Source organism: Phoxinus phoxinus (genome assembly GCF_949152265.1).
Source record: "Phoxinus phoxinus genome assembly, chromosome: 17".
Lineage (NCBI taxonomy): Eukaryota > Metazoa > Chordata > Actinopteri > Cypriniformes > Leuciscidae > Phoxinus > Phoxinus phoxinus.
Window position 1 is genome coordinate 22,595,114 of NC_136892.1, and position 288,358 is coordinate 22,883,471.

The 288,358-nt window shown below is 38.1% G+C and overlaps 11 protein-coding genes and 2 long non-coding RNA genes across 18 annotated transcripts in view; 4 read left to right on the top strand and 9 right to left on the bottom strand.

The window, feature by feature from the left end:
• gtf3c4 (general transcription factor IIIC, polypeptide 4) overlaps positions 1–1,128 on the top strand; it is a 6,759-nt gene extending 5,631 nt beyond the window's left edge. The window contains exon 5 of the mRNA XM_079585770.1: positions 733–1,128. Within this exon, the coding sequence (XP_079441896.1) occupies positions 733–797 (65 nt within the window). The 3' untranslated portion in view covers positions 798–1,128. The remainder of the gene's footprint in view (positions 1–732) is intronic.
• Positions 1,129–37,344: 36,216 nt separating this feature from the next.
• Positions 37,345–38,741, bottom strand: LOC306984300. Its single transcript, XR_013794519.1, has 3 exons — positions 38,532–38,741; positions 37,530–37,625; positions 37,345–37,439 (listed from the first exon to the last, which is right to left on the bottom strand). It is a non-coding gene; the product is annotated as an uncharacterized lncRNA (long non-coding RNA).
• Positions 38,742–42,479: 3,738 nt separating this feature from the next.
• On the bottom strand, positions 42,480–64,504 carry tsc1b (TSC complex subunit 1b). 2 transcript variants are annotated; one of them, XM_079586972.1, is made up of 22 exons: positions 64,379–64,504; positions 60,538–60,793; positions 60,312–60,415; positions 58,646–58,798; positions 58,376–58,520; positions 58,024–58,178; positions 56,292–56,365; positions 56,016–56,194; positions 54,299–54,417; positions 52,894–53,059; positions 52,682–52,800; positions 52,328–52,424; positions 51,757–51,852; positions 51,044–51,656; positions 49,618–49,661; positions 48,645–48,811; positions 48,264–48,446; positions 47,134–47,244; positions 46,834–46,956; positions 46,555–46,742; positions 46,227–46,400; positions 42,480–44,726 (listed from the first exon to the last, which is right to left on the bottom strand). In XM_079586972.1, exons 2-22 carry the CDS (start codon positions 60,644–60,646, stop codon positions 44,138–44,140), a joined length of 3,708 nt encoding a protein of 1,235 aa, XP_079443098.1. In that variant the 5' UTR covers positions 60,647–60,793; positions 64,379–64,504; the 3' UTR covers positions 42,480–44,137. The 2 variants fall into 2 exon arrangements, with proteins under 2 accessions (XP_079443098.1, XP_079443097.1); XM_079586971.1 differs by having other exon boundaries at positions 51,757–51,891.
• A 2,883-nt stretch (positions 64,505–67,387) lies between these two features.
• Positions 67,388–72,954, top strand: gfi1b (growth factor independent 1B transcription repressor). 2 transcript variants are annotated; one of them, XM_079587147.1, is made up of 8 exons: positions 67,388–67,417; positions 67,819–68,060; positions 68,575–68,684; positions 69,700–69,885; positions 70,013–70,245; positions 71,150–71,287; positions 71,389–71,554; positions 72,062–72,954. In XM_079587147.1, the coding sequence occupies exons 3-8, from the start codon at positions 68,579–68,581 to the stop codon at positions 72,238–72,240; spliced, it is 1,008 nt and encodes a 335-aa protein (XP_079443273.1). In that variant the 5' UTR covers positions 67,388–67,417; positions 67,819–68,060; positions 68,575–68,578; the 3' UTR covers positions 72,241–72,954. The 2 variants fall into 2 exon arrangements, with proteins under 2 accessions (XP_079443273.1, XP_079443274.1); XM_079587148.1 differs by having other exon boundaries at positions 70,016–70,245.
• Positions 72,215–75,352, bottom strand: LOC306985189. The gene is made up of 5 exons (XR_013794760.1): positions 75,330–75,352; positions 73,939–73,981; positions 73,790–73,827; positions 73,035–73,671; positions 72,215–72,301 (listed from the first exon to the last, which is right to left on the bottom strand). It is a non-coding gene; the product is annotated as an uncharacterized lncRNA (long non-coding RNA).
• Positions 75,353–79,827: 4,475 nt separating this feature from the next.
• bcr (BCR activator of RhoGEF and GTPase) lies at positions 79,828–146,016 on the bottom strand. Of its 2 annotated transcripts, XM_079585189.1 has the most exons (23): positions 143,790–146,016; positions 112,360–112,544; positions 109,723–109,827; positions 105,029–105,214; positions 101,390–101,497; positions 99,870–99,930; positions 99,541–99,593; positions 98,577–98,717; positions 93,551–93,672; positions 93,105–93,270; positions 92,494–92,613; positions 92,310–92,385; positions 92,120–92,224; positions 91,701–91,775; positions 91,485–91,582; positions 89,882–90,013; positions 86,492–86,551; positions 86,300–86,409; positions 85,447–85,586; positions 83,935–84,069; positions 83,703–83,808; positions 82,997–83,159; positions 79,828–82,795 (listed from the first exon to the last, which is right to left on the bottom strand). In XM_079585189.1, exons 1-23 carry the CDS (start codon positions 145,276–145,278, stop codon positions 82,706–82,708), a joined length of 4,026 nt encoding a protein of 1,341 aa, XP_079441315.1. In that variant the 5' UTR covers positions 145,279–146,016; the 3' UTR covers positions 79,828–82,705. The 2 variants fall into 2 exon arrangements, with proteins under 2 accessions (XP_079441315.1, XP_079441316.1); XM_079585190.1 differs by lacking the exons at positions 79,828–82,795; positions 82,997–83,159; positions 83,703–83,808; ... (2 more) ...; positions 86,300–86,409; positions 86,492–86,551 and adding an exon at positions 87,724–87,916 and having other exon boundaries at positions 143,790–145,749.
• Positions 146,017–150,777: 4,761 nt separating this feature from the next.
• On the bottom strand, positions 150,778–187,585 carry atp2a2b (ATPase sarcoplasmic/endoplasmic reticulum Ca2+ transporting 2b). Of its 3 annotated transcripts, XM_079585192.1 has the most exons (21): positions 187,212–187,348; positions 186,884–187,108; positions 186,403–186,420; positions 186,221–186,303; positions 182,689–182,793; positions 179,037–179,175; positions 166,340–166,420; positions 163,330–163,415; positions 161,995–162,459; positions 159,428–159,516; positions 159,229–159,331; positions 158,741–158,872; positions 158,463–158,582; positions 158,103–158,321; positions 157,618–157,953; positions 155,874–156,094; positions 154,709–154,911; positions 154,528–154,613; positions 154,303–154,436; positions 153,380–153,497; positions 150,778–151,206 (listed from the first exon to the last, which is right to left on the bottom strand). In XM_079585192.1, exons 2-21 carry the CDS (start codon positions 186,999–187,001, stop codon positions 150,937–150,939), a joined length of 3,126 nt encoding a protein of 1,041 aa, XP_079441318.1. In that variant the 5' UTR covers positions 187,002–187,108; positions 187,212–187,348; the 3' UTR covers positions 150,778–150,936. The 3 variants fall into 3 exon arrangements, with proteins under 3 accessions (XP_079441318.1, XP_079441319.1, XP_079441317.1); XM_079585193.1 differs by lacking the exon at positions 186,403–186,420 and having other exon boundaries at positions 186,870–187,108; positions 187,212–187,585; XM_079585191.1 differs by lacking the exon at positions 187,212–187,348 and having other exon boundaries at positions 186,884–187,137.
• Positions 187,586–191,458: 3,873 nt separating this feature from the next.
• On the top strand, positions 191,459–197,167 carry ube2g1b (ubiquitin-conjugating enzyme E2G 1b). The gene is made up of 5 exons (XM_079585196.1): positions 191,459–191,713; positions 192,460–192,562; positions 192,715–192,812; positions 192,885–193,063; positions 195,629–197,167. Exons 1-5 carry the CDS (start codon positions 191,671–191,673, stop codon positions 195,713–195,715), a joined length of 510 nt encoding a protein of 169 aa, XP_079441322.1. The 5' UTR covers positions 191,459–191,670; the 3' UTR covers positions 195,716–197,167.
• Positions 197,168–197,789: 622 nt separating this feature from the next.
• arpc3 (actin related protein 2/3 complex, subunit 3) lies at positions 197,790–200,506 on the bottom strand. The gene is made up of 7 exons (XM_079585662.1): positions 200,365–200,506; positions 199,789–199,888; positions 199,585–199,661; positions 198,765–198,833; positions 198,519–198,645; positions 198,294–198,388; positions 197,790–198,028 (listed from the first exon to the last, which is right to left on the bottom strand). The coding sequence occupies exons 1-7, from the start codon at positions 200,368–200,370 to the stop codon at positions 197,966–197,968; spliced, it is 537 nt and encodes a 178-aa protein (XP_079441788.1). The 5' UTR covers positions 200,371–200,506; the 3' UTR covers positions 197,790–197,965.
• A 149-nt stretch (positions 200,507–200,655) lies between these two features.
• gpn3 (GPN-loop GTPase 3) lies at positions 200,656–205,153 on the bottom strand. Its single transcript, XM_079585656.1, has 8 exons — positions 205,017–205,153; positions 204,682–204,790; positions 203,213–203,380; positions 203,004–203,128; positions 202,708–202,823; positions 202,506–202,602; positions 201,265–201,393; positions 200,656–201,107 (listed from the first exon to the last, which is right to left on the bottom strand). The coding sequence occupies exons 1-8, from the start codon at positions 205,062–205,064 to the stop codon at positions 201,042–201,044; spliced, it is 858 nt and encodes a 285-aa protein (XP_079441782.1). The 5' UTR covers positions 205,065–205,153; the 3' UTR covers positions 200,656–201,041.
• Positions 205,154–205,295: 142 nt separating this feature from the next.
• On the top strand, positions 205,296–207,864 carry fam216a (family with sequence similarity 216 member A). The gene is made up of 7 exons (XM_079585657.1): positions 205,296–205,400; positions 205,497–205,525; positions 206,166–206,287; positions 207,054–207,180; positions 207,286–207,463; positions 207,538–207,620; positions 207,710–207,864. The coding sequence occupies exons 1-7, from the start codon at positions 205,321–205,323 to the stop codon at positions 207,838–207,840; spliced, it is 750 nt and encodes a 249-aa protein (XP_079441783.1). The 5' UTR covers positions 205,296–205,320; the 3' UTR covers positions 207,841–207,864.
• Positions 207,865–208,005: 141 nt separating this feature from the next.
• Positions 208,006–211,422, bottom strand: vps29 (VPS29 retromer complex component). The gene is made up of 4 exons (XM_079585663.1): positions 211,295–211,422; positions 208,839–209,030; positions 208,520–208,755; positions 208,006–208,436 (listed from the first exon to the last, which is right to left on the bottom strand). Exons 1-4 carry the CDS (start codon positions 211,295–211,297, stop codon positions 208,319–208,321), a joined length of 549 nt encoding a protein of 182 aa, XP_079441789.1. The 5' UTR covers positions 211,298–211,422; the 3' UTR covers positions 208,006–208,318.
• Positions 211,423–220,305: 8,883 nt separating this feature from the next.
• Positions 220,306–227,033, bottom strand: aqp3b (aquaporin 3b). Its single transcript, XM_079585301.1, has 6 exons — positions 226,830–227,033; positions 223,240–223,366; positions 222,431–222,568; positions 222,189–222,307; positions 221,721–221,938; positions 220,306–221,627 (listed from the first exon to the last, which is right to left on the bottom strand). The coding sequence occupies exons 1-6, from the start codon at positions 226,935–226,937 to the stop codon at positions 221,438–221,440; spliced, it is 900 nt and encodes a 299-aa protein (XP_079441427.1). The 5' UTR covers positions 226,938–227,033; the 3' UTR covers positions 220,306–221,437.
• Between the last annotated feature and the right edge of the window lie 61,325 nt (positions 227,034–288,358).

Below are 288,358 nucleotides of genomic sequence, written 5' to 3' on the forward strand. Positions count from 1 at the left end.
TAGTATGTCTTCTTTTTTCGCACTTGTACCAACTCTATTCTGACTGGCAGGTGGCCTGTTTCAAACAATCACGTGTACTTTTTGGTCAAAATGCCCATCTTGGTGAGGCATTAATATAAAAAAAAAGTGAATGTAAAAAGTAGTGCTGGGCAACTATAAATCGCATCCAAAATAAAAGTTTGTGTTTACATAATATATGTGTACTGTGTATAATTATTTTGTATATATAAATACACACATATGCATGTACAGTATTTATACATAATTTATATTATATATAAATATTTTATACATAAAAAGCTTAATTTTCTTAAATATATACATGCATATGTGTGTATTTACATATACAAAATAATTATACACCGTACACGCATATATATTATGTAAACACAAACTTTTATTTTGGATGCGATTAATCGTTGCTCGCACTAGTAAAAAGGCTAGACAAAAATGTGTCAAAAAATTGGATTTATGCACTTGGCCTTTTTGTTTAATACTGATCAGATAACAATATTAAGAAAATCTATTACTGTTAATCTATTACTTTATATATATTACTGTCATTTTGCTAGCTTGACAAGTTGACAATCCTGTTGCATTATAACGTTTTCCAAATGCATCATATTGCAGAACATGAGGAATGATAGACAGGCCATTATGTAGACAACCACCTTAATTTGACGTACATGTAAATGATAATGCATAATAACAGAAAACATCTCGCCTTTTCAGATTCAGACTGGATCAAGAAAATACTCCAAGGTCCCTGCATCTTTTGTGACTCTCCTCTCTACTAAAGCAGTGAGGCTAAAGATGAAAAAAAACTAAAAAAACAGCCGAGTACTGGATTCCTTTCGTGGCCTACATCCCACATAAATGACTAAAACGCCTTTTATTACTTGAAAGAGAAAGTCTATACAATAGTCACTAATTATTTTGTAATATAAGACATTTTCCTATTAACAGATCTTTATTTTAAAGCCGAGCTTTAGCTAAAAAGAGAATTTTCATGAAAACTGTGACTATATGTGTTAATAAATTATTCTATTGTATATATTTCCTGCATATTTTTAATTTGTTAATATTATGCTGCATTGACATCCTACTTTGGCATTAAAAATGCATGCTCTTCTTGTGGCTGATTTTAATTGGTTTAAATAAATCCATTTCCTAATTGGCTTTGGGAACATTTCTATGTATCCGCAAACACCAACTCCCCCATCTCCAAATAATGACTTTTCCTTGGCCTGAAGGAAGAGAAGACGACTGTACAAGGAAATGAAAAAACAGGGAGACGGAGAGAAAACTGTTTTAAAACTGATCCAGGCCCTCCAAAGGGCCGAACTCTAATGAGATACAACAGTAATGAGGAATGGATCCCAGCCGCATATGTGATACCCATTTTAATTAAGATAGCGAGCTTGAGTGCATATTGTTAAATAAAGTTAGCCCCTTTTTTTTGTGGGTCGCACTGACGTCCCATGTTGCTAACATATAGGGGTCAATGGCGATCAAAGATGGACTTGGGCTAGTTGCACCGTCAGAATGCTCTCCGCCATGTCCGCTCTTATCAACGGTACGTCTTGTCGCCTTGCCCTGCGATCTCTCTAGTGTCACTGAAGATGATAGCTCGCCTCAGGGCTAGTCGGCAGCCCCGTCTTAGGTTTCGGATGGTATCCCGAGATAAAGATGGCCTGATAATTACACACAATTCCACTCCCCATCTCTCATTCGGTATCACTGAAAGCATTCAGGACTGTCAGAGGCCTTAAAAGTAAAGTAATCAGAGTGTTTATTCAGTTGTTCTAGAGTTTATTATTCATAGAGGGCCTCCTTCATTACGATGCGTTCTGAAATGTTGCCATATAATTACAATTGGTAATGCAACATGTAAGGGGTGTTTGATTATGAGGTAATACCGTGCATTATGTATTAATCAAAGAGCGACTAGAACACAAAGGCAGTGCTCAAAACCTCACATGCCGTCTGCTGCATGTCACGGCAAATTTGTTCACTGACATATTGCGATAAGCATCTAATAACATGAATTTGAAAGCTGTTTTTAAATGATGTACTAGAGGAAATGAAAAGATATTTGGATTTCAATTGTACACATAATATACAGTGCATATTAATAGTCGCAGGTGCTAAATGTCACAGATTAGATTATAACTGCAAAGGTGATTGAAATTCCAACTTCCCCCCCCCTGCCGTGTATTTTCTTTCCTAGATATTAGATTGTCAAATGGATCTTGGCCTTTTGGTTTGAGTGCTAGCTTTGTTGATAGGTGGAGACTTCTCCTGTTGAAGAGGTTAGCTCTGTTTGGCAGAACCTCCTACTTCTTTAATATAACGATCTGTCAAAAAACATTTCGACAATAATTACGGCCCCCTCCTCTTTCCTCTTTGTGTGTGCTCTTTCAAGACTTCAAAAGGAGGTTTCGTTCTTTTCTCGGTATGAAATATTCATAACTTCTGTGTTCGTGGCTTTGTGCTTTAAACAGATAACAGACAGATTTTTATATTATTTAATCTCATTTTCGTTTGTTAGTTAACATATTTTGATATACATCACCTTTCGTTAAACGCCTAATTTGTTGAGCCCAAACAACACGCTAAAAGTCATTCGCTCTTGCACTGAAGCTTTTCTTTTTGTGCTACAGTTTTTCCAGTTTTATTTATGGACCTTTTTGTGCTTGAAGTTATCCTGGTTTTTACAACCAAGAAGTATGTATAAATTTGATTTGTTACAAAAGTCACTCTGTATTTAATGTACAGTATTCCAGAGCTCTTCATGTACATAGTTATAAATAAACTTTTAAAAGTTCAAATTCTTGTTTCTCTTTCATGTGTACATATCTATAAATAAACTTTTGAAATACATTTGAGGTTTTTCTACATTTCTCAGCATATCTGATGATAATTAGATGTTATCTGTTCAACTATAAATAGTGTGAATGTTGCACTGTTTACACTGTACCACAATATAATTGCACTATTTTTTTATAGATCAATTATATTATATTCATTCATTTATTTAGAAAATAATATATTTGCAATTATGCATAAATAACTATTATGATTTATATTTATAAATTTTTTGACATTTGATTTTAGTAACAAATGTGAAAATCACTCAGATTTAGTTAGGAGTTACAAGTGAATAAATGCATGAATTACTTGAAATATTAATTTAAGGAGAAATAATTTCCCCCCCCAAAAAGAACATAATTTATAAAACACGGGGTTAAATATGTTTAAAATAATGTATATAAGTCTGACTATAGGCTCAAAAATTATTTATTGATTTGTATTCCTCTTAGCAATGTTTTCTGACAAGAAGTTTCACAATATAATCTGCATGAAAATATGCATATACATGTATATGTATGTGTGATTATGAGTCATACTGGGGGAAAAGAAAATAGCTTCTAAAGCAGTAGATTTTCTGATGTGGCTTCACCTCCGTAGTGTATATACATCAATTTTCCCATCTGAATATATTTCGTCTCAAGTATGCTTTGTAGAAGTGTTCCCTCAGACTTCAGTAATTCATCAGTAATTAAGTCTGTCTGGGGGCTGTCTAGGGACCCCTGGTTTTTCCTGCAGACTCTGAAATCAGGCTGTTAACACGGCCCTTTAACGGGTACATGGACCCGCTGGGATGGAGTCAGTGACCCGTGACTGGCTGATATGAGCGTATGAGAGAGTGTGAGATGTCAATAGTCAGTCTTTCCGCTTGTTCTGCGGTGTGGAGCGGCTCAGGTGGAACTAATGCAGAACCTCACGAAGGCTGTGACCAGATCTCTGCTTTACTGCAACATTAATTAAAGTCATTCGCTACACACTGAACACACAACCACGGATAAGCGGAAGTGCCAGGGGAGTGTGTGTGTCTATATATTAATGCCCCTATATATTTATGTTCCTGTGTGTAATGTGATGATTAAAAAAATATGGAAGGATGAAAGTTGCCAGATTGTTAAACAGATTTGCAAATACGCAAATCTTCAGAATTTTACATTAGCAACTTTAAAAAAGTGAAATGAAAACTGACAATAACAGCACAGCAATGTTTTAGCATCATGCACCTGCACAGCTCTACACTGAAACTAGTACAATAGTTCAGATCTACATAGGTGATTCTGTTAAAATGATCATTAAAAAACTGATCAAATTATAAATGTCTAATAATAATCATCATCCAGTGGCAAAGCCACATCTGATTCTGTCTGAGTGTGGGTGTTATGTGTCAGACTCAAAAGGCTTACATAAAAAGAGCTCTGTTTTATTGAATAAAAGCCGTGAAAGAACAGCCATTGGGCGTTTGCATTTCACACCATTTCGGCGGCTCACTTCCCCTCTGAAGATTCTCCCACTCTTTCCGAATCCTTTCATGTTGGCTTTCACCACAGAGACACAAGGAAGCCCTCATTTTGAAGACTGCTTAAAAATACTGTACGTCTCCCAAAGATCAGACAATGTCAAGATTAACCTGCCCTGCACAGAAGTCCCAGAAATGGTCGAAATGAGCAATCAAAACGGCAGGAACTCGAGACTTAACGTGACATGACAATGGAAGCGGTTAGCAGTCAGTCATTCATATGTTTTCGTGTGTTAATCTGACAGGAGGTGGAAGCAGCCAGTCCAAATCTACAGCATGAGAGGAGCGGAGACAGATGGGACCCAGTCAGGATACAAACTCACGCGGATGCATTCAACTCCAACTCCAAGCATATGTCATTAGGACAGTTTGCGCATAAATTACCTGAATTTTCAAGCCACCTGCAAGTAGAGGATTAACAGCCCTTTAGATGTGATTTTAGCATCGTAAATATGATAATATGCTAAAAGTTAATAACTATTCTTCAGAATAAAATGCATAACTCAGTGGCGTGTCTCTAAAGAGGCACCGCGGCAGCTCGAAGAAGTAACTTGTGAGTGAACTGTAAATTCATTTGTCTCCACTTCAAGCAATGGTACAAAGCACTCGCTGCGAGGGAGTGAGTGTGTGCGCTTCGGTATATCGGCACTTGTAATTATTTCAGGGAAAGAGTATGAAGAATTTATAATGAGTATTTTTGTTTTTTTTAAAGAAATACCGGTAATAACTACTATGCAAAGCTATTGGAATGAATATTTATGACCTTTGCTATGAAATATTCATAAAGTCAGTGTAAAAAAAGAACACAAAGGGAGAAAATGGGGAAAATGATGCGTGAGTGAGAAAAGTCATGGGAAGGGAGCCACAGCCTGGGATTCACAGGAAGAGCGACCGACAAAACCTTTGGATCGTATATCTGACATTTATTAACAAAAAGCGCCGGCAACATCCTCCTGTTAACCAACCACCCCTTCATACCCGAGGTGATGCGAGTTTCTTTCGTTCATACGATCCTCCCCTCTCTGTCGCTCTGGTTCTCTCACTCATCCCCAACCTCTCTCTCTCTCTTCCTCTCCGTTCCATCTACCCAAATTAAGAAATTAATGAGGGATAGATTCTTTACCGACTGCCCCTGCAATGTTTACCACTGATGAAATTATAATGCTGCCTCAGCTGTATAATTTATAAGCCAATTAGAGGAAGTGTTACTTGATTTGATGGGGAGCCGACACACAAAGTACATTTAACTAATAGAGAGCAAGAGAGTAGCGCGAGGAAAGAGATCCGGAGAGAGGGAGGGAGGACAGCTGAGGCTGACGAGTCCTTGCGCCACTCTAGGATTACGTGGCTAATTGCCCTGCTTTATCTGTCTGTCACGGATAGCCATGCATATTTCAGTGTTCCCAAAGACTTTGATTGTTTGCACTCGTGTTGGGCCTGTAACAAGCAGAGCAGTGGCCAACGTGGAGAGTAGTTAAAGACTGGCACCAGGAAGAGGTGGAAGAGGGAGGAGGGAAGCGAAGGGAAAGGGTTCCTTCCGACCACAACTGACAGATGAATATTAGTGGAGAGTGAACGAGCGAGAGCACCACCAGAAAGATGAATGCAAACAGAAGAACCGTCTGGTGTACTATAATTACAGCAAACTTAGGAGCAGCAGTTTGCTTTGGAGCCAAGACAAGTGCATTTGCTTGAAGTCTCAAAAAAAAAAAAAAAAAGTTTTTGGCTTTCCAGCTAATTTTTTGAAACATCTTTATAACATGATGAATTTACTTGAGGAGCTAAATTGTGTAAGATCAGAGCATGAATCTCAAATTAAGTTTATTTTTAAGCTTTATTGGCTTATTGTTTTCTTTTTAATCCAGAAAAACACAAAAAATGGGATAAGAAATGAACTTTAACTGAACTTAACTTGAACAGATTTTTATTAATATCTAATGCAAACTTGTTTTTATGTTTTAGATAAGTCTATTGGAAAACTAGAATAAAACAAAACAAATTTAATAAGAAAGATAAAAATACTGTCGTTTACCTAGTGCTTAGCCAACCGAGTCACCAACTGTTGATTCAATAAACATGAAGTTCATGGAACTTATTACTTCTAAACAAACATTAAAATACACATTTTCCATAAGAGTTTATATGCCACACATACATCAAAAGCTTAAAAATCATGAGCACTGAACAAGACTGACAGAACAAAAAAATACACAATGAATATGTTATCTATACATGATGAAGATCAGAAAGATCATCCTGCAAATGTTTTCTTAGCCCAGCCACCGTGCCGGAGTGCTTCAGAGAGCCCGCAGAAGGACAGGCGTGCCGTTATCAGCCTCTGAAAACTGATCAGACATTTATGCAAAAGAGAGAAACTGGAGCGAAGGCATCCTCAATTATCTGATGAGGCAAGTTTATCTGAACGGCTCCCTTTTCTTTTCCTTTTTTGCCTGCGCGAGGATCAAATAGCAGCTCTTTACATAACAAAAGAGCTTCCTGCCTGACCTGCTTCGTTCAGCCTACTTTCTGATGCAGCTGGACTTTCCATAAGTAGAAGGACTTTTCTACTGTAAAATGCTGACTTATTCCAAAAAAAGAAACTCGTTCATTTAGATTCAGAGCTAATAGCCCTACTGACATGCACAGATTATGCAAACCATTCCTGTTTGGGCCATTAAAACATAAAATCCATCATCGACCATACATGCTCCTATAAGGAGATAAGAACAGGACACAATTTTCGCCATATTTTAGCAGCTTAACAGTACAGAAAGACTTTGTCATCCAGTGTTACAGGCCTTTTTTTCCCTCTCGGCTGAAGACCAATATGCTGCTTCACCAAACATGTTACTAATTCATCTCTTTTAAAGCCTGTGTAACTGGATAGCTGTTAATTAATATAGCTGTCAGTTAAAGGTCTTCTGCTGGACCAGTGGTAACATTAGCTTGACCTGATAGTCACACTAGGCCTCTATCTGCAGCTCAATTAAGCTAATGCTATGCAAAAAAGGTCTCCAGCCATTAGTTCTCACACCGGGGCCCATTAATAGCATAATTGGGCCATTCCAAAGGGCAATTAATATGGAAGCACGCTATGATCTCTTCCCCATCGGAAGCTTAAAATGCTCCTAATATGCACAACAGCAGATTTGAGGGTCCGCAGGACGACATGGTTCTAGGATGCATCTCCCTCAAGAGCATGGCTTCCCACTGGCCTAGCAAGTTAAAGAACACAAAAACGCAATCCGCGGAAACGACTAAAAACACTCTTACTGGTATGCATGCCAGACAAGTAATTGGCAATGTCACTTTGTAAAGAAAGACTATACGTGCCCACGCACATACGCATTCAAACCCATATGCCTATAGACTAAACATATACCGGTAATACGCATGTGCATACCGCCACCGTTTTCACAGATTCACGTTTTTTTGAAGTTTACATGGTGATGATAACGGTATCGCTTCCAAAACTTGTTTTCAAAAACTTGCACTTTGAAACCTACTTTAAAGTTTGCATTCTCAGGTTGCATTCTCAAACGCTGTTGTCATGTCAATGAACAGCCAGAATGCATTAAAAGTTTTTTGTTTTCAGTTGAAAACGGTGTTGTGCAAGTTAATAACTGATGATTTTTACAACGGAAATAAATCAATTAAAAACTTACTTAACCAAAAAAATTAAATCTTTGTTGCATTAATTTCCTTTTATCATTGTTAAGCTGCTTGGAAACAATCTGTTTTGTAAAAAGCGCTATATAAATTAAGGTGACTAGATTTGACAAATAGGGAACTTAACAAAGTTTCTACAATTTGATGTGTCAGTGCACAAATTTGACTTGCACATTTAAATTAATTAAATTAAATTAATAATTTAAAACTGGTCATTCAGTTGTAATGATAGGCAGATGGTAATACTAATACTAAGTGAAAATAGCATATTTTCTTAGTGATAGATGCTATTAAGAACTAAGTATTTTCTTTGCAATAAATGTAAATATTAGTTAGATGCTATTTATACTTATAAATAGTGGCAGATACTATTTTCACCTCGATGTTGTTGTACATTAAGTGGTATGCAATAATAACAGTGTAAATTATTAAATTGATTAAAATTGTTAAATGGCCACCTTTTTGGACAATAAAGCCCTCCCTACACCTAACCCCAACTGATAAACACGTTATTATTAAACACACGTTAGACACTTTCACTTTTCAAATATTTTCTTAATTTTGAATAAAAATAAATTCCTTTATTTTCATAATGATGGGAAAAGGGAGTGGAGCGAGTTCGGCAAAAGGCGAATTCAAACTAGAGTCGATTTGTGTGAAAACTTTCTACCACGCACCTTACCCCTACACTATTGTATTGCTACTGTTGACAATCCAGCATCTTCCGTAATTTTTCCTTATAGCCAAACAGATGTACAGGGTGGACTATTTACACTAACTGTACATACACACTCCGTTAAGGATATTGTGTTTAATGTAGATTTAAGCTCAAAATGAAATCAAAGTTGATCCTATTTACTTCCTTAATAAACATTAGGTTATTGTACATGATTCATCATAGCATGTTATTCAAAAAATAAGTAAATAAATTAGAGCAACTTTTTACAATCCAATCCATTTTTTTAAAGCATAACATCAACTCCTGCATATAGATCTCTTTAAATTTCCTCTTTTTAAGAAGACTCTAAATAAATAATTTTCTAGTGTGTCTGAAATTCCAAATATAAAAGATATGATAAGCTACACCAATGATCTGAACTGAAACAAACACCTCAGGACATCAACATCAAAATCTCATTGTACTTGAATTTTGAGTGTTTTCTGATTAAACCTATAGATTTATCTGACTTCCTATCTAAGTTTTATTCCAGTGCAAATCAGTCCAAGTATTGACTGACTGCTTTTCATCCCTCTTATGGAAACTGTGTTTGTATGTGTGTATGCGTGTGTGCACGCGTAAAGCTCTGTGGGAATTTTAACAGTCGAGCCCCGCTAAATCTTCCTGTTTCTACAGCAGAACGTCGATAAAATAAATATCCTGCGTTTCTTTTCTCTCCTCCAATGCCCAACCAAACGTCCTCAACCAGTGGGGCAGAGAATCTCACTCACACCTCAGGCAATCTTTAATATAATCCCTGTTTTTTTTGCCAGTAAATGGCCAAGATCTCAGGTGTGGCTTTTAAACAGGCAGAGAAAAACTAATGTTAACATATGCTGTGAGAGCCAATAGCTCAGGCTCCAGCATCGACCAGCACGGTGTGTGATTAGGGTAGTGAAGCTAAGCTGATCCCAGACACCGATCGATCTTGTACACTTTCAATATGGATGCAACCCTGCTCACAGCGGCCACGTCTAGCTGCTTACATTGATTTTTTCCTCAATTATATAATGGTTGCTCTGTCCAGGATTTGAGCTAAATCACACATATTGAAGGGCTGGTATCTCTCAAAATTAAGCTTTTTTTTTCCCTTCTCATATCTAATTGTATTTTATTGCCAATGTTTGTCAGTCTCTCCAGAAATCTCTCTGTGAGCATGTGTGCGTAACCGCACGTTCCTACAATTTTATTAAAAACAAACGTGTGTGGTTGCTCTATTTAAGCCCCTGCCATCTGAAGCATCATGGGCAGATTTATCATGCATGTTTCTTGTGATTTTTTTAAAGACTTATGATATTAATAGACCACAACAGTAACCACTCACTTTTGTAGCAGCTATGGTTTCCGGAAGCATCTTTCCCATTCTTTTTCTCCATAGGGATTTGAAAAGTAGTTTAAATCAACCAGTTCTTAGAGAAATATTACGAATGACAAACATTACAAATTTTGATCTGAAGCAACAAGGTATTTGAAAACTGGAAAAAGATAAATACTTCTCTTAAAAACATCAGTATAAGAATAGAAAGAAACCTACAAACAAATCAGTGATGTTTTGCATTGTTCGAGCATGGTACAATATAAAAATATTGACTATTGTCATTGATTATGTGAAAAACTATAATGTTTATTGCTCTTTTGCTGCATTTTCCATAGCAATGACCTCTCTGACTGGTGGATTTTGGATAGTGTGGTTTTCTAACACACACTTTAAATATATATATATATATATGATATGATACACTGACTTGTAACTTCTACAGAACCATGTATCATTGCCTACTAATATATGAGTAAAAAAAATCTCTGTAGAGAAACTGATTTCTAGTTTTATGTCTAGAACCAAAATGTTGTGTGTAAACAAGGAAGTTGATGGATAGAGAGAAGTGAAATGATGAATACAGGCTGACTTAAACCTGTGTCTTACACACGTGCACTGCTCACTCATTATACTATTAATGCTGTATAACAGCACCGTAGTGTCGCCTTCTACAGTACAGGCACAGAAAAAGAGGGTACCGGAGTCATTTTGGTAATACTAAGCCACGCAACTGTATATGGGCCGGTGTGTATGTACAAATGCACGTGAGCTATACCGCACATGTAAGGTGAGTCCCAGCATACAGTAGCTGAAGGGGGCGTAGTGTTCACGTTTAGCTGATGGTTTGTGCAAAAGCATGGATACAAGTTTCTTCCTATTTCATAAATGCCACAAAAAACACAACTTCTTAACAGTGACCAAAAAAACAATGAGACCAATACCTCTTGCTATCAGACAAACCAGCTTAATTAACAATCCAGCTTGATCCAAAGACCCACAAACCCAGTTCACTGACGCACTGACCAACAAGTCCAGTTCACGCACACAATCTCGACCCCATTTCAGTTCACACAACGCTCTTCAGGTAGAGGAACACGATTATCAGCCCATGCCATCAGACACCCTTGAGCCGAGAGAAGAGGGAGCAGGTCAGGGTGTAATCGGAGTGGAGATGTTAATCTGCCCGTGTGGGTATTGGAAGGATAATTGTTGCAATGCTCAGCTCAGGTGATTGATGCCACTGATCTGGAGAAGTTAAGCCAAGATTTACAATTGTGATGCTCTGCCTTCACTCTCTCTCTCTCTTTCTCTCTTGCTCAATCTTCCTTTGATTCTTTCCACTTCCTGCTTTCAAACTCTCCTTCCTTTTGCCTTTCATCCACTCTCCATGTTTGTGTCAGCCCTTTCAAGCTTCTCTAACTCTCTCTCTCTTTCTCCCCCGGGGTAAGTATGAATATTCTCTGGCACGTCTAAACCAGAGGCAGTGCGGGGCCGGGGGAAGGGTCCGCGGCATAGCTTTAGCTGGAGTAATGAGGACTAATCCCCCGCTGACTGGGTCCTGTTTAAACAGCTCCTGCTTGAGCCACCCAGTAATAGAGTAATTAACCTCTGTGCCCTCTCCTGCCCACCTGCACTGTGCCACTACACTCCACTTTACTTACTACGCCAGACAATCCGTCCTTTCCATTTGGCCCTCCAATTGCCACAAACAAGAAAAGGGAGAGGGAGATGGAGAACAGAAGGTGGGAGAGATAGGAAGTATGACTAGAACAAAACAACACAACATGATCGTCTAAAAGACTAGAAGTTACTAAAATGAGTCAGGAAACAACTCAAACAGGTGTCAAGTTGGCAACGCTATTGGTCCATAAGTATACAACCTGTGATGTGTATGTATGGAAGTCAAAGTTCACCCAAAAATTAAAACCTGTCATCGTTTACTCACCTTCATTTCGCTCCAAACCTGTATGACTGACTTTCTTCATGGAACAGAATGTCATCTATGCCTTTAAATGAAAGTGGAATCTGATTGGTCAATCAATTATTTAATCAATCAATCAATCTATCTATCTATCTATCTATCTATCTATCTATCTATCTATCTATCTATCTATCTATCTATCTATCTATCTATCTGTCTATCTGTCTATCTATCTATCTATCTATCTATCTATCTATCTATCTATCTGCATGTAGGCTATTTGATCTTCAATTCAGTAAAACAGTAATATTGTATGATATAATTAAAAAAAGTGTTTTCTATTTTAACATAATTTTAATATAATGTATTATTGTGGTGGCAAAGCTGAATATTTAGCATCATTACTCCTGTACAGTAATCCTGTAAACATGATCCTTCAGAAATCACTCTAAATGCTGATTTGGTGCTCAATAAAATAAAATAAAATGATCAAAGTTAAGTTGGTCTGCTTAATATTTACGATACTTTTTTCAGGATTCTTTGATGGAAAGAAAGGTCAAAACAGCAGCATTTATTTGAAATAGAAATCTTTTGTTACATTATAAATGTCCTTATTGTCTTTACAATAATAAATAAATGAATAAAATTATTAATAAATATATCAGATTGTCAGCCTATTATAAAAAATACTACATATTTTCTTCTGTACTCTAAATACTCTCTTCTGTTATCATTATTTACTCACCTTCATGTAATTCCAAACCTGTTTAACAACTTAATTTCTTCTGTGGAACACACACAGGAAAATATATTTCAAAAGACTTTCATTGTATGGACATAAAAAGTATTTAACACATCCTTATTTTGTGTTCAAAGTAAGAAAAAGAAAGACTGATTGCAAACTGCACAATAAAAGGAATCATTGATGTCTGTAGCCTGTATGGTTGGATGAGTTACACTTCCCACCATTTGTGTAAAGGCCTATGCCCTATATAGGTATGGGCATATAGGTTATTATTAATAAATTGTAAGCAATGTAAAAGGAATTTTTGTTCATGGACAAAACACTCCTTACAGCTTTTCCCCTTTTATTTCTACTTCTGTTTGGGGGACAAATGAAGTTCGATTGATGAAGGCGTGTTCAGCGCACTGTCTGTCTCTTGTCAGGACAATCCGTTCTGACAGAGCCATCCGTTTACAGTTGCTAGCTATTGATCTGGTTTTCAACACATCACACCAGGCAGTTTCCTGCAGCATGCTAACAAAAACACTCAGGTACGATCAAAAAGCCCCACACGACACGCGAGAGCTCATCGGCACCCAGCGGAAAGCCGCGTCTTCCCACACGCTCGTGCGTACGCTCTTTGGAGACGGCTAGTTTCTGAGAGAGTTAAGGGGCTTTTGCGTCTGAAGAAATCAGCCAGAGCTTGCATTAAGGTAGATGAAATCTTATGATGTGTGGTGGGTGAATGGTTTGTTTGTGTCATTAAGAAGCAGAAAGCAAACAGCGTGAACTTGCCGTGTGTACTGTCTGAGGAAAGTCAAGATTAAGGGATGTTCAGAGACCTTCGTCTGTCAAAACTTCAAAGTTGCCATAGGCTCTCCTTGTTCTGGCGGCGTAGCAACCAAATCGCAAAAACTCAGCAGCCTCTGAGGCTGTCAGAGGCCTCCTGACACCCCCTTTATCAGGTGTACAGAGCTTTAATGCCATCCTAGATAAATAAACCAAAACTGCTGGGAACACTGGCGCCCCCTTTTAGGTTACTGATAGTAGCAACGCTACTAAACTAAAGGGGTCATGACATGGATTTTTTAATTTTTATTTTAAAGTCACCATGAAACGGAAGTTGCTACAGTATTTTCTTCTCTATTGTGACGTATCTCTGCGTAAAACGGATTCTCGAACATTAAAAAAGTTGATTTTGCCCATCAGAATTGATTGGATGGTTGTGGTTTGCTATTGCTGAGATCGCATGTGAGTGACACATTGTCCCGCCCTCGTGCCAGTAAACACATCATCAGAGGGAGGAGAAATTATTTTAATTAAAGATTATGAAGGCACATTATTTTTCAAAAAGATTATAATAATAATAGTGTTCATGGATACATAATTTATAATACTTCTACTTTTTATACTAATAATTTTTCATGTAAGAAATCATATAAAATGTATTTTAAAACTATCAAAACATAATATAATAGACTTTTTTTTTTTTTAATGCTCCAACGTTACCAGTTTTTGTCATGGCTAAAATGTGTTTCATCTAAAATTTTATGGATTGCTTATGAGAAAAATACTTAAAGCATGGATGGGATCAGATGCACACACGCATGCATGCACAGAGTATTTTAATAATTTAATCATGTATTAATAAAGTGTTAGAGACCAGGGACAGGTAATGAATATGTTTTTTATGTTATTTTTTAAAACGGCAGCTCTTGTATGTAATGGTAGCTACTTTAATTTGTAGCTAATTTTTGAAAAGCTTATATCTTAGCTATACAACACAAATAACTTGCAACAAGTACTGAGGCTGCAAGTTTTTATATAGCTACATTTAATCTGTTTAATTAAACTATTCTCATTTTCAGAGACAAACTGAATCAAATCCCCCATTTGAATCACCTGGGGGCTCATTGCATGCATGTCTTGCAGCGCAGGATGAAATGGCCCGGGATGAGCTTGTGCAAACAGTGCTGTCATGTTGCCTTTTCTTCACTGACAGATCAGATGCATAGTGAGAATGGAAGAAAACATCTGGAGGAGACAGATGGAAGCAACGCGAGAGAAAAGAGGCAGATAAATACAACCAGCTCTGTTTGGTGGACCCATTCAGACCACGCTAAGGATTTTGCTGTCTTCCATTCAAAACGCACACATGGGACAGGACAGAGAATACATTCCACAAATGCATCTTTTAAATGAGAAACAAAAGACAAGAGGTAAGACAGCAAAATAATATGCAGCATCATAAGTGAAGTCCCATAAGTCTCCCTCCTCTCTTCACTGTAGGGTGAAAAGAAACGTCTCTGAAATGTGTTTTTGGATTCTGCGTTGATACGTTTTGTTTCATTTCTGATTTGCTCTGTGCAGGCGAAGGGATAAGAAGCTGTTTACATTTGAAGCGGAGATCTGTCTGGCGGATTTTCGCAACGAACGGCAATCTCGCACAACAAAACTCGTCCCTTTCAGAATGCAAAAGTAGCCCAATCCCGTTTTAGAGGCGACGGCACTGAGTTTATATGCTGATGATAGCAGCTATACTTCCTCCTATAGATCTACGAGTGCAAATAAAAAGAAGACAGGGGGGAGGGGTGTGTGTGTGGGGGGGGGGGGGGGGGGACTGTAAAAAGGAAAGGCAAATTAATTTTATTTCCTTTAGAAAAGTGTGGTATACCAAGGGGGTCCCTGTAACTTGTGAAAAATTAAAAGAGACGGATTCAAACTGTCCAATTTCCACATCAAACAAACGTTGGCTCTCTGCTCCTGGAGAAAGTGCTTCATACAGCACACAGCCCTCCCCCCATTCCCCCATCCCAAACCCGCTCAGCTCTCCAACCTGAACCACCAACACATTTTCTGAACACTCGCAGTATTCTCGGTTTCCTTATTAATCCCACTCTCTAATTCCCATAAGCACTGTACTGGTTACACTAGCCACTGTCTCTCCCCTGTCTAATTATACCCTTGTGAGTCTATTAATCAACCTGTGAATTATTTAAGAAGGAGAAATCTTCTGTCTGTAACTGACTTTGACAGAGGGGGGGAAAGCAAGGGAGGGCCAAGGTAGAGGATGGAGAGAAAGAGAGAGCATAGTATGGAGGGGGTAGGAGAAAAGAGAAAGAGAAATACGGAATGAGGGTCTACCGTCCTGGTGCGTCCCTGAGGACTGAAGCTGGTGCAAGTCTCTGGCACTGAAACGAGGCAGATCCTCGTCAAAATACACTTTATGTTTGTTTTTTTACCCTCAATCCGCATAAGTTTTCATCACAAACACGAATTCATGAATATATGTAGCAGTACAGAATAAAGAGGGTTGGGAACAGGAGGGAACATAGAGAAGGAGAGAAATGAAGGCAAAGAAGTGAAATTTCTATTACGGGGGAATTTACACTTTCCGGTGTTTGACATCTAGACTCTCTTGTCCCCATTATCCAGGCATTATGGTAATGGTTAGAGTGTTTTTTACCACGTTGCTGTGTGTATACTCATGAGCTGAGAGAAAGAGGGCGAGTTTAATGATTCCCGTTGCCGCTACCGTCCACGCTGAGCCGATCAGGGTCGGAAGAAGCCGCTTTTAAAGTAAGATCACCATTATTTTTCCATGTGAGGTGTTCTCCGTTAGCCCCTGCAAAGTGCCTGCCAATCCCAGAATAGTAATAAATAAGGTATTAGATAAATAAATAAGACGGCCCACACCATTCAGGAATATGAGATGTTAAAGAGTCTGTGTGTCAAAGGTTGTGTGGATACGTTTGTTGGCGTTATGTGCGTCGGGTTAAAGTAAGCTCCTCTCATTAGGACCTGAGCAGCGCTGCTGTCGGTGGCTGAAGCTCACCGCTCTCTGCGGGATGTTTATTAAATTAATAAAAAGTAGCTTGCGGCAAACGGAACACAGGAAAGCCCCGGGTACAGCTGTGATTGGCACCCTCGGCTGGCCCGCGCTCTCTCAGGAGGCCAACGGCATTTGCTTTAACTAACCGGCCGTGACTGAGGGCGCAAGCTGACATGTCTCTCTCTCTTGCTCTTTGGTTTTCATACTTCTTTCATTGTGAAAGGCCTCAGAATGCACTGGGAAGGCACAGTGACATTCGAGGGAAAGAGAGTGGCCCGTGTTGAGTGAGAGTGTATTATAAAAAACAGAAAAAAGTTGAACGAGAGCATTGAGTGTAAATAGAAGATGCTGATTGGTCAAAAACAGAGGAACAACCACATGAACTAGGTTTCTCTAATGTCAACGGAACATTAATTACACCTGAAGTCAGTGTTAAAGGAAGTTCTACAACCTGCATTATGTCTCGGCAGAAATGACTCAATCAATGCAGGGGGCGCATTAAATTGCTGGGAAAAGTGTGATCCCTTTGAATTTGCCAGGATTGTACTTAAAAATTCACAACAACAATAGACACAACAATAGTCACAGTCTACTTAATTCGTTCCAAATCTTTATGCCATTCTTTCTTCAGGGGATCAAGAGGATATTTTGAAAAATTTATAAATTAGTTTTGGACCCCATTGATTGTATGGAAATCATTTAAACATTCTTCAAAATATATTATTTTGTGTTCCACAGACGAAAGAAGGTCAGATTCAACATGAGGGTGAGTAAATATAATGAAAGTATTTTCAGTTTAGGGTCATGCCGAATCATTGGATTGAGATACAGTGCCTTTTTCTGCAACTGCACTTAAAATCCTGCAGGAAAATCAGCATGAAATGGTTTTAATGAAATATAAACACTGACATGCACAGAAGTCCTGATTAGATGAATTGCAATTAGTCACACTATGATATTTACTACTATCCTTTTAGTGCAAAAAGTGTGTACCTTCCTTTCACTGGGGATCCCGTCTTAGGAGCATCTTCAAACAGACTACATTAGCGTAATTCTCCTGAAAGACAAATTATGAAATGTATAATCAACTACTTTAATTGTTTTCAAAATAAACAATAACATAATCCAGACAATGGGCCTACTGCTCTCAAAGGAGAGAAGACAATGGGGGGTCTATTTGCATGTTAACTTTTCACTAAGAATCGTCATAGGCGGTATATAAGACAAAGATTTTCATGCAGCAGATTTTCATGTGCAAATTTCAGCGGCATGTTTGTACCCAGCACATTATTATTTCATCAGCGGCCCTCACGGGACTCCGCGGTACGGTATTCTTGCATCCCCGTGGAAGCGTCAAGTCTCTGGCCTCCTTTAGGACCTATTGAGTGTGTTTACTCTCAGTTGAAGACTGAGCGGGCCACAATTTTGCAAAGAGAGAACTCATTAAATGCTAAGACACCAGTTGTGACCAGTGTTAGCCGTGTTAGCCATGGTAATTGCATGTACACTGTCCAAGTTGACACTTGCTGGCTCTCAAGTCAACATCAGGCATTACAGTCAATTAGCAGGCCTTAGCAAATGCTTTGAGGTGTGGGAACAAGTTCTCATAAACTGGAACAGTCATGAGGAAAAACAGTATCCTGGTTGGCAGCACGATTGGCCATATTTGTATTTGTTTGGGGGGGGGGGGGGAAAGCTATTTCGAGCCTTTTAAACCCTTAACAAACTGAGACAAACAAATCCAAACAGCAGCAAATGCACAGAGCAAAACACACTCATTAATACAGAAAGCGAGAGCAATGAGCCAAACAAAGAGGCCCTGATAAAAGTGAATACATGCATCCAGATTGACTGTACTCTAACTCTGGCAAACATACTTTTTCACAGGCTGAGAATATGAAATCACGCAGTTGCTAATGTGCTCCCAAAATGATTTGATCAGTGGTGCTTTCAAAAAGAGACAAAGATTAGATGTCAGGTATCAATGTTAAGGAAAAAAAAACTTATTTGGAAATAAAAAATTATCATTTTGTCTGTCATGTTGCTTCTTAAGCAGCTAATAGGCACACTATAAATGAATAAAAATGTTACATATAAAAAAAATATTATTGCTAAATTTGAAGGGTTTGTCTATCTGTGAAACTGATCATGTCATAATAACGTTAAGACACTTCTTCTTTTTGTTGGCGTAATGCAAGGACTATTCCACATACACTTCTGTTCAAAAGTTTGCATCAGTAAGATTTTTTGTTTTTTAAAATTATTTTAAAATAGTATTATCTTTTAAAATGACCATTTTCTATTTTACATTTTTTCAAAATGGCTAAGTTTTAAACCCCATTCTCCAAAACCAAATTCAATGGTTTAAACCCATTTGTCGAATAAATCACTTTTTCTGCAAAACCAAAACAAGTTCAGCCTTTTTTGCAAAACTCTAAACACATTCTCACTCTCTAAAACACATTTTTCACTGTGATGTGCTTGCATGAGACAAAAGTTAAGCACAAAACCAACTGTACAAAATATAAGCCAAATCAGACAGACTATTGAATATGACATTCAATACTATGTAATATTAAATCCAATACTTGCAGTATATTCAGTATGCAATTGTTCACCTTACTAAGTTTTGATTACAATACTTTTTTAAGTACAGTAATTGCATAATTTGTTTACTGCATACATTTGTTTCTGTATACATGCTTTGTATGCCTTGTTCTCCATTTTTTGATGTAGTGCCTACACTCGCTGAGTTGTTTTAACCCAATTTTGGGTCAAATAAGGACAAACCCAAACGTTGGATCAAAAATGCAATTTAAAAAATGTAACCCAATGGCTGGGTTTGTCCATATTTGACCCAAAATTGGATTAAAACAACCCAGCATTTTTTAGAGTCAGTGTAATGAATGATCTGTAGTGTTTTAATATTGAATGATGTATGTATGATATGAAAGCAATGTTTGATTTGAGTACAGGTGAAATGGGTTTGAGCCGATTGTTTGCATTTTCCAGAAGAGTCAGGTTTTGTGAAAATAGTTTGATGGTTTGTTTTTGTTTTTATAGTTGTGAGAAAATGGGTCAATGTTTCAAGAAATGTGTCTTAGCAATTGTGAAAAACTGTAATATATTTAAAAATGTGATTTATTCTGGCAAAGCTGAATTTTCAGCATTATTACTCCAGTCTTCAGTGTCACATGACCTGTCAGAATCGTTCTAATATGTTTATTTTATACTCAAGAAACATTTATTGTTATTATCACAGTTGAAAAAAAATGTTTTTCGTAGAAACCATGATGCCTTTTTTAGGATTCGTTGATTATTAGAAAGTTAATATATACATAAAATAATATGTTTTTTAATGGAAATCATTTGTAGTTACAAATGTCTTTACTCTCACTTTTGATCAATCCAATGTCTCCTTGCTGATGTGTTTATTATTAAGTATAAAAAAATTCTTACCCCGTAAATTCGTACATTTATGGTGGTCAAGTGATGAAGTTTAAACTGACATCTACAGTTTCTTTATTTAACCACTTCCAAGCAGAAAGTCCAATAAAATGTAATATGCTTTCATTGTTAATTATTGTTAATTAAGAATTAACTTAGGTTCCAAGCCTTAATATATCTGAACAACTTATTACTTATAAAAAAAAAAACATAATATGTTTTATTCTTCCTAATCATGTCAGTGTTTCACATGTTTACTACAACAATCTTATCGCATTATCCAAGACACAGTGGGTAGTCCTGCCCACAATGAAATCTCATTGGTCCACATTTCCACTACATCACCACATTAAACATAAAATATCTCCTGATTGGCTGTGATTGTGTCATGTTATTCAGCACCATCATCTTGGTGTATCTAAGATCTGTATTTATGATCCAACTTACATCTGTTTCATGACAGACATAGTAAATCTATGATATAAACTGTATGTAAACAACTTGACTTCAAACACTGTTGGATAAATCCACTCTTGTGATAAAGCTTGCTGACTTGTTCACTTATCCAGAGCCGTGAAGAGAGTAGCGACTAATCTCTGTCTGCTAAAGGGCACCGCTCTGGGGAAAAGTTTCCCTTGTTCCACTTTACCATTTTGGACTTTTTACAGCAGCTTCTGCATCTTCTCAGAGACTTTGAAGTTAGTGCACTTATTTAAATTTTTGGTCTTTTGCAACTTTGACTTTTGCAACTTGCACGGCTCCAACTAACACATATTTTATCATTCAATATTAGTTAAACAGTATTGTAGTATCTTAGGAATGATTAAGCAGTTATTAGAGACAGTTTTCCCAAAAATGAAATTTTTTAAAACTTTTCTGATGTTTTGGACCCCACTGACTTTCATTGTATGGACAGTTTAAACATTCTTCCAAAAATGTTGTTTGTGTTCCACAGAAGAAAGTAAGTCACACAGGTTTGGAATGGCATGGAAACGATCCCTTTAAGAATTGATTTAGAGATTGACATTAAGTTTGACAGTAGTGAAATAAGAGTATAAAAATTATGATATCATTTTTACAAATGACAACAAGTTTCTGTTGATATGAAAAATCATGTGCAGTTAGCAACATGAATTATCTATATGATGAATATTACGATGAACTAGGCCTATATGCTTTTCTCCACTGATGTTCTAAGTTGCTGATGCTGATTGTTAAAAGGCCGCTGTCTGACTCTGTGATGGCGAACGGGAACATGGTTTGTGTAACATTAACAACACTTTATTAGCTGTTTGATAACGTGGTCAAGCAAAAGGCTGCTAATCATATTGATTACCGCTATGTGTCCGACGTAGAGAGCGATACATAAAACGCATTACCATTCTGATACATCGACTTGTAGACGAACCTGTATAATTCACTCTTCCACTTCTTCTGAATCAGTTTACCAGTATTTCCACTTGCCATTGTGCAGCGTTTACTACAGTAAAGTTAAGTGAGTGGATCTCTGAGCTGGTGTGAGTGAGTGGAGACGTGGCTAATTTGCATATTTATGGGTCCACATATACTAAATGAAGCAAAGTAACAGGGTTTAGTTTCTCTGAGTGTAAATATTTGATAAAGCTTTGCACAGGCATGGTCGGTAAGCAATTATTTCACACCAGTCTAATGCTAACACGTGTAATCTGCTAAAGTGCTTTGGTTACTTTCAAAACAGTATTATAGTTGCATATTTTATTTATTCGCAGTGCTGCACACTTGCCCGCTAGGCATCCATATTAAGTATTACTGTAAACATGTTATTCATTTGTTTGTTTGTTTGTTTTTGTCAAAATTTTCAGGGTCAATCAACAGTATGTTCCTGTCAATAGATTCTAAATTGTACATGACCTAGAATAATCTGGGAAAAACAACAGAACATTTCTCTTCCATTTTTCTCTGGCTCTCACAACCTTTGAAAATAATTCAACAGTTGCCCTTCTTTAACACAATGTCCTTTGCCTTTGGTGTGCATCTTACTGACCACTAATGAGTGCCTTGTCAAGCTTTCCTCAGCATTTAATAGCCCAAACCGCAAGCAGAGACAACTTTAAGAAGGCGAAAAATTTGAGGAGGTTAAGAGTCTGTCGACTTCCTTATCAAAAAGATTTTTTAATTAGCAATAATCAATATTCAAGGAGATGGCTATTTGCCGTTAATAGTTCTTTCAAGGATCATAAATACTTAACAGTTTTTTTTTAGGTCTTTGCAGATATAGTTAATCCCTTACTGCTAAAATGCAATCAGGCAAATCAGACACTATTAATTATGAATTGAACTATTACTGCAATTCCAGCAACTCTCGAACCTCGCATTAGCAACGTGCATGCACAACACGCTATATACAGAGTTTTGCTCTCTCCTGATATTTCTACTGGGCAAACGATACAGGGGCTTGTTTCATATGCAGTGTCCGTCTCGCTCTCCGGGTTTCATTTATATCAAAAAGACTCAAATAGGCAGAAAGTCAGAGAGCCTCCAGAATACCATATTGTTTCCTCCTCACCTTTCCTTTGTGAATCCGGCCAGCTGAAGAACGTCTCATTAATGTTGATAGTCAAGACTCAGACACAAAGACAGAGGGAAAAAAACAGCAAGAAATGTAGTGGGGTGGATGGTGGTAAAGCGGCAGTCTGGTATACGTGTCTTGCAGTTAACTAAAGGTACCCCATTCCCCCCCTCCTCCCTCATACCTCCCTTAGAAAGCCCAGCAGTCACGGTGCATTAGTGCAGTGAGCGGAAAGCCACATAGTTGAGATTTGCACTCCAAAAATAGTCATTTACCGTTGTGGCGGTGGCACGGGGTGGCATCTGAAAACCTGGATGCCTGAGGACACCCCCAAATAAATCTTCTCTATACCTTCTACAAGCAGACGGTGGGAAGGAGAGAGGGGCGCTGCAATAGGCTATGTGAGGTATGGAGGATCCTGAAGGAGGCCCACAGGAGAGATGCGTCGCCTGTGGTCTTGCCTTGGGCAGGCCATGCACAGCACTCAGGTGGGCTGTCAACACCGGGTTGCGAGGAGGGGCTCCCAAAAGCCTAAACCCTCACATAGAAACTTCACACTCCTAAAGATGCATCCTGGATCTGGTAAACAATCATTAAAGTTTTGAACCTTGAAGACAATGACGTAAGAGGTCAAATACATTAGACTGAAGCAATTATCTCAATAGTCTATAAATAATTATCGGTTAAATGTGTTATGTTGACGACCAGTGCAACTTTGCAATGGTTTACATACAGAAAATGGGATGCTTTTGATGACAGCTGGGCTGTCAATGTAGATTCAAAAAGACATCTTTGTTTTCAATCTCCTCTTACCAGCCAAGGGCAATCATAGTAGATGAGTTGAGACTTCCTATACTTGACCAGGCTGAAGATGGAAGCCTCTGGCAAGTCTAAAAAATGGGAAAACCATACCATCTGTTCACCCCACAATATTCAAGCATTCAGCATGCATAAGGCCTGTATAAGACTCTTCATAAAACCGACAACAACAGCGTTCCATCTCTCAATAACGTACATATTTACAAGGAGAGTTGCATCTTGCAAACATCAAAGTCTCTGAGCACTGCTCAGCGGGACATCTGGGGAACGCTGCTCCGGATTCAGCAGGGAGGTCATTATCAGCCCACGTTCACAGAGTTGTCTTCATGCGTGAGTCTTTTTAACGTTTGAAAGTTAACGCTGAAACAACAGTTTGACTGTATTGTTTTGAGTGGACTCCGGTCACCGCCAAACTTCTCAGAGAGCCAGATATTACTGGGACGATGCTCAACTACTCAGATGACATGAGGTCACTGTGTGCATGCAAAACTCATAAACCATCACGATTCAACAAGTGGAATTTCTGTTCAACATCAAACTAGAAACGGCTTGAATTTATATGATTTAGTAGTTTGCAGTATTTGTAAACCGGAGTGTGAATTACGGATGGGTTTGAAATGAGTCAACCATTAAAGTAAAACATATATATAACTTAACAGTTTTACTTCATATTAAATAAGGAATATCTCAATAGCATTTACAAATTTAGTAACCACAAAGGTTAGAATAAATAATTTCACCTGGTGCAAAAAAAAAACATGCTTGCGAGCAGAAGTTGTGTTCACCTGAGGAGGTAACCATAGTAACAGTAGGGGCACTTTCCATTAGGAGAAGTATCGACAAACTTTTGGTTAAGTAAGAACTGTCATTGTTTATCACTATATACATATTTATTATAGGTACACTTTATTAGGTATACCTTGCTAGTACTGGGTTGGACCCCTTTTGCCATCCGAACTGCCTTAATTCCTCGTGGCAATGTGCTGGAAACATTCCTCAGAGATTTTGGTCCATATTGACACGATAGCGTCATGCTTCATTCATTATGCGAATCTCCCATTCCACCACATCCCAAAGGTGCTCTATTAGATTGAGATCTGGTGACTGTGGAGGCCATTTGCTTATAGTGAACTCATTGTCATATTCAAGAAACCAGTTTGAGGTGATTTAAGCTTTGTGACATGACGCGTTATCCTGCTGGAAGTAGCCATCAGAAGACGGGTAGAGTGAGGGACATGGTCAGTAACAATACTCAGGTAGGCTTTGGCGTTTTTAAACGATGCTCAATTGGTACTAAGGGGCCCAAAGTGTGCCAAGAAAAAATCTCCCACACCATTACACCAGAAGCAGCCTGAACCATTAATACAAGGCAGAAAAAATCCATGCTTTCATGTTGTTTACACCAAATTCTGACCCTAACTGAATGTAGCAGAAGAAACTGAGACTCATCAGACCAGGCAATGTTTTTCCAATCTTCTATTATCCAATTTTGGTGAGTCGTGTGAATTGTATGCTCAGTTTCCTGCTCCTAGCTGACAGGAGTGGCACCCGCTGTGTCTTCTGCTGCTGTAACCCATCTGCTTCCAGGTTCGACATGTTGTGCGTTCAAAGATGCTCTTCTGTAGACCTCGCTTGTAATGAGTGTTATTTAAGTTACTGTGTCCTTTCTATCAGCTCGAACCAGTCTGGCCAATCTCCTCTGACCCACAGAACTGACCCTCACTGGATATTTTCTCCTTTTCAAACCATTCTCTAGACAAAGGTGTGCATGAAAATCCCAGTAAATCAGCAGGTTAGACCAACAACCAGGCCATGTTCAAAGTCACTTAGATCACATTTCTTCCGCATTCTGATGCTCAGTTTGAACTTCAGCAGATCGTCTTGACCATGTCTATGCATAAATAAATGAAGTTGATGCCATGTGATTGGCTGATGTGTGTGTGTAATCACATACTATAAGCACATTTATAATATATAAATCAAAAGAACGTTGAATTTCTTGGCCTGTAAATTCTCTGACACTTCATTCAATCTCTAGTAACAACAACCAAATATACAAAAAGAGCAAAAAATAGAATGCATAGCATTCATTAGCTACAAATAAAAAAATCTCTCTAATAGTTCCCTAAATCCCACAGCTCCCTGCACTATAGTGCGGTGAAAGAAAGATGCGAAAGAAAGCCGTCTCCCACAAGTGCTTGTTAGGCCCAAATTATTATTGCAATGAATAATTTTAAAAATAAACAAGTAAATAAATAAATAAATAAATAAAGGAAACATTTATAGATCTAAGTATTATCAGAGGACCGAAAAGTTTCTTGCTGAGCTCCAGAGGCTTGTTTGAAATTTGCTTTTGTTTTTCACTTTGATCTTTAACAGTTTACCTCTCCTCCAGCACTTCACCTAACCTCCCCACTAACGCGGCATCCCATATTTCATACTGCAAACCTTAGCAGGTTGGACACTTATACATGACATATCTTTAATAACAATAATAATACATTTCTGTATTCTTAAAGCTTACCATGAGTAGAACACATAAAAATTGTCATATTTTGGCATCTACTTTTGCTTACAAATGAGTGTGTGTGTGTGTGTGTGTGTCACAGTATACATAACAAATTTGTATAGTAATATAAAGTGCTTTTGCAGTGTTCGTAATGAATAATGTTGTAATGGTGATTCTGCACAATTTATTTTTTACTATACAATTGGTTCTTTCTGTAATAGAAAAACAAATAAATACAGTACATTTAATGGTAATTGTTATTTAGTGGTTATCAATGTTACTATTGCTCATACTTTAAGGTTTGAACAAACTTTTGCATCGTTTGTGCAACAAAATCAACTGATATCTCAGGTCGCGTGACTTGTTGAGGAGATACGCCATTACCCAAACCATACTGATTTAAAACCTGGCACTTCTGACCTGGGCTAGTAAGCAACCACCCAGAAAGCCAGCAACTGCTTTGACACTAGAATTAACATGGCCAGTTTGTCAGATGCAAGCATCAATTACATTTTCTTTCTTTTTATCTATAATAATTAATATTTGCAATCTTATCTTCTTTAGTATTATGATTAACTTTTGACAGCTACATCAGCTTCTTTGACTAAAAACTGCTCCAAAACCTTACTCAGCAAAGCAGGGAGCTCAATGCAGGCCTGGACTGTGCAAAAAAAAAAGAAAACAAAAAAAAAGCCCAGAAAAAAAGTAAAAAGTAAAATAAATCTAAAGAAAATGGGGCAGATGACAAGACAGACAATGCGCGCAAAATTGGGAGAGACAGACAGAGAAAGCAACACTCGTAGTCGGCTCCAGACAACTCTCCATCCCGTCCCGTGGGGACGTGCAACAGCAGAGGGGGAACAACTCAACCCTCGGCTCTGGTTCTGAGTGATATTGTAATGAGCCAGTTTCACTGGCCCTTCAACAAACCCCCCCCCCCCCCCCCCAACACACACACCTCAACCAGCTCCCAAGGCCCCCGAGCGGCTCGCTCCATTCTGTTTCATCACACTTCAAACGGGCCTGGCGCGCTCTGCAGGCCTGCACCAGACCAGGGGACTGCAACATCTGCATGAGGTGGGAGGAGGGGAGGCGTGTCTCACGGGGGGACACGCAGCATCTCGGAGCAGATGTCACACGAACCTGAACAGCAGGACGGGGGAGGGATGCCGTGAGGCACATTGCAACAGGTTTAGAGAGAGCGAGACCGTTCTTGCTGCATGGGGACCCTGTGATCCAGACTCTTCCCTGTCGTTGCCCCCTTCTGCCCCCTTTGACAATAAAATTAGGTAATTAGTTACCCTTGCCCTAATAAGCTAATCATGGACCATGTGCTTTTTCTATTATTAAAGTCGTGTCGTCCCGGGGTGCTCCCCGAGGGCTTCCTGTGCAGTGCAGGAGGTGGTTAGGACACCGGGGTGGGTCCGGTTGGGAGAAGACACGCTCCAAACCTTTGTTTCAACAGTCCCTCAGGCACAGAAAGCCAGGCATCACGGACCCGCCACAAAAGATCCCTTAAATAAAATGAATAGACCTCTTATGGGAGAATCAAGCTGTCTGTCACATCACTTAACATTAGCACCCTTTTATCTCACCCTTGTTAGAAAAGCCTGGTACTTTTATTCCGGAGGATAACTTCTATCATCATTTTATATCATAATGTCACCCAGCCCTAAAACTTGCTTTATATGGTAAAACACTAAGGCATTATTGACATTACAGTACGACTTTCTTAATTGCTTTGAAATTAAGTGATATACAAATAAATCTGACTTTATTTTATGACAGGACTAAAGAAATGTTCAAATGTGATGACAAAAAAACAACAACTAACGAGCAAAAACTATATAATAACCTTTAAAAACTTTCATTAATAACCTTTGAATAACCTCAGCCTAAAATTGTGGTCACGTTTACCATTGCTCTGTGAAATTATGTGGGCGAAATCCAGTCACTTCAAAAGTAATCTGCGAGCATGGGAGTTTCCCATGAGGGCAAAAAAGTTTCAGTGAGGGCAAAAAAGTTTCCCAAGCGGATTTCGCTCTTGTTAAAGTTGGTCACATGAATTCATTGGGTTGACTAACAGAAAGATGCTTGAATTGAATGTCACATGTCACACTTTTCTGCCCACAAAATGTGGCTGAAATTTTGTTAATGTGACCACAGCTTAAAGGCCTAGTGCTATGGGAGTACCTTCAATCACTGTGGTAGCAAGATTGTTTTGGTAGCACTTTAGTTTAGGGTCCAATTCTCACTATTAACTAGTTGCTTAATAGCGGGCATATTATTAGGATATTGGCTGTTTATTTGTACTTATAACGCATATATTAATGCCTTATACTGGATGACCATATTCTACATCCCTTAATCCTACCCAATACCGAAACTTAACAACTACTAACTATTAAGGAGTTTATTGAGGCAAAAGTCGCAGTTAATTGTTAGTTAATAGTGAGAATTGGACCCTAATCTAAAGTGTGACCTATATTTTTAATATACATGTCAAAAAATATGACCTTAACAATAAATTGCTTTTATTTTGAACATGTTAAAAGTAAAAACAAAAAACAAAGACGACATTACAAAGAGGAAAATGACTGACAGATCCTCCAAAATTAGAGTGATCCCAATGTGATCCGCGCAGTGTAATCAGGCAGCGCTTGCACTAATTACTGCAGCGGACCAGTTGCACTCCCAATTACCAGCAGATACGCCAAAGCCTGCGTAGAACAATCAAGCACAGCGCACGCTCGACTAAACTGATTCCCCATGCTGTTGTCGGATATCTTCTGCTGCAGTGGGCCTTGATTGGAAACAAATACCTTTCGCTGACCTCCAACGCCGAATGTGGCGGCAAGCGAACAACCGCTGATTCACCCCCAACCCTTTAGCTCTGCGTCCATGTACTCAATCTGCTACTGTGGCTAAATGTAATTAGAGAGCACATTAAACTTTGCCACAGCACTTTCCAACATCGTTTCCGTTCGTTTTGTTGCCTTTATTTGTTTTGCAGAGTGAGGCGTCCCGCAGAGCGTGGAGACAAGCTGCCGTGTTCTTCTCATTACACATTCAGACTGTTTTTGTCACCCAGTCGACTGGTGCCTCCAAACAGCTGTTTTCCCAGGCAGTATAAATAAGCATTTGTTCTGACATGAAGGGGAAAAGAGGGAGAGAGATAGATGGGGTAGAAAAGCCAAGCTCTGAACAGGCAACATCGGGAAAAGGAGAGAGGATACCACGGAGGCTTTGTAGTGGGTAAAATATTCTTATTATAACCTCAATAGCCAAGCAACAGATAACATATTATGCTGTTGACTATTCAGTCAGGATGTTTAGAAGAGATTTGAATACTAACACTGAGCATAAGTGTGGTTTTAGCTATTTTCAGCTGTGATGGGTCCTTCCAACTTATTGCTTGAAGTTGAAGTTGAGCTTGGCAGCTGAAATGTCTCTACGCTTCTTCTTATCCAGAAACATATAAATATATAAATAAATAAATGGAGTAAAGAGCATCACTGAGGGGTAACAGACCTTCACGTCATCAAAGCATTGTGGGTACCAGTGGTATAGGCGTATAAATGCAATAACACTTTTATCACATGTAATGAGGGATAACCACAGTAATGGCAATCCCAGCAACCCCCATACACTAAGTAATGCCTGGTTCAGATTACACGATTTTTTTGTCGGTTACGATAGTCACTGTGTCAGATTACACGATTTTGAATCCTAAAATCTTGTCGTGTCGTGGACAAGAAACATGTCAGACTACACGTTGCTTTCTGACCAGTCATCGCGTGCCGTCGCAGACATTCACTCGCACATATACTATGTCATATACACACGCACTCACTCTCACACGTATACACACACACACACACACTGGGGTGAGGGACAGTCCCGAAGTTTGAAGCTTTGTCCCGCAAGTCATAAGCAGTGTCCCACATTTTAATTTTGTCTGCATCATTTTATTTAATCGTCCTTTAAAATTACAATTATACAAAAAAAAAGTTAATAAGAAAACACTGAACGTGCGCAGCCGTTATTATTGGTTCTAGCCAGAGCGGGAATTCGGGAAAACAAACACTGAGAAAAAAAAAAAAAAATCTGCAATAGAAAAATGGATCTATCCGGAGCTCCCGAGAAGAAAAAACGTCTTTGTTCGTAAGGAATGGGAGAAAAAAAAATATACATGGTTAAAACCAGTTACAGGTGACCCTAAAAAAGGAGATTGCTGTGTAGCCACCGAAGTTTCACCATCACGCATGGAAAAGACACAAATATAGGCTACTGAATCCGGTAAGAACGCATTTAATCTGTAGTCTTTCCTAATGGAATTTGTGTTTATTTGGAAATGTGCTTTTTAGCGATTGGATTATTATTTTCACTTAATTATTTAGATTGAATAGACCCGTGCTGTTAAAATGAGTTTTATATTAGGCTATTAGTGACGTTCACAGCGCCAGTCAGCGCCGTCATAGACTAACATTTTTATAAAGCTAGCAAAGACATCTAACGTTAATATAAAATCAATATTTATTCACCTATAATAATAGTAAGTTATCTCCCTCGTGTCCCGCGAAATCAGGTCTGACCTGCAACAGAGCAATATAGCCAGGTGGTCACCCTAGCACACACACTAGCACACACTCTGTCTCGCTCGCTCACTCACTCACTCTCGTCGTGGAGGACCGAAAAAAAATCAAACATGCTAGTCTTTTTGTCGTGATGTCGTGAAGCATCACAGACGCGACGTAGGTTGTCGCCCACTATGACACACTATACGAGATGAAACGATCAAATCTTGCGTCCCGACGCCCGTTGTCGTTTACGAATCCCCACGACACCCTGCGTCAAACGAATCGTGCCAAAATCGGGCTAAAATCGTGTAATCTGAACCAGGCATAATGCAACTAAAACTTCTTGGTTATTTAAGATTGTCTGCTTTCCAGATTGGCAGAGCTGAAGAGGAGGATGACGGGCAGACGAAGAGGTTCGTAGAGAATCGGCAACAACAGACAAGTAATAAAAGTCCTTTACGTCACTAGATACAGACGAGACCAGACAACAGAGGGTATGTTTACACGACTACGATCACGATGTACTAAAAACGTAAAAGTTTTTTCCTTTTTTGCTATCCCCGTTCAAAAGGATCTGTGAAAACGGCTAAAAACTCTGTATTTGTAAAGAAACATTACGCGCCTATAGACTGAACACGTAATACGCATGCGCATGACGTCACTGTTCTCACAAATCCGCATTTTTGTTGTTTACATGGATACGATAACGGTATCGGTTTCAAAAAGTTGCACTTTGAAACTTGTTTTTAAAAGTTTCCCTTTTCAAGCCCCCACAATGCCGTTGTGTAAATGAATGGCCAAAACACAATTTTTTTTTACGTTTCTTCTTGAAAATGGTGTCATATAAACACATAACATAATTCTAATGTATTAGAACATTGTTCTAAGTGTGGGGAAGTGGTGCTTCAGTGTAGTTCTAGATGGCGTAAACGTGAGGGTGATTAGGAGTTAAGGGATCTTTTGAGCTCGTGACAAATTTAAGAACGGTAGAAGAAAACCAATAACTCTTCTTAAGTGAAGCTGTACTTCAGCTGTGTTCTTTTATTTTCCGGAAACTTGTGTACTCGACTGTCATTGGGTGTGACATTTTTTAAATATCTCTTTTTGTGTTCTACAAAAAATTAAAAATCATACAGATTTAGAACGGCATGAGGGTGAGTAAATGACGAATTATACTTTAGGTGAACTATCTCAGTTAACACAATCCTGAAGTCTAATGAAACAGTGGAGGGGGTGTTCAGAAATATCTTCCACACTGTGATTCAACAGCAAAGTAATAGCTCTCTAATTAAACATCTTCTCCACTCAGTAGCTCTGAAGTGATCTGCCAATCATCCTGCAGGAACGCATCACATCCTGTTATCTGCCAATCACTCGATGCTGAGTTCATGACAGGTGCCTGCAAAACCGCTTTCTTAAAATATGGACCTGCTTTGCTTCAAACCCACAGCTGGAAACGGAACAGAAAGAGCACACATGAACCTCCTGGTGGAGTTCCATGCCGTTTATGTAGATTAACTGCATAATAAATAAGTAAAACTGATAGCTACTTTCAGACATTAGCCTGAGGGGATAAACATCTATTAGCAGATTAAACAAAAATAATAACCGCTAGTCACTCATCTTAAAAAGGAGGAAGTTAAAAGACACCAAGCTAACGGGGGAAAAAGTCATTTCATGTATCCTTTCAAAACAATTGACAGAATTTTTCATGAAAGAGAAAAGAAAATCAACATTTTCATTATTCAGTGGCTGCTATTTTGTTTTGCAAAGAAAGTGACGCTTAAAGGGAGACGCTAACCACCCTTGATAATCTGCAGAGCACCCTTAATTGAGAGTAATTAATTACATATTTATGGCAAGGATAGTCTCAGACAAGAGAACTGTTAAGGAGTCCTAGCAAGCACGACAAACAGGGAGTTTAAGTACGGTGAGCAGATAGAAGCTGAAAGAGACAGCTGATCCTCTGGGAGCCATAACTTCGGAGAGTGAGGGCCATAGAGAATACAGGTGTTCGCACACAACTGGGTTGAAGCATAGCCTACTGCTGGTGAGGAACATATAATGGATTCAGGGTCTGACAGTGCAAGTAGACATAGCATTCACTTCTGCTTTGAAATCTAGACCAGTTGCCATCAAAGAGATGAGTCACACGCCAAGAATGAAACTGGAGATGAGGTGAAGATTTTACTGTGTAGTCATGAGTACAGCAGCTAAGACGATACTCAGAAGCTGATGTCCAACCTGCTTCCATCCAGCAGTCAAAAATATTTGAGTGCAACACATATTACTGTACAAAAGTCAGTACGTTTTCAGTGCTCACTTTTTTTTTTTACACAACAGGTGCTCAAGAAATATTTCTTATTATCAATGTTGTAAGCAGTTGTATTGACCCCAAACTTCTGACTTGTATAGTGTATACACGCATCTAAATCAGCAACACTGTAAACAATACTGTAGTGAAATCTGCTTTAAGTACCAACGCAAGGACAACAAACAGTGTTCTACTTTTTTTGTAATTATTGACAGTCTGAGTCTGGGTTGTCAGAGCTTAAACTCGACTTTCCTGATTCAATTTTACAGTATATGCATTTAAAGGCCAGCTCCCCATGAGCCATAACATCTAGCCAAGCCCCAAACATGGCGTATTGATTTTTCTAATCTGTTTACTCCTCTTCTGCACTTTTGAGTAGACTGCTGGAGAGCCTGGTTTGCCCTGGGGCGTTCAGAGGGGCCCAGCATGTTTCAGCTTTGATCATCGTTCAGCCAGTGGATTAACATATGCAGACACTCTTCCTCCCTTTGTCGTCAAGCCTACTAATAAATCTATGGCTTCCCTCTGATCAACTACAGGCTATGAATCAATCAACCCACCTCACGTCCAAGCCGTCTCAAATGCAATCTCTTTTGTCTGCTAAAAATGAGAAGATATCCAAGATGCTGTATTCATGCAAAAAGTAAGGAAATAATATTAAGTTATGATTGTTCAGGTCTATTCTTGCATGGCTAGACATTTGACATCATAAAGTCTTTTTTCATTGCATTGATTGGCAAGGAACTGCCATTATAACCTATACTGTATCATATTTGATACACAAGATTCTAAGGCTTTTAAATTATTAACGTGATCAAAACATTGCAGAAAAACCTGTTATACACAATCTTCTACATGCTTTCTGATTGACAGTTCATACTTTGTAAGCCAGTTAAAAGGCATAATTCTAAAAACACCCCCCTTATGGTTGTGGTACATGTCTATTTTTGTGAAATCTTTAATGAGTTTTATCAACTAAAGATAAGAATAACTGTTAGAAATATTACTGAGCTGAAGCAGCTTGGGTTTGCTTCATTATCCATACATAATTGTTTTAGGAAAATCATGTTAAAATATGAGTATCACATACAAACCATCAGGTTTTTGATTTGTACATCCCTTAATAATCATTGTATTGCATTGCATTACGTTTTGCTCCCATAATAAAAACTTCAAAGCTTTGATCATAAAACTCGGCATTTAAAGCTGCAGTCTGTAGTTTTTCCTCTTTCTCTGTTCGAAATCTGCAATTGCAGTTATTCGCGGAATTATCAACTTTACGTGTGTTGTGCTTCGGCACGGCACAGCGCGGATGAAACCAATGTTTTGAGGAGAATGTGCGGCTGTCAGTCACCGCGCCGGTGTGGATACTGGCATTCAGAATCACAGATTCTACTTTTTGGAAGTATGACCAACATAATAGTTTTCACCGGAAAATGTAACAAAACCAGAAAATGTAACAAAACCATGCAAGTAACATCCACTTTTGTTCTGACCAACTAAGGGGGGGAAAGCATTGCAGTAAATCGCAATCTAACGACCGCTTATCATATCACGTCAAACCGTGCAAAATATACTTTGTTCTCAAATTGTTCATGTTAACAACATCAGCATTGTGCGACTACATTTAATGCCCTTCCGATATTTATCCTTGTTTTTTGCATTGGCCCGGTTGCAGTCTCTTTTTTTTTCTGTAACCACTCCGAAGTCTTTTATATTTTACAACGGGTGAATCTCCAGTTGTCACTGGTGATTGTCGTTTGAATCTTTCTGGATCCGCCATTAAATTAATAAGTTAAATATCAAGTGTGAGAAAAGGCTATACATCTCCACCTTCAACATCCTCACACGCAATACAGCCTAGCCTAGCCTACTAGTCAGGACACCTTCTTTATGTGTACAGATCCACCATCATTTTCTCACCCTCAAGTTGTTTCAATGAATTTCTATCTTCTGCTGAACACAAAAGAAGATATTTTGAAGAATCTCGGTAACCAAACAGTTGATGGACCCCATTGATTTCCAAAGTATTCTTTTTTCCTACTATGGAAGTCAATAGCGTCCATCAGCTGTTTGGTTATTCTTCAAAATATCGACATTATTCAAAATAGCTTCCTTTGTGTTCAGCAGAAGAAAGGAATTCATACATGTTTGAAATAACTTGAGGTCGAGTAAATTATGACAGAATTTTCATTTTTAAGTGAACGATTCCTTGAACAAAAACACATATGCTAACTTTTTTAGATGTTATATATTTTGTCTATTTCATACAAAATTATATGTCAGGATTTAAAGGGTTAAACAGGAAGAGACTGTTTTACCGCAAAAAGACAAGTCCTTACAGTACAGTGCCTTGGACTAGCTTCATTTGTCTTGAGAATGAAATGGAACAGAACACCATTTTCTGTTACACCAGTGGTCGCTGTGCACTACATCCTTTAAATACAAACACAAGAGTCTATGACCTCCTATATTAGTCTGCGATGGTCAAAAACAGCATTCAGTTTAACAAAAGCAAAAGCTCATAAGGGACTGTAGAGGATGGCCTCATTGGCAGCTGATGGAAGTAGGGCACTAATGTTTCCACTGCGCATTAGCTCTGCTAAATATTTTCTGCCCTCAAAAACCCATAAGCCATTGACTCTGTTTGACTGGTACACCTACTAATGAATTAAGTTGTCTGAATAATTACTAAGCCAATATAAACTAACACTATCATTTAAAGAGAGGTGAAAATCGAAGTAATTTTCCAGGTACAATAATAAATGTTAAGCTTTATTGACAGCATTGGTCGCAGAAAATAATTTCCACCCATCTCTCAGTTTGTTAAAAATAAATAAATAACTTGCATTAGTAACCCATATTCAGAAGCTCATCCACCTAAACAACTATTATGACCTCAAATAATTTAGAAGGATGATTTAGAAAATATGCCATTAATACTTTTGAGTCCTTTGAAACACTGGTATGGTTTACATTCACTGTAAGTGCCTTACTGCAATTGCGATTTATGCTTTTTAAAAACTTTTTTAAACAAAATCGAAAATATTGTCTGGTAATCAGCATTGTGCACAGGTGCTTTTGAAACTGCTCCATTTGAACATGGAATATTCCTTTAAGATGATTAAATATCATGCAGAGTATTTGCTTTAAATTTCTGGTTCAATATTAAAACTACATCATGTGACTGTTAGATGAGACAACAGAGAAACACATCTTCCGTGAGGCTAAATAAGCAGACATGCTACACATTGCACATCTAATGGGCAGAAAACTGCAGTGAACTAAGTCCATAAACAATCCTGTGTGAGCAGCAAGGAGTACAGCGACCTTTGAGTTAGGAGTTGAGGCCCTATTAAAACAGAGCCCAGCTTACTGGCAGGACGCGCATCCCCTAACCGTGGAAAAGCAATCTCGCAGCAACTGCTAGGCAATCAGCGGTGCACTGCGCGGGGTTGAGACAGCGATGACCTGCTGATTCCACAACAGCAGAGGTGAACCAGCCTCAACACACTGATGAGCGCTGCACAAACATCAAACAGGCACAGAGGACCTCCCTACGACCTGCTTCGGCAGCCCCGTCTGACGCCCGTGCCTTTTATTTGGGCTGATAGCGGAGGATGGATTGGCAAATATCGATCACGGCAGTGTTCGTAAAACTCTCCCTTCAGATTTGAGAGGTGATTATGGTTGGACCCAGCTGATGCCGCTGTGTGACTGTCTGGGTGAGTGTGTGTGGTGGTGGGTGATTGTGATCAAACTAAGAATCCAAACATAGCACAATCTCATCATTTGTGAACTGCTCTTACCCTTTAGATCAGCGTTTCCCAGTGTTTTTTGCCTTACGTCCCCTCCACAGCCCCATTAGTAGGGCTCAATACTCCTTCACTCACACAAAACGCTAAAATGTCTATTTTTTAAAAAGGGATATTTTATAATTAAAATTCTGCCATCATTTATTCTTCGCTTCATGTTGTTCCAAACCTGCTTGGCTTGCTTTCTTCAACAGAACACAAATTAATAATACATAGAGTTTTTTTAGCCCATACAACGTAAGTCAATGAGATCCAGTGTTGTTGTATAGACACCATGACATAAAAAACAGAAACATTACTTTCGTTTGGGTTCTGAAATAGAACAAAAGTCATACAGGTTTGAAACATCATGAGAGTGAGTAAATAATAATAAAATTCATGAAAGTTCAAATTCTATGACAATATAGAAAACTCCACCCCACAACTACAACAATAAGGACATAGAGGAACAATTGCATTGGAATCACTTTCAGAACTTTTCCAGATGATGAACAATCAACACTAACAGCCAATTACAATCCATCCTGCTTCAAAGAGCTTGATCATTTAAAGTGACAGATGACAGATGCAATTCCCACTTATTGTATAATAAACAGAATGTTATTATGTGTTGGTGTGAATGTTAGTTATCAGTTATTGTTAACTATAGCTTTATTTTGAGACAGAATTTTGCATTTTTGGGGGGTTTCATTTAATGGAATTTAATTATCAAAAAAGTTTCAAAAGTATGACAGATCACCTAGTGAAATGCACTGCCATTTGAACATGTTTTTAAGACCAAACCCATGAGCTATGCTCAAAACTTTGGAGTCCTTTCGTTCTGTCCACCAACCATCAAACCCTAACAAACAGGATTCTGGGATAGAATAGACAGCAAAGGCATGTTGCAGTTGAATAAGAACATTGGATTCGGACGTGTCTTGATGCCTACCTCTGTTTGCTGCATTTTTCAGCTCTCAAATTGAAAGCACCCCCTTGAACGTTCACAAATGCACGTTCCTCTGCTTGAGTCTCGATGATGGGCATCCTGAGTAAAACAAAGACAAAAAAAGGTGAGAAAAACACTGACATTACAGGGCCACAAATGCAATCAAACACATTCTCTAAATTCCAACAGATATTGGTGTAACAGCTAACATCGCCTCCATTTCCAGCACATCTCTTTGTCGGAATGGAGACTCCAGTAAGGAACAGTGCCAGTGGACTCCAGACGGGCACTCTCTCCCCCCTTGTGTTTGCAATAGGAAAGGAGTGTTATTAATTAAGGATACGAAGCAGATTTTGACAAGGGTTCCCGAGTGGCAAGCGGTGTGGATTCTTGGCGTTGACCTGGCCCAGCGGGGGTAGCAGGCGCGTTTGAGGAAGGGGGTTGGAGGAGGGTTGTGCTGGCTCCATGCTGGCAGCCAGGCCTTCCACGTCTGCGTTGGTGCTTTGAAGTGTCACCTTGAGAGAAGAGCCAGTGGCCGGGTAGTGGAGGGAGCAGGAGCAATGAAAGGAGTGGCACCGCTTGCGTTGCCAGACACGGCGCTTTTAATATTACATGGGCTCCCGTCCATCTCTCTACACATGCTGGATATTGCTTCTACTTGATTTATTCAGAAAGTGGATCATTCTCTGCTCCTTTTCATGCTGTGGTTCAAGTTAACACCTGTGCAGGTTTTAGCCAGGCTTCTGCACTTGAGTATGGTGTGTCAGGTTCTCTGTAACTTTCTATGAAAAGACATTAAGTGTCCGTCACAGCAATGCTTTAACAGCAAATTGAATGGTTCAATTAAGATGGGCTGGCGGTTCTAAGTCAGATCAAGCAGTGACATATCTATATCCTACTTAAAAATGTCAGTGTATGTAAATGTTAATGCGTACTACACAGCTTATCATCAAATACATAAACATATAATAAATATTTTATTGGTTTTCATTTGCTTCATCTTACCTGGATTTCGCAGGACTAAAAAAGTCAGTGACAATGTACAAAACAGTCAGTAGGCTATAGCAACAAAATGAACACTGCTGATATTAATAGCCTATAAGTCCTCTGAATGGATGTTCACTAAAATCGATAACAGACGCAAGATTACGCCGGGAGTGTTTTATAAACCAAGCGAGAACGAGTTGAGTGGGGTGGTGTGAGAGTAGCTCTGGTTGCCGCCATTCCAACGCTGAATGCCGCGATTGACCAATCAGATTCGAGTATTCCAGAAAGCCGCGTAAAGGTGCAGGTCAAAAAAATAAAAATATATATATGTGTGTGTGTGTGTGTGTGTGTGTGTGTGTGTGTGTGTGTGTGTGTGTGTGTGTGTGTGTGTGTGTGTGCTATATATAGCCTACCTACACATCTCTTTAGTGGGTTATATGTTATTTAATGTGTTTAATTGTTTTTCTGAAGAAACACTACACAAATATCTTTCCAAGAAATTTCAGTGGACCAAAAAAAAAAACAGACAATCTAAGCTGTGGAAAATTATAAGTCATCTAGGAGCTTTATACAGCTTTTTACAACGGATGCCATTGAAAACACGGCAAGTCTATCACTCAGCCTCTCTTGAGTAAGGTCTATTGTCAATATAGCCTACATGAAGAACCAAAAAATTCCAAGCAGATGTGTGTGTTGGTTGGTCCGCTTGAGGAAATATTAGGCTACTTGTAGATTCCTATGAAAAAGATAACATACAAAAGACAACAAAATAACATAGCCCATGCTAAGCTAGCCTACTTAAAATATAAAAAGTCAGCTTAGAAAATGTGACATTAAAAACGATAATTGATGTGGACAGTGGGTGCAAAAAGTATAGAACTGCTGGTGTATTTGAAACAGGAGAAAGGTATTTTGAAAGTTTTTTTTTTTGTTTTTTTTGTTTTTTTTTACAGCGGTCCCAGATCATAAATAGCAGTTTTAACTACCCTGATTAGTTCTGACATTCGCAGCCTTTTATCTCTTCCTCCATCTTGCTTTTTAAAATCAGATTAACCCAAATGGGCATCCTTTAATGGCCCCTTTTTTAGAAAAGCCGAAAGAGGATGATAATTAAAATAATTAAACCACTGGGATTGGCTCGCGCATCCCTTGTTCTCTCTCTCTCTCTCTCTCTCTCTCTCTCTCTCTCTCTCTCTCTCTCTCTCTCTCTCTCTCTCTCTCTCTCTCTCTCTCTCTCTCTCTCTCTTTCCCCTTTTGCTCTCTTTTCCTTTCTTCTCTCCTTTTTAAGTTTTGAGTCTACTTGGCTAACAGATTTCAGTGAGAAAAGCACAAACCACCCTCAGTTAATTGAATTTACTCTCATCTCAAAGGTCTAACTAGGCAAGCTTTCACCCCTCCTGTGAAACCGGATGTAGAGGTGTGTGTGTGTGTGTGTGTGTGTGTGTGTCAGCTGAATAAATCTGATTACAGGGGTGGGCTCAGGGATAAACGCTCATATTCATTCTATTTCTGTGCACTTTGCGTTTAGCTAAACATAAAGCAAAAAGTATCCTCTTTAACGATTATTTATTCATGGACTTTTAAGCTATTAATGAGGACAAATTAAGTCGTTTTTAGGAGTGTCAGTATGAAATATGCTTACCAAAATGATCTTGTTTTGCATTTCTGCTTCAGCATGTGTCCATGTGGAGTTTTTTAAATCACACGACGCATCAGTTGCTTGAAAGATGGGGGGGGGGGGGGGGGGGCTTATGTTGTGCTGCAAAAACAATAGCCTAGTTAATCGTGTTAATTGTATTTATGTTTGCCTTTACTGGGATTCTAATTACACCCAAGACCTAGATACAATACTGAAAGTATTTCACAGTTGGATACAGTTATACTTTAATTAGGGTATAACTTTCAAATGCATGAAAAAAATATATAAAGATGAGCCCTTGATACCAGGAATCTACTTCACTTTCAAGAGAAAACGGAGAAATAATGAAATAAAAATAAGACTCTTTATAGCCCAATCATGACTGCATGGCACTGCTTTAACTCCACGGCTTGCCTCCTCCTGTGTCCTGACAATTTCACTGGGTTGCATTTCAAGTTGGCAAAGAGCGAAGAGAAAAATCCCTTTGCTGTGAATACTTAAGATTTATACTTAAATTTTCATACAATCTTTGAAAACATTGAGGAGCAATTTCATATTTGCACTGACATCTAATTTCTCAAGTAGATTCTGAAATCACAAATTGGTATGGATTCCCTCTGCGTCCAATTATTCTGCATCAGTTTCCCTGACCCCTCAGAGTACTGCTAAATTAAACATAAGATTTTTTTTTTGACTCAGTCATGAAATAGTCCTACATATGCACACGTTTGATAAACTAATCTTACTTTCTCAGTTGTAGTAGCTCTCGTCGTGTTTCACTCCGCCACTGAATTTAAACAAGACGCCAGAGAGGGAATAATTGCACCATATGTGCCATAGGCTATGTTTAGGTCACTATAATATAAACTGTTTGAACTACATTTGGTTCACAAATATGCTATTTGGACATCTGGCTTAATAGATGAAAATTGCTGTTTTTGTAAGTAAACAGGCCTGATTTAAATAATAATAATAATAAAATGGTGGGGGGAAACTGGTGGTCTCCCAGCCAGGCCAAAACTGGATTAGTAAACTGGATGTTTATACTCAAACCACTTTAAAATCAGCCAACTGACGAGACGAGGAGGACCAACAAGCTAGTGTAAAGACCAGGACATCTACTGAATCTTACAGAACTGTATGTTTTTCTCAGGGAAGGGCAAAAAGTTGCATGCAATCTATCGTTTGACCTCAAATGAACATGTATTCTATAATCTGCAGATATGCTTGCCTTGAGCCATAACGCTCAATAGGGTTTCGACTTCACCTGTTGATTGATAGTTGATAATCAAGAGCAACAGTGCCCTCTAGTCGTTGATCACGTGAATAACTTCTTTGTGGATGAATATTGCTGATGATTATCTATGTCTAAATATTTAATTAGTCATCGCGTATGGTCATCATAGCACGTAAAAAAAAAAAAAAGGCCTACAATGAATGTCATTTAGGAAAACATTTTTTCAAACACACACAAAAAAAAATCTGTCAGTTTGCCAAACTGTTTTATCAGCGTTTTTGGCAATAATAATACAAAATATATATTTAAAATGTCTTCAATTAGGAGAGACATTTAAAAAAATACTATGATCTAAATATTATTTGGAACTTAAATATAGTTCCATACAGACATAACTCATTCACGTTGTTCAAAAGCATTATGTCTTTCAGCTGTGGGACACAAAAGGAGAAATTTGAATAAAATGTCTATCGATATAAAGTCAAAAGTGACTAAAGATGTCAAACCTAAAGACAGACACAAAAATACACCATAAAAGTAGTTCAACTCCTGTATGGTGTTCCAAGTCTTCTAAAGCCTGTGTTAAAAAACGAGTATTGTTTATTAGGTTTTGAATGATAATGCATTCAATTATAGCTAATTAAACATTAGTAGTATGCGAACATCCAAACATCCCTTCAGATGATCAATTAAAAGAAAACTGAGTTGAAATGCAAGCCTATTTCTTCCGGTTGCAAACGTAATTTATGAAACTTCTTTTGTTATTTTTTAACATTACAATAAAATAAAATAAAAGTGAATTTAAAACAGAAATGCAAAGAAATCCATACATTACGTGTGACTTAAATGTGCCCAAATGCATTTTGTATACCTAAAAAAACAAAATGTCAATTGTCTGTCTGTTGTAACATTTCTAAAACAAGCATTGCCCATTTAAATCAGCTTCATATCATCACAGGCAACAGCCAATGAAGTGGTGTTTTCTTCCCAGCATAGCTTGTAGGCCTAAAATTGCATTACATTTCCATTCCAGACATCAAAGCAAAATTAATCAAGGAGGGAAATAATCAAGACAACCCCAAATCTGTAGTGCAAAACATTGAAGACGATTTTATTTTTGTCATTCACAGTTAACACAAGCAACTGCTTTAAGAACCTTTCCAACCGACCCTTCCTTCCCTCCCACAACAAACCGCCAGAACCTTCATCTCCAGCAAAGGAGCTAATATTCAAACGTTCCTTTCATTTCACGCTGATTGTACCTTGTATCTTAAGTCATAGTTCCTGCTGTTGGCATTAAAAGAGGATTGTTGTACATGCTCTAGATAGCAAGGCAGAAGGAACAGCAGAGACTTCAAGAGGACAACAGGATTTGGGAACAATTTGAATATGACTTACCACATCTGCAATTCGTATATGACACTTGACTAGCAATGTAGCCATTTTGTGGAAATTCAGAGATATTTTACACTGTTTACTTGGCATCATATAGCTCTCATCGCTACAGTCCACAAACTTCCAGCTCGACAAAACTTGAGTCTTGTATTTACCCCCTCAAACTGATATGTGGTAGTATAAGAAATGATGTGCTCGAATAATACAACAAAAACCAGTACATTTAAGCTCTACAAAATACTGTCATTGTCTTATTGAGTATTTGGCACTCAGGAAGCAAAATTAGTAATAATATACTTGAACATCTGCAGTGCGCTAAAGTGAGAGGGAAAAAGACAGATCATTCATACTATTTCTGAGCAAATATGATGACTGAGCTTGAGACTTAAAGGTTAGTATTGTCAAAGCAAATTACTTTTATTTAATAGTAGGATAAGGCTTCAAAATGGCCATCTAGATTTTAATTATGATGTTTTACAGAGATTACAGAAGGATAAGATTCCTAGGTTTGACTAGTAATCTATGGCTGTTGTTGTTGTTCAATGCAATATAACTTTTAAAAGCACTGGTGCGTGACTGGTAATACTTGAATAGCTAAAAAGGAGGATAGGACAAAAAATAAATAATTAAAAAAATATAAAAACATGTCGAACCTTCCTCTCATTTGGCTGTATCATTTCTTGTATCCAGATGTTTTCTGTAATTAATAACAACTGACAGTGCAATTTAACCCAGAATCAAGTCTGGGATACAGGCCATCATGTTCCACATACACACACACAGAGACATCGCACATACACAGAAACATAGTAAAGATCAACATGACTTGAGCCTGATGATTTTAAAGAAACGCTGACTCCAGCTTGGCACAAGACGACCGTCCAACCGACTGACCGCCCCGCCTCCTGGCATCCAAACACACACTTCAGCTCTGTGCGGGTGAGCTGTGAGGGTGTAAGCATTGTACCATTACTACAAATGTATCAACTTATATTGCTTCTCACAGCCTAAAATGCAAAGCTTCCACATGCTGCAGGAATTACTTGGATAAAGGGAGCGGATAAATTAGCAAAAAAAGAAAAAATAAGAAGCAGCGGTGACATTTCTGGTGAACAACGCAGTGGGGTAACTAAAAGACATTGTGTGACCACCTCTATACACGCTGGTTTAGTCCATGCTTTCCAATTATCTAATCTTGGTGAGGGTTTTACTGATTTATTGGCTCCAAATCCTGTTGTCGGCTTGTGGAAATGTGACAGATAACACTGAAAATTGAAAGAGTCTTGCCTTATGCTCTAATAATCTAAGTTCGCACATCTCTACCTCCCTCTTTTTCACCATTTCCCCATAACTTTAGCTGTGCTCCTGATGACTTTCGTTATAGTCCATGATCCTTAACGGTTGCTGCCTGGGCCTCTCTGGGCATCGTGAGCCATAGGTGTTTCGGTTTTTGGCTCTCTGAGCATCAGGTTGGGTTTCTTTAGCAGATGTGATGAGCGTGAAGCTCTGCGCAGCAGTGGAGAAGGGCGTACTCTTTGTTGTCGGCTCCACGCAGAGCTCAGTCTTCAGGCCCTGCGATAGGCCAGTGAGACGCGGAGGCGGGGTTTCATCCTCGTCACACTGGCTCTCGCTTTTGTTCCGAAACAGCTCTCTTGCCCGCATACCCAGAAAGCTCTTGGCGCTGGGGTAGGAGCCTACGGTGACCGGGGTGTCAGAAGGGACCATGGGTCCTGGGGGTCCCAGCGGGGAATGAGGACGGTGAGGGGGCGGTTCCACTAGGACAGGTGGGGGAGTGTCTCGATTGCCGTTTACAGAGTTGGCCGGAGAAAGGCTGGCCTTGGGCTGCCCTGGAGATAAAGTGCTGCCATTGCCACGCGGAGACTGAGATGACTTGCCGTCCTCTTTGGGGGCTGTTTTTACTGCGCCGTCCACCACTATGACACTGTGACACCAGAAACAACCAGAAAAAAATGTCACAATCTTCAGAATTTTATGCAACAATGAGATTGAGGATTGGGGGGAGGGGGAGAGATGGGCCTCCAAAATGCCAGAAAATGCACAATAATCAAGTAACCCACAAAAAGACCCATTAATAAACATGACACAAACACAGGAAACAAATTGGTGTCCTATTACCTTTTCGTACAGTAATAAAGGCAAGCTATTTGGAAAGAGAATAATTTGATATGCAAGATATAACTATAACCTAAAAATAAAATTAATATATAAAAAAAGTTAAAAATTACCTAGCCATTACCCATATATCACGCATATGATTTGTGGATTAATTGCAAAGCTTAACCATCATAGAGTGAAAGTTGTCGTGCCAGTCTACACATTCAAGCGATTTTAAACCATTTAAGTGCAAAAGACGGCCTCAATTCGGAACATGCGCGCTGTTATCGCGAACACCGAATTAGAATCGCGTTGTGCCGTCGGTGAGAGAGAGAACTCTGGCTGTTCAGCTTAGTGAATGAGTCAGTCCATGAGAATAATAGCAAAACAGCGAGCAAAGAAGTCAAAACGGTACAGGTAAAGGCTGTTCTAATTTTAGTCCATCTTACCCGAGTGTTCCTTGGCGAATATTTTAATATTAACATGAGAGGAGTGGAATAAAGAAAGTGATCAGCAGGATCGATATTCAAACCGGTAAGCACGCACTGCTTTGTTTTCGGTTTGTGTATCTGCAGCGTCGGTTTCCCTTTTTTAAATGACGAATATATCTGCAGAAATAGACCGTTGTCTCATTTACACGCAGGCGCCAGAACTCGCATGCTATCTGACAGTCGGCTGTAGTTCTCTCGGTATGTTCAAGTGCATTTTTTCCCCCCCATGCAGGCGACAACACAATCGGCTTTCATCAGCACTAGTTCTTTGGTGTCGGTTTGGTGTGTCCCTACCTTTAAACGCAGTTGTTTATGTGTCAAATGAATGCAAACAGTTGAGAGAGAAAAATCGGATCTGTATCATTATTGTATCCATTTATTAGGTCTTAAAGTTCAGCCACCTATTAACATCTGCTGCTGTCTATGTCATTAATGTACGGTAAATCAAACAACAAAACACAGCTTTAACAAAGATTTATCTATATTTATAACATTGTAGTGTTATTTCGCATTTCTGTACATGGATATTCCTGTTAGACTGTACTTTATTTGTGACTGTTCTATTGCATTTATCTATGCTTGTAATTAGAGTATTTGTTCTTATTTTATTACTGACTGTTCACTTGTCTTTTATTAGTTAGGCTAGTAGTTTTAGCTGTGGTATCGAAGTACTTATGTGTGCTTTTAATAATGAATACAAAGCAGTTACGTTTGCCAATGGCATATCATAAAATCATACAAACACAGTAGTAATAGGTTGGACCGGACAAAATGCAACGTACCTGTTTATATTTGATTTATACTATAGTTTTTCCGGGGGTTTTTTTCAGTCCTACCTGGGCTCTGTGGAACTGCGGGGCTCAGTGGCGCCCTCTGCCGGTAAGGCTAAAGCAGTGGCAGAGGAATCTTCTGTTTCCAGCCTGCTGTAAAGCTGCAAAAGCTCAGTCTGCAGAGCCAGAGTTACCCGCCTCTGTGCCTGATATCTGCTCTCAGAGGCCTGCAGTTCCCCTCTAAGCCAAGGCGAATAAGAACAGTTGTCAGACATTGTAAAATTATGGAATTAAACAAGAAAGCATTTCATATAGAACACGGAGTGGGAGTTTTCAAGAGTTAATAATGTAAAGATAAGTTGTTTGTATGGTATAAACAGGTTTCAGATCATACTTGGCCTGAGCCTTGACATCTTCAAGAAACATCTTTTGTTCTGCGATCAGGTGCTCTTTCTTGGAGATTTGAGTCTCCAGCTCCGCCACTCTCTGCTGAGCAGCATCCAGCTTTTGGCTCTGAAGTAACAGATTCTGCTTAAGACGCTCTGTCTCCTTCCCCCAGGACATCTGCAGCATCTGCACCTCCTACAGGAGAGAAGTGGAGGAAGACAGAAAATAATGTAAATCTGATTTATGGCAAAGATGAAAGAGATGTTTTTGTTCTTTTGACTTGTACCTTGCTAGTATCCGGTCCAGCCTGATGCAGCTCCTGAACACACAGTTTATGAGCTTCTCCCAACAGCAACAGCTGCTTATTCAGAAAACTCAACTGCTGTTGAATACTTTCACTTGACGACAACTAAAAAAAAGAAGAAAGAAACGATGATATGGGAAAATAATGATGATAATGACACAATCACACCATACTAAAAAAATTAAAGGTACCGTTCCTACCAAAATTTACAAATCATCATTTACTACAGGAAATACATTAAAACGGTCTCTTTTTGGAGCTCAATGGGTGATTATTTTTTACCTTGACAGTGAGCTGGTTCAGCAGGTGTCCCGTGTGGCACACCTTGTTATTCGCCTTCTGAAGCTCCGCCTCTATCTCACCTATTCGCTTCTGGCATTCTTGTAGCTTACTCTGAGTGAAGCATCACAGATGTATAGTAAATCATCATCCTGTCTCTGAATGTTGTGGCCATCTCATTTGCTAACATTAAATTAAATATACTGCCATTCAAAAGTTTGGGCTCAGTAAGTTTTTTTAAATATATATAATATATACAACTTATTTTTTATTATTAAGGTAGGATACATTAAATTGCTCAAAAGTGACAGAAAACTTTGTATAAAATATATTTGATATTTCAAATAATTGCATAAAATTTTACCTGTTAAAGGTAGGGTAGGTCAGAATTGTCTAAAAAAACTTTTATTCAAATTTGTTTAAACTGTCTTTATATACCAAAACATAATTAAAATTCAAGTACTCTGAAATAGAGAGTATAAAAAACAGAGTGGCTCTAGTGTATTTAATCTTCAATAAACAGCTCATTAATTCCATTCACTCCCACCTAAAAACGGGTGCGCGACTGCGCGCACGTCGGCAGAGCCAGTAATAGCGGCGGTAGTCATGGCGACGGAGAGTGACAGTCGCGCAAGCCAATCACTTGTTTCGTCCCGAATGGAATTAATGAGCTGTGTTTTTTGAAGATTAAATACACTAGTCACTCAATTTTTATACTCTCTTTTTCAAAGTACTTACATTTTAATTATGTATTGGTATATAAAGACAGTTTAAGCCAATTTAAAAAAAAGTTCTTTAGACAATTCTTACCTACACAACCTTTAATTAATGTTAAGCTGTTTTTAACATTTATAATTATAAAAAATGTCTCTTGAGCAGCAAATTAGTATATTTGCATGATTTCTGAAGGATCATGGGACACTGAAACTTGAGTAATGGCTTCTGAAAATTCAGCTTTGCCATGACATGAATAAATTAAATTTAAACTACCGTAATAAACTAGAAAACAGAAGAAAAAAAAACATTTTACTGCATTTTTGATCAAATAAATGCAGCCTTGATGAGCATAATATATTTCTTTCAAAAATATTTTTACTATGTGTGAGTCAAGAAGACAGAAGTGTTTAAAGCACCTGTAACTCTTGGTTTTTGGTGTAGTAGTCATCCCTGGCCTGCTGTAGTTGGCGAATCTGGCTGTGCAGGCGTGTAACTACAGTCTCTCGGTCGTCCCAGAGCTGCCGGTATCTCTGCTGCTCCACCTGCAGACTTTCTCTCAGAGACAAGATATCCACACTCTGCAGGTTCAGCTGGTCCTTCTGTTGAAACAAACACCGATTTACAAATCAACTGCATTAGTCTCTGCCACCCTCTAGTGGTCAACAAAGGTGCATGTCTGGTGCTACTAAACTAGCCTTGCGAAAAAGAGAATTATTTATAAATCTAGTGGCATTAATTCTAACCGATGACTTAAGCCGAACGCTTTCCGAAAGGTCATGAAATTGTGTTTAAGTTACCATGGCGTTGTTCTGCTCCTCGAGCGCGGTAGCATTGATGATGCGCCGAAGCAGACGTCGGTTACGTACAGCATGCTGCTCTCGCTTGTAGCGCTCGTACAGGAGCTGGTTGTGAAGCAGCAGAAGTTGACTGCGCAGTGTCTGCAGCTCGTCCAGAGGAGCAGAACCTGTGCACGAGAAAGAAAGAAATATTATTCGGATTTTAAGATTTTTTTTTTCTTTTCTCTTTTTTCTTCTTCTCTTTATTCTCTGCTTGCAAAAAGCATCTTTCTCCATTGAAGGCCATTTAAAAGTAGCTTTATACTTTTAAAAACATCATAAAAAAAAAAAGTTACTAACACCATTAAATATAGGTATGGGATAGGTTAAAGATAAGTATATTTGTCACCCATTACTAATTCATCACACAACTAAAAGTGTCCGATAATAGGGGTGTAACTGAAATAAAGTGTGCATTAATCAGCTTGTCACATGATAATAAAGATGGCCGCCAGCCCGCCACCATATGGGGTCCACCCCGAGGAGATGAAAATAGTATTTTCTATGGCACATTTAAGTATAAGTGTACATACTACATGCAGGTGTTCATTTTTAATATATGTCTAAAGCATGATTCATAACTTTAGGTATACATTGTTATTTTAAATGTACAAATTACTAGTTTAGTTTTCTAATTTAGTAAAGCCTTTCTTTCTTTTGTGGAACATAAAGTATCTTTTTTTGTTTCAACAATGAAATGTTATTGGGTCCAAAACTGTTGAATTACCATTGTTCTTCAAAATTACATACTTCAAACTTTGGAAGCCATGAGGGTGAGTAAATGATGGCAGAATGTAAATTTTCGGTTGTACTATACCTTTAATACTCATTTAAATGTTTATCCCTGGCTGAAAACACAGAATTATTTCTTTGTACTCTAAAAGAACCACTTTTCCACAAGTAGCTGAATGTGTGCTCATGCAATGTTGTTTACCTCCAAAGTGTGTCCAGTCAGCTGACTTGCTTGGCAGGGGCAATCTGAGAGTGATTGCGGAAATGTTGGAAAAAGAGGGGGGGGAAACACAGGGAATCAACAAGATCAGTGGCAATGTGAAAATAATTTTGGACACACTGCTTTTCTGGCAGAGCAAGCCTTTTCTCACAGAACCCTCTCTGACCAGAGCCAAAACACCTCAATTATATGTTTTCAGATATGGTCTGTACAGGCCAAGAGGAGAGAGAGAGAAAAAGAGCTCTGATTGTTTTTGGTTAACACAGGCTCTGCTGTTGCGCTGTGGACTGATTTGCGTGGCAGTGGATGTGACACGGGACAAAGCAGACAGTTGTTCCAGTGTGATAGCGAGTTAGTGGGCAAATCTGTAACTAGTCTGATCCAGTTCTTCTGGGTGGATGTTTCAGTGGAGTCGAAAATAGCGTAATTCCAAGAGTTCCAAGCACATGAATGACCAATCAAACTCTGAAATCTAAAACGGTGTTACTCAACTTCAGGATTGTACAGTAAATTTCAAACACTGACCTATAATATAGAAATGGCAGATAAGAACAAAACTTAAACTGAATTGAGCTGGATGATGATACTCTTGTCTCTGTAGAGCCTCTTTATAGCTGAACTGAACTCGTTTCATAATTAATAAATTTTCCAAAATCGACACTGTTATCAGGCCTCCAGACTGCGCCTAAAACAGTCGACCAAAAATATTCATTTGCGAGTGATATTTTTGTTGAGATCAAATACGTGCGAGAGAGAGACAATAAAAGTTACTCAGTCAATAGTAGCCTAATAAAAATAATTTAGTTCAGTTAGAGAACAGACACTACAATTAAAAGCTGAATAACACCACTGTTGCCTTCTGTAGAGTTGCTTATAGCTGGATTGAACTCGTTTCATTATTGATGAAGTTTACAGTCATTGAACTGACTCGACACTGAACTGACTTGCGCTAAATGACGACACTATTGCCTTTTTTGAAGCTCCTTTACAGAAGCATTTGAATTTGTCTCATATTTGACGAAGTTTGCATCATTGATTCTGTTATTTTCCTGTTTATTACTGTGAAGCTGCTTTGAAACAATCTGTATTGTATAAAACATGTATAAATAAAGCTGATTAGACTTGACTTAAATGCAAATTACTTGTACGAGCTTCCCAGGACCACTTGAAAGTCTCTCTCCAAATAGCCCTTGATTGGCTTTGATTTTGACATTTCACACGTTTTGGTGGAATCATGGAAAGTCTGGTTAGGGTTTACAATGTGCGGCTAAGTGTCTCAAGGACACAACAGAGACAACCCATTGATCATACCTTTGAACTTGCAAACTTTTGGTTACAAGCCAAGATCTTTAACCACACATGACCACAAGCTTGAATTATTGCGAACCGTGAAAGCAAAAGGGCTCACCTCTTTAGCACTTTGTCATGGGCGTCACCGCCCTGCTGCACGAGGCGATCCAGCACCTCCAGGGGGGAGGCAGACACAACCCCCTCCACACCCTCCTCCTCCCCTTGCTTGCTCACATCACCTCTCTGGAACCTCTCAAAGGCTACTCGCTGCACAATCTCTGTGGTCTTCCTCCCTACGAAGAGAGAGGCCGCCCGAGGCAGGGCCATGTCAAACAGAGCCTCGTACGGCAGGGGTGGCGGCTTGCACGGGCTAGGGGAGCAGAGGCTGTATTTCAGGGCCTCGTCCTCCGGTGCGGAAGAGCTCCGATGGAGTTGGCTGTGCGTTGGGTGTTCGATGGGCATGAACACTGGCTGGAAAGACCAGGGCTGCTCCTGGGACGGGCCTCTGCTCACTCTGCCTCTGTCCCCGGGTGTGATCTCAGTCTTGTCAGGTGTGCAGATGGTGTTGTGAGGGTCTCTAATCAAGCCGCACAGGATAGAAGAGGGCAGGGGTTTCTCTTGTGTGCCGGTCAGGGTCTCCGTGGTGTTGAAGAAGGGAGAGTCAAAGCCACGAAGGCCGGATAAATCTTGCTTCTCCTCGGTTAACTTCAGAAGCTCCTCTGTGATGGCAGCTGACAGGATGGGAGACAGAAAATTGTTGTTGTTTAATGGATTAGTTTGTCTTTTGGGAAAGGACACAACTGTGAGTGTGAAAGAAACATTAGTTCATACCGTCCTCCCGCTCTTTCTCGATCCTCATTTGTTCTTGCTCCTTCATGTACACAGAGAGCTCGGTCAGGGTCATTGGCATGTTCTCACCTCTGCCATCTGGGTCAGATAAAAGACTCTGCCTTAATAATGACACATCTAAAGGCACATTCAAAACAGGAATGAGAACCATAACAATAACTATATTAGCATCCACACTAACGCACGATAGCCACACGATGCCACTTTAAATGCTCAATCTCCTTAATGTTGGGTGGATTCTGGATTCTGATTGGCTGTCAATCAGCTGGAAAAAAAATTCTGAAAGTGTTTCCAACTATATAATTTTTCTGTGTCTTTTTAGAGTTCTGGTGTGGACTCAAAATTCCAATGATTGTTAAAAAGTTATAGTTATCATATACCGTCCTTGATGTGAACGACCCGTAACTCCTGTCTTTTCCGCTCAGCACTTTAAAATGTTAACCATGCCAAAGGTTAAAGAAATAGTTCTACTCACTTTTTAAAAAAAACAAACCTTTACTTCAATGTCAGGCTATGTTAGTTCTGATAAAACAATTCTTACTCGTAATCATACCTCTGTGATTGATCGTTTCAGGTCCAATTTTCTCAAGCTCTCTGACTGGCTCCTGTCTGACCAAGACGGGTTTGGTGTGGTCTAAAGGTCTACCGTCCTATGGAGCACATAAAAGTTAAAAGAGCTTGTAGTGAAACTATACACAAGCAAAATGATCTCAGAGCAGACTTGAAGTTGTTTTAACAAGGGAAGGTATAGGAAGTCTTATAGGGAACGGTTCACTCAAAAATAAAAATAAACGTTTCAGCTCTTTTTGACAAAAACTATTTTCAAAATATCTTTTAGTATTCTGCAGAAGATCTCATTAAGGAAATACTACAGATTTGCACAAAAGTTCATCCTCTACAAAAGTACCTTGCATGGTGGGCTAGCGGCACTGCGTGGCAGAGACACAGGGGTAAAATCATCGGAGAAGCTGGGAGGAGGTGAGGCGGCCGCAGGGGTGCTGGATGACGGGGTGACTTTGCCACCCGCTGCAGGAAAGGTGACAAGACCAAATTCATATGCATGTGTCAACATGCTAAATATCAAAGTTGTATGCGGACAAGCATAGACAGTATAGTCACCGGGTGTGCTGTAGAGACGGCTCGATAGGTAAGTGGCACTCTGGGACAGTTCCGGGTTCGGTGACATCCCTCGGGAGGAAGGGGGTGTGGCCATCCCACAGTGGGAGGAGGGGCTCCAGAGGGAATCCTTAACACCATATGTTGCATTAAATTCACAGCTGGAGTTCTATAAATAAACAAGCACACACAAAATAAGTCCCTTGCCTGCCTCTTCAGAGGGTAAGATTTTAGAAATTAATATTTTATTCAGCGATAACTTTTACATTGTTACAACAGATTACTATTTTAAGTAAATATTGTTCTGTGACACTGAAGACTGGAGTAATGGCTGCTGAAAATTCAGCTGTCATCAGAGGAATACGTTTATTTAAATTGTAATAATATTTCACAATCTTACTGTTTCCACAGTAGTTTGTGCCACCTTGGTGAGCACTCTTTCAAAAACATAAAAAACAAAAACTTACCAACCCAAAACTTTTTAACAGTAGTGTATACACATTGGCATTTCACCAAATGTAAACTTTTGCCAGCAGTTTCACAATGTGTTAGCATATTGTGGCATCATATACCATAACCAACATAAGGCCAATATTGTATATTTAAAATCCAAATTTTAAGATTTAGATCAAGATCTAGCACAAACTTGTGATATATAATTGCATTTACTCTGCAAAAGTACTATATTTTAAAAAGCACCTTCCCTTTGAGAGCACAAAAACATTATCTGATAGTGATCTGACTGCCAATCTCAGTGTTAAAATAGCCATTATCTGCATTCCCTATCAGTGCCCCAATAATAGAAAGCATCAAATCACAATATAATTCTGATCACATAGCCCAATCTTGAATTGTGAGAAATTTGAACCATTATCACACCAAAAAACATTAACATATGACCAAATGTCAATAGCTATGAACCTCATTAGAACACAAACACAATGCAGTTTGTTTTCCATCAGCAGAGCGTTCAGAATAAAAGTCCTGATAGTGGGAGGTGACAGACCAGGAGAAAGAGCTCTTGCGTCATTCACATTGTCAAGACAACCGTTTCTGCGTCAGCTAAGAGATGGCATGTTTCTCTCTTTTTAAAGCCCTGCACACCCACCGGAATGACTCAACACCTCTCCCCTCCTTTCCTCTCAGCTCCTCAGACTGCCTGGAGAACAAGGAGATGATTCATGGTGGGAGAAGGAGGGGAAGCTCTGCTGTGCAACGGGAAGGGAGGGGTTCAGGGATGGGTGATTTATGGACAACAGCTGACAAGCTGACAAACAACAAGAGGGAGGAGGGAAGCAGATGCCAATTCCTGCACTGGATCAGTTTATTATTTGCACATTTTATATGCAGAGCACTGATTCCTTGGATTCAAACAGGTTCCACCTCACACCATTGGTTGTGCTCTTACCTGCCGACGGGTTCCGGTGGGGCTGCGATAGGGGGGCTGATTCCCTGAGAAAGAGGACAGGGCCAAGGGAGGGACGACAGGCTGACGAGGGGTGGAGTAATGAGCTGAGGAAGAACTTCCTGGAAAGGGACAGAAAAATGATGTCCACTAAAAACATCCTGTCACTGATAGAAAAGCAGAGTTTGCCTGAAAATAGACTGACTGAATCAGAATGCTGGTTTTCATGTTGTCTAACTTCATTTCCTAATACATTTATGCATTTGGCAAATGCTTTTATTCAGTCGTGTTAAGATATACATTTTAGCACTTCACACATTCCCTGGGAACTGAACTCATGACCTTGCATCTATTAATATAGTCACTACACCATCTCTAGAATAAAAAAAACAAACATTTAAGGGGTCATATGATGCTTTTTAATGTTTTCCTTTTCTTTTAGTGTGTAATGTATCTGTGTGTACACGTATAAAATCTGCAATGTTACAATGCTTATAGTCTCCCACAAAGGGATTTATTCTATGTTAAAGAATAAATGTTAAAGATGTTGCTTCCGGAAACGTCTATATCACAATATGAAATATTAGCATAATGCCCACCCAAAAGCAAAACCCCATTCTTTAGCCTTCTGAAAATGTATTTATAGCATTTATTTAGAACGCTGTTCCTGAGCAGTACAACCCAAAAGTTAGCTTGTGTACAACGCATTTTACGGAGGACAGCTTCCTGAACCTGGATGAATACAACGGCAGCTATACACGTTTAAATAAATTAGAAATATATACTTCAGTAAATCAACAAAGTTAATTTCAGGACAAAGTTGTTACAGAGAAGGCTGCAAATTAAACCGTTATAACATAATATCTCTGAAAGGTAAGAGGGTTACAAAACAAAAAATGACCACTGTGAAATGTTCTGCTCAAGTTGTGCTTGCTAAATTGGTTCCGATCGATTGGCTTGATCATTCACATTTTCAGAAACTTAGGTTAGAACTGACATGGTAATACCGACCACATTATTAACTCTGTATTTACAATTGCTTTAGAAGTCTTGGAAGCTGAAACTCACAATTATGGTAACGGTCGTTACATTTCTGACACACACTTAGGGTTTTTGACCAATTACAATGCACTGGGTCAGCTGACCAATCAGAGCACTCTGGGCTTTTCAGAAAGAGGGGCTTTAAAGAAATCAGAGCATTTCTGACAGAATGGGAATAGAGGTGCTGCAATAATGTGAAATTTAATGTTTTTTGAACATTAAAGCATGTTAACTTTAACTTATTCTATTACACCCAATAATCAAACCTTTTATTTTGAATAGTACGAAACTTGGTAAAGGTTTTAGCACATCAACCTTTTGGAACGCTGTCTACTGACACCCAAACTTAAGTCTGTGCTACAAAGCATTCAATATTTATTACAGTTTAAGTTGGAAATGTCATTTTCAGGTCTATGCTCAAAAAGTGATTAAATGGATCATGCATATTCCTAAAATATAATTTAGTACAATTAAATCCCCTAAAAATACAAACGATCAAATAAAAAGCATTATCGAAAATATAGCACATTCATTTCATTGTAAAAATTGTTTTATAAAATTCTGTCTGACCTCACCGCGAGCAGCACCAGAGGGATAATTAACTTTTAAAATAGCATCATATGACCCTCTTTAAGTGCTATATTCCAGTAAAGTAATTCAGACAGGACGAGGGTGTTACCGTAGCTACTGTGGAAGTCACCGTAAGGGCTGGCAGTGCAATCAGCCGGACGTTGTTGTAGATGAGCACAGAAATGCTCAGGCATGCTGGCATAGCCCTCTTCACAGTACGCCTCCTTTGGATCCAGAGAGACTTTGGCACACTCTATAACAATATCGTGGATCTCAAATCTCTTCCACCTGTACAGAAAAAAGAGAGCAAATGAAAGATAAACGTTGACTGTGATGTTTGTGGTTTATGCTATTAAATAAGTGACATGATTCAGTATTGCCTCACCGGCTGGGGTCTAGTTCATGGTCCTTGGTTCCGGTCACTAACTCAGGGTGTATTCTGACATGTTCAAGCATGGGCTGAAACACATACAAAGACATAAATACAACATAAACATGACTAGTTATATTTGACTGAAATGACACAATCACTGTTAGCCATTACCAATCACTGCTCAAGTCAATTTAAGATACTTTGTCATTTTTGGACATTTACAGGTTATTGATGCAGCAATATAAAAATTCAGACAAACTACCATTCAAAAAAATGTAATAAATTATACTTCCTAATACTATCAAAAAATGCATTAAATTAAACAAAAATCACAGTCAAGGGATTTATAATGTTACAAAAGATTTCTATTTCAAATAAATGCTTTTCTTTTAAACTGTTTTCAACATTGATAATAAGAAATGTTTCTTTAGCACCCAATAACTGTACGTTCACACCGCCGGCGGCGAGAGCGCCAAATTGGCCGGAAGCCATTCATTTTCAATGAGAGCCGGCGGCGAGCTTCGGCGAGGGCGGCGCGGCGCGTCTTGGACGGCGAGAAGAGTTGAAATTTGTCAACTTTATGATAATAAACTATGACGCGGTTCGGCGGCAACCAATCGGAATGTAGAAGTCCTCCGCCTGAGAGGATACCAGAGAACACAATCCTGTAAACTTTGGTTCCGACCACATTAGTTCCTAAGCAAAATGGAGGAAAAGTTAATTATTTCTGTTGCGGGTTTCCCGTTATTGTACGACGTGTCCCTGTTTACATACAGGGACATTAATAAAAAGAACGACGCATGGAAAAAGGTGTCTTAAATTGTTGGTGTTTTGTTACTTTCACATTTAAAAGATTTTAATAGGTTAACTTATACCCTACGTTTGGCCAGTATGCACAAAATATGATACTGATTTATGGTCAGTTCTTTTTTGCTTTGCGGCTCCTTTAAATAAAGTTTTTAAAAAATCACGCATTCTAAAATCTACATCAGAGCAACAGAGACTCCCCGAATCTCACGGCGTCGATGGCTGGGCAGCGAGAGCGAATTTTGCCGCTCTCGCCGGCGGCGGTGTGAACGTACAGTAAGCATATTAGAAGGATCCTGTGACCCTGTAAAAATATTTCGCAATATTATAGTTTTTACTGTATTTTTGATCTAATAAACACAGTCCTGGTGAGCATAAGAGACTTCTTTCAAAACCATTAAAAAAAATGTAACACCCCAAACTTTTGAACGATAGTGTATATAGCATATACCGATAATTATTTCCCATGTTTTGGCTAATAACTGATAAATGGCTGATCAAATTCTATACTAGTCTATTTTGTCCATATAAATTAAAAATAAAAACAGTAAACACTAAAATCAATAATAGTTTTAAATGCTACAAGTGAATTTAGGCCGCACAATATTATAGTATACAGTATAAAACATGGGATATTCATTTTGAGATTTGCTGAGAATTATTTTTAACAGTGTCTATATAATCTATATAATATATTTTATATATATATATACAAATGATCAACTGATTATATTGTCCGATAACCAATATATTACTATTGCATCCCTACTACTAAGCACTTTGTCACTTCTACTTTTATTGTACGAAACAAAAAGTAAGGAAAAACGAGGATGAGCAAACAATGATGGAATTTCCTTACATCTTGTCCAATAAATAAATGAAATGAATCTTATGTATTGGAAAAACCTCCTGGGAAACTGTATGACTAACAGCTTACCTTGACCACCTCCTCAAAAGTGTCCATGTTTTCCTTCATGCTGTAATGGGAGCGCAGGTAAGACACAAAATTGCAGGGGTACATCCCATACAGCCGGTGGAAGAGCGAGTAGACGCTTGCGTGCAGGTGGATGAGATAAACCTCCGGTACGTGTCCTGTCAACAAAGATTGATCATAGAGCTAGTTAACCACCTTTAAAGTCTGTTACTTTAAAGAGGCCTCATAATATTTTCCAGATTTCTGTGGGAGACTAAACTGATCCAGAGACTTTCAATGAATAATAATACATACATCAGAGGTAAAAATATTCCATAACAGAGTCATACAGTATTTGAATGTCAATAACTCTTACCTGGGTTTCTCAGATTCCAGGAAGCCAGGCGGCCAAAGATATCAAAAAACTCATAGAGATGGTGCTTGCCAGCTTGAGGAATCATGGGTAATAGTGTGATGAGCACCAGGACTCCAGTTATTAGAACCACAACATCGGTGTCTGTCTGTAACACACAAATTATCATATATATATATATATATATATATTATAATATGTTACAAAACAACCAGGCACTTGATACCAAGACCAAGAGGCATATCTGAAAGATCTTTAACATTATGAGCTTACCTTGAGGCATTTGAGGAGAGATAGCAGCAGCGGATAGCGAGCGATCTTGTGGATCCAAGACGGCTGCTTACGGACAACGTGACCCAGTAGAGTGAGAGTGGGCAGGCGACAGGGGGCTTTAGCCATGCATTCATTCATTTTATCAAAAAGGTGCTGAGAAACAGACAACACAGCCAAGTCACATTACAGGCCAGACCGTAACAGTTGATACTGTTGTTCTCTGCCCTAGACATTTATTACGATTATTAAATATTATTTAAATAAAATACAAATACTCAGGAGTTTAAATGATGCTGGTTAGATGAAAAGCTCCTTTCATTTGTTTATATTACAAAGGTGTTTATTTACCTTAAGGATATGGGTTGTTCGTAAATTATATAAACCTATAGTATGTGCTCAATTACACTGATACAGTATATTTATTGTGATATATATATATGAAAAAAACAAAAACTTTTTTAACCAGATGACATGAATAGGGCAATTTGGAAACAATCATTCTAGAATGATTGGGTGATTTTGTAGGGTAGGGCATCTGCAGAGAAAATATCAATAATTAAAATTTTTTTTTTTACTCAGGAAACTCGATTCTTGACTAATGGTTGAATTTGGGGAAAAACATGAACATTTTTCTCAAACCTCTTCTCAGTGATGTTATATTAACTGTGCTCAAGCTACAACTATTAATGTCCATTAAGAATTCTTTTTTCTTCTTCTATACTATAGTATTACATCAAAGCTGCTCTGGGGCTTGTCAGGAACTACTGTATAGTGTTTTCTATAAGGCAAGTCAAAATATAGTTACAAAAATGTATTTTCTAAAACATATTTTTTGGTTCCCAAGATCTGGGGCCGGCCCGTAGCATGATGGTAGTTGAACAAACTCAGGGTTGCGGGATTAGTTAACAAAACCAAACCAATCCAATCAAGGCTTTGTTGTTACCATGACGCTGATCATCAACTTTCTCTGTCAACTTAGGCTTTGATCCTGAGACTATGGAGCGTGTGCACATGAAAGTGTGACATCAGTAGCAAAAAGCCAATCACATGCCTTGAAACAAGCGATTCACTTCAGAGTCAGCGAGATTCAATTTACTCTTCTGCTGAAGATTAAGATATTGAAGAATATAAAGTCTACAAATGCATTTATATAGCAAGAAAATATCTTGCTATATCAGTGCAAGTTGTGAAGTTAGTAGTTGAACATTACGTATATGTAAGCTCACGTGTAGTCATTTTTTAAACTTTATCTATTGATTTCAAATCTTATTTATTTGACAAATTATCGGTATATTTTTATATTAATTTAGATATATAAATAATATAAAATAATTAAATAAATAATCATCACTAAAAGCCAGACAATTGTCTTTAAAAATATTATACTATGTAGTTACCTATAATTTGGAGCAAGAGAAACTGGGGTAGTGACTTGATTTGTGTAGTGATTTATTTTATTTTATAGATTTTAATTAATATAGTACAACTGTAAAATTACAATACTAAAATTGAGGACGAAATGTCTACATTTTCAAAGTTTGAACCATGGAGCTTTTATTTTGGCAGAAAAGCCCAGGGAACATGGATTTAAATTGAGTGTGAAACATTAAAAAGAACGTAAAAAAAACTCATGGTGAAAAGGAAATATCAGTGAGCAGTCATTCACCTTATCGTGTGGCTCCCTCACTGAGGACAGGATGTGCACTGCCTGGGCGGAGTTGGTCTCCAGGAAATAATCCACCAAGCCGTTCAGCAGCACGGACCCTCGATCTACAAAACATGAATCCACACTGACCGTCAGTCATGCAATAAAACACTGCATGCATGGAGAATATGAATCATGTAGCAAATATCGAGAAGTTTGAAAATTCAACATTCAAACGTGGCTGGACCTGTGCTGAGGTGTTCATTGATAAGGCCCTTGACCTCATCCAGCTGGCGGAGGTCGGAGGTCTCCAGCAGAGGAAGCAGGTCCCCTACGCTGAGCTGTTCCCTGGACATGATGGTATGGAGGGTTCGGAGGCGGGTGTCTCTGAAACAGTCAAGGGAGAGGGGAAGGACTTTCAGACGTCACTCTCACAGCGTCCCGTGTCCTGTCCAGCCTGGAAGGGTTCCAGGGCCGCCCGTCGATACAGTCTCCAGGCACCACTGCAAGAGACATTTGAGGGCTTACATCACTTGACTTGTCTAGAAGTGCCGGTCTCTATGAAATATTCATGAGAACATTTTGTAGTTTCTGCCTTTAAGTAATGGGGTCATAAATTGAGAAATCAAATTTCCCTTGATCTTTTGACATTGAAGACGTTATTGCATTGATAAATATATACATATCATTAAAGGCTGTTTCTATGGGCCGCTATACGCAAGCCGTCCGGCATATTAGAACGGTCAAAGCCGGTCAGTGAACATTCGAGAGCAAGTTGACTGTCTGCAACCGTAGTTATACGCATGAAAATCTATATCTGCAATAGACTTGATGATGATTGGCTAAACTAAAACAATACAACAAACTAACACGACATTAAAAAGTTACCATAGTAAAAGTAAAAACATTAAAAACCTGTAATATTGAGTCAATACACATAAAAACACAAACCAACACATTCTCACCAGTGGAAGGTTATCCCATTTCTTCGGGAATTTAAATCTTGACGGTTTCACAACCAGAATGTTTTTTTTTATATAGGCCCTAACTCCGATTGTATTCGTATGAAAGAAGAATGTCATATACACCTTGGATTGCTTCAGGGTGAGTAAATCATGGGCTCATTTTTATTTTTGGGTGAACTATCCCTTTAAAATGTATTTGCCACAACCAAGATGTATAAAAGCCTATGTAATACACATTGTTTTGACATCATAGGCAAATGTTTCAACTATGTAACAAGATATTTTTCAATATGAATAGTGTAATGTTGACCACTATATCACAACTAAAAGAGGTTTGAGTCCCCTTTAAAGTTTAGGTACAAGTCAATGCAGACTTTTTTTTGGTTCAGTTTGGACGCTGAATATGGCTTGGAGCTCTTAATTTTGAACTCTCAGTGCACCAGATTGATGAATTTAACCTAAAAATATACAAAAATGTTCTTCCAATAAAAGCTAGGGGGACTGAGGTCCACCCACCACAGTTTCACAAAATCCTGTGGGGAAACACAGAGAAGGTCAAAAACAGGAAAATAGCTTATTACTTCTGAATTAATATGTTTTTTTAACATTATAAGTGGACCTTAAAGAAAATAATAATAATAAAAAAAAGCATGACCCATTTAAGTAAACTTTTCAATTAAGAGAGAGAAAAAACACTGCAACATGTACGGAAGTTCACAGAGAATTATGATGTACCATTATACTACTTGATCTCACTAACACCAACTGTGATAATGATGGTTGGAAGTTTCAGGCAAGTAAACAACAGATTATGAATCTGAAGCATACAAGATTCACATGTTGCGACCTGTTCTTGCACAAACATGACAAAAAGTCAGCAGTTGTCACACCAACCTGACAACATCAGGTCAACGAGCACTAGCTGAAGTCAAAGAAAATGCATGAGACCAGAGAATTGTGACATGCCTCAATGGCCTGATTAGAACGGACTACATACTACAAGAGGGCTAATCAGCAAGAAATTGCTTTTGCTTGCATGCTGGGCCAGTGGCTCAAAATGTTACATGTACAGACAACATTTTCACAGGCCCAAGGTAAACACAAATATCATAAACAGCTTCATAAGCAATACATTTACACATTTGTACACGAAAGGAAAAAAAATAATTATAAATAATATAGTATAAATAATTATAGAAATTTGTGGATGGATGGATATAGATATTTTAAAAAGCTGATTTTTCAGCATCATTACTCATCTTCAGTGTCACGTGATCTTTCAGAAAGTATTTTAATATGCTGAATTGGTCCTCAAGAAACATTTTCTTATTATATCAATGTTGAAACCGGTTGTGATGCTTAATATTTTCCATATTAATAGTTCAGAAGGACAGCATTTGTTTAAAATGGAATTTTTTTGTAACATTATAAATGTCTGTACTGTCACTTTTGTTTTGATCCATTTAATGCATCCTTAATAAATGAAAGTATTATTACAAAAAATCTTACTGACCCCCAAAGTTTGGAATGGTAAATCAGCAAGAACGGTGTACAATACATAACAGAAATACAAATGAATGTTTGTATGAATGTAAATTATATAAAAATGTATAATAGTTGGCAATGCTACATTGCAAGAATAGTAAAAGTTCCAGATCCATTAACTGTGTCGAACCATTCTCACACTGGCCCTGATGCTTAAAGACAGACTATCAGGACATCTTGCCCATATAATAGTGATTTTTCTTTGTATTTGACAACAGCAATAACTTTCTTTAGATTTGGGTCTTAACCTACATCTTAACCAGATTAAATAATGAGAATAATGTGAGTCACCAAGAGCTCAAGTTGACAGCCAAACATGCAACATAACCAACTGATAAGACGACACTTTCTCCTTGCTGGAGACCATTCCAGTTATCCACCAAACAAACAGCTGATATAAAACACAACGCACTGCTCTAAGCAGAACTTTGTGCAAGATGACAACCATCTAGGGAAGGGTGATGGCAAGCTGACCCCTCAATGGAAATACAAAGAAGTTCATTGATTAACGTCCTGATCGTATCCCACAAAATAAGGGCATGCATCACACCAAGGAGGAAAAAACACTAATAAGATGAAGTTCTGGATGACCTCATCGCGAACTGTGGCTGCGCCTGCCAATTGGAAAACAGGGCTGTTAACAGCACAAAGAAGCTTTATGTGCCACGTTTAGGGCCACATAAACAAATTCCTTCAAGAGGTCATGTACAAGCTGTCATGAAGACTTCTTGCTTTTCAAAGCCTAACTGAGTTTTGGGTCTCAAATCTCTCTTTCAATTTATATGTCGTTTACACATCCTTACAGAGGTAGAGAAATGAGTTTTCTGCAAGTGACCAGACTGCATTGTTAAAAAAAAATAAAAAAAAATAAAAAGACTTTACATACAAAAGATACACATTTATATACACATACACACACACATACACACACACACATACACACACACATATATATATGTATATATATATATAGTGCAAATTATGCCAATATGCAGTAATCATAAAACAAAAATAAGGCAATAGCTTGAAACTGCATTTCATGATTCGCCTGCAAAAGGATTTCCGCGCAACAAATCCCACAACATAGCCTATGTCTGTATTTGAACCAATGCATGGTGCAAAATAAAAATAAAGTGCAAACATGTGCAGATGTTCAGATAGATGTTGTGTTTCAGGCTGCATGCACTGACAGCAGCTCTGTGTTGAAATGACCACTGGCGTAAACAGCGCGCGAGAACAATGGCCAGAATCTGCGGGACTGTCTCCATAAATGCGCCAGCAAATGTAACATACCCCCATGCATGTCAACTTCCCCCTTAAACTCGTGCATATGCATGCGGAGATTTGTTGAGATTCATTTCGAAACTGTAACAATCAATGAGGACTATTATTTCACTGACAGTCCCAATCAAGAGAGCCTTATTTTCGACAAGCTTAGTGCAAACCAGAAATAACGACTGAAAGACTCTATAATGCACGTAAAATTCGGAGGAGCGAGCAAATCTAACATTTAGACTGTCACTGCGCATGATGTAAAAATATCACCACAAAAAAACATCGTTTTATAAACCTGTTTACCTGTTAGAGCAACTGCACTCCACAGGGCGCCGCCATCTTGAACACCTCACAACCCCGAACCCCTCCCTACGCGGTGACCATCCGCAACTGTGCAGGAGAAATAATCCCCGAGCGCTCAAAAACACGCCTGTATCTGGAAGCAGAACATTGATATATGACATGAATATTCTCAGAAATTACCAGCAGTCATACTTTATAAATACAGTGAATAGTGGTGGGAGTAAGACTCATGTATGAAAGTTTTAGAGAATCCTGCAGCTAGGCCCTGAGTTGTTTTTCTGAAGGGTGGAGGGATGCAGCGCTCTGTAATGCGGTTTTCGCGTGACTCAGGTGGCGAGCGGAGACGCTGATTTGGACCAGCAGTATAAAGTATTTACATAAAAACAAAAAACAAAAAATGACATACATACATACATACATAAGAGTGAAGAAAAAGAAACTAAACTAGCTTAAAATCAAAATATAGGCTAAATATTATTTTTAAAGTAGGCCTAGTAGGCTACTTTTTCCCAAATATAGGACTAAACATTAAACAATAAATACATCAATAAATAAGGATGGGGAAAAAAGAAAGTGAACTAGCTTAAAATCCAAATAGAATAAACTAGTGAAGGATTTTTTTCAGTAGCTAAATAAATAAACGACTGAACGATAGAAAGATCGATTGATTGAATGAATGAATGAATGAATGAATGAATGAATGAATGAATGAATGAATGAATGAGGGTGAGATAAACAATGTACACTGTAAAAAAATATTTTCATGATTTGTTATCACAACTTTTTATCTTTTGTCAAATCAACTTCGATAACTAATGTGTGAGGATAACATGATATTTTGAGTTTCTGTTTATTAAACCATTCTTCTTCATTGTATTAACTCAAATTTTTTATTACAACGAACTCAAAATTTTAAGGTAACAAGGTAACTTGTTTTTTTAAGTTAAACCAACAATTTTTTTTACAGTGTAGCTAGCTTAAAATCTAAAGGATAATACACAAATTACATTTAAAAAGTATTTTTCCTATGCATCGAAAAAATGTAAGGGAAAAATTAAGTCAAAATAGCTTCCAGATATAGGCCGATAATCATAAATCGATTTAAAAAAAAAAACAGTTGACATACATCATGTAGGTTATTCATCACCTCATGTTATTGGAAACCCGTGGTATGACTTTCTCCCATTAAACACAAAAGAAGATGAAAAGCAGAAAGACAAGCCTCAGCCATCATTTACTTTCATTAGTAGCCTACATTTCCCCCCATTCAACTGAAGTGAATTGTGACTGAGACTGCTGAGACTGTCATTGATTCTGTCAAACATCCATATTTATATTCCAATGAAGAAGGTTTTGTACAGGGTTTTGTAATCACATGAGGGTGAGATCACAGAAATTATTGTGGTACTGTATTGATCTTTCTCAGCCTTATCCATCCATTAGTCTTCATAGTTATCTCATCTTACAATAATGTTTAATTTCGTACACTCGTCTCTGTCTCTGCGTATCAAAAAGAGCATGAATATAAGAAGTGAAAAATAACGTATACGGAGTTGGCCAATTGATGCAAGTAATGGTTTAAAATTTTCTGGATGAGACTGTTTTTTAGTGGAGATGTCCCTCTAGTGGTTAATCACGGTCACAGACCTCTATTAAATTACATCAAAGATGTCTTCCCTCAAAATGCTACAAATTGCCTGAATCATCTTCCATTGATAGTGTTTCCCTATAGGCTATGCATGTCCTTTTTGTTCATCATCTCTGATAGTACTATGGCTAATATGCATTTTACTGTTTATATGTCCCCTTTTGTGTAATTCCTAGCTACATTGTTATTTAGGCTATCACTGATTATTAGGCTCTAGTTTTTATTCATATTTTGGAGTATTTCGATTTTTATATTTAGATTTTTAATGTTGTTGTGTGTTTTGTCCTTTTTATTAGTTTTGTGTGTGTGTGTGTGTGTGTGTGTGTGTGTGTGTGTGTGTGTGTGTGTGTGTGTGTGATGTATATTGGCCTAGACTTAGTTTAATTACTTTTTATTTCAGTAAAACTAAATGCAAATTAAATGAAAAATGTTTGCAACTGGCCGAAATAAAATACCTTTTATATATTTCATACTTTATTTAAGTTTACGTTTATTTTATTTAAAATAACGAAAATGTTTTTATGGTTTTAGTTTTCTATAATAACCCTGGATGTATTTGCACCCTTGAGATTACAAGCTGTTATCTTTAAATCGCTACACAATAAAACAAATAAAAAACAAAAAGAATACTTTAGCAGAGGATGGTTTCGATCCATCGACCTCTGGGTTATGGGCCCAGCACGCTTCCGCTGCGCCACTCTGCTAGATGGCGTACGATTGAGAAATAATGACTCTTAATGGTAATGACTCTTCATGAGAATGACTCCTTTACGACAGACTACAACAGCCAAAATATATTAACAAGTCCTTGTGACATTAGAATTTGTGATTCTGAGTGAACTAGCCAGTCAAAATAGATATCCTTTGTAATTTAACCTACTTTAATGCATGTTTGAGCTCTCAGCAAACGTTCAATATTTTTTATACAAGGTGAAGTAAAGCAAGTTAAAGAAAAAAGAAACATGAAAACTGCAACACACACTCTAAAGCGCCCCTATAAGAAATAATTTAGTTATATTATGAAGTCACCTGAAAATGAGCTGCAGTTCACCACCAAATCCACACGGGGGCATGTAAATACATTAATCGAAATACATTCGAAATACATCAATGCGCGCGCACAAGGCATTATAAAAACTGATCCCGGGACATCTTTAAATGAAAATTATGAAATGGACAAAACGCACCAAGATTATAGACACTCAATAAATAAACAATTAAGAGTCGTCCAGCGCTTAGTTTAACAAACAATGAATTATTAGCCTAGTTGTACTTTTAATAATCAAAGATAAAACGCCTAAAGGCTGCAACCAAAACACAACTGTGCAAATAAAAGTAAGCAAACATTCTGAGGTACCAACATTACAGGTTTGGTGTGTATTTGGTGAGGGGTACGTTTAAGCAAAGTTTGTTGCTGGTTTAATGGTCTTATGTTTAAGCCCGCAAGATGTTTTACAGGAGTCAAGTCAACAGATGACCAATAATAGTGGTGATAAATTATTATATAAATTGGCAGTATCCTAGATGATTTGAGAAAATGTTTAGCTAAATATCACTAATGCATTGCTCTGTTAACCAATTTACCGTTTTACGCTCCATATGGCAGTATGCGGTCTAATAAAATAAGTAGGCTAGCCTACCCCTAATAAAATAATATATCGGCCTAAAATGTAAACAAATATTCTAACTATCAATTTCAAATGATAACTAATAGGCTATTTGTTCAAGTATATTAACTATAGTTGACCATTATGCCAAATAGTGTAAACCAGGATGTGTTTGCGTTTTGTAGTCAAATGTCGCACCTGCTCTGGCTGTAATTGGTTGAAAGCTCAGTCAGATTCCACCGCAGAATTATCGGATTGAAAATCAGGGAGGGGAGTTGAAAAAAAACTCAACGCAACCAACTCACAGAGATGCAGTGCTTAAGTTTCTAAACATCACAACGGATTTCCCAGCACTTTTCATCACGAAGTTTGTGAAACCCATCAAAGGACCTTAAATATATTTTTTTCAGGATCTACACCATTTCAGGTAAGCTGTTTTCATGTTTATGATACATTTGCAATTAAAATAAGTTATTTAAAAGTTTTAAAATGATTTTTTTTTTCAAAACTCAAGTATATTATTATTAAAATATATTTATATACATATTTAGATTTAAATAATTCTTATTTATTATTCAACAATAATTTGGTAGCCTATATTTAATATAACATATGTTATAAAATGGTCTCAAACCAGAACAAAGTTCAACTGAAACTTTCAAAACATCAACACCAAGTTTTGTAGCTTATAATAACTGTATACATTGTCACACTTTTTTTAGACACAGAAAGGAAAATTATATTACAAGAGCTTTGAGCAGGTTGTTGTTTTTTTATTTTTTATGAAATGACTTTGTCATCATACAGGGTAGCCAAATGTTTCATTTGTTTTTAGATGGATAATTTTACAGTTTTCTTATAAGTTTTGTAATAGTTATGGACATGTTATCATACAAATATGAAAATGGAAGTATCACAGTTAACAAATCTCATTTTTACAGAATCATGCCACGATCGTTTTTGGTGAAAAGTAAAAAGTCCTACAATGTGCACCGACCCATCGACACGGAGCAAAGTGAACAGAAAGTCCCGGACCCAGCACCCAAAACAAGTAAATTACATTATTATATTTCAGAAATACTGAATTTATACTGAAATGCTCAGTATGTTTTATTTTATTTTATTTTAACTAGACTTTAAAGTTACCCCGTGTGCATCTGACATAGGATGTTCATGAGACGAACAATATATAATTAAAATGTTGTTTGTTTTTGGAGGTTTTATATTCATTCTTCATAATTGCAAATCTCTTAATTCTCTTATTTGGGGGAAATAAATGATTCAGTGAGTGGCGAGCGGATGTGCCGAGCACCTGTCAGATTGATGTTTGCTGATGCTTCCGCCTCAGGCTGACTGTTATATGATTCTAGGGCTGTGTCTCAAAACCTTGACAGCTGCTTACTTAAGACAGCATTTTGGGCCTCATTTGTGCTCTTTATGGAGGTATAGCTCAATAGGCTGTATTCCATGGAAGTTTGTAAACTGTCTAGCGGTTAGGGTGGATGTTACGAATATGCAAACTAGGCCTATTCAAACAAGAGAGCAGTACTGTCACTGGATTATAACTGTTTTTTAGGGTTCATTTGGAGAAAATGCAGTGTTAGGAACAATCTCAGATCTGTCTCATGCTACCATAGGTTTTCTATGTACACACACACACCTCTAATACTCTTATTTAAAGTGCCTTTAGAGAGGAGATGCCTGAGTGAAATATTTGGATGGCTGGATGAATAATATTTGGATAGGTCAGCGAGTATTAAAAATATATGAACGCTTTTGCATAATAATCTCATTGCATTAGAAAACAAAATATAAAACCAAGTGGCGTTACATTTTAGCTCGCGTTTGAAGAAAAACGAACTGACGCCATGCATCCCAGTGATTATTGCAAAAAAGCCTTGAAAAGTATAGTTAGTTCTGATATAAAATCTATGATATATATGTAGCCTAATATATATATAGCATCAGATACAACTTGGTTTAATATTGTACTAAATTTCACTTTGGTGTTGTTAAAACCTGCAACCTTGTAACACATGCATTTTACGATCATTTTGATTTCTTAGTCCCAGCGCTGGTCCCTTTGGAACCAAAGGAACGTAATTCCCCAGAGCGGCCCCAGGTAGATTCCCTCACTCGACCTTCCCACAGAGACCCGTACGACTTCATCAAGTGTGAGCGAGAGCCCGACTGCCCAGTACCATCTCTACCTGAGCTGTCCGTCACAACCAGGCGGCCGTTTTACTTATCTGGTGAGTGTGGCGGTGCACTGCGTGTGTAAGGCACAAAAAAAAACATATTGTTAAGTATCATGTGACATCTCTAGGGCAGATTTAGAGAATAACAATCAACATCTTAATGATTTCACTGTACCTCCAGCAGAGCCTCAGTTGGCAGAGTTTCCATCCTACTACAAGAGCTCTTATGCCTGGGATCATGTTCCCACTACATATGACTTCAGGCAGATGGGCTTCCCGCCATCGCTCCTGCAGCACGCCAGCAGCCTGTACGGAGCTCATCTGAAGCAGAGCTCGGAGACTCCACAACCCCTGGATTGCAGCACACACTACTCACCTACGTCTAACACCTACCACTGCATTACCTGTGATAAGGTAAGATCATTATTTGTTTAGTTATTGTTTGTTTGTTTTGTATGTATATTATTATTTTAGTATTTTTTTATGATTCTTTAAAAATTATATTATTATTTTAAAATAATAAAATTTTCAATACATTTTGTTGATGTTGATAATTGAGTTGAGATCAAAGATTTTAACTGTTGTTTTATTTATTTTTTATTTCTAAATAAATTATAATACACACCATATCTATATTAAAATCATTTTACATCTATATTTTAAATTATTATATCTAAATAAAAATAATAAAAATAACAGGCATTATAATTTATAATTATAGTATATATATATATATATATATATATAAGTGCTGTCAAATCGAGGAATCGCTATTAATCGCATCTAACAAAAAGGTTTTGTGTGTGTACATTATTATAAAAATACAATTAAAATTATATATATATATATATATATGCACATATGTTATGTAAACCATAACTAATGTTAGATGTGATTAATCACACACATACACACACACACACACACACACACACACGCACACACACGCACACGGGGGAGGGTTGTATGTATGTACTCACTGTACATATATCAATAAATCAATGATAACATTAAAATATTGTTTATTTCAAATACATGATATATATAGCCTATATATATATATATATATACATATATATATATGTATATATTAATAATTTTATAAATAAAAATAAACAAATATTAAAATTAGATTTTAAAAATGTAAATTATAGGATTAGTAGGATATATAGGATAATATAGGATATATTATAACAATATTATTGTTTATTGAAAATTATAATTCTCTCTCTATATATGTGTGTGTGTATGTATGTATGTATGTATGTATATATATATATATCTCAATATCATTTGTGGTTTCTGTCCTCTTCTCCAGGTGTTTTCCACCCCTCATGGACTAGAGGTTCACGTCAGACGTTCTCACAGTGGCACACGTCCCTTCGGATGCAGCATCTGCAGAAAAAGCTTTGGCCACGCAGTTAGCTTAGAGCAACACATGAACGTCCACTCTCAGGTAAGAACAAAACATGCTGATCCCGTTAGTCCCATTGGACATCAGCTGGCATTTGGATAATGGCTATGAAATAATTAATTTTTTTGTTTTTGCATTTAAAGGAAAGAAGTTTTGAGTGCAAGATGTGTGGAAAGACCTTCAAACGCTCCTCGACGCTGTCCACTCACCTGCTGATCCACTCGGACACGCGGCCGTACCCCTGCCAGTACTGCGGAAAGAGATTCCACCAGAAATCCGATATGAAGAAACACACCTACATCCACACAGGTGAGACGCCACAGTGTGTGACTGCGTGTTTGTTGTGTCGTGGTTGAAATGAGATCTGTGATAAAAAGCACATGCGGTTTAATGCCCCCTCAATAACAGTTTCCCAAAAACTCTTCCCGTATTATTTGGAAATGCATGTTATCTACACACTCCTTCCATGTAAATCATTAAAACTGAATATGCTGAACAGATATTCACGTCAGATGCTGAAGTTGGCTTGCTTTCTAGGGTGTGTTTCCAAGAGCGCCACAGCTACAGATAAATCAAGAAAAGGAGATTAAACAAATGCTGTCCTGATTTGCATAGCTGGTCTTCCTGCTTTCCTGATGACTCTCGGGAAGTTACCTTTGCGTGTAGCAGACAGCCACTCCTGTGTTAAAAAAACAGAACAAATCTGGGTGGCACGCAAATCCATGCTTCAAGCTGTTTTTAAAAGCAAAGATTTTTTCCAGTGTTTTATACCAGTTAAAATGGGATTTTATTAAACATTATTCTGTTTGTTTGCAGGTGAGAAACCTCACAAATGCCAGGTGTGTGGCAAGGCCTTCAGCCAGAGCTCCAACCTCATCACACACAGTCGCAAACACACCGGATTCAAGCCGTTCGGCTGCGAGATCTGTTCCAAAGGCTTCCAGAGGAAGGTAGATCTTCGCAGACACCACGAGAGCCAGCACAGCCTTAAATAACGGAGGTTGCACGTGGCGTGGCGGACAGCGGGGAGGAAATGAAGACCACCAATGGCTGTTGCTTGAAAAAAAAAAAAAGACTCATGTTAATAGTTCACTCAAAAAATGAACTACATTTAAGAATAATAAAAATGACAAAATGACTTAAGCTAAAATGACTTGCTCACCCTCATGTTGTTCCAAACCTGGATGAGTATCTTTCTTCTGTTGAACACAAAAGAAGATATTTAAAAAAATGTTGGTAATCAGACATTGACTTCCATAGTAGGAAAAAAAAAAAAACAAGATGGCCGTCTTGTTACCAACATTCTTTAAAATCTCTTCTTTTGTAAAGAAAGAAACTCATGCAGGTCTGGGACAACACGAGGCCGAGTAAATGACGACAACATTTTCATTAAGACCTTTCAATTGATTTCATAAGGACTTTCTTTATTTTATCCAATGACACGTCAGAACTGTAATCTAACGAGCAGAAAGTCCATCGAATGATTTAAATGTCCATTTGAACTATTAAATGATATCCACATGCCAGGTACTGCCACCATGAAGGAGTCCAAACACATGTCTTTTATTTTCTTTTCTTTTAGTATAAAAAGTAGTAAGATTGTATGTTAGTGTTTAGGTTGAACTTTTTTTTTTGTCATGTTATTTATACAAACTCTTGTCACAAAAATAGTACTGCCGTAAATAAATACTATTGTTTAAAATCAGATGTAGAGTGCTTGATCAATCATTGACAACAGTGGATTTTTAAATCTAGTTGTGAGATGAAGAAGGGGGATGGGTGCACGTACTGTAAATGTGTAAGAAATCAGTCCTGCTACAGTGAAAAATGAGAAGAGTCAGCAAACAAGGCTTTGCAGTGTTTGTCTTCTCGTGTCTCCGCCCTGTCGAGGATCCGGATACACAGTTCCGTTGGCCCTGCCGATGGTTCTGCACACTGCCGGAGGCTGTGTGAAATCTCTGGTGTGACTGGAGATAAAGCTTCATTCAAATAGGTACCTGGAACTCTACATGCAAATCTCCTGCCTGGCAGGTTTGTAAACTTCATGTGTCTGAACGAACGGTCCTTGTGGGCCAGAGCTTGGAAAGAAAAGGCAGTGCAGCGAAACAAAGACATTTATATTTATGAATGGGATGATTGCTGTGATTAAACTTTGACCAACTGGGACTTCTTAGTCTTAGTTGTGCAAACATTTAGACTACAAAAACTCAGAGATTTTGCTGACGTCTCTTCTCAGGTCACTCCCCATCAGTGGAGTTCAAGCTGCTTTGCCAAACAAATTCCTATACTGACACAGCTTTACGCACACCTCCCCTCTCAAACGAGAGACAGTTAGGAAAACGCAATCCACTTACACCGTACTGCAACGTGAATCACACATTACACATCTCTGTGGTTCTCTCAGAATGCTAAACTGTGGGTGTCACCTGATCACAAAAGAAAAACAGGACAGGTACAGTATGTGCCGTCATTTAGGAAAGAGGAACTTATTGAGAAAAAAGCTGAAGAAAGTTGATCAGAAATCTCATCACTTCCACTGCTGACCTGTTCCCCATCTGCGCTCTGCACACCTGCTCGCCTGTCTAAAAAATTAGGAACAGAAATCAGTGTCCGCATCAGGGTGGAAATAGTGCCTCTCTAGTACAGTTGGTAAACAAATCTGTGGTGCCTATGCAAATGATTATTTTCATTACCTCAGCAACGGGGTCTGAGTCAGAGGACAGTTACAGCCACATCCTGGAACAAACAGTAAATCCAATAGCAAATCACAATCTTGCTCAGGGAGCCAATCGGTGTCAGATTTGGATGACAGACAATGTATGAGCAAACAGGATTTTAGGACCAAGACGAGAGGGTGGGGTGTAGCCTTGAATGGAGAAAAGGGGAAATGAAGGGGCTAGCACACACCTGAGTTCCACTTCCTCTTTTTGGTGTGTGTGTTGATTTTGCATGATTTTGTAAATCAGAAAACTGTTTGTCCACCGTTTACGCAACAGTGCACTAACAGCAATTTCTGATTCTGAACATTAAACAGGTTTTGGTATAACGCCACGTAGCTTACACCTTAAATAACAACATACTGTACACTTTTCGTCAAATGTTTGGACACACCTATTCTTTCAATGAGGACTGTGTTGTCTGGGACAGACAGACAGACAGACAGACAGATAGATAGAAAATGTATATATATAATGTTTCTTATAATATAATGTTAAAAGTTTCTTAGTCTTACCAAGACTGGATTTAGTTCCTACATTTTTATATAATCATCATCATCCATTTAAAATAACTTTTTTATATGTCATTTATTGCTGTGATGGCAAAGCTGAATTTTCAGCATCATTCAGTCTTCAGTGTCACATGATCCTCCAGAAACCATTCTAATATGCTGTTTTGGTGCTCAAGAATTATTCACAAGAACAGATTTGGAAAATAAATCGTTTGTAACATTACAGAAATGTCTTTACTATCACTTTTGATCAATTTAGTGTATTCTTGCTGAATTTCCTTCAAAATCTCACTGGCCCTAAATTTTTGAACGTATATAGACCTTGATCACCAGGAAAAATGAGCACAGCCATCTTTAGAATTGTGTTCGAACTTCCGTTTGTGCAGTCGCTTTGTATATTTCTGAAGTGGATTTACTTAAAGGGATAAATCACCCAAAAATGTGTCGCCATTTACTCACCCTTATGTTGTTCCAAACCTGTATGAGTTTATTTGTTATGTTGAACCCAAAAGAAGATATTTTAAAGAATGTTGGTAACCAGACAGTTGATATTGACTTCCATATAATTTTTTATTCCTAGTCCATGGCTACCATCAACTTTTCGATTACCAACATTCTTTAAAATATCTTCTTTTGTGTTCAACAGAAGAAAGTAATTCATACAGGTTTGGAACAACATGAGAGTGAGTAAATGATGACAGAATTTAATTTTTTTAGGTGAACTATCCCTTTAACGTAGAGTTGATGAAAGTTATCATGAGCATTGTGATGTTTGAAGCGGATGTCATAACAAATGTCATTAGACCGGGCAGATTTTAAAACGAGCGATTCATCCATTAATCCGTAAGATCTTACCTTCGTGTTGTGGAAATACAAACCGGAAGACAGATCACAACCTATATACTGTCTATGATCACAACGAGCGCAGCGCTGAAAAGGGGCGGGGCTACATAAGGTCAAAACACTTCCCTAGGTCTATATCTTTAACTGCACATTGTCATATGAAAAACCCTCAAGTGCCTAACGTACGGACACTAATGATCGTTCAGTAAGAGATTCAATCAGATGTTGATTCAGTAACCGCTCTGACAGATCCAGGGACTCACGGAACTCAACAGACTTCTTAACCTGTGTTGACTGTCGAGTGTTGTGTGTAGAACTCAATTTAAATGGTTGTAATTCATGAAGACACTCCGCAGAGTTTCAAAAAAGCACATCAACAAATGAAAGTGAACGTTATAAAAGTTTAAAGCAAATCTACCAAACTAAACTTTTTTTATTTTATATAATATTTTTATTTTGCTAAATAATTTGGATTAATTCTAAAATCGCTAGAAAATCAAAGCCTAACCAAGTTGCATTCCGAATTTGAATTTGACATCTCAAAAATTGAGCCCGCTAAACGGTTGGGAACACGATGTCCAATTTCAAAACAGTTTTCACAGGATGACTTTTCAGTTTTTAAAGTTTCAATTGATATAATGATGATTACTAAAATATGTGATAGAGAAAAAAGGCAAGAAAAAAAAGTTTTTTAAAACAGTATACAGTGGAGAAAATCAGTCTACAAAAGATTGTCCGCTACATAAAAAAGGCTACTTTTTAGTTTTGTGAAGAAATTCATGTTATCACAAATTATATTTGTCTACAATACTGATTTCAGGCATTTACACACAAACCTCATCGATCATGAGATAATGAGAAACAAATTCAGTTAAGCATGTACAAAGTTTGATTTTAATCTTTTAATATATTCCAACGAATCATACCCACCACCATATGTTAAATTCACTCAGCTTTTGCAGCTGTTTTGTGTTTGTAAAAACAGTTGATTCAGAATTAATTGTCAGGAACAATAAAGAGATGTGCCTTAAGATATTTTGGACTGGCCGACATCATAAAAAAAAAAAAACACTTCAATAGGTCCGCTGCCAAAAGCTGTTAAAGCCTGCAGGCAAAAAGAGAAATTTGACCTATAGTGTACATCAGTCCGCTCGTATAAACAATGTTAACACGTCCACACTGAACCAGTGCATCAGCACAAAATATGACACTTATACTCCAGACATAAATTCATCATATGTATATATAAGCACAGAAACATTCACAAAAGGTCACAACATCTTTCAAGATTACAAAAGCAGAGTGGTAGAGCGTAAGGGAGAAAACAGGGAGGGATGAAGAAAAAAAAGATAGAAGGAGAGAGATTTGCTTAACAAATGAGCAGATATGCAAATCACTCTGACTGCGCTTGCCTGAGGCAAAGCAGCAGTCGACGGTGTGAGCGCGAGCAGAGACCTTATCACAGAAAGGACTATCATAAATGAAAATGAACACATTAGAAAGTAAAGACTTGAGCTTTTAAACTGACTGATTGTGTAGCAGAGCATGACATAATGGCAAAAAACACAGCTTTAGCAAAACATTATCTTTGTTATTTTCAAAAATGAACTTAATATGCTACTTTTTTTGTGGATTTTCAGCATCACCCATTTTATGTTCACGAAAGCAAGAGAAGCTCCTAAACAGCACTACAAAGGTTTTTAAAGAATGTATAAAAAAAAACAAAAAACAGAAAACAAACAGAAAACGAATCGTGCGGAGAAACATATTTACTTTAAAACATGTTTGGTTGAGTCTCTCATCTTGCTACAGATGCAAAAAAATAATATTTATTTTAAAGCTTTTCTTTTTACAGCATATGGAAATCATGTGTTTGAGCATAAGAGTATATTTACAAGTGCTTGCATATGCAGTCATGCACAAAGACCTGAACATGAACGGCTTGTGTCTTATGAGACTTCAGTCCAAATTTCAAACAGTGCTACAGGCGCGTCTCAAATAAAGGGACTGTTCAGGGAGTTTTATGGGTTTGGAGATGAGGAGAAGACGCAGATAGACAGCTGGCACGTCACGCCAAGAGCGGAGCGATGACACAGCAGGGCCCGAACCACACAGATTAGAGTGGGACACCACCAGATAAGGGGCAATCATTATTTAAATCCACTCAGGGGTTTATGCATGTGGCTAACGAAAGATATAGGGAAACCAAATGAATGCTTTTATTGCAAAAGTGTCCTGATGTTAGTTTATCCTTGTGCATTTGCTTGTGCAATGCTGAGTGTCATTTGATCTCATATGATTTTGAGGGGACAGTGCAGTTAAAAATAAACAGAGTGATCTAATTATAAAAATCTACAACACCTGAGCCAAGGTTTTAGAAATGTGTTGGTTATGTTGCTGCCATGGTTTAGAATGTTTTTTTTTATACCATTTCCAAGAAAAGTTTAATGGTTTTAAAAATGTCAAGTTAAAAGTTAACATTTTCTATTAACATTATCCTTTAAGATAGTGCACACTTATTGATATGAGAGTACAATCTTAATTCTCAATTTAAAAAAAGTTTTTTAATATATATTTTAATGTATTAAGTATTTATTATTATTATTACCTGCTATTTTATACAAATATAAATACTAACTGATTCATAAAAAATATTTTTTGGGGAGTCGCACCACATGATATTTTACAACCTGAACTAGACTCAAAATATCTCATATGAATCTAATGAATAAAAGTATATATACATTTATTATGATTATTTTTTATTATTATTTTTTATTTTTTACAATTATAAAGACTTATTAATTTATAGATTACATTTGGGGGAGTCTCACCACATTAGATTTTACAACCAAAACCAACCTCAGCTTGTCATAACCAAATATCTTATTAATTTAAAATAATTATGTATGTATAAATAATCATATAATACAATAATAATATAATTAAATAATAGTTTATATTAATATTAAAAACAATTAATATAAATATAAAATAATTGATATAATTAAACATGCTTATCGTAGAAGAGGTATATTCAAGTCACTGTATGTATGAGTATGAGTTGCATTTTTTATGTATTTGAATAAATTACTAGATAAGAAGATGAAACTAAGCATGAAAACATTGACCCATAAATCAATTGCACATTAAAATCTGTTTTTTCTTTGACTCAATGAGGTTACAACGCATGGCTCAATACAAATTTCCCTCGCAAGATTAAAGGGAGCAGATCTGTCTGGCTGTGGATGCGTGAAACGTGTCAGGTCACATACAAATGGCAAACCAGTGATACTGAGTGATTGACAGATACCGGACATGAGGGAGGGGTGAGAGGGTTTCAACCAAGTTCGGTGACCAGCCAGGAGCAAAACTGCCTCAGACACAACCAGGATCATCAAAACGGCCTGGAGAGGAGGCAACAGAACAAGAAAGTAAAAACCACACATTAGAAGTGAGCGAATGTAAAAAGGGGAGACATGGAAATGAAGTGGGAGAGGAGGAACAAACCTAGGGTTGGTGAAATGGCCTCTCAGAGCAGGCAGGGCCGTGATGGGAGCAAGATAGTCTTATCTGACCCCATCCACACTGCAACGGTCACAGCTTTCACGGCCCGCTGAGGGAGGAGCGACAGCCGGAGGAGAGAGATAGAACTGTGGACATGAGTAATCAGACAGCAACAGACGACACAACACTCTTTCTCACTCGCTCTCATAACAGCTCTATGACATAATGTCAGTCTGTATTTTAACTCAGTCCATCTCTCCTGTTCCTCAAAGCTCAGAGTCTCATATTATGAAGAGGAAACAGGGCTTCTTATCGGACACTGGAGGACTGTGCTGCCTCTGCAAAAGCACAGGACTAGACATAATGCACCAAAAATAAATCTACTAAGCTGCTCTTATAGGAAGCTGCCATCTTTCCTGATGTCCTCATGACATATTGAGGAATACTTTTAAATAAGGCTCTATGGAACAAAAACATTGACATACAGAAACTGACTATATCATTAAAAAATATAATAATATGTATACAAATATTTTTGAAACATTAATCAGTAGCATAACCTAGTTACATTTACATATGTTTTCCTGCATTTGCAATGTTATTGGCAATAGTATTACTGTTTTTGAAAAGTCTTGTGATATGAAAAAAAATGGGTTTCATTTAATCTATACTGAACAGTGCTATTTTTGTCAACATCTAGCATGCAAACACTGATGAAAATAAAAATAAAAAATTCAATCTTCCGTCCATATATATATATATATATATATGTATATAATGAAGCAATGTACAGCTGTGCTGCCCCAATGTGGACACATATATACATTACATTATGTATAATACAAACTCAAATTTTTAAAACATTTCTGCTAAACATGCAAAATGAACAAATAAATTGAGAATATGAACTCAAATACAAGGCAGGGAAACTACTCTGGCACCACAGATTAAATATGAAAAGTAATATTTTTTGGGGGGAAACACCATGAAGCAGCAGGTTTTCATATACAGGAGGTTTTATTCAACATTTTGTGTATAAACATAGGCCGCAAATGCCTTCCAAACGTTTCAGTCTGCAGAATTCATTATCTATTTGTACAGTCCTATAACCAGAACATTAAGATATTAGCAATAATAAATAGTGACAAAAACCTTAAGAGGAAAAGGGGAGAGCATCCATAGCCTGTCCCAGTGGCTGTCCAGCATGTCTTCATGTGTTTAAAGGCAAGATTTCAAAATAAATCATCAGAACATCACAATGGATGACACAGATGGACCCCTTGCAGTGCTTTCATGACCAATCATTTCAAAACCGTTATACTTCGTAGATACAAATAAATCTGTTTCTTGCATAATGCAATATCAGACTGCAGAGAGTGTGATGTTTATAGACGTTTCTCGCTGTGTGTGATACAATCTCATTACGTCGAGAAGAAATGATCACATTAGTCTTTAAACGATGTGCAGTGCAAAGAAATTGCTTCTCAAATATCATGCGCTGTATCACTCCCATTGGACTGGAGCATATGTCCAATATTTCTAACCCAGTAACATTCAACAATCTAAATAAGCACATTAAATAAGCAATTAACACAACTGGAATGCTTTGAATCACCTGATGCCTTCTGATAGCAACAGATCACAGTTTATGTGTTTAAGAGTTTCATTTTACAAGAAGAAAATCGGGGAAATCTCTAGAAGGAACCACATGTGATGCTGTAAAATTATGATTATTAATATCTTGTATGCTGAATTCAGTTCGACAGGTGCAAGATACAGGAAATGTACATTTAGTGTCGACAATCAGAGAATAGGACAGATGAGATAATGGGAACGCACCTTTACTGGACACGATAACGGAAAAAGGCGGTGGATTAACAGAAATTCCTTTTCAATTGCTAAACCCCTTTTTGTATATATGACACAGACTTCAAAAATCCTTCTACAGTAGCCAGAATTTGGTTTAACATTACAACTCAAACACACAAACAAACAACACTTATCAAACTTAAAAAAACAAACATATAAAACACTTTTAAATCAAAAAAACATGCCTGCATGTTAAATAATGTAACTAAAGCACCTTTAACTGAAATAATAATTAAGAGCACTCATTTTTACTGATATAATTAACAGAAATGCTATAAAGACAGAATACCTGTACTGTTCCTGTACTGTTCCTGTACTGCATCGTTCTTGGCGTCCACTATTAACCCTTCCTTCATTAAACCATCTGACAGGACTCAAGGATAACAGTTTGTGCTATATACAGCATTGTGTTCTTACCTTCAAAGGGATAGTTCACCTAAAAATAAAAATTCTGTCATCATTTACTCACCCTCAAGTTGTTTCAAACCTGAATGAGTTTCTTTCTTCTGTTGAACATGGAGATATTTTGAAGAATGTGTGTAACCAAACAGTTGATGGTCCCCATATACTTTCTTTTTTTTTCTCCATACTATGGAAGTCAATGATTTTTTGGTTACACACATTCTTCAGATACACACATTCACTCATTCATATCATCTTTCATGTTTAACAGAAGAAATAGACTTATACAGGTTTGGAACAACTTGATGGTGAGTGAATGATGACAGGATTTTAATTCCCGGGTTGAACTATCCGTTTAATGTCTTACGATGAGACAGAGAGGCACAGCTGTATGGTTCTCAGCGAACATAAACCACAGTGTGCTGTGAAGCCAAAGCACGCTAAAAACCTCTGTGTTTGGTCATCTCTCAACACTAGATACACGGCAGGGGAAACGCTAGTATTGTGTGCTATCCTCAGAGGATCTTCAAATCCTGAACGGATTAAAAAATAAAGGACAAAATAAGAGGATATGTAAGGAATCTACAGTACTTCATTACACAGATAAGTTAGCGATAAATGTAGACATACTCTGAAATGACAGTGATGTTGATATCTGTCCCCAAATAAATAATCATAATTATTCTATATGTATTACATAAAAACTTAGAATAAAGAAAAATATATTGACCCTTTTGGTTATGTACTTAGAAATGCATGAAGGTTTATCTCTCTCCCAAAATATGAGGGAAAAGATCTAAACTACAAAAGCATAATGAAACGCAATGTTTTTAAACACTCTCATGAATCCTTAAATATTGCTTGATAGAGATGTATGGGTCAAAAAAAAGAAGAAAAATAAAAACCAAGATTTTACTCAGATCAATCTATTTTTCAGAATGTTTCTTGATGTTCTTAAATTAGAATCACATCAACACTGACAAAAACTGAACCAAACACCATCGTCTACACAGAAATCCTATTAAATTAAGTCCTTTAAATGATTGACGAACACTTCATTTGACTTTTAAAGAGTCTGCAATAAGAACTACGTTGAACTCCCATGTAATTATCTATCACATAAAAGGATTTGGAGCTGAATACTGAATTGTAGCAGCACAGAAAGAGCATCAGTGACCAGTGGGGACAGACAAAATGAGGACAAACATAAAGCCAGAAGAGACAGAATTCACTGTCACCAGCTGATATGAATGACCGTTAGTGGCCCACATACAGGACACAAGAGCGTGCTCAGCGATCTGACGAGTCACAGAATGCGGAGCGAAGGTGCTGAACGGACACTGATGTTCAGAGAAACATAGGCGGTTTACATGGAGGGTTCAGTAATATTCAAGATGTGCTCCGAGTAAGTAGAGTTCTTCAATGTTTAAAAGGGCTGAGGTGCCCCCTAGTGGCGGCAGCTATAAAATGCGTGAAAGGCGAAGCACTCCTGCCTTTGCCCAGAAGGACGTAGCTCTTGTGCATTCCAGTGTCCATTACCTAGTTGGTGGACATACTCGCTTGCTCTCTTTCCAACTGGTGTAAAGCTTACAATGAGAATAAGCAGTCCTTTAGACCTCTGTGGAAAACAGGATACTCTGTCTCTTACTGTCTGGCGTCGGGATGGTCTCCAGCTGAAGAAAATACAACAGAACTTGCACCTACAAAAGCAAAGACAGAGGATGTCATGAGACGGGTAACTGATAAAAAACAAGTACATACTGTAAATGTGTTTCCTATAGCTTTCACAAACAAAGACACGTTTAAATCATTTTCTGTGGTACTTGCCAGCATGTTCATAGACCTTAAATTGTAAATAGTCAATCATGGTTTTCTTTATGGTTTCTATACTCTGAGCATACCTGTGACATGACTTCCAGCGACCAGCTGTCCCCCATCGTGATAGGCTGTGTGGGGTTAGTGGGGATCTTGCTGTCCTTTTCAGAGGGTCGTAGCAGGGTCGGGCCAAACACGGTGGCCAGATTGTGAAGAGACATCTTGTTTACACTCTCCTTTTCGGCAATCCTAAAAAAGACAAAGAGGCAGAGAAATTGAAGAAGGAGAGAGGATTAGTGTAAAAAAGCATCTGGATGACCTGTCAAGAACATGTTCAAGACATATTTCACCATAAAATGTGAAAAGATTAAATTCAGCTTGGTGGCGCTTGTTGTATTGAACTAAAATATATATTACTTTGCATTATGGAAATAAGAATTTGTGTGGGAAATTTGCTTAATTATCATGGAAGTGTATATTACATTTCCTAATAAAATATAATTTATATAATTAACTAAATCTTTTGATTATGAAGCTAGCAGCACTCAAAGAACGACCATGTGATGTAAACAAGCAAAATGTTCCAAAAACTATGTTGCTCCAAAAACAATGTTTTTATTAACCAATCATAGCCTTAACACTATATTTAATCCTACCCCTAAAATCATCCAGCTTTGAATGTTCTTTTTTTCATATGAATGTTCCAGAAACCATTGATGTTGATCCAGGAACCTGTCTTCCTTGTTGTTAAGCCTCTGAAAACATTGTGAAAGTCAATTCAATCTTGCCTACCTCTTGAGATGATCCAGCAGGAAGAGGAAGGTGACCAGGTTGGGCTCTGGTAGAGACAGCAGAAGGTTCAGCATACAGCTCTCCTTAGCTACGCTGTCTGAGAGAGCTGCAGAGTAACAAGGACATAATCAATATAGTTCTACCTTTAAGATGCCAAGGCTGCTCAATACTTGGCTTTGTGTGTTGGCTCAATACAAAACTTGTGTTTTGTAAGTAAAAACAAACGACGAACCAATGCCTCCTGCAAAGTTAGGGTACAGCTCGTCGGTGAACAGAGGCTCAGGAAGCTCCCTGAAGTACAGCTTCAGCGTTCCGGCAATGGCATTCACATCCATCTCACTCATCATTACTGACACATCTTTATTATCTGTTACAGAGAGAGAAAAAGAGAGAGATCAGCAACTAAATTGGCTGACAAAAAATCTGTCATTGCTTAATGTAAAAAAAAACACGGCGTGATGTACACCTTCAAAGAAAAGGAACTGGAAGAAATATTCTGATTGATATTAATCCACAATCTGACTTGTGATGCAGCCTGGAATTAAACTACACTGGGCCCTATCATACACCCGGCGCAATGCAGTCAAGCGTGACGCAAGTATTTTTTGCTAGTTTCAGCCCGACGCAGTTATCATTTTCACGTCCTGCGCCACGTTGTTTAAATAGCAAATGCATTTGCGCCTATTTATGCGCCCATGGGTGTGCTGGTCTGAAAACGAGGTGTGTTCAGGCGCATTGCTATTTTGAGGCAACTGAAATAGACTGCGCCATTGACCAAACATTGACGCAATATTTTTTTTGTTATTTAAAGAGCGCATTAGTAATGGGTCCACAACGCGTGCACACTCTGCTTATTACACACACAGGGACGCGCAGCACCACACAAACTAGCCAAATATTAGAAAATAAAAGGATTACAATGTAAAAGATTCATATTGTGAACATCAAGATATGGTGGAATCCGGCTTGTCCCGTAGATGGTCTGCTTGCGCTCTTTAACCTCGCGCACGAGCAGATCCGTTTCCTCTCTGGAGACGCTTGCGCTTCAGTTCAGTCTTTACGCTTGCAAATTCCGTCATGTAGCCTAAATAGCGAATCCGCCAAGGCACGAGCGCAACTGGCTTTTAAGGGGAATGGGAGATGAGACTCTGGTTGGTTTATTTCACATTATGCCCAAAACACACCCATTACTCATTAAGAGAATAGGGACAACCCTTTTAGACCATGCAGCGCACGCGCCAACCATTTTACCGTCGTTAGCAAAAGTGGATTTGGACACGCCCTAAGTGCACTTGCGCCCTGCGCTTTAGACCATGCGCTTAGATTATTAAAATTATTGAATTTTTTTTCTACATTTTCTGTCACCAATGGAGTTTGGATTCCATGCCACTGTCACCTTTTGGCTTGCTTAGTTGGGACACTTAATATTTAGCAATTTTACTTGCACTGACACTATTGGATAAGAGCTGAAAAAAGCTGGATGATGAAATCACTGTTTTCCACTCATTCCATAATTGATGAACTTTACACAGTTATTAAACCAAACTAAATCAACACTGAACTGATTTTAACTGAATAATGACTGTTTACTAATTGTCTTTGTAGAGCTGCTTGTGAGCAGAATTGAATTATGTTTCCATCATTGTATCATTATTTTCCTGTTCATCACTGTAAAGCTGCTTTGAAACAATCTGTATTGTATGAAGATAAATAAAGGTAAAATGAAATGACAATGGTCACTCACTGGTGTCAAATGCACTTTTGAGCGCTTGGATGTCAGTGGCCACTCCTGAGACACGGTAGATGCCCACTTCCTCCATTCCTCTTCTTTCAATCTCCTCTAGACACTGTCTGACTATGTAGGGCACTTTAGAACGCTCCCGTCTTGAGACAAGAAATAATAACAACATCACGATACCAGCCATTTGATTTGAATGATGATGGAAAGAAACAAGGGCAACACTTTTTTTTTGCATTCAGCAAAAACAAGATCTGCAAACAAAATCTAACATTTTGACATTGCTCTTTGGGGTCGCATATATAAATTTTTTTTTGATTGATTTGGTGCCCCCAAGATACATTTCTTATTACTATAAATGTTGAAAACAGTTGTGCTGTACATTTTCATTTGTATGAAAAAGAGAAGAATAATGCCTTTTCTGTTCAACAGAACAAACAAGATTTGCAATGACACGATGGTGAGTAAATGGCCAAATGTATAATTGGATGAATTATCTCTTTAATGCTTTACATTAATCAGCAGTAGGTGCTGCTTATGTAGAGACTTTTAGTGCGCATGTTAGGGTCTAAGTATCTGTACTGGTGTTGTCATGTTGTCTTTAAAGCATTAATTGGTTCTGCCCTAAAACCCATTAGGAAGCTCATTACAGACAATCCTCATTACTGTCAATCAAATCAGACCATAAACACTGCACAGAAAAAGGCAGTTCTATGAACCCTATAATTTTCTGTATATTCTAATTTCCATTTTCCATGCCTAAACATGCAAAATAATAGCATCAAAATGTGTGTGTAAAAAGGACCAAATTATTTTCTAGTGTATGTATAATGCTCATGTCAAATGTGTGCTGACTCACTTTGTCACTGAGGAGATATTTACTCCAAATACACCCATGGGCTTCCGTGAGGGCATTCTCTTCAGGCTGAACTCCCGGCTGGTGAACTTCATGGATATTTTCACCTCAATCTTCAGAAAAAGGTGTATATTTAGTAATTATAGAGATGGATGGTAGGATTACAAGTAGAGGAGCAGATGTGGATATACTCACCCCATTCATAGGAATAACTGTTCTCTGCCAGTCTTTACCCTGGAGCATCTGAGGATCCAACTGGATAAGAAACAGAAAAAGTAAAATACAATGGGATTTACAATATGAACTCCAACAAAGACATGGAACATTTGTCTTTGCTGTGATTTAGAGGGCTACACGTGTGTCTTTATCCGTTAATTACACCACAGATGTTATGAAGGGCCTGAAGTGATGTGAACATTTTTCATAATGCCAGTTCTCCTTATACAGCAGTTTTGCACATCACCAGCCAATTTCTATGATCCCTCTAAGCAAACGTGGGGCCATCTGGAGTGGGCCAAATTCAGCATGTTCCTTTCCCTCATCCTGGCCTAATCTCCATATGGTCTCGTGTAAGGCCTGATCCTGCTCTGCTATTTAATCTCATCATCTCAGTCATTACAACCTGTCTGTCAACAGGGCAGGGAGACAGAGTGAGAACTGGGGCTTAGCCTGGCCAAACACCACTGCCAACTAAGGTCCAATGAGCTCCAATGGTTCCATTAGAGCTCCAATGGGTAACAAAACCACACCCACACATAATAATTTAAATATATATATCAAATGTGAGAATGCTGACATGAGTGGCAATATTTAAAAGTTATATTATTTATAAAAATATGAATATTAATTATAATGGATAGAATTATATTATCATTATTTGGGCTAAAAAAATAAAACATTTATTGTTAGGTTTTTTTTTTTTTCATTATCCAGATTATATATGAAGCCAGAGTAGATGTCATCTCTTGTGGCTCATATTCTCATTTCCAAGCAAACCGAAATTTCAATCAATTTTAAATAAAAGATTGTATCCATAATAACCAAACAATGGGGGAAAAAATCATTAAAACTGATTTGACAGATAACATGGATTTCTTTCAACATCAAAGTGCAATATATAATACAATATGAACACATTTTTTTTTTTACAAATATTTTATGTAGTCTCTTAATGTAAGCCTGTAAAAATGCATGTATTCTAATTATAAAATAAATTAAACAATTAAAAAATATATATTTTAGATATATCATGTCACACAGCAGGACACTGCTAGTGACTGCTTAAACATTTACCCATATACAACTGTTAAACTGCTGATTATGATTAAACACAGTTCCCTTTAAACAAACAACAATCTGTAATTTTTCCTCTCTTTACCTTTCTTCTGTGCAGGACATTCTGTACACGGCACCATAACCCTGTTCCTTTGCCTGCCAGGGCAGTTTGCGTGGAAATGTCTACCTCTACACCCTCCACCAGCCCCACATCACAGTCCTTGAAGGGTGGAGAGCAGCTCCTGCCCTCCTCAGCCAGCCCTACCACCGCATCCTCACTCATCTCCTTCCCATCTACGACTGTGTAGAAACTGAGCAGAGATCTTCAGCAGGAACTGGAAATACCTTAGGATGTGGTGTAATATGGACCTTGAGGATCATCCTTAAGGGTTATATTTGTTCGTAAAAGATCCATTGCTGCAATTCAACAATGAGCTATTGTCGTTAACTCAAATAACTCAGAAGGTCTACAATATCAGAAGTGTTTCAGTAGCTCTTTTAACAACTATAAATCCTCAGTCTGGTGCAAATGTTGAGCTACAGAGATCCAATTACTCACTGCACTGCAAATGCATCCAGAATCTTCAAGAGTCCCCAAATCTACTGCTGTTCACTGAAGGATCTATTTTCCTCTTATTTCATTCTTTACTGTCTCGACTCTCGACACCATTTCCTTGTGTAATTCTGCATAACTGTCTTTTTCTGCACCTCAAGCTCAGATTAGATGATCCCTTGACTTACCTCAGTCTGAGTAAGCTGCCCTGCCCTGCCCTGCCCATAAATCCTTCCATAGCCACTAACATCCAGTGGACCAATCAGAGCATTATACTGCTGCCTTGCAGTGTTGCATCATTTATGTAAATGAAATAAATTTCGCTAACTAAAATAAAAGCTAACATTAAAAAAAAACTGAAAAAAAGAAGATATTTCATGACTCTAAAACTAAAATTAATCAGTTTTTTTTAACACATTCTACTGTATTTTATCAATTATAAACATTAGTTCATCAAAAAATTCAATATGGAGTTATATACTAGACACCCCTGAAAAATGTAACAGTTTTTAACATATTTAAATATTAGTAAACACATTAAGAAGCCCTAAAATATTAACTAAAATAAAAACAAAATATACTGATGAACTCAAACTAGCAGTCATAGAGTGAAAAAAAAAGGATTAACCATAAATGTAAATTTAATGGCAGACCATTGGAAGCTGCATTTGTGTATGAGGAGAACTAAAAAGTAAAATAGCAAAGCAATAAATCATTGTAATGTAGAATAAAAATACTTGATTGAACAAAGACCACAATACTTAACTACAAAAAAACAAAACACAACAAAAAATGCATTTTATGACTTAGGAACTTGGAAAGAGCTTCCCAAAGTCTGCTTTGTCTAAAACAAGTCTGCTTTCAGAACCACAGAGGGATCATAGCACAGCCTACTAATCCTTCCCTCTTCCCCCATGATACACCAACCGACACTTTCAACCAATTGCATCTAAACCTAGACTTTACAAGCAATTTTTTGTAAGGCAAAATAATTTTGTGCTCTTTGTATGACCCCACAAAACTCTCTGGGGATGGGACTGATAGGTCAGCTGATCTGACGTAGTTTTGGATGTGACATTTTCAAACAGGACATGAATTATGGATGATTTGATGCCTTAAAGCAAGGGCAGAGTGAATAACATCCTTCCTACTAAAAAGAAGATTAAATGTCTGGAGTATAAAGGCCAGTCACCATCTGGGACCATGTCTTTCATAAGAGCAGATATACCTTTGACCGGACTCACTCAGTTGTCCAGATGGAGAATGACACTTAGCTCACAATTGTTTACATGAGCAAATTTATGCTCGCAACACACCTGTTTAACCAGTAGAAATTTGCCAATTTGATATATAGATGTCAACAACAATATATAGGCTAAATAACTACATTTTCAAACATATTAGATGACCTCACTAACTAAAAATCCATCCAATTTTTGGTTTAAAACGTGTATACCAAATGCCTGGGTGGTACCACCAACCACTGTTTTCATTGTTAACTAAAACTATAATTTTTGTTAATTGAAATAAAGCTTAAAAAAAAAACATTAGATGAAATATGTAAACAAAATTTAAAGTGTTGCCTTAGCAACTAACTGAAACAAAATAAGTTTAAGTACTAAAATTACTCGAATATGACAAAAAAGACAAAAGGAGATAAAAAAAAAAAAGCAATTATAAAAATAAAAGCTAATTTAAAATATGGTTAAATACAAAATGTTTGTTGCAGTGTTTATGCAGTGTACTGAAGATCATACCGCGATTTGTCCTTTGCCCATAATTCTATCCGTGCTGTCTCCATCCTCCCTGTTCATCTTGGCTTTGTTGTAGCTCTTTTCGTAACACAGTAGACGTAATGTATGGGAGCCCTCCAACTCAATCTCGAACTCCTGAGGCAGAAACAATACAGAAGAACTACATTATCCATTATCCATATATACACAACAAATATACAGTATAACAAATATATGCATACAGTAGCTAAAACTTCTTTTTGGGAAAAAATCTTTTATTAGGGCTGTCAATCGATTAAAACATTTAATCGCGATTAATCGCATGATTGTCATGAGTTAACTCGTGATTAATCGCAATTAATCCCACATTTTTTATTAGTTCTAAATGTACCTTAAATTAATCCTTTTCAAGTTTGTAATACTCTAATCATTATGGGCATGGATAAATATGGATGCTTTATGCAAATGTTTATTATTGAAACCATAGTCAACATAGAGCATGAAGACAGACATGTTTCAAAGGTCATAGATGTTTTTCAAAGAACATGTTCATGTCTATTAGACACACGAAGAAAGAACAAAGAAATACCAGATTCCCAATACTTCTCTTTCTTTGCACTGAGCAATTTACTAAAACAAACATGTTCAGATTTTTGCATGACAGGGCAGCTCTTCTGAAAATGCTAAATGTACATTAATTATTTATTATTACATTAGTTTGTCTCTCTCTGTGCCCATTTTGATGAAGCTAAATTCTCAATAAAACTGTTTTCATTGGTATGTTTGACTGTTTCTGTTGTCAAACAACGGAATGAATATGAAATAGTGACTGAAACTCGATCCATTAAGACATAACCAGCTCTCCCTTCCAAGATGTTAATCTGCACAAAAATCCTGATAATCGAGCAGTCGTCTGATGAAATCAAATACACATAAGATAAAGACAATATCTGTGCTGTGATTTCGGCTATACTTGCATGTAAAATTAGAGAACCAACATAATATCTGTGTTTAACTGAATTAAAGAGAGAGAGAGAGAGAGAGAGAGAGAGAGAGAGAGAGAGAGAGAGAGACCTAAAGGGGTCTGCAATAACGCTAAGTTGGCAACACTGTATCTCCATTTCTCCAACTAGGGGTTGGGCCATGGGTCAAACAGAAAATACGTGCTGCGTTAATCGCGCGTTAAAAAAATGTGTGCCGTTAATATGATTTTGCGTTAACTTTGACAGCACTAATAATTATAGATACAAAATAAATAAAAATCTGCATTCTACTGAGTAATAATACAATTATTAAACACAGATTAAGGACAACATTTTGTTAGAAAAAACAAATACAGTGTCACTTCTGAACTCAATTCAACAGACAGTGTAAGGGTACCTCTATCCAGATTTAACACCTGCTATGCTATGCCTCAGTTCCTTTCCCTTTCTCCCCTTTACTTTGGGGGATGGTAATTGCTTTTAATTAAAATATAAATTAAATATAATTTGTCCAGGAGGACTTCTTATTCCACATGGCCACACTTATGCTGCTCTTAATTAAGAATTAAAGCCCCAAGAGCGTATCAGCAGGCAGGTCTTTTCATATCAGTGGTATATAGACAGGGACAGGCATGTGGGATTACCTCATTCCACTTGGGCTCTGTGGTGTATCTGTACACTCTTGTTTTGGCTTTATTCACAAAGATACCAAAGGAGTCCACCTCTAATGTGCAATACAGATCTAAAGAGAGGAAAAGGAAGAGTTACTAACACTTTAATGTGGTGCTAGGACAGGCTAAGCACATGTATACATGAACTTCGATGTGCACAGAGAGAGGAAGAAGGAAAAAGACACGTACTTAAGCTCTGTTTAAGTCCAGAGGCAGAATGGACAATTACATTCAGGAATCCGTACAGTCCAGTAGGTTCATCCTCTTTAAGTGGAGAAAAAAGTGGAGAGGACTGTTTAATGCATTTTAAATACATAAAAAATACATATTATTTAAACACAATAGAACAATAATGAATAAATAAGTAATTGTTTTTTTCCTCTAATTTAATAAAATTGTTTTGGATAAGATATGGCATTATTGGTTATATCAACAGAAAAAAATGTCATTCAAGATGTGAGCAAATGTTTTTTGTTTTTTTTACATTTTGCATGAATGTACAATAAATTCATAATTACATTTGAATCATGTACAATAAATCCAGGAACATTTAAAAACAACACAGCTTTGATTTAATGCGGTCTTCAAGACCTGTGCACCTTTCTTACCATCTTTATTGACAGTGAGGGGTAACTGATGGACCGTCTGGAGTTTGACACAAGAGTTGGTGAGCATCTGAAGCTCCATGGATGTCAGGCTGAAGCTCTTAAAGCCTGGAAAATAAGTAAGCATTCAGTTGAGGAAAAAACAACAACTATCACCAATTCAAATCCTGATTTCAGCGACAAGGCCACTCACATTTTTTCTGCTGTTCTCGAATCACTTCCTTCCACTCCGCACGCTCATAGTCCGACGAGATCAGAAATATGTAGCACTGAAATGCATAACCGACACGGACTGTGAGCATGAGAAGGAACATTGAGAAGGAGTTTGAGGATGAAGATCAGATACGACAGAAAGGCCGTGAATCACTGGCTCTTACCTTTCCACTGCGGTTGTGCACTCGGAGGGGCATGTTAGGAGAGTTCAGCAGCAGTTGCGATTCCTGTTCTGACAGCTTCTTTTTCAGCCTCTCCATAACCTTTGACCCTTTGTTGGCTCTCTGTTGAGATAGAAGTAAAAGCAATCTTAAAACCTAGTATGTCGTCAACATTTGAATGCATGTATGCGGCCCAAAAAATGCAGTCTATATATGCAAGATAGCTTCCTACAGTCAAATATTCACTTATTGAAAGGTTTTGTGGTGGTAAGATTTTGACCAAAATGTATTTGATCTAAAATACAGTAAACATTTTACTACAATTAAAAATAATTGTTTTCTGTTTCAATACATTTTAAAAACTAATTCATTACTGTGATAGCAAAGCTGAATTTTCAGCATCATTACTCCAGTCTTCAGTCACAATTCTTTGTAATATGCTGGTTTGATTCTCAAAAAAAAAAAAAAAAAAAAAAAATACAGTCAGATCTGTTAGGTCTGAAAAGACTAGCACAAATGTTTACAGTATATTAACAATTTTACTTATTTCATAAAAACTTATAACAAATTATACATGACAATTTGAGTGAAAATTAGCCTAAAATATCCTGTACCCTCTCTCTCTGGATCTCACTCCTCAGGGATGAGATCTTGATCTTAATGGCATCCAGCTCTTCATCAGGGGCCTGCGGGATAGGCAGGGGCTCGGACTCTTCCGCTGTTTGGAAGGTGAGATCCGAGAAGGGAACGTACCACTTAGAGTCATACTGCTGGCTCTTCCTGCAGACAGACAGAGAGAGAGGGGAAGAAGGGGTGATGGGGGAAATCGTTCAATGTTCAGGCAAAAATACATCCTAGAATATAGAGTATGGATGATGGTGCAGACTGGGCCCACAAATCTGAAGAGTCAGGATGTTAGGCACATAATCTCACACGTAATTGTGATTGATAAAAATTAATGAATTTGATAAAAAATAGGAAGAGAGTAAGGGGAGTAGACAGAATTAGGGACAGATAGAAATGAGTAGAGAAGATGAGAGACAAGGAGATTTTTCCTTACCCTCCAATCTGTTTCTTCAATTTGGCACAGAGAAGGAGGTCAGTAAAGAGAAAAACATGGCGTAGTTTCCGGGCCCCTTCCACAAGCTCCACCATAAAGCTGTCCTTCAACAGCTGACGGTTCTGACATACAGAAAAATAAAATAGGCAAATTGTAATAAAAAATAAATAAATACAATTAATTAAATAAAGTGTGTGTGTATATATATATATGTATGTATGTATGTTTGATGAACAGTTCAAAAGCTCAGCATTTATATTAATATAATTATTTTTGTAACCATGCAAAAGTATTCAATGTTACTTTTGAATTTAATCCTTGCTGAAAAAAAGTATTAATTTTCTTTCTTACTGACCCCAAATGTTTATATTATTATCTGTCAAATTAACAATAGAACAATTCTGACTTATCTGAAGTGCCACTAGGTGGCAGTCCTACCTTATTTTCAAAAATGACATCAACTCTCAGAAAAGAGCAGTGAGCTGGTGTGTTGATGAGTCTTTGTGTTTATGAAATGAGAAAATTGGGAGGACATTTTGAAACAGGTAAATCCTGTCCACAGATCATATGCTAAGTGATAGTCCCGCAAGCCTAAGTGGTAGTTAATGTGTGAAAACACACACACACACATACGCATAACACAGCCCCTGGCCACATGTCATGCATCAGTGCTCCCACAACGACACATCACCTCTGCAGTGGGGAAACAAAAGATGATATCACAAGCATCTCATCCCATTGGACGCTCTAACCTGGCTCCACTCACCTCCACATTCTAAGACCACAAATTTTTTGGTGCAGCATCACTACTGCCGTTGACTCACCCAAACATATATCACTGGATGCTTGAGTGAATTTCCCAGTGATGTGCTGTCTGCAGCTGGAGACATGGAAGAGACGGAAGAGTCACCACATACTCATTCCAAAACTCCCAGCATGCCAGCTATGTAGTACGTCATTGCATTTCAAGAACAAAGTGCAATGGCTTGATTTCAGCTTATGCCACCGCCAAAAACATGGCTCCAATTTTAGCATACAGAAATGCAGTGGACAAGATAAGACAGCCTCTTTCCACATCTCTACCAAGAGGAAGAGCAATAACATTGTTTAAACAGTTCAATCAGTGGTTAACGGCGCCTCTTTTTCCTCAGCCGTTTTGACAGTAAATGATTTGCGGGGTCCTGTGTAAGTCGTTTGGTTACTGTCTTGAAATAGGGTAGATGATTCCAGTGAATTCAGAGACTCAAAGAGCTGTTTGTGCCCAAAAGATCGCACTCAGTCAGCACTACTGAAACGGGATCCTGGGAAACACAATGTTCCCAAATGCTCCCACACCACCAAGATTATAATGGTCCTGTTTCAAAGGGGAATCATGCAGGAAGCGCATACCATTGCAAAAAAAGGTCGTCCAAAACGTGTTTGCTGAACTCTTCTTAAGAGAAATGCGGGAAAAGAAGGGAGGGCCACACATGTTTGCAGGAAACAATAGTTTCTGGTCACATCAGTGTGAGTGAGGGTTTCCTTTCAAAGTTCTCACGTTTCCACAAGCCTTTAATCAAAAGGGAGGATGAGGCACATATTTATGATTCTTGTCCCAATGGTAATGCACTCAGCCATCCTGGGGATGGTAGTAGGGAGCTTTATTGTTGTGGTGGCATTCTGCAGTCAGATATGTTTTGCTAGTGAAGAAGGGGTTATAAAACACTATATATGTTTTATAATAGACAGTTGGCTGGTTATTTGGCAATAATAGTAATAATAATAACAACAACAACAATGATGATTATTATTATAAATCAAACAGCAAAAAATATTCTGTTTGTTGATTCTTAATCTTGGTTAAAAAAAATATTGTTGTTAATATTAACAACAATAATAAGAAAGCCTCCTTTCCTTTCTCTTTCTTCTTCACTCTGCAAGACACACACACACACACACACACACACACACACACACACACACACACACACACACACACACACACACACACACACACACACACACACACACACACACACACACACACACACACACACACACACACACACACACACACACACACACACACACACACACACACACACACACACACACACACACTTGTCCAAAAACAAACCGGCCTGGTATCCTACTTAAATTTCATCTGCAAACACTTGTACGGTTATGCACTGTACACTGTGTGCAAATCTATACCAGTATCGTATCAGTTTAAAGTTAACATGATGTGCTTTTTCCCTCTTTGTAAAACAGGAGACGCTCAAATGAGCTGTCTCAGCACATCAGATGACATTTTTCCAACATTTCGCCTCCAGTAGAAACATGACAATGGCAATATTTCATAATCACGCACTAAAAATGGACTGAAACCACTGAAAATTAAACATTCAAAATAAAAAAATGTGCAGTTTGTGGAGCTTAAACAATGTGTATTTGTAAAGACAAAAAACCCTCTGGAGTGCATTTTTTGCCTTCTTAACATGTTACTTATTATTAGTATTATGAGCCTATCATTAATAGTGTCACTTTGTTAATAAGGAATAAAGCCCCACATTTATGTGCTTAAAATCACCTCTCAACAGATTGTGCCCTAAAGGTAAGAAGCAAAACGCTCTTCACAACAGTATGTGTGTGGTATGTTGACATGCATACGGTTTTAATAGTCTTTTGAATAGAGCAGGTGGCTTTGAAGTGCCCGAGGTCATCTGGTTGTGTATGCACTTTCGTTTGATGTGTATCTATTGTACAGGATTTAGCATGTTTGAATTGCTTCTGTGTGTTAGCGTTTGTGTCTTTAGTGCATATAGTGCATACACTTCATATGCATATTTACATTTTGAATGAGTGTATGTACGCAGTCAGCGATGTCACATGTGTGCAGCTACATATAAAAAGCCCATCACACATCGCTGTGCGCGCTTTGTATCGCAGACGCGGAAAGCTGCTTTATGAAAATGGCAGGTTCATTTGCATTTTAATTAAGTGGCTTTGGCCCAGCTAGTGCTGGCCTCTGGGGCCACCCTGAATCTTTTCTCTCTCTCTCTCACCCGCATACCTCCAGTTTCAGCACGGGTAACACTAGAAGCGCTAGCTAATCAACGCAACCATGACCTGAACAATCATGCTAATGCTTATAGCTGCCCACTGATATCAGTTCTGAAGTTACTCTTAAATAATGAGATCATTGTTCAGTGGCATCAACCAAAGAAGTAAGCTTAGGGGACCATACTGTACACCTCTCAGCTCAAGCTAGATGCATCTCTAATATAACTAAATGAAATAAATGAATTAAGTAATAATGATGTAAAAATTATAGCTGAATTATAGCTAGTTTCAAGTCACAGCTTCATTGCTAGTAGAGAGACGCTGCACAGATGCAGGTTATTCACATCTTTCTCTCTCTCTCTCTCTCTCTCTCTGTCTCTCTCTCTCTCTTGCTCTCTCGCTCTCTCTCTCTCTATATATATATATATATATCTAGGCTAATTCATTCAAATAAATTTTATAATTCAATCAAAAAATTTAACTACTTTATCTCTGTCTGATTTAAAGCAGACATAATGCTAGATCTGCGAGTCAAATAATGGTGGTAGTAGGTGACAAAAATAAATGTCATTTTAACCCTTCCAGTCAAATGTAGCTCCGCAAACATCAATAACAGCTTTAACTTGTCAATGCTGGCAAATAATCATGGTATACGCAGGATAATCCAGGGTTAAAATCCCTAACATATCAGCTGATTTATATCCAATATCGTCCAACATCGATGAATTACAAAACAAAAAACTCTAATATTGGCCTATAAACAATATATTGTGCCTCCTTAATCACTAAAAATGTTTTTTTTTTAAAGTGGAGCATAGCTATGCAGTTGCTAAGGTGTTCAAAGTAATTTTTATAATGCTGATATATGGTTGCTATAGTAATCTGGGTGCTCGCTAGGTTATCGTCAACAAGACGTTTGATTCAAGTCAGTATCTCAAATACTCATGGTCTATTTGAATCCCTGAAGCATGAGCAATAGTATTAGTGAAGCTAGTCTTAGCTATTAAAGAAAGCGTGTTTATTAAATCTAGAAGCTATAAAAACAAAAGGAAGGTAAACTAAAGCTTGTATTTTCTTCGACTGGACTGAAAGACAATAAGCTCCACAACAACACATTGATTTCCATGAGTTCGTTTCATGCACACACTATCAATATTTGATCAGTCGGTCTGTCCGCACGCGCCCGAGGGAGGAAGGTGGGAGCGTTGTGGAAACTCCTCCTCACCGTTTACTCAAAGTGGGTGGTGCCTGCTCCACACAAGATGGCCTGTTATGAATAATCAATGAGTTGCGAGTCAGAGCAAGGTGGCTCATTAAGGCAAATTACAAGCAAGCGCTGCTCGCCATCAATCACACAGCAACAATTCATCTGCCACTCTCCTGAGGCCACATTGCTGGAATGAAGGGGGCGGCACAGAGAGTCTGTGTCTAAAACCAAACATATCTTTAATTCCCAAGATCCTTTCAAGGATGAGTTTCTCTGCTGAGTTCAGGAAGGGTATACGCTTTCTTACCGCCTGTGACATCATCATGACTCAAGAGCATTAGTAAGCAGAAACCGAAGAGATGATTAAAAATAAATCCCACTAGATCTGAGCACAAACAACTGAAATGCAGCAAAGAGTTCAGAAACAAATAGAGGATGCTTTATTTATAGCGTAAAGCCTCTGTGGAGATTGAGAGTACAGTATAAGTTAGTGTGAAATAAAGAGAAGGTATTGTCGCCCAAGGATAGGTTGTGCAGAGAGCAGAGGGTGGGTTGGCTCTGAGATGGATGGAAATGACTAGTCTGTATATCCTGTTGGGAGTTCATTGGCTGAATGGCTTCAGGGCACCTGCAACTACATGCGACCTGGAATTTTGACATTTCTTTGCCCTTTAAAAATACGTTTTTGACAAATACACTCGATCGTAAACAAGATGGAGGACGTATGAGAGCGAGGAGAGGGGTAAGATGGAAGGTAGGAAGGGTTTCTGCACTCACCTCTCCCTTCTTCACTGTCATAGACTGGCGGCGAGGTGTGCTTTCTTCGTTAATGCTGGACAGGAAGTTCTGTGAGATGCGGAGGGCGTCCTGAAGGAGGGGGTAATCTGGGTGACTGGAGGGTGTGTGTTTCAGAAGATCCTGTATAAAATACACACAAACATCAAACATAAAAGAACATTTTATTTATTTAATGATTTAATCAATGATATTTTTTGAAATAAATAAAAATAAATTGATGGCTGTCCATGGCAAACGAAATATACCAACACGGTGCACTCGTATTGCTATGAACAGGAGAAATTCCAAAATTTTCAAATATGGCGACTACAGGGCATCTTACACAGTGTCTACACAGTGTCTACAATTTGTATTGTAAGTAAGCGCTATATAAATAAAGGTGACTTGACTTGACTACACTAGACGAGAGGCAAAGCGACCGTTGCAAATCCATTTGTGTGAGAAGCGCAAGCACTTGAAGTACGTCAGAAATAGAACGGGGCATCAGTATTTGTAGTGTCATGTTACGCCGCATCCATCCAGTGTAGACAGCATCATTGATTATAATGGGTTCTGTCTACTTCTGTTGCGTCGAGCCGCTCGTGTCTGGTGTAGACACGGTGTTAGTCCCACCTTCTAAATAAAAGAGTCAATCACCAATTGGTAAAGTTATTGCATCACTGCAGTGGTTGTTAGAAGCTCCAGTTTCTATAACTTTTGAAGTGATATATATTAATGTACACTTGTCTCCTATGTTGTTTGCAGTGCCCTTCGGACTTAACCTTTACACTCCCTGCGTTTTAGAATCTCACTTAAGATGGCCGAATACCCTGGGAAGTGAACTTCACAAAGCACTATCTGGCAAATGGAACGTTCTTTAAATATGAGCAATAGTAAAAATTATAAACACTACACATTTAAGCAACGCTTAAAAAAATATTATGATAAATTAAGGTTGACTCACGTGTAAAACAAGCGTGCTCCGTGTCACTCTGTCCACTGGTTTATAGAGCAGAGCTGGCAGAAACAAGACAGAAGAGAATACACACAGTGGGTGATTATTCACAAGAGACACTTTCATACTGCAGGCTCAAATGCCGATGTTTGAAACCTTATCTAATCCACCCACTCAATGGGTTTTATGCAACTGAATTTAAAAGAAGGAAATAAATTACATGCTGGGAGCAAAATGTGCAACACTTAAACTCAATGAAAATACCACATATAATATAATGATCATTTAAATGTAACGATATACATGAAAACAATGAATGCAATCTTGTTGTATCTTACTTTCCAGTGAGTATTTGGCTGTCAGGTCCTTGCACTCCTTGGTGCTCCTGACCTTGAGACTCTGCAGAGATATCAGAGACAAACTCAGGATCAATAAACCTGTGAAGTGCACACCATCACACAGCCCTTGTAACTCTAATCTAAAAAAGAACATCAGATTACTATTACAGAACCACTATTTCACATATTACAGCTGATATTCTCCTAACAAACGGCATTCATTGGCTCTCAGCTCATTTCACAGTCATGAACACAAAGTAATGGTTAATTTGGCATCACTAGTCAGCTGTTTTGCCAACCTCAGAGCTTATCAGTGTTGCACACAATGGTCTAAACATTAAATGTAAAAACAAACAAAGCTTGCTGTTACATGCTTGAGAGTGTACTTGTTCTATTACTGTGTATATTCAACTCTCCCTCCTCCCTTTGCTGTATATCGAAAGAATACCTTTCGGGAGAGACTAAATTAATAAATTAGCCTGTCACATTTGATCTACATTTGCTGTAAGTAAATGTTTCTTATTGCAAGCTTTACACTGGCGGCTATACACTCTAGAACCCACTAGAAATTGTCCACCCCCGCAAGTGCGAACAAACAATTATCCTAATGTTTGCTTTCGGTTGTTTTAGAAGGGAGGAAAATCCAAAGTGTAAAAGGAAGTAGTAGTTGGCATGACAACAGCTGGTAGGGGGAATAAAGTGGAACGAGGTGAGCATCATCATGTAGATTTTATTCTAGACACCCTCTTCATAACATTTAGCAAGGCATAAAATCTCCCGCTGAACTCTGAAGAGGGTTGAGCACCGCTTTTAGATCTGCTATGCTGGTTGGTAATGGTCTCTCTTTTTAATCATTCACTCTATTTGACCCCATGGAGGAGTGCAGCAGGTAAATAAGCCCTGCATAAACAATGGAAATTACTTGTTCTTTGATGGCAGGATGCATCAAGTACACAGTAGATCTGATTGGAGGTTGTTGAGGCTACAATTCCACTCTCTTGTTTTCTAACTTGCATATGTATCGAATTTCTCAGATCAGATCACTTGGTTCTATCCACCAGATATTGATTTGATGAAGGCAGATCGTGACTACTTGATCGTTAAAAAAAGTGATGGTGGTTTAAGCAGACTAAATTAGTTTTAATGAGTTTTAAGACACTATGGTGCGTTATCACCTAATGACATTTAAAAAAAAAAAAATTACATGGTCAAAACAAATTTAAAAAATGAAACATGAATGTATGAATTGTTCACAAAGATATCTGTGGATAATTAGTTTATAAACTTGAAGCATAAGTGCATAACTGTTTTTGCTCTAGTATCAAAATCATTAAATTTCACTGGTATTGGTAGCAACTTATAATTTCACTAGCCTGGGTTGTTACATGATGCTATTGGTTCTAACTAATCAGAAGCTTGTGTTTGTTTGCTTTGGTAAGAAATAAGCTGGGGATTTTGGGTAGAGGTATCTGTTCCAGTATTAGAATAAAAACGACCTTGAGCAATCCAGTAGGCATTACCTCAGAGATCTCTGCGAACTGTGTGTTCGCTTGACAGCACTTCTCCGCGGTCTCCACTGCGAGTTCGTAATTATCCACAAAGGCCCTGTACAATCCAAGCTGGCTAGCCTGCAGGAAGAGAAAACAAAGTGAGTCATTCCCGCTCATGCATCTTTTTGTCTTTGTTGCCCATGTATAGTGGACTTTAAAACAGTAGGATGTAAACTGTGGAGATTTATGAGTACATCCAAGATGGCAGTTCCCGCTCCTGGCTAACAGTGACACTATCATTAATGAGTGAGATGCACGCATGGACTCGCCATGGTGACATGGGGCGGAAAGCCGGGACAGTGTCTTCGCTGCAGGAGCAGCTGGGCTGTTGCTCTGCGTGGCTATAAAGCCTACAGTGGTTGCCATGGCAGCAGAGGCCAACTCTTCGGTGAGCAATTAATGCATGTGGCTGGCGCTTGTAAAAAGCACATTTGGAAATCTGATTTAGCCCATCCAAACTCAATAGCCTTCCTGCCAGTGCTGGAAACCTCTTTACAGATCAATCAATCTCTCAGAACACAAATACTGTATACATTAGATGATAAAGAGTTTGTGTGGGTGTATATGCGTGATAATAAACAAGCTGGAGCAGAGCCAACTAAAACAATATTTGTCTGTCTGTACTGACTGTGCGGATTTGGACAGTTTACAAAACTATAGAATATGTTTCTGATTTCTTTACACAGCCCTAATCAGTAGTCATTTAGCTTTACACTTTCATTTTCCAGTCGTTTGGGGCCTTTGGCAGTATGTTTTTGTTTTTAATGGATAGTTCACCAAAAGATGACAATTCTATCCTTATTTACTCTCATGTCACTCCATACATGTATCAAGGCCATTTCACACAGCACTGACAGACGCCGACCAACGCGGGCAATCACCAGATTACAGTACGTCACTTCTCAGACACGACAAATGAGAGCAGACCAAAAACAGATGATGAGTAATAAACTGATCAGACGAAACACAGCATAAAACATGCTATTTTGATGATAGTTTGTTGGTCAACAAACTGTTCTGGTGACTACTGACTTCCATTGACAAAAAATAAATAAGTCGTACGGGTTTGGAACTACATGAGGGTGAGCATTAATTTTTGGGTGACCCATCCCTGAACCATCCAACAACTGTTGGACAGGAACGAAAGATAAATTGGTATGACCCCATTGGTACACGTCCAGGCTTGGTGGTACGTCCGGGAATCTTTTATTCTGCACTGGCCAAAGAGTCCATAAGTGAAGTCATTTTCTCAGTGTGTGCAATCCTCTCCATGCTGAGCAGAAACAGCCGCCTTGGGCCAGAATCTATCTGCAGCGTGGAGGACGGGAATTTACTCTGCGACAACCTCATTACAGCGTGGAGAGAGATGATGACCGTAATAAAGCAACGACAACACATGCCGAGCCGAGTCAAACCGTGGCTGAGCGCTGTGAGGAGATGCGTTAAGCTGGAGTAAGAAACTGGAAATTTAGCAATGTAAACAGACATGATGAAGCAAGTTCAATCAAATGTATTTAAAACATACAAAACCAACTAATCTAAGAGACCTGATACAAATTGTTCAGGTTGTCAATGTTGTTTACTATGTGTGAATTATTAAGGCAAGAAAACACAGAGAAAAAAACCTAGTGGAAGAAACACAATTAAATTTTCAGACAGTAGTATTTTTGAATTTAATGATAAAGATTGAGTGTTTGACACTCCAGTCTGCAGGAAATACCGATCACAATACATTCTTTTTGTACGCTGGTTATGGTTTTAAACTCACTCTCCATGTCCCTAAAGTCATATTCTGCGTGCGATTCATTGAGCAAAAAAGTTGAATAGATACAACTTGTATGTAGTATAAATATTGTTATTGTGAATACTTTTGGCCATGATAATTATGTGAAAATCTGATATCATGACACCCCAATCCACCATCAAAAAGAAAAACTATAATTTACTCTGCAAATGCTGTCACAGACACCGTGTTGACAGGTCAGTATTCATTATTCAGATAACACATAACTAGCCCATTAAGTGTTGATACAGGAGAGTTGTATGCTAAGGCTGTTTTGAGAAGGTTGAGATGCATCTAAACATGACAGAAATGTAAAAGTTGATACGTCAGCTGGTTGAGACAGCTTGTCAGAGGCTTCAGCACAGCAGTGTTCACATCCTCTCAGCCTCAACACACTTCCTCATGATGACATGACCATATGCCAGGCCCAGCTGAAGATGAAAGTATGTTCCTCTGCACTTAACAATGTTTAAGTAGGTCACAGATCAGCTGTAAAAAAAAAGTGAATTTCAGAATCTCTCGACGTTAGGAGATCATTTACATACGAGTGTCAGCGACAGGCGTAAATCATTAAGTGCAAGTAAAACGGGGAATATTTAGCATCTTTCTCACAGCTGAGCAGGACAAACATCACCTTTGACTTTCTTCATGATTTGCGCTGCGTTTACTTACTCAACATGAGCTGTCTGGAAGGAAGGAACAACACAAACAGCAGGAGACATTTCTACCACTGACTGCCTATATCTTTCTCGTTCATACATCTTGTTCTCTCTCCTGCTGCGAGCAACTGTCTTTTTAGGGAGCTGCCTCCTCAAGCGCTGCATCGCCTCCTGCCTCCGGATTCTCGCTAATGGATGTGGGAGAGGGCGAGGGGATCAGTGACAAATAGCCTCCGGTCAAAATGACAGACTAACTGACTGTCTGAGGAAAACCCAACACCTTCTGGGAGAAAACACAACTTGCTGACTATAGCTTTCGATTATTGAATGTGGGACAGTGAAAGTGGGGAACAATGAAGGGTAAAATGGAAAGATAAATAAATGCAGAATAAGCCTCCTGCGCACACTGCGTGGACCCCCCCCCCCCCCTCCCCCCTGACAGCAGAGTCACGTGAGGAAAGAACTTAATGGAAAAGAGTGGGTGGGTGGGGGGGATGTGGCAAGAGATAGAGAACACAATCTTCGAATGGCACTATTAATAGCCCTCTCCTCGAGACACAAAGCACACACTGTAGTATCTGCCCAAGTGGCTGTGTGAAAAAAGACAGCATTGAGATGTGTTTTTCAACATTACACAGGCTCCTGCAGTCCAGACATTGTGTGACTGTGCGTTGTTGATCTAGGGCCATAAATGATTCATTTAGGATTGCTTGATTTGGAGATAAATGTTAATTTTTATTCAGCCTCATGGCGCACAAAAGAGACAGCTGATGCGGTTCCACTATGATAAGAATAAAATTTGACTCTAAATGACTCTTTGACTCTTGCTTCTAAAATGAACAATTACATCACATGAAGGAAAGCAGATTCTGATAATATATAGATTAAAAAAAAACATGAAATTCTGTTTGCTGTTGACTTAAAATACTTCAGAGTAAACAGGATATATATTCTAGAAAAAAAGGAGGACAAGATTGTATCCATAAAGATCTTATATGATCATAAAAAATGTTTCAAACCAAAATGGAGTCAGGTGATTTGACAGTAAGACAATAATTTGGTGATGTCAGAGAATGGGAAAATGTATTACATAAGACGACACAAAATTTCACAATTACTAAATTGGGTCCATTTTAATTTAATAGCTGTTTAGAAAATGTTACTCACTTGTTTTTGGAAAAGGTCTCCCACGCGTTGATGGTGACTCCACTGCTGCACTCTGGGTAAAAGGCTATCATAGAATTCTTTGTGGATCTCATAAAGCTCAGGCACTTTGAAGAAGATGGTTTCGATCTGTTGAACAGTCAGGACAGGCTGAGAGGTGGTGGCTGCTGCTTTCAGGGGCTTCATGGGCTGACAAAGGAGCAGGAATAGACATTTGGACATGTCAACATGTTTTAGTAAGTCTGCTTATCACTAAAGAAAGACAAAGTATGAACAATCTCAATTTGCAGTGCAACTGAGAAAGACCCAATGGTATTAGGCCGTGGGCCGGACCCCGAAATTGTGAATTTCACAGATCCCTGCCAAGGAACTAAGTGATTTGTTTACAGATGGCATGTAAAAATTCTTATAAGTAGTGTAATCATTGTTTCCAACGTTGATGTGTGCACATTTTATGAAGATATCGATTTAAACTCTTACATTTTTAAACGGGCAAATTTGTAGAACTACTAAATCGTAGCGCCAGAAAACGTAAACAAATCACCCGTATCCTTGACTACCAACATATTTGATACAGTAACTTTGCTCTCTTTATAACGAAATCCTGCGATTTAAATAGTCTTTATATACTTTTTGTCTACACGAGCTATACTATACATTGTGCACTTACCGTCAGAAGACCTCTAAGGTTATTGGTCACCCGTGACATACATAGAAATTTACATAGACCGCATAACAACAAAGCGGGACGCGATTGACAGCCGGTGTGCGACAATATGAAGTGCTGTATGTTGCTTCTAGGGCAAAAAGCCCAATAACCTTATTTTCTCAAACAAGTTGGGCATCATTTGTTCAGTGTGCCCAGAAATGGGTTAACCTCAACACTGCTGAGAGTTTAATAGCTGAAAAAGCCATAGCAACATTCAATTTAACAGAAACCTGGAGAGCCCAAGATGTGCCAGTTAATGTGGGCTTCCATAGGGAATGCTACATGCTCTTCACCAATAAAGATCACATTGCAAGAGCATGTAGGAGGAGAGAAATGGCAGCCAAAGATACTGAAGGTATGCATCAAATCCATAAATTCTGCAAATTTTCTATTAAAATAATTGTGTATTGATCGTGTAACTTTGGCTATGTATGTGTGTATTGTAGTTAGTTTAAGAAAGTATGTTAAATAAACCTCACACTACCAGTGAATCTTAACTACACAAAGTGATTTTTTATTCATGTATATTTTTGAACACTTTATCTTAATTTTATTGAAAAGCTGGAGATTTAACAAGGGCAAAAAGCATATTCAATATAAGATTACAGTGAATAGTGTAAGGTTGACAATGAATTGAACACAAAAGTCATTTTTTTAAAGGAATGTTTTATTTGAAACGAAGACATTACATGGTATTCTTACAAATCTAAACAGTGAGATTACTAGATTAAAAGTAACCACCTTTGATAAACACATTCTTTGTCATATTTGTCTACCTGACAATTCATCCTATTCATACTGGAATATATACCAAAATATTTTCTATTCCTCTGTTCTACAGGAGAAGTTTTGCAAAGCCTGCCAGACATACCTCCCCCAATGCAGCATGGATGGAGGATCGAGGGGGAATTCTATGCAGTTCATTGGATGACATTTCCACCAGCACCAAAAAGTGTCTTGGAGCTTGTGCATTGCCAGTGCAAAGCATTACAATGTGTGGGGGGGAACTGCACATGTAGAAAGCACCAGCTACCATGCACAGCCATGTGTCTATTGGTGCTTTTCCACTGCATGGTACGGCTCGGTTCAGCTCGGAACGGTTCGGCTCGCTTCGCTTTTCCACTGCGTGGTACGACTCGACTCGGTACGGCACGGTTCGCTTTAGCTCGGTTGCTTTTCCACTGCAGTTAATACCGCTTCAAAGTGGGTGGGACTGATCGTTAATAGTTGCCGCCTCTACTGGCTCGGTAGTCACTTTTTAGTTTTTTTTTTAATTTTTAAGTTTGTAGGTCCGGTGGTAGCTGTGTGCGGCTAAGAGCTGTGCTACTTCTTGGAACACTTTTTCATTCCGTGTTGCCCCATCCAGCTCTCGCTGGATCCACTCCTCGGCACCCAACGAGAGGAACGTCTGCACCTCGTCCACTGACCACGATTCAGCCATTTCTTGTTTGATTTTTTTTTTACCTCTTTTGTCAAGTAAATACTCTAAAAACAGGTGCTACCGCGTTGGCTGTTGTCTGGCTATTTAAATCTAGCGGGTTTAGTGTCTCGTGTCGCAAATACAATGACGCTGAAGTGACGATTCGGTCTGACCAATCAGTGATCTGCAGTGTTTTCACGTCACATTTAGTATCGGTACGGTACGCTTGGAACCTCAACAGAGGTGGTACCATTTAAAGCGAGCCGTACCGTACCGTACCATGCAGTGGAAATGCGCCATAAGTGAGCTGTACCGAACCGAGCCGTACCATGCAGTGGAAAAGCGCCAAAGCGTGCCGTGCCGTACCGTACCATGCAGTGGAAAAGCGCCATATGTAGGAACTGCAGCAACGCTGTCTAAGGATGAAACACACAACATTGTGAGCGTGCAGCCATGGCCTGAGTACATCTTTAAATAACATGACACTAATAAAAGTTAATCTGGTTCAAGTTCGTTTTTGTCTGGTGTTGTAAATTCACTAAATAGCCCTAGTTAGCCGTTGATAATCTAACTCAGGGGTTTTCAAAGTGTGTGGCGGGCCTCCCTAGGGGGGCTCCGAACAGTTTCAGGGGAGGATCAATGGAAGTGAAACTATTACATTACTTGCATTAGTTATCAAAAGGAGATCACACAGAATAGCCCACATGTGTGAGAGTTCAGATACAGTAGTTTTGGGGAACTGTTTTCCCCTCATCAGGCTGAAACTAATAAATGCCTTAGGACAGACCTTTGTTTATAACTGTTTGGAGCAGTAAGAAGTTATGTTCAGCAATATTAGGCTATTTTGGCTCAAATGTTGAGTGCCTATGGGATAAAAAATATATGATTATGATCCCAAAGGCATCCAGGAATTGAGCGAAACTTACCAAGTAAACTAAAAATGTGGTGGGGGGGCACATCGTTTCCCACGCTTTGTTTGAAGGCACGCAGTCTCAGCCTTTGAAAACCCATTATCTAATGTTTGCCTTACTATAACATTAGCCAACTATACAAAATAAATCCAACGTGGACGTTGCCTCATGGAGATACCGTTAATATGTTGCCTACTTCACCCAAGTGAGGTGTTCCAGAGCGTCTGCCTTCTGCCCTACAGATGTCGGCTTCACCGTCAGGAGAGGAAACGCATGCAAAATATACAAAATACAATGTGCAATTAGACAGGAATCAGGAGATAACGTAAGCTAACTATATAACCGTGTGTGTTTTAGACATCTCCCTGCCCCAACATAGCGGATTCAAACTGTCAACTCATTATGAACTATGGAAGCTGTTTATATCATCTGTGTTGGAGCAGGGAGATGTCTAAAGCAGGCAGGACAACGTGTATCGTGTAACTTACTCCTGGAGATGTTTGGGAAATACTCTCGCAGTACATAAGCTTCACTTCAAATAAGATAAATTCATATAACTGTTAGCTAGTTACACGGAAGGGGCTGAACGATGGAAAAAAACTTTAAAACTTTCTTCTTCTGGACGAAAAAAAAAAAAACTTCAGCGTCATAGTCAACATTTTAAGACAAATGCAAATACGCCCTTGATAAACTCTTTACAACACACAGTTAAATAAATAATTAGCTTGCGGTATCCACAGAAAAAAAAAGCTGATCCTACCATACAAAGTTACTTCAGGTGCTAACACTAGCCAACTTGCCGTATACTACATTTAAAACGACAAATAGCTTAGCATTACCCACGTGTGTAGCATTCGGCGAACATATGCCAAGACCAATGCATTCAGACTTTTTACAATGTTTCGGATAATGCTAGTGCTAATCAGTTACCTACCGTTTCCACGATGTGTGCACCAGCCATACACTGTAGCCAAAAAACGGAGGACTCGCCAGTCGCCACTGACCGGCCGCCGCGCCCGCGAGTTCAGTTCACATCCGGGTCTTCGGGCACCGGTTCAAATAATGACGTGATTGGTCAACTCAAGTTGACAAGGTAACAACACGAGCTTTGATTGGTTCTTACTCCGGCTAACATTTTGTGGTTAGCTAGCGAGATTATATCTACGTTATATTTTTAATGTGCAAGAATTGACGTTGGAAACAAGCAGTAATGTGCTCAACAACAATTTATAAAGCCAGTTATAAAAAATTAACCAGTTCCCTGGAGGAGATCTATCAAATCGAAAACTAAAGGAGAAAAACAGACTTGGCCCACTGCCTATATGTGTTTTTAACAATCTAATCAAGCATAAGATACTGCTTAAAAGTGTGGGGTTGGTAATAGTTTGTTGTTTTTGAAAGAAGTCTCTTATGCTCTCCAAGTCTGCATTTATTTTACCAAAACTACAGTAAAAAGAGATATTGTGAGATTTATTTCACTTTTTTTAAATTTAATAACTCTTTTTAAAATATAATTTATTCCAGTGATGGGAAAGCTGAATTTTCAGTTGGAAACCGTTATATGTTTCAAAGATTCTTTGGTGAATAGAAAGTTTGAAATATAAATATTTTGTACATTATAAATGCCTTATATCTTATACGCCTGAATCTCTCTCACCAGTAACAGCGCCTCCAGATGGCTGAGGTAGGTCTCTTCACTGGCCAGGATTCCAGACAACACCCTTTTCCTCATCTCCAATCCCTTCTCTAGGTCCAACTCCGCCTGCGTTAACAGAGAAAGAGTTCACACACGCTTCTGAACAACACACTCTTAAATCACATGACATTAAATTACATACTGGCATTGCTGGAATGAGCTATAAAAAAGTGATTTGGCACTGGTTCAATGGAGCTGCTCCCTAGTCTTACAATAACTGTCTTGGCTACAGGAGAATCATGGGCTACATGAGAATCATAACACCTTTGAACTGAATAAGGCCTTTAATTGCTAACCACCAAGCTCTGAGAAAAGCATCAAAATACTACAGATCACGAATACATCCAGAATCGACATATCTATCATGTGTCATGTGTGTTGGTTACCGAGTGCTGATGATGGCTAAATGGGCCTGAAATGTTGGTTTCCATGGCCACAGCACAGGTAGTGGAAACCACAGATGTTTGTGATAGTCTCATGAGACTTTCTAATCCAGATTTCAGGATAAAACTTCATCTGCATCATGACTGTGTTATCATTGCGGACTCTGCTGGCTTGTATCGAGATTTAAAGCTGAAGTGATGCTAAAATACTTTCACTGCATACATTTCTACTAAATTCACCAACTGATGACAGAGTAAATCCCGCCATTGAAACCTGCAGCAGGGGGAAGGTGGAAATCAAGGTTTTATTCATGAACTCTTGGGTGCGAGACGTCTCACCCCAGGGGGCACCCCTGTATTTCTAGACCACCATCTTTTATTCATCCACATTTATTAATCAAAGCATGTCAGTGTCTTAGCGCATGACAATGAGTTGAGATCATCTCTACTGCTCAAACAATAACCCTTGCTTATTGAAAACACAAGGATGAAAAAGTATTTCTCATTATACACAAAACAGACGAAAAATTACAAATGGCTTATAAGTAAAACAAACAAGCAAACATATGTTTAAAGAACATAAACAGAACAGTACATCATTAACAACAAGGAAAATGTAGATACATTTTTTTTTAAATAGCCACATGTAATTAGATGACATTTTGAGTTAATTTAACCTTGTGGAGAACTTTTTACATTAACTTTCTCCATATGTATTTTTCTGCAAGCTATTTTCATACGTTATATATCATATTGTACCTCATATGTAATGCGACCTAATAAAAAAACAGAAATCTGACATTATGAGGCCAACGTACAGAAAACAACATATGGAACAGGTATAACTTTCAAAATACCGGTAGTTATTTTCTTGAACATAACAATTTGTTCATATTTGCTCATCCAAATTCAATCTTTTGGAAATGGGGAGTTTGAATAAAGGACACGGGACCTTTTTTTGTGTTATTTTCAGCTCAATTTGAATAGAGTGGCCATCTAAAACAGCTTTCAGTGACAGCATGATGTGACTTTGCTTAAATATGCAGACACAGAGAAATCACACTCATTAAAATATTATCTATTTCTGTTTGAGGCTAAACAAGGGTAAGAAAATGTGCATGAAAAGATGGGTGACCGACCATCCCTCTGTAGTGTCATTTGCAGGTTTATTTGCAGCTCAATTTAAGACGTTTACATAGCAAATCCCTCTTTGAATCATCCATATTTTAAATCCCTGGTTGTGTGTATGTTGAGTACACACATAGAGCATGTAGGTGTGCTACTGGGGAAGGGTGTACGAGTGTGTGCAGGTGAGCATCTGTATTGATTAAAACCCATGAGGGAGCTAAAAACTGAGGTCATAAGGATCCAAATAAACTGCTCGCCTCTGGGCATGGTATTGGTAGGGAGGGATATCAATCAATTTGACAGCCAATAGCTGTGTCAATGAAGCAAGTAAGCTCTGTTTTACCATCAGTAATTTAATTTAATTTAATGGCATGACCACTACGCATGATGAAGACAGTTTCCTGAGGCTCTGAAATGAAAGCTATGATAACTTTAAACCTTGGTTGATATAATTTCTTTAGACCACGCATGACTGCATGAAATGAATGATGTGAGATTCTTTTGCACAGTGCCGAGCTATATAATATTTACTAAGCTAAGATAAGCAGTAAATGTTTAATTAGAACAGTACTATATGCAGACTCAGCACTTCAGAAGCTGCAAGCTTTGAAAACGGGCAAATTTCACACCTCACTGGATTTGTTGTGTACCATTACCATTGAGGCTATAAATACATGTGGGTTTACTGGTACATTTATTTATAATGGACTGCTTCACAGATGGCATACATACAGGGGTGGAATCTTATCATGGAACAATGCATGCATAAAGAAATCTCTAAAGCATACTCTTTCGCATTCCACCAAGAAAGCATTCATCTCTCTATGCCCAACAAAATAATTAGCTACTATTATTACATGGGCATCTGATCAGTCTGACTGGTCATATGTGGCAATCTGCAGTCAAATATTTTGTATTGTCCATGGCAAGCAATTTCATACATAGCTGTGCTAGCTTTATTGCCCTCATAGCGTCTGTAATAATAATTAAGTAAATAATGTAGTTATTCAAATGTAAAAATGTAAAAATAAAAAAAAAATGTCACATTTCTCTCTGTCTGGCAAGGGGTTTACGGGAAGTGACTTACAGACTTTGAGGACTCGATGGAGCCGGAGGAGAGGGTGTCTCGACTGCTGCGGCTCTTGGAGCTGAGGTGAGGGGAGGAGGAGGGGGAGTCGTCGATGTAGGGCAGGATGTCATGGTGTCTGCGCTGCTCCTCCGCTCGGTCTGCGTCGTAGCCGTAGGTGGGCGGAGTGCCTGTAAATGGAACATCTGTGACAAAACGGTAGGGAAAAAAGAGGGATATAGTTCACAAAACCATATACAAGAGCAGCATCCTATTATTTATGGTAAGTAAAATGTCTTTTACACTTCTTACTAGAAAGTACTGCACAGAAATAAAGCAACTGATTGGTAAAGAACAGTACTAATATTAATGCGTATGCCCCATCTCTTAATGTCATCAGCTAAGAGAGTCAGTTTCATATTCTCAGTGTTCAATTGATTCAGTTTCAGTGGCAGTCTAACATTAGCCTAGAGCTCTTAAAGAGCAATGAGATTATGTCTGGGCTGGGTTTTAAGTTTTTGAATTAATGCAGACAGGCCAGAACTTTCTATATACTTTGAGATCACGAATAACTTTTTGGCTTAAAGAGTTTCTCCCATCGGAGGACGAGACATAAAGGAAGACAAACGCATATGTAGAACAACAGCCCAAGATCTCTCTTCCCGGACTGGTTTGGCCATTAAGCTGCTGGCAGCCACACTGGAGGATCTCATATTTATTCAACACAAAGCTCTCAGTTAAAACTAACTGTTTTGCCCTCGTATAAGACAAGCACATCTGATACCCCCTGAGAGAAATATGCAGGACATTAAGTCCTTCAGAAAGGTGACACCAAAAAACGCTTGACTCATTGCCAGCTTTAAAGGACTGACAGACACAGTGAACTGTCAATTTAAAGTCATTGCTGATGAACCTCCTTTTTGGGGGGGAGTTTTCTGTTGGCAGGTGGGGAAACTCAAACCAAAGAAAATGCTATGGCAACATAGTGATTTTTCCACCACACTGAGAGAGGATGGGCAATGTGAGTATTTACTTGATGTGGAAAATAGGTTTTCATAGTGTTTCGTGAGGTTTACTAAGTGCACAGCCAACAGAGATGTTGACTTTAACATAGGGGGCCCTATCTTGCACCCAGCGCAATTGACTTTGAACACCGACGCATGTATCATTCCTATTTTGCACCCGCGCACAGCGGACTTTTCCCTCCACAGACGCACGTCGGTAAATTAGGGAATGAACTTGCGCTCGCGGGGGCGGTTCAGCGCAAAGAGGAGGCGTTTTCCGGCGCAAAACTTCCATGGTGCTATTTTCCAGTTTTAGAAAGCAATTGCGCCATTGACCCGGAAAAAAACAGTCTAAAGACAGTGGCGCGTTGCGCATTAGTGATGTGGTATTTTAAGGGCGCGTGCTTGGCCATAATGTTAACGCGCATCCACTTTGATTCTCTAATATAAAAAGATGCAGCAGTTTTCATTTTTGCAAATCATACATTATTACAAGGAAAAATATTAACACACGAGGGAAATCATTGTTGTGTCCGTGAATATGTGATCTAGATTAAAAAAAAAAAAAAAAAAAATCTAGATTAGGCTACACATTTACTACCCAAATTATACGCCTGTTTAACCGAAGCTAATTTGGGTGGGTTTCTCCCATCATCCCCAAATGTCACTTCTCTGTGTTTTACGGCCCTGACGAGAACGTCGGTTTCCTCGGCTGTGAATCGCTCCTGGCGTGCGCCGGCAAATCCGCCGTTAATAGCGATCCGCCAAGGAACAAGCGCGCCTGCTCTTAAAGGGAATGTGAGAGGACGCTCTGATTGGTTTATTTCACGTTACGCCCAAACCACACCTATGAATAATGAAGCTACTTCAGACCAACCCCCTTTAGATTTGCGTCGGGCGCAAGAGTCATTTATCGCGCTGGGAAAATAGCAACAGCGCCGGGATCCGCCCACAAAGTTACTTGCGCTTTGCACTTTGACACTTGCGTTTCAGATCGTCAAAATAGGGCCCATAGTATGTATGAGTAGCGTGAATAATTCATGAAATAAAACTTACTGTAGAGTCACTTAATTATTAAAAAAATTCTTATCATCAATGATGAAACCAATTGTGCTGGTTAATGTTTGTGGAAAGATACTTTTTTTCTCTCTCTGAATTCAATAATGAATAGATAAATACTTCAAAAGAATAGCATTTAGTTAGAATATGATTAAATATCAAATTATCGATTAATCATAATGTGCGTGAAAATGTTCAGACACAGTTTTTAAGCAATATGGCAGTAAGAGACCCATTGCATAAAGCCAGATGAGCATAAAACAGCTTTAGCTGACTGAGTCACGCAGCCTTGTCATTGCCTTAGCGTTCATCCTCGCACTCTTGCCTCTGTCATCTCTCTCTCTCTTTCCTTCACTCTTTCTCTCATCTTTTCCTATAGCTTCCCACAGATGTCTGCTGCTCTTTAGCCGAAGGAGCAGCATGCCATGCACATCTGGAAACATCATCAACATTATAAACAATTCTTAAAATCAGACGGCACTTCCAACTCTCTGTGAAGTCTAGACACACACTTGTACAGTAACAACAAACACAAACTCCATATTCTGGAGAGTCCCAGACGTAACCTGCAGATGCAGTTTTTTTCATTGGCTTGAGGAAAAATCTCAGGGTTATTCCCTGCAGGAATGAAGAGCAGATTGAAACCTACAGCATGATGTCCCTTAGCGGCCAACGGGTTTATGGGAAGTGGGGAAGCCTGGGAGATGAACTGCTGCAAACCTGCCAAAATCTCATCATCATGTGTGCCAAAGAGCATAAGATAATCCTATCATTTGGGCTCAGAAAAAAATAACGAATTTGTGGAAGGGATTGGGGTACTAATGTTTCTGTGAGTGCCGACATCTCCTTCAGGGGTCTTTGGATGGAGAGGTGAGGGTAGTGACGGGGGCTGCATCTGCCAGATAAATTAAAGACACGCCTTCCTCCTCCCATGTGTCACATGTTCCATTAAAGTCTGGAAATAAGAGTGCAGAAGAACGTGTATGTGTGGTACATCTGAGTACCCAGCCTCTAGGGATGGACAAAAACTGGGAAAAGAGATGGAAAATGACACATCAGGGATAAAGAAGTCAGTCCATTTTCTTCCACACAGTCGGTTTTCCTAAATATCCAATTTTCTGGCAATTTAATACCCCCCACCCCTAACCATCCTACACACAGAAAATAAATGAATATGAAGAATGGAAAAGGGGAGGTGAAAATTAAACAGAAATGAGTAAAGCACCACCTCGGGCCACAACTGAATCAAATTGGGATTGCACAAAGAAGCTAATTTGATGAGAGGTGTCATTTTAAGGGCATAAAGATAAAATAATACAGTCTGTGTTGGCTGATATTGCTTTTGCAGTCTTTTCCACAGAGAGAGAAAAAAATCTATTAAAAAAATATAAAACCAAAAAGAAAATGTAGAAAACAATAAAATTACATGTGCATTTGTGAAGTGTTTGGTATTTCAATGTATCAACAACACAGATTAAATAAAAATATATAGATTTGAGGTCAACGAGTTCATTACTGTTTTTTAAGTACCGGTAATGATTAAAATCCGAGTATGAATTTAGAGACGAGACTTAACAGAAAGGGTTTTAGCATGCTGACAGTCCACATAGTCAGCCCTCTCCTAGAAGTTTCTAAATTTGTCCCTAAAGCACCATTTCCACAACCATCTAAGCACTGCTTTGATAAAAAAATAAAAAAATAATCACCACCTTGAACAATAAATGTTAAGAAAATTACTGTCAGACTAACCCTAACCCTTGAATTTGAGGGTCTACATGTCTAATGAAGCCCATTTCAGATTATTCCAAATATGTGCCTTGAGTAAAACAAGGCAATTAGATTATCCGTGTGGTTATCTCTAATCTAAGTGGCATGTTTATCTCCAAAGAAATAAACACAAGAAGTGATTGGGTTGAATCCAGGAAAGCAGCCAAGTCTGGCATGTTGCGATCGCAAAGGGAAGCGTCCTAGTGTGAGTAAATTAGCCTTTGTCCCAGCAAGAGGAAGAGTGAATCACAACACACCAACACACAGAGGCACCCTGCAATCAACAACAAGCTGCCATCTACTACCAAACCCTATCTTTCTGTTTGCCCTGACCATGTTTAAAAGCATGACAGCAGAATCGGATTAAAATGTGTCCATGATGCTGCCACAAATTCCACCTTGAGTCCTTCCTCTGCCACAGGTTTATGTGAATGAATGATTTAAACACGGATTTGTCACACTCAAATCAATGTCTTAATCAACGTTAGTGTGTTTTGTCCATTTTTCCGACAAGCTGAGATCCGTTAAACTTCCATTTCTAAACATTCAAGTCTTTAAAAGTGATTTGGAATATATAGTAGTAAAAAAAAAAAAAAGTATTCCTGAATTGATGTCTATATTGCTATTCTAGCAACTATGTCAGTCCTGTCATGTAAACTAAGAAAAATGTGTGCTATGTTTTCTGGAGAAGAGAGGTGCTGTTGCAGATCAGACAAACTGAGAAGACTGAAATCTTCATAAATAGTTCCCTGTGATTAAATCATGACTAATTCAGTTAAGTCAGAGGAAATTCCCAGAAGTGTCTAAAAAGCAAGAAAAACAGGCACCGTCTTATCTAGCACCCTTCCCAATGGTAACTCTGTTTACCAATCTGCTTTCATGACAACATTGCATGCCAGTTGAAGAGAAAAGGAAAGTGCTAAACATGAAAAACTAGCATCCGTTTCAAGGAGATGGCTGGCTCGGCAGGGAACCTGGACGATAACAACTGTGATTATGTCACAATTGATTTCAGCTTTACACAATTTGCACTGATGTCAGACTCACCAACTCCACATGGTTTATATCCCCCCAGAACCACATGGCAGAAAGAGGGTGGCCCAGCGAGATGACTTCCTGCCAACTGTTTGATCACTGTAGACGCCGAAGCATACTTGTCTCAGCACTCTTCTAATGACACCATTAATTATCAAGTCATGTCATCTGCATGACTGATATTTTGCAATTTGTTACGAATTCGACAACCATTCAAATCTTCGAGTCAAGTGGGCAATTATGCAGTCAGGCCCAAATTGAAGAGCGTTACCAAAAAGGGCTGGTATATATTACAGAAATAGAAATTATCTAATGACAATATTTGTTCAGAATGTTACCAAATCAGACATAACATACTAGATTTGTAGATTTTCTGATTGATTCAGTTAAAAGAACCAGTTTAAAAGAGACTAGTCACACTGTATGGCATTGATTCACTAAACAGAAACAGTTCATTAGAGTTAATTGTTTGTGAGTCTGATTACCTGTTACGCTGTATGTTACTGAAACACTAAAAAGTGCAAGTTCACAAGAGTAATTTGTCTTCGAAAAAAGGATTCACTGGTTGCGCTGTATGTTTCTTCTTTACTAAACAGAACTGGTCCAGAAGAGTCATTGGTTCATGATTCGGATTACAGTGGTTGTGCTATGTGTTTTTCAATTAAACAACAGAGAACAGTGTCTGTTAATCAGGTGACACGGATTACGCTGTATTACTGATTATCACTGATTACATGTTACTGATTCACTAAAAATAACTTATTCATAGTCATTGTTTGTGACTTGGGTTACACTGGTTGTGCTGTATGCTTCTGTATGTTTCACAACAGTCATTTGTTCATGAATCTGACTGCACTTGTTCGGCTGTATGTTTTTTAATCACGAGAGTCATTTGTTTATTTAATCGGACTACACTATAATAGTGATGCCTGTCTTAACAAACACAACTAATTAAGTAACAGTATTCTTTATCTCCAGTTGTCCTGTTTGCTCAACCAAAAGAAATTGTGCATTTAAAAACAATGTGTCAAGCAGTACCATCAATTTCCCAGCAGGCTTTGCAATCCAGGTTATAGAGGCAGGCTGAGAATGCACTGGAGCTCTAAATCTTTAGGATGCTCTTAAACACATGACTGCTTCCCCCTAATGCACCATCAGTGTGTGATATCCTGGATCTGAAGCAGGAGGGCATTAATTTATCTATGCATTACCTGGTGTTTTACAGTCATCCTCTAGCTTTCAAGAGATGTTCCTTCCTCATAAAATGCAGAAGAGCAGGTTATAGATGCATAAAACAGGCTGATTAAAACATAATACATCTGAGATCAGCATCCGTTCATGGTGTTAAATCTATTCTAAGCTTTCACGGGTTCTTTCATCCACCACTTGTCTCAAAAAACAAGTGTGTCTCAGTCAAAAATAGTTCCTAAAAAGATTGTACAGGGTGTGTGTGGGGTCACCGGTAAGGAGAAAGGTTAAAGGTGGCCTGTGCTCATGTATCTCGGGTTTCAAACGGCATATGGCTCTCGTTGCTGGTCACCAAGGAGATGCCTGAAAAAGCTGAGTCAGCCCTGAACATTAATGCTGGAAAACCACACTCCCCTTTCCACCTCGGTGCTCTCTGTGTCTCTTTCGATGTCCTAACTCGGCACTCTGTCTGTAGTAGATGAGTAGCAGGGTCAAGAATCTGTCCTGGATCATGAGTGGTGTATCTAGCTAAAAAACAACCATTACCCATATTAGGAAAAACAACAGGCCCAAGCTCAGACTGAAGCAGAACACACCACCCATAACGTATCCATGACATCCGAAACCAGCTGTTATCACTGACACAACCTCTCTGAGCAAACAGGAAGTTTGAAGTGAAAAGAGACCCTTCTTAATACTGGCCTTTCACTAGCTTAAAAAAAAATCCACATGCATACTGAGAATCCAAAATTGGCAGGGGCATACAGAACAGCAGCCGCAGAGTTCGCTCTTATCATTAGCAAACAGAAGCCTCTGACAAAGGAGCAAATCATGCTTAATCTGCGGTTAAACAGATGCCCAATAACACACCCCTGGCATTGTGGCATTAGCTCTTTTCAGAATTCGAGCTGAAAGATTTGTGAGCTAACGTGGAAATGTAGCCCAGGTAATGGCACAGCAAACTGAAAGGTTGATTCATTTTGTTTTGATTGGCTGGCAAATGACAAAGGAGAGATGCAGTAAATTGATCAAAAGACATTTATCATTTTACAAAATATTTTTTGTGTCAAATAAATGCGTTTTTTTTTTATTGATGAAATTGATGACAAAATGTACTTTTACAGTAGGTGACAGTACAGGCCTACACATTTACCCACGAACCATGTACATAATAGAGTTGTCTATTTTTCATCTCTTTTGCTGAATTTTTTTGAGCAACACCTGGTTCATTCATCTTCCATCACTCATGTCACATCAATATGATTTTTCACTTTGTCAAAACAACAGAGCACAGGGAGATCTGAAGATACGTCCCACTGTAACACACATCATTACATCCTCCAGCTGCTGTACAGACCAGATCTATCCTTCCTCTGCTCCTTTGGAAGGAGTTAAGTTTGGGTTAAAAGAGTACGTTTAAAACAAAAACTCTTGGCTGGTCTGCGAGCAAAGCGTGGGGATCGTAGGATTAATGCAGCTCTCTCCGTTTCACTCTCATTTATGATTGAGAGTTTCAGACTCCTAGGCTAAAAACTGCCACCATAAAATGGCATATTTCATATAAACCTAGCAATAAAACAAAGATCTAACTCTTGCTCGTACTATTACAAAAAGCATTCTGAAGCCATAAAAAAGGTTTCTGTGAGGAAACATCTTTTCTGTTTCATGGAGAATTTTCTTTTTTCATTATTATATTGAACAACATGAAGGTGAGTAAAATTTTGTTTTTTAATGATTTTCTTAAACATCTTACTAATGTTTTATATCAATTCTTCAGTGAATATACACTTTCTCCATGCTGCACAAAACTGATATGTTAACTTATTGTATCTGTGCATGTTTGTGTGTATGAATGTGTATAAATGATGAACATCCCTTTCCACAATAGAAACCGAGAAGAGGAAAAATCCTTGAAACAGACCACACTTCAGAGATGAGACTCAACCAGTCAGCAGATCTGAGCCAGACTCTGAAACATCAGGCCCCCTCAGTGCACACATTTCTAGACAATTTTCAAAGACAACACCAAGTTACTAGAAACCTCTCATTCCTATGAATATTCTTCAACATTCTGTTATGACAATGAATTCACTTTTTAATTTACATAAATTACCTTTCAAAATATTTTTTTTTTAAAATTAATTCTTTTATTTAATGATTTTGCATTAGATCGATCAAAAGTTACAGTAAAGACATTTAATGTTACAAAGATTTCTAGGTCAAAATGCTGTTCTTTTAAACTTTCTATTAATCAAAGAATCCTGAAAAAAACTGTCATGGTTTCCACAAAAAAATTAATCAGCACAACTGTTCAACATTGATAATAATAAGAAGTTTCTTGAGGACCAAATCAACATATTAGAAGAATAATATTAGTTGGATCATGTGACACTGAAGACTAGAATAATGACTAGTGACAATTCAGCTTTGCCATCACAGGAATAAATTAAAAATTAAAAATATATTACAATAGTTTTCCTTTATTTAATTGTAATACTTGTATAAAAATATGATGGTTTTTACTGTATTTTTGATCAAGTACCCCCCCCCCCCCCTCCCTCCTCCCTCTCTTCCAGTGAAAGCTTTCTTTAAAATTGAATGTCTTTCCATCAAATGAGAAGAATGCCTCCGTCAGCAGAGGCAGCCCTCTGTCAAACAAAGGAGATTTCCCTGTGGAGCACGTGTCCTAAAACAATGTGGAAAAGACCTCCGTGTGCATGCTAGGGGGTCTAGGACTGAGATGGAGTTGAAGGCAGGTTGGGGGAGGGGCAAAAATAAGAAAGGGATAATGGGGAGGTGGTACTACAAAACCTCTGCAGTGCTGCACCACCATCTACTACACCGACCAGATGTGCACATGGCTGCCACACACAATACCTCATATCAAGGGCACTGGGAGTGAGTACACACAAACGTAATCATTAATAACATGCATCAAGGTCAAAGTGATGGATATAGGGTTTTCGCAAATGTACAAACGCGCATGGCTAATGATGGCAGTGAAGTGGATATGATCCAGCCAGAACGGAGATAATAACCCAGTACTTAAATCCAAAACACAGACCAAAGGTGCTGAAGAACAAGAAAGAGAGAGAAATGGACAGAGAGAGAGAGAGAGAGAGCGATAACAAGCAGGAGGGGCAAAATTCAGCATGTGTCAACCTAAAAGAACAAAAGAACGCTGCATTCGGTCATCATTGTGACATGAGACACTCAGACAATGAGAGAAAAATCAATAAATTTGGGGTGGATTCACAGAAACTGCCATTCAATAGCACAAATTGAATGTGGCCGATTCCCCTGAGACTTCAAAAACAACCCTCAGGCCACGATCTGCTTTTCCAGATCAACACAAACACACACACATTAACACAGAATATTACTGCATCACAATCAAATATCCCAAAAAAATATTCTAATTATCCCCAAAAGCATTGCTCACGCTTCAAAAATGATCCTAGTAGGGAGAGCAAAATTGCCCAAAAAGGGGGAAGGAAAAGCTAATACACAAAGACATCTAAAACCACTGATTCATGATGTTACCACAGACAGATGGTTTTTAGGCACATATAGTGTAGACACTGAGGATGGATGTGTCACTAGAACAGCCATCATTCTGTCAATACTTCACACAACCAACATCATTTCAGGATGACGTGCAGTTTTCTTTCCCTGACTGATAAAAGGATTACACATAAAAGGTCCATAAAAGGACTGAAGACAACTTGAGGCTGGATTGATGCACTGACTTCCCTTTCTCTCATCTGGCTGTTCCTCTGAACACAGTAAGAACACACTACACAGACTAGATTGTCAAGAGCATTCGATGCATGCCCATCATTTTGCCCGGCAATTTGATTGCCCGTCATTCATTATTTTTTGGTTATGCTTCATGTTAAAATTAGGGCTGGGGGAATTAACGCATTAATATCTGCAATTAATTTGAGATGTTTAACGCATTAAAGAAAAATAACGCAATTGACGCAGCACTTTTTTTTTAACTCGTTTTAATAACTTCCTGTTTCCTGGAGTTTTAGGAGGAATGTTTGCGTTTAAAAAAGTTGCCTGATTGCGCGTTTGACAAAACAAAGATGCTGTGTACAATTAACAAAGCTGAATTCAAAAACCATAGAAGCTGGATGCACCGAAAGATGCACCGGTTTTTGGCCGAAAGAGAAAAAAGGCAGAAAATATAAGCCGAAAATATGCCGCCCCGCCCCTCCGTGTTCCTCAGTAGTAGACTTCTGTTGGTAATAGCCATGGTATAGCCATGGGCCAACAATGATAAAATTACCTGCTCTGATCACATGCTCTGGTAATAATAGCTTTGTAGGACTATACTTAATTTTGATAATTAGTAATACTTAAAAAATAAAAAAATCTGTTAAATCTGAGTACCGGTATGTTGCATAGAACTGAATGAAGAATAATATATTTAGGTTTCAATATTATTTGAATAAAGGGCTATTTTCTATTCCTTTTTTTTCTGTTTAATTTAATTGGGTGATTTTTCATTTGAATATTAAAGATCACAAGCTTGGGGGAAATGCAATTAATCACAGCAAATTGTGCAATTAATTAGTTTTTAATCGATTCCCAGCCCTAGTTAAAATTCATTCTGCGGATTCTCCCGGTGTTATTTTAGCATTATTTATATTAGAATTTATTATATAATTTATTTATCTATTGTATTTATTCATATTTTTGAATTAGCTATTATTTTTATATTTTCAGTTTTCATTCAATTTGTTTTACATTTTTGTGATTTTGTTATGTGCTTTTGTCATTTTTGTCATTGCTTTTTTTTATTTTTATAAGGTTCTTCATATAATACTTGTTTTATTTTATTTTAGATTTATTTCAATTAACTTGTGGACTTAACAATTAATTGACTCTAAAATCTGAATGTAAATTCGTCCTTGTATCCACACAGAGAGAACTTGATGGAAAGCAACCCCACTGCGACCAGTACTAACTGGCCAAGAGGAAGTACCACAGGTCAGCCGCCCACGCAGCAAACCTCTCAACAGGAGCTGTCATCTAAACAGGGAAACAGCCAGGGTTCTAATTCAACACAAAAGGATATAATACATGGAGACGCCAAAGAGAATTCACTAAATGTTACTCAAGTCATCCTGTTCCCATACTACATAATCAAGTGAGCTACAGTGATCACAGGCAAAAATTACCAACATTTAAGAGGAGTGTTTATCCAGAATCTAGAGAGTTTATCTTGTCATGTGTGCTGGTGAGAGAGCAAATGTTCTAATGGTGTAGGTTGAATGGCCCCTCAATCAATGTCAAAAGACCAACCAGCACAGGTGCATTTTAAAAGAAGACCATTTTTAAAAGAAGATTGTTATTGGTGAAACTGTATTGTAAAAAGCTTGTCCTGGATGCTGATCACAACATTGCAACAATGCACGTTAAACAGGACTAGTATGGGACTGGGAGCATCCAGGTGCTTAACCAACCAATCAGATGACAAGGTCGGTGCGGTGTCATGGCAACACAATGTTGGCTCCTTACATGAAGTGAATGGATTCACCTCCAGTAGCTCAAAAAAATGCAGCTCACCGGCATCCACCAGCAATCTTCTAAGATCTTATTTTGACACACTCCATATGAAGCTAGATCAACATTTAAAGTAGGCTATGACCAGAAACATTCCATCGACAACCATTTTTGTTCTAGTAATCTTTCAGTGGGGAGGCTTTTGTGGGGGTAATTGGCCACTCTGTGGAGGAGAATGTGTGGAGAAGAAAATCCTGATGCCTGTTACTGAAAATAAAAAGAATATGTGGTATCACCAAGGGCTCCCAGAACAACCTCAGGGCAGAGGCGGCAAACTGTCACATATCAGTGGGTGGGGTGATGTAATGTGAAGATGTTTTTCAAGCGGCTTGTGTGGGACTGAAGTGATCTGTACAGGCCATTTACTCAATGAGAGCCACCCCAATGCACTGTATGTGCACATAATTTCCTATAATCTGTCCGTGAAAAATTCAACAGTACTTCTAATAAAAAAAAAATTGTTGTTAAAAAACATCAAATAGTGATATCTGTGTGTTAAGAAGTAAATGGTGCACAGAAGGAGAGGGTTAAACATTAGATCACCCAAAATGTTTTAATTACCGGTATGTCATTTACTCACCCTCATGTCGTTCCTGTATGACTTTCTTTACATTGATCACAAAAATAAATACCGGTACGGAATAATCTACGCAATTACAATAAATTGGGACTGTTTTCAAGTTTTAAAAGTTCAATATAAAATATTTGTATTTATTTATGATATTAAAACGTGATAAGATGATATTTAGTTTAAAAACATTATATAAAGTATATAATATGCATTTTTCCATATTATGGTCAATAACTATTAAAATAATATACATTTAAAATTCTGAATAACGTCTATAATATTTTGAAACAACAATTGGTTATTTTAAATGTTACAAGTGAATTTAGAAATTACAACATTATAGTGTACAAAAACATGCATTACATAAAGTAAATAAATGCTTCAAATTTCATTTAATTATTAGTGTTAAAGATAAACTTTAAATGAGTGTTAAATTATTCCCAAAGTAGTCTAAATGACTAAATGTGAATATTTTTCAGTGAATGACAACTTAATTTTACACAAAGCTATGACTTCAGAAGAATATAATGCACAAGTTAGAGGCCTATACCACTTCCCCCCCCCCCCCCCCCCTAATTCTTGACATACGCAATCCTCATTCCCTTCATTACATCGAATAGTGTAAACAGGATATGCTTAAAAAAAATTATTTGTGTTTCACAAAACAGACAAAGTCATACTGACACCAGTGTACATGGCGCTAATACAGAAAATAAATAAATTGCCATCTGAAAAGCTAATACACTAGGGCTTACTGTAACTTGCAAATTATCGATAATGCTTTTCGGTTTGGGAATTTCAGCTGCCGCATTACTATTTTATGAGTTTCTGAGTATGTCTGAATAAGGAGGCCCTTGAGCAGTGGCCGTTTGCTTATGTACAACTTGTGAGCTCAGTGTGTGTGTGTCTGTGTGTAAGACGGACAGACAACCCTAAACCTACACCCATCAATGATTAATGAACAGCCTCTACATCAGACACCAAAAACCCACCCTGACACATGAGCCTAAAGCCATACCGTATGCATCCATCTACGACACAACAAAGACGACTAATGGGTCGCTCAGCAGCCCCTAATGAGACAGCAGGGCATTGGCTCATGCTACTGCATTATCAATCAGCATCATAATATTCCAAAACAAATCAATACACCTTTAGTGCTTCTCAGTGCTCTCACAAAGTATCTATTGCAAACTGTATCTGATTGAAGCATACAGTGCGTACAATATAGTCAAAAGTATTATGCTCCATTGTCCAACATATCAACGGCATTAGTGTTATAACACCCATCTCCAAGAAATAAAACAACTCGCAGCATTAAAGAATTGAAAGAAGCTCTGAAGGTGAGTGTTTGACAGAAAAGCTAAATACACAAACAATTCATATTGAAGGGGAAAAATTTATTAAAATTAACTGAGCCCAATGTGTTTGGTTAGCCAATAAGACAGATTTAGCTACATCAAATATTTTCAGTTGTCTTCTTTTCTTGTAAAATATGCACTGGATGTCCCAGAGCATGCAAGCCTAAAAATGTCTCTCAGAGAGGCTTTTCTAAATATCCGCTGTCAAATACTTGACAAAACAAATAAAAGTCAGAGCAGGAACTCATTAAAAAATGCTGAGGATGTCACACTCTAATGTACTCAAACAAAAGGGATTCAGGTTGTCCATGTGACCTCATGCTCTGTTTGGTTGACCAATGAGATGTGACAGAGCGGTGTGGCCATAGTGGGTTTCCAAAGCACACGATACCCAGTCATGCCAGAATTCATTGTAAGCGTGTGTGTGGAGGGGACTTTACAATCCTTAATCGCTGACCCCAAGAAAAATGAGCATTTAGAAAAAGTGGAGGAAGAGAGTGTGGGAACCCAGCACGTGTTCACACTCCTTTTCTCCTCCTCTCCCAAAACAAGTTCAGTGTTCCATGTCTTTACATTCTTAGCGATGCCCTCCCATTTTTGTCCCCCTGGGCTCCGGTTGTCTGTGGGGGCGTCCAGACTCCAGACACATGGCTGCCCATTAAAACAAGATAACCCACGACCTTATTCTGCCCTGCCCCTTAACTAGCCATGAAGGCGACGGTGGTCTGAGTGTCAGGGATCATAGAGTTTATCTAAACAAGCAGTTTTGGACAGCAAGTCACCATCTGTTTTATTGATTCAAATGACAGAAACTCTTATTTCATGCCTCAATATCTCACTGCTGACCTATTTTCTTCTTCTCTCTTCCATTCCCTTCCGCCCAAATCACTAGCTCTTTCACGCCTCTTGAAACAACACGATCCATCAACATGTTCCCAGCTAAACCTGGTCTCCTCATCAGCGTTTCAACACCTTCTAATGAGAGTGTGTCAGCTGACCTAGAGACGGCAGCACAAGGGTAAATGTGTATGTGCGTTTTAAGGGGCGTTAAAGCTCTAATTTTTTTCAGAGAATACTGCAAGTAAATTAGCAGATCGATTTCCCCCAAGAAGTACATGGGTCAATGATGTGCTGCTCTTTTTTTTGTCCTATGTATTCAAGTATTCAAAAATATAATTCATCCATACAATGCTCATCAATATAAGAGGCGGATTCTATTCATTGTATCATACAATGTGAATAGAATCCCTCTCTTATACTGATGAGCATTTTTTTAATGTTATATCGACCTTAATTCATTAAAAGAGAAAATTCTTAAGTAGTTCATATATAGTTCTTATGTATAGTACAGTATATATTTTATGTATAGGTGTGAAATGAAAAAATACTGTTACAACAAGAATATCTATATATATATATATATACATAGTATTCAGGTAAGAAATTCTACAGAAATTAAAGTAATCAAATGTAAAATACCACTGGATAGTCTTCACTACAAAAATGAACTACAGTTTAATGCTTACAATTAGTTAGAAAAGTTATTCAGTCAAGAGCAGAGAGTAATTTTCCTTGTCTTTTGTTCTTTTATTAAAGCTACACTGTGTAATTTTTTAAGTTGATTCTTAGCAAAAACCACTCTGTTCTTTCAAAATGTTATGTGCTCATTAATGTATAATTACTTCTACCAACTAATCAAGTATTCTCGTAAGCGTAGAATCTACCATTTATAATACATACGGGTGAGCTGCTCGAATGGCGGAAGCCATGTTGCGCCTCCATCTTGACAATACATTAGCCAAAGAGGGACATACCTGGAGATTCAAGCTTCGCCTTTTGCGTTTTTACACTCAGTGGCACTGTGACGAATGTGAGGGGGAGATTACTCGCGAATGCCGGCAGATTTGAAATAATACGGCAACCGTAGGAGTTAAAACGTCATATACAATTTCACCGCTAGATGGGAGTAATTCCTACACAGTGTAGCTTTAACATTACAGACATCAGAATGTTTATAAGGTTGCTGTCACTTTAGAGTTTAAGCCAATATCCAATATACTGTTACATAACATGCATTTTCTCTCAACTATTTACGTTCCAAAACTGACTGTGTTTAACTGAATACATGCCAAGACAGGCACTTTGACATCATTTTGCGTGTATTTGACCGTTTATGCGCAATAATCCACTAATTTTGGTACTTGCGACGAACAAGCTGTTTGAGAGGCAGCTTGTGCGCTCCCACTTATATGGATCAGTGGTACATGCGCTTTGGAAGTGAGCGCGAAACCTGTGGGAATTACCGTAGTAAAGTTATGCGCAATACAATTTAACCAGAGCCAATGAGACTCAGTGAGTGAGAGGTGGCGGGAGTGTGTCAATTCGTCGTCGGAGAGAAGAGAGCGAGAACGCACAACTGACGTTATTGCCTGTGCCGCTGGCAACAAAACAGACTGGCTCTGAATCGTAAAAAGATTGGAACCGGTCAGAGCCAATCATGCGGAAAATCATGAACCGATCATCTCTTCCTTCTAGTCTTCTAGTTAATTTATAGCATCAAATAAACATGAAAGAAAGCTGTTTTAACCGTGGAAAGACGTTCCTGACTGCTTTATCGGACAAAAATGGCGGATTCGGCGGATAATGATTGGTCAGATCACCTGTCAATCAAACTCCCTGCGAAGGGTCAATTGACTCAACCAAAGGCTCAACCAATTTTGGATGGGTCTATCCATCTCTCTGACCAATGTGAGATAGGGGGAATGTTCAGGAAACCTGTTGGAAAACATTTAATGTCGAATGTCGCAATTCCGTTAGATGACGTTACTATAGTAGCACAAAAAGGACACACTTTACCTTTAAATCACCCAGAATGACAATTTTGGGTAGAATGGAGTCCTGATGGGACCGTGTGACACACAATATCAGCTGTACGGCTGCTGTGATTGGTCACCTCCAATAGAACAGTTTATCAAGGTGAGTAGAGAGCTGTCACATGGCATCAACACACTAACACACAAACTCTCATTCAACATGTACTACACACCCTCTCATGTGCCATAAAGCACACCTACAAACACACACTACACTATGGTTGCAACACAAACACTCACACCACCAATAGGTTTATAATTGAATTCTTTAATAACCATCATAAATCCTGTATGTTCTGACAGGCTGTATGTAGCTCTCGCATTCCTTAGGGCACCGTGCCACTCCTGAAGCTTATTACTTTTCTCAGCCCCAGAGAGAGAGAGAGAGAGAGAGAGAGAGAGAGAGAGGGAGGAAAGGCTCCAGCAGTCTGACCCCTGCAGAGCGGGTGTCTGTGTCTCCAATCCTCGTCATCCTTGTCTACATCTTCGTCTTCCCCTCTTTTTAGCTCATAGCAATGACGTTTTAGATTTTTTTTTCTCCAGTCTTCAGTCACATGATCCTTCAGAAATCATTATAATATGCCGATTTAATAATACGATTTGAAATCAGTTGTGCTGCTTAATATTTGTGAGAAAATTCTTATCAAAATTGTGATTCCAGGAATTCATTTTGATGAATAGAATGCCTCAAAGAACAGCATTTATTTGGAATATAAATATGTTGTATTATAAATGTCTTTACTGTCACTTTTGGTCAATTGCATAATTTCTGTTAAAAGTATTAATTTCTTTTAAAAAAAAATATATATATTTGAACAGTAGTTTACACTAAATGGCCACAAGTATGGATAAAAATTGTAAATGTGACAAATTTAAAAACTGATAGCTATATTCAGTTGTCACATTTGTCATCATTATCCTCTTTACTTTTGTAATATCAAGTACAAAACTGAGCCATTTGAAGCTCATACAGCAACCAAAGACAAGAACAGAAATCTGCAAGCATTAAAAATTCAGATAATGGACTATCGACAGCTCAGGCGTCTGGCTATGGATATAAAAACCTCCATGTCAATATCAATTCAATAAACTACACAAAAAGCTAGGACTGTGTTTCGATATTAGCACTAACTCTGTAAAGAAACGTTTAAAAGGTCACCCTGAAAATAAAAATAATACCTGAAATGATAATGGTGGTTAAATGTTCAAGCACGAATGACGGTTTTAGGGCATCTGAGCTTGTAATATAACTGCAGCACTAAGTACAAATAAAGTGCATTAGCCATGAAAGTTCCGCAAGTTATTTTCATAAGCCATCTTAAATGTATTATCCTTTTGAAAAGACTGGAAGAGCTATTTAAAACTTGCTGAGCTCATGGAAAACGTGGCATGTCTGAAGGTATCTAGTCCCAACTGAGGATGTGTCGTCTTTGTGATTTTAATCCAGCGTTTTATTCAAGTTACACATGTCTGTGTGAGAGTTCTGATGTGCATGGCAGATATAGTTCCTAACCAAACTGCAACGCAGACTAATATATAACTTGGCTCTCAGAAAAAAAAAAAACTCAGGAGTCAGGAGCACACAAATACAGTACTGTTAGCACTCCAGCAAATCAATATATCTACAACTGTTCAACAGTGTGCCAAGTATGGCAATATATCATAAATACAATAATTAGGCTTCTTTAGTCATTTTTGCCTATTAAAAATCCGGGTCGAGTGGAACATGACAATGGCTCGTGTCAGGGCAGTGAAAAAATTCAACATGACCTTAATTAAAAGACTTGCTCTAAAAAAGTCCAAAAAGAGAGAAGACAATCTCAGAGTGCTCTGGAAAACAATTAATCCAAGAGAATGGATGGATGTGTTTTATTCAATACCAAAAAGCATCAATAAAAGCAATTAAATCTACGGTAATTAGAAACAGAATATTTAAAAACCCAACATCATGTTGCTAGTTTGGCCACATGCTAATAGCAAACTCTATGGGAATATTGTTTGTTTCACATGTGTTATTGCCCAAGTTAAGCATTTCAAAACACTTATAACAGGCATCATTTCAGTTATGCTGCCTAACGTAGCCAGTAGACTGCAAGGCACTATTTCTTTTACTGTGGAGCCACAATGTGCAATGCATCATTCTGACGTATAACACAGTTACCACAATCACGTCAAAATTGTGTCTGATGACCCAAAATTAGCACCAATAATTAGAGCTCTCTTGGGTCAGTAATATGCCTTATAATTAGGAAGTTTAAATAGCTCTGGGTGGCCACATTGGCACACGGTAAGTGGTGGAGTGTGTGTAGCAGTGTGTGCGTGAGATGGGGGGCCACGTCCTGGTAATTGCTCCAATCTGGAGCCAAAGCACACATACAACCCAAAGATTTGTGATGCTGGTGAGTGAGCAGGGTAGAATGGAGAGACAAATGTAAAATAGGTCTCCAGTTCAGGCATTGTGCTAAGGAAGAATACAGACATCACACACTATATAACCACAACTCAACATTTTAGCCCTGTGCCAATAAAATTAGTCATCTAGACTTCTTTTTATAGTCTAGGGTGGCACTGGATCAGTTTATGACACCAGATTCGAACTTGTGATGTCAAAACCGGTAAGCTCCGAGCTCCATTACTAAAATATATATATGGAATAAAATCACTTCTGATGGGAAAGATACTGCTATCAAGACTTAATTAAGAATGCAAAATTATCAGTGGAATGTTTTATTTTGTGTGGTTAAAATAATGCCTTTCCCATCCATTGAATCCCTTATTTCCAATGAGAATGTCATTGCTTCAGAGGAAACCATGCAAATACACACACAGAAGGTCACAGTAAAAGGTGAGTGACTTGACTGACAGTCGGCCAGTAGGCTGGAACAGCCCTGAAGGGAAATGCTAATGAGTGTCAACAGGGAGGAAACAGAAACAGATGAAGTGAAGGTTCAAAGCCAGGCCAAAGCTATCTGAGAGAACACCACACAGCCACTTTGTCTCAACTTGGGGGCGTCAAGAAAATAACTGATTTTGGTCCGATTTTTTTTTTTTTTTTTTGTCTTTATCTAAAATTTCTTCGACCACTGAAAGATCCCAAAGAGAAGCCATTTTTTGACCCATTCTCAACATCTGGAGAGGCTATTCAAGGTTGGAGAGACAAAAACCATACACAGCAAAACCAAGTAACTGGCCCTTCCCCCGACCCAATATCAGCTTATTATATTTCTACGGTGATGGCTGCTGTTCAAGGTGCTCTGAATTTAAGCCGCATCGAATTGTATTCGATTATGTTTATTGTACTCTCAGCTGAAGCCATTTTACCTCGGAGCATAATTCAATTCATTGCGTGTAATCACGTTACTTTACTGAAAGTTTTTGTGTTGTCCTTACTGCCACAAGACTAAAATTTGTGTCTCTCTATGACTGTTGCTGGAGCCGTTTTCAATGGGTTGAGCTTCCTGGATACAGCAACAACATCAAACGCCATCTCTTGTTCTGTGTCTACACGCAAGGTCACCTTGAACACTATTCCCCTCCACCATTTCACCCTCCCTCGCTCACTCCTTCTCTTTTTCCATATCAGCAATAATATTTCACGCCTCGCTAAGGGAGATCCTTCCTATCGGATAACACGACTGCAAGGTGGCAGCCAGGAGGAATGCACAGCATTTTAGCAGAGGTGTGTGGGGGTCTGGTATTTTGTATTGAAGAAGGAAGCGGAGTCAAAAACTGATGACACTGACTAGAGTTGAACTAAAGACACAAAAACATAACCAGACAAAGCAGAGCATTTATAATGCATTTACCGGTAATATCCATTTATCTGCATTCATATCAAGGCTTTACATTAAATTAAATTGCAAGGGTGTCTGTTTAAACCCTTAATTTCATTCAAGGGAGTCTAGTGTAAAAAAAAAACATTTATTCCACGTCCCCCTGAAGAGCTTTAATGTAGAGCCCTGAATATTTGTGAAAGTAAGTGATACAAGGCCTGCCTCCTCAATGATACGCTACACCTCGTACAACACCGTAACATAAAACAGTTGTGTAGTCTGAGGACACAGCATGACTACATATATACACTTTCCCTCTAGGGACACCACTCCTGTCACAGTGTCACTATTTACACATCAGCCAGGAAGCGTATAGCCTAACAACACTGAAACCAGTCAATCAAACAAAGGTTTAATAACTATAGATAATAATAACTATAATATTGGCCAAGAGGCTGCAAGAGTGTTCACAGAAAATTGAGAATGTATTATTTTTAAAACAAATATTTCTATTATTAAATATTTGTTATTTCATATTTTTTATTATAATATGAATATAGGCTAACTGATGGTTTCAATACATTTGGTTTCACACACACAAACATTACAAATGGATTCTTATACATAAAATGATAAAGCTGCCTTTATATTTTAGAAAGTGGATCATCATATTTAGGGGTCTTTGGTACAAAAAACGTTGAAAACATGAAAACTCCCTCATAGCAGTCGTTGGTGGGGCAGGAAAAGAGTCCCAGCATCAATAATAGCCACCTGCACATGCCTTTCCCCTTGGGAAAAGACATTATGAAGTAGGATAGTAGAGTGTAAGTGAAAGACAACAGAACTGAAGATAAACTTTGCCATGTAGGCCAGAGTGTGTTTGTTCAGAGGGACACTGTGGCGTGGTCAGCGCTGTCATGAGGCTTTGTTCGTAATGGTGACCAATAATCTATTTTCTTAACTGGAACTTAACTGTGTAACAGCTGCTGTGTCTGGTTGTGTGGCCATAATATTTGGGCTAATATGTGGCCTTAATGCAGTTGAAAAGCAGAAGAGAAGAGAAGAGAAGAGAAGAGAAGAGAAGAGAAGAGAAGAGAAGAGAAGAGAAGAGAAGAGAAGAGAAGAGAAGAGAAGAGAAGAGAAGAGAAGAGAAGAGAAGAGAAGAGAAGTCATGATATGGCTAATAACCATGAACAATAAAATATCCAAAGCAATGTATATTTATTGTACATTGCATCCCATTCCCAAAAAAAAGAGTAAAGAAAAAAAAGAAAAAGGTGAAGTAGCAGGGCCAAACCTCAGCTTGAGTTTTATTGGATATCTAAACTGCACTGGAGCCAAAGCATTAAAATCCAAAGCACATTTTCCCTTGGAGATCGCAGGGGGAGAGACCAGGAGCTGGCCAAACCCTGATCCACTACCGCCTGGAGAACAAGAGGACAGACACATACAAGCACAGATGGATGAGACACCACAGCTTCCTCCAACTCAATACAAGCCCAGAGTTTAAGACATCCTGTACTCAAACGCCTCTTTTTTCCCCTAAATATTCAGTCCTCTTCTGTCAAACGCTTGTGTTCCTCAGCTGTGTTCTTGGCTGATTTGTATTCTGGCCGACGAAGTCGAGGAGACATCGCGGCTCAGAGTTGTAGCCAGCTGCACTGTGGCACTCCGCCCGTCCTCTGAGCCTTAAATCAGACCCGGCCCACCTGCCTTCAAAAGGAGGGTGGAGGCAGCGAGGAACAAGCGGGCCAGGACTGCTAGATATGATTGCAGCTGGCCACTAAACATCAGTCTCGCTCATTAATCTGATAATGTGTTATTATTATAACCAAAATTCCCCTCTGACCCGACAACAGTTCATTCTGAAAACTCTCCCTGATGAGCATCACTAATATAAATCCTACTACAAAGAGCCAGAAGGGATGAAAAAAAAGAGAAAGAGCTAAGACATTGAGGGAAAAAGAGAGAGACAGAAAACGAAAATGGGTTGAGAATGCCTAAGGGACTAATGTATAGTTGAAACAACATCTGCAACATTTAATTTTCGTCATGTGAAGTATTTCAGAGTGAAAAAGAAAAATAATTTATAATTTGGTTTTATCTGTAAAAAGTAGGTCATGCTGCATGCACCCTCGCAAACTTAGTGACGTCATCAGAAAAGAAAAGTAATTTCAGATATTCGCTAAAAGAAAGTTACACTTTTGCATTGTCCTGAAAACAGACATTTTTCTTTAGAATAACAAAATTTAACAGGGACATATACAATAAAATGTCAATGACATTAAAATGTTGTCAACTTAGATGCATTTGAATTTTGCAAATAAATAGGTTACATTTTGATTACTTGTTGCTGATAACATAATGCATGCTAAATAATGCATGCTAATTTGTCCAATAATTGTAATAGATTTCTGGTCAAAAAATAGCTAATAATTTAATTGTACATGATTTTGTGTAAAAATACAAATACAATCAACAGTTGTATATTATTTAAAAGGGTATTAAACCATCACATTATATTTGAAAGTATCCAGACAGATAGGCCTATTAATCTTGTGATCTTCTAAATATTAATAATTTAACACAGCTATTAAAACTATTAGTGATTTTAAAGAATAACTTTCACTGAGTTTATAAAGTTAATAAAAATGCAGAATAAAAATAGCCGTAAATGAGCATGCACAATTAAATATCCAATATTAGCCAATATAGGCTATCCGATACAGATCGCTAAAGTAAAGTCATCAGACAATGGTCGTCAATATGGTCCCTATATGTTTATTGAGTATCTTATGCATTAGTTTGTAACTAGTATCACTCCAATGCATTAGTCATCTGGCAAATATGAAAGAAAATGCTCATTTTGCTATATAAACTGCAGGCTGTATAAGAGAGACAGAGATTAATCCTGAAGCCACTGTACAGTATTCTCATATCACTGCACTGAGAGAAAATGAGAGCAGATACAAATACATTCCCTTGTGTCCTGCCAAACCCAGTTCAGGCTCTCTCCTATGAACACACGTCCTCCCTCCAGTCTATTAAAGCCAATCCACCATTCAATCACATAGCCTACCAATAACCGCAGCTAACTACAATTACAACTTTAAGAGAAACAAATTTCACGATCACTGTCTATATTTAAAGGATTGCAATAATTGTACAGTTTAATTAGTCGTCACTGTCTGCAGTTAGTAGTATTCAGTGACTTTAGAGACTTGCCATAATGGCACGTAGACCAAGCTAAATATCAAACATTATTATTTGCATAAACCATGCCTTATACTCTGGCATAACCTGAGTACCGGTATTAACCCTTTCCTCTAAAAGCCACTTTTAGGCTTATTAAGGGTGCTATAGTCATAAGACGCTTTGCCACATCATCACTGACCTAATCCTTTACAGTCGTGTGGTGATGGGAACCAGATTTATTGTTTCTGACATAAGCCTCAAATGGACCGGTGTTTTGATCTGTCATGATACACAATCCATTTCTTGCGAGTAAAGACCACACTGTTTTTTTTTTTTTGTCTCTTGAATAGTCTGACGGTTGAGTTTGACAGCTGGGGAATGGAAGAGAGCGTATCGTGAAGCCCAGAGAAAATAGAAAATCTTGATTCTGAGCATGGAAGGAGGGCGCGTGTGGCTGACGAAGGTGACAGATCCTATTAAAGTCAGACAGGCTAATAGAACACTGTAGTGCCTCTTAAACAAAGAGTTCAAACTAAGCATGGCGGAGCACATGCATGAATCAGTTTAAACTTAAAGCTAAAACAAACTATTAAAAGACAAAATTTTGTGAACTGAAATAAAGCTGAAATAAAATTAAATATAAAGATTAAAAACAAACTAAACAAAAATGTCTAAATGTTGCCTTAGTATTAAAACTAAAATAAGTTTAAATTCTAAAATTACTAACTGAAATACAACTAAAACAAAAACTAATTTAAACAACTAGCCTAGCCTATTTAGAAAAAATATATATCAAAAAGCAAAAAATTACTAAAAATGAAAAGCACAATCACTAAAAATAAAATGAAAACAGAAACCATACACTGTAAAAAAATGCTGGGTTGTTTCAACCCAACTTCGGGTCAAATATGGAGAAACCCAGCCGTTGGGTTACATTTTTAAATTATATTTTAAATTAAGTTTTTAACCCAACGTTTGGGTTTGACCATATTTGAAACAACCCAGCATTTTTTACAGTGTAAAGTTAAATGAATATTATTAATAATAATATATTGATAAAGCCTTCAATAGTATAAAAACTACTAAAATAACACTGGTACAAATATAGGATGTTAAAGCTAGTACAGTTATCATGTTAGCATATGAGGACAATCTAATCAGATATTAAAGTAATAGTTCAACACAAAAGAAAATCAGAAAAATGTTGAGCTGTTTTGTCCATTTAACGAAAAATTAAATGATTTTTTAAAAATCATTTTAAAATTTTTATGAAAAATCATACGATTTGGAAAAACACATGGGTGAGTAAATTATAAAAGATTTTACATTTTCTGGTCAACTATCCATTTTAATACCTTACTTTAAGGGAAGAAGGAAATAAGAAAGAAACAACAACAAAAAAACATGAACAACACAAAGCCTGCATTTTTTTTTGCAGGGATTGCTTGACAAAAGCGACCTTTGGCGTGGGTTCCCCCTTTGCTCTTTAAAATAATTCAGTTATGAGGGGACCCCCAGCGTTCTTGGGGGCCAACGCTTTGATCTCTTCCTGGTTTTCCCCCTTGTTTGGTTGAAAACCCACAGGCACATCACAAAGGTGCAAGTGTAATAATTGGCTGCAAGCAGTCTAGATTCAAAGCAGCTGCCCAGACTACATGAGGGAGCAGTTCTGGCTGAAATAAACAAATGCTTCATTAAACCACAAGAAAGAACAATCTGGAATGTCTTAGTTTTATCAGCAGAGGTGGGATTAGGGTTGATTTATGTCTTGCCACAAAATGCACTTTCAGGATGGCCAAAAACAAAAGGCACTGACCATGCAAACAAGCCCATTTTCATAAATTGACTGTAAATAAGCCAAGAAGCATTTGCTTGTTTTTGTAAAGGCCATTTGGTGTCTTATGGAAGAGATGAGGCATTCAACATGATGAATAAAGCACAGATTAAGATGACTGTTCCTCAATGTGATTTAAACAGGATTTGAGATTATGTGCTATGTTTGTATGACAACATTGCGTTGTAATCTTTAGTGCGTCAGAAGTCAACTCCTATGCTAATCTAAATACCCTTCTCTTGTCTGACTGGGATATCTTGGATTTAAACTGTGATTGCCACAATGCCCCCGCTGTCAAAAAAAGCCAGCAAACAGAACAGCCGAAGTTTACATAGGCAGTATATCTGTGCAGGGTGGGCCTCAGCTTTTTCCTTTTTTTTCGCTGTCCGTTGGAATGGCTGCATCTGTGCGGTGACAAAAACTCCTGTGTTCGAGCCCTTGGCACATGGAGCGACGCAGACACACGCTCAAACCCCCACACGCGTACTTGCGCATGCTCTGGAAAAGGGTGACGAAGCCGAGGTCTGGGTGGAGTGTGCAAGGGTAATGGGGTGATGTTGGGCAGCTCTTCCTTAGAGGGTGGGGTCACTGTCTACTCCACATTCCCAGGCCTGTACAGAGTTCATACCAGCCAGAGCAGTGCCCTGCACCAGGAAACACTCTGCAGGGGTTTGGCCATCTGTGCCTGGCCTAGCGCATCAACTTGGCCAACTGCCGTACACCTCTCACATCGCCTGTTATGCCCTGATCTACAACTACAACACCAGCCATACATCAACAGCTCGAGTGGGCGGTGATGCCATGTTATATTGTGCTATATAATATAGCTCATAATATATTGTGCTCATAATATGCCTAATGAAACTCAAGTGTATCTCAAAAATTAACCTTTGCTGCAAAATTCTGAGTGCCTTAGTTTAATGTACAGTCAGTAAGCAAATCCAACTGCTGCCTGAAGTGTAAAGTCTTAAGTCAGACACTTACCAGCCATTAAACCGTATATGTTAAACATTTCTGCAGTTTATCTAACTTCAACTACAGGCTGGAATACACTACACGACTTTTAAAAATAGATTTTAAGACATCTTACACTTTCATCAGATTTTAGGCATCATACACTTGCAGACTTGGTAACAACTACAGAGAAAAGCTGGGCATCACACACTAAACTTTCAAGTCCCCAGCTAAGTGGAACGGTACGTGATCCGCTAGTTTCTGAATGAATCAGAATTATTTATTTTTTGATCCACGTCGGACATCAAGGAGACATTACACGTCACATTCTGATGTCACGTGTCTTTGTGGGATTTTTTTCGGGATTCCAGAAAATCACTGGTAGTGTAAATGAACCAAAAATCAAACAATCCCGTGACACATTATCAGTGTATTTTCCAGAATCTCTGTGGGCTTTAGAGTGTTAACACCACCTATCACTAGCTGAGTAAAGTTCTCTTTCCCCAATTCATTACTCACCAGGAGAGAAGGGAGCTAAAAGATGGTTGTGAAAATTTTGTCTTTGCTGCTATTTGGCAGAAAGTCCGCAGACAACAACAAGCTCTCACTCTCTCTTTCCTAGCACACTGGGAGGCAGAGCCTTGCTGTACTCTGGCATTAATCCATTTTCCTCCGCATGTCCAATACATGTGATATTCTTTCTCACAACACAACTTATTTTTTTTGCACATATATCCCCTACTAATACTTTGCCATTCTTTGACAGTTTCTATTTAGAAAACACAACAAACATCTATCTTTAGAGAAGAAATCTTATTTTCTGTAATACTGTGAATTCACAAAATCTGGCAAAGATTACAAAATGTACCAGCAGAGACACGTGGATTAGCCAAATATTCTGAGTTGCCCAACAACAACCTGTTTTGAGAGTGAAGACCACAGTCATCGTTTCCACATACACAGTATGCGTTCTGTTCTTAATTTTTACTTGAAACCAGAAAGCACACTTCTGTGGATCTGGAGTGTCTGTCTAAAAATAAGCGACTGGAAAGCCTGACCTCAACGTGGTGCTGCTGGACAATGCAAGCATTGAGCTGAACCCACACCTCCATTCCTGTCCACACCTCTCTCTCAACCTCATCCTTTTAAAAGGCATTCAAATGTGACACGGGTAACACTTTCATGGAACCTCATGACAAATCTTATATAGGAAATATTGTCTATGAAGAGGCAGCAGAAGAGCAAACGAGACCCCTTTTAGCTTATCAAAACCATGCAGCCCTATGAGTGTAGTCTGATTCCAGAACAAATGACTTAAGTTATGACCCTGTTCATTTACAGAATGGCTGATCCATACTATGTAGTAGGTGAAAAAGTATTATGTCCGCATTCACAGTATTCATGAAACAGTAGAGATAAAATGTACCTGAAAAGACCTACTACTTTCGGCAAGTTTCTGAAGTCTGTATCACTTTACTGTCCCATGAGGCAACGGATGAAGAGTTGTGAATGGGAGTGAAGCAACACAACTGACGCCGACAGGTCACATGACAAAGGTAAAATGTAGTACATTTATTCAAAGAAATACCTACTCAGAGAATATGCGATTTTTAAATGTAGTCTAATTCTGAACTAATGATTTTAATGAACAGAACTAGTTTATTTTAGTCAATCAAAATCATATAGTGAAACTAGGGCTGTAAACGATTAATCACGATTAATCGTTTATAGCCCTAAACAATCAAGTTTAGTAAATCAAAAACATATCTACTCACAATAAATTTTACATTTTCTTTTTATTAGCATATCCTCCGGCTCCCACACATTTAAAATGCTGTGCCTGTGTGTTCATATTCAAAAGTCACAATTTTCCCCAGTGCACTAAAAGAGTTTCCACACAACCGTCCATCAGTCCGTTTATTCCAGCTACCTGAAATGCCAACTTCACAGTAAACGTCATTCATGACTTATGCAACCATATTCAACACAGAGCACGGCAGCTGTCTTAGCCTTGTCCTGAATGACTGATGTTTTCTTGGGTATTTGTCTGAGAACTTTCTGTTTTCAGTCATCCCCTGCCTCTTGTTCTCTCCGTGACTCACTCGCTCTTCACCCCAAAGGACACTTCTGCTACTGATCTGTAAACCACAGAAAGACATTTCTTCCTGAATGCCTGCTTCAAAACGCCAGAGGACCATCGGGAAACAATTACAAATCTTGTTTACAAGGGGACATTGACTGTGGGAACAGTCCCCTGGGGAAAACGAGGAAATAAGAGATGCATAAACCTCAGATGATTCTGTGTGCTGAAATAACGCTTTTTATTAAAAAAGTTGCAAATTGCAAAAGTAAAAGGATGACAGGGTTAGGCTGAGTGGGTGCCTATAAGAAGTATCTACTTCAGGGATGTTCTTTTATTGTAAAGGCTCGAAGATCTAATAAATGCGTGCAAACATAAGATCACACGTGCATACGCACACATGCGTGAGTTGGACTGTTCACACCATTATGCAATGAGAGCAGAGAGTCTCAGCATCCCCCACATCTTCACTGAGGCGAGAGACAGCAGTTCAGTTCAGCACACCACACTACATCCTCCTGTCTCCCTTTTCCCTTACAGCACTAAGGTATTGTGCCACTGGATTTCATTCCTCTCCTTGGCATTGTCCTTTAAAAATATCACATTTCTAACCAGCAAAGTCAAACTAAATAAAAAGGCAGACAGGATCATATAAGATAGCATCTCTTTCTTGGCAAGATAAGTTGCATACTGTCATGCTAATGGTAACCTGTGAGGCCTGCGAGGGCTTTCTTCATTAGATGAATGGCCGCTGTATTGATTTTGTTCGGACCAGCTTGATTCACTGTTTAAGAGGAACGAAACTGCAAATCATCTCAAGCCGAAATGTAAATTGATCCGAAGATAACTGATTGCATATTAAAGTAGCGAACCATTTGCCATTTCATCAGGTTAAAGATCTACAGCTTTTTACTTCAACGCTCTCTGGTAACACTAAGCCATGCTTGCGAACTGTTTAAAATATGTGAGGTGGCTTTCAAAGTTATTCACATCGATTTTAAGTCAGTATGATGAGGACAAAAGAACCTGGGGCATACTGGACTGTGCTCAGCTGGTGTCTATCCATCTTTATCCGCACTCTGTGTTATCTCACTTTTGCACAAAGAGAATCTTCCTGGCATTTGAATGGACGGGCCGTGCCAACGCCCTCCGGGTCTGTCTGCTTCACACCAAAGTGCAATTCACCTCATCAGCTCAAAGCCTTTGGATTTCAAGCCAAATGTGACACATGACAGCGCCTCCCCTGTAGTCATTCTGATAGCTGATGTCATTCTGCTGCTTCTTGGTGAGAAACAGGTTAAAAGATACTGGATAGCATAAGCAAAACATTGCAGATCAAAGTTTCTAACGCTCATGAAGACAGTCTAACACTAATAAATAGCAGCCAGGTGAGTCACGCTCATGGATATCCTTGTCTCTGGCTGAATCTTCCAGACACCTGCTTGTTAGGTAACAATATAGGCTACTGTACTGCTAGTCAGTAGTAAGAGTTCCTACTTCTGCGGGACTCAACAATAAAAACTGCCCGCTAGTCTGGGGCCAGTGTGATACAACTTCAGGATAGTTGACAGAACTGCCACGGTGTTGCTACTACTAAAAATACTGTATTCATTGTGTGCATTAATTTTTACGCTTTCAAAAATGTGGTTTTCTGAGATGCAATTTAGTCAAATACAAAACATTAGTGATTGGTTCTTTAGTTTTCGCCACAATTTTTGTCAAATGTAAAAATGGCAAAAAAAGTTTTGTATCTCATGCTATCATTTTCACAGCAAAATTTTGTGTTTATGAAACTATCCGTAAAATTACACTACCGTTCAAAGGTTTGGGGTCAGTACGATTAAAAAAAAGAAAATACTTTTATTCTGCATTATAGGACACATTGAAATTATCACAACTAAAGACATTTATAATATTACAAAAAAAAAATATTTCAAATAAATGCTGTTCTTTTGAAATTTCCAGAATCTTTTGAAAAAAAATTTGTTCACTAAAATAATTTTATCTTTACAAAAAAAATCTGCAATGAGCTGAAAATTATAGGCCTACTGCTTATAAACATTACTTAATACACATTCTTATTGATGCTTTCGAGACTATCGCAAGGATTTTTGTAAATTCAACAAAACTTAATCTATCTTATCCAGCTAGATAGCATGAGCATGAGCAAATCTCTTACAACAGAAACAATTTCTGATACATTATTTTAATCATATTGCTTTATATGGGCAGACACAAATCACACATAACAGTGAAATGGCTTACTTTTCCTTCTTTTGCCTTCACTCGACTACAGAATTTCACAGATGTATCATGTGAGCTCCACTGACTTGACATAAAGTACCATAAAAAAAAAACCAAGGTATTCACGTATGGCCATTTACGCTCCAAACTCATAGGAAATCAAATGATTTCTTACTATTTTTCCTTACAAACACCAAAGTCTGTTAAATCGCTGCATTAACATAGAGTACCATAAAAATAAAAGCAAGGTATTTACGGATGACCATTTTTATTCATCAAATAGGTCTTTGTCCTGATTGGGAGATTTCCACAGCAGCATGTGACATGAGTGAAAGCTACTTAGCTCATGTCCTGTACAAAGAAACAAACTCTGACACACACATTCGGACCTCATGATCATAAATTAGCTTGTTTAGTTAATTACCTCTTTATATAGATGAGTCTCATCAGGCCGGATTTACTAACCGCAGCAAGTGGCCGTCACAGTGTCTGCCCAATACAGGCAGAGCGTGAAACAAAAGTAGACAATAGCTTGGGAAGTGCAGAAACTGACAGATGAGGGATTTAATGGAAGAGCAAGCACAATATAAAGGGATATAAAACAGAAACGCTGACCAGTCAAGAAAGCAGAAAAACACAAGATGCCCACTCATTTTCACTCTAAGAAGAGTGTTTCTGGCCAAAAGCATTGAGTTGCTATTATTCAGCAATGCTACAAATTGCTACCCCAATGTATCAGATTAACAATGATGTCATCAATGATGTCATCTCTCATTTACAGTAACAACCAATTTTGCTAATCTAAAACCATTCATTTTTGTTACATTCGATATTTGTTAGGAACCGCATCACCTGTGTGTGTGTGGAGGGGGGGAGAAAAAGAAGAACAACGGAGAAGAAGAAGAACAACAACATGAAAAAGTAATAATCATGACTTACCTAGATCTCCATGGTAACTGTTGTCATGGGAAGCCCGACTGGAGGCTATAGAGTCTCCATCGTGGGGCCAGATTTGTCCTGTTTTCCTTACGCCTACAATGGTGGCCTCGGACACCACGACATGTTGCTGCCGGTGCCGTTTCTGTGTCTGCGGTGTAGGGGGGCTGCTGCTGTCAAAGGAGTGCTGGGAATTCTGGGAGTTCTGAGAAGGCGAGCGACTCTTCTCTCGGAGTGGGCGGCGGTACGCTGTCGTAGGGCTGGGCGACACATGACTGGACTGTCCCGAGGAGAAGTCTTCCTCACTAGACGTCAGGTTCTCGTTGGAGCTGCAGTCTGGCGTGTAGCCGCCTCCTCCGCCTCCCACGTCCTCGAAACTTCCGGGCGAGTAAGACCTCCTGGGCCAGGTGAGAAGATGGTCGTCGCTTCCTCCATGGTCCCTCATAGTGACCCTACCGTCACCACCATCTCCTGACATCATCCCTCCTACGTAAACACTAGTGTATGGCTGGAAATCTGATGGCTGCCATGGCGGCGGTGGTGGTTTGGCCCCGTTCGGTCTCGCGGTGCTATAGCGAGGACTGGGTTCACCGTCTTCATACTCTGCGTCGTATCCGCAGGTGCTTTCAGTAGAGCGCCCCCTATAGACAGGCCTGGTGCGTAGATCACCTGCGACTGTAGCAAGGTTGCCCGGAAGTGAATGAAGTGACCTTTTGCGCTCCATCTGCATGGCTTGGTTCCCAAGAGAGCTGATTTTGTCCGAGACCTCACGGTCGTTGACTTTTACTAGGCCCCTGTCATGATGAAACTCAACATTGGTGTAAAACGGTTTCTCCTGGCCGGATTTTCCTTCGCTGGCTGAGTGCGAGTTGGCTCGTTTGATCCTCTCAAAGTTCGAACGTAGTGCAGCCACCCCAAGCCCCATGCCCGGCTTGTCTTTCGAGGATGGATCCAAGGGCAGCTCCTTGTCAGGGGGTGGATGGGGCCTACGAGGGGAGACTCCGCCCCTCTGTGTGGACGGTGAGAGCCCATCGGTCTCACTGACTGGCCCTGCTTGGTGTGCCTCAAACGATGATTGAAGCTCCAATCCATCGCCATGGGAGGCTGACTTTCTAGCAGGGGGTGGTCGTGGTTTCACTCTGGTCTCCCCCACAGGCTGAAACCTGCTGCGCTCTGACTGCCCGTGCTCTTGTGCATGGAGATGCTGGGAATCGGCCCCAACAGCTTGTGGGTCCCCTTCTGTCATGTGAGGTGGCTTCCTGAAACCCCATCTCTGTCGGTCATAGCCCTTTCTCTCCTTGGCCAGCAGCGTCTGAAGGTAGATCATCCGGAAGCGCTCTTTGTTCACCTCCATTTCCAAACGTCTTATGGATGCTTTGCACTTCTCTAGTTCTAGTTCGATTCCCCCAACAGATCTTAGCTCCATCTTCGGAGGCTCAGACTCTGGAAACTGTGCTTTCCAGGCTTCAATGAAACCCACAGGCTCCACCATTGTGTTTTTTTTTTTTTCAGTTTGAAAATATCAAATTGGTCAGAAACACACGGTCAAGTAGCTCCAACTAAGTGGAATTTAGCCGAAGAAAAGCAAATCTGATGAAAGTATTAAAAGTCGGCAGTGCCCGTTCATAATAAAGGATATTTCTTTAATAACACTTAATACAAATGTTTACAAAACACATCGTTCATGATTTCCCTGGAATCGTCACTTGAAGTCTCAATCTTTCTGTACCAAAATTGTCGTCGTTGTCGAGTTGTTCAACGACAGAAGAACGACCGTTATTGAGCATATCGCGCGGAAACAATAAAGGCACGCGCATTCTCATCTCGCGCACCATTCCGACGAGACCACTTGCAGAATATCACGCGCACAAATCTCGGTCCCCAGCACAATGACAGCATCTGTTCTCCAGAGCGCACGGAATAAACAAAATACTCCTTAAAAAGCTTTTCAAATTAAGCTGGTCGCCATAAACAAATTATAAGGTCCGGTCGTGTATGTGGCAATGTATTCCAGTTATCCTGCGTTGATAATGTGATATCTCTTTTATCACCATTATGCCCAAAACCCTTTGTGCTTACGTCTGTGTAGATTGAAGGTAAAAAAAATCACTCTCCTCGATTGTTCTTTTAGTTCCCGTTGATGAAATTCTCAGAAGACGCTCACGATTATCCCATTTTGTCGCGGATAATTAGACTGTTCATATTTGGTGAGTCTGCTGTACGTAATGCCTCCGTGTGAACGAGACACCGCTGCTGCTGCTGCTGCTGCAGGAAGGGGCGGGACTACGGCATATGATTGACAGCTCTCCCAGCATGGGTTCGATTTAAAGAGACAGGCTGCTTCACCGCATAGGTCAGGGAGATTGTAGTATGTGTGTGGCGTGGTTTAAATATCAGATTTTTTACATGAGTTAGGAGGAATGCAGTCTGAATCTGAAACTGAGTCGCGTTTACATACACGTACAGCCTTTTTAACTGTGAGAGAAGGAAAACGCACAATAGGCTACTGTATTGCAAACATTATTAGCTTTGACATGCTGTCACTGTTTGTAATGTCCTATTGCACTAAATATAATTCATGTTTTCTTTCAGTAGTTTTTTTTACATAGCCTATAGATCAATACAAAATTATAGAGATTTCACGAGCTGTGATCAAGCAGCACATAATGCAACAATATGTGCCATTTGCAAAAATAAAACTGATCATGTCTATTCATTTTTGAAATATTGCTATTGTCAAGTCACCTTCATCTAGCCTATATAGCGCTTTGTACAATATGCAAACAGATTGTTTCAAAACAGCTTTACAGTGATAACAGGAACATTATGCATTTCGGCTGTTGTTCAGCTGTAGTCAGTTCAGTGCTATTGTCAATTAAACCGATTTTGGTCACTGGTTACATAAAAGATGCAGCTGTGTTTACATGAGAAATAAGATGATGTCATTGTAATTGGACCATATTCTAGCGCTAAATTTTGTCTCTGACGCCTTCAAGTGTTCAATCTTAGACACTACAGCCGTAACTGCTTAGGACATCTCTATACTCAAAATTGCCTGCTTTCAACAAACACAAAGTTATTTATTTATATATTTTACGGCAACTCATATGAATGAATGGCTTAATTGTTTATTTTAGGGCCAAGAAAAAGTGGCACATACTGGCCATTTGGAATCTGTTTTTTTCTGCTGGCCAATGGCACTGATTCAGCTAATTTGCATAATAGACTGAGTAATAAAAGAAAACCCTACTCCATCATTTAATATATATATATTTTAATTTATTCAATGGCTTTTCCTAACAGTTACACATGGAGAAACACAAAGCATGGACATCAGCATTGGTCAAATTAACTGCAGTTTATTTGTAAAATGATGCGTTTAATCATATCATATTTAGCAGCAATGTACACAGCAAGTTGCTATATAAATATAGATCAAATGATTTGGCTAATTACAACTGAAGGCATGCATTATACTATATAATACATGTATATAAAACTATGACAATTTACACAGAAAAAAAATGCAGCAAACTCTCCTTGAATCAGCAATAGGCAATGGTAGACATTGTCATGCATGGTAGAAGACTGATGGTGCTGCTGTTTGCTTCCATACACATGTATTATTCTCATCTCTCTGTCATTTATTAATTATTATTGAGTTTTATTATTGAGCCCACTCTAACATGTCATGATCTGCAGTGCAAATGGCTATTTTCTTGTGAACTGCACATTCAACATGCAGGTTCTGATATTCAGCAAAATGAAGCCACTCAAAAAAGACATGCACAACACAGAAGCCTGAGGTTTCCCAACACAAGCAGAGGCAGATTCTACCATTAACTGACAAAAAATGTTTTAGAATGAAATGGAAATGCTAAAGTGCACTAAATAAATATTTAGCATATATAACAAAGTATAAGGTGTAAATAATGGTCAGTATGATTACTTGATACAAAAGGCAACATTTACTTAAAAAATGGCAATAGTGTTTTTATTTGATTCTGATTTATGCCAACATCCAAGTTCAGTTCCTGAGCAAGTCAGACCACAGTGTACGGACCATTCTAATACAAACTAATGGTGAAGTCTATTCATTTCATTCAGAGACAAGACTGAAATGATATGGGGTAAAGGAAACAATCATGCTTAAATGTAATTTGACCATCAAGTCTTTACAATATATTATATATTTCTTAAAAACATCATATATTGCAGTGGAATGTACTCAAGCTGATATGGCCACGTGTTAAGTGCAGCTATAAACAGCCGCAGTAGTCGTAGAAGGAATTTAGCAGTTACATAGCAGGGTTGGTCCATTGTCAGAAAACTTGAGGCTTCGGATTGTTGTAACGTGTGGTGAAAATAATGGAGGAATGTGTAGTGGCAACGTCAGTGACACTTCCTTAAAGGGTCAGTTCTTCCAAAAATTAAAATGATCCCATAATTTACTCATCCTCAAGTCACCCTATAGGTTTTAATAACTTTCTTCTTTCCTCCAAACACAATCGGATAAAAATATCTTGTTTCTCCCAAGCTTTATAATGGGAGTGAATGGTACCTGAGATTTTGAAGCCCAAAAAAGCACATCCATCCATCCATCATAAAAGTAATCCATACAACTCCAGTTGTTGTAAGAAAAATATTTATAACTTATTAAACTATAATCACTGGATTCTGGTAACAGCCGTTCGCAAGTCGAGTTCCGGCAGAAGAGTGACCTCCAACCTGACGCATTATGTAGGAGTAGCGTAAACTTAGTTGAGAGAAGATGCCTTTCGCAGTTCAAAGAAATATGGCTGGGCAACAAACTTAACCTCTTTTCTTACATCGAAATTCTCCGACATTTCGCTTTAAATATTCATGTTTAGACTTCTAATTCATGACCAGTTTTGTTTTGCTCTATCCTCTGCGCTTCCACAATCGTAAATTCGCCATGCATCGGGTCAGACGGCCGTTACCGGAAGCCAGTGATTATATTTTAATAACATTATTACCCCCCTTGAGCCAGATAGATTACTTTGGAAGCCCCAAAAAGAGCATTTAGGGTACCATTTACTCACATTATAAAGCTTGGAAGAGCCAGGATATTTTTTAGTATAACTCCAATTGTGTTTGGCGGAAAGAAGAAAGTCATATAACCCTATGATGGCTTGATGGTGAGTACATGATGGGGAAATACATTTTTTTGGGTGAACTAAACTTTTAAATCAAAGACCACTGAATGCTAATAAAGCCCCGTTCACACCAAGAACGATACCAATAAAAATATAGTTCTAAAAATAAAAGAATAGCAGAGTCCACACCACAACTATAACGGCACCGAAAAACTATATAGCCGGAATCACTTTCAGAATGATAAAATCATTGACAACCAATCAGTCCAGGTTTAAAGGGGTTGAGTATTTGAAATGCCAGACAACAAAGTTGCAGCACGCTTGAATAAACAGAATATCATCATCCGCTGGTGTGGACGCTACAATTATCATTATAGTTATCATTCTTGGTGTGAAAGGACCTTAAGGGAATGTGCATGGTTGTTTATTAAAATACTGACACCAGAATACCACACCAAGGGCATAGTCAGGGACATGCATCAATTTCAGCAAGCAATTAGTGTGATGCAATGGACAACTAAATAACAGAAAGCTCTGTTTAATGAAAAGGAAAAATAATTACTTTGTACCGTTCGTCTATACGTGTACAAATATACAGGCCGTCTTCCCAGACTGGCTGGTGAGGGCCGAACAAGAGGCTGCTTCACAAGGAAACCCCTCTCAGCTGTCAATCTTGTGCTCCGCAATGTAACTAAATCTCTGTACATTACTTTCATTTATTCAAGTATAATTGCTCTTAAAATTTGCCCTGCTGCATTGCAGGAAGGAACAGACCAGCTAGTAAAATGAAGACACGCATTTTAATTCAAATGGTTCATGAGTGCATTTTCTTAAAAGTAGAAAAAAAGGTAGCATGAAACATTTTGGTTTTGCATTGTAAAATTCATGTTTTGAATGCAACACCTAAACCTTTGCTTTTTTAAATTTTCTACTTGTTTTACTCTAACCGAAAATAAACGGTAACATTTACATCTTTTGTCCAACCCACCCCACAACAAAAGAAAACCTCTAAATTAAGTTAATGCAAGTTCATTCAATTATAAAATACAGTGAAAAACACAAAATCAAAAAAACTTAAAACAGATTGGTTAGGGCCAAAAGAATCTGAGTTTTCAAACAGAGGCACGCCTCATGCAGTAATGTGTACAGGCGGTGTAAAGCTAAGTGTGTGTGGGGGGGGGGGGAGCAACCAGAGAGAGTCTAATCTGACAGTCCTGAGGTAGCTGTACTCTGCCTAGTGCAGAAAAACTGGCTTTACTAATCAAACGTGTCAGGTAATAGTGGAAACAAAATGTATCAGCATAAAAATGGAAGTTATTACACATAGGGAAAGACATACAGGTACAAATCATAAATGAAAAAAACCACACAAAATGCATGCGAAATACAGAACATGCAGCTTTCATCTGAGGATTTGACCGTGAAGCATTCAAACGTTCAGACCCATACTCTCTTTCCCATGCTGCTTTGCAACACCATGCTTGTCCATTGGCTCTGGGCGATGTTCACGCCGAAGACACAAAGGTAAACATTAGTAAACAGTTTTTCTGTCTTGTTCTCTTACTTTCTCTTTTCTACCCAACCTACTCTACTCTCTGTTAGCAAAATGAACAAAAAATAACAAATGAACCATTGCATAAAATAGTGTTAAATGTCTGTACACAAGCACTTTTCTCAATTCAGCAATTTGAACATGATATGGGGGAAAACAAAGTGGATATTACCATTATTGTTACTGGTTTGAAATGAGACAAATGATTAATTTAAAACGCAACAACAAAAACCAACAAGAAGTCCAAAAAGAATATTAATGGTCACTAATACTTGAAGACTTCAGGTCTGTATGGTCTCAATCACCAACGGACAGTTAAAAAAAAAAAGAAAAAAAAAGAAGTTATATTTCTATCTTAAGGTTATTTTTGTGTTAATCCTGTCCTTCTCGTACACATTTGCTGTTTGCGGAGGCACACTTTAAACGCACAACCACACAGACACACGTACACACCATCTACACACATCAGTGCTCATTTCAGTCAAGACCAGAACATTTCGGCCAAGTTAGTGTCAATGCTGTAGAGCCACAGCACCAGGGGGAGTGAGAGAGCCACGAAGGGCCAGGAAATGCCCTCCGTGCAGGTGCTGAGTGAGCAGGCCATGCCCTTGGGCTTGTCCAGGTCATTGGGCTTGTCCAGGTAGTTTCTGGCTGCAAACTTGAGCAGTTCATCCAGCAAGATGACGGGCAAGGAAATCTTCAATACCATAAGCCACTGGGTCACGTTCAGTGGAGTGATCTGGAAGATTATCTGTAGAGAAAGCACAGGGTAGAGTCACTACACAAACATTACGGATGTGCCGAAAGCCCATGAAAAATGTATAACGCATTCTAAAGGAACATGGTTAGGCTTTCTGTGATAGTCGGTTACATTACAGTACATCAGATTTCACTTAATATGAGAAGATGGCAATTAGAGATGACTAACATGATGGCAGAGGGTTTGGTGCGCAACTGATCCTGAGCATCATTGACAAAGTATCTTATCTTGTAAAATTAATGGTCAGTAGAGCTGCTTCCTATACAGAAAGTACGCTTGATCACGAATTTGAAAGCAAAAAAAAAAAAGCAAAAACCGATACCACGCATATTGATAGAGGCTCTTTGATGCCCGTAAATTGCATAAAATATAATTACTAAGCTATATAATAGCGAGAACGCAAAAGCATTTAGACATTTTTTTTTTGCTTATGATAAACTATTTAAAGATAGAAATGCATGCATAATCGCTGAAATTAAATTTATATGTATTTTACATATTTATTACTAAATTGGAAATAAATGTGAAAATACAAAAAAAAGTAAACTTGATAAATTAAAGATTTATCCTTTAAATCGTTTGATTCTGTAATCCTATTATAGTATTTTTCCGAATAAAAATAAAGTAACTCCCTTACCACTCAGAATAAAAAAGTCAGAATTGTGAGTTATAAACTTCTCCACATGTTTTATCATACAGACAAATAAAAACAGCACAACAACATTGCCTGTACATTCTTTTTATAAGTTATAATCTTGGGTTATAAAATATAAATTATATCATTATTCCATTGTGTCTGCGCGCGAGCAATAGTGCACGAGAGAGACCGAGGGTGTCTGCGTGCGAAAGAGACTGCGCGCATGTGTCTGCGCGCGAGCGATAGTGAGCGAGAGACTTCAAAATAACAAGAGACTTTTCAAATACCAATGACAGAATTTTATTCACTGACATCGGGATCCCGCTTACATGGCTACCTTCCAAATAAATCAATAATTTGACACAAAATATTGATTTAAAAAGGAGTGTATTGATTTAAAAACGATTGTATTGCTTCCGTGTCCATGAAAACGCTCTGTTTTTCATGGCAACGGTGTGTTATCAAGAAATAACAGACTGCATTCTACATTAGAATTGAACCAAGCCATGTAATAATAGGTAATATTATATTCTGTTATAATTATTATCTCTAGTCTATCCTAATAATTATTATAAATACAATGTATATAAAATATAAATACAATTTGAAATATTAATAAATGATTTTTATTTATTCTGGAGACCCATTTTATTTTGATGCACATTTGTACATTAGCAGGAACTGTAGCACAATATGGATGTAAAAAGCAGTTATAATTAGCCTGTGACAAATCAACAAATAATCGTGATAATTAATCGTGATCTCAATATTGATCAAAATAATCGTGATTATCATTTTGGCCAAAATCGTGCAGCCCTAATTGTAATAGGGAAAAACCAGGTTGCTGCTGGTAGAGGTGTTAGTGAGGCCAGCAGGGGGCGCTCACCCTGTGGTCTGTGTGGGTCCTAACACCCCAGTGTAGTGACGGGGACACTATACTGCCAAAAAGAGCGCCGTCCTTCGGATGAGACGTTAAAACCGAGGTCCTGACTCTCTGTGGTCATTAAAAATCCCAGGATGTCCTTCGAAAAAGAGTAGGGGTGTAACCCCGGCATCCTGGCCAAATTTGCCAATGACCTCCTAATCATCCCCATATATACTGATTGGCTTCATCACTGTCTCCTGTCCACCAGTAAGCTGGTGTGTGGTGGGCGTTCTGGCGCAATATGGCTGCCGTCGCATCATCCAATTGGATGCTGCACATTGGTGGTGGTTGAGGAGATTCCCCCCCTTCTATGTAAAGCGCTTTGAGGTCTCAGATAAAGCGCTATATAAATGTAACGAATTATTAATAGAAAAACTCACAATTGCATAATTGTATTGCATAATGTTTTTAATTGGAATTTCAATTGTATAAGAGTTTATACAGTTAAATATTTATATATATATATATATATATATATTATATATATATATATATATATATATATAAAAAAAACAGATTCTACAAAGACTGCAAAAAAAAGAAAAGAAAAAAGAAGAACCAATATACTGAAACATTATCTTATTGATCAAAATTGATCTTACCGGCAGGGGCTCCACATAAAGGATAAAGAAGTGGAGGGACATGGAGAGGCAGATGGCTCCTAGCAGCCACACATTATCCCAGGGGGGCATGCGAAGCAGAGACTGGTTCTCTGAAACACTATGACAGGACATCAAGAAGATAACATTGTGAAATTGATTGACTGGTTGAATATTTATATAATGCACCACTTCTGCTGTTAAAACCTGTCAAGTTGTTCCAAACCTGTATGAATTTCTTTCTTCTGCTGAACACAAAAGATGATATTTTGAAGAATATGGGTAACCAAACGATTATTAATCAACTTCTTTTGTGTTCAGCAGAAGAAAGAAATTCATACAGGTTTGGAACAACTTGATGGCGAGTAAATGACAGAATTTTCATTTTTGGGTTACTATCACTTTAAGATCAATTTTAGCTGATATGATTGTAATTGGGCATAGCCAAATGCAAGGATAAATAGGGTATAAAAAGATTTGTGATACCTCAATGTCAAACTCTATTCAGTACTCAATGAAAATGCATATAACTACACTATCTGTAGAGTACAATTCCATTCAAACGGTAAGATCACTTCAGCATAGTTTTATTTAATGCCATGTCAGCATCTATGGCTATCTATCTTCATGACAAAAACTGAATTACACAAATATACACATAATAAAACTTCTAAAACCTTTTCTGAAAAAACTAAACAACTAACAACTAAACAAGTCCTTCGATGAGCTTACTTCATAAAAATGTTTTCTATTTGCATTAAAAGTGGAACAGTCCAAGAAAATATCAAGAAAATGACTTCCAGGTGTATACAGCAATGTCTTGTCTTACTGCTTGTGATTGGATGAATCTTAATAGCAGATGTAAATAATTGTGACATTTTCAGAGACAAGATGTGCCTTTATTGTAGCGAATTTCCAAAACTGACCTGTTGAGGGCGTTGCACATCTCAATGGTCACTAGTACGGAGAGAGCCATGGTCATAGGATAGGGAGACTCAAACACATCACACTTCAGGCCCTCAAACTCAGGGTTGTCCGGTGCACACTGAAGGAAGTGGCTCTGCAGAGATGAAAATGATAGAAGCGAATTAAGACATTGGAATAGATGTGATTGAGAAAGAGTGTATTAAAAAGTAAAGGGAGTTTCTAACCAGTTGATAGAGGGTGACTCTAGGCCCATCTTCAGCAGCAATGAACCACCATGCAGCAGCACCTACAGTACCAGCACCTACATAACCTTTAGGGTGACATGGAGAACATAACACGTCACATCTTTCTTTACCCACAAAAAAAAAAAAATTATATAGCAAATAAAGCCAGTGGTGCACTCACAGCCAATTATCAGGTATCTAAAGAAGAGCCAACCAGAGATAAGTGGCTCTCTGGCATTGCGAGGGGGTTTGCTCATGATGTCCAGGTCGGGTGGGTTGAAGCCCAGAGCGGTCGCAGGCAGACCGTCCGTCACCAGATTCACCCACAGCAGCTGAACTGGAATCAGAGCTTCGGGGAAGCCCAGAGCTGCCGTTAAGAAAATACTGCCAGAGAGAATACACATAGTGAGTTAAGCGATTAGATAACAACTGGAAGAATGTCAAAAGGACTTTGGCAGTGATCGGAGTTTGCTCAAGGCATAAATTTCAGTGTTGTCATTTATATTGTATCGCTTTTAGGATGGAGACTAAATTGTGCCAAAACGAGATTGAAAAGAAACTGACTTGCGTTTTGGCACACAGGATGAATAGTAAACCTTGATTAAACAATTTAAAAAAGAATAAAATACAATATAATATATCATTTATTATAAAACGGATAGTTCCGGTGCTGGATTCTGATTGGTTGAGCCGCATTCGAAGCCTTTGTAAATTACACAAACATACACCTGTGACCGCATTACATTAGTATTACTGCGCAACTGTCGTTTGATATCCTTTGTTGCTGCATGTGTTGCTTGGCAACCTCTTTGGAACTACATTGCTTGGCAAAGTAATGTGTTATTTTTGTTGCTGGTGTTTATTTTATGAATAAAATAAATATTAAAATGAATATTTTTATGTAGTAACCATTTTATAAAAGCAATAAGCCATGTTTTACAGTGAATTTAGAACAGCTAAGGTGGTTTTAGCTCTCCGCTCTGCATCGCGCCTAACAACGCCCCTTAGCTGTTCTAAATTCACAGGTTCGCAGGGCTTATTGCTTTAATAACCATTCTGGTATCCAACACCCATTGTATTTTAAATTGTAATAATGTTTCATAACATTACTGTTTTTACTGCATTTTGATCAAATAAATGCAGCCTTGGTGAGCATAAGTGACTTCTTTCAAAAACATTTTAAATTACCAAGCCCAAAATATTTAATGGTACTTAAGATTTCACAAGTTAAATAGATTTCAACAGCCATTTTATGTTGACTTGAAATGGTTTCATGTGGACGGGCCAGTAAAAAGAAATTAAAGAATGAATTCCTAAAAATGTTAGCAAAAGGTTAGGATCCTTACCAGACCACCTCGCCGACATTTGAGGAGATGAGGTAGCGGATGAATTGTTTCATGTTATTGTAAATGGCTCGACCCTCTTCCACAGCGGCCACGATGGTAGAAAAGTTATCATCAGCAAGGACCATCTCTGAAGCAGTCTTAGCCACTGCTGTGCCTGACCCCATAGCAATGCCAATTTCAGCCTTTTTTAGAGCAGGTGCATCGTTCACACCATCTCCAGTCTGCAGGAATGAACACAGGATGTCAAGTCAGTTGAGGGAGAAAGATTGTCAATATAAACATCTAGAAGAAATCCTCCCTCCATCTAGTCATTTAATAAAAAAATATATTAATACATAATTATACTACAGGGCCGTTGAATGCTTGAATCTGATTGGTTGACGAACATTCTGAGGTGTGCAATTATATTCAGGGAACCGCACGGCTAAAGTAGTTCCGGCAGGTCTTAACCGTATTACAGTTCCATATCACTTTGCGTAGTCAACTGTAATAACGGAAAATAGGATACAATTCATAACAAGAAAACTGCAGCCGCATGTGCTCGATCTGCAATTTCCAATGTCTAACTTCACAATCAATGGAAATATGCAGTTTAATTTTAATAAATAAAGTATATATAGTCCTATATATAATCAATAGAAAATTCAAAAGAATATTTCAATAAATTGATAGTCCTGCTGCAGATAATATAAAAAATAAAAAATTATTGATTGGCCTATACTTGTTAAAAGGGCTTTGTGTTTCATTTATTAGGCTAGTCTGTCACTAATAGAAAAAAAAAGAATGAACGAATTAATTAAAACGAATTGAATAATTAAATAAATAAATAATAATATTGACGCGAATGCTTCTTTCTCTCTCATAACTGCATTAATAACTGCATAAAGCCGGGGACACACTTACTGTAAGGCCGGTTATGAATGTAATTTGATACTTATCTGCATGCACGCGTGTTCAGCGCGTTCAGTCTGTGTTCACAGCGGTGTTTAAAATCTGCTGCATTCACAGTCAGAGAATGTTTCTAGTCGTTACGCGTGTCCAGCATTAAGTGGCCTTTAGTCTGCTATCAGCGGCTCAGACCTCCGTTACTAACTCTAAAATGACGTTTTGGAATTAGCAACGGAGCATGGGGTTTAGATGCGCAAGGAATTAGTCCTACATACAAGAGCGTTTTAATGACAAAAACTTTACAAACGTCTTGAAATACGTCATCTGAACAATATTTCGAGGTGTGGTAACTGTAGTATAAGCGGAATAATTGACTTCAGGCCGTTGAATTATTAGAAAAATAATGCACACCCGAGGTGGTAATGCGGTCACGACGCAAAGCGGAGTTCTTTTGCACTTTCTATTAATCCAAAAATCCTACAATTTTTTTTTTTATATGCATCACTGTTTTAAAGATATTAAGATAACTGTTTTGAAATATGTGAGCAGCAAATCAGCATATTAGAATGATTTCTGAAGGATCATGATTTGACACTGAAGACCATGCGAGTGACTATAATAAAAATTCATCTTTGCCATCAAAGGAATAAATTATATTTTAACATATATTAACCAGTCATTTTAAACTGTACAATTTTCACAATATTACTGTATTTTGACCAAATAAATGCAGCCTTGGTTAGAGACTTCTTTTTAAAAACATTTTAAAATCTTACTGACCCCCAAACTTTAGATTGAAAGTGTACATAAAATCATTCAGTTAGTATTTGTTACGATTTCACAATCTAATTTTTACCATGGCAGTGATCTCATCGTAGGACTGCAGGAACTCCACAATCTTGGATTTGTGAGAAGGCTCGACACGGGCAAAGCAACGGGCGGTGATCACTGCCTCACGCTGGGCGACAGCAGACAGGTCGTCAAACTCTCGGCCAGTGTAGGCCATGCACGAGACATCGTCATCCTCGCCAAAGATGCCGATGCGCCTGCAGATGGCCACAGCTGTGCCCTTGTTGTCACCAGTGATCATGATGACTCGAATGCCCGCTTGGCGACAAAGTTTGATGGAAGCTGCCACCTCAGCTCTGGGTGGGTCCAGCATGCCCACGCATCCCACAAAGGTCAGGTCCGTCTAAAGGAAAGACAGAAATTATAATAAATGACTATCAAAATAAAAATTCTGTAGTTAATCCAAATATATATAAATAAAGATTATATATATATATATATATATATACACACACACACACTACTGTCGTAACACAAAAATGCTCTTCTCACCTCATACTCAATGAACCGGTTTGAGTCCTCCAGTACAAGGCTCTCTTTGCTCAATGGGTTGTCACGGGTGGCCAGAGCCAGACAGCGCAGTGTGTCACGTCCTGTGCCGTACTCACGGATCACAGACAGGATCTTCTCTTTAATACCTGCTGTCAGGGGGACTTTATTCCCACCCACACGGATGTGTGTGCATCTGTCAATCACTCCCTCTGGAGCACCCTGCATCCAGAAATAATGAGTTTAAGGAAGCTGCAGGTATATTGTTGTACCACAACACATTTCAAACGTTAAGTAGTCCTGTTTGGGACGGGTAAATGAAATACTGAAGTGCTAAAGTCTCCCTGGAAAACGTGGCGTTACCTTAACAAACATCTTGCCAATGGATGAGCGAGCTTTGTTGGGAGTACAGTACACTGACATGGACTTTCTGTCTCGGGAGAACTCCAAAGTGAACTCCTTCTTCATCAGCTGCTTGATGACCTGAGAAAGAAAGAATACACAAAATTACACAGAGATGAAAGCTGCCATTACATCAAACACAGAAAAGCTATTTGGAAATTAATGTGGGCTTCCACAACCGCACGACCCACTAGGGTTGCAACAAACTCATAATCTGTGGTTGGAAATGTTTGACGTACCGAGTTGCAAGCGTTCGCCAACTCAACCTTGGAAAGGCCTTTCAGTTGTGTGTCGAACACGTTCATTTTCTCCACCAGACATGTTAGAGCGGTCTCTGTGGCTTCTCCCACCTTCTCGTACACACCTTTGGCCTGACATAGAGAAAAACTCTTCAGAACTGCTGTTTGATAAACAAGCACTAGGGATCCACTGATATAAATATTCTGGTTAATATTGATAAGCAGACATTTGTTTTCATGTTATATAATACAAATGACCAATGTTAAAATTATATACTATTTTGTACTATACTTCATAAATGTATCAAATATTATTTATTAATTTACAAGGATACTAAAAATATGGGAACACATTAAAATGATATTTAAGCAAATCCATTCATTAAGTGACATCTGTATGCTAAACAATATAGTTCCACACATTAGTTAGCAGCCTTTTATGGATGAACAGAGGATGCTGCATTTACCAGAAGATGTTAATAACTAACCTCGTTGAAATCTAGAGATGAGTCGTTACACAGAGCACAGATGGTGGCCAGTTCAACCAGACCATCATACTGGGAGCATCGCACTGGTTTACCCTCATGAAACCTGGAGTAAAAAAAAATCATTAAAAAAAGGTGTTGCTAAACAGAGGCGTCTCATGCACTTTGAAATATCAGTGTGCACATGGGCAGCAAAACTCACACTTGTCCATCAGGGGCATATGTGGAGCCAGAAATGGTGAACTCTTTTAGAGAGCAGCTGTTTCCATTTGCCTGATCAACAATGAACATCTGGAACAAAAAAAGACAAAAATCAGACAAAATCTCAACCAGCAGGTGGCAGGCCATCCCACCACAGATGATCTCTGATGTTTGAAAGCACCTCATGAAAAGATCCCTACTCCACCTGACCTGGATATACCAGCACTACAAATGTAAACACTTTACATTACACTCACTTTAGAGTTCAGAGGGCCTTTAAAACCCAGCCAAAACCCCCCAAACATAAGCAACTGAGCATTAAGGATATTTTTAAGCACAAAAGACAATCAGATCCCCCAATATGTCAAGGAAGAGAAGAGCATAAAAGAGATGAGACAGAGTGAGTGGGATGGTAAAGTGGAACAGCGTTCCTGCTGTAGTGATAAAACCCAGTGGACAACAGTCGAACCACAGAGACAGAAGAGTGTGTGGGGGAGAGAGAAAGAGAGAGAGACAGGCCCTCATTTCGAAGGCGCTAGGCACTATGGAGAAAGACATGATTAGCAGAAAAACCCTAAGTGTTAGTTCCCCAAAAATCACACCCTCATGTCGTTCCAAACCCGTAAGACTTTCGTTCATTTTAGGAACACAAACGAACATATTTCTGATGAAATCTGAGAACTTTCTGTCCCTCCATTGACATCTACGCAACTATCACTTTAAGCCCCAGAAAGACAGTAAAGACATCATTAAAATACCGTGAATGCTTTGTTTGCGCAAAAAAAGATAACAATTAACCACTTTACTTACAAAATAATAATCTCATTCACGCAGCAACATCCGCTCTCGTGTCAACAACAACGCATGCATTGTTGTTTCATTGCAAAGTGGTAAATAATGTTTTTTTGGTGCAAACAAAGCAATCTCATCGCTTCATAAAATTGAGATTAAACCACTGGAGCCACATGGATTACTTTTTGATGATGTCTTTACTACCTTTGTGGGGCTTGATAGTGTTAGTTGGGTAGGCTGTCAATGGAGGGACAGAAAGCGCTAACATTTCATCCAAAATATCTTCCGGTTCTTAAAGAGTCAGAACGACATGAGGGGGAGTAATGAATGACAGAATTAAAGAAAAAGCTATTGGTGAATGAAGGGGCAAAACATGCTGATATGATGCTTATGTGTCTTGAGTCATTACCATTGTGTTGCCATGTGGTTTTCAGCATGTTTCCATGCACTTTTATTTAGTGAATTTCCATGACTAACATTACTCTCAAACATTTGTAGAAAGGCAATTTCACTAGTTAAGGATTTCCAAAAATCAATTTGATTTAGAATGAGTCACTAATGAATCATTCAGACCATTTTAAACCCAGAATTAGATAAACGCTCAAAAGAACAATTCACTAACAAATCACTAATTTCTGTGGCTTTCAAACAAAGGTTACTTAACTCGAGCAATAACTGGGCAAGAAATGCATATTCAAGGCATCCGGCTCTCAGGATCGATATCAAAAATCCATATTGGTCCACCACTAAATATTAACTCTTAAAAGTAACTGCACTTCAATAAGGCACAAGATAGAGGTATCATTCGTGTCAATAGTGGAAAGTTAGACGAGTTAACCGTTTAACACGAATACAAGCTTAATGGTTAGGGTTAACAAGATTACATTCCTTCAGTCGAAACACTGCTAATTTTAGAAGCACCATTCCCATATAGTATTATTTTAGACAGTCGAGGCAAACGGGACATTTAGGGTAAAAATTATTTTGGTTTAACCGCATCCTGAGCATTTACAGAATAAATCAAGCATAATATTTTAAATAATTTCTATTAAAAAGAAGAGCAAGCCTGCAACTAAATTTAACCTTTACACACACACACCCACACACACACACACAACTGATTAAAATCAGAACCGCTTCACATTCGGCTTGCATGCTTGACTGTACAGCCTACAGCAAAGGTGCTGCTGTGGATCACAGGCAGATCTCACACACACACGGTCAGTTATGTAACACTACCGCAAGTAACTGACTACCGCATACTGATCAGCTCTCACAGTCAAGCTGGAGAAGAGCAGATGAGGAGGGTGACAAAAGATGAGAGGAGAGAAGTATACAGGGACACGATGAAGGGGAAATAGAGAAATAAACCATGTCAAACAGGAAAACGACAAATGGAACCTGGGGTGGTCTAACAAAGGTCATGAGAAACTAAGATAAAAATAAATAAAATGATTAATCAAGGCAATATGAAAGCTGCAGATTAACAGCTTTCCCCCGACTTTCGTTTGAGGCCAAGTAACGTACTAGTGCTAAATCAATACCATCATGAATGTCATTTTTATTCATGAGCTTTTTGTCTGTGCAGTAATATCACTCTCGGTTCTTGGCTGAACCCCAGCTTCCAAATTTCTAAACAATCACAGACTCACAATTGCCATGGAATTAAATAATGGGTTAAACAGAATTCCTAATAGCCGGGGATATATTTGATGAGCCCTGAAGCTGCTCAGTAAAGCCCATTTCAATTGTGTATAATATTCCCAGCATTCTCACCCTGCAAACGGACATCTGGTTGGTGGTAAGTGTGCCGGTCTTATCCGAGCAGATGACGGAGGTACAGCCCAGGGTCTCCACCGAGGGCAGAGAGCGTACGATGGCGTTCTTCTTGGCCATGCGACGGGTACCCAGAGCCAGGCAGGTGGTGATGACGGCGGGCAGGCCTTCGGGGATGGCGGCCACAGCCAGCGCGACGGCGATCTTGAAGTAGTATACGGCCCCGCGGATCCATGAGCCACCGTGAACGGGATCGTTGAAGTGTCCAATGTTGATCATCCACACAGCGATGCAGATGAGCGTGATGACCTTGGACAGCTGCTGGCCGAACTCATCCAGTTTCTGCTGGAGTGGCGTGCGCTCCTGCTCCGTGGACACCATCTCATCACGGATTTTGCCAATTTCGGTGTTCACACCGGTGGCAATCACTACGCCCACCGCTTTGCCTGCGGCAATGTTGGTACCCTGTAAAACATCAAGTAAAAAAAGTGAGTTTTAAATTATGATCATTCAATCATAAACAATCTAAAATCCCCTTTAAATTTACTAGAGATCTCTAAAAGTTTTCTAGAAACAAAATTGGTTCTAAATCATGCAAATTAGGATGCATGATATAACAGCACCATATTGGTTATCGAACAATGTTCTTTTTTCTTTTTCTTATAGAATATTTCCTCTATTTTTACTCTAGAAAAAAAACAATACATTTTAATATTTGCCGTTATCAGCCATAACATAACTTACTGGTTTTAACCATAATTTAAAACCCTGATACAAATCACTCACATCTGTGCAAAACTGATCATAATAAAATTCCTTCAAAAACATTTTGGTGGTTGTTTGCTTAAATCTATCCGTTAAAATGCTATTACAGATATGATGCAAATACACAAATATATATTATGACTTATACTACTATCCAAATGTTAGTGGGTTGGCAAGATTTTTTAAAAGAAATGACCACTCAGTACTAAATACTCAATAATATTCAACAAGGATGCATGTTGTTCTTTTGAACTTTTATTCATTAAAGAATCCTGAAAAAATGTATCATGTTTTCCACAAATTAAGCAGTTTTCAACAATAATACGCGTTAACAAATCAAGTTAACCAAAACAGCATATTAAAATGACATGAAGGATCATGCGACACTAAAGACTGAAATTAATTTTAACATACTAAAATACAAAAACGTTATTTTGAATAGGAATAAAATAGTACTGTTTTTATTGTATTTTTGTCTAACCCTAAATATAAGCAAGATTAATAATAAGGCCTGCATTATCAGGCACCACAATTAATATGCTGACAGCAGTCATTAAGGGTCTGACTTACAGAGAAGAGCATGTTCTTCTTGTCCTGGTTCACAGCACGAGGGTCAGGGACAGGGTCTGTATGCTTAATTACTGACACAGATTCTCCTGCGAAGAGAAGATGCACGTGACAGGTTGGTGAAATCAAAGTTCTAGTGCTACTTGACTGCCCTCTAAGACTAACACAACGAGGATTAGGTTTCCAGTTCATCACGCAGGTGTTCCAATTCAAGTCCTTGATGTGCATTTGCGCAATTGCTTTAACGGTTCATTTCTGGTCAGGATGGCAAAGAATCCCAACAAAAAATAGCCATGGATGGAGCAGCTAAAAGATGTGGAAAAGTTGAACAGGCCGTTACCAATTAAGGCAGTGAAGCAAGACCCACAAGTCCTACAAGAGCCCTTCCTTTCTGTCTTTCCCCCTAACTGGACTGCAGAGACTGGGCACAGCTGACCTACCTTTAAAATAAGCAGCACTAAACCTTCTCAGGAAAAAAAGCCTTATTTTTCCACCTCATATCAACTACTGAAGTGACTTTATAAGGTGGCTTACTGCAATAGTGTTTCCTGCACTTCACCCTGCTATGCTAAATCTTAATTGCATCTGCAATGGAAACTATATTTAACCGTGGTTTTGTGATGAGATAAAAGGGTACTGTGACATTTTACAAATACAAAAATAAAATAGACAAAACATCTTAGACTGTGACGTCTTTGCTGAGAACATACAGCATTAGGGAGGCTACAAAAAAAAAAAAAAAAAAAAAAAAAAAAAGACCTGCGTATAAAAATACTGAACTGTGGATATTCAATGTATAGGGGCTGTCGCAGCGCAGGAACTAGGAACTCAATTAGCTCCTGCTTCCTAGTAGGGTCTAACCCAGCGCAATAGAAACTACCAGTGACGTAATTGTACGCTGATTGGCCAAACGCAAGTGAAACACCAGCACCCGCCATTTAAAAAAAGGGAAGCCATGTACACAGATTATAGCCTATATATTTAAAATCCAATGCGCCTTTGGGCCGAGCAAAACATGATTATGTACTTCTGCTCAGCTAGAGACATTGGGCATCAGCCACACGGCAAATGCTAATACTTTTTCATATACTGTCTACTTTTTGAATAACATCTATTTTTGTACAACATTCTATCTATTAACGCAAGACAAGACTGTTAAACAGATCATAAACTAATGGGGAATAGGAGCGCTGTGTGCTCAGGCTCTGGCGTTCTCAGTGCCATCTAAATAAAAGTCAGCCACTCTGTCAAAATAAAAGTCGCAACAACAAGCACGGCTTACATCACTTCAGAGTTCCTACTGGCGGTGAGTATGCAACCAGGAAAAGGGCCCTTAGGGAACTATTAGATCTCGGGGAACCACCCTGGTGGCTAGTTCTTAGAACTTCCCGGTGCAAACGCCAAGGTCAAATTTTCTTCCTGTATTTGGATCAAAAAGTTTAAAAAGGACACAAAGAACCACAAATACTATTTGGACTCCATTTACTTCCATTCATGTGCACGTGAACACAGGTGAGCCAAAACGCAAGCACACATGAAGTAATTTCGTCTATTCTTGTGTAACAAAGTTCAAAATCGGTGAACTAGCCATAAAATTAGCATAAAGGTGTTTGACCACAACATCATAGATTAACCTCTTGGCTCAATACAAACTAAGAATACAAATTTTGAAGAAGTAGATTCTGAATTTATTTTGTTATATGGGAGTCATTATTTATTAAAGGGTAACTAAACACTAAACCAACTTTTTTTAGTTAATGATCTGTAAGAATGGAGCTTCATAAATGCGGTTTACTTTTTTTACTGAGTACTTTCTTTAACATTTAAGTATGAAGTGTTTTAATTTTCAAATATATGGTGTAAAAACGTCCGAGTGCTGCCCTCTTCAGGTTAAACGGAATCTCCTGAAGTAGGGGTACTCTCTGACGTAGGGGTAATCTGTGACGCTACTCTGCCACGCCCCTGGCAGCCCCTGGTATAAAAGCATCTGGTTCCGTCAAAACCACTGTAGCGAGTCAGGAGTTGGAAATTGGAATTACGAGTATTGAAAACGATCAGGATAGCGTATTTTAGCATCTAGTTAGCATAGCATTTATATAGTCATTTAGATTATTTCGTGTAGCCTAGCTAGTTATTTAGCATAGTTGTTAGTGTTGTTAGAAGCATAGTTAGTTAGTAGCATAGTATTGCATCAGTTAGGATAGTGTAGATTTTTAGCATTAGCTTTATCTGTATTTAGTATAGTGGTTAGGATGGTACGTAGGTGTAGTGTTGCCAGTTGCAACAGCACTGCTGGACTGTATAACTTTCCACCAGACTTGGAAATAAGGCGCCAGTGTTTACATGCACTTGTGTGCCAAACGCTGCTCTTCCTGCATGGACTCCACAACCGCCGGCGCGTTTTGCTGGATATTTTTTTTCACATAGCGGCAAAATATGCTTAACGGAGGTCAAAAGTAATAATAATCCACTCAGATACTGGACCCATTCTCTCTTGCGCGGCTGCTTCGCTAGCATCGTCGGATGCCGATCGCGATGCGGGAGTTACGTTAATGCGATGCGACACGGCAGTTTGAGCTCGCGGCTCGAATTGATATGGTTTTGTGTCCACAGACAATTCGTCCACTTCAGGGGAAGGTGGGGGAGAAAAGTCCTCGACTTTAAATGACCGCTCTGTTGTAAAGCTACTTGCGTCACTCCAGTTACTCTCCATCTTAGCGAGTCTGACAGCAGCTGTCAGTCACTGCGGGTCTGTCAATCACCCGCTCAGCCCCGCCCTCGGTTCGTCCGTTGGGCTCTGCCCACTTTTCCAGCATTTTTCAAATATTGCCAGTGGGTGGAGTCAGGCTCTGACCAGGGGTTTAGTTACCCTTTAAAAACAGAATCTCCAGACTGGGATATTATATCCTGTTGCTGATAAAACACTGCAATGTCCATAGTCCTTTTACCTACTCAAAGCCTAGTATGACTGGCCTCGTATGAAGTTGTCTTTTTAAATGTACATTGTTCCCACCTGTTAGAATGGACTGGTCCACCCTCAGGGTCGTTGACTTGATTGAAGTCAAGCGAATGTCAGCAGGAACTTTATCACCCACTGAAAGGAAACAAAAACATGCTGTTAAATAGAGATAAATCCAGTGCTCGAAGCAAACTAAAACAACACTGTCATGCCATTCCAAATTTATAAGAACATAATCAAGCAGCAATAAAAGAGCAAGAACCATTCAGGAGAAAGGACTTGGATCCCTATAAGCAAGTCAGGCACTACGGACCAAGAAAAGCTGTTCCACCGATTACAACAAAAATGCCATTACACTTTCAAACGATGTTTGTAAGGCACAGTGCCAATTTAAAACCATGAACCCCCACCTTTTGAATCTCAAGTATCAGCTCAACAGTTAATGGCTTGGCAATTGACAATAACGGATTGTGCTTTCAAGGGATGAAATGAAGGCCAAAAATACATCACTCATCTAAAACAGTAAAACAGTACAAACCATGTTACCATCGGTTGGTTGGGTTTAAATTTCAACAGTTTTCTCAGAAACCTTTTAAGGTGCACTTGCTGATTAAGTCCTTAAGCTTTACAAAACCAAATATCACAAGAATTATGGCAATGCTTCATCATCCAGTCCTTTTTAAGACAAGCATCTCAACATCTTCAAATAAAACCTGCACTGAAGAGGTTAATGAACAGCATCAGCAGCTTTGAAACATTTTGGTTCGACTTTGGAGTAGACAAAAATAGACTCTGCTTCATTCTTTCCACAAACAGAGGGGGGTTTAGTAATTGCTACTAGGAAAAGAGCAAATGTAAATACCGTAATCTTTTCTAAACAAATCTCTTAATGAATAAGGCGTTGGATACTTGAGCATGCTAAAACCTTTGACGTTTATTGGTCATTTGAGATGGAGTCTGTTTGAATACGCCTGATGTGTAAATCAAGTTTATGCAAGAGTGGGCATTGACGAAGAATCTTTTCACAGGATGTTCTGGGTGGAAAGAACTTCAACTAATCTGAGGATACGGTCTTAGATGCTTTTCCTTTTCTGGACTAAGTTTTTACCAACATGCAACAGCACCGATAGGCCTCTCTATGCACTTTTTAATGGAGTGGGGGACATAATGGGTGGTATCAGACCAACAACCAACACAGCTCCTAAAATGGAAAAGTTATTTTGATATGAACTATGGTGCACGGTCAAGCTAACACCCAACGTAAACAGATTTAGTTTTGAGATGAGATTGTTAGTCCATAGAAAGGTTCCTTCATTCCTATCGGTTCCTTCATTATATATTATATAAATATATAAAAGTTTAAAGATCTTTCAAACTATGTATAGTTTACATCACATACTGTATATTACATGTATTGCCATTGATCATGCTTTATGAGTATTTATCAAGCACACACTTAGAGAAGTGCACTTAAGGAAGCTCTAGCGGTTCTCTGGATATATATATATATATATATATATATATATATATATATATATATATATATATATATATATATTGTAAAAAAAAAAAAGTTATATGATCCAATTTACAATAATACACCTTTGAAATAACCCTAAACTAAACTAAGGAATGTGGTACATAATCCCGATATATAGCTCAAGTTTGAAAAAGGTCATATAACAGGGTAACCTACTTTAAGTAGACAAGGAGAGAAAGTCTTATAAGAATAGATCATAGAAAAATCATTTTTGGACCACCTAATATTATTCTAATAACACTTGTTAATGACAGAGTTAAAAAGTTAAAAATTGCACAAGCCGCAGGCATTTTAATTAAAATGCACAAAAAACACCTTCAAAGGCCCGCTATGCTATAAAGCTTGAGTTATTATCGATACCCTGATGATTTAATCCAAAACACAAAAATCAAGGTCACTTTCACCAGATCAAAACAGGGAAGTTAAAAAGCTGACAGAGAAAGTGGTTGTGTCATATTGGCTGCGAATGGGTGGTTGGAAACAAACGGTCAAACACTCCTCATTGCTGTTTTTATTCCACAGTTTGTGCTAGAGAGCCAAAAGAACAGAAAGAGAGCCAGAGTACTATGGAATACTTAAAAGCAGCCAAAATGGTAGCTAGCTATGTTTATAGCACATTGCTATGTAGTTGCGGGTGGTTAAGATATAGTTGAGTTAAGCGAGCCCACCCCCAAGTCAGAATGATATTCTGATCACTAGATACAAGTCTAGATAGAGAATTTAATTGAATTTAATTCGTTTATTTGTCAGGGACAATGTACAAAATACATTAATCTTACGAGAAGATGTTTTGTACCAGAGTTAGCTAATGCTATTTTCCATCTGCAGTCCCCAGGCAGGTGCACACAATATTAAAACATTACATTGCAAATAACTGTCAGTAGCACTAACAGATACATGCAATATTGGTTAAACAATGATCATTTAAAACTAGATGTTTAAATGAAAAACTAACCAAAAAACCATCACAGCCTAAAATATGTACAACAACATAATAAAAAAAAACAATTACTTCAATATTACATTTGTATACTTTAAGTGTGCTGATGCTGACACAGCTGGTTATCGAGGATGTATTTCTTTAAGTTTCGAGATAAATAATTGAGATCTACAGACAACTTTAGACTGTCTGGAAGTTGATTCCATTGTTTAATGATTTTAAAAGAGATGGCTTTCTGTGCAAAGGCAGAGGATCTTTTCGGGATAGCACAATTTCTGTGAGCAGTGGAGCGGGATGTTCGGTTTGTTTGTTCAGAATAAAGTTTTATGAATTTTTTCATTGAAGGTGGAGCAATATTATTAACAATTTTGAAAACGGTTCTTAAATTTGTATATCGAATTAGGGAGTCAAAATGTAACATTTTATATTTACTAAGAATATTGCAGTGATGTTAGCGAGGGGCTTTTCTGTCAAGCACCTTTAAAGCCTGATTATAGACCGATCTGAGCGGTCTGAGTTTGGTCTCGTTGGCCTGAGACCAACAGGACAAACAGTAGGTGATGTGTGGAGAAATCATGGCATTAAAATACACGAAAGGTGCTTCAGTTGTCAAACTATTCCTAATGTGTCTAAAAGTGGAGAGATTATATTTAATAGAGTTAATTATATTTAATAGAATCTTTTTTATATGTTTTTTAAAACTTACAGTTTGGTCCAAATGGACACCTAGATATTTTATCTGTCACGATGTTAATTTTTTGTCCATTAACATAGATGTTAGGCATATCTTTAACTTTATTGGACTCAGCGAAATACATTCCAACAGTTTTTTCAATATTTAGAGTTAAGTAAGAAGATTTAAGCAAATTACTTTTTTTGTCCATGGCTGAGGACAATTTAGTGGCTACTTGCTCCATATCCCTCCCATGTACGTAGATGACGGCATCCTCTGCGTACATGATGATGTCTATGCCCTTGCACACAGCCGGAAGATCATTGATGTAAATACTGAACAACAAGGGTCCCAGAATTGATCCTTGGGGGACCCCAGTTGTACAGGGCTTCAGAGAGGACAATACATTTTTTACCCTCACATACTACATCCGATTTGAGAGGTATGATTGTATCCAATGCAAAGTCTCCATGGACAGATTATACTTCGAGAGCTTAGACAGGAGGACACTGATGTTTACCGTGTCAAAGGCTTTTCGCAAGTCCAGAAACACGGCACCCACCGTGCCCCCTCTGTCCAAGCTGGCCTTAATGTTTTCTATCAGATAGCAACAGGCTGCGTTGGTGGAATGATTGCGTCTAAAACCGAACTGCATGGAGTGCAACAAATTATTACAATCTAAGTGATCGGTTAGCTGCTCTATAATGGCTTTCTCAAGAATTTTAGATGCTACAGGCAATATACTAATAGGCCTGTAGTTGCTCATTTAATTTTTGCTTCCAGATTTATAAATTGGGGTTATAACTGCTGTTTTAAAGGCACTGGGGAAGATACTCTCATCAATAGATTTATTCACAATATATGTAATAGCTGGTGTTAAAATCTCCCTATGTTTTTTAATGAGAGAGCTATCAAGTCCCCAGAAATCCTTAGCTTTTGAGTTAGATAAGGATTGTATTTTATCTGTTTTAGAATAATCAATGCGTTTAAAACACAGAACCTCATGATCATAAATGGAAGGCTGAGGTGATGAACAGGGATGAGGCAATCCAGAGGCGTATTGGATAATTTCATTCACTGAATCAATAAAATAATTATTAAAATAGTTTGAAACTGTTAGACCATCCTTGTGGTTTTCGTCATCTATTTTCAGCTCTATTATTCCACTCTTAGTTTGTATCTTTCCAGTTAATTTGTCCATAGTTTGCCAAAGTGGTTTAGAATTGCCCTTTGCTTGTTTAATTATATTCAGAAAAAACATTGCTTTTGGTTGTCTTAGCTGTTGAGTGACTTTATTTCGAAGTCCCTTATAGATCAGGCGATCAGTTGTGAGTCCCGTTTTATGAGACTTTAATGCTGAATCTCGAGTTCTCATCAATTTCCATAGATTATCATTTAACCAAGGTAGAGGGATTTTGCCTTTAGGCTTTACCTTTTTTCCTTTAGAATGTTTAAAAACAAGCTGTTGAAACATCTTTATCAACTCACTAGAAGCTATATTACTGTCTTTATCATTTACCATTTCAAACCAATTTACCTTTCTTATTTCATTATCAAACCTCTCAATATCTTTCCTGGGGATATAAAGTACAGATTCATTAATATCAATCTTATTTAAATTTCGGTAGAGCGCTTTTGACAGTTTCCTTGCAATTAGTGTTAAATTATGATCAGAAAGACCTGTTATTAAATTATAAACTTTACCGATATGGTCAGCTTTGTTAGTAAAAACTAGATCAATAAGCGTTTGAGATGTTTTAGTAATCAGAGTTGCTTTTTCAATCATTTGTGTAAAATTGAATTTGAGTAATCTCCTTTAGTTTTTGTCTAACATTTTTATCAATCCAATTTATATTAAAATCCCCCATGTGAAGTATTTCTTTCGCATCACATTTTTTAAGAATGTCAGTTAGGTGATCAAAAAATACATTATTTGATGTCGGGGGCCTATACAAAGCAAGAACAGCGAATGACATTTCCGGAGACAGCCTAATTTTTATCCCCACACATTCCAAAACATCTCCCACTAATTCCATATGTACACATTGAAAACTGTCCTTGACATAGATCATTACTCCGCCCCCTTTGCCATGACCACAGTCACGCCTGTAGATGTTATAGCCTGGAACATAAACAGCACTATTTGAAAAGGAGGGTTTTAGCCAAGTCTCAGAAAGACACAAAAAGTCAAGGTTGGAATGTGTTAGCAACTGTTCAAGTTGTTCAGATTTCGATACAGCGCTTCTTATATTTAGGTGTCCCCCAAATACAACTTTAGGTTTAACCTTTGGGTCCCAGAGAACTTTGGCATGGTTAACAGTCTAAAATAGTCTGTATCTCTGTTGTTTGGTGACAGCGTTTGAAAGACACGGCATGAAAAGATGAGACGAGTGCACCGAATCACATACCGCTCCAACTTTCTCCACAGCGCCATTTAGTTTGTTTACCCCAGTATCCGGACAAAATGTATCTGTGCGTGGTGTCTGTGCCAAAGCACCCGACAAGTTATTTTTACGCAATGTCTCAGTACCGTCTGGGGAAGGCGCATCTAACTTTATCGCAGGAGAAATCTGCGAAGTTCCAGATCTATCCTCCGCCGTGCACAGTGTTGATGGCAAGCAATTTTGTCCGTTTGTCTGTGTGTGCTCATAAGAGTAACTCACTGCGATCGTGACTGCAGATCCACACATGGGTGAAACGCCAGTCACTTTTCTCCCGGTTTCACAAACAAGGCTTAGTCCCCGAAAAAAATGCATGTTTGAGTTGTTTTAACTGAAAGCAACTTCTTTTTGTCTCAAGATGTACCGGTAATGTTTTTTTCTAAGGCACACTTATAAATAGGGCTGAGACTCAGCAAATTTGTTTCGATTTCGATACCGGTTCCTGAACAATTCTTTTTTTGATTCCAATTTTATGAAATCTGTTTTAACAAGATAACAAATGTTGGTTTGTTTTTACAGACTCAATGACTCATATAGGCCACCGGGGGGTGGAATATATGCCTCGCGCTCAAGCGCACGCATAAAGCTCTCCGCAAAGCACTGGCAAAAGTAGCCTAATGATTTTGAATGTGTCAGGAAAAAAAGCAGAGACACATTTTAATTGCTATTAATAAACTAGTGTTTTCTGAATCAGTGTTGGCAGCAAAGATGAAGTTGACATTGCTGACTCGTCATCTCAGCAGTATAGTGAATAATCACAATTACATAAGAGTATTTGTTTTTTATTTAAATTGGTTAGTTTAAAAGTAGACATTTCAAGCTTTCTATATGCCTATTTCTCATGTCTGTGAGGCAAGTAGCCTGTGTTTCGTTTAATTTGTGATGCTCTTAGTTCTTCTTGCAGTCGAAGACGAAGCAAGTTTCTGCTCTTAAGTTTATTCTGTGCACTGTCAAGTGCTTCATCAGATTTGTTGTGTTGCCGGTCTTGGCAGCAACTATCTTGTATTAAACATTGCGAGCTGCTGGTGAAATGTAGCCACAACGTTTGATCTTTTTCACATCTATGGGGGTTGGGACGCTTACACACTACAGCCTTACGTACGAGTCACGTCACTGGGCGTAACCGGTGTAAACTAATGTTTATCCTTGATCCCTCGCCACACCCAATCATGCTGCATGCTTATTGGCTCACTGAGGTTTACCCCTAGGCACCGAACGATAAGACAATTTTTGATACTCGATGGTAGAGGAATTCGGTCGGTGCCTAAAAAGTATCGAACTGAATACCTAGCCCTACTTATAAAAGCTACGTCAATGCCCTAAAATGAACAAAGGCCTAATCCTAGCTTAATCTAAGCCCTGTCTGTGAAACTGGGCCTTTAAGTAATCAACTTAAGTGGTAGCAAATAATATAAATAAACAAAATAAAATAGCTAAACAAAACCTCAATAGTGTTTATAGCATGTACCACAAAAAAAGAAATGCACCACTGGTTCACATTAGCTAATTTTCTTGGGAAAACATAAGGGACATCTTGACCGCTAACAAATATGCTAGTAAGCAAACTTTAGGGAGGTCTAATCCCTTTTTCAAAGAGAAGCATTAACAGTTCCTTGCGTTGTCCCGGATTGCCTTTGGTTGGTTTGTGCAAAGAACACTCCCTTCCAAGCAGTGATTGGCTGGGGCTCTCCGGGGAGCGCTTCCTGAGGGAACTGACAGCGAGAGGCCGCAAGTGCAGCGACGACCCGAGCACGTAAACACACAAGGCCGGATATGCTCTCTGTCATGCAGACAACTTGTCCTCCAAGAGCCTGTTCCCACTGCTGCTGATGGGACTGAACCGATGCCTGCTAAGGACAGTAAGAGAGGACAAAGAGCAGAACACCTCCCCTTCAAACATGAGAGAAGAGAAAGAAAGCGGCCATCTGGCTCACTGATTATTTATCTCGTCAACTCTTAACTGCACATCCTGTCTCTGTTCCTACTTTCACTCTCTCGCTCACTCTCTACTGGGACAGGGTGGTCATTTAGACTACAGGCTTGCTGATAGGTCATGTTGCAGAGTTTTACGTACAATGAAACCCCACCTGAGCGATCGCAGAGCAGCCTCGATTTAATACTTCTGGAGGACAATTCCCATGAGTCCGAGCCATTACCATAGCAAAGGAAACGATCTTGGTTCATTAACAGAGAGGCACAGTAAATTTAGAGGCTGGAGGATTGCAAAAAAGTGTCTTACTTGGAGGAAGACGACATTCACTTGTGAACAGGAAGTCACACAATACATTTAAAACCACAAAAGCCCGGCGTCTACAGTGGCTGCTTGTCACTTTCTCCCAGACGTGATCAGCATTCACACTCCCGCGGTTAGCATGTGGCAACGGCAGTTAGCTAATGTTTCTAATGCTTTCTATTCACTTTTTTTAAGGTGGCTCGCATCAGCAATGTGCTTCACCATATTCCTTTTGGGTAAATAGGGACTTGTCTACACTTGCATCCTCCTGCAACTAGTGTCCTTGGCTAATGTCTCACTTCACTGACATTTGTCCCTTAAGGGGAGTCTTCGCTCAAGAAAAGATGGGCAACTTACACGACACCATTTTCAAGTAAAAACGGAAAACTGTATGCGTTTTGACTGTTCGTTTACACGACAACAGTATTTGGAGGACTGAAAAAACAAACTTCGGAAAACTTTCAAAGTGCAAGTTTTTGAAAAAACAATACCATTATGAGTATGCGTATGTGTTTAGTGTATAGGCACGTAATTTTACTTAGTAGTTTTCCACGTAGTTACATTGCCAACAACTGGCATGGCATGCATAATACAGCTTTTTTTATAACAATAGATAATACAGTAGTTTGAAGACGTTGTCATCTGTATGTGGAAAACTTTTCAGTTTTTAGCACATCGTTGTCACGTAAATATACCCTCAAACAGAAAAAGTGATAAGGCATCACCTCAATGTGATTAATTCAGGGGTTGATACTGTCAATGTGCAAAATATATAAAAAGTCATAAATTTTAGCTCTAACTGAACCATCTCGTTAAAAACAAGAAATTCTGCCAGTGCACTAAAACATGTATATTCAAGAGAGGGTTGCCAAATCTGTGGAAAAAAACAGCCAAATTCCCAATCAAATATAGACCAAATACCAAAAAACCCCACTCCCATACCTAAAATACATAAGGTAATTTACCGTTATGCAATACACACAATTTCAAATAGGAAATCACTGTACAGTAGTAATAAACAGTCATAATAAAATGCCGTAGTCATGGCCAAAATATTTGGACATTCTGTTTGAAGACTGTATGAATACTTCATTAAGACAAAGACTCTCAAAATCCAATCAGTTTAAAAAGAGCTTTTTCTGCGTTTTGAAAGAGGAGATGCACACAGCTGAGCGGTCAATTACCACCGCTGGTCTGCAGATGACAGGAGATGGACCAACAGATCAGATGTTTCATGATGGCATCACTTTACATGCTATCAGACGGCAGATGTATGAAAGACGAGAGGTAATAACAGATGTGAGAGGCGGTCATCTTCAGCAAAGCGCTGCAAGGTCATTCTTCTATTAGAGTGATCTGAAAAAAAAAAAGGAGCTACAGGGACTAGAGTTTATGACTCACTGAGGTAGAGCTGAGGTAGGCGGAAAAAAAAAATACACAAGATAAATGTACAAGCAATCTATTCCTATTTAACCAATTTGGCAAGATGACGCAGCCATTGAAAAGGTAACTATGCTATGCCAGAAGTTACATCAGCGGTCACTGTTCTCAGATTACTGGAGGATTTGAGCTATACCGGTAATTTATGCCTTTAGCACAAACAATGTGAGAGGAGTTACATTTTAAAATGTACTAAAGATTAGGAAGTTTTACAGCCTTAAGTACGAGAGAAATATGTTTTGACAGGTCTCGTGCTCACAAAGCCTGAATTTATTTAAAATATACTTTCTGTAAACATACTGCGAAATATTATAACTTTACATTAAATTTTAAAATGCAAGTTATTCCAGTGATGACAAAGCTGAATTTTCAGCATCATTACACCAATTTCAATGTCACATGATCCTTCAGGAATCATTCCAATATGTTTGTGGAAACAAACATTTTTTTTTTTCTGGATTCTTGCTGAATACAATAAAGTAATAATTAAGATAAAATTGTATTGACCTCAAACATTTGAACGGTAGTGTACAGTATGAGTTACAATTACATTATTGAGGTCTGTTAGTTTGACTTTTCAAAACTGATCTGTCGGCGGAAACTAAAGCATTTCAATTACATTTTAAATCTGATTGAAAGGTAACTTTTAAAAGTGTAAATTTTTATTTCCCTGCGTCATGCGCTTGCGTCACAATCCTGCGGGTTTGATTAGCAGACCTCATCGGGGAGCAGGGGACCATCGCTTTTCCAACATCACTGCACCATCTGCTGAAGGCAGTTGGTCGACCTCCCAGCAGAGGCTGGATGATGCACGTGGATGCTGAAGATTCATGCAAGATCAGCTGTGAGCTCTGGTGTCGACCGCGAGGTTGCACAGCTGCTGCCACTAGACGGACACTTAACATTCCACTCACGAGACTCTTTCCCCCTGCAGTCACCTCCCTCTTTGTTTTCCTTCACCACCGCCTTCCCGCAACACTGTTTTCCACCATGCAAGAAGGGTTAACCTAAATCCATTTACCCAGCTTTATCCCTCCTATATAAGAGTTTGAGAATCAGACCCTTCTATGACCTCCCTCTGTCCTTCACAAGAGGAAAAGGAATGCAGTTCTTTCTTTCTCCATCACTGACTGCAGCAACAAATTAAACACGGTTGTCCTGCGTCACTCTACAGCACCATCTAAACCAATCAGCATCATCCCCCCTCACCAAGTAAAACCAGGAAAGGACTTTTCCCCCCTCTTTAGATTTAAGTCCCTGGTTTAAACTAAAATGGATGCAAGTGAGGCTCCAGACTGTGACTAAACTGATTGCGAATTGTAGCTTTTTTGTTCCAAGTAATGGTTTAAAATATAGCCACCACAGGAAAACTGTATATGGAAGCACACAAAGTTGTCAAACACGATCTTGTTAGAGACGCAACAGTGCTTTCTGCATGCAGCTATCAACAGACTGAGCCGTGGTGTCGGATCTGAGTAAAAAAATTAAAATACTGGTGGCATTTTAATGAGTCAGTCGAAAAGATTTGCGAAATAGCTTTTGAATTCACTTAGATTCAGCCGTTTGAATCAGACTTGCTCAGTGAACCGTTCAGAGCCATTATTCTGTTAGCAACTTAATCTTGAGTCACATGTCCAAGTTCGAAATGAACCAGGAACTGTTACTGTGATGTACACTTTAATTAAATAATTACCTTCATGTAAAAACTACGCTACACATTTTTGATGGAGTTTTGTTATTATACATAAAAAATAAATACATTTGGCTGCTAAAGGTTTCATTTTAGCAGCCTAGTCATTCTTGTTCCAGGTTCTGCAAAATAATCTTCTTTATTCACTTCCCATAATATCATCCCTTAAATGTATCCTTAGCAACTCCACCACCCACACAGTGGCATTGTAAGTGGAACGTTTAATTTTTCAGGACCTATCTGTTTAGGCACCCCTCACTTATGTAACAGGTACGCTCAACCTGGTCACATTACCACAGGGTATTATTATAAAACACCGGCTCCTCCAATCCCCATCCTGCTGATGGAGGCTCTACTGCACCATGCGGCTCACCTCAGCACTGCCCGTTGCATCTCATCATGACTAAGCATCTATCTAACTCCACCTGAAGCTGGTGAGCACATCTCATCAAGCCCAGCACGGACACACAAGGTAATAAAAAGGTTACACATGCCATTGAATGTCTAAAAAAACTGAAGCAATAAGGAAGCGCCTAGTGATCTATTCCAGTGAGCAGAGACGTGGCGTTACGTGATGCAATATAGAGCAAGGGGCACTCCTGATAATCCCCATTTAGATAAATTCACGTGGGAATTCAAACTTTAAAAGTTAACCAAAGTACATGCTTTTTACAGTCATTCTCTTCAATGAAAATTGATGACTCATCTTGCATTACACAAATAAAATACCTGATAAAATACCCTCTGGAATGAGAATGATCCTTTCCAAAAAAATTATGTTTGCTTAATATATAGCCAAGATTTTTTTCCCCAGTAAGTTTTTTTAAAAAGAAATTACTCTGCAAGGATGCATTAAATTGATCTAAAGTGACAGTAAAGACATTTATGTTACAAAAAAAATCCATTTCAAATAAATGCTTTTTTGAACTTTCTATTCATCAAATAATCCTGGACCAAAAACAACAACATTTTCCACAAAAAATATTACACCGCACAACAGTTTTCAACATTTATAGTAATGTTTTTTTGAGTTTTCTGAAGAATCATGAAACAATGATGCTGAAAATTCAGCTCTGCGTCACAGACATATAGAAAACGGTTATGTTAAATTGTAATAATATTTCATAATATTACTACTGTATTTTTGATCAAATAAATGCAGCCTTAATGAGAAGAGACTTCTATTAAAAACAAAAAAATCATACTGATCTCAAAACTTTTGAATGGTAGTGTGTATGTATTATTTAAAGACTTTCAAAATTATTAAATTCCATCAATACAAAAAAAGTGACAAGCCTAATATGCATCACCTCAACTTCCTGCTTCAATAGGAAATACATCAATAGTACAGAAAATTTACTCATGCTGTATTTGAGTTTCACAAAGACAAAACACAGGAAACATGCAAAAATGTTACATTAGCTCTCATTTCTCAAGCAATAAAAAGATGACATTAAAAAAGTAAAGAATTTGTGGCAAACTTGACAGAGCAATTATTTAATTTTCTGTTTTCTTGAAGTACCAGCAGAGCTCTAATTTGTACTCTTTAGTAAGTCTATACTGCGAAACGCATGAAACACGATCTCTGCCGAGGCAACCATGTGATCACACACAAAGGTTCAGAGAGAGTTTGTCACTGTAAGCCTAAACCACTGGGAAACCAACCTGTTCACATAGCAGCCATCTGGATAATGGCACTGGCTACTTTACACCTGTTCCTGATTAGTTTTCTACCGCTGGTAAGAATTCAATGTTCACACTGGCTGAATTTGAATAGTCACTTAAAATTCTTACCGGCAACTTCCACAATGTCCCCGGGTACAATGTCCCTGGCTTTGATCCGCTGTACAGTCTTCCTGTCCTGGCGATAGACCTTGCCCATCTCAGGCTCGTACTCCTTGAGGGCCTCAATGGCATTTTCAGCGTTTCTCTCCTGTAAGCAGAACATGAATAGTAATGAGACATTTTCATATTCCTGGGACATCGTACTAGTAGGCATTAAAAGCGTAAGAACTGGGGCTTCAAGGGGTCCACAGAAAAGTTCAGTAAAAAAATAAATTAAATCTACTGTGTTTGCGAGTGTGTGTAAATGGTTTATAATATCACACTGATGGGGTTTTCCTCAATTGGACCATCATTTAAAGGTCCGTCAAATTAAAACTTTTGAACAAAAACCTAGTCAATAAATGTCTGAAAAATAGGGATTTTTCATTATTATGCTATTGAGAATCCCCAAAATGTTTATGCTGATCTTGAAAGGATCTAAATACTGTGAATGTGTGTTAAATGGAGCTGAGAACTAAGACTACATTATTATTATTATTCGCAGCTACAAAAAAAAAAAAAAATCAAATTACCCAAACTATTTCATATGTGAACTAAATATTCAACGGCACATCATAGAGACGGGTAAGACAATCCAGGGCTAAATTGGCTGACCTCACTATGATAATTTTTGTCTTGGATGGCTGAGGTACCATCAGATACGACTGAAGGGAAACTGCCTTTGACGCTAACCTTCTTATTCTAATGTTAAATGTTGCGTTTAAAGTGACCTTTTGCTTTCAGCATGATTAATCCCAAGGGACACTTCCTAATAGTGGTAGCCTGCTTGGCAGAGCATTTGGTAGCGTACTTCCTGTGGTTTCTCTTGCATGATGGGAACAAAAAGTCTTATGTCAAACAAACAAAACTGGCGTGCCTAAGGGCGAAAAACCAGTTTCATGTCCGGCCCCAGACAAACGAAGGGGGATGGGTTATGGTCGCTAAGACATTTAAGGCAATAAGCTATAAAATACACAACACATTATTAACTGCTGCTAGTTCACGGTATATCTCACTAAAGTCAGTTTGGCATTGCAAAATACTTGTTCCAACCACAGTGCTGTACATTAGTGATAACATTTCAGATAGCTAAAAGAGTTAACAGAAATGACTCCTGTGCATTACGGTTATGATGAGAAATAAACCAGAGAGGGTGGAAAGTCAGATAGTCACACGATCTGGCCCAAGACTGAGGCCTTGCGATTCATTTCACAGTTAATCTGAGCAGAACTGAAAGGAGGAAGGCCAATCTAACTCTGTCTTTTGATTCAGACATCATTGAAGAAGCAGAGCACACTGCCCCAAAAACATACCCGTTTTCAAGCATGGAGTCTTTCCAACGGATTGTGTTCTACCAAAACTTGGATTTAGATTAAAACAATTGCCAAAACAAAGTTAGTGCAATAATTTAATGAAATGCATTTTATTCATATAGTAAGTGCTAAAACAAGTCTATGTGGCAGGGAAACACCGTCTAAAACTAATACCTTGATGGTTGGTTTTAACCCAATGCCAACTTCCTTGGCTATTTTCATTGCGAGTAACAAGTAGAAAACTATAAAAGAGCGAATTAAACTTGTATAAGGTTTCTAAAATTTGCTTTAGATAAAAACTACAATGGATTCAGGGAGGGTTGACTTTGCGGAGTAAAATAATTTCCTAAAATAACTTAAACCAGGGACATTTAATTGAATATATTTAACTCTTTCCCCGCCAGTGTTTTTGAAAAGAAGTTGCCAGCCACAGCCAGCATTTATGATTATTTTCATGGCCCACAGAATATTTTGTTGTATAAAAATCTGAACATGCAATTTATCAAAAGCAAAAACAAAGCCTCTACTTAAAAAAAACACACAAAAAAAAACATGTGACTGACTCCAAACATTTAAACAGTATTGTATACTTAGATAATACTACCTTTGTACCACCATACTTCAATATGCATTGGTTGCTGAGAAACAGACTCAGTTATTTCTCGTGGATGTTTAATGGGCCTGTAAATCTTCTAGAGCTGGTGCATGGACCGGTGCTCCCTGAAATGAAGTTTGCCCTGGGCTAGCAACTGCTACTCTCCGCTCTGATTGAAAAAGTGGCTGTATGAACCAGAGGATAATTAGTCCTCTCGCCTCTTACATCACACCTGCCACTAGGGATGCAATTCACCAAAAAAGTGGGTATGAACCATAAGGAATTGTAATGGGAACATTTGTAGGCCACCTGTGATCCAAAACTATATGAAGAAAACCTTGCTGAGCGCAGTTTTCATTTCTTTGTCAACAATTGCTCAAGAAACATTATTTTAATAGTGTCAAACAGTTGTGATGATTAATATTTTTGTGGAAACCGTGCTACATTTTATTGAGGATTAGAAAGATCAAAATAACTTTTTTATTAGAAATTGTTTGTAACAATATAAATGTTCACGGTCACTTCTGATCAATTTAATGTACCCTTGCTTAATAAAAGTATTAATTTATTGCAAAAACAAAAATCCTACTGATCATGTATCTGCAAATTATAAGAATACATTATTGTATAGTATAGATAACTCGGAGCTACCAAAGGCTCTAAATAAAACTCAGTTGTGATTTCATAGGGTCTTTAAAGACATTTTTCCATTTATATACACTAATATCATCTGCAAAACTATAGCCCAAGGCATTCAATACTGTGCTGCAGCTGTACCCTTTAAGAAGACCATTTGAAGAAGTAGAAAACTGATAGGAGGAGACAAGGCTGAGGATTCTCAGGCAGTCTGGGTAATGAATGGTGACCAAAATAAAATGATAGAGAGAAATCTGGGACATGGGTTTCAGGGCCGCTGAGAGGTGCCGGAGAAAATAGGGTCTTGGCTCTATTCTGGATTCCACTGGGACAGCAGGACTATCTTTAGAAAAGGGCAGCGGCAAAAAAAAAAAAAAACGGCCACATGTTTTCATTTTCATAACAAGGCTAACTACACTTTACGAGAAAGACTACATTCGTTACCAGGCACAAGCAAACTATCAGCGGAAAATGGCTGTCAGAAACAGCTGGTACTAGAGGACAGTAGATGTAAAGATTTAAAGCTCATTATGAACAATCCACAAATTACACTAGTCACCAAGGCTGTATTTATTTGATCAAACTACAGTAAAAACAGTAATACTGTTTTAAATAGTTAAAATAGTTTTCCATTTTAAAATCTAATTCATTCATGTAATGGCAAAGCTGAATAAATGCTGAGTTGGTTCTCAAGAAACATTTATCATAATTTTTTTTTGGACACAGTGAAACATTTTTCCAGGATTATTTGATTATATAACTAAAAAATTGCATTATTTGACAGAATTTTAGAACATTATAAATGTTGTGTCCTCAACTTGTCCTCGCTGAATAAACGTTTTAATTTCTTTCTAAACAAAAAGAAATCTTACTGACCCCAAACTTATGAACAGCAGAATAGCAGTTTTGCTCTCATACAACGCTGTGAGAGCATGGCCTCAAAGATTGGCGTTCATTAACATCTGTCAGAGCACGCCCATATGCAAAAATCTATTGCATTTCCACTTGGTGTTCATGTTGTTCAGAAATACAGTATAAAATAAAGGCAAAGCTTAAAACAAAAGGAGTCCAAACTTACCTGCCAGACACCTACGATGGCGTTGGCTATAAGAATTAGCAATATTACAAAAGGCTCCACAAACGCTGTAATGGTCTCCTCTCCCTCTTCAAACCAGGCCAGTACCTATAAGAAAAACAGGAAAAACAAACTTCATTTAGGATTTCATGTTGACCAAATAGCCTTTATCAAATGACTGAATAACACCAAAGAGTGTTCCAAGACAATATATTAGTGCATCATGTTTTTACACTGTACCAGAGCATGTCTTTATATCTTGGCAGGAGTTGTGGCTGTGAGCCAGGTGTCAAAACAGAGTGTCGTCAGCAACTGCACAAGAATGACTATTTAATGCATGTCGCTTCTTAAGGGTCACAACCGACAAGAAAAAAGTACTTAACGAGCCAGCCATGTGAATTTACAGGCATGCCGACACTGTCCAGACAAGGTCCAGTCCAGTAACGCTGAAGCACTGAGTCCTTAATGTAATATGATCCAATTAAGACAGACCAGCTTTCATCAATCTAGACTATATGGGCTTAAGCTTACCTGGACCACACAAGGGGTCTCACTGGCCTATTCGAGAACATCATAACACCCGTCTAAAAATGTAATAGTAAAGCTCATCTTTGCAAACATCACGAACAAGCCAACAGAAGCAATGTACAGTCAGTGCATCAAACCAAAGCGAGCATTTTAACACCAACCCACATATTCTATTGAGGCAAGAAGCTTTCTATTCCCTATGCAGTATTCCGAATATTTTGTTTCTGTAACATCCTGTATTTTTTTTACCCCCAGAGGGTACGCTAGGACAAGCTTGAATTTTGTTCGATTAAATCCCGGACCTTGTACGACAGATTTCCTTTACAGCTTTTTGTCATTCTGGTGATACATTGCGTACTTACGCTAGTTCACAAACTGGTTTCTTATCAATTAGGCTAAATCACAGATATGTGTCTGGTAACATCCTTTACCCAATTTAGTTCAACGACCAGCACGTTTATAAGAAGAAATATACAGAAACTTGTATAATTAACACTTTTTATATTACAGATAAATATAAAATAGACCATCATTAAAGTTTGGCATGTGGTTTTTGTTCAGCAAGGCGGAACTAAATTGATCAAAACTGACAGCAAAAGCATTTACGTTACAAAAGATATCCATTTAAATGTTGCTCTTTTGACCTTTCTAGTCATCGACGAATCCTGAAATTGACATTAACCACAAAAATATTAAGCAGCACTACTACTGCAGGATTAAATTGCATTTTAATAAACATTTAAGTTGCAAACTTTTGTAATAATTTCATAAAAAGCAGTTTTGATCAAACAAATGCAGCCCTGTTGAACATAAAAGATTTTTCCAAAAGTTTTTTAAACAATCTTACCAGTCGCAAACTTTTGAATTACAGCGCATACATTATTTATATAACAATAAAAAAAAAATCTCGAATAATTAATTTATTGAAAATATTTCATCAAATATTTTTTTAAATATTTATACTGAATTGTGGCATACACATGTTTTTGTCTTTATAGAACAACTGTAGGTCATTCTACAAATGTGCTACTTTAATAGCAACTTAATTAAAATTATAACAGAATAGACAAATGAAATGTTTCTGGTAAAATGACGACTTCTGAATGTTAAAGGGTGCAAAGCACAATGGCTTCATCTTGCTAGGAATTCAGTCCATTAAATGAGATGCCACTCAAAATCATCCTGACTTCAATTATAAAAGGCTCTTGTGGAAAGAGCTGTGGTTGTAAATTCCAGTTGCTGTGCTCAGTCCTGATGGGATAAACTGTTGATTGAATAACACCCTTGCCTTGCGGGAATAACAAAGGTGAGTGTAAGAGCGAGTTAATGCATCTCTATGAGTGGTTAGGGAGGGCATTCAAGCATAAGCTTTTGGACCTTGTATAGACCTGTATATACAGTAAGGTGTAAACGGGGCCTAAGCCAGATCTTAAAACAATACACAGGACCAATTCAGAGGCAACAACCTTTCCCGTTGCCAGTAGGGCAACGTCACAACACTAGTCGCCAGATGAGAAGCTGTGGAACGAATAGCCAATAAGAGAAGTGAACTCAGCATTTGAGAAGGGTCCTTTCCCCCCCCCTCTTTTTATATATTTGTCATGTAAACAAGCATGCTGTATTAATAATAATAATCCTCAATGTTGATGCAACAAACAATGATAATTCAGCAAACTCAGAAATCCAAACAGAGGACGTGGATGACTAAGTTGGTTCAATGCAGTAACCTAACCTCTGGACCATGTTCTCAGTTGAGAGCTCTCTAAGCCCTCTCGGACTTGCACCATGCCTGCCATTTCCAGCGGTGAAACATTATCCAAACAGACACGTGTTATTAAAGACTCCAGACAGCATAAATGAACCACTGAGTGAACCACTGTACATCATCGCCTTGTAGCCTGATGACAGCATATTGTAACATGATCAAAATATCACGCAGAGCATTTATAAAGCACTCCGACACCTTCAGCATGGTACTTACACACTGCATCTCAGTTGTTAACATGTCATGCAGAGATTAACATTTAACACTAAAAATTAATGATTAATGGACCAAACAGAAATCATAAAATCTAAATCAAAATTGTTATTCTACAAGGCCATAAACAACATAATTACATCATTAAAACAACAAAAATGTACATGTACACTACACACATTTTTTAAAATGTATACAAAACAGTTACGATTAGCTTGCAGATTTGCCATTTGTACTTTTTATATATGCTATATATAAGTGGACCCAGTGGAAAACCAGGAGTGGAACTGGAGCGGGAAACTTTGGGTAAGTGGTGAGGGGAATTCTGTTGCTCCGGTCCACTAACGCATGGTGTTCCAGACCGGTTTAGATTACATGTTGTCGCTTGGGTGGCAGACAGCCAAAGCCATGTCGTTCCAAACCCATAAGACTTTGGATCATCTTCCAAACACAAAAGAAGATCTTTTTAATGAAATCTCAGAGCTTTCTGTCCCTCCATTGACAGCTACGCAACTACCACGTTGAAGCTTTAAAAAGTTCATAAAGAGATCGTAAAACTAATCCATTTGAATTGAGCGTTTTAGTCCAAATTTTCTGAAGAGGCATGGTTTTGATGAAGATTTTGATGATAATTTGAACTAATCCGCTCAATTCATATGGATTAGTTTACAGATCTCTTTTTTGGACTTTTTGAAGCGACAAAGTTGTGGACTGTAAATGGAGGAACAGAAATCTCTCAGATTTCATTAAAATATCTTAATTTGTGTTTCATAAGTCTTACAGGTTTGGTACTAACTGATGACAAAATTTACATTTTTGGATGAACTATCCCTTTAATATTAATTGCAAGTTTTGCCTAATTGCTCTTCTAGTTAGATGCTAACTTCATTGTACTCTGCAGAATGATAAAGTTGAATCTGATCTAATCTAACCTTATTTTATCCAATCCGGAAAAACACTGGGGGAAATTATAATAAAGAAAGCTAAACGAGTACTGTATTCAACTTAATATTGATTTGAGGTACTTACAAAAGATATGCAAGCTGCCAGTAGAAGAATCCTTACTAAAAGATCCTCAAATTGTTCCACCACCAACTCCCACAGTGATTTTCCTGAAAAGAAATAAGCATGATTGTGAAAACATGATAATAAAGATCAAGGCGTGAAATGCATAAAAAGAGGCGTTAACAGAATACATGACAAAGGATTACCCTCTTCCGCAGGCAATTCTGTGGTTCAGCCAAAGATTCACAGCATGGTGAGAGAAAAGAGACAAAAAAGATAACATTAGATCCTGAAAGTTCATGTACTGTAATACATTTAAAAAAAATGCATCATTTAGGCTTTACGGCCAAAGACAATATTGGTATTTTAACTCAAATATATATATGTCTTAATAATTATATATACACAACTATGTTTGTATATACAACACTGGTTACTGGCCAAATGTGTAAAACATGACTATACTCGCTGGCGGCGAGCAGCGGTGACGTCACGCGCCTTCATTTCGGACACATGCCGGCTGATTGAAATTAATATCGCCGCATGTGCGCCAGCTCTTGTCCGGGCCTAACAACCCTCTAGCACTCGGTCAACATTGCGAAATCACCTAAACCTATTTGCTTACTAGTAAACTGCCAATCCCAGTCTCCTCTGTTAGCATTAGCCGAGCCACGTTCGCTCACTCACCGTTCGGTCCCCATTTCTCCCGCTGCCGCTTCGCTTGCTCCAGGCCGAGCCCAGTGCTCTCGTTCACGGAGAAAAAGCTGTAAACTTCCTCCACGGTTTTTGTATGTGCGTTCTCCATCGTGGACGGACGGACACGCTGATAATAAACGGACTCGCAACCCCCCAAACACGGGCTTCTTCAAAGCCTTCAGTCCTGACTTCCAAGACCTTCGGATCCACGAAAAACTTGATCCAAAAACAACCAGATGGACTTTAGATAACAAGTACGAGATGATAGCCTATTTTAACTTTTTAGTAAGGGCGTTTAACTAGAAGAAAAGTTACTAACCCGGGCTAATTCAACCAAAAATTACGCAACAGACATCGTAAACTCGCTGGATGTTCTTGATCTTGAAAATTTTCGATGCCTGCTGGGAGTCTTAGTGTCCTTATGATGTGATAAATAACCTCAAAATTGTATTTCGGATCTATCATCGGCTCATTCCCTTAAACCGCAGCCGGTGTTCGCAGCTCTAGCACCATCAGCACCAATCGCGTGTCTCTGCTCCGCCGCTCTCCTGATCCGCATGCAAAGCTCTCGCTGTCCGCATGTGGAATGCGTTCATTGGCTGCGCGGACTCCGGAAATCCCGTTCCTTCCTTTGACTTTTCTTCGTCACGTCAGTGTGTGGATCAGCTGACCCTCCTCGTTTTGGCCGACGTCATTCCAGATGAAGAAGGGTGTTAGTGTAGCAAAGAAATTTCCCTAGAATGCACAATGTAGAAACGGTAGGGGTTTTGATTCATGCTAGGCAGGGCCCTACTCGCCAAAAATATTAATTCACCGACTCGTTCTGTGCCTCTTTCTGTAGGTTACGCCGATAGGTGGCGAGAGTGAATGTTGACGAGACGAGTCATTATTCGCGATTCGCTAAATACGATTCGTTGACGACCAAATGTTTTTTTTTTATTAATACTTTGAATTAATTTTTAAACGTTTTCATTTGTGTAGTTTAAGGATTAGTACGTTTGTTGTGTATTTTTGTCATTTTATTAGTTATTGGGGGTTTTATGTCTTTATGAGGCCTATTTTTATTTTTGTTTTAGTAATTTTACTATATTACGTTAATGAAAAGGAGAAACGTTGCCTGAATGTCACAAGTGTTGTAGGCCTAATTTTAATTCTTTCATTAAAATATTTGTTGTTTTCAAACCATTGTGTGTCCCATAGCCTAATTGTTTTAATGAACTTTTGTATAGCCAAGATTTCAAAAATACAATTACCTTGAGAAAAATTCACCAGAGTGAAAGTATGACAATTTGTTATTCAGACAATAGGTAATAAAGGTTATTCCTTTGAATCTTCAGTATTCCCACATTGATAAAATCCCAGTTACAAATGATGTCAAATTATTTTACGCACACAAAAGTTCCATGTAAAGAATAACAGATGAATGGGTAAATTACAATTATCTTTGCAGTTCCTTGTTTTCTGGTTCAAATGATGGTGACTGACACCCTTCTTTTCTCAGGATGGCTAAACCATTTCTAATTAAAACAGATAATTTTTCTTAGATGTGTCTGATTAATTAAACAGTTAAAAAGCCGGTCAAGTGGCCAAACATTTAAATATTTCTGTTATCTGTAAGAGACAATGTAGAAAGCAGGCTTGTAAGAACATATTTTCTTCATAGGGATGTGTATTGTTCTTCACCATTACCCAGTCGTCATTTGGAGAAAGCACTATATTTGAACACACAAGATAAGGCCACTCACTGCACACTGTCTCACTGATGAAAAGGAGGAATGAAACAACGTCGTAAGATTAACTTGGACCCTCTGCAGCCATTTTGCAACCCTATACAGGCTCAGATAAAAAGATATGTGACAGCTAAATTAGTTTAGCCAAAGGGTTGCCATGGAGATATGACATGGTGCGTTACATGTTTGCTTGTTTATAAGTCAATCTCATAGTCAAATGTCTATCTGGAATATAAAGTTGCAATAAACATTCACTAATTGTTTCCAGCTCTGAAAGTTATTTTGATCGGGTAAATGCACAAAAAAAACATTACTGTGTGTGCACTGTCCTATGGTTCCATAAAAGTCGATTTGGCTCATGGAAACAGACATAATAAATAAATAAATAAAAATAAATCCAAAAATAAATAAAACAGGCATCTTATGCTCAGATTCACAGCCCATCTGTCGAGGTCTCTGACAGTTGCAGTGGAAGGTGATTTTCCTTGAATGACACTATTATAAAACTTTAAATATTTATAGTTTACTAATTATTAGTTAACTTTACACACACACACACACACACACACACACACACACACACACACACACACACACACACACACACACACACAATATAAACAAAAACTTGTATGTTAGATGCGATTAATTGCGAATAATCGTTTTGACAGCACTAATTATATTAGATTAAAATATACATTATATTATTATATTACAATTTTAGGGACTTTTAAAATTGTGATTTTCAAGCCTGAAAAAATGTCATGATTTTGTTTGTTTGTTTGTGGATTTTTGTAGTTATGTTCATAATTTCATGGCATGGAATGCTATCTGACATTATTAAACATTCTTTATGCAGAAATCATAAACGACCACAAAAATGATGGAAATCAGAAGGTTGTGGAAACCAGGATGCTCAGGGTTTGATTCCCTAAACAGTTGTAACCTGTGAATCTAAACTGTGAACATAGAAGGCACTAACTGCTACAATAACATCCACAGTAAGCTTTATAAAGGATAAAACAAAAGATGTTTCGTTTTGTATCATAATTCCATTCACTGAAACGTCAATTGAGCCAGTAAAAGCCCATTTATCACACACCTCTTGACTGACACATTAATTGTAGCAGGCTTGAGAGAGAAAGAACAACTCAGTCAGCATCTCAATGCTGTGCAATGAATGTCAAGCTGTTTGGCCCTACCTGTAGATTTATATCTGGCTGTAAGTTAACAGGTTCCAATTAACTACAAGTAGGCTATCTTAAAATGATAACTAGCATTATACTATCTAAGTGGCTTCAGTTGTTGGGCGTGAAAGATGAGTTTGTTTGTTTGAATTAGTAATAAGGCATCCCACAGTTCACGAGAAGAGTCAGATGTTTCCGTATTACGCTTTGTTCAGTGTACCGTCTTTTCCCTGTGTAATACAGTGAGGTGACATTTGCATGCTAAACATAAACAAAAGATAAGGCACATGACAAATCTTTAGTGAAGTGCGACACAGGTCTGAGGCAAACCGTTCCTCAAAGTGTGTGTCACCTGAGCAGACACGACAGGAAGAATACACAAAGTCGCCTTTTGTCACCTGAGCATGGTTGTTTATTCAGAAAACCATCCCCTTGTTTGAGTTTCACGGATGTGGAATGTGTATTTTGCTAACAACTCTTTCCCATATTCAGTCTATGTTTGGTATCAGTCCCTGGGCTGGAAGCCAAATGTTTGCCTTTTATGGTTCTGTAAAAAAGCAAATGTATGATTCTGGCATGCCAGGAGGATTGTAAAGCTCTCAAGATACAGGATGGGCAGGCTTTGTGAATCCACTCAGATGGATTCAGGCTGACCTGAAGTTAAAGCTTGGTTTTGACATATTAATAATTTGATCAAACAAATAAGCACATTATACCTTTATTATTTATTAGTAACTAAATTCCAGCCAAACTAAACCACAAAATGTATTTTACGAAGTGTTTCTTACATAAGGAACGTTTTAGGAGAAATTTCATGTAAGCGGACACTGCCATCTAGTGTATTTTATTTGTAATTGCACTACATATCAGTAAACGGCAACCAACAATCACCACTTGTTTCAAATTATGTACATAGTCGACATGTATAGACATCTATAGACTCTTCACTCTAAAATCTGTAAAGCAAAAACAAAAAACAAAACCCACATTGTGTTGTGGTTGAGTGTTAAAGGAAATGTTCGTAAACAGATAATTTAGGCATAGGCTACGTGCCGAAAATTAGCAGTAGGCTATAATTTCCCTTTTTCTAAGCATTTTTTCTTACAATAAATAAATGAAAAAATAGAATAGAATAGAATATAAATTTTAATATAATATAAATATAATAATATATAATATACTATAAAAATAACATTGCACAACTTTTATAATTATACTAATTCTTATACTTTTTAATGTTTTTTATAGGTAGCTTAGTCAATTTATCATAGACTGTATTTATATCAAATGTATTGTAATTACCAAAAACGATGTTTTAAAGTTAAGAGATTAAAAACTGTAAAAAAAATAATATATTTTTAGATTAAAAATTATTTAGAGAAGCATTTTATTTGAGAACGTAACAGCAATGCATTTTATTAACAGAGATTTGTATTCTTATTATTTATTATTGTTTAAAATCGTAAAGAAAACTACTTTAAAATAACTATAATGTACACCTCATATGGATTGCCAGTACAACAAAATTGTAAATAATAATAAAAAAAAAAACATTCATTATTCGTAATTGATCGGTTTCTGTTTAAGAAAATATATCACATATTTTCAGCAGAATAATCAACAAAGAGATACTGCTGTAGTAAGCTACTACCTAGTGACACACATCCTTGAGGTCAGTTCCAGTATAACATGTATCAGTTCAGTTCCCGGCGCGCATGTGAAGTAGATCTCAAATACACACACACACTGCCCAAGAGCTGCGTGTGGAACAACTTTGACTTCCAGCATTGATTTCGGCGACTTTACCTCGGCCTTTTTTTTTGGAGAAACGATCTATTTTGTTAACATTAGTTGAAATAAAATGACTGAGCAATCGGCCCTGCTTCTGCGAAAACAGCTAGCAGGTAACGTTAGGTGGCTAACTGTTAGCGTGAATAGTACAAGTCATCTTCATTATGTCATTCTAACTATTTTCTTATCCACACTATCTGTACTTTTTAACAAAATCACACAGTGTTTAACGGAAACCACGGCGAAAGTGTTTGTGTAAGAGCTTATGGGCTTCGTGTTTCTACTTGTGAAGTAATAAGGTCAGAAGGTTTGGCTAGCATGCTAGCTGAATAAGTTGGTGAGGTTGATCACAAAGCTTATACGCTGCCTGTATTTAAGAAAAAAAATCTATTTAAAAACATGGAATTTTATATATTTTAAAAGAATGGTAATGTATGGTAAAAAATTAAGTTGTAGCATTTCATTGTATCAGTTGACACGTGTTAGTATGCAGTATACAAATGTTTGGCCTGCCAAGTAGGAAACAATACCAAACACATTTAGGTTTTGGTCTTATTAAATACAATTACATGTATATTAGTACATTACGATATTTAGATCAATCTTTACATCTTTATTCCTACATATTAAATTCAATCGTTTATAATGATTCAAGTGATCACAACATTATAAGGTACAGTATGAAAACTAGACATTATGATATTTGCAAGATTATTAGTGTTCTTAAAGGTTGACTTTAAGTCAGCACTAGATGACTGAAAATGTAGTCTAATATCGATATATATATATATATATATATATATATATATATATATATATATATATATATAATATATATATATTGGCCGATATCTTGCAGAGCTCAACAAAAACCCAGTGGAAGGTTTTTCTGCTGGTCTGATTGATGATGATGATATCTATCAGTGGGAGGTTGTCGTGATCGGCCCTCAAGACACATTATTGTAAGTAACCAATGCTATGTGTTACCAGTTACCAGCCATGTGGTGCTTTGGTTTAGGTGTGAGACTGGCCAGTTGACTAATCTAGTCTCATGCAAAGCTTAACTCTCTTCCAACAAAACCGTATATTCACTTTTTCTGTTTTTGATTTATAGCGAAGGTGGATTTTTTAAGGCGCATCTCAATTTCCCTCACGATTACCCACATCGACCACCGAAGATGAAGTTTATTACGGAGATTTGGCATCCTAATGGTGAGTGCATGTCAGTTTTGGTGAACACACCTGTAGCGGCTGACACTGATATTATTCTTCATCTCTAATCAGTTGCGAAGAACGGAGATGTGTGCATTTCAATCCTACATGAGCCAGGAGAGGACAAATTTGGCTATGAGAAACCAGAGGAGCGTTGGCTGCCCATCCACACCGTAGAGACCATCATGATTAGTGTGATCTCCATGTTAGCTGACCCCAATGGTGACTCGCCAGCCAATGTGGACGCAGCTGTAAGTTTACTGATTTTTGATGATAACTGAATCACGTTTTATAATAGCAGTCACCATGAAATCAAACTTTACCCTTTTTACTTCCTTTATTATAAACATTACTGGTATTATTATGCAATTCATCCCAGCACATTATTCTAGAGGGAAAAATGGTTTGTCTTTAATCAAAATTATTCACATTTCATGAAAATGTATTAACTTGCTCAGCCTGTTATGCATAACATTGTGAAAAGACATGCTTTAAAAAAAACTGATTTAAAAAGAAAGCAGAAATGGCTGCTAATAGCAGTTAAAACAGCTCAAACATGAATTTTAGTCTGGGATTAGGATTAAAGGTCCTTGCACACTGAGTCCAAAATTTTTGTATGCGTATTCAACGAATACAATTCGTATTCGTCATTCGGTGGCTCTTAATTGTCAAAACACCAAAATGGTTGCGAAAAACGAACCCGATCCACAATATTTTTATGACGGACGAAGGTTTCGGAGGCAGTGTGTAAACGTGATTGACAAATCATGAGGTCGTATTTATTCTTTAACGTGCAAACATTTTGGTCGCTAATTTCGGACTTGGCGTGCAAGGACCTTAAGTCTTGTCTGTGAAACCAGGGGTAAAATTAATTAGTAACTTCCTTTTCGCACCATCAGTTGCACGCACATTTCAAGCGTGGCTCTTTTTTTTACTGGATAATTGAATCAATGATTTTGTTGGCTCAAGAACAGCTGCAATTGGATCAGTCCGATTCACAAATGAATTGTTCAGTGTTATTTATGAACCAATTCAGCAGGATAATTGGGAAGAATTAACTCGTTCATGAATCTGACATTGTTCTTGTGTCTCAGAGGAGGTGGCGATTTCTTCAGTTCGTAATTATGAGGAACTATGTGTTTTTATGCAACCTAGTTGAGGAAAAAGTATGATTTTATGCTTTGGAATATTGTGAAGTAAAAGTTTCCCAAAATCAAAATACTCTTAAAGGAACACTTCACCCATTTGCATTAGACTTTGTATCTTTAGAAACCCAGTCACATTTTCGAATGGTCATGGTTTATTCCCTTATTTTCCCCTGAGATGGGAGAAATAAGGATTTAAGTGTTCCACTTCCTGCTTTTTATGACGCAAAAATCGTCAATTTGCGTCATAAAAAGCAGGAAGTCAAATTTCTTTGAATAAGGGTAAGACTACAAACACTAGCTCATCATTTATCCAGTAGAAGGCGCTGTTCCGCATGTTTTCAACCCGCCCATAGAGGGATCTCACTTACAGAATGTACATATAGTGTCAGCCATTCTTTATTTAGAAGCTAAGCTAACATTTTCTTATTCTGTGGAGAAAGCTGAGTAGTAGCGGTGACCATCCTCTTTTTCCCGGACATGTCCGGCCGTCGAGATCGTCCAAAATGTCCAGGATTCGGCTTTTGCTTTCTGCAGTCGCATTCATAGTTTACATGCACACCTTTTGTTTCAATCTAACTGAATTCATTCCGATTGGTGAATCTGAATGTAGTGTTTACATGAACGCTAAACAAGTGATCGTTTGATGTGCGTTTTAACATTGCTAGGAAAATTCCCGCTCCTCCGTGAGAGATACGAGACCGGTGCGTCTCACAGGCGCCGGCGCCGCTCATCAGTAATCACGCCACCGGGCTCGCATCGTTCTCCGCGGCCGTCAGTCTCGTTCCTGCTCGTCACAGTAAACATGAGGAATGGCGACTGAAGAACGCAAAAGCCGAATCCTGGACATTTTGGTCGACATCAAAATACTGGGCAGACTCACGGAGACTCACTAGTAGCATAGCCTTGTTGTTTACTGCGATCTCTTACCGGTAGGCGTGGCCTCCTAGGGCAGCGAAGCAAGTGCATTCTGGGAGTTGTTGTCTTTCATCCCCATAAGCCAAAAATACATTTTCTGGCTTTTCTCAGTCTAGAAGGCTCCAAATTCAAAAATAATTTCACATTTCTTCTACATAAATGACCCATTTTAAATACACATTCATCTTTCCAGAGGTGAAGTGTTCCTTTAAGTACAGATACTTGAAAAATTAACTTGAGTACAGTAACAAGGTAGGAATACTTTGTTACTTTGCACCAATGCATGAAACAGAAATTGTGATAATATTTTATAAATAAATAAAAATTCTGTAAAAAAAAAAAGAATTGTCCATTTTTAATTATGGTAATTTAAACTTTTTATCAACAATAATAAATGATGGAGAAGCAGTGTTCATGTTAACTAATGTAGTTAATTAATGTTAACAAATTATTATTGTTATTATATTAAAAACCCTATTATAAAGTCTTAACGAAGAATGTGGTAACCAGACAGTTGACGCCACCAATTGACTTCCTTAGTATTTTTTTCCTATAATGGAAGCCAATGGCCACCGTCAACTGTTTGATTTCCAATATTCTTTAAAATATCTTATCTTATTTTAAGATTCCTCATCCTGACTGAAAAAAACCTCCTCAAAAATATGCCAGTGGATAAATTCAATCTAGTTTTTACTCTGAAATGTCACTAAGTAAAATGGGCAGTGAATATTCATATTTGTGTTCGGCTTGCAGAAAGAATGGAGAGATGATCCCAACGGTGAGTTCAAGAGGAAAGTCGCCCGCTGCGTGAGGAAAAGCCAAGAGATGGCATTCGACTAGACGCCCCATCGCGGTTACTTTTGTTAGTACATATATTATTATCAGTTCCCATCTCCATATCTTGAGGTCAGAGACAGACGTTTCAGGATTTATTCCTGCATTGATTTTAAAAACCCATCACAAGCTCATATCAATTTAATAGGTTTAACTGATGTGTTGGATCACATTTTTTCATCACAATGCTTCATTCACATAAATGTAATTCTAACCAACCCCCCCTAGATATGGCAATTACAAACCTTAATAGGGGATCACCTTTATTTTATTCACCAGTTATTTGGGGTAGCACCAGGTAGGGATATCAGAGCAAAGCCACCGTTGAATAATTTGTTTTATTTTTATTTTTTATCTGAATGTGTGAGTTATAGCACGTTTTGTTAATATCAACCCCCCCCCCCCCCCACCCTCTAGTGTGTCTGAATTATTTATTATCTTAATTATGATGAAATGTACTGCATGACACTTGTGTTTTGACTCGCTTTTTTTATCTGCCACTGAGCCATCAATTTTGAACAGTCTTTTATGCAATTCTGGCGTGTTCTGTGCGTTTATGGTACTAGTAGAGGCTGATGGTCAGAATCGATGCTGATTTCCCTCCTCACTGACATGTCGGGACAGCCCTGTTCCCTTAAAAAAACAAAAACAATACCGCAGATGTCTCTCAAAGGGCCATCTCTTTCTCTGCTGCCTTAAGTTGTTCTCCTATCAGAAAGGAAAATTGTATTCAGTGATGTCAAGTCAGTCTCAACGTCTATTCAGTATTTGAGCTGGAATCCTCTTTTGGACAAACCAAAAAGTTACATATTTGCATGAGACAGAGAATATTTTTTGTATAAATGGTGAGCTCAAAAGCTGTATTTTTTGTGTATGTAAATATGATGTATTGTACCATAGCTCTATCAGTCATTTGTTTGTGATGTCCCCCTCCCACACATGTAGTTTTGTAACCTCATTTATGACTGTATCCTGTTCACTCTTCTATTCCCGAAGGCCCCGTCATGTAATTGCTCATTAAAATGTAGCATTTGCCTTACATATCTACTGTTTGTCCTTACATTTTGCTCTCAGTCTTACCTTTGTCCTGTTGTTTATGCCAGTCGTGTAAAAAGCAGTTATCTCAATAACTTCTAAGAGTGCATAAGATTCTTGCGAACACATCTTATCAGAGTGAGATTTGTTTGGTGTTGTGTACTAATGCAAATGTAATTTTATTATTCAAAAGACAGAAAATATTAAGCAATAAGAGCAACATTTTCAGTTGGTCTCGGTCACGTTTTGATTTGAATCCGTAGTGTGGAACGCCACCGCTTTACTTCTGTTTGGATGGTCCTTGGTGGGATATTGATTTGAGCACTAAATGAATGTCATTTCTTTCTGGAGCAATCATTTTTGTTCTTTAAATTCAGATAAATAAAAACATTATTATGCATTTACTACACACCAAGCAGTGTTGTTTTTGTTAACTAAAACTATTAAAAGTAGTTTTCATTAATACATATAAAAATAAAATCTAAATATCAGATGGAAAAACTTAAATTAGAAATCTTGACAACTGGAATAAATTTAAGTAGAAGTACTAAAATAAAATGAATGTAAAATTAAATAGAAATATGAAAATAAACTAAGATAAATGACAACTCCTCTAAAAAACTGAAAAAAGCCATTTCAAAATATGCATAAATACTATATAAATACTAAAATGAAATTTTTTTTTGTAAATTGAAATAAAATCGATGAAATGTTCCCTTGGCAACTAACAAATAAGTACTATGATTAAAACTGAATTGAAAAGTTAAAACTATAGAAATTTATAAAAATGACAAAAGCATATAACAAGTGCTAAAAACAAATGAGAACTAAAATATAAGGTCATTTTAAATAATAAATACTATAAGTTATAGTCATTCATTAGACCAATTCATGTGTGTGTATATAGATTTATAAACTTTTGTTGGATGCGATTACTGTAATGGATTTGACAGCACTAATAGTAATGAAAATATTACAAAAACATATATAAGACTGGCACCAAATGTATTAGTAGTACGTCCTCATTCAGTGACGAGATATGCCGTTTCTCTTTAATATATTTTTATTTGACCGGCTCCTGCTTTACATGACAGGCAGGAATCACAAGTAAAAAAATCTCCAACAGAATCAGAGTAAACACACTCGCATACACATTAAAGAAAAAAAAATAATCCATCCACATCCCACGCAGAAGTACCCAGAGAGATCCGGAGTGGCTTGTTACTGGCCAGGTGCAGACAGACTTTTGTTCATGAACTGTCTCTTCACAAAGCACACCCACCACTGAAGACCAAAGACATTTCAATGATTATCATCAGAAATTAGTCAAATAACATGAATTTCAAACATCCAAAAAAAGTGATAAATTTAATAGAGAAAGTATTTATATATCAAATATTTTACATAATATGTTTTCTTTATTTTTGCATTACAGTAACTAGAAAAATGCTTAATTATAATTCAAATAATTATCATAATGCAAAGAAAAAAAAACTTTTTTTTTTGGTCAATTACTTGGTTTGACTGATAATATTAAATATAGTCTGACCTTGCTTGGTTTGTCTGTCTGAGGGTCGAACACACGGTCACACAATCTCAGTCCCGTCTCCTGTCGGATTTGCTGCAGGTAAGCCCTCATCGTTTCTGTCCAGGGGGAAAAGATGCTATCTAGATCAATTCGGCGATAACACTTATAATAAACTCATCATAGAGAAGGTCTTAGTGGATGTGCAAATGAATCAGACTCAGTAAAGTTGACTTCGTTGTGCCATACCTTCCTCCCCTTTGTTGCAAGGTTTAGCATACATAGCATTCAGAGGGAAGCCAGGTTCTCCAGGGATGGGGAAATTGGTAATTCCCAGCGTGTACATCTCCTTCTCTCCTTGGCCCCTTGAACTGCACTAGAAATCATTTATGAGATTGTAGTTAAATACTTATGGAGCATTAGCTATGAGGAAAACCAACAACACCTGACAAACGATTAATCACTGAACATTGGATTTTTTTTTTCAATAGTTACCTTTTGGAGCTTCTTGAGGCACTCAGAGATGTAAAGAGTGATGTAGATCAAAGTCCGATCAGCCTCATTCTATAAAAATTAAAGAAATAAATATTTTATTTATATACTACTATTATGCACTACAGATAGTGTCAAAGCAGCTTCACAGTAATAAACAGGAAAATAACAGTTAATGTTGCAGTACATCAATCATGAAACATTCAATTTCATATATATCATATACAGCTCTACAGAAGACAACAGCGTCATTATTCAGTTCAATAACAGTGTCAATGTTGCAAAGTTCATGAATTATAAAACAAACTCAATTCAGTGTTTGTTTAAAATTATCTGTGCAGACCTTTTTTTTTTGATACATGCACTCAGAATCTTTAATCAAAATAACTTCCTCTCCTGTTTGCAGTGACCTTTTCTCTGATGATGTATTTAACGGCGCGAGGGCGGGAAAACCGGTCACTCACATGACATCACCAATAGCAAACCACAACCATACAATCAATTCCCGAGGGACAAAATCAAATCCCACCCTAAATTCTTGCTCGAGAAGCAGTTTCACTCAGATATACGTCACAACAGGGAAGTAAAGACTATTGCAACTTCCATTTCATGACGATTTTAAAGTGCATATAAGAGTCTGACATAAACATTTAAAAAACTAATTAAAATCTGATATTAAACATGAGTGTTTGAGGTAAAGACTCAAAAATATATGTGTATACAAGGAGGACCTTTATTCTTCTCTCAGGACAAAACTATGAATTCGTGTTAAGGCACGCCAAGTACATTTTTCTAGGCTCCTTTACAGACATTCACTCCTTACCTTAATTTCATAGTTCTTGAAGAAAACATTGGCTTTGAAGTAGTAGATGGCCTCATCGATAGTATCTGTGTCTTTGGCTGAATATAGAAAGAGGAAGGAACAGCTGATTTGTCAAATACGCGTTACTAATGATGGCCATTTAAGGAAGAATCTCACACATCGGAGATCTCACAGTAATGCCTAGAATCAAGCAAACTTTCTTACTTTCTTTAGGAGCAGGACCCTTAAACTGTGTTCTAAGGGGCAATAACGCCATATTCCCCACCAGTTTGGTGTCTGTGTCCATCAGGCTTGAGTGGTAAGCCTGAAGAAAGGGAGAAAATGCAGGCTTGAGTCAAAGTCAAACATAATTACTTATGTGTAGGCCATTATAGCAAATTATATATATATGTATATATATAAAATATATATATTTGTTTTAAATAACCGATATTTGAAGAGAATCAGTCTGTTTGCATTGCACTGAATGCAAATGAGGAAATCCAGTTGTTTGCATCACGAACAAATGCAACAAATCTGTTTCCGCAACATATTTATGATACTTCCATATACATGTATAGTGGTGGCCAATAAAGCATAAAGACCAAAACATAATGTCTTTGTAAAACTGTTACATTTGTAGCAAAATGGCCAGAGTCAGACGATATGTTAGCGCTGTGGCTAATATAATGCTAAACTATCTTTCTTGTTCGCTCCAGCTCTAAATCGTGGCACAGCAGCTGCTCACATAGCAAACACTTGAGCACATCGTTTAAATCAAAACGTTTAATAATTTCTTACCGGCATTTTGGTACGAGATGTCCCAAACCTAGCAGGCAAAAAATGAAAATGTCAGAACTGCAAACCCGCCGCTTCCGCTGTCCCACCCTACACAGATACAGGAAGTGTCCAGTACAGTATCCCGTCATATCCACTAGGGGGCGCCGAAGAACAGCACTTTTTTCCACCACACAATTTCTTTGCAAAATATGTGTGCCATTAAAAGATGCCCAACCCATTTTGACGACACGGCAGTCAAAACCTAGCGACCTGCTTATCTAGACAACATAAGAGCATTAGGTTTTAACGAGGATGTAATAATCAAGACTGGATGGCCAAATATAAAAGGTTAACATCCCACTATTGAACAACACAATAAACCACTCTTCTCCATAGGGTATGTCTCCCTTACCGTTTCGTAAGGTTGTAACTTTTTGAGACATATGTAACGACTGAATTAATAAAATAAAACAAAAACCACATTGTCATTTCCATATTTTATTGCAAAAATAAATAGACAATTCTAAAAAACCTGATTACATTTTATAAAACTCTGCTAAGAAGATTGAGACGCAGCACAGGTTTCGGTTGCACCCTCCAACCAATTATATTATGAACATGACAGAATATTGTTTAAATAAACGAAACTCTTATTTAGTGGAACACATAAATGTAGTCTGGCTTCATGTGGGATGTCTTCAAGAATCTGCTGTGCCTTGGAAGAACTCATCAAAATTTGTGTTACTGGGTTCCTCATTCAATTCCTAGAGAAAAAAAGAAAGAAAGATTTTCACAGTTTAATGTTTCAATTTATATTTTTGTTGTAATTTGATCTAGAACAACTTTTAATTAAAATATATATATATATAAACAGGTTTTTATAAATGTATACAGTAGTTGAAAGTAGCCTTATGCTCAAACCTTGGGCTCTTTAAACTCCAGGTCTTCACCATACTGTATGGAGAAATCAATGTGCTGCAGGACAATGTTGATGCCCTCCTCATCAGTGCGATCAAAGGGCAGGAATCGAACCATACTGTAATCATCAATCTAAAGAAAACAGTGCAATTTTGACAATTTACTAAAAGGATGTTTGTAAAAGTTTTACCACCAGATAATATCAGTGTGAAGATGCTAAGGCTGAACGATTAATCTAAATAAAATCGAAATCGTGATAGGGCCATGCGATTATCAATCTGCAAATGCAGTGATTTAATTCAATAAATATAGAGTGTGAGACTTCAGTAAAGAGCTTCAACAGATTTAGAATAAGAATCGGTTATAAACCTGTAGCTAACAAAGTATTTTTTCTGCAGAAAATGAAAAAATAAAGAAATGAAGACTTAAATATTACAGTTGTAATTATAGTAATATTATTATTAATAAATACTCAATTTGTGTACAGTGTAGTATAGATTTATTTTTTTAATGATAATAATGATGATCTTTTTAGTCATACTGAAAAGGAAAAAGAAATTGAAGAAATTAGGTATTGTGTTTTTACAGTTGTACTGAAAATAAAATAATTATTATTCACGAGTTCACACTTACATATAATTTGAGGGGGTAAAGTTTAATGCGTATTTGGCGTGCTGTCCGGAGGGAGGGCTCCGAGCTCGGAGTTCGGCCCGAACCCAGAGTACTCCCCCCATGTAAGTGTTTAGGACTAGAAGCGTGGAGAAGGGGTGGTGGAGGGATGCTGCAAAACTGTCAATGGGATGAGGTGAGACTGCTGAGTGTATATACACCTCTTACCATTGATTGCTGAGTGCTCTCAACTTGCGTTAATTATCTGAACGTGCTCCTCCCGAACTTTGTTAATAGAACATCATTTATTATTAAATACTCAATGTGTACAATGAAGTAATATTATTACAATAGAAATATCTTATTTTGGTTAATACAATTTAATTAATTAATTATTATTATTCTCATCAATAAGTCCAATATCCAATAAGTCATATTCATATATAATCAACAATGATTTTTGGTCAGATTTTGCAGCCCAACAAACAAGTACAGCAAACTTGTACAGTTTTTTTATCGCATTTTTAATAAGGAATTTTTCCTCAAAATTGTTCAGCCCTAGATGATGCACTTGAATTGTACATATATTTATCAATTCCTCGACTCGAGGAAGAATCATTGTAACTGTAACTCACCAAACCACAAATGGCCTTGGTTAATTTTCGGAATTTCTTGCTTCTCAAGGCAACAGAGTTGTCCTCCATCACGGAGTACATATCCGGGTCTAGATACCTGCAAAAAACAACAACAAAAAACCCTGTTATGACACTTAAATGTAGGTTTAAAAAGTATAATGAATTATAAATGGATCTCATTTCAAGATCTCTCAAACCATACTTCTCTATTTCCTTCTTAGCCTTTGGATTGAGTAGATCCATTTTAGTCATTATGTTGACTTGAGGAATTTCTAGCAACACCATAGCACTCAAGGCAGCCATAACTCCAGAGATAAACTAGAAAATGAATTACAACAAATATAAAATGTAGATTTTTATAATTTCAATAATTTCTTAATCAAAATTCCTAAGAAAATCCAGCCCACACTTGCCGAAACAGACTTCACTTCCACTTCATAGAACTGTAACACTGTTTTTTTTTAACATTATTTGGCATTGCCGTGTGACAAGCATTACCTTGAAGGTCTCGACCATGAACTGAGAGTCAACCAGGAAGACGCCACACACGCGGAACTCCCACTGCTGTAGCTGTTCCACGAGATGCTTCATAACAGGCAGATGCGTGTACAGCTCGATCTGACCTGCAGTCAAGAGGACACGATGCTCTTTACTGTTCCATGCCATTCCTCAGACAGCACCACACCATCTACCACATCACCTCTTACCAGGGCAATCAAACAGTATATAGTCATCCTCCACATGACCAAGACTCTCTTCCAGCCAGTCAAAGTTGTTGGCGAAATACTCCATACAGAAGATCAGTCCTCCATTGGGGCCGAATCTCAGGGAGTCATCCTCCATGACGTCATCTACCTGGATCAGTTCTCGAATATCTGCATACAAGTGCAATTGTGTAAGAACACACTAGCTGTCTTTAAACAAACGACACTATTGAGCACAAGCTCCATAGAGTTCTTTCTCAGCCTAAAAAATTGAATAAAACAAGCTTTTGAATGTAGACCTATGTGCAGTTTTATTTCTCTAGGATGGTGTATTGAACAAAAATGACAGATGCTAAAACAAGAGCAGTTGCAACACTAGTTATAAAATACAAATTGGGTAACACTTTCTCAGTTGGTAACATGAGCAATGCATTTGTTAAAGTATTTATTTATCTTTGTTAATATTAGTTAATACAAATACAGTCGTTTATAGTTTGTTCGTGTTAGCGCACAGTAAATGACCTAACGTTAACAAATACTGCTTGATGTTAACAAAATTTGATTTGAATAATGTATTAGTAAATGTTGAAATTCATTGAAGATTAATAAATGCTGTAGAAGTATTGTTCATTTTTAGTTCTTGTTAACTAAAGAAGTTAACTAATGAAACCTTATTGTAAAGTGTTTCCACAAATTGTATGTATTTTTTAATAATGTGTTAATCAAATCACTGTAAAAAAATGACTTCTTTTTTTTACAGTAGTTTTGTTTTGTCATTTGCACCACTAATTCTGAAATACATTTTGTATTTCATGTTCGATTGATGATTGTAGGTAAAATTGTTCTTTACTTTTCTTTTGAATGTTTACAATATGCAATGAATATTACATCACTCACATATCTATTTTAAGACAGTTTGGGACTATTCCATTTATTTTAGCAAAAAGGAGTTAACTCATTTAACTTTAAATAATTATAATGCAGTAAATGAAAATAATCATAATGAAATAAATAATTTAATAAATTAATGTTAATCAATCTTACTGTGAACGCCTCCATGTAATGTCATATAATATAATTTGCTTTTATTGTGGTATTGTTAGTAAGTAATAGTTTCCTTATTATTTAATTTTTTTAAATATATTTATTTACTTTTTTCTCTTTCAGTGTGTGCTGCTTGGATATATTGTGGGTGTGTTAAACAATGATAATGCCTGTTTGTTTTAAAGGCATTATCATTACAGGTTTTTAACACTTTGAAGTTATTTTTCTCAAAGTAAATAATGTAATGATACTATTACAGTCTGCACATACTGTCTACCAGTGAAATGCTTGAAAATATTTGACAGAATTTGTTTTTCATGAACCGTAAAACCTTTTTGATATGAACATATGTTCAAAATAAAAACAAAAAAAGATCTTCGAGTAAGTAATGTGTATCTATAACTGTTACAACGTTACCGGTTCCTCACCTGCCATGACAGGATACTCAAAATGTTCTGCAGCTGGATCCAGATTCACCACCTGTACAGATCGGTTGAGGGCCTGACAATGCTCTATCATTGTGGCACAGTAAGTACTCTGAAAAAAAGGAGAAAATAACTATTTTTTATTATTAATATCAACACCATATTGAAAGCAACAATTATACACTGGTTCATAGTAGGCCTACTTAGTCTATAACCACGCACAATGCAGACCAGTCTAGTGTTTAGGATTTTACTTCAGCATAGATATAAACAACTAAATCATAATTATTTGGAATCATAGTATGTTAGCCCAACTAGTCATACTGGTGCTTAATTACCTTTCCACTTCCGGCAGGACCCATCACTAGTTGCGCATATCGAGGCATTGTCAATTCTCCAGCTCGAAAAGCACGAGATGTTATGTCGTTTTCTTTTAACGCACAGAACAACGTTATTTGTCTCCGCGATGTGTCCCACTTACAATTCCTACAGTGGCCATGTTGTTTTTTCGTCACTTAGTACGGAAGCCCGCTACAGTCAAAACACTAGAAACGCACACACGCGCGTTATCGGATGGGATTTCAGGTCGTCTTATATCACTTGTATATGCCATAGATCTCACAGTTTAGGTAACACTCCGGCATGAAAAAACACGTGAAATTCCGTGAAAACACCACCGATAAAAGTCGTCTGCATCACAAAAAGTCGTTTTTGCCTTTAAGGTAAGCCAGATAATATGATAACATAGCTATGAAAATTACTTTGTTTATTGTGTTGTTGTTACATTATGTGTTTCCTATGATATACTGTTTTGACAGGCCACCTGGTCTCAGCCATGTGCAAACTGGTAAGTTTGTTCCATAAATAATTATTAATTGGCCAGATTAGAAATGGCTTTGGGTGAATTCATGTTTATTGGGACACTTTTCCTAGTCATCTCAAAAGCAATGTGTCCCAGTTAAAAGTTAAAATCATAATAATGTCAGATAATTTTCTGTTTACAAATATTTTATTGTCCTATATAATAACGTGTTGCTTTTATTTTGTATAATTTACATAACTTTAGTGCATTATTTTACATGTTGTACTATTCTAAAGTAGTTCCTGAATCACATCACTTCATTTTTATAGCACCTCTTTTGCAGCATACATCTGTAAATGCATTATACATCTGCAATAAAATGTATAGTAAATTTTAACTCAAGACACAACCATTTTATCTCCCCAGCAGCCTGACAGGTTTTTTCCATACGGCTACAGAGTCAGTAGCAAGCTTAATCTGTGTAAATTACAGAAACGTTACACCTGTATAATTTGGACAGAGTAACCAGAGTCTCTGACCCAATTGAGTTAAAAACAAACAAACACCTGACGACAAACAGCTGTCATATGTGTAGTAAACCATGGTCTTGGAGTTATTACTTTAATAACTTTGTGAATTGTACCAAAATATTTATTTAAAGTACTTAAATGATCTCCTTATCCAGGAAAAACAAACTCAGTGTTTGGACATAAAATACAACCTGCAACTGTACAAGTGCCAGAACAAGACCGGGACATTAAAACTATTCATATCCCCAAGACCATGACTGCTGCTCCATTTTTACAGGTATTTCATGAAAATGTATCTTGTGCATACATTTAAAAAAAGTTACTCTGAGGTCCGTAGAGGACAAAAAAGTAAAAAAAAAAACTGCCATAAATATGTAAAGAACCATGGCAGATTATTGTTAAAGTGAATAATAAAAAAAAGTGCATAAAAAAGATATGGTGTAAAAGTTTATGAAAATTATGATTTTTTTTATAGCCTATAAAATATATATTTTAGTTAACACATTTTAGAAAATTCAAAAACTGTTAGAAAATCAAATCCATAAATATAAGTTTTAGATTGCCAGCAGAATGAAAGCTTATTAACAAAGACTGCATAATTTTATATTCAAATGGCCCGGATTAATAATTGGTTTTAATGGGGACATTTTTGTCCTTAAGGTCCTGAGTTTAACTATTGTATGTACCTATAGTGTAAAATAGATTTATTAAAGGAAATGAAGGTGAAATAAAATTCCAATAAAATACACATTTCTGACCAAATTTATGAAGTTGGCATTAACACAGACAAAATTATATGAAAAAAAACCCTGAAAAGGACAAACATGTAATTTTACCGTTTCTGTTACTTTTACATCTCTTTAATCAGACACTTAAGTCTCATTTTGTAAATGTTGGAGTACCTTTTATATGTCTGCAGAAAATGTAATTTAAAAAACTTCCGTCAGATTTGCAATGATTTGGATGACAATATCTGATTCAGCAGCCATAAGAACCTTCTGCCAGGTAACTCGAATTTCACATTTAAATAAACTGGTTTTCAGCATCCAGGCCTGACACCAGGACAGAAGCGATTTCTGTACAATATCGCAGAGGCCTACAGCAAAGAGCACATGCGGCAGCTAATATGTCAACATTATATGAACGTATTACACCGCTGTATCCGGACAGGTGAACCATCACATCATATAACAGGAGCATAGGACTTAATACTTAGTTAACTCTTAATACGATGAAATATTTGACATATTATAACTTCTTATAATCCATATTTAGTGCCGGATGTGAATGTAAATGTGAAACTGCAGATGACGTCAACATACACCCCAGAAGTAGAACACATGGCAAACTCTCAGAGTACATCTATGAGCAAGAAAAAAAAAAGTGGAAAGAGATCTTCGACTTCAGAGAAAGTCAAGAAAACAACTTTCCCTAAAATTGTCAATCATCAAAGGTAAGTATATGATGCCACCCGCAAAACTTTTGAGAGGCTTAGCTGTAAACTTAAAATTTAACTACTACACACAGAGTGTCTTCTGGATTTGCAAAATCGAATATGGGACAGCCAAGAAAAAGGAGGGCTACCATTGCGAAACACGCTTCTTCACGGGGTAGGTACTAAAAATAGTGAAATATACAGGATCCTTTGAACACTTTAGGTTCCAGTTTTTTCTAGAGTTAATGGACCTAACTTTTCCAGGATCACGGCCATGGGAAGCTGACTTAGAATGGGAGGCGACTGAAACCGATTCTCATCTTGCTGGACACATGAGTGGCCTGTCTTTTAACGAATCGGAAGAAGATGAAGAGGACTTCATATTTCTTACCTAACGCATCAATCTAGGTTTTAGTCATTTATGAAAAACATCTAACAAAATCATTCTTAAAACACATCCTAGACATAAACAATCCAGATGTCCAAGACATTTCAAAATATTTTAATAATAGTGTCAAATATGTTTTCTTCTTAAAAAACAAAAAAAACAATTACACCGCTCATGTGATGTGGGGTTTTATTTTATGAAAGACGACTTAACATAGGCCTTGAAAAATTAATAGGGGACATAACATATTTATAAGACTAATTCACACTAAAATTATGCAAATAATGCAGCATTATTGCATTTTCAACAACCATCTGCTGAAACCACAAATTATGACATTCTGGTGACATATAAACAGTATTATATATTACATTGAAATATAGTGTAACGTTATGATACAGCATTTGTACGATGGTGACGTTCAGGTGAGAGGGAATGACAAGATTAGCATCCTGAAAGAAGGCAGCTGACAGCATCGTCGCTCTTTACGACTTTTTGTATTCGATTCTCTCGACTTTGACGTCGTCTCCAATGAGCTGATAGACATACGTTACCACTGTGGATGCTTGAATGTCCATCAAAACAAATGATGGTGTGATGTTGCTGTAAAGAGACAATTCGATCATCCATATTGCGTATAACGTTTGATTAAACATGATCCGAAGAAGATAAAGTAAATGTTATACCTTTCCAGCGCGCTATAGGCCCCTGTGGCAGATCCGGGGTTTATATAAAATTTGTTCTCATTCTCAAAAGCCTCAAATTTGTGTGTGTGGCCAGATATGAGAATATCCACATCCAGCTGCCTTTGAAGGAGCGCCAAGCTCGCCATGTCGCCCCATGGGATCACTTGGTGTCCGTGGATCAGACCGATTTTAAACTGCCCCACCGTCACCACCTTCTGCTCCGGGTAATTCAAGTTCTATCATTTAGAAACAAGAAATGTGGATGGTTAAAAAGTGCATAAACAACTTTGAAAAACAGAAATAGGTAATAAAAGTCAACCTCATCGAAGTCTCCTCTGACGATGTGCACGTCTCCAGCGAGTGTTTTCAGGTAGTCATAGCTCTCCTTTGTACAGAGGTTTCCCGTGCAGAGGATGTGCTGAATCTTGCCAGGAACCAGCAACTTTTTGAATTTGGGAGGCAGGGTGTTGCATCGGTGGGGAATGTGCAGATCACCTAACACAAGCACCAGCTAATGGCAAAACACATCTTGTTAGCGTTCTTCAAAACGTTGGTTGTTGGACACTCAAGAGTGAAGGAGAAGTGGTTTGCAAGCAATGCATTGCTGTCTGAATAAAATCTTAATGAATTATTTTTGGAAAGAATGTTTTGCTTTCAGCATTATGTAATAATTTAAAATGAGAGCACATTTTCTTCAGACAACAATCAAGTCAAAGCTGAGCAAGAGAGCGGCTTCTAAGACCGTTAGCTTTGTCGATCCTAAAACGGGCTGAGATCAAACCGTTCACATACAAGCCTAAATATTAATGTTACTCGACAAAACTTTGAAATAGTATACTGACATCCTACACTGTGGCTGCATCCAAATGGCATATTTCCAAACTATATAGTAGGTGAAGAAGTCAGAATTCAAAGTATTAATTATCCCATGAGGCTACGGGAGAGGACTTGTGAATGACAGGGAAGTGATGCAACTGACAGTGGTAGGTCACATGATAATGAAAACATGGTGAATGTAGTCCGTTCGGATTAAAATCATACTACACGCATTCATAATATATAGAACATACTTTTAATTTAAGTACCTACTCAAGAGAGTATGCGATTATGGATGCAGCCTTACTATTTCTGCAGTATGTAGCTTTATGATGTGTAGAATGCAAACATTCCCTATACAGTATGCAATCTTTCATTATTTGATCGAATGTTAAGACATCTGAACACAAAACTTTGATTATAATGAAAACTAATGTTTTTATTTCTAAAATGAAAACTAAATAAAACACTGAATAAATGACACATACAGCAATAGCATACTTCTGATTGAAATGTTCATAGTTGCATACTGTGTCATGTATTTGAAATTAAAAAAATAGGCAGTATTCAGAATATAGGCTAGTACTGTGCTGTAAGCAGTACTCAAGTATCCCATTCCAAACATAACTCATTACTCCCATGAGACTGGGATGTCAGACCCAGTCTCACTGATACTCTAATTAGCCTGTGTTTAAAATATACATCACAATGTTCATAAAATATGCAAACCACAAAATGTGTTGCTGTAATGCTTAGAAACAGGATGATATACTGTTTAATATATTCAACATGCCTGCCTAGATTGATAAGTATTCTGCTATTTTCAATCATTCTGAAAACTGATAATTAGATTACTAGCTATTTTATGGTCACAGACCAATTTATTTAAATTGCAAGCTTTCTAGAAAAAAGAACATCATAAACCCAGAGCAGTCTAAACAGAAATAAGTCTGAAGGTGAGAGGAATGGTGCCAGATCCAGCAGCCCAGAGGAAGCAGCAGCACTACTCTAAAATTCAGAAAACCAGGAGCACGAGAGGTCTGGAGATGCACTTACTCTGTGACCAGCCTGAATACGATGCAGATGTCAGGAAGGGGAACAGTGGGTGAGGAAGGGTTTGAGGAAGAGGATGTGGATGCATGATCATGACAAAAAACAACATATTAAAGGTGATGTGAGACAGAAGGAAAACTGAAACTAAGTGGATAAATAATATAGACTGGAAAAGTCAACATAAATTAGATTGAATGTTAGCTGATTGTGGTTGAGGAATGGAGGACACTTGCAGAAGTGTTATTAGTGTGTTAGTTAATGTGAAGCTTGGGGTAAAAGCTGCTGACGCTTCCCATAAGAACACAGACACTAAAAGAATTTCAATGACAACGGTTTGATTTGAAAGCACCAATTTCTGTAAAACTGCTTTGGAACGATATACTGCTGCACAAATGCATTTTTAAAATGTTTCTCTTCATGTTTATATGTCTAACAAAAATACACTGTAAGCTGAAAGCAAAGTAAGCGTTATAAAAAATTAGCTTTGTCTACATTGACTTTAATTTCGTAAACAACATGTCAACTTCATAATATACTAGAAGAACAGTTTTATGTTAGCCACTGTAGGCTAGCATTATGTTACTGGACTCAGCATTCAGAATTAACACATTATACTAAGTATTGCTACAATGAAACGCATAATTAGATTATATAGCGAAGAATATACTTCGAATGTCAGTGATTTAATCTATTTTAAAGAGACTGACTACATCCTGACTCGATACTGTTGGGTTGAATCACTCAAGTAGCGCTAGCTCGCTGCTGTCATGTGACCATTCAGCGCTAAAATACCAGCTTTTTGGGGAAACCGCCTAAATATCTACTCGGACGTATGGTTTTAAAAGGAACCTAAAAAGTACGACTATCTTCTGATAAAGAAACCTACTCTGAGAAACATACACGTACCATTTTGTCCAGCTGCGTGTTTGAAACAGAGCTCAGGAAGCTGATGTTGACTGGTAAGGCCAGAAACTCAATGTTGCCAGATCGCGTAAGAGAAGTGAGCAAATGGGGTAAAAACCCAAATTCGCTTATAAAACTCGCACCTGGCAACACACTCGAACAAGGCGAAAGCACAACAGCGCCATCTGGCGCATATTTAACTCAAGATGTTCAGAAGATATTTATATGCTTTTTTTATAGTGTAAAACTGGCATGAAACCAAAACCCCCAACTCTTTTTTTTGTTCCATATAAGAAAGCGATTCAAAAGACAAGGGTGAGGAAATTGTGAGAGAATTGTTATTTTTGAGTGAACACTGCCCTTTTTATATACCATATACCCAGACTTTGAACTATAGTGATTTGTTTTTACAACCCTATTTCCGGAAATGTGAAATGAGTCATAAATTGTGATAAAATTCACAATCTGGAATTTGTTCATTCTCTTGAACCTTTTTTTTTTTAACTGACAAAAGTACAAATAAATGTTTTCCAATGTGTTCACTGAACAAAATAATTATATTTTGTAAATATAAACAAATTTCGATATTTATGATGGCTGCAACACACTACAAAAAAGTTGGGACAGACTCAAAAGAAAAAATGTGAAAAGATTATCCAAGTTAGATTATCCAACTCGTTTGAAACAGTCCACAAATGAGCAGGTGAATTGGCAATAGGTGAGGGTATCGTGATGTAAAAGAGCTTCTCAGTCTTTGTAAACAAAGATGGGTCATGGTTCACCACTTTGTGTGCCAAATATCATGAGTGAATTGTCAAACAATTAAAAAAGCACATGTCTCAATGCAAGATTGCAAAGAATTTATGTCTTTCACCATCTTCCATACATAATATTGTGAAAAGATTCAGGGAATCCAGAGAAATCTCAGTCTGTGTAAGGCAAGGCAGGAGACCTCTGTTGAATGTGCGTGACCTTTGAGCCCTCAGATGGCATTGCATGAGAAACCATCATGCTACTCTGTTAAATAAAGCCACATGAGCTCGGGAGTACTTTGGAAAAAACGTTTTCAATGAACACAGTCTGACGCTGCATCAGGAAATGCCAATTGAATGTCTGTTACGCAAGGAGAAAGCTGTAACAGTTCTAAGCAGAGATGCTGGCGAGTTCTCTGGGCCCGAGATCATCTCTGATGGTCTAAGACAGTGAAAATGTGTGCTGTGGTCAGATGAGTCCATGTTTCAGCTTGTTTTTGGGAAAAACAGACATTAAGTTCTCAGTCCTAAAGACAAAAGGGACCATCCAGATTTTCATCAGCGACAGGTGCAAAAGCAAACATCTGTCCTGGTGTTGGGGTGCATCAGTGCAAGCGGTATGTATGGGTGACTTGCATGTGAAGGTGACACGGAGGCATATATTTGGATTATACGGAGACATAAACTGTCATCAAGATGACATCTTTCCTGGGAAGCAAGACAATGCCAGGACTCATTCTGCACATGCTAAAACTGAGTCGTTTCTAGACACTCTGCACAATAGAAGAGATGTGCCTGCCGTCCATATCGGTCTCTTATTGAAAATGCATGACAATTTCATGAAAAGGAGAGTCAGACAGTGACGTCCACAGACGGTTGAGCAGATGTCTTGTATCAGACAAGATTGGGCAAATATTCCAACAATTTAGTAGCCTCAATTCCCAAATGATTAAAAAGTGTAATTAAAAGAAAAGGTGACGTGACACAGTGATAAACATGCCTCTGTCCTAACTTTTTTTGGAGTGTGTAGCAGCCATCAAAATCAAAACTTGTTTATATTTACAAAAAAAAAAAAAATTAAGTTGGTCAGTGAAAACATTGGAAATATTTTCTTCGTTGTGAGTTAAATAAAAGTTCAAAAGAATGAACAAATCACAGATTCTTGATTTTATTGCATTCTAAAAAATGTCCCAAACTATTCTGGAAATTGGGTTGTATAATAACCATGTTTGTAGATTGATAAGTGAACTTGAACCAAGTGTGAACACAGTTCATGATCATTCTTGATAATTAGTCTAAAACTCACTATGTTCAAATCACTGTAAAATAATCTATACTAATTTTATGACAATTTTATATCATTCACATGATAATGACAACATGGTGAATGGAGTACGTCCAAATTACATTCATACTACATACAATCATAGATGTGTGATGATACTGCATGTGTATTTTAGATCTGTGTATTAAAGTTAAAGCAGTGTAATATACAGATACTGCTATGCTGTTAATATGAATCAAACGACAAAAGAAAAACAGAAAATCACTCACTGCAGTTAAAGCAGTGTAATATAGGCCTACTGCTATATATGCTGTTAATATGAATCAAACGACAAAAGAAAAACAGAAAATCACTCACTGCTCATGATTGAATAACTTTAGTAGCTTTATTAAGAATATATTTCTTTATTGCTGCTGTTAAATGTTCTGTTGAGGAGATAAACATGGTGGAGTGTGTACAGCTCACTCAGGGCAGGGTCTATATGCTAATCGGGTCCGCCAGCAGTCGTGGGCGGGGCCTGTGCAATGTTACCATTATTGGGTGGTTGTGTACACATTGCCAACACACATTTATGTTTGAACACCATGTAACAGTGAATTTTGCATATAGGTCCCCTATTTCATGGTTAGTTTTGGCTCTTTTATTTATCCATAAGTTATGCCACATATAAGTTATAGGGTATCAAAAGAATAATCATCCAGACAACAGGCTTATATGAATAGCTACAATGAAAACGTTTTATGAGGCAGAAATTTAACTAATACACAAACTCCCTGACCTGAACAAACCCTTCTCAGTTTGGTGGGCACGAAATAACCCGGTGGAGACACTTGAATGTCTTTTCCTGATTAGAGATGAGGGGGATGATCCAGAACATGAAGTTTTTTGGCAAGAATACCAAGAACCTCATCCTTGTGCTGTTGATTGTTAGGCTGTGGGATGAGTGCCTGTGTTGCACGTGTCAGGAATAACACAATGCTTTATTGCAAAAGGTGGGGTGTAGACTGTAGACGGTTTGGGGTTGGGCCAGTGAAGTTTCTCTCACTTTAACTTTCGAACAACCGGCTTTCTAAACACGTTGTTTGCAATGGTGGAAATTGCATCATATGAAGCCATGTTCAAGTAGAATAAACGCTGTTATAGAGGATAAGTTGTAATACGTTTTCGGAATGAAACAGTAGCAATTTCGTGTTTTATCTCTTATGCATTATCATGTATTATGTTAAAGTAGAACATGTAACCCCTATTATTGTAGGCCTATTGTACCAACCTTACAAAGAAAAGAAAAGAAGAAGAAAAAAAGAAGAAGAAGAAGCAAATGAAGCAAATTTCTTATGTTTATAGGATATCCAGAACAGTATGAAAAAAAAAACCTGGACTCAAAAATACTAAAATGTCTATTGTTTTAAGTTTTTTAATCTAGTTACTGATTAGAAAGTAATTTAAAAAAACTTGTTAATAAATAACAAATGTTTTTCATTAGTATATATATACATATATGAAAAACATTTTTTATTTATAAACAAGTATCTATCTATCTATCTATCTATCTATCTATCTATCTATCTATCTATCTATCTATCTATCTATCTATCTATCTATCTATCTATCTATCTATCTATCTATCTATCTATCTATCTATCTATCTATCTATCTATCTATCTATCTATCTATCTATCTATAACATTTATCTAATAAAATGTATGTTAATTTTTAAGCTCAAAAGTATTAGCAATGCAGATTTATTTTCAAGGGCTTCTTTGTTTTACCAAGGGTAACTAAGAGTGATGCTACCGAATTATTGGAACCAAAGAAAGTCTGACTTCTTCAAAACCCCACAGATAAGCAAAGGAACTCAAAGAAATCAAAACTCTCATCCTCTCAGGGCATAATTGCCTCCATTGCTTGCCAAGCCCCTTCAGCCCTAATTCCCTTAAGAGGCAAAGAAAGAGATTCATGTGAGTCTCTCTGCATCAAAACACTGACTCATCAACCATAGTTTGAGCCTGTGGTGAGGAGCAGGGACCCCATGAGATCCAAAAACTCTTGGACTGATGTTGTAGCCTGAAGACCACAGGTGGTAAAAGACTAGAACAGAACAGTGTGAACCAAGGTTGGCATAAAAAATAACATTATATAAATTAGTTTGGAGAGTAACAAAATCTCTGCAAAAACATTTATGCAATAATATATTATTCAAATGTACAATTTATATGCAAGCTTTAATTATTAATAAATTTTTTTGATGAATTCAATTGTTGATGAATTCAATTTTTTTTGATGAATTTTGTTTTTAGTAAGCTTTCATTGATGTGTCTGGCTCTTTCTAGTTATTCACTCTTTTGACCTCATAGTGTCACTGTTTGCTCAAGGAAAAAAAGAAGAAGGAGAAGAACATAGGTTTGTCTCACTACATACTATACACTACTATAACATCTCTTAAATGTCTTGGTAAATATAAAATTTTTTTAATGTAACTTCTGTTTAGCTCTGATTTCTAAATGGATTTATTGTGTGTGGCCCTGTATGTGTGAGGCTTCATGACTAAAACCTCACAAAGCTTCTGTTTTTCAACCAGGATAATCTTTTAAACGGGACAGCAGTTTTGGGATGTTTAGTTTTGTGATATGAATATGATGTTGCCTTTTTTTATTTGAAGTTCTTAGATTTAGTTTGAGCCCACCATGTCTTTGACATTGACTGACATGTGACCCCCTATTTGCCTCAGCATACATATTTATTAATATTTACTTAGATGTCTCTTACATATCACTGTCAACCTCATAGCTTTGATAATTCATAGCTTTGTGTGACCAAAATACCATATTATGTATTCAATAAAAATGTTCCACTTCAGTGGTCTGTTAATGTGTTACCTGATCATTCGTGAGTTGCATCAGATCACAAACAAATCATTTAAACCATATCAACTTCATTTGAGTTTGTAATGACATGATAAGTAAATGATGACAAAGTGTTTTTTGGGGTAAACTTCTCCATTCGATGTACCTATTTTTGTTTGAAATTTGCAAAATGTAAATAATGAGTCAATAAATCCTTAGGTTAGTTGCTAAATATCGAACCTTCAGGAAATCACACATTTAGAAAAAAGCAGAACAGAGAAGAGTCTGCTGACAAAATGAGAACGCGACAGAGCTTGTAATAAAACAAGAATCAACATTGGCTTGACTGTTTGTAAATTGCGAGAAGTGAAGGATTTGAAATGTTGTAAAAGCAAGATAGTGTTTGTATTACTCAAAGGTGAGTAAGGTATTTTACTGAACAGATACATTTCCATATGTAGCTCTCTAACAGAGTTTATTGTAAAGCATTATCTATTGTGAAGGGTCATTTCATTATGGTTGTAGCACTGTGCTGGAATTTATTTTCAATGTGGGTACCATGTGGGTATAGCGACAGTAACGTCTTCAGCTCAGCTTGAGATACTTTCCATCTAAACTCTCTTAAGCCTATAAATGAATGTTTTATGAGCATAAGGATAACCATATTCATCCGCACAGACAGTCATGCAGAGCCGAAGCACACCCAAAACAACGTTCTTTCGCAAAATGCATGCAGTTTTGTTTTTTAACTGCTAGAGGGACAAAAGTTACATAGTGTACCTTTGAAAAGGAATTGAAAAAACATTAAATTAATCACGATTGGTTATTTTAATCTATCTGTTGTCTTGTATGTTTAATCATGCAAAGTCTAAATCTATGTACCCCCTGCGGTACAAGCACAGTCCCTGCTTTACAGGTCACATTTCAGCATGAATTAATTTACATACAAGCATTGATTTGCAATTATTTTTTAATGTCTGCCTTATTGACAGCTACATCCATGCCTCATATACCCTTTCAGAATGCCATTGTTGGGGGTCTAGGATGCTGGGAGTTTGATTGACATCAGATCTGTTTGGGAATCCACGTTGCTGAAAGGCCATGTCGTTTAGGAATTCCAAATGTCAAGCGCCTCTCTGTAGTTTGAGCAGTGGGTGGGGACCAGAGAAGCAGTTTCTCAGCGACAATTTATGTCACCACCGACATTTAGTTCAAATCTCTGAGAGATTTTTTTTCTTCACCACAGTTTGTGGTGAAAGAATAGAAACGATTCTGACAAATGGTGGTCGTGAAGGATTTACAATATGGATGAAATAGTAGATAGATATATTTTAAAGTTTGTGGTGGTTACAAAAATCTATCGTCAGAGCTAAGCACCCACCAGTAGTTTCCTGATTGCTTAAGTGGATGACATAAAACTTTTAGTCAAAACCAAGAACTTCTAAAAAACACTGTGCATGAGATATTTTCTAACATGATCAGAATGTTCCTGGATTTTACACCTCAAACTATCATTGTGTCTGAAATTGCAGTTAATGTTCCTTCATAACATTCCTTGTATCCACATCATGGGGTAATTTTTGCAAAAAACAAAAAACAAAACTGTCATTCAACACAAAGTGTTTGGCATGGAAATGGATATGACAATGTTGATAAGTTTGGTCCTGGAGGAATAGTTCTGCTACGCTGCTGCTGTTGGTTATTCCTGCTATAATACATATGCGACACGCTGCTGTAAGCAACAGTGAGCTCATTGGCTACTGATACAGCAGGAACCAATCAGCTGTGCCCTATGAATGATGCATTACAAGCAGATTGAGCTAAGGACCTATCAGCCTGTGCCACCTAATGTTTCATGACAGAACTTTATATAGGTGTGTCAAACTGGTGTAAATCACCATTCTGTGGTAATAATTATTGAAGCGACATAAAATGTATACATTTGAGACTTTAAAAGGTATTTTCTATAGTTAACATTATATACATAAACAAAATATAACAAATAACATCAACAAAAAGATTATAGTTTTGTTAGTAAACAGTATAAGACAAATTATGTTCCACAAGCCTTTCTGGACCTGTATAGCTTACTTAATTTTTTCATTTCTTCCAGTGAATCATTAAACTTCTCGGGTGACATATGCTGGACTTCTCCAATCATTTAGTCTGCTTAAACACCACCCCTTTCTTACAGTTGACTGCAAGCTTGTAATCAGACCTGCCTCCAACCAATCAACAACCAATGGATAGAACCAAGACTCCGCCCTACTTTTTTCGATAATCCGTTTCACTCAGATGTACATCATCATCACGGACACCCTTTCACAGACTGTAAAGACGTGTTATTAACATTATAAATTCAACAAAGTAAAATGTTCATTTAAAAAAAAAAAACTTAATGTACATTTTTAATGCTATATATACTTTGTAGTTTCTTTACATTTACATACAGTAATAGAAAACTGGTTAACGCTGTTGCGTAAGTGTACCTTTCCATCTTCCCAACATAATCAATCTCTCCATATTTTTTCTCTCTTTTGGGAAGTTATAGACACTCTATCGCATTTTTTTTCTTTTGCTATTTGTGAAATTGGCAACTATGCTATACTAGAACTTTACCCAACTATGATGACTTCCTCTTATGAGAACCCTGTAAATGTGAAAAGGTCCATATGGAAGAAAACATCTGTCATTTACTATGTCTATATCATTGTGATCTTGTCTGACTATGAATCAAGAACCATGCGTAATATGATCCCCAGAGTTTGAGTTTTAACAATAATTCACAATAATTCCAGACTAAGCTCACGCCTCAAATGATTATTTTAAGCAGAAAGATGGGGTACTACATCAAATAGCAAAAATCATCGTTCCATTTCAAGTGCAGATCTGGGAAACAGTTTGAGATATTTCAGTTTATACTGTCAGTCATTTTCCATTTCGGGCTTGAGGGCATAACAAGCAATTTTGTATCCGTTTTCTTTCATGATACTGACTCTTGTCTAGTGTACTTGACATGGACGAGTAATGCAATCAGCAGCAACAACAGTTGTCATGGGAACCTCACTCGATCTCAAGAAAGATAATAGTCAGAGAGGTTTCATGTGTTTTGATATACAGACTATAATGGACAGATGAAAACAAAAATCAGCAGGGACTGCAAATGTTAGTCTAAACAAAATCATATTTATTAAATTCCCACACGGTGGGTACTATTTAAGAAGCGTGGTCAAATGTACATGTGTGGTATGAGGAAAAATGACTGACATTTTATGTCGTGCTTTAAAACATCCGAATAAACCTCAAGAATTTGGTACATTTGTGGATGGAGCCTACTGCCGTTCTGAACCGTGCTGAAATCCAGAGACGACAAGAAAATTGGTTTAATGGTTTCAAAAGCCTCGATTAGCTTGCCTCAAATCTCATCCCAAACTCCCAAACCCAATTCCACAAACATTCTTCTTAACGACTGCATTCATTTTCTACAAACCTACGAAACGACTCTGCGAGTGCTCATTGATTTAAGATTCATGGTCTGGGTTATCTCAGTCCATCTCATGCCAATAAACACGTCTCTTATTTTCATTCTCTATTTTCCCCTTCACTGAGCTAAACAGACACTGCAATCTTTCCTTTCCATTTGGAAGATTTACATGAGAGTGAGTTGTGATCAATGCATATAAGATTTTACAATTTGCATTATTTTACGTGATATACCTAAGAATGCATGGGCCTAACTTTTATTTGTGTCAGAAATAATCTCAACATCCATATGTACAGCACCAGTGAGGTCGGCAGATATAAAAAAACACTTATATCACTCATATTGAATGCTTAAATTAAATTAGTATTCGTTCATTTAGAGATATGGCAGATCCCCTCTGCAGGTTTAAAAAACAGATTTGATTCAGTGTGCATTAAGAAATTATATATTTCTCTTCTTTTCCCAATAGGGGAAACTTGAATCTTATTTATTTGAAAGAGCTTTATAAGCTTCATAAGTTTTATGCGCTGCAATGCCATTAAGTCATATTTAAAGTTTGTTGGTTTGTTTGGTTACAGCGTGATCATTTTATTTCAAGCAAGTATAAATCGTGTCTGCAGTTTTGAATTAAATTACAGCTCTTTTGTTTTACTCGCATTGTGTTTATTGCCATAAGCAAGCAGTGGTTTGTGACAATTGACTTCAACCTGCCCACTCAATTCTGACTGGAGACCACGAAGAAAACAGAACAGGTTTAATCCTGTTTGTCAACAGACACTTCTAGATTTGTTACAAAATGTCACAGCAGACATGGATTTGTACTGTAATTCATACACATATTTGCGTTATTCTGCAATGTTATTCAATGACAAAGGAGCCTTGCTTCTCCTTTAGAAAATGTTTTACTGGACTGAATGATGCTAATATATAATGAGCAACTATGAATGGACATCAAAGGCATCGCTTTCAGTTAAATGGCCAGATCATTTCAAAAAAATATTTTTTTGCGTGATGTTTCTCATTTAAAAATAATACAGATCCACTGGAATCTTAATTCCTTACCAAAATGCAGTTTATTTTTAAAGAGCACAATTATGAATGAGCACAAAATATTATATGCATATATTCAGAGTAAACTCATTGACATTTTCCCAGAACAGAGACAGGCACATAATGCAACAAAATATACTTGCAAAACAAATACATTCCCAACAATGTAAACAGAACTGAATTTCTCACTGCATAATTGCTCATTATTATTCACTGATAATACAATTGGAATGGTAGCGAAACAGGTATTTTCATGATTTTGATGCAGTATTCATTAGGGTGAAGATTTTCATAAATCATATCCCTTATTCATAATTATTCATTATACAGATAGAAGCGTTAGAGATAAATGAACAGGTGACGACAACTGACTTGTTAGTAGATTGGATTCATTAATTTGGCTTTTTTTTTAATAAGTTGAAAAGGATAACTAAGTTTATGTATAAAACACAAAGGTTCTGATCAGGATCATTATAGTGATATGTAAATTACGATTCTCCAATTAAATTGTTTGGATATCAACTAATTGTGCATACAGTACAAAAATATGACTAATTAGTTTGAGTCTTAACTCAAAGAGCACATCCGTCTAGATGTCCAAAGTTATGATTTAATGTGGATCTTGCCAGTCGAAAATGTGCAAAAATGCACCATTTTGCTACTATATTGTCATGAAAGCTGAATTTATTTTTAGAGGCTAAACTAAAAAAATGACTCCATTTGACCCCGGATTTATGCTGTCTCCTTCTCAGAAACAGCAGTGAGTTTGAGTCTGTCCTTCTGTTCCCTTTCCACTGCTTCCCTTCTGTCTCTTTCTTCTCCTTCCACATGGCATCCCACCATCAGCTGATACACCATCACACCGAACACGGCACCAATGAATGGGGCAAAGATTGGCACAAAGGACCAGTAAGAGTTTGCACTGTGGTAAATGAAACACATATCAGTGTTAGAGATGATTTCAATAGTGAAATGGATGGAAAGGAATGTATATAGTAAACCATATGTGACTTACGAGAACACCTCCGAGCCCCATCCAGCAATTGCGGTGAAGATCCGAGGTCCCAAATCTCTTGCTGGGTTCACAGCATAACCCGAGTTAAAACCCATGGACTGACCAATCACCAGAACCACAAAGCCCACAGTAAAGGCCTCCAGTCCTCGTGGGATGGGGTTATTGTAAGGGTCAACAATGGCAAGGATACACACGATCAGAGCTGCCGTGCCAATTATCTGTGTTGAAAGGGTAGTTCACTCAATGAAAACTCGGACATCAGTTACTCACCCTCATGTTGTTCCAAAAGTGACTTTCTTTCTTCTGTGTGACACAAAAGATAATATTCTGAAGATTGTTTTTGTCCATATACAATGAAAGTCAAGGGGGTCCAAAACAACATTGGACCCCATTCACTTTCATTGTATGGACAAACACCGAGACTTCCTTCAAAAATTGTTTCAACGAATGCTGATTTCTGGTTCGAACCTGATCGAAGAAGCCGTTGAGCAAAGTAAGGTGTTTAGAAGGGTATGTAGCAAATATTCCAGCTGTTGCATTGTCCCCTACAACGATTAGAGAACCTTGTCCAAAGTCCCAAATTGCATCTGCAAAGCATCAAGTGAGCATAAGTTATAGAAACATCTTCATAAACGGACTGACAAAGGATGTGGACTGAGAAAAATGTGGATTATTGACTACCAAAATACTTGAACAGTCCTAAAACCCACCAATATACATGCCAAATATTATTCCTGAGCCAAGAAAAGCCCCCAGAGTCTGGGCCAGGAAGTACACGGGAAATTTCCTCCAGGGCTCTCTCCCCAACAAACAGAGAGCAAAGGTCACCGTGGGGTTTATGTGACCTCCTGTAAAATACAAAGTTTCAACATGTCGATACGATACATTTGAAATCAGATCTTCACAGAACACAATGACACAATGCTATAGACTCTCACTTTACACTTTTATGGCTGGTTTGGTTCATGCTTATTAAGCCTAAACCAGGATTAAACTTCAAAAATTCAACTTAAACATTTTCATAACCTTTTTAGCCATGGGGTTTGGGCTTAATCTATGTCTGGGAACTTTGTTTTTCAACTGTCTGCCACTTCCTTCATTCAAGACTTCACTTATAGTCCAAGACTTCACTTATAGTCCAAACACTCATTTCTTTTCATTATTCTTCTGTTTAAAATGTTAAAGTCAAAACTGCCAGAGTTGATGTTGTCTGATATTGTCCTGGTTTTCATCAAAAATGGAACTGGATGTTCCAGGTACGAGTGAACTTTAACCACGAGTCAACCCTTGACTCCACCCAATAATATCTGAAAATAAAATGTTCTAAATGTAGAAAAGAATGTAGTATATTTTCTGGTGAATGTTTGGCTGAAAGCCTTGACGTTTTAATATGTGGTTCTGAGCTGTATGTGACTCACTGCTTTGAAATGTCACATCTGAATTCTGAAATTTCCTGTGTTCTCCCAAAAAAAAAAAAAAAAAAATCTGACAGTTTTAAGAGGATTATGACCAACTTTACCTGAGACTTGCCCACAAACCAGGATTCCCAACATAGCGGCAAACCCAAATGCAAAATTCACCGTCAGAAACATTCCATGAGAGCCTCCGCTTAAAACCAGCTGGGCGACAGCACCACAGCCAAACATCTGTAAATATAGAGACATTAAGACATTAAAAATGGAAATCCAATTAACCATTTGCTCAGTTTTTGTCTTTTGTGTGTGACTTCACATCAAACATAAGATGGCGTTCCTAAGCTAGATACCTAACAAAGTTAATTAAGCTATAGATTAGGATAGAATTTCAGCAAATAAACCTCAATTTAATGAAAATGACCTGCAAGGTCAGAGCCATCATTGAATGATTGCAAGTTTTAGTTTGACGTATTCCGTTTTCGCAGAGCTAGACATCCTTGGCCTCACATACCTGTTTTTCTTCGAGGACTGCTATGGAAGAATGCAAAATGTTATGTGCATCATGTGGATTTGATAGATAATGTGTGTATGAGTATGTGTGTACTTGCCCTGTCTTCCATTGTTGCCCTCTAGCCTGTCTGTGTTTGCCAGCCGTTATTGAGTCGCATGATCAGCCTCTGAATGGGGGGTTTTCAGACCGCACAGTACCATCAGAAAACAACAGATGGGCTTGGGGGGGCTCTATTTTTCTACAGATATTGCTGCTCTGAGTCTTAGTTTTCAAATGAAAACAGATGATGAGATATGGTTTAACCTGTGATCCCCCTGTGGTGTGTCAAATTTATTCCGGATATGGGCTGTCTTGAATTCTATATTGTCGACACTGTTGTGCAACTCTGGTTGCTTTTGCCTACCTGCTAATTGCGTTGTAGTTGCACAAAATACGAGATGTTTTACCAGGTGATGATATATAATAAAATATTGTTCTGTTGAAGTGAAAATTAGTCTCAGTAGCAACAACTTTTCTCTTGAGCTTTAGCAGAAGAGTAACAAATTAACAGCTACAATCGGAGATGTCTGATACTAACAAAACACAATATTTTCCAGTTATTGTTTTGTTTTGTGTTCAGTGGTTTAATTAGACTGGGAATTTAAGGTAAAATGTAATTAATTGTCATGGCGTTGGAGAAATCAACTAGCTAGTCACGACTGTTTCCCGAAACCGTATGTCGCAAAGTATCGTTCAACCACGTTGGTTTATGACGTCTCGCACGTGGTGGACTAATAACTTATTTTAATTAATCTGTTTGAGATCGAATTAACGCTCGATTTTGTCATATAAGTTACAGACATGGCATCTGAAGACCATTAAAAAAAATTCTCAGTTATTTTGCTTTATTACCAGACTCAATATTTGGCTCGTTCTTACATAGTAGAGCTCGTTCGCACATGCGCAGTCTTCAAAAACGGTGCTTTAAATCTCTTGACAAACTAAAAGACGTAAATTACATTTGTATGTATTCTAAATAAATAACACGGGTTGTACTGAACGTCAGCTTGCTTATTTTGCTAAAGATACGGATTTATTCAGTCTACATCTCATGTAAACTAGAAACTCTGCTTCTAACCACAGCTCGAGAGCTGTCGTTCCAACCACACAAGTTTGCGATGCTGTTTGCGAACGTTCGTTGGAACGATGGTTTCGGGAAACACCAAATCGTTGAACTATGCTGATAACGACGAAACTTGCGACCATAGTTGGCTAACGATGCTTTCGGGAAACGCACCCCTGGCTTATTTTTCTCTCTGAAAAATAAGAAGCTGTAAAAAGTGATCAGTTGACTTTACTAAAAAGTAAGGAATTAGTTGCAATTATAAGCAATTACATTGCCTTAAAATGATTAAGTAACAAACTTCATGCGTAATTGAAAAAAATTAAGTTATGTGAACTTGACAATTCCAAGTTTATTTCCTTAAATTTTAACGCAACGGGTTACCTCACTTTTTTAAGTTAAGTCATTTTATCAAAAAAAGCTTCTTTTTTTTCAGAGCCCGTTTGCTTGAGTTTTAAAAGAAGTTATTACTCCACCACGTGCGTGACGTCATAAACCAAGGTGGTCGACTACTTTGCGACAACATGGTTTCGGGAAACCGTCGTGACTAGCTAGTTGATTTCTCCAACGATGCTTCGTATGGTAGTGTAACAGCGAGTTACGTAGTAACAGATTTGAGGGGCAAGTTGACACTTTATTTCAAGTTTAGGCTTAAAACCAGGGTTAGGTGCTTAATTTAATTAATTTCCCTTTGAATTTAGGGATAACTTATGGGTAGGTTTAGGGGTAGGGATATGGATGTTGATCCATGTTGCACTTGGTTCTGCATCATAGTTACATGTACTCAGGTCCTGTGCTCTCATTTCACTATACCCAGGCCCCAGTTGATTCTAAAATAATCTGATCGGATTTCGGCTATCAGATAGGATCAAATCTTAAAAATGGGCTGTAAAAAAATAAATAAAAAATAGGATTAGATTACAAAATTCAATCTTGGTTTTGATCTGGATCAAATCTTCAGTTTGTATTCACATTTTTTTAAGTAAGATTGGGATACCTTTGATCCAAAAAAAAAAAAAAATCAGGATTATCCTGATCTCAGCAGAAAGAACTCGAGTTCTTTGCGAATGAACACAAAGTTTCTTGTGAGAGAACACAAAAGCATTCAAATTTATACATTTTGTCCCATTTCATATTTTTTTCCATCACCATCCCTTTAGTATCTCCATAGGGGTCTAATTGTTTAAAGGAAATTGAAAATGGAAGGGGAAATGGAAAATGTTTGTTTGTTGGTTTCTCTCTTTCAGATAAAACTCTTAAAGTGACCCAACATTGACTCTTCTACCTGTTGTTCTTTGCATAGATAGCAGCCTACATTGTGAAATTCAGATTTTTGAACAACTGGGCACATGGCATGAAATGGCCCACTGTCTAATTGGCTATCAGGACTTGCTCATAACTCCCATTGTGTCATCTCACAGTCAGTTCTGCAAAGGAGACATTTTGCTACAAAAAGTTACAACATTAAAGCTTATTTTAGCTTTGAAGATTCATTGGTTTAATAACCATTATTGGCCAAAGCTGAGAAAAAAAAGAGTAAGATAAAGTAAGTACAAGTATAAAGTATAACAAATAGGTACTTATTATTATAAAAGGGTGGGCAAAAGAGAATAAAATATCTCTCTGCAAATCATAAAGAAGTAAAACTCCCTTCAGGTATAGCTAAATGGGCTTTTCAGGAGATGAAAGCATATAGATAATTTTTTATGTATTATATGCATGTATCCCTTCCACATTCTCGACAATAAATCAATCTTTGCACCATTAGTGATTGATTTATCGTCCATCTATCAAGCTTAGTGCTTTTACAATACAATACGTATATTTTGAAGTATACAATAAAAACAGAAAACTATAGAAAATGTGCTTTTATAGAGTATAAACACATAAATGTGTCCAAACCTCAACACCTGCAAATCATATATAGGCACATTCCTGGATAGTAACACTTTTTAATTGTTTACGATCCTCTCAAAATAAAAAAAAACTGCTTTACAATAAGGATCCAAAACGGACACATGTTTTTTTCATGATGTCTCATCACTAACTCATCAATGACAAAAACAACAAAAGTGTCTCACCACTAGAATGAGGGTGCCAAGACATTCTGCCAGAGCCTGTCGCATCAGCATGTTCCGCACCTGCAAGGTCCGCGCCATCTTTTCCAGAAGCACCTTCTGTCTTCCCATAATGCCTCAGGATAATTTAAAGATGATGATGGGGTTTAATGATGAGGATGAAGGGCACTGGGTAAGTGATCCTGTACAACTATTCCTAAAGAGTGCGGGCCCTATATTTGCTTCTGAAGGTCCCGCCCTCAGTCAATAAAAAACAAAAGCAGCATTCCTACAACTTTTTTCCCTCCCTCCCTCTTCCCATCTCACTTACACACATTTTTCTTGTACTTTTTTCATGTCAGACTTTTTTTAATAAATGTGTGTGAGCACTGGGATAGAGGGGGGTCTTCTGCGTCAAATATATAATATGTCTAAATATATGTTTCTTAAATCTGGTTCTGAACGGCCCTCTAGGGTTTGGTGCACAAAAACCTATATTGGTTCCACCAGTGTTTTTTCTTCACTGTGTGGATTGTAGCTCCATAGCAGGCAACGGCTGGAACCATGATCAGAGTGGTTATGGTTACCTTACATTTTTTTAAATGAATATTTTAGGTTTGTGGAAATGTATGGGCATTTGACCAGCGGTGAAGTTTGGCAAGTGTTTGAAACACAGGGCAGATGTTTTTTATTCTGGAAAGTATTTGTGCCACATGATGGTCACAAGCCTGGAGTGTCTGAAATTCTATTTTCATAATAAAGTTAAATGGACTATGTTTTTATTCTCCCAGAAAAACAATGACTCGTAGCACCATGCAGTCTTATGCAGCTCATACTGAATCCAGCATTATGACATTATGGATGTTTCCCAAAACACAAGTTCTTATTTTCCTTCCCTATGGTATTTAACCCATGATTTTATGTGGTTAATAAATGTTGCTTTATCTATCTTTCCATAAATGGTGAATAGAACAAGCCCCAATGCTCAAGTCTTTTCCAATGGAATTCTACGAAGGCCTATACGTCTCATGACACTACATATACATCTTCTTTATTAATATATGTAAGGGGTCAAAGGTTGTCATCCCTGCTGTTATAAATACACCTTTCTGGCGCATTGATGGCCATTCAAAAGTAGTTGTGTTTTCTAAAGAATTTTTTCGTAAGCAACTTGATAATCACATATATTCCATTATAGTAAAGTAGATCTGTGCCCAGTTGTGACAAAAGCAACAGTAACTTCAACATGGAGAAGATAAGTGGTCACTCCCAACTCAGAGTGAGACCAGTAAAATACTCCCTTGATTTATGTGGATTTTAATAATAATTAAAGAAAAAAGAGAGAGATGTTTAGACAGGTTTTTTTGTAAACATACTACAGTAATGAGAATACTTTTATTATTATACACATACACTTGTACAGTTCAAAAGTTTGAAGAAATTATTATATATTTTTTTATTTAGCAAGGATGCGTTACATTGATCAGAAGTGACAGTAAAGACATGATGTTACAATTACAAAATATTTCTATTTTGAATAAATTATATTCTTTTGAATTTCCTATTTCTACAAAAATACTAAGCAGCAAAACTGTTTTCAGCATAATAGCCTAATAAGCCATTAGGATTTTTTCTTGAGCACTAAATCAACATATCAGAACAATTTACCCATTAGAATGACTGGAATAATGAATGCTGAAAATGAGCCTATTCAGTCACGGGAAGCTAACCAATCAGCTTAATCATGACTGTTTTTAATTAATAAGCTGCTTCCTGATGCAAGGATTGCAAGCAGTTTTAACACTTTCACATGCTATTCATATGAGAATAATGCTTTTCTTGGAGCACTTATTAGCCTACATCTTATTTTCACATCAATACTCACAGTTCACTCACACGCCACATCCACGTCCGGGGAAGTGAAGTGTAATTTGTTTCATAACTGTGTTTCGTTAATTAATTAAAATGAAATAATTGTGTTGGTCTTGTGCTCTGTTTTTCTGTATGCTTGGATGTTTATTGCTTCTGCTAAATAAATGCTTGTCGCTATAGGCTACTTTCCTCGATTATATTGCGTACTTTACTGAATTTAATTGTTGTCAAATATTTTGGGAGTTGGTCGGTAAAATGCTGTAGGGCATTTCGTTTTTTCTTTCTTTTATACGGTAAAACCCCTATTTAATATAATGTAAGGGAATTGTGCATCATAATTGATTTAATCATCATAATAAATGAGTTGTAAGCCTATTGGTTTTATATTTAATGTTAGGGTTATTATACTGAGTTTGCTACTTCAGGTGACGGTCTGTGACAGATTTATATAAAAATTTAATGCTTTCAAGAGTGTATTGTGTCTTGGGAAATTGCAATGTTTTGCACATTATGACACCCTTTTATATTCAAAATGACTGCTATTAAAGCCCTTTTCTTTATGGGGCCCTAGAATAATGTGTATTAGATGAAGGCTCGTTAATTGTTTGTCTTTGGGGCACAATTGAAGTAGTTTGGTTTAAAAGCAACATGCTGAAGATGTCAAGGAGCTACTAATGGATTGAACTCGCAGTATTTTCCAGTATGCTGTCAACACAAACATAATCACTTCAGATATTTGATGAGTTTGGCACTTTCTTTTATTGTTTGCTGATCTGTTTTTAAAAATATAATGGCTTTCTCATCATTGCATGGAACTAATGGTGGGGTCATGCCTGCCCATGAATTGTTCTTTGTGTCAATGTACACATTCAACTACGATCTAATAGGTGTCTGACATAACATTAGAGACCAAGACATCCCTCTTAAATATCTGGCAAAGATTAGACCTTTAGGAAAAGAACGTGCTCAAAATATATTGGTTTAGTGAGAGTCAGCTGAATACCGAACGTCAATGTTCCACTCAAGAAATACAATAATCTCTTAATGCATTTGCTCTTTAAATCAACTTTAGTTAGTTTGTCGTCTATGCCCTCCTATAGGGAATAAGCTTCCCTCCTTTTGACTCGCATCCAAGTATATTGATTGGAAAGAAACTGTTAATGGACATGAAAATTAGGAACACATTGCAACCCCACCAAGAGCACATTTTGGATTCTTGTAATGACGCACCCATCAAGTGCTTCTACCAAATGAGCTGATGAGTTGAATCAGTTGTGTTTGATTAAGGAGACATCCAAACTTTTGGGGGGCCTCCAGGAACAGGGTTGGGTCTCACTTGTCTTGAAGGAAGAGTTCACCCAAAAAGATTCGCTGTTCCTTAAATGTGTAAATATGCTATGGCACAAAACGCAAGGTGAAAGTTACAGAAATATATTGCATTAGAGAACTGAAGTGCAGCAAATTAGCTCTGAGATCTGTTAGTAGTTCAAAGATTACAGCGATTATACCTCATCTTCCCCCTCGGGCTGCTCCCGGGACATGCTCGGGAATTAATTCAGCCCATGAAACCATCCATACTGAGGCCTTTGATAAGTACTGCACTAGCTCTGAAAGAACAACTCGACTGACTGAATGTCAATATAATTCTGACAGACTTTTTTTTTTAACTGTAGGGGATTAAAGGCGAAATGAAGTGGTATTTGAGGTAGCATTTAAATGGTAGGCTATTCGGAAAGTATGGGATCATAATGTGGAGTGTCTTAGAAAAGAACTCGAAGTCACGACCTATCGCAGGATACTTTGAGAATGTTTGTTCACACCTACTCTGTCTCTATATCTGTCATTTCTTCAGCATTTTATAGACACTATGACATAGACAGTGATGAAAAATGGCTGCAAATGTACATTTAGGCTTCTTTGGCTGTCATAGGCACAGACTTACAGGCACGAGGACTCTCAAGTGTTTTTTTGATTAAATATTAAAAATGAAATGTTGCATTCTATATATATCTCGTTCTGCTTTGATGGCAATGAATCTGTTGATTAATCTGTTCTTTTGTTACACATCATATCATGATACAACCTTGGAGTCAGATTCATCACTGTGGGCTTTGAATACATTCAGTTCTTTCTAATCTTGTATTTTGAGGATTATGTTAGAACACAAAAGTGTTTTAAAACTTCCGAAACATAAAGAAAAAAGACTAACAGGGGTTTTGACCTACAGGTTTCTTCTGCACTAATTTTTTAACACAAAAGAAGCATCAAAAAGCTGAACAAGCAGCACCTTCTAAAGTAACTCAGTGTTAGGAAACCAACTGTGAGAAATGTACACATTTTTATTTTATTTTGAGGTACTCATGATGACTCCAGAACAGTGCTGTGCTTCGGATAAGACCACCAGTTTCACTAATTAAAAGTGAACTACAGAGTCACTATCATACATGATGACTGCCCCCTCTTGAGGTGACATTATTATTATTTATTCATTTTTATTTAGTTTTTAGCATTAAATATCAGAACATAAATGTATAATTATAGTTGTCATTATTATCATTATTATTAGTAGTAGTGGCACTAAAAAGGTATTGTTGTTTTAACAAAAAAAAAAAAAAAAAAGAAGTAACCATTGCCTTAACATTTTTAAATGAGTTAATACAAATAAGGAGATTGGTTTAATTAATAGAAACTCAAAATATTATGTTATCTGAACCACATAAATTAATTTAACCACATAAGTTGATTTGACAAAAGAAAAAAATGTGTGATTAAAATTAAAGTATATATTTTTAGTAGGCTAGTAGTAGCAGCAGCAGCCTAATTAGATAGTACGGTTATTTATATTTATTTTAATAAGTGTTTGGTTTTTAGGATTAAATTAAAGCACAACATTTTAAATATCCACTTTTTGTGTTACAATCCACCAGGTGCTTGCAGTAAGGTAGGTTGTAACAACTACACTCCTTGTGTTTGACAGATATTTGCACAATGCAGCCTATGGAGAAGTTGTTGATTTCTAAGCAACTTTGACTTGAAGTCGATAGCTACATATAGGAATATTATATCAAATTTTGAGACACATACCTCCAAAAACACTCAGTTGTTACGAAAATGTTACAATACTCTCCGGTCTCCCCTACTGTAAGCGCCGCTTTTGTCAATAGGCGGCAGCAGTGCACCGTTGAATTCGGTCTTCCGGGAACCGTATGCTGAACTGATGAGACGTGAAAGGAAACCTACCGAGAACAGCAAGGCAGACATGCGATGACCATCTGGCGACGGTTTTGTCCTCGGGCAGCAAGTAGCCTCAAGTCCAGTTCTACTCTTACCTGAGTCACGAATGAAATCAGCCAGGCATGAAAGAGCAGGGCTTGTGTTGTCTGCCGTGATTGCTGCAACAGATTTCGAGATTGCATGCTGCAGACCAAAATGGGACTCAAAAGGGCTTTGAGCTATGCTGGAATTTAACTAAAGTAATCAAAAGGGCTTAGTAGTCACTGCTCCACACACACACATCAGGTGAATCCTCATCCACTTTTTTGCCATTGGCTCCACCATTGAAATTGCCTCATGTTTTGTTTCCATGGTTACCAAATATGTTTCTACTGTAGGCCTATCTAGCTCTAAACGGCAACTTTTACTTAATTGCAAGGGAATGTTAAATTACTCTGCTGTTTTAACTGATGTGATGGGAAGTCTTACTGAGTTCGTAAAAACAAAACAGTTCAAAAGAACGATTCAGTCTTCTGTCGCTTCATGAGGTGATAGAGCCATAGACACTAGACAGTATATAAACGGATAGAGCCCGCAGACTTCCGCAGATTGTAGTGCCCGTCATTGACAAGTACGACCTGCGTGTGTATGATATATTATCTAGGCTACTATTTGCTACTGCAATACCGGCGCATAGCTGAAATAAAATATCTGTCTATTCATTGTCGATCATAATATAAAATGGCTGTGACTGAATATTATAGACTGCTATCAAAGTCTGATTGTTCAGCGAGTCTCTGTAAAGCCGCAGGTTCATGTACTAACAGTTACAAGTACACGTTCATCAGCATTTCATCGTCAGATACACTCAGTAACCCGTCAAAATAAAAGTTCGGTTTATTTTTTATTTAATTTAATAGGGACACGTGTGGACAATAAACATGTACCACACTACAACATTTATAGCCAAGGCTAATTTGCAATGTCCGTCCCTAGCGTGAAGAAATATCACAGAAATATTGCTATTGTAACGTTACAATCAAATCGAACGTACTTGTAATAATAATAACAATAGGCTAATAATAATATATTTATTTATGATAACTTTTTAACAAATATCAAAAATTTCACATTGCTTTATTTAACCAGTAAACATCTGTTGTGCAGCACTTAGTGCTTTTATTTTATGTAATATATATATATATATATATATATATATATATATATATATATATATATATATATATATATATATATATATATATATATATATGGCCTACACATATAAAACATAATATATGATTATTAAAACCATTCCGCATAATTCCACAGATTTTTTCAAAAGTTTAGCACAGAAATCACAAAGAAAGTCAGCAGATTCCGTGTTGCCATGTAGGCTAGGCCTATTCCCTGATATATTGGTGTACAATATTATATGCTTTAAATATGTAAAACAATTTCAAGGCATGCATTGTTTTCTTCTGAATTCTGTTTACTCATATAGGCTACATACTAGATAGATGGCTCATAGCGGCTGTTTCAGTTGGCCGCTATACGTAAGATGTCCGCCATATTGGAATGGTCAAAGCCATGTACATTCTAGAGCAAGTTGACTGTCTGCAATTAGACACATGTATAAAGATCTGTATGAAATGTATGAAATAGACGTCCGCAGAGGATTTTGCTAAACTAACACAATACAACAAGATGAAGGTGTCAGCGAGCTAACACAACATTAAAAAATTACCATAGTAAAAGTAAAAACATTAAGAGTTGGCTACCTTAGTAAAAACATGTAATATTGAGTTAATACATAGCCTATAAAAACACAAGCCAACACATGTGCAAGGCTATCCAATTTCTTCGGAAATTTAAATCTGTGGCGGTTTCACAACCAATGTTGCCCAATGTTGTGGCATCATTGATTCATACTGTGAGTGACGACACGCTGACTGTTCCAAGATGGCTGGTGCGCCGACATGTCTGGAGCGGTCGAATGTGTCTTATAAAACGGATAGTTCCAGTCCTTGATTCTGATTGGTTGAGCCGCGTTCGAAGCCGTTGTAAATTACTCAACAAACATACACCTGTGACCGCATTACATTAGTATTACTGCGCATCTGCCGTGATTCTTTGTTGCTGCATGTGTTGCTTAGCAACCTCTTTGGAACTAAATGTGTTATAACGTTATAAGTTTTGTTGCTGGTGTTTTTTTTATGAATAAAATAAATAGTAAACTAAATATTTTTACTCTGCTCCGCATCGTGCCAATGCCCCTTAGCTGTTCTAAATCCACTGTAAAACACGGCTTCGCGGGGCTTATTTCTTTAATCTACATATCGATGTGTTTACTGTCTATGTGTCAACATGCGTTGATGCAATTTCCACTGAAACAGGAAGACAGGAAGGGAAATATCGAACAACTCCTCCCCTTTTTTAAAATAGCCAATAGCATTTAGTTTATACCACAGATAGGCCAGAGCCGGTGAGCTCGGTAAAGCTGCGGTTTCCTCCTGATCTCTAACAGTTTCTCCTCCTAATCTCCTCCATAAAATATAGCATTCTGTGCAGAATACAAATGGGTCCGATATGTTTTCTGGTGTGCGTATATAATCCTCTCTGTGCTATAGTGTCTCAGTCTGGACCGGAGCAGACTGTGTGCGCACTGCGGCGGTTCGTGTGACACTAACGTGAAACCGGACTTCATTTGCCCCAATGGAAAACATATTTACAGTGTCTGCATCGTTCCCTATCCCCTATATAGTGAACGTGCCATTCACCATGTGGAAAATAGTAAATGTGTGAACTAGTGACTGATTTTAGCTGCAGCTTCAGCGTCTATTTTTATTGTAGGGGGCGGGGCGCTTTAGAGAGCTTTTGATTGGACAGAAAATCTGATGAGAAGCTGAAGTGATGTCATCAAAATCATTGATCCCTATTGGCGTAAGTAAGAAACTGTTTTGAATGCTTATATCTTTTAAATGCGAATTTTGTCATTGTTTTGGTGCACACTAGCTAATAGATAACAGGAAGGGTAAAATATTCTAAAATCCCCAAAATTTCGATTTTGATTTCATGGAGACTTTAAGAATGCTTGAAGGGTTTCACTGCTTAGTAAAAGTGTGTGTCTGTGCACGAGTGGTTTGTAACCCTGGAGCAGATGAGCAAGCCTGTGCTTGGATCCATGTTGACATATCTTCCTCATTTTATTGAGTGTTGCTGTAACGTCAGTGTGAGGTCCGCTCTGCTTAATAACATTGCAGTCGAATTACAATCCCGATTAATTAACCTGATGGTGAAAAATCCCAGTATTGACCACCATGAACTCCTTTTTCAAGTCAAAACTGTTAACAAAGGGGTATTTTTTTTTGGTAGAGCTGTTGCTAGTTAGGAAGACTGGTGGTATAGCATCCAAAACAGCAAATATTGATGGCCATATGCAGTTGGACATTTGTATAGCAACTTTTAGCTATAATATTTGCTTGAACATCTGAATGTATGTCTAAAGCATGCGTTTCATTCTTTTCTTCATTCTAGAGTTTCTGTAACGAAGAAGAAGTAACGAAGACATTGGAAAAATTGTATAAAATATATTTAATATTTTGAATCAAGCTTATTTGTGCTGCAATATTTAAATGTTGATTTAATAAAGCTATAATTTGATTTCATTCTTTTGAACGAACTTTAAAGGACAAGTTCGGTATTTTACACTTAAAGCCCTATTTACAGATCGTATCTGATGAAATAGAACGGTTAAGGTTAAAATTTGGACACATGCTGCTGTCCCAAGAATTTTAGGTTTATTTCGGGGGGTGGGGGGGGGGGGGGGGACGATCCAAATTACGATCTGTAAACAGGGCTTTAAGTGTAAAATACCGAACTTGTCCTTTAAGTTTGACTGTAGAACATTGATTATTACTGATAATATAGCCAATATAGCCATAAATAATGTTTTGTGAAAACACGAATATGGGTAGGCTACAGCAGAATTAAAATCTGTGTAACTCTTTGTGTGCATACAATATAATTGTCAGCAATAGGTGTGCAGGAACAGACTTGAGGCAGATGATGAAGATCACACGTAATATTTAATAATAATCCACAAGACAATCCAAAGTAGGGCAGAAGAAAAACACACCAAACGCAAACGTGACCAGACAGAGAATGAACGTGAGGGTACAACTTAAATAGGAACTCAAACATAATGATTAATTGAACACAGCTGAAACCAAGGAACTCATAATAACCGAAACCATGACAACCAAGGAAAATGAAACAAAGGGACACATAAGATGAATGAAAACAAACTAAAAGAACATGATGACTGACAAACTGAACATAACAGTGACAATAATATGATAATGTAAATAAAAATATAATGTGTTATATTTTTGGTTTACACTCAGTTGTTCAAACCATAGTACGTTAACATTACTTCTCCCAAACGGAAGTTTAATAGCCCTGGAGTCCACAAATAAGTGAGCAATCATGGATGAGACACAGGAGCACATTACTTCTGATTTTGTTGTTGTTGCAGAGTGCATTTATGTGGCCATAAAATGACCATGATTCATCCCAACGTATGACCCACTTCCTGTATTTCAAAGGAGCAAAATGACTATCATCCGTCCGCGAGCAGAACAAAAGATTCAATAATATTTTCATGAGAAACACTTAAACAGATTCTCAATTTTAAAAGAGACTGACTCCAGCTCTGATGCTAACTTCAAGCTGTCAACACATAAAAAAAGCACCAAGATTAAGAAGAAGCAGGCTTTTTCTTTTTTTTTGATGCAGCACACCAGTTTTCAGGCCCACTTATTGTTCTTTCTGAGTGTGTGAATTCTGTGGGACTCTGGATTGACTCTGACTTCTGATCAGGTGTTGCACAGTGTAAGCGAGTTAATGGATTCTACCCCTCAGGATGCCTTGAAGGAGGTTTGCTAAATGGAAATGATTGTATGGGTAGGAAAGCTCATTGATGGGTTGTGCGAGATATCTTGCTGGTTTACCTTTACAGAGCTGCTCTCTGTACCGCAGGTACACGCTCAGCTGGAGATCGACAAAGCATAAGACTTCTTTAAAAGGTTAGATTTTGCCAAAATGTAGAGAGGTTGAACTCTGCTTTACTCTGTAACGGCAGGGGTAACCTCCCACCTAAACAGAATATGCTGTGATCAAATAAACTCAAGAGTTCACAAATCAGTTTGCATTATGCACATGCATTTAAATGCTATTTTTTATGAAAGTGAGAAGTCTGAACATCATGGTGCCAGGAATATTGGGTCAAAATTGGAATAATTTGTTTATTATTTTTATTTATATTATAAATATTTTATTTAGTTAGATAGGCTAGTTAAATAGATAGTTAGATAGTTAAATTTGTTAAATAGTTTTTTTTTGTTAGAATCAGCATTAATTTCATTCTCACTTTTTTTTAATGTAGCCTACTTTTACAAATCGTATTTAAGATAATAAATATTGAGTAAGAATTTACATTTTATTTATTGTCTTTTTTTTTAAATGTTAAAATTCTATGACTTTAATTGGCATTGACAATTATTCTGCTTCTTTATCTCCTCTGAGTTCTCTTCTGCAGTGTTTTGGTGCATGATCTGATGCACTGCAGTGCTTATAATTTTTTTTTTTTACATCTCAAAGTATCAAAGTCCCTGACAGCAGGCAAACAGGCAAACAGGCATCCAAGTAGGCTACATGATTATTCTATGATACAACACGAATCTCTGCTGTCAAAAATGTTTATCTGTCTTTTGTAGCAATACAGGAACAGAGAAAGCACTGCTAACAAACGGGATGTTCTGCACCTTTGGTCAGCTCTCTCTCTCTCTCTCTCTCTCTCTCTCTCTCTCTCTCTCTCTCTCTCTCTCTCTCTCTCTCTCTCTCTCTCTCTCTCTCACACACACACACACACACACACACACACACACACACACACACACACACACACACACACACACACACACACACACACACACAAATGTAATCTATCTCTAGATCTTGCCAGACTAATTATGTTCCCTGAGCTCTGAACACAAACCGCTTCACCCAAAACCAAGTTACTGACTAACCACAATTCATCACAGTTTACAGAAAGATTCCCAGTCAGAGTGTGTTTGGGTCTATTTTTGTTTATGCTTTTTAGTATTTTTAAATTATATTAGCCACGGTTAATCGTTAAAATATCGCGACCTCGATTCAAACACCATGCGATCTCTTTTCGAAATGACAACTATTCACCTGTCTATTAATACTTTGACAAAATCACACCGAACATTCAAATCGTTGCGTTGACGCTGCCGCTGACCCAAAGAGAGCAGTTGTCATGTATGACAGTGACGTTATAATTCGAAAATAAACGCTAATGTCTACAGACGCGATCAAAAGGGATCTTTCCCGCCGGGAACACGCCCCCTCAGCCGAACTGGATTTAATGGAGGAAACGGCGAAAACGCTATTAAAACAAACGATTATCAGTTTAAACTAAAGTTTGGACTCAATAGAGTTCCTACAACTTACCAAATATCCAGTGATCCATGGATTTTGACATGCAGCCATGCCAGGCTGAGTTTGGGATTGAAAAGAGTTGAATTCAGACCACGCAAGTGTAATGGAAAAATTGGATATATACATTTTTATAACAAGGCTACTTAATAGTGAATCTCTTTGGCCCTGTCCCAAATGGCACACTTCATATGCACTTTCGATCTTGTGGACTTACAATGGCTGCTGCATTCGCTTGTTCGTTAAGTCCGTGAGACCATAGGGTGTCCCATTTCCATTTTAGCTCTCAGAAGAGTGCTCGTGAGCGGTCTGCGGTCGTTTTGCGCCCTTGATGCGCACTTTTGCCAAGTCCCCACTGATGCGCACTCCGCTGGCATTAGGTCACGAAAGTGAGGACTCAGAGGAAGACCGCGAGTGCTTAGGGTGCCATTTGGGACAGCCCATGTCTCAATGTTTCATGAAAGCCAAAGGGAGAGGTGGTAAGGAGGAGGTAGACAACATGAAACATGAGTGTTCCCATGGAAACATATTCTTCAGTTGATTTTTAACTTGCTCAGTACAGCTTAATTGCTCATCACAGCAATAACTTGACTCTAAACAAAAAACATTTATTCTTTCTCCACTAATTACACACTGCAATGCCCAAAATATAAAACTATTTGGACACTTCATGTGCAATTAAAAATTATGTTAGTTTACATTAGCACAAAAAGTGTACATGTGGCATCTACAAACAAATTAAACTTAACTTTTCTTGCCTTCTTTTGCAATGGTGCAACTGTATTTTCCTAATTTTAGTGCTTAAATGTACTTTGCCACATGACCACATGGGTTCTTAGCAGTAGATTACTGTCTACTGTGTAGTGTGTAGCCGTATTGTGATTCCCTTGATTCCCTTGAGTTTGCTACTTCATTAAAGACTGTATTTCAAATCATCTTCTTCGTTGTGCGCATTCTACAGCCACAGACGCATGACATCAAGTTAGCAACTTCATTTTTTGGGGTAATCAACTTAAAAATGTGTGTTTATGTTACATGTGAAGGTCCTCAATTTCAATATAGTTTGTTGGTTGAACACAAGTTCGTTTGAAGTTTTACTAAAAAACAAGAACTAAAATTTTTTTATGCAAACTAATTTGTTGTTGTTGAGACAATACCTTTTAGTGTAGGCCTACATCATTTTAAAACATTAAGTATATTTAGCCTATTTCTTTATAGGGTAGATTTCTTAATGAGGTAAACTATTTGTCAGTGACTCAATGATTTTTGGGGTCACTGAAGAGTTTGAAGATATGTGGTTTTTAACTTACAAGCCTGAAGCTTCTTCACAATGTACAGTAAACACCATCTTCACTCATGTAGGGCTCGCAATGATTCGCAATCAGTTTCCATAAGAAAATAATATTTTTTCTGAATGGCCACACGCTGCTGTGAGAAGGAGCTATGGGAATACGCAAACAGATGGGATTCTTAAGTCATTTGTTTAAAAGAAAAGCTATATTTCTCTGGTTTTGTCCGTTTTTTGTTTTGTTTGAGGTGACTGTATACATCTGGCTTGCTTCAAACCAGCGATATAGCAAAATGACAGTGGCTTCATTTTGAAATCTGCTTCCAAATGCTCACCAATCAGTGCTGTTTTTGTTTATATATATATATATATATATATATATATATATATATATATATATATATATATATGCATAATTTATATGCACGGTTTTTAGATTCCATCTGCTAAAATGTCACTTTTTTTTTTTTTTTTGAGCAGCTTGTAAGACCCTATACAGGAGCCTTAGTTGCAGTATGGATCACAGCTGGCCATGCTCATCTTGTTTTAGAGAGGCGAATTATCCCTGGTGAGAACTTTTAATCACAACAGGACCCTACAAACTGGTAATGCATTTTGGCATGGCGATTGTTGCATGCTGTTGTTAATAACCATCCTCGATTTCAGAGCATTTAGAGTCAATTTTACTCGAAAAAGCACAAATGAGCTCTTTTATGATGCTTGAAATGATCTTGGTATGCTAAACACATACATAGTGGGGGCCTGGAATCTGAGACCACTTTGAAAATCTAAAAAAAAAAAAACATTTAAACAAACACGACGATTCTGCCATTTCTCATCCAATTAAATAAATATTTAAATAAATGCAAAAATGTATTAAATAATAAATTATGACATTAATCATGTTAAACTCCTTTGTACAGATGATTAGATGTTCTTGCTTCATTTAATGAAACTCTTTGGTTCTTCTCATTTTATGCTGGATCACATGATCACCAGGTTTTACTTCAGCTTGTGGAGTTCATGCAGCTCAAGTGCTGTTATTGAAGCAATTTCATGTGTATTTTTAAATGCAGCATTTTATATTATGCCAATGATAATATATAACAAAGCAATTACATTTAATTCAGCAAAATGAGATTTTGATATGTGCGGCTGCTTTTCTTATTTTTTAAAGTAAACTATCATTTGACAATCTGCTCTCTAATTTAAGCGGGTTATCCAAACCCCTGGTTTTGGATGCCATTTACAGGCAAGACTTTTTTTTAGTTGCTGTAGTCAGTAGCATTTACCATATATACTGTATATATGTATATTGCACAAAAATACTGTGCTGAAAGAAAAGAGAATGGAAATGAACTGCTGAATTCATCCTGATATTTCTGAGTGTGAGCATGGAAAAGCTGCAGATGGGGTGTTTTAAAAAGGTCAGAAAATTCACTGAAACTGTAACAGTTAAACTCACTCACCTATTCACTCATAGAACAGATTTCAGGGAGGTGACCTTTATCCATCAGCAGACAGTAGCTTTTGGTAGACCAAATTTTATTTTAAGCATTGCAAAGAGTGATTGTGTAACTGCCTAATAAGGATAATACTATTTGCATCATGCCGCTTGCTCTCCAGAACGTATCATGCCTCATTCAATGGTTGCAATTTTTAGATGTTCCTCCATTAGTCTGCTGTCAGTACAATCTCTAATTACACACTGCATGAGTCTTGAGAACGATGCCTGCCAGCAACACTTTTTCGATCTGCTCAAAAATCTGCTTTTCAAGCGTCGAACAGATTGGTTCTTTGAGAAAAAGCTGTCCTTGCTTGTAAATGACAACAATTGGATTAGCGTACTGCAAAGGCTGGTTATCAACAGTTAACTTGTCAGATCTGGAAAAGGTTTGCTGGAATATCCAACACGATCTCATGGAAGTGCGTATCTATACCACAAATGTTATTTCTCGTAGTAGCATTTATAGTCCAAAAATGTTTTTTTTTGCGTGCATATGCTATGCACTGAAAACCAATGGGCAGGATTAGGGGCGGGGAGTGCGTGTGTATTACACGCCATAAAGTGCGTATATGCACGCGAAAACTGCGTATCATATGGACGCAAAAACTTTTTTTTGCCGTATAAATGGCACGAGAAATAACATTCGTCGTATAGATACGCACTTTCATGAGATCGGAAGAGAGGACGAAGATAATCTTAATAATAATATTACAGATTAGGAGAAACCCTGAAATTATCACACACCTTTTCCAAAAATTTAGTTTTGCCCAACGTGAATAAACCAGCAGTATTTCTGTAGCTAATCATAAAAAGGATATTAGACTATTTGGGATGAAAACTCCAATCACAATGGAGATTAACATTAAAGATCCAAGAAATACATTCATAGTACATATTTGCCTTCATTTATAGTAAAAATAAGCAACTAAACAAGTATATTTAATGTCTTAATGTTGTTATAATTTGGAGGTTTAATGTGAAAATATGTATTACAATATATAAAAAAATATATATATATATTTAAAATGTACGATTAATCAACAGCACTAATATATAAATTCTTTGTATCATATTTTCAACAATTACTTAGTGGCATAAATACAGCAAGGTGCTGGAAATATTCCTCTGAGATTTTGGTCCATATTGACATGATAGCGTCATGCTTCACCCATTATGCGAATCTCCCATTCCACCACATCCCAAAGGTGCTCTATTAGATGGAGATCTGGTGACTGTGGAAACCATTTGCTTATAGTGAACTCATTGTCATGTTCAAGAAACCGATTTGAGGTGATTTGAGCTTTGTGACACGACGCGTTATCCTGCTGGAAGACGCCAGCAGAAGATGGGTAGAGTGAGGTCATAAAGGGATGGACATCCACAAGCCTCAATTGGTAGTAAGGAGCCCAAATTGTGCCAAAAAAGATCCTCCACACCATTACACCAGAAGCAGCCTGAACCGTTGATACAAGGCAGGAAGGATCGATGCGTTCATGTTGTTTACACCAAATTCTGACCAATGTGAGTCGTGTGAATTGTATGCTCAGTTTCCTGTTCCTAGCTGACAGGAGTGGCACCCGCTGTGTCTTCTGCTGCTGTAACCCATCTGCTTCCATTCAACGTGTTGTGCATTCAGAAATGCTCTTCTGCAGACCTCGGTTGTAAGTGGTTATTTGAGTTACTGAGTCCTTTCTATCAGCTCAAACAAGTCTGACCATTCTCCTCTGACCTACAGTACTGACCCTCAATGGATATTTTCTCTGTTTCTGACCATTCTCTGTAAACCCGAGATGGTTGTGCGTTAAAATCCCAGTAGAACAAAGACCAGCCCGTCTGGCACCAACAACCAGGCCATGTTCAAATTCACTTAAATCACCTTTCATTACCATTCTGATGCTCAGTTTGAACTTCAGCAGATCGTCTTGACCATGTCTAGACTGTCTATGCCTAAACGCACTGAGTTGCCATGTGATTGGCTGATTAGATATTTGCGTTAACGAACAGTTGAAGTGGCTGGTGAGTGTGTGTATATATATGTGTAAGTGTGTGTGTCATTCCTTGTTAGAGTGCTATGCAAAAGGAGATTTGAAGCCCAGATACTGTTGATTTTTAGGTCATTTTACTCTGTCACTATTAGTTCCCGACTCCTAACCAAGCCTGGCTTACTTTTGACCTACAGAGTGCTTTGCGAGTGGGGTCATATTACACTCAAAATGTCTTATCACATACTATGTGACACGTTAGTTCCTTTTGCCCACTCATGGCCTGGCTTCCATGCCCAAGGTCGATGGAAAAAGCTTGTGTTGTCATTTTATCTCCACTTGAGTTGCCTCTCTCTCAAATCTGCATCATTTGATCTGGGCTGTATGGATCCACTCTCTCTCTCTCTCCCTTTGTCTCAGCATGCTCCCACTGTAAGATCCAACATCTGATCTCTCTCCTCTCTTCTCTTTATCTCTCCCTCTTCTAAACTTCCCCCGTTTCTTATCGCTGTCTTTTTAGGATCATTTCTCACTTTGTTTCTCCCTGTCTGTTTCCTGCTTTGACTCAGGACATCTTCAAAAGTCCAATAAGATATATAGTTACAATAGATTTGCGGTGATCTAAAGCTAAATGTTTTGTTGTGCAGAACCTGTCGAACTGCAAATAATAAGCAAAAAATATGAATATATCATTATTATTATTTTGACAAAAAAACTTACCATCCTTTTAAACTCTTTTAGAGAAAATTCATCAAAAGGTTACATTTTTTATTTTTTATTTTTAATAATGATTATTATTAATAATAAAAACACAATTATGCATTAAAAATACAATGTTGCATTTTAAACAAGTAAACAAAAATACATAATAATAATAATAGTAACAATAAATCATAATATCGTTTTAAAACTTTAACACTCTTTTAAGCCATTTTAGAGAAAATGCATCATCAAAAGGCTGAAAAAGATCTATAATTTACAGGTCGTTGGATTGATAGATAAGGAGATTGCACTTTATTTTACAGTATGTGTACTTACATACACTTACAATATACTTATCTAAGAAAATATTGGGAAATATAAGGTGACTACAGAGCTTAAGGTTAGGTTTAGGTGTAGGTTCAGGGTTAGTAGTTTTTAACCCAGTTATTGTAATTACTGTAATACGTACATAGTATGTATGGGGCACAGGGCTGTAAAGTAAAGTGTTACCGATAAGGGAGAATAAATTGTTCAATTGCCTTCCTTTGGGTCTGTAGGTCACTAGTGTTCTGAGATAACATTTAGCCGCCGCTAAGGACTGAGGTTACGTCTCCGAATGAGATAGCTGCCAAGCAACTAGCAGGAAATTCGAGGAGGTGACAGTGTCTGCTCCCACGGGGCACTGGCTAAAATTAAGGGCTGACACATAGCCTCTCCACTCAGCCTGTGGAAAAGGACCAGTACAGGGATCAACACGGGAATTCTGAAGGTCCAATGGCCTTGTTATAATTGATGGCTAATAATAGATGACAGTCCGCCTTCAGCACGGTTTTGGTTCTACCTGTCCCTTTGGGGCGAGGCTAATGCAGTCAATTGAGGAGGGCCATAATCCCGGGCAATAGGCCTCCTCGAACGGCGACATGTCAAGGGTGCTGGCTAATAGGGAGTGTTAATGGGACAATCAGTTAGCCTCTCATCCTTAGGCCACGTTATTAGGCTCTTGGGTGCTGTCCTCTTAGCCCGTGCCTTCACCTATAATGGCTTTTAAAGGCTTCCGTAGCCGTCCGTCTGTCACATTATGACTCAATGAAATCAGCCCTCCCCCTCTTTAGGTGTGTGAAGGAAAAGTGAGGGAGAGGGAGAGATATGGGCCACTATGGGCACATTAGTCTTGAGAAGAGCCTCTGTGACAGTAATTGGACTGCAGGACTTTGAGTGTACATCATTTCTGCAGCTATTGAGGAGCATGTAGCATGTTAGCGTTAGTTGGCATTCTATCATCTCCCAGCCATTTAGGAACATGGCTGCCTCTGTACATCAATTTTGTTGTACTGTGAAAATGTGGACAGCTGACAGATTGGGTTTTAACCCATAAGCCATCGAGAAACAACTGTGTGGTCTGCCCTTGAAAATCACACGACAGATTTGATTGGAATGCAGGGTGGATTTAGGAATTGGTTCAGAGTGTGAATTTGATTTGAATTGGCTACGCCACACAGGATGTTGACTCGGAATGACAGAAAGAGGATTTTACTGAATTGCATTTCTGAGTACATTCAGCACAGTCAGTCACACAACAAAGCAATTTCAGTTGCCCAACACATGTGGTCAAAACATTACATTTGACTGATTATGACTATTTCCTTCCTCATATGTGGGAAAAACTTTTTTCTGATTAGACGTATAGAAAACCAATTTCAACACTGCCAAAACGACAGTCAAAAGAGATTTTACAACAGCACATTGTTTTCACTTTTATGTTGTTTACACTTTTAAAATGAATATTGACAATAAAATAAGTGTTTTTCCACTCCATGAAATGCAAGTTAGTTAGGGTGCATCTAAGTCAGCTCCCTATAGGTAGTTAATACATATTGTGTATGTATTCAGGCACTAGTAAGGACAGTAAGGACCCTGGCTTACTACACATTGGGACACTGATGACTCTATTTTCAGCGACATGACAACATCCCCATTGTACAACATCAATGGTATAAACAAAAGCAGGACAGATATTTTTCGGACATTATTTTTTAAAATGTTATTTATAATTAACACCTTGCTTGATACATATCCGTACAACATGTCAGTTGTAAATAAATTATAAATGGTAGCTTATGTTCACTACCAGCCTGGTGATGCATGCTTATGCTGAAATATAATTAAATAACGGTTTGTCTTAAAAAAAAAAATCAATTGCGTGTCATTATGTGTTGAGTTGGCTCCCGTGCTTTATTTTTTTACTGTTTCATTTCACTGGATTTTGCAATTGAGACAGCTAAAATGGCCTACTCCCTGATCAGTGCCCTGAACTAGGGAGCTGATTGAGATGCACATATACATATAATTACATATTCTCATTAGGTGAATCAGCACTGATCCGGAACTATTGGATGGCTCCACAAGATAACATATGAAATACATTGCACATTTAATCTTCCAATAATTAAATGATTTAAGAATTGTTCATGTAGTTTTATTAAATACATTTTATAAAAAAAAAAAAAATCAGTGGTATGGCTCAGTATGAGACTACACTGCAATACACACATGCTGTTGAACTGTCAACCTAGTGCTGTGTCCCGTAATAGGTCATGGGTCTTTCACAGGTATTGCACAGAGAAAATCAAATCTGTAATAACAAACTTGACCTTCTGCTGGCAAAATGTACTGGTTTTTTTCAGCAGCGACTTCATTTGGCTTATGTCTTACTGTGGTCTGTAATTCCCAAATAGCCAGACCACTGTAGGTTACCATCATGTTCCCTTAATCAAATACAACCCCTGTGAGTGTATCAAGAGACTCCAGCATCTTGAGGAAATTATTTTGCCGTAATTTGTCCTGCCTGCCCTCCAGATATTGCCAGTCGCCCACAAGCCTCAGTTGTGTCCTGGAATATCTGTCTACCACCTTTTCTCCTACAATCTTAAACTGCACTGGTGTGCTTGAAATCTCATGAATGTCTCGTCAAGGAGAGGAGGGGCAGTGAAGTACTTGAGTAATTGTAATTCATTACTGGACTATTATTTTTTGGTAATAAAACTTGAACACACTTCACACCATTTTTCCATTTATAATTTAAATGCAATTGAGTAAAGGTATTCTGTTACTCCATATAATTTAATACAGACCTTTAAAAGACAAAGTACTTATTGCTTTGGTCATGACCTTGTATCCTTGGATATATAATACTATATATATATATATATATATCACCACACTTCCTCAATTTATTGATTGCATTAAGATTTGAAAAAAAAAAGTGCATTACAAGTTTTCTGAAATATCATGTTTAAATATGCAAATGATGCATTATCTAATCAAATATGCACTAATTTGCATACATTTCCAGAACAGAAACTGAACACTTGATAAAGCCAGGTTCAAAATGCTTGTTACATTTGGTAAGCATGTTAGAATCAAAGGTTTATAGAGAGGGGATTTTGGTTATATACAAAGTTCTGTCATGAAACTCTAAATGGCACAGGCTGATCCTTAACTCAATTTGTTAGCGATCACATCGTTACATAGCGCAGCTGATTGGTTGCTGTGGCATCAGCAGCCAAATGAGCTCGCTGCTCAACATTCAAATACTTGGCATCGTTGGCTGTTAGCAGTCTGCAGTGTGCTTCAGAAACCCCCCACCTTCCCCAGCTCCACCTGTATAGATCTGCTATGGAGGTTATTTCATGTATGTTATATGTGCAGCAGCAGCATGTCTGTGAATGTATTGTCAGTAGCAAGTCGCTGTACTTGCTCTGCAGCAGCAGCAATAATCTACAGCAGTAGCAGCATCGTATCAGAACTATTCCACCAAGACCAAATACATTAACATTGCCATCTCCATTACCATGCCAATCTATCCAAGAAAAATCCCCAAATTGACCAGTTCATGATTTTTTTTGTTGCCTTTATAGTGTCTTGCCTTAACAAGTGTATGTTATGCGAGTAAGAAAATGCAGTGTCTAGATTTCATTAGTCAATTTGAAATGCTAATAAAGAGTTTACTTTTAAATGCTCGAGTACAAATTACAAAAGTATTTTTTCGACTTGGTAGTTTGACTTTTAATTAAGTCAAATTCTGACCCCGTATTCATACTTTAACTTGAGTTTAATTAGGTGGTACATCTTACACCCCTGCATAGTGGATGTCCATGACACTGAATATGAATGTGTTATTCCCTCACACGAGGCTTACTGATAGCTTCTGATGAGCGCTGCTGGAGGCACACTAATGATCTCGCCGGGTGGCTTCACAGCTCCAGGTTGAGACACATTAATGTAGATGGGTGACTGTGGATATATGTCGGCTCGGAAACGTTCCTGTGATTCATATGAGGAGCAATCATAGATCATTTAAGGTGTTCCGGTGCTGGCAAGCAATCTGATAATGAACACATGGAGGGGCGTCAGGCCGGAAGGATGCAAATGATGCCAGCATAGGGGCTTTTTTACGCTCAGGATTAAACATGGCTTTTAATGTGTTTATCTTTAACGCAACATGTTTGAAGACCCAACGACAGCAATATGGCCATTAACGGGGAATCGTTGAATCCTGGCTACCAACCAAGACTTAACAGCGTGGTATTAGTCACACAGCGTCAAAGAGTTGCACTTTAATATTAAAGTAACATTATAGTAATGGAGCACCAGAGCAGTTCACATCCCACTTACTTCATGTCCATTTCTCAGGGCACACTGGGACACACATTGGGGCAGTTGTGGCCCAATGGTTAGAGAGTCAGTAACCCGAAGGTTAGGGTTCGATTCTCAAATAGCTGCCCACTGCCCCACTACTTGCTTACAAATTATGTACAAATTCTTATATATAGATTATATACCTGGACTCACTTTCACCAATCTGTAATTTTGGATAATTTCAGACTTTTTTTTTTTTTTAACAAGTAATGAACTAGAATGCTAATTTTAGCTATGAACCTAAATTAACCAAAATATATATTAATAATAATTTGTAATACTACTATTAATATGATAATATTAACACAATTAGTTAATTTATTGTTATGGGATAATTTGTTTATTAATTTAATGTTGGTACTATTTGTTCAATAATAAATGTGTATATATGTCATATAAATGTACTAATACATATTTAATTATACATTATAAATAAGTATTACATATTCTAAATAAATAAATTTTAGATATATATACTGTATATTAATGATCATAATATATTAATTATATACAATAAATATTTCAAAACTATACCTACACAATTTTATTTAACACAGTTAATTCATTGTTATTGAGATTAGTCAGTTCGTTCTTGTTGCTGCATTTGGTCAAATAATACATTTATGTATATTTAGTATTTATGCATTCATGTATTGTTATATTTTAATAATAATAATTTATAATAAATGGAAGTATCGATATGTTAATTATTTAAATACCTTTGACACAATTAGTTCATTGTTATAAGTTGTGTTTTGTCATAATTTTTATATTTCATATTTCGTATACATTTAAAACTAAACAATATTTATGAATTTATTATTATAATTTTTTTAACTGACCCTGTTCAATGTTTGTCGGACCACAGTTTGATGACCACGGATCTGTCACTTCCTTTTTTATGGCAGTAGCTGAGGGTTTACTGCACTTTCATTTCAGATAGACTCTCTCACTTTCCCGTTACATCCCGCATGATCTCCATTTAAGGGGAATGCAGGCCGACCAGAACTGAATGCTTCTTTTTTCCCCAGTAAAGATGAGTCAGACCCAGCTGGTACCAGCCGTGCCCTGGGCTGCCACAACAAAGCCCCAAATCCTCCTGCTGTGGCTCACATTCACTTTGCCCCCTTCCCTCCCATCCTCGCTCTCTCCTCCTCTCTTTTTCTGCGAAGAGCCTTTTAACCTTCACGGTCTTGGCCCACTGCAGGAAGAGTAGGCTGACATGGAGTCTGCTTGCAAGATTTAGGGCACGTTCACCTCTATTCATGCCATTTCTGGGAAGGGAGTGCATCATTTCCAGCCTGAAGGATGATGGGGGCTGTTTTCATTTTCAGCAAGGTGTTGAGAACATGGCTTCTTTCTTTCCATACTCTTTCCTTTTACGTTTTGCATTCTAGTGTCCAAATGCATTAGTACTTCGCTGCTGTGGGCATGCTGAGTCATTTGGCCATTAAAATAATTATCTCTGCAATCATGACATGATTTCAGATGATTGGCCCAATGGGGGAAAATAGTATGAAGTGCCACCAGTTCTGGGAAACGTCAAGGCTAAATGTTAATCTCTGGAAAAAAAAAAAATGCATTTTTTTACTAGTGACCTCTACTCTCTGACCTCATTTTAACACAGGCACGAGAGAGACAGTAGTTTGAGGTGATGTTTTGTGTGGATGAATTAATATAGCACATGGGCTAAAAGAAAACGGTGCGTTGTTGTCTGTTTCTGTGACTTGTCAACATTTAGCTGCCGTGAGGTTACAGAGCACAATTTAAGATGCACTAAAGCCTTACCTAAGCCCGTGATTATCAAGGTAGACACACATTTATTTGAGAGATGCACTCTGGGTAATTGCATCCCACCACCCACATGAAGCATTATTTTGAAGCACACCCACTTCTCTTATTGTCGGAGCACTCAACACAACTCTGACCTACTGTCACTGTAAAGCTCTTCCACAGCAAAGAGAAAATGAATGCGAACATCGTGGGATCTTTCAGAAAGCACCAAACTTGATTTAGGCATCCGGGGACTGGTCTTTTTTCTAGATTCATGCACTTCTCGCTAAATTGCTAAAATTATGTTCAGTAAGAATTCTGTGTAGCTGCGACGTGTGTGTCACAGATTGAACAAAAGATCGCCTTAGGCTTTGGTGTATTGCTGTTTGGTGACCTTTCTTTCAGAGTGAGGGGAGAAAGTGAGACGGAAAAAGCCTATAAACAATTTTGTTACTATGTGTAGTGTTACACTTTTCCTTCAAAATGTTGCTGGTGCAGATCTGTGGGCCTCTATCAGAGCCGGCCTGCATTTTCACTGGCTTGAGTGAGTGAACAGTGATGTTTCTGAATGTTTTTACAACATAGCATGTCTCTTACAGACTTTGTTTGTGAGTCTTCAAAGTTTTGAGGAGGTTTTTAGCATCCAAAGTGTATAACTCTATGCATCTTTTACGTTTTGAATTTTTATCATTGTTTACTTGGTGACTTGGCACTTACTACGTGATCACGGCCACAAACAAACTGGACATTTATTCAAAAAGGCTACATGGTCTTAAAAAATAGTCACACTTGTGATCTTAGTGTTCAAATATGACTAAAATAGGAAATGCATGGGAAATCCAAAAATTCCATGTATCACAACCCCTCAAAATACAAAATATTATTATATACAGTATATTATTAACAAAAAAAATTACACTTATTGTCTTCAGTCAGCCTCTTTATGTAGCAATCAGTCTACTTCCAGTCTTTTTCTTGGTGCACATTCCTGGTTTTTGATGCTGGATTTAAAAAAAATTAGTAATTTAAAGGTCTAAAATGCAAAGCACCTATTTTTTATTCAGAAGACGCATAATGCATTTTAGAAAAAAAGGAAATACTCTACATTCACCACATAGACTGTGAAAGCAGGATATTTTCATTTCAGTTTAACTTTTCCTGAATGACTGCCTTAAGGGATGGTTCACCCAAAAATGATTTAAAATGTACTCACCTTCATGTTGTTCCAAACCTTTATGAGTTTCTTGCTTCTGTTAAACACAAAAGAGGATATAAGAATGTTGGTAACCAGACAGTTGATGGCTCCCATTGACTTTATTCTCCCATTATTTTTTCTTGCTAGGAAGACAATGGTTAATGGAAGACAACACGTCAACTGTATTATTACCAACCAACATTCTTCAAAATATCTTATTTTGTGTTCAACAGAAGAGAGAATCTCACACAGGTTTGGAACAACATGAGGGTGAGTGAGTGATGACAACATTTTGGGTGAACTGTCCCGTTAATGTGTAGTAGTCCATTCATGGTGTTATTACTATTCAATTTCGATCTGAACCAGTATGCAGTGCAGTACTACAAGGCTAGTCATGAGTTTACTGTATTCCTGAAGCATCTCTGTTTTTTTGTGGTCTTCAGAGGCATGTACTGCCCATGTACCTTTTGAGAGCACTCATCAACGGTGTCACTGTCTGATTAACTAGCTTGGAGAGTTGTCAGAGAAGTACAGAACACATTCTCAGGTTCTGACCTACCATCCAATGTGTAAATCTTTGTAGACGCACTGTCACAGCAACTCCCAGGCCATACTACAAGATCTAAACTATTTGAATCATATTCCGTCCACAACAGGTCCACTAGGAAATGTCGCAGACAGGGTCTGTGAACCATCAGTAGCACAATGTGTTTTTACCCTCAGGCAAAGAGAAAATGACTGACAAACATGAACACCTGCACTTTTTAATAGAGGTATTTATTAAAAGAACTTCAGTTTCATTTCCTAGTCTTCTCACCGAATGTTGTTCTTATTAAAAAATATATATTTTATATATATAAATAAAATATATAAATATTTTTTGGAACGTGTTAAAATATTAAATTGTATGGTTAAAGGGGGGGTACAATGGTGTTTCATGTATTCAGAGTTGTTTACAGTGTTAAAGAGATGGATTCTCATGCTAATAATGGCCAAAGTTTGAAAAGTTATTTTGAACGAATAACAGAGAATTTCTGTGCTGAAAATCATACTTCCGGGTTGCAACACGTTTCGGCTGTTTTTTTTCTATCGTAGATCTAATGACGTAGACCAGAGTGGAACTCCTTATATGAGCATTGCTCTCGGAAAAGCGCGTTCACGCACACGTCGACCAGAGGAGAGAAAGACCCTCTTATATACTGTCTATGGAAAGACCCAAGCGCATATCGACGCGCTACTACCGGAAATCATCATCATCAGCGCTAAATAGGAATGGTTGATGTCAAGAATGTCTCCAAAAAAGTGTGTTTTGGAATGTGAGGGAAAGTTTACCTTGTTCAGCTTCCCAAAGAACCCAGTGTTACTGGAACAGTGGATGCAGTTTGTATTTCCGGGACAGCAAAGGAGTGTGGCAAGTGCGGTTTTGTGTTCTGGTCATTTCAGTGACGAATGTTTTATTAACAAGGTCGTCGCTGGATTTGCAAACCGGTTGCAATTAAAACCTAGCGCGGTCCCAGTGATAAAACACCCCATTCATGTAAGTACAACGGTATCACGCGCTCCCGCTTGACTCTATAGCTCCGCCCACGCCCAGAATCAAGGACCTCGGCTTTTTCCGGATAGAATCGGAAAGCTGTATTTTTATTTTATAAATATGATGAAACTAAAGACTTTTTGGAGATATGAAGGACGCACTATTACTCTATAGGTACTCAAGATTAACATGAGATTGACTGAAACTAAGTATTTTACCCCCCCTTTAACACTTCATGTTGATGGTCCCTTTTGAACATTCTGTTGACTATAAGTAACTTTGCAACTACATGTCAACTTATTCTAACCCTAACCTAATAATCTACTACTCTACCAACACTCTTAAAGAGAGTTAGTAGACATGTAGGTGCAATGTGATGTGACTTATTCAACTTATCAACAGAATTAATATAGTCAATATAACCATCAAAATAAAGTGAAACCAATTGTATATTATCCATCGCATCCATCACATTCATCAATAGTCTGATTTTTTTTGTCAAATTATTTGCAAAGTGCTTTGTTTAAATGGTAAATGGACTACATTTATATAGCGCTTTCACAGACCCAATGGCCTCCAAAGCGCTTTACAATATTGCCTCACATTCACCCATTCACTCATTCATTCATACACCGACGGCGGTAAATGTATATATATATATATATATATTTTATATATATCGTCTTTTTCTCTTTGCTCTTTTGATGGCGTTAAACTTTATCTGGTTAATCAAGCTGTTTTGTGCAGATGTGTGTTTATTTTGACGTTTTTGTTTTTTCTTAAAATGTCACCTAGACTTTTATTGCCAAGACAAGCTGCGACAAGGACGACTGTGAAATATTTTCTTGTAGCGAGTTTTAGCTTCAGTGAACCTAACATAGTCAAGCTGGCTAATTGGCTAATGTAAGACTTGCTTATTAGTGGCTGATAAGTGTTGATTAAAGTTGTCACTTATAGCCACGAATCCTACAAATCCTTTGCTCCGTTATTTAACCTCAAGCGGTGGTAGCCATGCACAATTTGGCAAACATCGCGAAACGGTAACAAAAACAGAAAAGTGCAATGACACTAATTGGCATCTCTTAGCATAGAAGACGAACTTTAGTTTTCACGTATAACATTTTTTTCCTGTTGGAACAACAACAGTGTGAAACAGCATCTTTCCTGTTAAACACCAGTTCTCCTAAAGTACTATGGCGGTGTGTTGACACGTGACTGTAGGAAAAGATAGCGGCCAATGCAATTATCTGTCTGAGTGATTCCCTATCATCAGACCCTCTTTCTATGCGATACAGCCTTTTCCATTATGTCGTGTTATTTGCATGTTTTTCATTCACCTAAAATTGATGTTAAATTGTTTTTTCCATCCTCCTCATCTCCAATTCAATAACAAAATCAGACTTTTCTATCCGCCATGCGGCATTCTGTCAGAGAGGGTCAGGAATCAGGCAGATAAACAATTATGATTTTTTTTTCTTTTAAAATAGCTGTTTATCTGCACCAGGCCTATTGAGGAAACTTAAAAATGCATAAAGCTTCGTGCCTCCGTCAACAGTCGGGACCTCAGCGGAAGTCTGTTCAAGTAGATTAGAGAGGGAAAATGATTGTATTTTATCTCTTTGAGATCATCAAATGAGATTGTAATGTTAAAGCTCTATTGTTACTTTGAACCTGACAGCTGATAAAGAACATGGCAGCAACAATGCCCCTGTCGAAGAGCATTCTGTTTCGAAATGCATGCCATTTCCTTGTGCCGTATCCAATTATGTTGAGAAGCGCTTTCTAAATGATGAACATTTGGCTGTTATGCTAGGGCTGAGACGACGGCGGTTTGTGACACGGTGATAGGTCACGGCAATTTTAACTGTTGTGGATTGTTCGCTATTGCTAGCTCCAGGAACATATGGCGCTAGTATATGAACCCTGGAAGAGATTGTTTTAATTTGCTCACCTTCTCTCCATCTCTCTCTCATTAACTCTGCGCGGTGGTAGCCATCCGCTCGGATTTGCATAAACTGGCACAGGGGTCACAGGCGGAGCAATTTCTTACTTTCTCACGTGACGCTACCCAGCTGTTCACCTCCTTTGCGATGTTGCCTGTTCAGGGATCACAGGTCAGACAAACTCCATGCTGTTTCTCACAGCTACACTGCTCCCAGCATGCAGCATTTCCTGTCATTAGCATCTGTGTTTCACTGTGGTACAAACACTTCAATCAGTGTTGACAGTCAAAAATGACAAGAAAGTAAAATGAACATGTCCAACAGTTCAGTGTTACTTTGAAACTGTAATTTGTCAATCTACAAGCTACTCAATTTAAATAATAGCAGGAAAATTAGAGTAGGCTAATTTATATAATTAAACATATCTGAATAAATAGACACATTTGTCTAAATATTATGAAACATATGTAAATTATATGGAATTTGTAGAATTATATATTATTAAAATATGTATACTTTTATCGTTCTAAATGTATATAAAATAATATTATTATAAATAAATAGTCATTTAAATAATGTTAATAATATAACAGCAATTAATAATAATAATTATTATTATTATTATTATTAATGTATATATTAATTATATAATATATATTTTATATTTAAAATTATGATTATATTATTATTACAATTATTATTAATAATATTTTTTTTAGATATATTTACAACAACAATTAATACACTGTAAAAAGTGATCAGTGGACTTAACTTAAAAAAAGTGAGGAAACCCATTGGATTAATATTATTAAGTAAATAAACTTCATGTCTATTTGAAAAAAATTAGTTTGGAATTGTCAAATCATTTACAATTACACATTAAGTTTATTTACTTCATAATTTTAATGCAATGGGTTTCCTCACTTTTTTTTAAGTTAAGTCAACATCACTTTTGACATTGTATCATTATTATTATTAACAATAATATTAACAATAATTAATAATACTAATTTCTTAATAACATTATTATTATTATTATAAAACTGATTGACTAAAATGAATAATAATCCTTGCATGCGAGAGCAGACATTTAATTTTGACCTCAAACTCTAAACTCTGAATAGATGAGTCATTTTTTGTTGTTCTCACGTGTAAAATAACTAAAATGTAATGTGTAAAATAAGTAGACCGTATGGCAGAATCTCTACAGAGTGACGTGTCAGCACAAAACCGAATATCAAAAGAGAGGAACACACAATACAACCTCAGCAATTTAATTTAGACAATTAATCTAGCCCTCCCACTTCTTTAATTTGGTGTAATGAGTATGCAAATACGTTTGTGCCATTTACGCGATTACACTGTTAAGGCATGTGTGTTTAATCCATTGGAGATTGTGCTCTGCAAACACTGAGGGTGATGGAACTGAGTCTGGGTGGCGTCAACAGTTCAATAATATGACACAGGGAAGGCAATCAAGCTCATTAACAGAAATAAAATGAAAGCTCACAGGATTCATAATTAAACGTAATTATGCACACATAAAATAACAGATGTGACATCACTGGTTTATTAGCCAAGGGCAGAGCTTACCTGTTGACAGTCCCTCAGGCAGCAAGAAAAAACTGGTTGAAGGTTGTGTGTGTGTGTGTGTGTGTGTGTGTTGGTCTGGGTCAGGTTTTGCCTACATTGTGGGATTGTGTGTGTACTTTGTCCTCACTCCAAAGGTTTAAAACTCAAACTCCTCACAAAGGAGCTAGAGATTGCATTGTGTCCATGAATGTCCTCACAAAGATAAGTGTGTGTGTGTGTGTGTGTGTGTGTGTGTGTGTGTGTGTGTGTGTGTGTGTGTGTGTGTGTGTGTGTGTGTGTGTGTGTGTGTGCAAGAGTATACTCGATAGAGTAACTAGGTTGCCAATGATGAATGCCAAAATGTCTGCAATCTTCTTTCATGCTACTTTAATAATAATACTTTAATACTAATTTGAATAATTAATAATAATTAAAAGTCTCTGGAGTCTTGTTAAATGTAATGTTTCTCAATAATATGAGTAAGTTGAGACATATATACAGTGGTTGTATTTGTGGAAAGCAGATGTTCAGTTCACTTTACAACTCATGGGTTTGAGTGAATTCAATTTATTTCATGACTTATTAAATAACAAAAATAAGTTAACATTTATATAATTCCCCCCCCCCCCCTCTCTCTCTCTCTCTCTTTTTAAATGCATGCAGCATCTTAAATGCACAGTTGTCACACTTTGTGCTTTTTTTTGTGAGGATACATTGTGATTCAGTTAGCCTTGATATCCCTCAACAAGGTTCATTGAGAGACTCTTTGAGAGGGCAATGGCAGCTGGTGGGACATAAATGACAATGGCAGAAAATGAATGTAATTACGGATATGAAAATCATACATTAGTTTAGAGGGCATCTATTCCATTTATTTGTTTTTCACATTTCCTCATTTTTTTGCCCACTTTTTCACTCTTTGGCTAGTTTATTTATTCAGCTTCCAGTTTTCACTGACTCATGTGATGTCTCCCGTATGGCGCCGACAGCGTTATCTTATTCTCCAAGGCAAAGAAACTAAATGGCCGACTAAATGGCCAAATGACCTGAGTCCACCTCTATAAAGTTATACACCTACTGAAGCATTCTTTTGTGAGTCCTTCTGCTTTATAACCCTGTTTGCCTCTTTTTATGGCTAATAGCATATTTTCCACGATTCTGACTCGCTATGTTATGGAGCAATTTTAAAAGCACTTTTTGGCTGATTTTGTAAATGTGTTTTTCTGAATTCCCTGCTAGGTGACAATGGAAGCTATTCATTTAATTTATGTAGTAAACAAACATATTGCAGAACCGTTATCTGCAGATTGCGGCTTTTCGTTGACAAAATATTCTGTCTCGGTCCCCACGCCCCAAAGACTTTTTCCATTTGGCCCACTTGCTGAAGTTGAATAGCTTTGGTTTATAGTCTCTTTATGCACAGCACTGTAAGCAAGCAGTATGAATATATTCAGTCTCCTTGTCTAATTGACTGATCGATTACCAAATACCTAATTCATCTTTTGATTGATCATAAAGTTTCCATTCGCATACAAATTATGCCTCCACTCCAATAAAAGCAACAGAAGCTGTAACTGATTAATGACTACAGCTGCAAATACAGTCAAATTGTCACAGTTTGGTGTAAAAACTGTTGTTTTTCAGTCTGGGCCATGAGCCAGAACAACACAGCTGTGGTTTAGTGTGTTGATTGAATAAGATGTCCTGAGCATCACATACTATATAGCTGTAAAGTTGCAGGCAGCTATTTTGAATCAAGCTGAGTGTTTTCATTTTAAAACTGTGTCAGCCATTTTAAGAATTGACCTATAGCATAATGTCATGATACTAAAGTGGAACTAGGGCTGCATGATATTGGAAAAAACTGAAATGGCGGCATTTTGTATTTAAGTCTGAAAATAAAAAAATCTGTTAAATTTACGGTAAAATACCGGCAGCTGTGGTTGCCAGAAATTTACTGTATAAAATACGGTAGCAACATTTTAGGTTTTACAGACATCATTTTAAATGTACAGTAATAAACCGTATTTCATTTTCTGATATAATGTTAATGTACCAAGTACCTGTTGAAGTATTAATATCTGTTTTGTACATACACTGACAGCCAACAATCACAGCAGTGATGCGAGTCAAATGATCAATCAAAGCTCATCACAAACACAAGAAAATTAATACTTATATATAGAAGCTGCACAGTGTCATTCACACAAACATTAAACACCATCATGGTAACGCACATGAAATTTTAAAAATGCAATAAACATTAATTTAACAACATTAAATGTAACATAAAACCCTAATGTAAATAACTGATTAGAAAAACACTAAGAAAACTATGAAGAAACAGTTATTTCAACAAGAATACATAAAATGTGAAGTGTCACGCAGGGAATTGTGGGAATGTCAATTTACGTTTTTTTCACTGGAAATCATACAATGAGTTGTTCTTTGTCACTTTCAAAAACTGTAAATTTAACGGTATTTTACAGTACAATTACATTCAATACCATTAGTTCTCTTACGTAGAGTTCTCTCGTACTGCGTCGAAGAACGCTACGGGAAAGATATTTCTTTGTCGAGATTGAAGCCAAAAATTAATCCTTAATTTTGTAATATTGTAAAACGCTTTTCTGAAGCATACAACCTAGGCGGAGCAATACAGCTCACCCATTGGCTGCTCTGCCAGAAAAGCACAGCCTATGCGAGGCCAGGACGCTGACCAATGAGGACGCTTCGCGCCCTTCTGCGTCACCTCCCGCCCAAACAGGCGTGGCCTAGGCCTATAAATACGAGCATAGCTGTCTAACACGCCGATTTTCTTAAATTCACGAAGCTGCACGCATCGTTGGATTGGATTCGAGCCACCACAGCCGTTTGGATACAAGCACCTCAGCAGGACGCGCCTCTTACCTGAAGCCGCTGGTCATCGCCGCCTTCAGCCGCCGTTCCCTGCTGCGCTTCTCCGGCGTGGAATATCCTTTACATTATGTGTGTGTGTTTTGTGTGTGTGTTCGCCGTCGCGTCACACAGTTTTTCCACACTAAAAGAGCCGAGCGTCTTTTTCAAGATGTCTCGCACCTCCTGTGGCTCGTGTAGAGCCCCGCTCAGCGACAGGGACCACGTGCTTGTGTTTCCTGCCTGTGAGTATCACGCAGCTTCAGCTCTCGTCGATGGCGGCTGCCATCGCTGTAATTTGATGCCTACGGTGACTCTGCGGACTCGCCTGGCGTTCATTTACTGAAGCTGCACCCTTTTCCGCCCGCTGTAGTGCCGCGCCGTGAAAAGCGCCGTGCTCAGCGGAGCCCGGAACCTCCCTTCACCACGAGGTGCTCGCCGCTGCTGCCGCTAGCTCCTCCGCCCGCTTCGCTGGACTCTCTGACCGACGGACAAGGGCCGCTGTGTGCCGCCGCGTCCGTCATGGATGAGGAAGATGAAGCCGTGTCTGTGAAGGACGACTGCTGTTCTCTCCTCGCTTCGGGTAGCGAGGGATGGGCGAGCTCCGAGGATCTCCCCTCCCCCGCCGCTCGTGAGCGTCGACGGAGAAAGACCAGCATCGATGCGCTTACCGGCTGGATGGCTGCTTTTCTGCAGAGGAACGTACGTTACCGTCCTCACGACCCGCGCCTTTTTCTTCCTGAATTCACGAAGAAATCGCGGAGTCCCGGAAAGCCCCGTTTTCAGCCAGGATGCGCATTTCTGCTTCGAGGAAAGCTACAGTGTTAAAATCCCGCCGCGGCCGGATTTCACTAAAATGTCTCGCTCGCACAGTCCCAACATTCGCGACCGTGCCAGTGTATTTTGCAGTCACCAAATCGGCATCAATGCCCGTTTGCCTGCACACAGACGCCGTTTTCACGACGCCCCAGGTAAATCTGAAAATGTATTTACTGGTGTCCCGGCCACGGCCGATGGTGTAATGTGTGTATCCGTAATGCCCACGACCTAGTGCCCATTCGTACACACAAGCACAGCCCTACACAATACAGGGCTTGCACACATGAAATCGACTCGTGTCGGTTGTGCTTCACATGTAAGCTAGTGAACGTGCCCGCTTTTCAGTGCCCACAATCACTACACACTGCATGTCCCGTGGTTTCTGTAAAAACGAAACGAATGTACGGTCAGTCGGTTCTGATAGACAGTACTCTCTGTGCTACACGGTGTCCCGGCCATGGCCGATGATGTAATGTGTGTAACTGTATGCCCACGACCCAGTGCCCATCTGTACACACAAGCACAGCCCCGCACAATACAGGGCTTGCACACATAAATCGACTCATTTCGATTGTGCATTATATGTAGTGAGCGTGCCCGTTTTCAAGCGCCCACAATCACTACAAGCTACATGTCACACGGTTTCTATGAAACGAAACCTATGCACGGTCAGTCAGTTCTAATAGACAGTACTTCCCAGTGCTATAAATGTACCCGCGTTCACGCACCCACATTTATTCTCAAACATGCCGAGCCGTACGGGGCTCGCACCGCGCGCTCCCTCTTTCAGCTGAGAGAGCTGAGAGCGCGCGCGGGCTGCCCGCTCGATTAAGCGCGCCCCCGCATCACGCTGCAATGGCGCCCATGTTACAGCACACGACTGCTCTCGTGTCGCCGCCATTTCGCGACCAGAGCCCGGTTTTTCAACCCGTGCAAGCACAGCCCTGAACAACACAGGGTCTGCACACATAAAATCGGCTCATGCCGATTGTGTTTTACATGTAGTGAGCGTGACCCACTGCCAAGTGCCCACAACCACTACACACTGCACGTTCCGCGGTTTTCTGTAAAAACGAAACTAACGAACGGTCAGTCAGTACACAAAAACAGTGTTCCCGGTGTTATAAATGTGCCCGCCACCAAGCGCCCACGTTTATTCACAAACATCACGAGCCCTACGGGACTCGTCCCGCGCGCTCTCTCTCGACACAGAGAGCTGAGCGCGCGCGGGATGCATACTGTGTTAAACATGCCCCCCGCCTCACACGCCACGGCGTCCATGTCACAGCACACGGTTGCTCTCGTGTCGCCGCCATTTCGCGACCAGGGCCCAGATTACATTCAACCCCTAGTCACACGTGCAGATGCATGGGAATGACTTCCCGGGGTCTCAGAATGGGTGCTAGAGACTATAAAAAGAGGCTATTCGCTACAGTTTCATCGACGCCCTCCCCGTTTCACGGAGAAAGTCGAAACTACGGTGAAAACAGAAGTAGCACATCTACTTCGAGCCGAAATAGCGAAGCTATTGAGCAAAGGGGCCATAGAGCCTTTATCTCAAGCTCAGAGCGAAGGGGGTCTGTACAGCAGATATTTTCTGGAACCGAAAAAAGACGGGGGTCTCAGACCCATTTTAGATCTCAGGCATCTGAACAAAGCGCTGACAAAGCGAAAGTTCAGAATGCTCACGACCAGAGCTATCCTCGCGCAGATTCGCCGAGGAGACTGGTTTATGGCAATAGATCTGAAAGACGCGTATTTTCATACAAATTGCGTCACGTCACAGGCGATTTTTGAGATTCGCCTTCGGGGGCCAGGCATATCAGTACACAGTCCTGCCATTCGGCCTGTCTCTAGCACCTCGTACATTTACAGTGTGCATGGACGCGGCGCTGGCACCCCTGAGACTCCGCGGCATTCGAATTCTGAATTATTTGGACGATTGGCTGATTCTAGCTCAATCACCTTCAGAACGCATCCGCCACAAGACCCTAATTCTCGATCACCTCGAGTGCTTAGGTCTGAGAGTCAATTGGGAGAAAAGTTCACTGTTTCCCAGTCAAAGGATCTCCTTTTTAGGACTGGATCTGAACTCACTGTCTATGACAGCACAGCTGTCATCACAGCGCAGGCAAAATACCCTGCAATGGCGAAATCCTTCCTCAGCGGCCACATAGTGCCACTCAGGAGATTTCAGAAAATGCTGGGCCTCATGGCCTCAGCCTCAACAGTGCTGCAGTTGGGCCTGCTGCGCATGCGCCCACTACAGTTCTGGTTGAGAGCGCGCGTACCGCGCCGAGCATGGTTACACGGTCGTTATCGCCTCAAGGTCACTCAGGAATGCATTTCAGCCCTGACACCATGGAGAGCGTCAGACTGGTACCGGTCAGGTGTAAGCCTGGGGACTTCCTCGAGCCTGAAGGTGGTGTCCACGGACGCGTCCACCTCAGGCTGGGGAGCACTGCTCGACGGCAGTCCGCTCTTTGGCCAGTGGTCAGAGCGAGCCGAACTACCGCACATAAACTGCCTGGAAATGATGGCAGTGGACTTTGCGCTGAGGCGCTTCTGTCCCCGGATAAAAGGACACCACGTCCTGGTCCGCTCGGACAACATGTCGGTAGTAGCCTACATAAACCGCCAGGGTGGCGTGAGATCCCGGAACCTATTCAGGTTAGCGGAACGCATACTGGTGTGGGCCCAGCACAACCTGCGCTCGTTAAGAGCAATGCACGTGCCAGGTCACTTGAACGTAGGCCCGGACAGACTCTCACGGAACAACGTTCCTACGGGAGAGTGGTCCCTACACACACAGACAGTGCGTCTGCTGTGGAAAACGTTCGGCAGAGCGGAAATAGACCTGTTTGCAAACCAGGAAAACGCTCATTGCCCAGAATTCTTTTCGAAGAGCGCGAACGCGCTGGCCAGAGTCTGGCCCCGCCGCCCGCTCTATGCTTTTCCTCCTGTCTCACTCCTGCCTCAAGTGCTGGAGCGTATCAAGGAGAGCGGATGCTCAGTACTGCTAGTTGCTCCATTCTGGACGAATCAGACCTGGTTCCCAGCTTTGATGCGACTGAAAAGTACTGCCCCGTGGCCGATTCCAGTGAGGAGAGACCTCCTCTCACAGGCCAAGGGCTCGATTCTGCATCCTCACCCCGAGCTTTGGTCCCTACACGTATGGGCCATAAACGGGTACCCGCTAACCTCCCAAGAGGAGTGTTAGACACGATCGAACAAGCTAGGGCTCCGTCTACTAGACGGCTCTACGCTTCCAAATGGTCGGTGTTCTCTGGATGGTGTTCAGATCAAGGTCTGTCACCACTTCAGTGTGGAGAACCGGAGATTCTCTCCTTCTTGCAAGAGCTATTGGATAAGGGAAGAACCCCATCCACGCTCAAAGTCTATGTGGCTGCCATATCAGCGTTCGTTAATCCAACGCTTGGCCGTTCACTAGGCAGGAACGACCTGGTGGTCCGCTTCCTGAGAGGCGCCAGGAGGTTAAACCCTCCAAGGCCTCCTTCAGTCCCCGTTTGGGACCTTTCTACAGTGTTGAACGCTTTGAAAGGGGCCCCTTTCGAGCCTATTCACTCAGTTGACATGAAACACCTGTCTCTCAAGACCGTGTTTCTTTTGGCTCTCGCTTCAGTGAAGCGTGTGGGAGACTTGCAAGCGCTCTCAGTGAGAGCTTCTTGTATGGAGTTCGGGCCAAACGACTCTATAGTCGTATTGAAACCGAAGCATGGGTACGTGCCTAAGTCCCTCAACACACCGTTCAGGGCTCAGGTCATCTCCCTGTCGGCCATGCCGGCCTCAGAGGACGGAAATAGCTCCCTTTGCCCGGTCAGGGCATTAAGAGCTTACGTGTCCCGCTCCGCTGTTTTTCGACAGACGGAGCAGCTCTTCGTTTCGTTCAGCGGGCGCTCCAAGGGACGAGCCGCAACGAAACAGAGTCTATCTCGATGGGTAGTGGACGCCATTGCGCTAGCCTACGCATCTAGAGGCTTGTAATGCCCTTTGGGCATCAGAGCACATTCCACGAGAGGCATGGCCTCTTCATGGGCTTGGTATAGCGGAATCTCGTTACATGATATCTGTATGGCGGCAGGCTGGGCCTCCCCGTCTACATTTATTAGGTTCTGTAACCTAGAGGTTCCTGCGTTGCAGGCTAAACTGCTCTCGGTCTAGAAGACTATGTATAAGTGTTCCTGCCCCGCGCTGCGGCCCAGGTCACTTCAATGGTAATATGTACAAGTGCTCCTGCCCCGCGCTGCGGCCCAGGTCACTTCAATGCCTAATATGTATAAGTGTTCCTGCCCCGCGCTGCGGCCCAGGTCACTTCAATGTTTAAGCATCACTCACTGACAATGTGTCCCATGAGCATGCTATTACCCTTCATATATATCTATATTTACATATATATGCTATTATGCCTTAAGAGGCACTACTATAAGGGATTATGCTATTTAGCCGCTCTCCCTATACTTCTTGGGGTAGGCGCTTGTATACCAGGGCGCGCGCGCCCTTAGGTGTCTGTGTCGATCCAAGAACACGCACGGCGGTTTGCATAGGGTTCCCGTAGCGTTCTTCGACGCAGTACGAGAGAACTCTACGTAAGAGAACGTACTCGGTTACTAACGTAACCTCGGTTCTCTCTAGGAGAGGGAACGAGTACTGCGTCTCATGCCGTGCGTGTCCACGCTGCGTCGCTTCATTGACGAAAATCGGCGTGTTAGACAGCTATGCTCGTATTTATAGGCCTAGGCCACGCCTGTTTGGGCGGGAGGTGACGCAGAAGGGCGCGAAGCGTCCTCATTGGTCAGCGTCCTGGCCTCGCATAGGCTGTGCTTTTCTGGCAGAGCAGCCAATGGGTGAGCTGTATTGCTCCGCCTAGGTTGTATGCTTCAGAAAAGCGTTTTACAATATTACAAAATTAAGGATTAATTTTTGGCTTCAATCTCGACAAAGAAATATCTTTCCCGTAGCGTTCTTCGACGCAGTACTCGTTCCCTCTCCTAGAGAGAACCGAGGTTACGTTAGTAACCGAGTACGTTATCGACCACAGTTATTTACGGTATATAGTAAGGAAACTTTCTGTTAACCAACTAACAGTTTTTCACAGTAGCATTTTTACAGTCTTTTACTGTTAAAATTTTTTACCGTCACGATCATAATGAGTGGGATTTTTTTTTGGTGCATCTGCAAAAACAATTAAAAACTTAAAAACTTAAAAAAAACCTGAAATATTGCTTTAACTCTGAATGCAAAATCCTTGTGGGATTGAACAATTTGGGATTTTTTTTGAGTGTGCATACTTGGGTTTGCTTTTTCCAAAAACCAACTCAAAATAAAAACATGCTCTGCTGGTTTCAGAATGTGTGTTCATTTACACGCCTGCAGTCAGAAACTTCCTCACTCTGAAACCAGTAGTGCATATATTTAATTAAATCACAGCCTGCGAGATTTGACAATTGCACTAATGCCATATCACAATATGCATTAATTTTCATATATCGTGCAGAAATGGAACTGAGAACTTCTTAGGTCGTGATTTGTGCCCAACCCGAATCGACCTGAAACACTTTTTAGGTGAACCAGATGTGCATAAAAAAAAGAAAAGAAAAAGAAAAACCCAACCTGAGACGACCCGGTAAAATTTAGACCCTAGTCTGACCCTACAAAGTAGCATTTTGTTTTAAACCTGAATGGACCTGAATGTAAAAGAGGAAGCTACATCTACACATGCCTGCATGGCAGTGGGAAGTGAGGACTTTTTAACCTGCTATGACAACAATAAGCAACACAATGGCAAGTATGCCCATCTTCCTACCTTATTTGTAGACGAGAACAATCATCTGATCCTTTTACCTAATGTTTTCAGTTAGATATGTTGATATGCCATGTTGCCTGATACTTTGTACATGTCAAAAATGTAAGAGAATATGTCTTCAAATGGATTTTCCCTAGGGCTGTTTTCGACTAAGGATTTTCATAGTCGAATCTGATTCGTTAGATTTTGCCATAGTCGACTGATAGTCGAACCTTTTTTTTTTTTTTTTTAGATAGCAGCTAGATTTTTTCCATTTCAAACAAAAGAGCTAAAAAACACATATCACACATATATCATAACATTTCATAAACATGAGGAGCAATATGAGAGAGAAATTTGGTGATCGTTGTTTAGGTAGGCTACATTAAACCACGTAAAGCTTTTTAACGCACATGAGAACCGCGTGGAGTCAACTCACAGCCGCTCCGCAGCCCTGCTGAAAATGTGAAGCAGAAACGCTTAATATCAGATAACGTCCATAATAATTGGACTCCGGGTTCGATTTTTTTTTACCATTTTCAGTGGTTATGAGGAGCAATATGAGAGGGAAATTTGGTAATCGTTGTTTAGGTACATTAAACCACGTAAAGCTTTTTAACGCACATGAGAACCGTGTGGAGTCAACCCACAGCCGCTCCGCAGCCCTGCTGAAAATGTGAAGCAGATTTTTGAATACATTTTTATTTATTTACATTAGTAAGCTACAGGACATCGTCTTTCAAAACATGACCTGCGCGAAAGCGAAAAAATAAATAAAATTGTACCCAGCCCTTCTGAAAATGCGAATGCGTCTCTGTCCCCAGCACATTTCAAACCAAACTGACGCCCATGTATTCGACTATGAGGTTCATAGTCGAATCAGACCTCTCCGAATCGAATCGTCGAATCCTCGACTATTAGAAGTCAGCCCTTTTTTCCCAAATTGTTTTGTTTGAAGAAAAACATGAAAATATACAGTTCATCCTCTTGAATGCTTTGGGGTTTGCAAGCAACAGTCTCCAGGAGAGTTTAGTAATTTACACAGAAGTGCAGACTAACAGAAAACAAAGAAGGGGGATAATAACATTGTCCTATAATTATTGAATATGTATTTGTTTTAAATAATAGAATATTGTTAAATGCACAAAACAAATAATGGTCCGGTTTTGGACCCGAACCCGCTCAGGTCTCTGATCGGACCTCGGGTTTTCAGATTGAAGTAGACCCGTGAAGCCCTTTATAAAAAAAAGAAGAAAAAAAAGACGGAATTGCTTTCATCTTCAGCCAATGTATGGCCACATACTCAAATGGTCACTTTGAATGGTCCTAATCCCCTAATGGGAAAATAACATACCAAAAAGAAAAGTTTCCTTGAAGTGGTGTTCATTTTCAGCACAAAACGAGCCGGTTTAACGCCTCTTTCAGCTCAAAGCCAGAACTGAGCTAAGTCTTCTATTAATCTAGGGTTGTGAGTGCGGGTGTCCAGATGGCTGAAATTGCATCATGTATTTCTTGTTTATCTCTGACTCTCTCTTCTGTCTACACTTGAACAACAGGGGGATTGCTTCAGAGAAGGGCAGTGATCAGAGAGATCTTTGATAGCTAATGCACCGCTGGACTGTTTCGAAGCCCCATATGACACACTCCTCTCCGTTACTGCACTAATGCTTTGTAATGCAAATGCGCCATTGTATAGTTCCTCGGCTCGATTACACACGAGACAGACATCGTGAAACGACGGTCTTGATATGAGAGGGGCGAAAAAAGAAACTATTTTGACGAGCGATGGCACTAACTGAGAAAGTCACCCGTAGTGGTTCTCCTCAAAATCTCTGCGATCGTTTGAAGTTCTGCCAAGAGTTTAAATAGGCTGTCTTTCGCCTTCTCAACCCTTCTAGGTCAGCCGGAGAAGTTATTTGCGCGACGTTGGAGCTCAGAAAGTCAGCAAAATCTGCGGGAGCCGCAGGGTCGCCAGCCGTCCGAGATGCAGAGAAGAAGAAAATGAAAGACTCTGTCCATTTTTAATTAGCCCTTGAGATAAACCATCAGGCGCTCCTCTTCTTCTTCGTCTCACGAGCGCCCGTTTTCTTCCCCGGTAATGCGCTGAGTAGTGCTGGAAACTCTAATGTCTTAATTACAGGAGCGGTTGATAGTGATAACAGCCTCCATCGCCCTTAGAAATAAAGAGCTTATGTGCACACGCAAGCACACGGGGCGGCAATGTGAAAGCAAGGTGAAGCAGATCTCGATGTGGTAAACAGCACTAGAGCTGACGACTCTTTAGTCGGCATTGACCTGGGGAGAAGGAGAGAAGAGCTCTGGCGATGGGAATGATTTCAATTACCTTCTCTTAGGAGCAGCAGGTCATAAATCTCTCTCCTCTATCTTAATCACCTCTGCAGTGAAGCCCATAGTCAATCTGTTGCAGACACAATCAGTCTACATGAACACTTCATGTCAGGCTTAAACCCTGTCTGCTAGCTACATCATCACAATTTAATTGGGCTACAGAAGAGGTGCGCGCCAACATCTCAACTGTGTTTTGGCACGCCGTGACTCCAGAGTTTTGTAACTTGCGTTTCTTTTGATCGTTAACCAAGGAAAATAATGCGTTTGAAATAAAGTATCTCTTTAATATAGAGCGTAGTTCACCCTGCACTAATACATTCTAACAGTTTAATAATCTGATTGTTGGAATTTGTTGGGACAGTGTGAACTACTTAACCCCCACTGTAAAGTGGTGTGTTTACAAATGTATATTTAATAACTTCTCTTGTATTTCATTTAACTCCAGCTTGGAATTTCCAACTTCCTTTTTGGGAAAAGTGGAATAGAAGTTGAATATGGAAGGACTTTGAAATTTGTGTGGTAATTCATAACTCACAATTTTGTTGAATTGCGAAGATATGAAGGGTGTATGAGCAGTATCGGTATCAATAAAGCTGAAATAATTTTTTAAAATTTAAATATATAAATCAAAGCTATATACAGTACACACGCACACACGCACACGCACACACACCAATAAAAATGACAAAAGAAGATGACAAATTTACAAAAAATTTAACTAAAATAAAAACTGTAGAAAAGACCATTCAAATTATTATTAAATATTATAGTAGTGTATAAATAATACCAAAATAATACTGTTTATGACCCAGAGGAAAATACACTGTTACTGATAAAACCTTTACCTTTCCAAATGAAATGACTAAATTGGTTCCTATATACACTGCAAATTGTACTTCTTATGATAATTTTGCACCTGCATAACAATTGCCAGCATTACGTAGCATTTTTTATCATCTGCAATTTCATTGTTAGGAGATTCTGTTTGACAGTTGAACAAAAGATAACACTTTCATTTTAGTTTTCATTTAATTTAATGTCATCAGGTGAAGGAATGCTTTTATTCTCGGAAGTTAGTTGGTAGAACATACCACATCTGACTTTAAATGAACCATATTTGCCTTAAAATTCTCTGTTTTGCTTGAGGTGAACGTTCTACTAGTGAAAAGTGTGATGGTGTGTGACACTGAAGCCCCACTGAAACCCTTTGTCGGGTGTAAGTTGTATGCAGACCATTAAATGTTACACGAACGTGCTAAAAGTCAAGAGAAGAACAGCAGCCTCTTCATGCCATGCCACATTACATGTAATGGACTTTCTGCATACTAGACTATGCACTCAGAAGCCACCCCTGTTATCAAGAACATCATTATTTCATGCTATTTTTGCTCTGCTAGAGCAAAGGGTTATTTTTTTCCACCATGTGCCCAATCTTTGCACAGGCCTTGCAACGTGATGATAATTTTTTTTTTTTTTTTTTTACATTTTGCTTGGCAAGATCACTATTATCTTTGCTATGTTGGGTTAGATACTTGAACAAATCTCTTGCATTTTTGCGAAAAATATACAAATAAAATGTATACTTGCTTTAGGGACCAATATAATATGTGTTTGGCTTCATTGTCTTAGAAGGTTGTAAATATGTCTTTATTAAGATGCCCTTTAGCATCAATGTGGTAATAATTATATCTTTGTAGGCCAAAATTTTATGAGAAACAACATATCTTGTATGTATAAAAGAGTAAAGAGACTTTGCTTGTTCCTTGTTTTTCTTTAGCATATTATCCTCATCAGTCCCTAAAAAAAGTCAGATCTTTCTCTAATCTTAATCATTATCATTGGCTGCGTGTTCTAGTATCCTTTTTCATCATGGTCACTCTCCAGTGGTCCATTTTGTGTGTTGGGGCAGTGTATCCTTTCCACCCCAGAGGCGGGATGACAGTGATGAAGCGGGCAGTGGTAACCTCACCAGGACCGCTGTGGCCTTGGAAGGACCGCTCCGCTCTGCAGGGTGCCCAGTAATTTTCGGTCCTGGCCTGGCAGAATACACACACGCACACTCAGGACAGCAGGGTTGCCCAATACACAGTTATACGAGCAAACAGGTCAGGAGACAGGTCAATAATAAGATTTATATTATAACACCTCCCTCCCAACACAGCCCCAGTTTGTGTGGCTATTGAGATAAACACTGACACTTTAAGGGGGAAATAATATAGTTACATTTAATTACATTTTTTATTTGTTTACTTATTCATTTTACCCCATTGTAAAGGTTAATATGTATCTGCAAACTTTGTAATAATAATAATAGTTATTATTTTTATTTATTTAAATGAGACTAATCTTTTTTTAAGTGGATAAATGGAGGAAAGGATTTCCTTACAGTACTTGACAATGTCACGGTAAAGAGTCGGGAATCTTAACTGTAGAATTACATTCAGAGTTGAAAGCAGTGCAATCAGAGGACAACATAAATAGGGAGAGTTACAGGGAAAGACATGATTGAGAGGATTGTTATCAGTTTGGAGAGAGAGACAGATAGAAAGATGAGTGAAGACATGAGAAGGACCGGGATGGCAGTGACAGAGACACCCTATGCCCCTAAAATCCCAAAGGGACTTTTCCTAGCAAAGATAACAAATGAAACCATGTGTGTTGCTGTGTGTCAGTATAGCCGAATAAACACCGCAGCTAAATATGTTTGCCACTCCTCTTCTGAGTGCTTAATCCTCTTCAATAAAAACAGAAGGGCAAAAACAATGACAAAAGCATTATTTGAGTGTAATATTTTTAATACAGTAAATCATAAATAACATTTTAAAGATAATATTGCTACGCATTTACTTTGCCGATGAAAATAGCTCCAAAGTCACAACATAAATGTAACTCTCCTTGAAACACATTGATCCTGAACTGATCCATCCATCCATCCATCCATCGTAAAATATTGATTCGATGCAAACAGAGCTCAATTCTTCTGTAAAGCAGGTCCCAAAAAAAAGTGTCATTGTTCAGCTGAGGTCAGTTCAGTGTTGATTCAGTTCTGTTCAATTACTGTGTAAAGATAATCAAATATAAAATGAATACATTTTTCTTCACAGAAAGAGTAGGCTATACTTGTGTAGTATAGGCGAATTGCAATGCATCATGCAACTTAGGGTGCTTTCACACTGGCGGTTTAGTTGGGAACGGGGAGCGGTTCTGCATAATAGCACCAAATTAATAAAAAAAAAAACAATATATTGACCCGCATTCTGTTTTCTATCATGCACCGTATATGTGTCTGCGATGACGTGAGATGCACGCAAACGCACCAGGGTTCGATAAAATCAAGTTGAGTGTGAAACCAGATCAACACTGCGGGAGGCGCAGGGAACAATCGCGCCCGTGCTCAGACCGCAACAAACGAGCCCAATGTGCAAGCACTCTTAGTTCATTTAGATCCTAAATGAATCAATATTTCAGCAAATCTGTTAAGTTAATGATTCAAATGACTCGCTTGTAAAGACAGTCACTTGTCGCCACCTACTGGCATAATAATGGAATAAGGTTTCCTCAAAATAAACTACCTTCATTTATAGAATTATATTTGCGGTTTTCCTCAGCTATTCTTTTTACTCTTCTCTCAACATGGTTTGATACTAATTGATACAAAATTAAATTAAGTAAAAAAAATACTATTCAAAATAATTAATAAATTGCAGTTTCTTTGTCTTTCTCGCATGATCATATGCGCCAGCCTCCATTACTCGCCACTGGAGTCTGAGGGCATTGTGTCGGTGGTATAAAGGGATATTCACTGGTCTGATATAATTAGAGATGGGGGTGACGTTGAAGAGTGTTTCCGGTCCCTTCTATCAGCCTTTCTGATGAAGGGGAAAGTGTGAATGGAGGTTATTTGAAAGTGAATGGCGTTGTGAAATTGCACTTTTCTCCTCATGGATACCGCTGGCGTTTCAGACATAAATCTATTCAGCACAATCGCTCTGCTCTGCAAAGGGGAGGCAGTAAATGTCACATTCCCCTCTCCGTTCTGTTAAATGCAATATGACAGTGAATGCCAAAAGTGGCTTTGATGTACAAGCAGTTAATTCTTTCCTCATAGGTGGCAAGGGAACGTGAGCTAGAGCAGAAATGAAGCTCTGACGTTCGCCTCTGATAAATGAGACCAATTAAAAGGATAAAGACGGTCTTTGACTCGCCATATTTCATATTGCTGTACAACTATTACAGGTTAATTATTTGGACATAAACTCAGTTCCTTTGGGTCAGGCCTTCCTCAACATACAGGGTTCATTAGATTATATAAACCTAAATCACTTTATGTATCTAAAAGAAAAGCTATCATCCTCTGCTTAGGAAAGACTCTACATTCAGAAACGTGTTTATGTTTTACTGTAATTAACCCCCTCAGACCCATCAAGCTTGAAGGTCAACTTGGTCAGGTTGGGAGACTTGCTTAAACTTGCTTAAACCAGCAAACCAGCCTAAAGCTGACCCGACTGGTTAAGATGGCATTTTTTTTTATAGAGATCTCATTACCATACAGTATATCAAACCAAATAGTGTTTGAAAGTGAGCCCAAACACACTTTCTAAAAAAACAAAATTTTCCCAAAATGAAGTATTAAATTATAAATTACATATAGACAGAATTCAGGCACAGCCTCTTTGGACAATTTCTCATTGTGATTAGTGGAACACGTTTATTGTTAATTATGTTGTGATGTGATGTTTAATCATCTGTAAAACCATTTGATTAAAAGTTATTCCTGAGAATGAAGTTGGTTCTGAGAATTTTTTTTGTTTTGTTTGATATTCTATTTTAATATAATGTATTACATTTTAACATTATGTGTCCAAATACTTCTGGAGGCAACTGGAATCAAAACAGAATAATACACTAGTGTGATAGAGTCGCAGCAGTTTAAGTAACAGAAAATTATCTATATAAAAGTGGTAATAAAACAAGCTTTTGTGCTGTAACCTCAGTGTGAGGAGAGGTGCAATATTAAGGATTTCATCAGGGAAAGGTGTGCGACAAAGTCCTAAATTTATAGTGTGAATCCTCATCGCTGTGTTTAGGTGTTACAGAAGGTGCGGGTGAGAAAGAAAATCTAAATGAGAGGGGCAGACAAAGAGAGAAAACAGAGAGAGAGAGGAACTCGGGTCAGCCCAGGGCCTTTACAAGTATGTGCTGTACCTGAACCTCAGCACTCGAATAAAAAAGTTTGGTCTCGTCTTCTCACAAAGAGTTTTAATAGCGCTCAATTCTGAGGGATTATTCAGCTGAGCTTTATCTACCGCCGTATTCACAGTGAGTGAGAAAAAGACATTGAGGCGGCCACGTTTTCTACAGCAATCATTTCTCCCTGCTTTTCCCATCTGGCTGCCAGGCTTCATTACTGTGCTTTTAGTCAAAGCTGGAGGGATTTAACCTGAATTCGGCAGCTTTGAATCGATATACAGAAAGCACTCAAAGGAAAACGTGTTTGCCTAACTTTGCATGTGATCTGATTCCCAATTAAAGTTACCGTTACTATTTTGATTACTTGAAATGTAAACGTAGGCAGATTTCCCCCCCACCCCGCTTCTGTGTAGTGAAAAGTTTGGATTAGACAGGCTTCTCAGAATAACATTATAGCTTTGACTATGTGGCCATCTGGCAATGTATTTCTGGTCATACTCCATTAAATTACGATCTGCAAAGTTAATCAGATACAGCTTGAATAACATTAGCAGTTGGACTAAGGATTACAAGTACTAAAGACCAAAACTTGGGGTCATTTCTTTTTCTTATATATATATATATATATATATATATATATATATATATATATATATATATACAGTATATATATATATATTTTTTGCCGGAGCACCACCTGATTCTTCTCCTCCTAATTGTACCAGTGATGCTTGGTTCAACTTCCTGTGTCTACTACCTGCACAGATATCAACAGCGCAAATGGGTTGGTTGCCAGGTTGAGGTCACAAATGGGTTGACATTTGGATGATGTGTCGATTGTGTGAGTAGGATGCGTTTCATACAAGATCTGGCAACTGGACAACCTTGGAACATTGATGTGATTATTCATATAACGAGGTTTGGGTTACGGGAGTTTCTGGGAAGAAATAACAAAACGGGAGGGGGGCGGGAGATATACGGAAGACTCCCGTAAAAAAAACTGGAGTGTTGACAGTGTAGCACCTACGGCTCTGCATATCCTTCCCAACAAAAAGCAACTGATGCTTATTTTTAACAAGGCCCCCTGATCTTTCTCAGTTTTGGCAGCAAACATTTTGATTGTTTTGTGATCCTGTCACAATGTAATGCAGGCTTTACCAAGAGAACAGAATTGAAGGATGGGGAGTCACAGACTAAATTAGACCCAACGGCAAACCCACACCCACAGGTTATTCACATCATTGGTTCCTCACTTCATATCTGAAGAGGAGTTTTTTTGAGGTCTTAATAGCAGAAAAAACATCCCTTTTAATTCTAAGAGTAAGAGAAAAGGTGCAGCATGTTCAAGAAAACCAACTATATAAGTGGCCTCAGAGAAAAAAAGAAAGAAGACAAAACCAGTATATGATATGAGCCCTAATCAAGCAAGATTCAGCCCTACGTTTTCCTTTCAAAGACCCCGTGGGGGGTGGCTGGAAAGAGATTAAATCGAATGGGCGAGTAAGGACATCGTTCAAAGAACTGAAGGTGTGATGTGCAAGTTGCTGAGGTTGTGTGTGGCATTGGCACTGGAATCATTGTAAAAAATAAATCATGCGTTTAAAAGGATATTTCATCAACGTATTTATTTACCCAACCTCAAAAGTTGTCAATGTATGGAAAGTAGTGCTGTCAAATTGATTAATCACATCTAAACATTAAAGTGTGTGTGTGTGTGTGTGTGTGTGTGTGTGTGTGTGTGTGTGTGTGTGTGTGTGTGTTTGTGTGTGTGTACCAACCTCTATATACAAACTTTTATGTTAGATTTTACACCACTAATGGATACAGAAGCATCTTTCAAAAATCTTCTTTTGTGCTCCACAGTAGAAAGTCAGGTTTGGAATGAAATTAGTGAGACATAATTTTCAATTTTGGATGAACTATTCCTTTAAGTAGAAATAGTTTTGTCCGATTTGGGAACAAATTGTTCTTTTAAGTTAAATCTTTTCAGTGAATCAGTTTTTCCATTTCACAAAACTGGACTGCGTTTCCCAAACGTATATTGAAGAAAACCATCGTCAAAAATATTATCTACAATCTATTTAGGCTTGTGATGCTTTTGTGTAGTGGATTAACTGATTAATTTATCAGATCTGACATAAAAGGTAAATTTGTTCACAAATTGAAATGATTTGCTCATGAGTCTGTCTGATCTGGTTTTCAAGTTTAACTCATACATGACACAATGGTGATGATCATGTACTACTGCTTGTTGGTCTCACAGCGACCATTCATTTACCTGCCCCAAGCTTTACCCTATACGGTGATCACTATCTCACAACATTATGATTTGCAGCACTTTTGTAATATTCATGCAGTCCTGCCATTCGCTAAACCACAGGGAAATAAACAGTTGCTTATCTCACTCAAACCAACAATTTCTCTGGCATCCCTGTTGTCATACTGAGGATGTATGATCGGTAGGGGTTTAAATCCCGCATATTAACATAAGAAACTTTCTAAGATTGTGTTAAAAAAATAGGGTTAGACTAAACTTCTCCTTATGAAATATACATAAAACTAGTATAAACATGACAAGACATATGTCTAATCAAACTGATAAGAGCAATAAAAAAAAAAACGATGTTGCAAAACCCTCACCTTATCAAAACTGTCCCCAGGGTCCACAACTCGACAGACGATCCTGCAAAATGCACAAATTCAAATAACAGTCTAACCCTGTGTGTTTACATTGATTCATCACGGTGCCGTGCTAATTTTCTCCCAATGTTACCCGCCAACAAAGCTTTGTGCTGAGAAGAAATCACCTTTGCTCACAGCCAGAGAGAGTGAGAACTCATCGGGAAGTTCTGGAGCTGCTTACCATTCCTGCCACTTTGGCTTTTGTGAACAACTCCTGACTGCTTCACAACCCCTCGACGTGTCAAAAGGTGCTGTTGGTTCTCTTAGGGCCAAATTGAACAGCCAAATGTATTCTCAGATATGTACTTGGAGAGAATATTTCTGTCCTCATGAAATATAGAGGAGAAAAGCAGGTTTTCTAGTGGACATGGTGAGCCAGTGACCCTGAGAAAGAGTCCTCTGTTCCAGTGGTGGCTGGTGTTTCTAAGTAGTAAGGAGCTACAGATGGCATTACTCAATTGAAAAATGTGTACTCGCATCTACTTTTTTGGTTAGTTGTCTGCAGTGATGCTCCCTTAGAGCGGCTTCTCAAACTTCTACCAAACAGTGAATTTACTTGATGCAAATAATTGGCCAAGTTCAGAACAGTTTTTGCAATATTTACAAATGGCAATAGGCAACAGACCAGATTGTGAAAGCTAAATTAGACGTGTTGCGACAGGCTTAAACTATTTATGAGCACTCCGTGTACAGCTGCATTTTAAGAACTGTGAATCATGTTGTCACTGTTTCAATTAGTGGTGGTTTGTGGCAATGTCCAGTCCATTTAGCTTGTCAAGTCGTCATTTGGGCTTCCTGGTAGGACAAAAATACATTGAATGATTATTGGAAATTAGGCTTTCATTTGTTGTATTTTTTCATTGTTGTTGTCTCGTTCGAACGCCATTCTTTACTCGGAGTCAATAAGAGCAGAGTGAGCAATATCTACATTGGAACATCAGATTATGTTTTTATTGTACTGTACATTAGTCAACAGATGTTTATTCAGATGCATTTCCAAATGAAAATAGCACAAAGACTCGCGACCAAAGTGAAAGATCTGTGATATTTTATACTTTAAGCTCTGAAAATGTACTCTTCTATTGAAAACATTGAAATGCTCAACAAATATGCAAATTAACATTTTTTTTCTAATATTATGATATATATAATTTTTATTGATCAAAAGTAAAAGTAAAGAAAGACATGTTACTGTAAATATTCCAGGTTACTGTAAAAAAGTGCAGTTTATTTACAAAACGTGATCAAACATAAAACACAGTCATGGCATGAGGACAAGGGACACCTGTGCACAATGAATCAATGAACCAATGACAACATGACACATGAACACATGGTAGGATCACATGACTAACACTGGGAATCACATGATAAGACATGAAACATGAACCAAAACAAGACGTGACAGTTACACTGTTGTCAAATATTTATATTTCAAATAAATGCTATTCTTTTAAACTTTATATTCATCAATGAATCCTGAAAATAAATGTATCACTGTTTCTGCAAAAAATATTAAGCAACACAACCGTTTTCAAATTTGTCAATCGTAAGTAATGTTTCTTGAGCACGCAATCAGAATAGTGACACTGAAGACTGGAGTAACTGTTGTTGAAAATTCAGTTGTGCCATCACAGGAATAAATAATATTTTTTAAATATATTAAAATAGAAAAGAGTTAAAGTAAAAACTTCACTGTTCATTGTTCACATTTTTTTTACTGTGTTTTTGATCAAATAAATGCAACCCCTGTGAGCATAAGAGACTTCTTTCAAAAACATTTAAAAAAATCGTACCAACCTCAAACGTATGCATGTAACACAGGCTTCCCATGTGGCTTCTGGTCGGTGAGAACAGTGCAAATATGGATAAGACTTGTGAGAACACTGTGTGTGTGTGTGTGTGTGACGCTGAAGTGAGACGTCCCAATAGAAGAAGTTAAGTAGGTCTTACAAACACTTTGCATCTGAATAATTATCAGAAGACCTAACAGGAACCCGATCCCGTGCTTTCCATTGCCTTTCATCTCAGCTGGAAATTCATCACTTTCTGATGGAGTATTGTGGTGCAGAAACACCAGGATGGTTGTCATATAGCAAACAAAAGACTGTTAATTGGATTTAATTCTCACAATATTGCTCATGCATTCTAATGAGATGTCTTCAAGGGCTGAACGCAGAAGAGCGACACCAAATATACTTATTCCATGTGTAACAATCCCCAATTACATAGTGTTATTCTGACTGTACTAAGACAGGGGTGCAAAACTCCTGGAGAGTTTAGTTGCTCCAACACACATACCTGTAGTTCTCAAATAAGCCTGAAGGACTTGATTAGCTGGATTAGGTTTGAAGCTAAACTCTGCTGTGGCCCTCAATCGTAAAGGACGAGGCTTCAGTTGAGATCGGTCTTCAAGGAGTCCGATTTTACAGCAGAAGAAAGTTCCCAACGTTAATGGGGTTCGTTGATCAAGGGAGCAGATGTCTGCTTTTCATCAGGCCACACTGTTGTGGTTGTAAAGCCTGAATGTAATTAAGATTTCAGCTGCCACCTATCATGAGTGTAATTACCAGCAGCACAAAATCAAACAGTCCAGCCACTTCATTCCAGGCGTTTAGAAAGCCAACAGAATGAGAGCAGCCCCAAGTTTATCCTCTTTGGATTATATTTTCTCCTCTCTCTGTGTCAGACTATCTCACTAGGCCTGTCATCGGAACAGTTCCTCCTGAGCCGTAATTACGAGACGTGAGTACTTTTGTACTGCGTGCCGATGGTGGTAAGGTTTTTACAACATTGCTTGAACATTTAATGTCCAAACCATAAACCAAAGTAGTTGGTCCCTTTCTCTGCTGCTGTAACAGCTTCCTTATTTTCTGAGGAGGCTTAGATGTTGGAACATTCAGACACAAGTGTAAATGAGGTCAGGCACTGAGGTTGCGTGATTGAGTCTGGCTTGCTGTTGGCTTTCTGATTCATCGCATACTACGTTTGTCACATACTGTTTTTCGCCTGCTATAGGGAAGAATGCAATATCGGATGCAGCCCTAGACTTAATGGAGATCAAGTCAGGGCAAGTTTTTTTCACACCATTGAACCAATTCTAAATGGACATTGCTTTGTGCATTTATGCACTAGTTCAAAGGTTTGGGGTCAGTATATTTTGATAATTTTTGAAAGGTTTTAATAATCCATGCAAGGCTGCATGTTTTTGATCAAAAAGACAAAAAAAAAAATCCAGTCAGAAACGATAATATAATGAAATATTATTAGTATGCAAATTGCGATTCATCCACTGTGATGAAACTCTACTAAAACCTTACGTATAGTCTCTTTATTCCAATTAAGAGTTTGTCCTTGCTTAATATGCATAGGATCTAGGACTATTAACATTTTTAATTTGTCTTTGAGTTAATTGCGTACTAGTGTACATTGTGTTCCTTATGTTTACCAGAGTACATTGAACGAAGTGTGTTTTACTATTACATTTTCAAGCTCGAGTCAGAGCTGCTAACTGGTCCGTCAAATGAATCCTGTATCTCATCCGGCTGAGATGAGGGCTATCAAACAAAAGCGTCAAGCTCTGTCAATCTCTGCTATTTAGAGCCATTACTGAGGAGCCACGTGCCAAGGCCTCATGATGAGTGAAATATGGCGTTCTCAAGCGACAGACATCATTATATTTTCATTACTGAATGCTTCCCATAAAGAATAAGACGCTGAGATGAATGGGCAAAGAGAAGGAAAGGACAGGAGGAGCTGTGAATCAGGCTGGATGAGAAACACATGTGAGGGACCTTTCCTCGCAATCATCTGTATTGGATCAACATGGGATGACGTGTGTCGGAGGAGTTGCGAGATTCCAGTGGCTAAGTTGCCACATTATGAGTGTCATGCTCTCATATTATTGATGGTACGGCGTGTGTATCATTTTTTTTTAAATGATGGAAAATATTTCCATCAGTTGGTGATGACGTTTTATACTGCTGAAATGTACTGTACGTTCTCCTCCGTTGACTCTCTAACGAATACTCGTAATTCACTTTTGGCTCTTGATTGCTTTAAGCAGAACTTGCAACTCATTATCACACCGTAAGCACATATTCACAGTCATGTTAGTTTCACAGAGATGTTTACACTTGGGGGGTATTTTAGTTTTGTTGCCAGATCTGTTACCCCAGGATGAGGAGTACTTAAAAATTCCCAGATGGACTGTAGGCATGCAGGTTTCTTATATACATGTCAGCATCTTATTCTTTATATAGATGCTGTTTTCACTAAGTGTAAATGTTGTTATATGCTATTTATTCTGTTGCAAAAAGTCACAGATACTATTTGCACCTCAATGTATAGTAGTATAATAATAAAACAGTACCCAATAATAACAGCATTCAGGGTATATGATTATTTACATTTACATTTATTCATTTAGCTGACGCTTTTATCCAAAGCAACTTACAATTGCTATATATGTCAGAGGTCGCACGCCTCTGGAGCAACTAGGGGTTAAGTGTCTTGCTCAGGGACACATTGGTGTCTCACAGTGGATTCGAACCCGGGTCTCTCACATCAAAGGCATGTGTCTTATCCATTGCGCCATCACCACCCTGATTATACTTATTAAAATCATGGATGCTGCCTTATTGGGACAATATCCCTACCCCTAAAGCCCTCTCCTCAACCCTACCTAATAAACACATTACTCCCACTATCAAATACCCGTTAGGCACTTTATTTCCACTTTACACATACACATATATATATATATATATATATTTTTTTTTTTTTTTTTTTTTTTAACTTAAAATAAACACCTATCCAAGCTGATATGAAATGGAAAAAGGGAGAAGAATGTGTTCAGAAAATGGGAGATTCGAACTCTGATCGGTCGAGTCAAACAGATATGCCACCTCCCTAATGGTGAAAAAAAGCGAATATTCGTTACTTGCTCTAGATTACTCACGGGATTCTTGTTTTTTTGCATCACTCGTGCAAATAAAAACAATTTTCTTTCGCCAAAAGAGTAACACTTGACAATGTATGACGTAGGATGTAGGAGTAGCGTAAGCTTTGACGCCTCTCGCGGTTCAAACAAAAAGGGCTGGGCAACAAACTCAAGCACCTCCGACATTTCTCTTTAAAAAATGTTGTGACTTTTTTGTTTTGCTCTATCCTCTTCGCTTTTGCGTTCGTCAATGCGGCATGTCACAAACAGAGAAAGGTTATTCTTTCACTGTAAATCGATGCGTGCGGTCGTCTGCGGGAAGCTAGTTATTTTAGTCGATAAAGTTTTAAATATGGATATTTTTCTTACACGAACGCATCACTTCGCTTTAGAAGGCTTTTATTAACCCCCCAGGGCCGTGTGGAGCACTTTTATCATGAATGGATGCACTTTGATGGACTTCAAAACATAAGCGGCCATTTAATGCCATTATAAAGCTTGAAAGAGCCAGGACATTTTTTTTATATAACTCCGATTGTATTAGTCTGAAAGAAGAATGTCATACACCTAGGATGGCTTGAGGGTGAGTAAATCATGGGCTATTTCTTTTGGGTGAACTATCCCTTTAAGCATGCTCTTCACTCACACCATTGTCTGTTTGGTAACCAAGTAGCTACACTAAATTTTAAAAAACTTTATTTGGGGTACAATGTAGTTATTAGTTATTAATAGTGTTATTATGGAATGATACAAAGTATGTAGCCTAATGTTGATGACAGTTGTAATTTGTGTACAAATTATTAATTCACTCTTTAGATCATCATGTTTTGAAGTTTATGATGGGTATTCATATTTTGAGATTTAATGGGTATGGGACAGGGGGAAAACAAAACTTCATTTTATCATTAAGTACTGTACTATTTACTGTTACATTGATAAAATGATTTCCTGTACCAGACCTGACAGAGCAGTGCAGTTTTTCATCTTTGTCAATCTTTCTCTGTTTGTGATATATCTGTCTTTTCATGTGTGCTCAACTTACTTCATCGCTCTCTCTCCCTCCCTCTGTCTCTTTCTCTTCTCTTTAATCTCTCTAAACTAATTGCACACCTAGTCTGTGAGGGTTTGGGTGGTGTAGAGATCAGGACACGTTGCTCTCTCTGAGCATCAAAAATGTCATTTATAATGAAAGTTTGCTCATCTCTTGAAGGTACTACAGTTGTTTTTTACGTGAGTCACATTCTTTTCCTCTTTCTTATGTGGCTTGTCCTCTCAATCCCTTGATCTGTGAAATGTTGCTATGAAAGGCCTTTTTTTTTTTTTTTTTTTTTTTTTCACTAGTGAAATGACTAATTGTTCATTTCTAATGACATGCACTACCATGTTACAAGAAGCTGAACAGAACAAAGTAGACAGTGATGTTCACTACGTTGGTCCCTTATGAGGTTTTTTGAGAGAGACCTAAAAACCTGTTGAGAGTTCAGACCTTGTGAATTATGAATTACTATGTAAGCAGGTCTCACTTTAAATGAAGATTGCAAAATTATAGAAATACTGAGCTTCAAAGCTGTAGAAAACATCTTCACATAAAAAAAAGAGACATGGAGTAAGAAAAACAAATCCGGTAAAAGGCACCGTTTGATCTGTAATGTAATTTATTTTCTGCTTCACAACTGTTTAGCGAAGACAAGCAAACTATTCTAAGTCAAACACAATGATGGCATAATCAATTAAACACTGTATTATAATTACTTCTGCGAGGAATGTGATAAAAATGCACGTTTCTGACACGTCATTTACTCTGTAGCCAATTTAGGAATCATCTGTCGTTTTCACAATGTTTTTTTTTCCCCAATTCTTTATAGACATGATGCACAATGCCATTATATGACTGACTCGTTTCTTTTTATGTTCATCGACCATCACATCCAAAGGCGTTTATATTTAATGAATACTGTATAACGAGTCAGGCGATTATGAAGAGAAATGTTTTGGGTGTATGTTCTGGGAGCTTAATCACTGGGTTTGTATCTCCTATACAAACAGCATCTGCTTCATTGTTCAATAACTGATTGAAATGAATGCAACTGTGCAGTAATAAAAACAGTTTTGATGCCACCCAGAAATGGAATCAGGTGTGTTGTTAGCGTTTTCTCTCTCAGTACAGTAAAACCGAATGACATGTAAAGAGAAGGCGGTGATTAGTACAGTGTTGAAAAAAAAGTGGGTGCAGACTGGAGAAGTGGTGTGGCGGTGTATTGGTGATGTGTGTCTGATGTTGTGGCAAATTCAAGTCCACCCCTCGTGAACCCCTCACACAATGCATTTCATATGTGGTGGAAAATATACAGCTTTTTGTGTGTGTGTGTGTGTGTGTGTGTGTGTGTTTCTAGGTCTAGCTCTTACGAGTGTCTTCGAAACATACAAGCAATATACCATGTGTATTATATTTAAAGTATATGCAGTAATACCTTTGGCTTATTCCAAATAAAACAAATATTACTTAGCTATACTTTGTACAATATACTCTAATGTATTTTGATAGTATACTTTCAATGCATTGTTACGATGACCATTTTCTGCAAAGTTAAATGTATATTTTAAATAAAGTGCAAAAAATAAAAAAATAAACAGAATATATTTTTAGAAAATATACTTAAGTACAATTATTTTAAAGTGTGTTAAAAGTTGTATTGCGAAAATGGGTAAAAGCATACCCCGAATTTTATTTATTTTTGTATATTTACAATGTATCAATGAAAAAGGGAATATATTTGAAATAAAATAAATATACTTTTTTATATAACCGTAGCAGAAATGGGAGGAAAAGTGCAGGTTATGAATACAATGAAATGCTTAAAATGTGTGTTGTGTGAAGAAAACAAAGAAGGAGGTGAATAAATAAACCACATAAGGAGAGAAAAGAAACACTTTGTTTTATTCAGCCACATACAGGTATTCAGAGCAAGCTTCAGAGGAAGAGGTCAATCACAACACACTTAAACATCACTTTTACACAGCGTTTGTAATCATCCGTCATCAAGCACCAGTTTGCCTCTCCTGCCTGCCCTGTGATAAGGATAGTTTGAAGGACTGTGTTCGTGCGTGCGTGCGTGTGAGGTGTGTGTGTGTGTGTGTGTGTGTGTGTGTGTGTGTGTGTGTGTGTGAGAAGAAAGAGTCTAAGGTAAGACACAAGTGTTACAGTTTTTTTTATTTATCTTTCCATCTTTCTTCCCCATGATACACTCAGGAAACAAGGTTGACTCCAACACCTGCTGTAAACATATCTCGGTGTCAGGAAAAATGCACAGCATTCAAACTGAATCTTTAAAGCTCGCCGTCAAAAATGCAACATACTTGACAGGTCGAAAGAGGTGGAGTGCTGAGAATCTAATGGAAATATACTGATCTGCACACCACAGCTGGAAATAATGCTCCAGAGTAACCTTTTTTTCACATTCAAACCTCCTTTCCAGCTCACCCACGTTTACTTCTATCACTCTATGATTTTTTTTGTGTTTCCACCTCACAACCCGGTTTCTGACATTTGTCAGACCTTTTGCAGGATGCATTTGTATTTATGTTCATGAGTGTGTCTGTGCACGCGAATGACTCGGTCTTGTGTGTGTGTTTGTGTGTGTGTGTGTGTCTGTAGGTTATGAGAAAATCAAACTTGGAGAGGGACAGCTGGCATCCCTTCAGACATTGCTTGACCTTTCTGTCTAGCACAATCACACTCATATACACACACCCACACAGGGCATCAGGTGTAAAGTGCCTCAATTTAAAGTTTGGCACAAACATTTTCAGCTGTTTTATCTGCACTTGAAATGAGATGAAAATCAAAAGAACTGTGTGTTAAGCCTCTCTGTCTCTCTCTGAGGTGGACGCATTCCGATGTTGATGTGTAGTGTATTGGCTTGTTTGGTGAATCATATTGCTGATGACTGCTGGGAATAGGGATGCTGGTCCCATATGCCAGGATACACATGCAGGAAGCACCAAGGGATACAGAAACCTGTCATTTTCAAACCTGTGTTTGCCATCAGTAAATATATTGTACATATGCATATAAAACACATAAAACTAGGTTTTTACTTGGGCCGCATAATATATTGAAATACAATAGACAAATCTATATGGTTTAAAGGGGACCTATGCTCCCAAGTCTTGATTTTGGTGTAGAATAGGTTTTAATGCTTTAATGTTCAAAAACAATATTATTATAATTTTTTAAAACACATTTTTGCAGCACCGATCTTCCCCAGACTGCCAGCAACTCTCTGTTTAGTTCCAGTTTCAATGAAGCCCCTCTTTTCAGGAAAGCGCAATGTGCTCTGATTGGTCAGCTGGACCAGTGTGTTGTGATTGGTCAATCGCTTCGAGCATATTTCAGAAATGTCACATCCCTTACCATAGCTGTGAGTTTCAACCAGTTGTTGTATTAGACTTTATATTGTCTGACATGGTTTTAAAAATTCCGTAATAATCTATACCCATCATTTTAATGATAATAAGATAATTGATAGCTTTTGTTTTTGTTCACGTTTTCGTTTTAATCATGAGAGTACAGGGAGAGCATATAGGCTAGAGACTGTGCATCACTGTTCATGTTCAACACCACACAAAGCAAATCATTTTTTTTTTTTTTTGGTGAATTTTTAACACCGTGACTGCTGAGGCCTAAAACACGACCGTTGTGCCTGCCTGAAGAGGCAAGTGTGACAGCGCACTATTACAAAATACAATTACTATTAAATTATGAACAAAATGCATAAAAAATTAACTAAGCTAAACTCAATCAACTTTCTGTGTCTGCCTGAACTCAAACCTTCCTCCTGCTCAGCATGGACTTAAACTGGATGCGTGCCTGTGCTGGCGACAGTCTGTTGTTTGTCCTTCATCCTCCACCGCATCAGTCCCTCTTTGTTCACCTCTTTTATCAGCAACATCACAACTATTTGGCCGTTTGAAGAAACGCTTCACATTCAGTTGCCTTGACATTTTTGCAATTGCACATAGCGGTGACTAAAGCCTCAGACCAGACAAAGACGTCACGCACCGAGATCAAAGACGAGACGACGATACTAGATAATAGCAAATAAATATGTGTGTTCGCCACCAACTGGACAGGGGTGGGAAATACAATTACAAATTACAATAGATTTATTCTAAAACCCCTGAGTGTTATCTCTCAAAATGATGGACAATATAGGGATTTACCCAAAGCCTATAATCACGATAACGTAACGTAATTAATAATAACGTATTCTGCGGAGTGTATATATTATTGTATTCAGTAGGTATACATCAGATTTCACTTATCACGTGAAGATTATAAGGAGAGACGACTGACAGGACTATGTCGGAGGATTATATATAATTACCCAACTATATAATTGTGAGAACACAAAAGCATTGATATATTTTTCCCTCCAGTTTCATAAAATCATAATCACAATCCCTTTAGGGATTGTGATTTGAATGCGTCATTTCCTTTCCGATCATAGTATTCGGCTTCGGGCACATCCCTGATAGACAGCCTTCAGATTTTTCCATCACTGCTTAAAAATAAATGTACTCATTGACAGAAAATATTTGGTTAACACGACCACTGGTGTTTAACACACTAACGCAAATCAACCAGGCCTTGCCTTTTTTATTTTTTGCCTTGGGTGGAAATTATTTAAATGAGGAATATTATGATGTGTATGTTCCCTTAAGAAAACTCAAGAAACAATCGAAGCATTTTAGGGAGTTAGGCCATATACACCCTTTGTAGTGGACTTTGGGCTTTGTAACTTTGCATAGCTTTTCATGCTCAAACAGCAACATCACAGTAAAGAAGGTTGAAAATGTAAAAAAGTATAATAGGAGCCCTTTTAGGGAGCGGTCACATTAGCAAAATGTTGTAGTATTTGCATGACACTCATTTAACAATGCCATAGTACTACCAAAAAAAGTCCTGCTAGTATTTTGATGCTCTTGTTTAGAAGCTGCATGGTTGCTATACTCGTTCACAAGCTTCAGATGCAACTTTAAAGACTGTAATTGCAAAAAAAAATTTCAAATAAGATGTATTTGGAGATTTGGTTTCAGTGGATTATAGATGAAAATCCATTTCTGCGCTTGTTTTGTTATCTGTGTTGTGAAGTGTCCCTTTTACCGAACGAGAAACCATTCCAAATGATTTTGTGTGTGAATGAGCTGTTCAAATAATTCAGACTGAATTGATTCAGACCGTGTTTCTATCCCTGTTTGACTAATTCATTAGAACTGATTCATTCGTGAATTGGGCATTGCTAATTGAATCCAGACAGAAGAACCTGCTGGTCACATGACTTGAGCTGAAATATTATCAGGGGAAATGTAATGTTATATACATTAGTATTAGTGCTAACCCAATTATTGAACTACTAAAATTATGATTTAAAACTAGTGACGCTACTTTATACGTGTACAGAGATACAAGTCTATTTCATAATGTTGCACATTTTCAACAGTAAACCATTTGCAGCGAGGCACATGTATTTGCGTAGACCTATTCTGTAGATGCACTGTGGAGGTATGATGTGTGTAATCACAGAGTACTATTCTACCTTACAATAACATGCAGGGATGAATAATATTAAACCTTCCCTGTCTCCACAGTGAGTCTGTTTCCCCTCACACCAGGCACATATTTCAGCCCTAGATCAGAAACCACTTTGCAATGAAGAGGTCGTGACCCAGTGGAGAGCAAGAGATATGAAGGGGTCCACAGGCAGCAAAGAGAATGAAAAAAGGGAGAATGAATTTGCAAAAATGAAGGATAATTAGGAGCCCAGAAGAAAAGGCTGGTATTTTTTCTTTTTCTTTTTTCATTCTGCCTGACGCTAATGTGAATACGATTGCAATTTGTCATGAAATGATTATTTCGCTCTCATGAAGGTTCTTTGTCTAATTCTATCCATACGTCAGAGAGCACAATGCTCTTTGAATGGAGCTGTGAATGAGGCAAATCAAAATCAATCAGCTTTGGATGGATTTGCAAGCGCTTGACCCTCTCGTCTTATCACGAGCTTTAATAATG

Excerpts from the sequence above, each read along its gene's own strand:
- tsc1b (XM_079586971.1), bottom strand. The coding sequence starts at position 60,646 with ATGTCCAGGGAACAGCTCAGCGTAGGGGACCTGCTTCCTCTGCTGGAG. Across the intron at positions 58,179-58,375 it reads CTGGAATCTGAGAAACCCAG|GACACGTACCGGAGGTTTAT; the intron begins GTAAGAGTTATT and ends CTTTGTTGACAG. Across the intron at positions 47,245-48,263 it reads CCAAAAACCAAGAGTTACAG|AGTAAGCTACAAGAATGCCA; the intron begins GTGCTTTAAACA and ends TGCTTCACTCAG.
- gfi1b (XM_079587147.1), top strand. The coding sequence starts at position 68,579 with ATGCCACGATCGTTTTTGGTGAAAAGTAAAAAGTCCTACAATGTGCAC. Across the intron at positions 68,685-69,699 it reads GGACCCAGCACCCAAAACAA|TCCCAGCGCTGGTCCCTTTG; the intron begins GTAAATTACATT and ends TTGATTTCTTAG. Across the intron at positions 69,886-70,012 it reads GCGGCCGTTTTACTTATCTG|CAGAGCCTCAGTTGGCAGAG; the intron begins GTGAGTGTGGCG and ends CTGTACCTCCAG.
- bcr (XM_079585189.1), bottom strand. The coding sequence starts at position 145,278 with ATGGTGGAGCCTGTGGGTTTCATTGAAGCCTGGAAAGCACAGTTTCCA. Across the intron at positions 112,545-143,789 it reads CAGTTACCATGGAGATCTAG|ATGTTCCATTTACAGGCACT; the intron begins GTAAGTCATGAT and ends GTTTTGTCACAG. Across the intron at positions 93,271-93,550 it reads TTGAAGAAACAGATTGGAGG|GAAGAGCCAGCAGTATGACT; the intron begins GTAAGGAAAAAT and ends GTCTGTCTGCAG.
- atp2a2b (XM_079585192.1), bottom strand. The coding sequence starts at position 187,001 with ATGGAGAACGCACATACAAAAACCGTGGAGGAAGTTTACAGCTTTTTC. Across the intron at positions 158,873-159,228 it reads CATCTCTAGATTTCAACGAG|GCCAAAGGTGTGTACGAGAA; the intron begins GTTAGTTATTAA and ends TCTCTATGTCAG. Across the intron at positions 157,954-158,102 it reads ACCGGTTCATTGAGTATGAG|ACGGACCTGACCTTTGTGGG; the intron begins GTGAGAAGAGCA and ends TCTTTCCTTTAG.
- ube2g1b (XM_079585196.1), top strand. The coding sequence starts at position 191,671 with ATGACTGAGCAATCGGCCCTGCTTCTGCGAAAACAGCTAGCAG. Across the intron at positions 191,714-192,459 it reads TCTGCGAAAACAGCTAGCAG|AGCTCAACAAAAACCCAGTG; the intron begins GTAACGTTAGGT and ends GATATCTTGCAG. Across the intron at positions 193,064-195,628 it reads CAGCCAATGTGGACGCAGCT|AAAGAATGGAGAGATGATCC; the intron begins GTAAGTTTACTG and ends TTCGGCTTGCAG.
- arpc3 (XM_079585662.1), bottom strand. Across the intron at positions 198,834-199,584 it reads TCAAGAACTATGAAATTAAG|AATGAGGCTGATCGGACTTT; the intron begins GTAAGGAGTGAA and ends TAATTTTTATAG. Across the intron at positions 198,029-198,293 it reads AGACAGACAAACCAAGCAAG|TGGTGGGTGTGCTTTGTGAA; the intron begins GTCAGACTATAT and ends TTTGGTCTTCAG.
- gpn3 (XM_079585656.1), bottom strand. The coding sequence starts at position 205,064 with ATGCCTCGATATGCGCAACTAGTGATGGGTCCTGCCGGAAGTGGAAAG. Across the intron at positions 203,129-203,212 it reads TATACTGTTTGATTGCCCTG|GTCAGATCGAGCTGTACACG; the intron begins GTAAGAGGTGAT and ends TCTTGACTGCAG. Across the intron at positions 201,394-202,505 it reads CCAAGGCCATTTGTGGTTTG|ATTGATGATTACAGTATGGT; the intron begins GTGAGTTACAGT and ends TGTTTTCTTTAG.
- fam216a (XM_079585657.1), top strand. The coding sequence starts at position 205,321 with ATGAAAAAACACGTGAAATTCCGTGAAAACACCACCGATAAAAGTCGT. Across the intron at positions 206,288-207,053 it reads CTGCTGCTCCATTTTTACAG|CATCCAGGCCTGACACCAGG; the intron begins GTATTTCATGAA and ends ACTGGTTTTCAG. Across the intron at positions 207,621-207,709 it reads GAAACACGCTTCTTCACGGG|GATCACGGCCATGGGAAGCT; the intron begins GTAGGTACTAAA and ends TAACTTTTCCAG.
- vps29 (XM_079585663.1), bottom strand. Across the intron at positions 208,756-208,838 it reads TCAGAGGAGACTTCGATGAG|AACTTGAATTACCCGGAGCA; the intron begins GTTGACTTTTAT and ends TCTAAATGATAG. Across the intron at positions 208,437-208,519 it reads GCCTATAGCGCGCTGGAAAG|CAACATCACACCATCATTTG; the intron begins GTATAACATTTA and ends GTCTCTTTACAG.
- aqp3b (XM_079585301.1), bottom strand. The coding sequence starts at position 226,937 with ATGGGAAGACAGAAGGTGCTTCTGGAAAAGATGGCGCGGACCTTGCAG. Across the intron at positions 222,308-222,430 it reads AATATTTGGCATGTATATTG|ATGCAATTTGGGACTTTGGA; the intron begins GTGGGTTTTAGG and ends GATGCTTTGCAG. Across the intron at positions 221,628-221,720 it reads TGGGGCTCGGAGGTGTTCTC|TGCAAACTCTTACTGGTCCT; the intron begins GTAAGTCACATA and ends CATTTACCACAG.